Source organism: Mya arenaria, chromosome 6 (genome assembly GCF_026914265.1).
Source record: "Mya arenaria isolate MELC-2E11 chromosome 6, ASM2691426v1".
NCBI lineage: Eukaryota > Metazoa > Mollusca > Bivalvia > Myida > Myidae > Mya > Mya arenaria.
In genome coordinates this window covers 25,466,602-25,754,959 of record NC_069127.1, presented here as the reverse complement: position 1 = coordinate 25,754,959, position 288,358 = coordinate 25,466,602, and the positions used below count along the sequence as shown (strand labels likewise).

At 35.1% G+C, this 288,358-nt stretch overlaps 8 protein-coding genes and 4 long non-coding RNA genes across 35 annotated transcripts in view; 6 read left to right on the top strand and 6 right to left on the bottom strand.

Moving 5' to 3' along the window:
• Window positions 1-492, top strand: part of LOC128238376 (uncharacterized) — a 20,843-nt gene extending 20,351 nt beyond the window's left edge. For all 6 annotated transcript variants that reach the window (XM_052954234.1, XM_052954233.1, XM_052954239.1 and 3 more), the window contains exon 6: window positions 1-492. This exon is cut by the window's left edge and continues 1,636 nt beyond it. The gene's annotated coding sequence lies outside the window, so the exon portion shown is untranslated.
• Window positions 93-16,868, bottom strand: LOC128238377 (F-box only protein 3-like). The gene is made up of 12 exons (XM_052954240.1): window positions 16,795-16,868; window positions 15,678-15,783; window positions 15,308-15,397; window positions 14,537-14,688; window positions 12,451-12,571; window positions 11,412-11,472; window positions 10,443-10,620; window positions 9,345-9,429; window positions 8,493-8,615; window positions 7,945-8,060; window positions 6,851-6,964; window positions 93-5,567 (listed from the first exon to the last, which is right to left on the bottom strand). The coding sequence occupies exons 2-12, from the start codon at window positions 15,752-15,754 to the stop codon at window positions 5,059-5,061; spliced, it is 1,626 nt and encodes a 541-aa protein (XP_052810200.1). The 5' UTR covers window positions 15,755-15,783; window positions 16,795-16,868; the 3' UTR covers window positions 93-5,058.
• Window positions 16,869-18,337: 1,469 nt separating this feature from the next.
• On the bottom strand, window positions 18,338-39,683 carry LOC128237193 (mitogen-activated protein kinase kinase kinase 7-like). 2 transcript variants are annotated; one of them, XM_052952500.1, is made up of 19 exons: window positions 39,523-39,683; window positions 38,947-39,126; window positions 38,487-38,532; window positions 38,101-38,239; window positions 37,626-37,750; window positions 36,853-36,981; window positions 36,453-36,510; window positions 35,864-35,936; window positions 33,505-33,568; window positions 31,884-32,098; window positions 29,491-29,627; window positions 28,545-28,618; window positions 26,329-26,424; window positions 23,239-23,427; window positions 22,924-23,079; window positions 22,614-22,723; window positions 21,970-22,029; window positions 21,298-21,450; window positions 18,338-20,318 (listed from the first exon to the last, which is right to left on the bottom strand). In XM_052952500.1, exons 1-19 carry the CDS (start codon window positions 39,580-39,582, stop codon window positions 20,226-20,228), a joined length of 2,157 nt encoding a protein of 718 aa, XP_052808460.1. In that variant the 5' UTR covers window positions 39,583-39,683; the 3' UTR covers window positions 18,338-20,225. The 2 variants fall into 2 exon arrangements, with proteins under 2 accessions (XP_052808460.1, XP_052808461.1); XM_052952501.1 differs by lacking the exon at window positions 26,329-26,424.
• LOC128237194 (uncharacterized) lies at window positions 39,674-52,706 on the top strand. 3 transcript variants are annotated; one of them, XR_008261520.1, is made up of 12 exons: window positions 39,689-39,770; window positions 40,798-40,960; window positions 41,944-42,081; window positions 43,014-43,154; window positions 43,769-43,866; window positions 44,483-44,624; window positions 46,138-46,202; window positions 46,767-46,801; window positions 48,064-48,108; window positions 48,275-48,382; window positions 50,125-52,046; window positions 52,235-52,706. XR_008261520.1 is itself a non-coding variant. In XM_052952504.1 (11 exons), the coding sequence occupies exons 2-11, from the start codon at window positions 40,824-40,826 to the stop codon at window positions 50,728-50,730; spliced, it is 1,515 nt and encodes a 504-aa protein (XP_052808464.1). In that variant the 5' UTR covers window positions 39,674-39,735; window positions 40,798-40,823; the 3' UTR covers window positions 50,731-52,706. The 3 variants fall into 3 exon arrangements, 2 of the variants coding, with proteins under 2 accessions (XP_052808464.1, XP_052808463.1); XM_052952504.1 differs by having other exon boundaries at window positions 39,674-39,735; window positions 50,125-52,706; XM_052952503.1 differs by having other exon boundaries at window positions 50,125-52,706.
• Window positions 52,707-60,668: 7,962 nt separating this feature from the next.
• Window positions 60,669-197,389, top strand: LOC128238533 (CUGBP Elav-like family member 1-A). Of its 15 annotated transcripts, none has more exons than XM_052954547.1 (20): window positions 60,669-60,748; window positions 69,479-69,593; window positions 104,753-105,669; window positions 106,668-106,700; window positions 136,200-136,387; window positions 149,286-149,368; window positions 162,634-162,682; window positions 165,218-165,346; window positions 169,049-169,128; window positions 173,754-173,903; window positions 174,775-174,835; window positions 176,467-176,529; window positions 179,940-180,044; window positions 181,892-181,966; window positions 183,379-183,768; window positions 184,272-184,433; window positions 186,841-186,921; window positions 187,717-187,860; window positions 188,713-188,863; window positions 191,826-197,389. In XM_052954547.1, exons 3-19 carry the CDS (start codon window positions 105,644-105,646, stop codon window positions 188,838-188,840), a joined length of 1,947 nt encoding a protein of 648 aa, XP_052810507.1. In that variant the 5' UTR covers window positions 60,669-60,748; window positions 69,479-69,593; window positions 104,753-105,643; the 3' UTR covers window positions 188,841-188,863; window positions 191,826-197,389. The 15 variants fall into 15 exon arrangements, with proteins under 15 accessions (XP_052810507.1, XP_052810502.1, XP_052810503.1 ...); XM_052954542.1 differs by having other exon boundaries at window positions 186,841-186,963; XM_052954543.1 differs by having other exon boundaries at window positions 184,272-184,463.
• A 9,129-nt stretch (window positions 197,390-206,518) lies between these two features.
• On the bottom strand, window positions 206,519-216,437 carry LOC128236413 (uncharacterized). Its single transcript, XR_008261345.1, has 4 exons — window positions 216,144-216,437; window positions 210,062-210,168; window positions 208,669-208,745; window positions 206,519-208,208 (listed from the first exon to the last, which is right to left on the bottom strand). It is a non-coding gene; the product is annotated as an uncharacterized LOC128236413 (long non-coding RNA).
• A 19,809-nt stretch (window positions 216,438-236,246) lies between these two features.
• Window positions 236,247-241,312, bottom strand: LOC128238663 (uncharacterized). Of its 2 annotated transcripts, none has more exons than XM_052954795.1 (2): window positions 239,805-241,312; window positions 236,247-236,731 (listed from the first exon to the last, which is right to left on the bottom strand). In XM_052954795.1, the coding sequence occupies exons 1-2, from the start codon at window positions 240,930-240,932 to the stop codon at window positions 236,693-236,695; spliced, it is 1,167 nt and encodes a 388-aa protein (XP_052810755.1). In that variant the 5' UTR covers window positions 240,933-241,312; the 3' UTR covers window positions 236,247-236,692. The 2 variants fall into 2 exon arrangements, with proteins under 2 accessions (XP_052810755.1, XP_052810756.1); XM_052954796.1 differs by having other exon boundaries at window positions 240,024-241,312.
• Window positions 241,313-241,582: 270 nt separating this feature from the next.
• Window positions 241,583-244,759, top strand: LOC128237521 (baculoviral IAP repeat-containing protein 3-like). Its single transcript, XM_052953103.1, has 4 exons — window positions 241,583-242,341; window positions 242,484-242,825; window positions 243,152-243,364; window positions 243,841-244,759. Exons 1-4 carry the CDS (start codon window positions 241,609-241,611, stop codon window positions 244,035-244,037), a joined length of 1,485 nt encoding a protein of 494 aa, XP_052809063.1. The 5' UTR covers window positions 241,583-241,608; the 3' UTR covers window positions 244,038-244,759.
• Window positions 244,760-249,158: 4,399 nt separating this feature from the next.
• On the bottom strand, window positions 249,159-253,124 carry LOC128237520 (uncharacterized). Its single transcript, XR_008261626.1, has 4 exons — window positions 253,009-253,124; window positions 252,482-252,588; window positions 251,233-251,309; window positions 249,159-250,563 (listed from the first exon to the last, which is right to left on the bottom strand). It is a non-coding gene; the product is annotated as an uncharacterized LOC128237520 (long non-coding RNA).
• A 9,111-nt stretch (window positions 253,125-262,235) lies between these two features.
• Window positions 262,236-265,910, bottom strand: LOC128237519 (uncharacterized). Its single transcript, XR_008261625.1, has 3 exons — window positions 265,809-265,910; window positions 263,326-263,402; window positions 262,236-262,681 (listed from the first exon to the last, which is right to left on the bottom strand). It is a non-coding gene; the product is annotated as an uncharacterized LOC128237519 (long non-coding RNA).
• A 5,176-nt stretch (window positions 265,911-271,086) lies between these two features.
• LOC128237518 (uncharacterized) lies at window positions 271,087-274,657 on the top strand. The gene is made up of 3 exons (XR_008261624.1): window positions 271,087-271,280; window positions 273,098-273,300; window positions 274,465-274,657. It is a non-coding gene; the product is annotated as an uncharacterized LOC128237518 (long non-coding RNA).
• A 7,871-nt stretch (window positions 274,658-282,528) lies between these two features.
• LOC128237517 (baculoviral IAP repeat-containing protein 7-B-like) lies at window positions 282,529-285,673 on the top strand. Its single transcript, XM_052953101.1, has 4 exons — window positions 282,529-283,283; window positions 283,423-283,746; window positions 284,076-284,291; window positions 284,771-285,673. The coding sequence occupies exons 1-4, from the start codon at window positions 282,551-282,553 to the stop codon at window positions 284,965-284,967; spliced, it is 1,470 nt and encodes a 489-aa protein (XP_052809061.1). The 5' UTR covers window positions 282,529-282,550; the 3' UTR covers window positions 284,968-285,673.
• The last annotated feature ends 2,685 nt before the right edge of the window (window positions 285,674-288,358 follow it).

The window sequence follows — 288,358 nt, the reverse complement described above, 5'->3', positions numbered from 1 at the left end:
TATACTAGTATTCATTTATTTACAAACAAAGATAATGCTGTTTACCAAACATGGCTGACTTTGTTTTCCAATCTTGAAATAATACAGGAACATTTGGGAAAGTACAATTTATTAAAAAACTTTTATATATTTTCATTAACAACAATACAGTGACCATTCACCGGTAGTCAGGCAAAACTTAACATACATACGTTGTACATAGTACAGAAAATTATCAATGATGTTGGAAATTATTGAATGAGCCACGTCCAGCGAATTTGGTTCTTTTGGGCAAACTTTTAATTTCTGATAATTTAACCTAAAACCAAATAATAATACCAGATGAAACATTTAAGATATAAAAATTGGGTACTTTAATGCATTTTATTTATCATTTTTAGGAGTCAACTTAGTCGATTGGAGTATTGTGTTTTGATTCAATTAATGTTAACTTATTTATTGCAATTTCCTGACTTTTATCCTTAACTTCCTGGAGTGTGAAATTTCGATTTAGTAAGCAGAAGGATGACTTCTAAATAGCAAAGCAATTAACTTAAATAATGAAGATACTATATATTTATAAATGCATTTGCAGATGACAGTATTTTGACGTCACTAAAATGATCTATTTTTGACAGCTGCGGTTTATGTAATTTAGTGTTTGAAGTTATATTTTGTCTAGTTGTATTGAAGTGTATCGTGGTAAATCAGTAGTCAGGCATTTTTAATTAAAATCAGGTAGATCAGCTGGTTTGAACAGAAGTTCGGCCCGTAGACAAAACATAATTTTGAGCACCAAACCTTTCAGTGTTTGTTCATATGAGTATTATCAATTTAAAAAGGTTGCCCAGCACATGCTAGGTGTTACCATGTTTAAATTGGTAAATTCATATTAAAAAAAAAACACTGACCTTTACTTATCATGGCTGTCTCAAGGAATAACAGCCAGGTTTTTCAAACATATATGTATAAAAATCCTGCAACGTCCGTGCTTGAGAACGCTTGGGCTCATTTCATTTTGCAATTTACAAAACTTTTTAAAGAACAGAATTACAACTAAGAATTATACATGTATACCAAATGTGAAATCTAAAAAGATCCAAGTGTTTCCAATTATGATGTAACTTGGCCTTGTTGTTCATATTTCACAATTAACGAAAACAACATTTGTGATGTAGGTTCTCATTAAGAATGCTTATACACACATGCACTGTAAATAATCATTAATTCCTGATTTGGAGCTAATCTCTGAGACTATCTTGGAATGATAATATTATTTTGTGATATATGTATATAACTTGTAGTCCCACATCATGACCAAAGATTTTTACAATGTGTGTAAATCATGTGCCATTCTTATAACAATATGTTCGATATATATTTTCTGCAATATACAATGTGAATACTTGTATGCAAAAATAAACAATGTAAATGCATCCCTCTTGTTTGGTGTTTATATTTTGATTATTTTTTTCAAAACATCTATATTTTAATGCAACTAAAGTAGGATACATACAAAAACGAAAACAACATTCTTGTATTGAACAAAACAAAAATAATAACAAACAAAATGAAAGCATCAAAGCAGATACCAATGCTGGTCTGTTTTTTTTTTTTTAAATCAATCAAGAGACATAGTTGGGAATGTTCTATCATGGTTATACCTCAATTCTTTACCTAACTTTTGTAATGTCCTAATCCTAAATTTCATTACATGCTTTCCAGTGGTTTAAAGATATTGATCAGCAAAATAAAAAGGATATTTCACTGTTTGAAAAATGAAAATATCATTTTGATATTTTTTGAAAATTTAGCCTGTTTTGCTAACCAAATTATACATGCAAGCATGCACAGGACTGAGACAAAATATCAATTATGTCGGATCCAAAATGACAATGAGTGTGCGTACATTTATTTCATTATTTATATAATCAGTTAAATGTCTTTTAATACCACTTTTAGCAGGGGTGTGATTTGTCCGTTGATCTTATAGCCCCAGGGACCCCCCCCCCAAAAAAAGAGAAAAAGATTCTTCTTTTTTTTTCAGCTGATTTAAAAAGTTTCTAGAGAGCTTTTGGTTGTTAGAGTTGATATTCCAGTTTGCTTCAAATTTAAAGTCAGAAGAACCCTCAAAAGAGCTTCTAAAAAGCCAGTTTTTCTTCTACGGCAGTGTGCTTTTGATCCCAAAAGTGCCCCCGAGAACCCAATGGTTTCTGCTCTGAGTCGCCAGGTCAATCTCATCCCTGTTTAGGCATATATATTAAAATGAATTAAAAAAAATTTTGTTTTAGTTTAAAATCGTATATATTCCACCTTGAACTACCAAAAGGGAACATAACTTCGCCCCTCATAAAAAATCACTTTTGGTGCTCACTCGGAGTATTATATTGCGATCATACACTGAATCAAACAATAACCCTCTAAATCCATGTTTATAACTATGTAATATAGTTAATACTACGGTATACTTTGTATTGATTTTGGATTGCTTTACTATTGATACGTTTAATAAATATTGGTTAAACCAAAGGATATATTTCAAAAACTATTTTTGACACAGTTATGGAACTTGCCACACATGTGCATATTGCAATAAAGTAAATGAGATCAAAGGTCCATGCTAATACATGCATCTTTTACACTTTTCTAGTCGTGACTAACAAGTGTTTCCATGACAGCAACCATGATAACACCAAGGCTATGACAATGGCTTGACTTATTTTCCCTCAAAACAGTAAAAAAGAAGAACAATAGCAGACAAGCAAAAAAGGAGATTTGCCTCTGCCGGCAGTGCAATAAAAAATCAACAAGAAAAAATACAAAATATTTGTGGGGTCATGATTACCAACAGTTTCAAGTCTGAGTTCAGACTCAAGTGACAAAACTGCAAATCTTCACTTCCTTGAATTTTTCCCTCAAGTTGAGTTATGATGATGAAATTTGATGAATTTTATTACTATTTCAAATTGCTCAATTATTTACCTTTATTATCGTAAAACGAATGGAAAAAAGTTTTTGAATACAAAAGAAGTACTTTTCTGAGTCTAGACTTGAGACTGTAATCATAGCTCCTGGCCAAACTTCCTATCTGGCCTTAAAATTGGCAACAATTTTAAGCACGATTAAATCATTAACAATATATTAAAGCGGCAGAAACAAAAATAAACAAAAAATACATGTGAAACAATGGGGTTAAACATATTACATGTCACTTGTGCATTCATTTAACATTATTGGATCTTAAAGCAGGCAAGCAACACAGTGGGCATACTCTAAACAGTAAAGATGGTATGCCATACATGCCATATCCCCCGGCGGGGGGAAAAATCCCCCAGAATTTCTACCCATCCCCTGGTCCCCCGCCAGGGCAGGGGATCCATATCCCCTGGAATTAAAAAAAATAATAATCAAAACTTGCTTAAGGTTGACAGTGGAAAGCATCAATAATATTATGAGTCTGAAATTCCATGAAGGACCATGATGACTAAATCCAAAAATTATTGTAATTTGAATGTATTTCAGTATTTATTCTTATATTATGAATGCAGATATTGCGCAAATTTTCGTCGCGTAAAAATCCCCTGGTGTAATAGCAAAATCCCCTGGAATTCAGACCAAAATCCCCTGGGAAGCCTCTCAGAAATATGGCATGTATGGTATGCTCAAACTGATCATTAAAACATAGTCTTTTGTTCCTAGTTTGCTTATTAATATAACAGACTAACTCAAAAGTGGATGCTTTAGCAATACAATGTGCAATAATATGGTTATCTTAACCCTTTGCATGCTGGGTAAATTGTCGTCTGCTCAAAAATGTTGTCTGGTTTATTCTTAATTTCTTTCAATTTACGTAAAACTTTGGGGATATATTGACTGAGTGGCAAACAGCTTGGAACCTGACCAGGCGCCGAGTTACTCGGTGTCTGGTCTGGTTCCAAGCTGTTTGCAAAGCCTTTAAAATCGCCATCAGCAGCCTAAGGGTTAACGGTTGGAAATAAAGAATTGATATTGGCCTATACTCCTTTAGTGTTTTCAAGATACTGCCAACAAACATTTTGAGAAGCAAAAAAGCTTTTGATTCAATTCTAATGATTTTATATGAAACTAATTTTATTTAATGACCCTGACCTTGACCTTTGATGTACTAGTAATAACAAGATGATATAATCACCACCTCTCCTTTAAACTAGAGTATATTCAAGCTACAGCCAACAAAGACAATAATAAAAAGCAAACTTATTATACCTTATTTAGAATAAAAAATGTATGCATTGAATCAGTACTATGTGAAAAATAAATAATCAGTACTATGTGAAAAATAAATTTGAATTATTTTTTTTGGTAAAACAAAAACTCTTAATAATTTCATGAGAAATGTATTTTTATTTCAATACCATGGACCTAGACCTTTGGCCCATCAGTGATTATGATGTAATGATGTAATGACATGTTCCTAACTCCAGTAGTTGAGTCATTTTTTGATAATTATGGACAGGCTGAACATTAGTCACAATGGTAATACATCTCTTCCAATTGTTTTAATGAACTAATTTTAATTTAATGGCATACGCACTACATGACTATGTAAGATCGTAATAAAAAAGATACTGTTGCAGTGGTCAAAATTAACACAAGCCCACAAGCCCTGCACTGGTAAAATATCTTCTTGGCTTGCTCAAAATTCTGAATTTTATAAAGGAGGGCTGGTTTAAAATTTTATTGCCAAGCAATAATATAAGAATTCAGACTTTGTCATCCAAAAGTCTAATTCCGATGACTGCTGTTGTCCCCATTAACCATAAGCAGGATTAATCAGGATTGAGAGCTTTGAACTTATGACTATTGTAAAGATGTTTTTTTGCTTGGACATTTGCATTCAAAACATTGAAATGAATATAATACATTAGAAACAATTTCAAAAGAAGTCTAAGCCCCTTTACCTTGCTTTGGGCATGAAGCCTTCATACTCATACAGTCACTCGGGTAATTTTCAAAGTTGAACCCCTGAACAGTACAAGGTACTTTATTCCAATAATTTACAAAGCCATATTTGACAATCTTCAGTACCGGTACATGTATTTATTGTACATTTTCATCCCCCATGTCTTCAACTTCATCTTCTCCACCTATTTCTTCAGCACCACCTTCCACACTGTTATTTTCAGCATTTTCTACCTCATGGTTTCCATGAATGTTATCATTCTCACCCTCATTTTCATCTTCAACCTCCTCGTCTTCACCTTCCAATTCCTCATGGGGATCGACCAAATCTTCATATGGATCCCCCAAATCCTGATGCAGATCAACATAATGTGGATCCAAGAAAGCTTCCTGTGGATCCATAAAATCTAGTTCATCATCACTATCAAGTTCCTCAATTCCATAAAGTTCCTCCTGAGCTTCCATATAATCCTCCATATAATCCTCATCCTCGTTTTCCCCATCCGACTCATCATCTAAGTTATCCTCAAACACAATTCCGTCCGGCCAGAACTGCGCGTGGGGGTTGGGGGCGTACTTCAGTCGAATATCTTCTGATGGTAGAGCCCTCATGTGGTAACGTGGACACTCCACTCTCATCTCTGCACCTACAACATTCATGGTTATTATTGGCTTACAAATATCATATGACACATTTTAACGAAGTATTTGTTTACAATTTAGCACATCATCAACAACATCACAACATCAGTCACATCAAAGAGGTAATATAATGGTCATTTTACTGCAGTTATTTCTAACCTATTCCTGACAGTCTTATTCTGCAAAATTAATCTCAATGCCAATTAACTATATTAAAGTATCGGTTTGTTTTTAGGTAAGAGGCCTGTTTCTACAGTTCATTAAGAATGTACTGAAGTAATAACCAGTGTAGATTGTCTGATTTGCATGGTTAATTTTTTCATATTTTATCAATTTTGACCAATTTGGCAAAGCTTAAAGGGACTGTACACAAAATTGGCAACCAAAAAAAGTTTTTTCTGGAACGAATCTCAGGACAATTATTTGATAGAATGTGTTAAGCTTTGATATCATACTTGTACCAAAATGTAAAAAAAAAATTGTGTCGGAGACCGGGTTCGAACCTGTGTCGCCAAAATTGCAGCCCAGTGTTGTATCCACTGTACTACGAAGGCTCACTCCAAACGAGTGGTATATTTAAGCTATATACCTAACTTACTAATATCACGTGACAACATCGACTAGCCAATCACGCATAAGGAATGAATTCTACTAGGTAGACATACCCAGTAATCTTTTTTAATGGAAAAATACGAAATAACTGCTAAACTTAAATACATGTAAACTGTGGTACTTCAGTTAGTTAGTTTCAATGCATTGTACACATTAATACCAAGTTTAAGTCAGTTTTCAACAAATTTCTTTTTTTCTTGCAATTTGATCATCTGGTGCACAGTTGCTTTAAATATTGCAATGCCATTTCATTATTGACGTACATAAGAAAAAATTCACCATGATTTAAATTTGTGTCCAAAGTGATTCTTGTAAAATCTGGAATATTAAACAGTGCTCGGCCTTACAAGCAGGATTGGGCACCCCACTGCCTTTTTTTCTACACCTTGCTGTGCCCTTTGACAGTCAAATTTCAAAAATAAGTATAAAATTATTAGTGTAAAGATAACAGCTAAGGTCTTCATAACAGACTGTTTGTATTGAAATTAGTGACAACACATACTCAATAAGAACTGAACAGTGGCCCTTGCAAGTGCCCATTCAATGCACATCAAAAGTGCCCTTTCTGACCAAGCACCCTGCCCTTTTCAAATCCTGGCTAGAGCACTGAAAAACCATTGTGAATTTAAAACAATATACAGCATCCTACATAGTGTCCAGCATAATTAGTATGTACCTGTATGTAGGTTTGTAAACATGAAATATCCCTCCATTGAGCCTGTGTCCGTCTGGAATGTGGTACAGCTGATCCATGCAAACTTAGAGCCCGGCTTCATTACAGGGTTCTGGCCTGAAAGTAATACCATTGCACTGATAATGTAGAAAAGTGAACATGAAGTGTTCCGCCCTTGACACGGTGCCAGTCCCAAATGTTGTACAGCTTATTCACCAAACAAACCAGCTTCATCAAAAATGGCTGCAAAGTGGTTTAAATACAACACACAACACATGCAGAAGATGTCTGATGGATATACTTTTAAATGGCATTTTAACTGTGGTCTTACAGCATACTTACATCATAAACTTTCATGAGGACATTATTGAACTCCTCTGTAGTTCCCGTTGGGAAGGTAGATTCTAGCACACCGGATAGGCATTTCCGGTGAATTCAGCCGTGCTGGAAAACTCCATCTGGCATCCCCCCATGCCAGATGAGTCACGTGCTGTGACGTAATACTTTCATTTTCTTTTATTAAACACTAAATGTAACCATAGTTATGAGATTTCAATAGATGAGTTCGATTAATATTAACTTTACAAAAATATTCCTTAAAAACAAAACAAAATAACCCTTAAAAGACATGATATCGAAGGAACTTATTGACGTATGCGGTGAATACAAATTACTGCGCGTCATGACGTCAGTAAACATCATCGCACACGCTTTTTGGTGAAATGTACAAAAACGTGCTTTCTTATGTATTTTCTTCAAAAAAAATGTAATTAAAGGTATGCTAGAAAAAAAAAAATATTATGTGTGTCCGTTCCGGATAGAAAAATCCGACCCTCGGGCACGCTGTGTACCCTGTAACTCGGCAAGCCTCGTTACCTGGCAACGCAGGTGCCCTCGGGTCGGATTTTTTTTATCCGGAACGGGAACACATGACAGATATTATTATTCTTAGATTACTATAATAACAGTCTTTACAAAACAAATAATTACTGACGCATAGCAGATGCAGGGAGATCACAAGAGATGATATATTGATATATTTCTTAAGCTATCCATTATGTTTATTCAAAACGCAGTTCCACATGTTAACCTCTCACCAACAACTCCTTCCCCTGTGACCCGTTCCACCTTGCCGTTGCCATCGGTGACGGTCCAGTGTCGGGTTGTCAGTCTGCACGACTGGCTGTGAGGGGCCTCACTCGGCATCTCCATACTGCAAAAGGGGGTGAAGGTAATAGAGGACATAGTAGTAGTACACATAATAAACCGTCTACGCCAGATTTTACTAAATAAACTATATAATAAACTATACCATAATACAAAATGTTGCATGAATGCTTCATTTTTTATGCTCAGAAATGTTATCTAATAATAACCACTACAATAACAAACTGTTTCCAACATCTAAAATATTGCTTTAAACTTACTTACAAAAATACTGTTTTCTTCATTTTAAGCTTGTCTTAGTTTCTAAGAAAAAGAGTGTGCCGAAACTTTCATTCTACCTTGGCCATACCTCAAAAGCCATTAGATACAATGTTCACATGTGTAGCAAGGCCAATAACTCTATTCAAACTACCGTTAGCTAACCAGCCGACAAACATGTAATTAACAGACTTTATAAAACACTCCAGTAAGGTCTTACATGATCCTGTAGGCAAAGAAGTTGACGGGTGGGGCCGCCCTGGACATGGAGGGTACGTACATAGTGGTCGGCTTTACTGTGATGTGGTGACTTGTTGCTAAGCAGCTTGGCTCGTGGTAAAACCTGCAGTATAAATTCGGATATTCATCAAGTAGTTGACAAGAGGGGTTATAGAGGGGCTGCTCTGGACCTGAAGGGGACATAAATCATGGTCAGCTTAATGGTGGTGTAATAACTTGTTGCCAGACACCTGGGTTCGTGATAAAACCTGCAGCATACACAGGTTACAGCCCATTGCATCTTGAACCTTTTCCCCTCTTTTCTCAATCTATTTCTCTTTACTTACTGTTTACTGATACACCATAGCCATAATAGGCCAAAATGCAACCCAGGCCATAACAAATGCTGGAAATTTCACAAAAATCTGCCTGATCTTTAGTTCAGTTACAATAATAGCTTGTGTGACTTAGGGCATGCTCAGTATCAGAATGATTCTACATGGCAAGCATATTTCTTTATGTTTTTATAGCAGTCTAAAATCAGGAAAATATAAGACGATAAAAAATCACAGAACAAGAATTCTGCGAATCAGATGTTTCGCCTGTCAGCTGCCTCCATAATCTTTCTAGTTAAGGTCACAACAACCATGGCTTGTGACCCATTGTGCATATCAAGTTTGAAGACTTGACACCAAGTTATTCTGAAATAATTGATCAGAAACTGACAGAAAAAGATATTATAAGAAAGTGATCCCTATGTGTTTGCCATGCTTTTCAAGCAATATAAAAATATCTTCTTGTAATAGTGAAATAAATGGAAATGCTACACTAATACAAATACAAATGTTCTTACTTGAAAATGTGTTCCCTGTCCACAAAGAATTCCCCTCTGTCCAGCTTGTCTGCATAGTCACACAGCCACTCCTTGAAAGAATCTCCTGAAATTACACATAGGGGACTTACTTACTTACTTATGAAATAGTGGGGAAACTAGACGTAATAGTTACTGCACTCACAATCAGTTTCCAAACCAATGGGCATACGTCATGTTTAATTTAAATCACTTGTGTTGTCTGGTGTAGTAATTCTTTGGTACCATATTTTCAAGTTCACCATGCAATAAGTAGCATGCAAATATTGAAATATCGCAATTCATCCTAACACTACTTATTGCACAGAAGCTTGTTCTACTCAGGAGCTGGACAAAACATCCCATGGACAAAACATACCATGCCATTTTTGACAACCATTTGTTACCATTTTGATTTGAGAATTATTGCATTAATGAAAGCAAAGAAAACACTCTAAAATGTGTTACAGGAGTATTTTAGCGCACAACAAGAAAAACTAGAGTAAAAGGCAGTAACATGTACTAAAAGAAGGGGGTGCCAATTCTCATCTTTTTTTTTTTTTCAGCTAATCAAGGGGCACAAATATAATAATTTCATGAAAAAATACCATTTTCAATTGTTTCAAGGATATAGTCACAGGTTTTACGCGACAAAAATGACTCAGAAAAAAATGCTATTACAATGATTTTTTTTCTATAAACAGATATGGCAAATAGACACTTGCTGCATAGACATTAATGCTTTTCAAAAACACATGTTACGCTAAACAGAATACATGTACAACTTGGCTTACAAGAACAGGGACCATATTACAGAAGCATCTTAAGTTAAAATTGAATCTTTTCCTTAAATTCAACAAATACCTTACCGGTTTATTTCACTGGTAGAAATTGTTATGTTTAGTCACTCAGTGTATATTTTGCAATCAAAATTTGGAAACTTGAGTTTTTAAAAATGAAAACACGATATCAAAGAATATGTTTTTTAAGAAGTACATGTACAACAATTCCAAATTTACACTGTTAAAATCTGTAAAACAGCCCCAGATCATGGACAAATGAGATATTTAATGTATAAAATGTAGCTAAAGACAACACTACCTGACACAAGGCATTTTGCTGTCCGTGTGGTTAAGTCGTATGTGCCCTCAAATGCACGGTGGTAGATTCTGCCAATCTTGAAATTGTTGATATTTCGACAGCCAATCACCTGACCCCGCCCAGCTGTATTGTCCATGGTGAAACATAAGCTACCTTTGTTGTATACCCTCATGCCTTTCTGCAAGTAGAGATTAATAAGGATAAATGTTAAGGTTCATTTCTTCCTACAAGCCATTCAGAGACAATTATTTAGTGCACTGTTTTCTGTTTATTAGGCTATGTGGCCGAGTCTATTAATTTACTAGGTTTTGACATCACAGATAATGAGCTACTCACCTGAGTTTCAATGATAAACTATAAGCTGGTTATAGCCGATGTATAACAAATTGAAGAACTTATTCTGATGCTCCCTTGAATAAAATATATTTAATTTGTACAACAAATATATCAGAGGAGGAAATTATCAAAAGACTGCAACACTTTCCCTGGTAAAATGCCTTCTGGGCTTGCTTAAATTCTAGAGTTCATATAGCAGGGCTTGTTGAAAAATGATGCCAAGCCCTTATGTAAAAAATTGGGCTTGTTCATCCAAATGTCTAATTTTGATGAATGATACAAAAAACTTTACCCTATTCATAATTCTTGCAGTAATTGATTTGATTTCAATATATTTCACTAATATAATAAATTCCATAAACTGCCCAGTCTCCATTTTAGTCCCATGTTAATCCCAATTGAGAGTGGTCTAGTGGTAAAGTTGCCCCCAGTCACCAAAGAGGTTGTGGGATTTCGATCCCCACCAGGGGTACCTTTTCATGGCCTCTCAAATTGGACAGAGGTACTGGTTTCTACCCAATTTCAGACTTGAGAGTGATCCTTAAAGGCAATCAAGCTTAAAAAAATTAGTACAAACTAACTAGATCTAAATTTGAAAACACAACAAGCAGAAAGCCATCTAAGTTTTCAAACCTGAAAGGGTAGAAGACATTCTGTGCAGAGAAAACTGTGAACTGTACACGACCCCAGCACTCTGAAAGTTCATAAAATAGTATTGTTGCACATGCTGTATTGTTTTGCAAAATAGTATTGTTGCACAAGCTGTATTGTTTTGCAAAATAGTATTGTTGCACAAGCTGTATTGTTTTTTCAAAATAGTATTGTTGCACATGCTGTATTGTTTTGCAAAACAGTATTGTTGCACATGCTGTATTGTTTTTCAAAATAGTATTGCTGCACATGCTGTATTGTTTTGCAAAATAGTATTGCTGCACACGCTGTATTGTTTTGCAAAATAGTATTGTTGCACAAGCTGTATTGTTTTTTCATATAGTATTGTTGCACATGCTGTATTGTTTTGCAAAATAGTATTGTTGCACATGCTGTATTGTTTTGCAAAATAGTATTGTTGCACAAGCTGTATTGTTTTTTTCAAAATAGTATTGTTGCACATGCTGTATTGTTTTGCAAAATAGTATTGTTCACATGCTGTATTGTTTTGCAAAACAGTGTTGTTGCACATGCTGTATTGTTTTTCAAAATAGTATTGCTGCACACGCTGTATTGTTTTGCGAAATAGTATTGCTGCACACGCTGTATTGTTTTGCGAAATAGTATTGCTGCACACGCTGTACTGTTTTGCAAAATAGTATTGATGATAAGTGTATCTTTTATCATATTCTTTCACCACACATAGAACCCTTTCAAATGATACTAAAAGATTATTATGCCACCGGGTATCCAAATTAAATTAGGGCACCTGAAGAACTTAAAATTTGAGATATCAAGAAATGGCGTATGAATTGACCAGTCGCCAATTTTCAATCAAATCAGTTGACCAATTAAAGGATTATATTCAATTCATCAATATAAGCACATGGCTGCATTGCCCAATAGATTAACTGAAAAACCTTGCTAAATGATCTCCACAAGTTGCAGTAATTGCTATGGTGTCTGGACAATTAGCTGCCATAGTTGTAACAATCTATAATTGCTACGACGCTGGCCATACCCTCTTGTACTGAGACTCATCTCCTGGCCGTTGTGTATGCGGTAGGACAGTCTGAAGTCCAAGGGAAGTTTGAAAGGCAACGTCTGCTCTATACTGTCCAGCTCATCTTCAGATAGGCCGTCTGAAATGTATATTTCCATTAGGCCAGCTCATTTATTTTCCATTCTCTTCCATGCCCAGCTTGACTTAAATCACCTATCCTAATGTTTATTCGACATAAAAATCTCTGCTAGAGTAAAAAAATTATATAAGGAAACGTCACCAAATTTAAACTTACCACATGCTTTTTTATCATCAAATAGGGTACTAAAATCTACTCCATTTTTTTTCATAATCTGAATTAATATCACTAAAAATACATGAACATTGATTCTTTTACGTATTGTATATAAATGGTCACTATATAACATTTGAACATGAAGACAATAATGAGTACAAAAACTTATCCCTCAAGAATGAAATTTTGCATTCATACACTTCACTTGGAATTGTACATGTACATGTATACACAAAATATATTATACAACATGTCTTAGCTGCTTATGTTACAAAATGTTATAATTCAATTAAGTAATCCCATCATTTATCATTCATGCTAATAGCATGGGATTACTTGATTGAATTATAACGCACTCTGGGATTTTGGGTCCAAATGAGGTAACCTCGTTTTCAAAATTGACGTCACGCAATTAACTTTTTTTTTCCAATAAAAAATAATTTTAAAGCATTTTCTGTTTTTTGCTGAAGTGTCAGGTAAGATATGCATGATATTCTCATTTTTTTTTAATTAATTTGGGTTGGGAAAAGAATAAGCTTTGTGAATATGAAAATAACTCACTTTCGACTAGATACCTCATTTGGGCCCAAAATCTCATGTTGTGTCACCTATTATGATGTGTGTGTGGTCTATTTGTGATGTTTATATGTTTGTGTCTCTTGATCAGTGTCAATTTGGCTATTGCCTTGTGACTCTTGTTCAGTGTCAATTTGGCTATTGCCTTGTGTCTCTTGATCAGTGTCAATTTGGCTATTGCCTTGTGTCTCTTGTTCAGTGTCAATTTGGCTATTGCCTTGTGTCTCTTGATCAGTGTCAATTTGGCTATTGCCTTGTGTCTCTTGATCAGTGTCAATTTGGCTATTGCCTTGTGTCTCTTGATCAGTGTCAATTTGGCTATTGCCTTGTGTCTCTTGTTCAGTGTCAGTTGGGCTATTGCCTTGTGTCTCTTGTTCAGTGTCAATTTGGCTATTGCCTTGTGTCTCTTGATCAGTGTCAATTTGGCTATTGCCTTGTGTCTCTTGATCAGTGTCAATTTGGCTATTGCCTTGTGTCTCTTGATCAGTGTCAATTTGGCTATTGACTTGTGTCTCTTGATCAGTCAATTTGGCTATTGCCTTGTGTCTCTTGTTCAGTGTCAATTTGGCTATTGCCTTGTGTCTCTTGTTCAGTGTCAATTTGGCTATTGCCTTGTGTCTCTTGATCAGTGTCAATTTGGCTATTGCCTTGTGCCTCTTGATCAGTGTCAATTTGGCTATTGCCTTGTGTCTCTTGTTCAGTGTCAATTTGGCTATTGCCTTGTGTCTCTTGTTCAGTGTCAATTTGGCTATTGCCTTGGGTCTCTTGATCAGTGTCAATTTGGCTATTGCCTTGGGTCCCTTGTTCAGTGTCAATTTGGCTATTGCCTTGTGTCCCTTGATCAGTGTCAATTTGGCTATTGCCTTGTGTCTCTTGTTCAGTGTCAATTTGGCTATTGCCTTGTGTCTCTTGTTCAGTGTCAATTTGACTATTGCCTTGTGTCTCTTGATCAGTGTCAATTTGGCTATTGCCTTGTGTCTCTTGATCAGTGTCAATTTGGCTATTGCCTTGTTCCTCTTGTTCAGTGTCAATTTGGCTATTGCCTTGTGTCTCTTGATCAGTGTCAATTTGGCTATTGCCTTGTTCCTCTTGTTCAGTGTCAATTTGGCCATTGCCTTGTGTCTCTTAACAGGGTTAATATTTTATTTTTTGAAAACTGGGCTTGGCCCTGTTGTTTTCAAAGTTTTATTCATACTGAAACTCAAGTTCACAGCCATCTATAATATATTTTACCATTCAAATATTCATGTATGGAGGGACACCACTCCTTTGTAAATTTCTCAATCTTATTCCAGGCTGTTCGTATGGCAGCATAGTTCTTGTATTTTCCGTAGTCAAGATACCAATACATGAAGTGTTCGTACCATCCCATTCCTTCTGGGCACCTGGACAAATATAAAAATTAGTGTTAGTTCATCCATGATAAAAAAAAATCTAACAACAAAAGCTACATATTTAGTTTGAACTAATTATTTTTACGAGTTATTTCAACTTATATTAATCACTATGGTTGGCATGATTCGTGAGAGTGTGGACTTGTGTTGTTGGTGAAAACAGAGTACCCAAAGAAAACCCATTTGTCCAACTTGTTCACAAACCTAACAATGTGCCCAGGCCTGGAATCAAACCCTGGTCGCCTAGGTGAAAAGCGAGTGCACTTACCACTGCGTTAGCCTAACAACCAATACCACACAGATAAAGACAGCACTTTTTTTTACTAGATACTGAAAGCTGAAATCATACCTGCCTAAGACAATGGAGAGAGGATCAATATGGAAGGGAATAAGGCATTGTATTTTTCAGTTTACCTACATCTTAAATATTATTATTTTTTTTTTTTAATATTTTAAATAAATTAATGTTAATGTTCTTTTGACCACTCAAAAAGGACAACAGTATGGCTTGTTGCTACCCTTAACCCAGGAAACCAACTCATCAGTGATCCATATTGGTTATAGATATATTTTAAGCTAATTTCATCAAGGAAGCGCAAACAGATCATACTCATTATCAACAAAGTAGTGAAGGCACTGCCATTTCCACAACGAGTCATCTGGAACCAGTTGCCTCAGTCGCCTGCAAGTCTTTAACACCCTAAAACAAAACGCATACATGTGAATATTTAATATATTCCTCTTCCTGTATTAGTTAATACAATTTTGGTAAAGCACTTCAAAGTAAATAAGATTCTAGTAGAGAAATGAGTGTGATGGAAATATATATTTTTAAATATATTATTATCAAGCATTTAATTTCTATTGACCACATATTTTTAACTGTAGCATAAAGTGTTGTGTCCATTGAATAGATGTAAATTGCCTTTCTCTTAAACAAATCTTCAAATACATTTTTATAAATAAGTAAATATTACTACCGGACCAAATCCTTGTAATGCAAGCCTCGAAGAATCATGAGCAAGGACTCATCTGGCAGACTTAGAAGGCCTGCCATAGTTGAAATATCCTTGCTCTTCAAGTGTTCTGAAAGGTTGAAAATTCAAATAAAATAGGAGATGAGTCGCATGAAATGATACATTGCTTTACAGTGAAAAAGCTCATCATAATCGTGAAATTTCCCAACACAAGAAACATCTGAGTTTGTTACTAAATGGTAAGTCATATTTCTGATATCATGTAAATAATGGCAAACATGTTTATTTTTTTTTCTGACATCATGTATACAGTGTTCTCAATAATAACAGGCTAATGTCCAAAATGGATTATTTAAATGGCATTGGGCCGGTTCAAATCTGGAAAAAGTAAATGAAATTTATTTAGAATAAGTAGTAGCTGGTTGGTTACATTAATATTTGAGACCGTTCAACCAAAACATATTGAGAACCCTGTGTGTTAGTCATGCAGGCATACTCAAAATGCTGTATGCTAAAACCAGACTTCATCACCTAGCGCCACCAAATAATTTAGGTGTATGTTGGCATAACAGGACAAGGATGGAATCATTCCTACCTTGTCATTTGTAGCAGTGGTTGAAATTAACACAAGCCCGCAAGCACTGCACAGTAAAATGTCTTACAGCTTGCTCAAAATCTTAATTTTATATAGCAAGGCTTGTTAACAAATTTGGTGCCAAGCAATAGTATAAGAATTCCTGATGAAAATCGATGACAACCATTTAAAAAAAGACTGTTGGTATTGTGCATGTAACTCGCAACACATGCATAACACTGCTATAGTGAATGAAGTTCTAAAATAATAGAGTTACACGAGAATCTATGTATTTACTCAGTGAATGAAGTTCTAAAATAATAGAGTTACACGAGAATCTATGTATTTACCGAGAAGAAACTCTGTTATTGTTGAGTGCTCTTTTTTACATTTTGATAAAAAAATATATTTTTTTTACATTAAAATTTAAAGACATTTTTTTACGGAGCGTCAGTGGATGCATTTAAACTAGCAGATAAAGAGAAATCATATGTTTCTTTTTTAATGTCTAATCTATCATCTAATGTCAATTAATCTTCAACTTACTTGTGTTGATAGTTTACTCGAGTGGAAACTGTCAAAATCTGAAGAATACTTCCAAGCGTTTAAGCGACCCTGACTTTTTCTGTGGCAGCCAATACGTTTGAAGCTCATGGTCACCAAACTCATTACAGCGGTTACTTCCCTTTATTCACTGTATAATATCACTTATTTTTAGTTATGTTATGACTTTTATCTTCGTTGATCACATTCTTGTAATGAGCCTGAATCAGATGAAAAAAATATTTAATTTGAAAATGAAAACGTTATTCAGAATTGAAATTAAGTTTAAAAAATACAACACAATTGCAATTGTAATATATTTATCCATCCAGACCGACATTGCCTAGTCAGATGTAGATAAACATACACTTCATAATTATACAATAAGAATAAAAATGTGCTTAACATTTCAAATGTTTGTTTTGACTCCAAAATTTTCTGTTATTTCTGTACCAGTGTGTAAAGCTTTAGGACCAAACATCCATCAAAAAATGTCACAGGACTTTCTTAAACCATTAGTGCTGGGAAGCTTCTATTGCTAAGCTGAGTAAGTGGTTCTCTGTCTTTCAGAATTATTGCCTGTTTTAATATTTCATCACCATGGCTCCAGAGAGCATTTTTGTCATGAGTTCCTGGTTTTAGCAGGTATAGACAAGTGGTTAGCAAATCAGTCATGGGCGAGATTCCAATTTGCAGCTTCATCATTAATTACTACTGTTCATCATCAAGGAACAGTTCCGGTATATGGATCCTAATTCCATTACCAAAGCATATATAAAAACTGTTTCTTTATTATAAAAGCTCACCAGAGCTTATACATGATACTTGTCCATCATTGAGATGTTAAAATGTTCCAGAGGTCAAAGGTATTGGGTTAAAGTCCTTCTTCTTTTCTGGTATTTTCCTTATGGAACAAATTGCCATCTTGTATAGCACAGACTAAGAAATTACCTGTTTTTAAATTGCTAGTAAAGAATCTTTTTATAGATAATTTGGCATAATTAGTTATGCTATTAAAAGGCTTTTTTCATTTATTTATTCAAATATTTTCAGTAAAGGAACTATTTTAACTTAACCTCGCATTTTATAAGTACAACATACTGTCATATTCATACTATAATGTGATAGTTATATATAACATTTTCAACTTATTATGTAAAGTGACTGTGATACAACTACGGCAATATTTATTGTAATGCATGAAGACTAACTTTTGATATATTTGTGCAATTTTGATTACAGCCATATTATTCCTTAAATATGCAATGCCTCCCTATGCCATGCCACCAAAACAAAGGACCACAATGGAAATGAGAGTTTTCTCTTTTTTGTGTCATCCTTGATTAGGTGTGCCTGTCATGGCTACTGATAATAACATGTATGTATAATGTTATTTACTATACATGTTGTTTATTCTAAATGTCCATACATGTGTATTCCTTACTAAAATAAATCTATCTATCTAAAATAATAACACCATTTCCAATAGCATTTCATTTTACATATAAAAAGTGATTGAAATCGGTGGAAGAAAACCATACTGCTATACTTTCATTCATTTATTTATAACCTATACAAATATTGCAACTTTATTCTGTCCATGCTATATCTTTTACACTAAAATACCAAAACAGCAAAAATATATATACCCAGTAATATAGTTGCACACAAGAACCAAATTCAACTGTTTTCAGATATTTATATTAATATAATATTTCATCATTAATGTACATGTAGGTTGGCAATAGAAAAACATTCATTTGCCAAATATTTAATATTAAAATTCATGACTGGCATTATATAATATTTCATCATGTGTGTACATGTAGGTCATACAACAAAAACAATAATTTGCAAAATATTTAGTATCAAAATTCATGACTGGCAAAATATAATATTTCATCATGCATGTACTTGTAGGTCCACCAATCAAAGCAATCCTTGCCAAATATTTAGTATTAAAATTCATGACTGGCATTATCCAAGACAACAGTCATGTAAAATTCACTTCATGAGACTCAGATTCAACATAATCATGCATAACATAAAGAATACGCAACAATAAATCGTTTTCGGTTACCAAGTCCGCAACAAATTATTAATAGGTGTTTCAAATCTATATTTATAGAGTCCCTTTATAGGTCAATTGAATGGTCGAATGACAACCAGCACTGTGGTAATAGATATAACTGGGTTTTCCCATGCAGTTACAAATAAAAGGTGAATTTCGAGCAATGAAATTCATGTAAAAGACCAATGAATCTATTGTTTCAAAGTAACGTGTGTGTATTAAAATGATATAATTTTGTTTGTAACAGAGAAGTAGCTTTGGAAAACCAGAATATTTATAATTCAAGGCATAAACTATTGATATGATATAGGAGAATTATTATTGCTCAATGCTGTTGGAAAATTTCATAGTATTTAAATCTGCACTCTCACAGATTGAATGTTTTGACAACTTTTTTACTTTTTTTGTGTTGGAACGAGCCAATTTATGCGAAAATGCATGGAAACCAGTGATATGAGACCGCTGACAAAAAATCATATCGAAGATTTTTATGTTAAAGTTAAAAAATTTATGTTTTGTCCTTTTTCCTTAAACCGTTAGTAACAGTTTAAGCCATAAAACATTAATTTTTGAAAGGAAATATGAAAATCTGCGATCTGATATTTTTTCAGCAATCTTTTATCATTGGTTTACAGATATTTACGCAAAAATTTGCTCTTTCCAAGACAAAAAATTTAAAAAATGGCAAATCTGTGAGAGTGCAGCTTTAAGAATACACTGTAGAAGTCTTTTTCACAGAATCAGACAGACACAGTCACACAAAATAACTGCTTTTCTCTTATCCAAAATGTCATGACACAAAAAAATATCATTGGATTATTGGTTGGTGGATACCAAGCTGGATAAGCGTGTTTATTCTAGGAACTCCCTTCACCCCAAACAGCATAACACCACACACTTCCTTAACTTTGTGTTACAACAGTGATTAATATAATGTTAGGTTCACAACCATGGTAAAGATTAGACTATACTAATAAGATTAGACTAAACTAGCTGATCACTCCATCATCCCCTTAAACAATTCCTGTACAATACATGTGTTTTCGGCCCAACGAGAGAAGAATACTATATTTGCCAACAGTTGTTTTTTGAGCCTATCAAATTATAATCATTTCAAATTTGCCTTGACTGACACGCAGATGTTAATTATCCACAGACAATTATGGGTGTTGCACTGTCGCGTCAAGAAGTCATCAGTCAATCAGCTAATAAGCATCACAAATTTCTCTTCATTGACACACATATGTTAATTATCCTCTGTTAATTATGCGTGTCCTGACAAAAGTTGTTTCTTAAGCCATCACAAAATTCCCTTGATTGACATACAGTTGTTAAATATCAGTTCCTTATTATGTGTGTCATGTCAGCTGGCGCCGTATCGCTTTGTCTGCTGCTGTTTATTCCTGATCTGGTCAAGCTGCTTTGTCAGGTTGTGGTGGAACTTCCGCAAACTCTCCTGCAAGGGTAAAAACACATTCATTAAACTATGAAAACTACAGGGACAAGCCCAGTAGCCAAAATTTTAACCAAGATTTTGTTTAAAGCCACAAAGATTGAGGCCAAACAAGACATCAAACATTATACAACTATCAAAATAATGTCGATGGTATATGTAAAGGCTACCGCAAAGTCAGAGAATACTAAGTATGAACTCAGTGAGTGTTCAAACCGGTTTCTGAATGCTCAACCTCACATGCGCCCTAACATTTTTTCAACAGAGACTTACTCTAAGTGTCAAGATCATACCAGCACAAACCAAAACATAAGACATGTATTACTAGTAATTAAACATTTATTTACTGAAAATTGCTGTAGAATGAAGTCTGAAATGGAATACTATAACAGAGTGAAAGCCAAATGCTTGTCTGTTTTTGGTTTTCTTGGAAAAAAAAGAGGACAAAACTGGACAAATATAAAAGTCAGAGTTAAGGGCCTTGCTATGAGCATTATTTCACTGGTAACATGTGTACCAAGTTTCTTTGCATATCTTGGAACGTTTATAAAGTTATTATCAAAGGTTGTTTTTGTATTGTTTTGGTTGAAAATGGGGTCTAATGATAGATTATTTAAGTCAGAGTTATGGGTCTTTTCTACACATGTGTGTATTGTCACTGGCAACTTTTGTACTAAGTTTCATGTGAATATCTAGAATGGTAATTGAGTTACAGCCAAGATTTAAGTTTTGCACAAGGCCAATGACGAAAACACCGATGCTATCACACTAGCAATTATTTATTCTTTGAAAAAACAGGTGAACTAATAAGGAAGTATTTCAAAAAGATAAGATAAACAAATGATGAAAAATACTGAGAGCTCAGTCTAACAAAAAGTATCAAATAAAATCAGTTCACAGTTGAAAGTATACACTTCCTTTCGCAGTGATTTATGCAGTGCTATGTCATCATTACTGAAGCCTTTGTTCACCAAGGACTCACATTTTCAGTGGACAGTTTTATGTACTCCTCCGTTAGCTGTGCAGTACTCTGCTGGTCCTGTCCCTCATCCTGCTGAAGTTCTTGTCGCAGCTCATGACGCGTCTGTTCGAACATGGCAATCTCAGTCTGGTAACGCAGGTACTGCTGGGCCAGCTGTAAGATCATATGTCATGTGTTTGGTCAGTTAACATAAGTCACATGTTTAGTCAATTAGCAAGTCATTAGTTTATTTAGTCACATAAGTCACATGTTTAGTCAATTAACAAAATTTATGAGCATAGCCAGTTAACAAACTGTATCTGCTTAGCCAATTCACAAAATTTATGTGTTAAGCCAGTTATCAAAAGTCATGTGTTTAGCCAGTTTGCTCAAGGCATGTGTTTAGTCAGTTAGCAAAAGTAATGTGTTTAGCCAGTTTGCATAAGTAATGTGTTTGGTCTATTGGCGAAAGTAATGGTAAGTACAAAACTATGATTGAAAATCATTAAATTAGCTAAAACCACTCAAGCTAGATATTAATTGAGACTTGTACAAAGTAAGTGACAATCATGACACAGATTGTGAAAACCATGGAAGTCCTTTATTGACAAAGAATAAAACATTGAATGATATTCATGTACAATTTCAGTTGAAACCATGTTTATAATGAATTAAACTTTCTAGTTTTCATACCCTGCAGTGTTTCTGGAAGATATCCATGGATTCCCCGCTAGTCGGACACGGCGCTATAGGCTGAAAACAGGCAGTGGGATTACATTCCTTAAAATACATGATCCATGAATGGACTCTATGGCTATATATAACCAATCCAAACAATCATACAGACTTTATGGTAACTTTTAAGGGTAAAATGGAAGTTCAATTAAGTAACATAGCAAACTTTTAAAACACTTCATATTTGGGTAAAAATGAAGGATATTAATATGTAAGTGGTCATTCAATATAGTATTTATCAAATGAGTAATTAATAAAATTGAGCTAAAGCAAATTTTTATCAAATTTAGTAAGTAAGTTTAATAAATTTCGAAATGAATGACCATCATTCTATTTATATCATAAATACTAATGCATCAATTTCCAGCACTAAATGAGTAAAGAATCACTCTTTCTGAAAGCAATTAATTTATGACATTAAAAGTTATTACACAAGTAATATATAATAAATATTTAATGACATTATTCCATGATAGTATCATCATTAATGAAATAAGGCTAATTAATTTAAGACACAATTTAAATTAAGCACAAAGTAGATATAGCTCATAATATATCACCCAAACCTATCCATGGCTTACGTGCTAAAAAAATGAGTTTACCTGGTACTGGTGGTCAAGAGCCTGGTACACGAGGGACATGGCCTGGTTTGCCTGGTTGGACAGCGGATTTGATAGGATATGGGTCACTCCCGCACATGCATATGGCGCTCCTGGAAATAGGGAAATATATATTCTGGAAGGCATGGGAATGCATTCTTGAACCTTAAAGACTTTATGAATGTATCTCATTTGGTCTGGCTAGGTTATTTAGAAAAACAATAAGGAACCAACATATACAGCCTATCAAACATTTATTCAGATATTAAGACCATCATATATGATCATTTGTGCACGGTACCTGAAAACTTACTTGGGTCTGGTCCAAGGTTGACGTTGACACTTAGAGGGGGCATGACGGGACCTTCTGACGTCCAGGAGGCAGATCTGATGGCCGACTTATTTTGTTCTGCGCTCACTGGAGGGTTGTATGACACTGATCGATAGGGAGGTGTATTCTCCCGAGAACCTTGAATATTGAATATAAACATTAAATTCTGAAGAAAAAAATAAAATTAAATGTTTGGCTTTATATATCAAACGGTTCCTACTTACAAATGATTTCATTGACTGTATCATCAAAAGCGTAACTAAAACAAATGACCATTTCAAGACAAGATTATTGTACCAGCATGTGGTGTGGGGGTGGTCTCCCTTGACCCTCCTCCGCTGTTGAGGGACCCTGGGAAGGTGCTAACATGATGAATGGTTGCCGGGGGCGACGTCTGGATACTCATGCTAGTTGGGGGCTGGGCCATCGCCCCCGGGGTCACAATGTCGGAGTAGCCATCAGACCCTATTCTCCGGTGACCACGACCTGGGTAAGCAATGTATTTGATCCTTAGCCTTGATATTCTAACAAAAACAATATTTAAACAAAACTATTTAAAAGACGTTTAATTTTTCTTCTTGCAGCCTGCTAGCATTTGGATATAGTGTGCTCAAACAGGGATGGATTATTGATTATACATTGCCAAGATATGCATGTATAAAAGATACGGAATGTAAATGTTTTGTGCTATAATAATTCTCAACTGTGTTGCTACTGTTTGCAAATAAACTTAGTGATTCAAAATTTTTAAGCATTGAAGGACCATGGCTGTCATTCAGCTCAAACGAAACAAGGGAATGTTATTCATTCAGCCCCAACCAAACAAGGGAATGTCAATCATTTAGCCCAAACCAAACAAGGGAATGTCAATCATTCAGCCCAAACCGAACAAGGGAATGTCAATCATTCAGCCCCAACCGAACAAGGGAATGTCAATCATTCAGCCCCAACCGAACAAGGGAATGTCAATCATTCAGCCCCAACCGAACAAGGGAATGTCAATCATTCAGCCCCAACCGAACAAGGGAATGTCAATCATTCAGCCCCAACCGAACAAGGGAATGTCAATCATTCAGTCCCAACCGAACAAGGGAATGTCAATCATTCAGTCCCAACTGAACAAGGGAATGTCAATCATTCAGTCCCAACCGAACAAGGGAATGTCAATCATTCAGTCCCAACCGAACAAGGGAATGTCAATCATTCAGCCCCAACCGAACAAGGGAATGTCAATCATTCAGCCCCAACCAAACAAGGGAATGCCAATCATTTAGCCCCAACCAAACAAGGGAATGCCAATCATTCAGCCCCAACCAAACAAGGGAATGTCAAACATTTCAAGCCTTTCAATAGGCCACATACTAAACCCATCGTCTGTTTTACCATGAGCAGAATGGCGTATACCTTTGTACGTATAACATGTAACTGACTACTGAAGAGGTTGACACAAAGCATTAACATGTGTTGAGATTGCATTTGTGAAATTCAACCGTCCAATTAAAATTGTAGATTTTAAATTACATTCATTGCATTGAATGGGGAAAAAACTGTTCTTAGCAGCTGTTTAGGCAGTATAAACTTAACCACCTCATGGCATTGTGGCCCGGGCTTTGTGTCACTTATTGACAAGGATATTTGATTAAGTATATTTGCAAACAGTAATATCTTTATGTAAGCAGGAATACAGTAAGGTATATGATGTATAAAAACCTTGCCATTCCATTGAGCCATTGGTTATAATGTTAAATTTTAATACCTGGTGACCCCGTATCATTTTGGTATCATTTGAAAGAGTATTGCATATCTACTCATTGCATATAATGTGTAAAAAAATTGTCTGTGAAAACATTACTAATAGTTATTGCAATTAGAATTTTTGTTCTTTATTTCAACTAAAATTGGATTAAAAATGGCCTATACAGTCCAATAGTCCAACAGTCCTATACGTCAGCTCGAACTCTCAGAAACTGGCGAAATATACCTTGAGCCTCGGAAGATTAGAGACAAGCGGGTATGCTTACCTGGAGTGTAAAGAAATAGGTCTTTCATCCAGCATCCAGTTCGAGGGAAGAATTCTAGCCAAATGTGTTCAAGCCAATGGGCTTTGACTGTATTTCATTCTTCCAAGGTCAGAAATGCAGTTTCCAATATTTATTTCGGTATAATTTTTTACAAATAAATCCCTTTTAAATGATACCAAAATAATATGTGGTCACCAAGTATCCAAAATTCATATTATTATACATCAAATACCTAAAGATGTTACTGCGGTAAGTTAAATTGTTAATTTGCAAAATTTGTTAGAGAAAATTAGTAGCTCTATAACATGCATAAAATAATTAACGTTATGTTCTTACAAGTATCTTAAATAATAAAACTGCCTACATCCATGTATATTTTGTAAATAGCATTTTTCAAACATAATGATGTAACATTTTATATACACTTGATACGTCCCAGTATGGGTTATTGTTTATTTGGAGGTCTATACGAAATATTAGGCATCAAGCCTGGCACAGCCAGACAAACAAATAATTTTCATATAGACCTACACAAAAATTTTATCATTATATACGGTAATGGTTGAAATTATATGTATTTCTAACAAAGCACCGCCATGATGATTTCTAGTGGTTTTTATCTTTCGCGGATATCCATGAACAAATGTTTGAGTAAAAATGGGTGAATACAACGATGTACGTATTTGTACTTGAAGCTTTTTGTCATTTACTGGTTTTGTTTTATGATACTCATTAGTCATTAGTTAACTCACATAAAATAATTGAAACAACCTATAACATTACATTTATACGAGAAACCAATATGTTTGTGATTTAACCAATAAGTATGGCTAATTCAATGCCAACAAATATGAAAATTAAATGCCAAATATTCCAATCCCATCACTCCAAAAATAATATCAACCATTATATTAGTTCAAAACTGCTTTAAGGTAATCCATCCATCATTCATGCAAAAAATCGCTCCTGATAAAGTTTCATTTTAAAGTTACAGAATGTTAAGTTTGAATATTTATTAAGTTTTCACGAGATAATTTTTTGTAGACATTTCTATGTTATATGACGAAGAAATTAATAAAACTTGCTGTGTTTTCATAGTAAAATTCTGTTTTATAAACTCCCTTTAATATTTCATCTCAGAACAGTAGCCTCATTGTGGTTTTTTTTTTTCAAACATGGAAATAATGCAAAAAATAATATAATGGTTAATCAATATTGATTTAACATAGCAAAAATTTTGATGTAAAGGTCTCAAATGCAATGACACATCTTTGCATCCTTATGATGGATGAACTACCTTTAGTTAATTACACCAGTAAGGCATACAGTAGGTTAAGTCTTGTTAGTACCCAAATATGGTTCAAACCTTGGTGCGGCCGAACAGGGGAGTTTTGTACGAATCCCCCAGGCGGCATAATGAATATTGGTGTTCCATACGATCCCGACCGACGGTGACCTAGCACTGCACGCATACAAGGGACAAACACAAAGCTCTGTTAGTAGGTATACACACACATGCCTAAATACTGACATACACAAGTCAGTGTTTTTTCCCACCTTTTTGTGGGACCATGGCATATAGCATTGCAAAAAATTGCAAAAACATGCCTAAAAATAGTAAATTAGCCATAGCATATTTCAAACAAAGGAAGTCCCCTTTTAAAGGGACTAGACAGCAGATGATACAGTTGCAAAAATAGATAAAATTGCAAAAACTTACATAAAATTGATATCATTGTGTACAAGGCTTAAAATCTTACATACTGATGTATCACATGGCTTATGACAAATGCATCTTTCGCAGTTTTTGCTTAATTTTTCAATTCAAAATTTACTGGGTTTGTCTTTCATGTAAATCCAAGTTAATTTAAAAATAGCGACGGTATATGAATCTGTACTAATCACGTGACTTTCACATGCTAAGTTTACACACTATAAACTGGGAAACCATTTTGTGCTATTTTTAAACTGATGAACACAGCTCAGACAGGGACATAATATTATTTTAATCATGTAAAATGATGTATTTTCAACCTCATTCAAGCTTGTAATGACAATTCTAGGCTTGTTTTGTGGAAATAATGTATTTGCCGATTTTGGGACCATCATTCTGGTGTCTAGCCCCTTTAAGATCCCAGGTTTGAATATTTTTTTTAGAGAATAAGTCTGCATTAAAACATATATATACTTGTTATATGAGCAATTTAAAAAAAAAAATAGAATTGTAAAATTTTATATTAATTTCTATAAAAAAGTATGCTTATAGGACTGTTAATGGTGCCCCCATTTTGGCCTCTTTTTCAGTTGGAAAATAACACATTGCAAGTCTATGTTATAAGATATAATGACTAAATAGGTTCTAGCTAAGAACATTTTTATAATGTTCATTAAAGTGTTAGAAATTGTAAGTAAATATGTCTTGTAAATATTCAAAAGGCATTATTTTTTTTTTTAATGTTGTAAAATTACTAATCAACTAATAAATAGAAGCTACTAAAATTAGTATATAGCTTAATTATGAGATAACTGAATGGTGCACAAAATAAGTTGATGCAAAATAAAAAATTTACTTTTAATTTTTAATGCATTATCATTATTAACTCATTTGATTTTAAAAATAAAAAAATAAAAATTCATATGATTTAGGTACGGATAAAGAAATAGCAGCCTTTACAGATGAGATTTTTGAATAAATATCTACGAGGCCTCAATTTACTGTTATCAAAAAAGCCCCAAAATATTGTTAATATTTTTTATCTGTACATATGTTTTTTTGTTTTGATCACTAAAACTAAAGAGATAAACATGATAATGCATCAAAATTTAAAAAAAATCCATATTTTGAATCAACCTATATTGTGCGCCATTAAAGGGACAGACACACTCACAGGATTATTTTCAACCTAGTTGTAATTCAGTTTTTTTTCTTACAAATGTTTAAAAATTAACACCAAACATCAATTGGCAGACAAAATAATTTTTAATATAGTAAGATAAAAATGTTTTGGGAAAATAGAATACTTTCCGTCACATTTTTAAGAAATTATTAACAAGAGAGCTTGTATATGTAATAACATTATAAAACATGTGTGAGTCCCTTTAAAGGCTTTCTTGAATGTTGCTAGTTATAAATTATTTAAGTAATATTATCTTAATTGTTCTTCCATTCAACTCAATGGTGATAAAGAGTTTTATTTGGATCCAAAAATAAGATTCATCAGACTATCAGAGTTCTTGTATTAATAGCCTACCGGGACATATACAGGGATTGGAGTCAATGATGCACAACCATAAAATTGACTTCATAAAATACTTAAATTGAATGGGTCATTTTTGGTTGGTAAAATGCCATAAGCTTAAGGCAAATTCCTTTAGAGGAGGAAAACTATTTCTGAACAAAAATTACTCAAAAGCTTGAGGTTTAAAAATAACATGTAGCTAACTGAGTGATGGTATAAATAGCCTACGTATACATGGAATGAAGTCAATGATGCACGACCATAGGATTGACTTCATGTTGCATATTAAATACAACACCTGGACTGGTATCCACAAAGAAATGTATACACATGTAAGTCTAACCTTTAGGGTGGACTGCTGGTAAACCAGTCTGAGACATTTCATACTGTTGGAGGTTCGTCATATCAGCAGAATACCTGTAAATACCAAATAAATTACTTGAACCATTTAACATGAATTCATAAATACGAACAAGGCCTCTGTGAATGAGAGGTTCAAAGATGGCTCAAATATGACATGGGATCAAATAAGCAGGCCAATGATTATGATCGGTCCCAGGCAAAATTTACAATGAAAAATAAATAATTCAATATTGCATTCAATTCCCAAGTATGTGTGCATAATGTTGAAACATACTAGAGGTAATATACACAGCAATTACACTGTCAATGCTTTGACTCAAGGAAATTTACTATGAAATTAAAATGGTTAGTTTAGTGTCTTGGGCCTGTAAACATCACTCGGGCACAACATTGAGTTCACCTTGAAAAATTTGAGTATATATTTAACCTATCATAATCATGAAAACACTATATTCAAGTATTTTGGGTAAACATTCTTACACTCAACATAGACCAATTCTGTTTTGTATTATCCGTAAAATAATGTACTTAAAACAACATATTTGGTATACCTCTGATCTTAAAAAGAACGAGGTTCATGATTGGTCAAGTGACATTTTATCATGTTGAAATTGATGTGATGTCAATTAAACAAGTGGCAAATCATTGAAGAGCGGATTGTTTGAACATGATCAAAGTTTAATTGTCCAAGGGTGTGTTTTTTCAGTGTTGTAGTTAGATTATTGAAGTTAAAATTACTTAAAATAAGTGCAATATAAACATTGAATATTAAAAAAATACTGTTCATCTGTGTTTACATTTTATACTTTGATGAACCACAATACTAAACCAATAAATCCATAATCAGTTTAAACATTGTCAAAAGACAACAAGTGTAGTGTACTATTTTCACAAGTAATGACAAATCTCTGTACAAAACTGAAAACCTTTTCTGCAAGTCAAAATGTGCCCCTGGGCTATGTGTCCCGACCGGCGTGCCCGACCGAGGGCTGTGTGTCCCACTCAAGCTCTCGCGACTCGCAGCCAGGGAGGGCGGAGCACTCTTCTGTGCTAGGTTATCCTCCTGTGAACAATGTCGTTCTATATTACTTAACTTGATTTGGTCATAATCAGTTGGTGAAACGCCATAAGTTTAAGGCAAATTCCTTTAGAGGAAGAAAGCTAAAAGGAGGAAAACTAATTCTGAACAAAGATACTCAAAAACTTGAGGTTTAAAATTCATATCTACAAGCACTAGCTGATCTCTTATATTTTTATGAAAATTTCTGAAAACAAGAGCTGTCACAAAGACAGCGCGCTCGACTATTCCGCCGCATTTCAGTGTAAGGATTGAAAAGTTTTGGTGAAACATGCATGGATCACTGTTAGATTAGATTTCAATGCAATACATGATGTGCGGAGATATTAACATAAATGTGGTTACATGCAAAATTTTATCCAGAATTTTTAAGTGTAATAATAAAGGGCCATTATTTTAAAAACACAGTTATCTTACTTGATTATTCAATTAGGTTGGGTGGTTGAATACCATTGTATAAAGTCTCAATGCAATACATCAAGTAGTTGCTGAGATATTATCCTATGTGTGCTAACATGCAAGACCTTTACCAGAATTTCTAAGTAGCTTAATAAAGGGGCAAAAATTATATAAATTGAAAGATAGAGTTATCTTACTTGATTAAATAAGAAGGTAAAATGGTTGGGAGCCTGTGTGTAAAGTTTCAATGCAATACATGATGTATTTGCTGAAGCATTGACTTAAAAGTGGTTACATGCAAAACCTTAACCATAATTTCTATGTTGAATAAAAAAGGGGCCATTATTTGAATTTAATGCAAACTAGAGTTATCTTACTTGGTTATTTAAGTAGATTGGATGGTTGAGTACCATTTTATAAAGTCTCAATGCAATTCATCCAGTAGTTGCTGAGATATTAACCTATGTGTGCTTACATGCAAAACCTTAACCAGAATTTCTGAGTCAAATAATAAAGGGCCATTATTTGCATTAAATGAAAACTAGAGTTATCTAGCTTGGTAAATTAAGTAGGTTGGATGGTTGAGTACCATTGTATCAAGTCTCAATGCAATACCTCAAGCAGTTGCTGAGATATTAACCTGCAATACCTCAAGCAGTTGCTGAGATATTAACCTATGTGTGCTTGCATGCAAAACCTTAACCAGAATTTCTAAGTCAAATAATAAAGGCCTATTATTTGAATTAAATGCAAACTAGAGTTATCTAACTTGGTTAATTGAGTAGGTTGGATGGTTGAGTACCATTGTATCAAGTCCCAATGCAATACATCAAGTAGTTGCTGAGATATTAACCTATGTGTGCTTGCACGCAAAACCTTAACCAGAATTTCTAAGTCAAATAATAAAGGCCTATTATTTGAATTAAATGCAAACTAGAGTTATCTAACTTGGTTAATCAAGTAGGTTGGATGGTTGAGTACCATTGTATCAAGTCTCAATGCAATACCTCAAGTAGTTGCTGAGATATTAACCTATGTGTGCTTGCACGCAAAACCTTAACCAGAATTTTTAAGTCAAATAATAAAGGCCTATTATTTGCATTAAATGCAAACTAGAGTTATCTAACTTGGTTAATTGAGTAGGTTGGATGGTTGAGTACCATTGTATCAAGTCTCAATGCAATACCTCAAGTAGTTGCTGAGATATTAACCTATGTGTGCTTGCACGCAAAACCTTAACCAGAATTTTTAAGTCAAATAATAAAGGCCTATTATTTGCATTAAATGCAAACTAGAGTTATCTAACTTGGTTAATTGAGTAGGTTGGATGGTTGAGTACCATTGTATCAAGTCTCAATGCAATACCTCAAGTAGTTGCTGAGATATTTACCTATGTGTGCTTGCACGCAAAACCTTAACCAAAGGGTGACGCCGACGCTTGGGTGAGTAGTATAGCTCTCCTTATTCTTCGAATAGTCGAGCTAAAAACATGTAAGCCCTTATCTATCTACTTCATAGGAATTTTGAAAATCTATGTAAATGGTTTTATTAAGTTTTTTTACCATGGAGCTTACTGGTAGGTGATTTTCAATCACTGGCTTGACAGGATTTTTTTTGTTTTTCATTGTCAATTTTGGGTGTTATTCTACAGGTATCTATTTGTTTAAGTTGTTGTGTATCAAATTGTACTTTTATTATTATAACTATCAATTCATAAATTAATGATCTTATTTCGCCTATGAGGTAAGCAAAAATCAATAATTTCTGTAGCTTAATCCTTCTCAAGAAATAACAAGAGATCCAAAAACATAAAATGTATTATTTTCACTTAAAATTATTAACCTCAGGCACAGTTGTTGGAGCCTGTATTCTTTGAAGCATGTAGGGCGGCTGTTGGAGGGGTGGGTGGTGTACGTAGTCACCGCTGTGTCGCACCGTCTCACTGATGGTGCTGGTGCGAGACTCCGGGCCCGAAACCGCTGGCAGGTTGTTGGTGTTAATGGCACTCGAGGCATTTGTGGTGTACTGGGAACCAGTCAGCATGTGCGAACTGAAACCTGCAGGTTAAAAGGATGAAACATATAAGATAATTGACACTGCACAAACATCAAATTTTATATAACATTCAATTTTCTTGGAAGTAGTAAAATAGTTGATGCATTTTCATTTTTGTCAGAAGAGGCATCAGTCGACAAAATCTTGTGAGAGTTATGCCTCATGTTTTGTCATAGCAAACATAAGCAAAACGTGACATTTTTCTAGATTAAAATGGCCAATGTTACACCTTTGTATGCTGACCCCACAACACCACAGCAATGACATTACCTCTATTTTATTTCTTTAGAAAACAAATGTGCAAAAAATTAAATAGTTGTGCAATATCTTGGAAAAATAATATTTACACTCCTATGGCATTTTCTTAGATGAAAGCATATCCTTTAATTTGCCTTCATTTCCCGATGACCCAAACATCGTATCATAAAAAAGTTATCTTGATCATAAGTCGATGAATGTTACATGGCGGTAATATTTATGTGATGACAATGAAACAAATGGCAAATTACATACAATGTTCAATTTTGTTAGAAGCGTTATATTTTACCTGGCTGTAGCAGGATTATCCTGGAGAAAGTGTATAGAATGAGAGTGTATATTAACATTTAATATTTCAGAATTGCGATTCAGCTATGTATGACACATTTAGTCAGGGCATGGATAATTGCGAAGTTCTTCAGACATCACTTACCGTGCACTGATAAAACGTATTGAAACACAGACACACTGCAATACTAAACATTCAATCCTTAAATGAGCACCAGCAAAGAGCTTTTGAGTTTTCTGATAGTTCTTTCTAATAACTTACTGTAGTCCGGAGATTCGTCCAGTTCTTTCTAATCACTTACTGTAGTCCGGAGATTCGTCCAGTTCTTTCTAATCACTTACTGTAGTCCGGAGATTCGTCCAGTTCTTTCTAATCACTTACTGTAGTCCGGAGATTCGTCCAGTTTTTTCTAATCACTTACTGTAGTCCGGAGATTCGTCCAGTTCTTTCTAATCACTTACTGTAGTCCGGAGATTCGTCCAGTTCTTTCTAATCACTTACTGTAGTCCGGAGATTCGTCCAGTTCTTTCTAATCACTTACTGTAGTCCGGAGATTCGTCCAGTTCTTTCTAATCACTTACTGTAGTCCGGAGATTCGTCCAGTTCTTTCTAATCACTTACTGTAGTCCGGAGATTCGTCCAGTTCTTTCTAATCACTTACTGTAGTCCGGAGATTCGTCCAGTTCTTTCTAATCACTTACTGTAGTCCGGAGATTCGTCCAGTTCTTTCTAATCACTTACTGTAGTCCGGAGATTCGTCCAGTTCTTTCTAATCACTTACTGTAGTCCGGAGATTCGTCCAGTTCTTTCTAATCACTTACTGTAGTCCGGAGATTCGTCCAGTTCTTTCTAATCACTTACTGTAGTCCGGAGATTCGTCCTCATAGATGGGGTAAACCAGCGGCTCATCCGCCCCGGAGAAAAACTGCAATCAATGAGTATGATTATTGTTGTTCCGATGATCAATTATAATGAAAAAACAAATCAAAAATATTATCATCGCTGACCATTGATAGTAATTTTGTCATGATTGCTTATTGAAAAAAAATGTCCTTATACGTGCACAATAGGTTGATGCAAAAAATGTTAATTTTAATGCATAATCATGTTTAACTCATTTGACTTTAAAGCAACTGTGCACCAGAAGATCAATTTGCAAGAAAAAAAGAAAATTGTCGAAAACTGTCATAAACTTGGTATTAATGTGTACAATGCATTGAAACTTACTAACTGAAGTACCACATAGTTTACAATTTATTTAAGTTTAGCAGTTATTTCGTATTTTTCCATTAAAAAAGATTACTGGGTATATCTACCTAGTAGAATTCATTCCTTATGCATGATTGGCTAGTCTGTGTTATCGCATGATATTACCAACTTAGGTGTATAGCTTAATTATGTCACCCATATAGTGTAAGCTGTCGTAGCTCAGTGGATACGACGCTGTACTGCAATTTTGGCGACACGGGTTCGAACCCGGTCTCCAACACATATTTTTTTTTACATTTTGGTACTTTTTTTTACAATTATGATATCAAAGAGTTACACATTCTATTAAATAATTGTCCTGAGATTTGTTACAGAAAAAAGTACCAATCTGGTATACAGTCCCTTTAATGATCATAACAAAACAAAAAGCACATGATATGGGTAAAGATAAAAAAATATATAAGCCTTTATAAACATTATTTTAATTAATAGCTATGAGGCCACAAATTTCCCAGTTAAAAGAGAGCCAAAATATTGCTCATATTTTTTCACAACAGCCTTTATTTTGTGTCTTTAGGAATGGTTTTAGACAATTTTGGTATCCTTTTCTCTTCTATCAAAATTGATACACACTTTTAGACACCTTAATTTGAAATTAATGTTATTACATTTGAATGAAAATTTAACATAACTGAAAAGCCTGACATAAATGGATTATAAGAATGTATTTATAAAATAAGGCAGCCAAAATACAAATAGGATGAGTTCGTACATGAATGAAAATATGTGAATATCAATCGGTTTCAATCTCCAAAAGTGAATAGGAAAATTTGGTCTGATTCCCAACACTACATATTATCATACTAGGCATGCATGGGCAGATCTGGTTTTCGAAAGGAACCGAGCTCTGATGGATATCTAAATGCTGTACAAGTTTCATTGAGATACAATTAAAACTGAAGACTGTATCATGTTCACAAGCAATTGTTTACAGACGCACGGACGCACATACTACGTACACATTACCATCGCATAAGCTCGTCTTAGGCCAGTAGAGCTAAAAATGGTTTTGTTTGTAATTGCCATGTTTTACTCGGTTAATTCAACATTCCTTTAAAACTACAATGTAGTAAAGACATTTCCAGTACACACTTTGAAAAATAAATACATGTGGTTTTATAACAATTTGACATCATGTCAAAATTTATGCTACTCAAATGCTTTGAATCATGAGTATCATTGAAATTGAACTTGAAATTAACTTTAACAAGAATACCATGGAGCAAAGGCCAGAACCCATCAATACATGCCATATTTCAGGAGACCTCCCCAGGGGATTTTGTTCAGAAAAACCAAGAGATTTTGACAAGCCAATCTGATTTTTAACAAGTTAATAAAAAATGGGACAACATCTCATGCATGCCATATTTCTGGATAGCTTCCCTGGGGATTTTGCTCAGAAAAGCAGGGCATTATGATTGCCCTCAGCTAGGGAGATAAAATCATTAATCACTCCAACACAGGCAGTGTTTTTTTGCGTGTTCTACTTTTGAATGCATTTTAGTTTAATTAGCATTTCTTTTTATCTGAAATGCACTGTAGTGAGTAAATATGTTGTTAGAAATTGTATATGCTCAGGGTCTTCCCCAGATATTTTTCTTGATGCAACCAATGCTGGGGGATTGGTGTAGTCGAGTGTTAATTACGGCAACTGTTTTTTCTTCAGTCAAACAAGGAACACAACTTAATAATTATTAAAGACAGAGTTATGGGTCTTACTGAACATGTGTGTACTATCAATGGCAATAGCTGTACCAGGTTTCATTTTAATATCTTAAAAGTTTTCTTCAGTTATGACGAAGGTGAAAGTATTGGCAATACAAAGATTCCTACGCCAACAACACCACGGTTTTCACAATACCCAGACAGTCTTCCTCGAAAAACCCCCCAATAAGACATGAACTATCTACTGCACCAACAGGAAGAATGTTCAATGTATATGTATGTATACCTGGAACAAGTGTGACATGATTCTCGCCACATCGGCCATTGACGGTCTTTCCGGAGGATTGCCAGACCAACACCTGAAATTGGCAGACATACCTCTGTCTCTTCTTTACAACTTTTAAAGAATGATTCAACATCAAGCTTTAAATGTACAATATATCATTTTGATATAACTTATTTAATGATAGTCAGCCTAAATAATATACATTTTATGTAGATCGTAATTTAAGAGAGATTAAACAAAATTATCTGCATAAAAGATTTAAGAATATAATTTCATTTAACACATAGCAACGGAGCGAATAACAATGCTCGTCTCGTGCTTTTTCGTAAAACAAGGGGCATAATTCAACAATTATTCAAGCCAGAGATATTGAACAGCTTTATATGGGCACATTGTCTCTAACAACATGTGCACCAAGTTTCATTTGAATATCTTAGAAGGTTATTCAGTTCTGATAAAGGCAAAAGTTTTGCCCTACAACAACAATACTGACGCCATAAATGCCATGACAATACCTTGACTTATCATTTCAATAAAAACAGATGAGCAAAAATGACCAAGACTTGACTAACAATTTACCCCCACTGACCTGGTCATGAGCAGTTCCAGAGCTTTAGGCAAGTTTCTGATCAAAGGTGGACGAGTCCCTGAAATAGTTCATCATTATAACTATGACAACTCCTACAACTTAATAACATGTAATATTTCTATGCAATCTGACAATGCAAGTCAATAATGCTTATTCATTTATTTATTACTACTTTGCAAGTGCATCAATCTTAATTTGCTTCATTTCCATGTTACTCAATCTCTATGATATATTACAATAAACACCCCCCACCTCCTCTAACACATTAATTTTTTTTTAATACAGATCCTTCAACTTCAACTATCTATATACATTATACATAAAGCATATGGAATAAATATATTTTGTTATTTTGTCTTTTAAAAATCTAAATGCACAGATCCAAGAAAAATCAACGCACCATTGTGAACTGCCCACATGATCCTGAAGGCAGGTCCCCCGATCTCATCGAAGGGTTTTCTCCGTGTGAGCACTTCCCATAGGATGATTCCCCAGCTGAACACATCACACTTCTCGCTGTAGTTGCTACCTGTGAAAATATAAGAACAGCAGTGTAAACATTTGTGCAACCTGCAAAAATATGTCAACAGCAGTGTAAACAGTTGTGCTACCGGCGAAAATATGTCAACAGCCGTGTAAACAGTTGTGCTACCTGCGAAATATGTCAATAGCAGTGTAAACAGTTGTGCTACCTGTGAAATATGTCAATAGCAGTGTAAACAGTTGTGCTACCTGTGAAATATGTCAATAGCAGTGTAAACAGTTGTGCTACCTGTAAAATATGTCAATAGCAGTGTAAACAGTTGTGCTACCTGTGAAAATATGTCAACAGCAGTGTAAACAGTTGTGCTACGTGCGAAAATATGTCAACAGCAGTGTTAACAGTTGTGCTACCTGTGAAATATGTCAATAGCAGTGTAAACAGTTGTGCTACCTGTGAAATATGTCAATAGCAGTGTAAACAGTTGTGCTACCTGTGAAATATGTCAATAGCAGTGTAAACAGTTATGCTACCTGGCGTGAAGATCAAAATATGCGTAAAGCAGTGTAATCAGATATGCTACTTGCTAAAATAAGTGTAAAGTCATGTTAACAGTTATACTACCAGTGAAAATTTGTTAACAGTGGACACCCCAGCTAAAACTGTTATTTTGAACTCAACATGCAACATACCTTCAAACACTTCTGGAGCCATCCAGGCTGCACTTCCCTTGTTATTTGTCATGTGTGTCTGTATATCACACGCTGTACCAAAATCACAGATCTTCAACACCGTCCCTCCCATGATCAGCAACAGACTGAAGTACATTTTAGTTTACATCTCATACAAGTTCCAGGGTGCAAGATGGACTCCTATCTTTATATGAACTAACTACAGCCTTGCCCTGAGCTCTTGAATTGTTTCACTATATTTTTTTGTTCTTTTAGCATTAACCAACTCTATTAACTTTGAACATTTTAATATTAAAATGTAAGGGTAAAAAATAGCATTTAAGGTAGTGGAGATGACATTAATATCGATAACCATTCAACCAATTGAAAGAATGTATACCTGGACAACCAAAATTTAATGTAAGCAAATTCCGATTAGTAATGGTAAACTTAATATGATTTTAGAGCGAAGACTGTCAAAAGTTTGTCAGCTTACTTAGGAGGTTTGAGGTCCCTGTGTATTAGAGCCTTAGGCTTCATTGAGTGTAGATACTCGACCCCATTGGCACACTGGAGGGCCCAGCTCATAGCGTGGGCTGCTGTGTATGTCGGTTGGGGGCCCACACCATGCAGCACTGCGGATATAAAGGCGATGTGCGAGTGATATAAACAATGTACATTGCAAAAAATTGTTATAAACAGTAACGCATCTTCAACAATTTTTGTATATAAATAATAAATAAAATAAAAATGTCTAAAAAAACACAAACCCTAAAAATAAGTAAATAATTAAAGCTATCCATAAAAAAATAACAATCTACCGGGTAGATCTTAAATTTAGTTTTTAGCATTCAAGCTCTTGCTATCATTTTGAAATCCCACCATTGTACAATGATCCTCCCTCTGCATATTCCATAACCAAACATACCTGAAAAAAGGAGGAAAGATGTTTTTAACTATATTAACCTGTAAAGGTGACATCGATCAAAGCAGAAATTCCTTTTAATAAGAAATAATTTCAGAGAACATTCTGATCTACACTTGTTTCTTACAGGATTAAATTGTGAAGAAGACATGCAGTAGATAACTCTTGAGCCCATTCTCTCTACCATTTGACTTTGAGACTCAGACTCAGAAAGCAAACTTCTAATTTTGTGGTTAAAATGCTATTACAGGAGCAAAGATGGTAAAAAATGCTACAGTCAAGCACACATCTTTTGTCAAAATTAGTTATTTTATAGATATTTTGAAATACTTCAGATTCAAAAATCAGACTCAAGATGCAAGTAAATATGGACCTTGGTAAAGGAATGTTTCAGTAAGTGATGGAAATAAATCTAACCGGCGCTCGACTGCAAGCCCCATAAAGCTTCACAATATTTGGATGATTGACTCTTGACAGTTGCTTGAGCTCCGTAAGGAAAGCCTTCTTCTCACTCTCTGTCTCAATGATCTTTACGGCAACATCTTTACTTCGCCACTTTGCCCTGCTTACCACACCAAACGCACCTTTGCCAACAATCTATTCATGAATTCAAGAAAGTTACTTCAAAAAAGTATTATTATTATTAAGGATGGGAAAACATTGTGCATGATTATTTTCTAATGCTAAGACTAATACACTTCTTGAGTCAAGTCAAAAAGGGGTAAATATCAAATCATTTGGTATATCAAAATATTTTGGAAAATAAATCCTTGTATGATAAGCTCATCAGCAAATCTCTATACAAACTAGTATCAAAGTTATTAGAAACTATGTAAAATATCAGATATCAGTCATATCGGGAATTTTACAATGCTAAATACAACCCGTTGACAATTCTCATGAGTAAAGCTGACGCCTTGTTTGTCCGAAATGTAGTGAATCCGAAATTTATAAAACTACACAAAATATCAACATTTTATGACTAATTCTTGCCTCGTAGAAGCTGATTTCACTTGTTTCGATTTCCTCCACAAAGCCTTGCGAGGCATCCATGGCTTTGATCTTTGTTGAAACTACATTAAAGAAGAAAATGCCATCATAAATAGCTCTTTGTTGGAATTGGAAATTAATTGACAGTTAACTTCCGGTTTAAATTGGTCATTGAGCAGGCATGTTTATTAGCGTATTTTTTAGAGTTTTTGAAAGGTGATTGCTTGTTTGGTATTTTTTTCCTGTTGAAGGTATTTATTTTTTTATGTGTAACTTGTTTTTCATCGATGGTTTTGTCAGCTTATCAAATATTCGTTTTGGAACAGATCCAATTGTATGCAGTTATTCGGATACATTTTACAGGACTTTTTCGGATAAAATAATTTCGTAAATTTATTGCTTCGTTTGAGGAACAGTTGTACATAGCAGTTAAATTTGATGAATATTAATTTAATAATATGGAATATTTTATTAGTGTAGTTTTGTTCAAAGGGGAATTGTGCGTATTAAAGAAAACCTGGAAGGGAAAGTGTGCCCAGTGTGTGGCCCCTTATGCACCAATCAATTGTTACCACGCCCCCCCCCCCCCCCCCCGGTCCGTGGGTATACCGGAGATAGTGGGGGAAATGGGCCATGTTTTTACCTTGCAGTAAAGGGAGTGCGGTGGTTTTGTTTTCACGGGAGTGAAAATAGCGGGGTGTACCTACCACCTAAGATGTCCCTGGGGTGCGGGGGCATTTGGCAGGGATTTTTCCAGCAGTGTGTCCAAGCATGGAGGGAATTTACCAGGGATTGGCTGGACCAAAAGTCAAAGTCCTTGCTATTCCCTGGGGGGGGACTTGGTTACAATTGACTGGTGCATAACCCTAGATCACTGTAACATTAGCATGGTGCTTGACTATTTACTCTAAGATGCTGTCCAGGCTCTTTTTTAATGACGTTTCTTGACCTATTGAGCTAACTGGATGGCTGGTTCTTATTCACTCACACCGTTCATTCCTCCTGCATGCACCTTTGAGACTGATCCAGACACTCCTGGTTTTAACTCCTGAAACCAATAAATTTAACCTGAGCCAGGTGTGAGGCTCAAACACCTTACTGCCTGAACACTACTGACTGAGCTTATAAAACCAGGTTGTTGTCACCAACACCAAATCAGTATCTAGAAAAGTAGCTACAACTACTAGGATAGTACGTTTTATCAGGGTAAGAAATATATTTAGATGGTTGTAAACTTCTATTTGTTTACAGGGGTAATTTTATATTCATTTCCACCAGGTAAAAAAGTGGCTGTAGACCAAGTGATGGAAGAGTGGGGTGGGTCCAGTACCCCTCTTTGGGCGACAACCAATGTGACGATCGTCACTATCAACAGCACCCCGGCAACTGATGTCCTGGTTAGCGGATGCTTTACAAACTTCAACACTATAGCTTGTTTGAGGTATTGTCAGCTTTTAGAAATACTATCTAAAGACTATTAAAATTCTTTATTCACTTTTGCTAGGTACATGTACATGTTGCACTTCTAATAAAACAGCTTCTTATTGAGAGTTTTCAGATTTTGTAGTATTCTTCTGAAAATTGACCAGTCACCAGTTGCCATTCAAAAAAAGAGTTGACCCAAAACAGGATTGTATTTTATAATTCAATAAAAGCACATGGCTGATTGCCCAATGGATTACCACATAATAAAACCAATACAAATTATTGATCTTAGTTAGTCAATCAATCAAACACAAGAAAGATGTCTTAATCAAAATTTTAGTCTTATGATTTTTGTCAAACATTATGCCCTTGAGTGCCTCTTTGTTAGAAACATGTTGAAAAGTGTTATAAGAAGGAATTCATTGAGTATTTATGGTTGCACAAATTGTTTACAAAAGTGAAGGCAAACATTTCAAACTGTGAACTGCAGACAGAGTTTTCAGAAGACTGTTGTCTGTGACCTTGGACTTACTCACCTCAAGATTGACAGGGGTCATGTACTTGTCAAGGGATCCCTACCACTAAAGTTTTATGGTTCTACATGAAACTGTTCTGAAGTTAATGTGTAGACATTTTTTTTAAACTGGTGTCTGTAACCTAAATCTTTGACCTATGAACCATAAAACAATAGGGGTCATCTACTTTTCAAGGGCAACGTACCACTAGTTTCATGGTCTTAGATACAACCACGTAGCATTTATGACGCAATTTATCACGTGGTATACACACACTGGGCAAGGTACCACCGAAGTTTCTTAGTGCTTGTTCAAACCATTTTTGTGAAGATAAGACATGGTCTATTTACAGACCAACGTAGCAATATGCAGACCAATCAACCTTCATCGTACAAACATTTGCCAACCTAATATATTCCCCTTTTTATTGAAGGGGGCATTATAAGTATGTTATGAACAAATTAAATTAATTATTTTTCATCAGGGGTTCGCTGCTGTCATTCTTGGCGGTGCTGACAGGGGTGTTATGTGTCCTGAAGGTGATCAAACTTCACCGTGCCCAGCACCAGAACTGGCATCAGTACTTCATCTTTTACTGTGCCTCCCTCGAGTGCGCCATCGCGTAAGTTGAACATACCAAAATAATAAAATGTACAATGATGTAAAGTCATCTTCAGAGGCCGTGAATATGAAAAGTCTCACGTCTGACTCTGTTCAGACTTAAGTTGCAAAACTGCAAAGCTTCATTTATTCATGACAAAATTTGCTGAATTTTATTGCGATTTGAAATTGTACAGTTCGTTATATTAATTATTGTAAGACAAATGGAATAAAGTTGATTCTGCATGATTTAATAAAAGTGATTTTCTAAGTCTGAATCTGAGTATAGACTGGGATTTTAGACTGTTCGTCATGAACGTGGGCCCTTTTCATATGTTTTTCATAGCAAAAGTAAAGGTATTGTCATTGCCTTAATGTTGGCAGCGTAGCGAGAAACATTGCTTTGACTCTCCTTATGATTTGCCACACTTTGTTTCATCATTAAACAAGTGCATTTTACAAAATGTGAGTGTGTCTCTTTAAACATGTACTGTATATGTATACAGACTTTGCCCTTATAAGTGGTTGAAGCTGGTGCAGTTTCTCATTATAAGTTACTTACATAATTTTATATTTTCAGTTTGGTATATTTTACGTTGAACAGTAATGAACAGACTTTGCTAAAGGTAGTTAAAGGCAGAGCTATTTCTTATGATATATGCCTAAAAGATGCACTCTCAAAGATATACCATTTTTACAACTTTTTTATTTTTTGTCTTAGAAAGAGCAAATTTTTGCGTAAATATCATAATCTGCAATCCAATGATATATGATTGCTGACAAAAATCAGATTGTAGATTTTCATATTTTCATTGCGATCAAATTTTTTGTCAGCAGTCTTATATAAGTGGATGTTTTGCAAAAATTGGCTCGTTCCAAGACAAAAAATAGAAAAAAGTTGTTAAAACGTTCAATCTATGAGAGTGCAGCTTAATTTTTTTAACTATGTTTCAGGGCCGTGCACTTCACATTAAACATGTATGTACAGATGGACTTTGCACTGCAGTGGTTGAAGCTGGCCCAGTTCCTTGTTATGTGTCACTTTTACTGGGTGCTGGCCACCCGGGCTCTTCGCAGGGAAATGTGGTCAAAAAGGTTGTAGAACTCACGGGCCGGTTCAATTAATAATCTTAGGAGTGATTTCCAATCCTGGGGCTGTATTCAATTAACATATTAGATTGAACTTCAGATAAAAGTGAAATCTGGCTGTTTAGACTGGACTATAAGATAAATTGGCCAATGAAAACTCTTAGATTTTGCTCCTTTAGCTCAATCTAGGTTGTTTATTGAATACAGTGCCAGAAGAGACTTTCACCGGTGTAAAACTACAGCTGACCAATCACTCCTTAGTAGCGTTCTTGATGAAACGGTTCCCTGGTTATTTCTCATATTATCGTAGCTAAGGACAAATTAAAACAATTATACTCAAATTTAACAAGAATTTTTTTAGCTTTTTTTCAGCTCATATATTTTGAAGAAAAAAATTGTTTAGTTACTTCCCTTAGTCAATTTGGAAAAACAGATAGACCTTGGTGTTTTAACTTTATAACAGATAAAGATTTTTGCATGAAACTTGGTACATATGTTTACAACAATCTGAACAGATTTGAACTCTGAGTGTTGTAGACACCCTAGAACTTTCCAATAGTGAGTAACATATGATGTTATATATCTGCTAGTTTTGTGTTTATACATATTTCCCGTTGCAGGTTTTTAATCCCGTTCCTTGCAGTAGCTTGTTTATACTTTACCACTGTGGCAACACTCGGCATTGTGGAAATCACTAACACATTCTCTGAGTGCTTTCGTAAGTATTAGTCATTGTGTTCACTGAATTTTATAGAACTGAGGATTTGCTTTGTCAATGATATTGCTTCTTCATTTATTCTTTCCACAAAAAGGATGCAATATTTGATCAGACATGTGAACCTCTGGCAGTGCCGGAGAGGTAGAATTGTTTCTCCAGAGACTGAGAGGGGTAGATTTGGGTCAATGGAGGTAGATTTTGCAGAATTAAAACTGAGAAAATGTCTAGTCAACAATCCTTCCATATATACATCTGTTTTACCAGCGGTGGACGGGAAGATTTGGGTCGGCGTCCAATATGTTGGAATATGTAATATCTTGGATGAGTTTGATACCCAGATATATCACTAATTCAACTGAGAGTAATAGCCCTTTCATTATAGAAATAACCTCATATGGTCAGAATGTGTAATGGCAGAATTTCTCAGACAAGTTTGATAACCAGCCATATGGGTCTAGTTTCTCAAGAGTTATCACCCTTTAATTATAGAAATTATGTGAAAATGGGTCTTGTCCGATCAATGATTTAAAGTTAAAAAGAAAGAGTAAAATAAGACATTGTTGAGGAGATTTGAATTCTCCATCATTTAATAATCAAACGTTGTATCACATTACAGAGCCCTATTGGTTGATGATGTCATCAGCAGAGTTTCTGATAGTACAGCTGTTCTGCGTGGCGGGATTCTACATTACCCGACGTCTTAACGAGATTTCTACTCTTGACTCATTACGTAGAGCACAGAAACGGGACCTCTGGTGGTAGGCTATCATAGCATGTTTTTATAGAAAGCTACTAGTTTTGGCTCTTCCCTTTTTTTTTAAGAAAAATGTCTAGGTATCATCATAGTCTTTGCATTGTTGTTGGGCAAAAATTGATCCCTGAACTTTAACTATGCTGGGCAGAAGACTAGCAAATCCTAATATTAAGATTGACGAGTTATGCCCCTTGATCCAATATGAAAACAGAATGTAGGGTTTTAGCCAGGTTTTAAGAGGACAGAGTGCTACAGAAAGGGGACAGGGTGTTACAGAAAGGGGACAGGGTGCTACAGAAAGGGGACAGGGTGCTACAGAAAGGGGACAGGGTGTTACAGAAAGGGGACAGGGTGCTACAGAAAGGGGACAGGGTGCTACGGAAAGGGGACAGAGTGCTACAGAAAGGGGACAGGGTGCTACAGAAAGGGAACAGGGTGCTACAGAAAGGGGACAGAGTGCTACAGAAAGGGGACAGGGTGCTACAGAAAGGGGACAGAGTGCTACAGAAAGGGGACAGGGTGCTACAGAAAGGGGGCAGAGTGCTACAGAAAGGGGGCAGGGTGCTACAGAAAGGAGACAGGGTGCTACAGAAAGGGGACAGGGTGCTACAGAAAGGGGGCAGAGTGCTACAGAAAGGGGACATGGTGCTACAGAAAGGGGACATGGTGCTACAGAAAGTAGACAGGGTGCTACAGAAAGGGGGCAGAGTGCTACAGAAAGGGGACGGGGTGCTACAGAAAGGGGACATGGTGCTACAGAAAGGGGACGGGGTGCTACAGAAAGGGGACGGGGTGCTACAGAAAGGGGACAGGGTGCTACAGAAAGGGGACAGGGTGCTACAGAAAGGGGACAGAGTGCTACAGAAAGGGACAGAGTGCTACAGAAAGGGGACAGGGTGCTACTGAAAGGGGACAAGGTGCTACAGAAAGGGGACAGAGTGCTACAGAAAGGGGACAGGGTGCTAAGGGACAAAGGGCCACATTGTATCAGGCAGTGAATAATGAAAGCATTATGAAAAGCAATTTATTTCAGGTTTCACGATCAAATATGTAATGTTTGTTTGAATTTTTCGGTCGTCAAATTTCAAGTTTTAATCAAAACAAAACTAATATTTTATAATTTTAAGCATTTATTTCTTTGAAAGCATGAGGATGCTCATTCTGGTCGTCATGAAGGCAGAAGGGTGCTTTCAAAAAATGACAGGGTTCAGCACCCTCCCATAACCCTCTAGCTAAAACACTAAGAATGAGTCTTGGCCTTAGCTTCCGACGCTTTCTTTCTGGGGATTTTTGCACCTCTGACTCACTGGAGCAATTACTATGGAAAATGTATGGCTGTGTCAATGTTGCGCCTTGTATATCAAATATTAAATAAAGATCATTGTCCACTAATCAATAATTTCATTTCTTGACCGCTTTAAAGAAGGTGTATTCGGATAGGGTGTGAATTTTTTGTCCATGAATCACCAATATCACTTCCAACAAGTTTTAATATTTCTAACCTTCTTTTCTTTCAGTATTGTGATCGTGTTTGAGATATCCGCCCTCATAGGAATGCTGTATGATTTGGTGTTGAGAGTCAGTAAGTATTGCTTATATGCTTATTCACATCTGACAGACGCACACCTCTAGTACCAATAGTGCATACCATTTATAAACAAGCCCAGCTAAATAAATGCCAGAATTTAAGCAAACCCAGAAAGCATTTTTCCAGTGCAGATCTTCCGTGCTCATGTTAATTTCGACTTTCAATAACCGTATCAACTGACATTGTTTCCTATATGTACATATTTTTGCTATCTTTAGAGCTGTTTCAGCACTGTTTTTAATATATTAAAGGCAGGATGAATTGTCCATATTTATTTAAAACGTGAAATATCTGTGAAACATTTTACACAACTAAAAAACGAAAGAATAATTGTTAACTGATGTTAAGATGTAATAAAACTCCAAAGAAGGAAGATTGGCCAATAATAATGTAGTAAAATATGGGGCTGTTTCATTAATAACCCTTGGGAGCGATTTTATACTACTCTTGAAAAAAGACATGAAATTCCTCCTAGGAGTCTTAATGAAATGGCCTTGATCCTGGTGTATGTTTATGTAAGCAGATTGTTTACTTGACATTTGTTTCTGTGTTTTTCAGTACGGAACCAAGCTGAAGGCTGCAGCGCAATATTTGTACGTAAATAACGTAGGATAGTCTCATATAATGGTGTTTGTTTATCACACATAGCTTACAAACAATATAGGATGTTTGGTGTTTATTTCCCCCTTTGAAGGTATGATACGCAACATTTTCTGATAAAGCTGTGCCTGTTTTTCACACATGGTTGACGCACGATAGTGTTTGTTATGAGATTTCATAGTTTGCTCCCTTCATGTTTGTAAAAACAAGAAATCACATTGAACTTACTAATTTAAAAGACCCTCAGAAATGTCATGCTGTGAACGGACATGACTGTTGTTATTTTGTAATTTACTGGTATAATGTCTACTTATTTTGTAAATATTCATCCATATTCTATCCATGGCTTATGCCAATTTGCCTTAATAGACCAATAAACCAGCTTTGACAAGTTATACTCACTTTAAAATGTGTGTTAAGCTCATTTGACTTAATAGATTAAAAAAACATATTTTTTGTGTACAGATAAAAAATATTACCGTATGATACTGTTCATAGGACCCTAGCATAAATAGGACGCAGTCAAAAAATAAGTGAATAATCGGGTAAAAAATCTTTAAAACCATAGATAGGATGCGGTAAAAAAATGTAAAAATAAACAGACTCCATTTTTGTTTTAACGAAAGTTATTGAATCGTGAAGGTGGCAAGGGTTACTAAATAGAATTTAATTTAATTACAATTTTTTAGAATTTACAATAATCTGGGGTAAAAAAGTGCGTCCTATGCATAATATAATACGGTACAGCACATGAACATAAATATTAAAATAACAATAATAAAAATCAGGATTTAACTAAATCCATCAATTGATGTGAGTTATGTCTCTTTGATGTTAAAATGTAGGCAAACACATTTTTTCCAATTATTTCTCTATTAAAGCAAATTCGACCAGAAATAGGCTTTGGCAAAATAATGTCGGAAACCTTATTCTATAGATAGCACGCAAGCATTGTTTCCAGTGAAATCCGGGGCTAAAATGTGTGTCCTATGCACAGTATAATACAGTAGCCTTTGTAAATGGGGTTTTCAATTTATAGCTACATTGCAACAAATTCTCCATGTATGAAAAAATCCAATACTATTGCTAGTATTTTTATCTGAACACAAATCATATGCTTTGTTTTGTTTTCATCATTTAAGTGAAATGAGTTAAACATAATAATGCACTGAATTTAATAGGTTTCCTTTGTGCATCTGTCAAGACATTTTACCTGTAAGAGCAAGGAATGATTTCTGTTTAACTCTATTTTCAGAACCATGGCCAGACTTTGTTTACCATTATATTCTTCTTTTTCATGGTAAGATATTAAGTACATGTACATGTCATCACTTCTTACTTAAGAAATGACCTGAATCTAGGTGCACCTCTTTAAGCAAACATAGAGCGCTTTGTCAAAGTGCTCCTTACTCAGTCAATGACCTGGATCAAGGTGCGACTCTCAGCTCTTGGCTTTATCTCCGCAGGTAGCAAAGTTGCTGGCCCCTATCTGGGTGATGTTGTTGGTGTTCCAGCCGACACCACAGGTTATTGTGGAGAATGATGACCTTGTTCCTGCGCTCACAGATGATGGGGTAATAATAACACTGGGAATTATGATATAGTTATTTTAAACAGTGGTTATTTGTGATAATAGTAAATCAAACATAAGTATTGAATCAGATAAATAAGTAATAATTATTGTGAATTTAAATGGGCTAAACAGCAGTGTATAAGAATAATTTTACAGAATTGAGAAATAACCAAAATATGTCTTTTTCTGAGTCTCTCTATAATCAAGTCGTTGTTGCATAATGTTAAACATGTGGTTTGAAATTTTGCAACACTATGAAATTAAAGTGATGCTCGTATTTATAATCAATATAACAAACATCAATTTTGAGTGATAAATCTTTATTACTGTGAAATCATTTATATTCGTTGGCTTGAAATTTCGTGGTTTGCCGAAAAATTACAATTTGGTGGGTACTTGAATTCGTGGTTTTTCATTTTTGAACTGTGATCGTCCTAGATCGTCTGCGTTATCTCAACGTGCTGGCCCGTGATTTCCGTCTTCTACTTCACACGGTTTATGACACTGGCTATAGTGGTACGACATGCCAATTAGTGCATATACCCATGTCCATTATCGATTTAATTGGAAATTAAGGTCATATAAGAAGATGTACCCTGATCAAAAAATACAGATAGGCGAAGCCATTGAATGCCAATAAGGAATTTTGCAAACTGTGAAAACACCGAGAAGGTCCGTATATTTGAGAAAACAATCCCAAAAGATAACTGATGTTCAATATTTATTCACATGTTTTTGTTTAATTAGTGTATTGAATGCGTTGTTTTGTAGATTGTCACGTTGGGTGCTCAAAACCTTCAATATAATCGATTATTTGTTTCATTGAAGAAAAGAATCAAGAACGGACACTCATCACTTACACTTGTTAGCCTGGAGATTTTCATGAACAGCACACGTTTAGGCACGCGCTTCTGTCATTTGGTTCTTAAAACACATTAAAATGATTTGGTTTATTATTTTTTAAAGGCAGTTATAATATATTAACAAAATGATAATAAGATATACAGTGAGACGTATATTAACCTGTATACTGCGGCCTCAGTGTAATGAAAATCTAGAGTATGTACATAACGTGGCAATTGAAAAAGTGAATAATGGGTCTATATTTCGTGGGATCTTGAATTCATGGATCAACCAACCCACGAACACCACGAACATTAATGCCCCACGAACATTAATGATTTCACAGTAATTAGTAAATAATGCATTATTGAAAATTACTAAGAGTGTTACTGTGTAATAGCTGAAAACCCACAATATTAAAATAAATGACGGGTGGGTACTAAAAGAATTACTGAGATCAACGATGATCTCATAAGGTAGAAACACTGTGATTTCTGCACCTATCTGTCACATTAAACACAGTGTCCTTCATAACAAGTCTACTCCCATGAATAATTGAGAAAGACTAACATAGTTTGATTAGCATGTCTGGAGCTCTTTAAAAGTATATTTTCCAGCTCTTTAAGGAAAAGTACACTCCTCAAAATTGTGAATAATGATGGCATTTGCATCAATCTTGGAATTACCATTCAACATGAACATTCCACCATGTTTGTATTTTTTGTTCCTCTGTTATTGGGAAACCCTAGACTGCATTATGAATGGGTTTGATCTTTGGCCACTACAAAAGGGCCATAAAACCCCTTGAAATATAATTATATTGTTATGATTTTAAGAAGTATTAAAGCATGACCCCTTTACTTGCAATAGAATGGTAGATTCCAAATATCTTCCTTGCAGAACTCAGCGTTCAGTGGTTCTGACGAGCAGTATCGACAACTGTATCACCCGACGGAGAACTACCGTACGCTGACGTATGACACACCCACCTCTCGTTCTCCAGTATCCCATTACACTCCGGCCAGTCCTGTGGGCAGTGTCAACACTGTTGTGAATGGGACCCCGGGGACACAGTCCAGGCCTGGCGTCACTCATCTGACCTCTATACGTGAAGAGCTGCACTCCAAATCATCCAGCCCACATTCACAAGGAAGATCGGGAAAAAGTGTCGGCATTGTCAATCCAATGCTACATCAGTCACAGCCTAGGGAAAGTGTAGGTGGAGTGGTGAATAAAGGATTAATTGATGATGAAGGTTTTGTTAAAAACGGGTCAACTAGTAATGCTGTGGCTGGGAACCAGGCAAATCAATTAAACCAACCAATCAGGAATGGGGACAAGGCCCAGCCACTAATAGAAACTCAAGGGGGAGGGGCTATAGTTGAGGGAAATCCATCTAATGTTGCTATAGCATCTGAGAACAGAGGGGATGGTCCGAGATTTACAATAGAAAGTGCGGATGAAGATTCTGACTCCTCGCCTCCAAAGGCAAAGTTCCTTATTTGATATATCCAGTCATGGTCAATGACAGTTACATGGTCAAAGGCAATAAGAATTCATACTCTTGATTTGTTTTTTAATGGACAATGACATATAGATATAGTTCTTATAAATAATCAGTGCTCCAGCCAGGCTTTGAAAAGGGCACGGTGCTAGGTGAAAAGGGGTACTTTTGATGTACATTAAATGAGGCTTAACGGGGCACTTGCAAGAGTCAATTTTCAAGTCTTATTGTGTATGTGTTGTAACTACTATCAATACTAATAATTTGTTATGAGTACCTCAGCTGTTATCTTCTCTTTAATGTCAAAATTATGTATTTTTAAAATAATTTATTATTTATACTTATTTCTGAAAATTGACTCAAATGAAAGGGCACAGCAGGGTGTAGGAAAAGGCACTAGGGTGCTGGGCAGCAGGGTGACCCAACCTGCCATTCAGGCCTAGCTGGAGCACTTTTATAAAGAATATGACATAAGCAAAAACAATGATGTCATAGTTGTTACTAAAAATAGAACTGCATTTCCTATGGTGAAATGTGCAATTAAGGTCATGGGAACTTTAAAGATGCCGGTAATTAACATTTCTGTTTTCTTTAAAACATATTTGAAGTGATTATTCAAAAGGTTACTATGCCCAAGGTGTTCAGAACTTTGTTTAAGTTAATAATGTGATTAACAAAATCATTTTTTTTTTCAATATTGAAATATTTGATGATGTGTTAATGTATTTAAATAAAACTAGTACAGCTTAACCCTTTACTTCATAGATACGCAATTTTACTTATCTATCCATAGCTTCATAGATACGGATCTTAACGTTTTATCCATAGCTTCATAGATACGTAATCCTACGTATTCATAATGTAGGGGCATTTATTTTCATACCTGATGCTTGTTTATGCGCTATAAATTCATATTCATGAAGTATAAACATCGATAAATACAATGCACTAAAAAAAACACTATGTTACTATTTAAAGAATTTCGGAAAATCGCAAAATAAGGTCACTGGTATCAAAGATGCGTAAAACGTTGACTGCGCAGGTTTGTGGGCATTCCTGTCTCGTTTTCCTCGTGGAAATTTACACAATACTGCAAGTTATAATTAACTACCAATAATACAACTATATTTTATTGATCACGCGCCTGACGTCACAGGTCATGGTTCGAAAACGTGTCAAAATGTCGGCCATGTTGGATAAACAAAAAATCATCTGGCTTGTATAAACAAAGGCCATAAATCATTATATGGGACATATGTGTCACTTCTGTTTCGCTAATCCGGTCATAAAAATGCGCATCTGCTTCTACAAATTGAAAGTAAGTACAAATGTGTTATAAAATAATGACTATCCCTATTGTTAAACTTTGACATGACCCAATTTAACATCGATCAGCTGTTGAAACACGTGTTTTCGAATACACAAGAATGCAATGTAGAGCTAATTTCTGCCCTTGTTAACTTCAGTTTAAAACAACATTCCTGAATGATGTCATTTATATTTCAGTGTTTGTCTGACGAATCGGAACATTCTGGCTTCAATTAAAATGAGTTTGAGACATTGAGTACGACGTCGAGAATTCAGACCTCGGCGTCACGCACACAAGGATACGAGAAATGAGGATTTTTAAAATCAAACCCAAATGACAATACATGGACATGCAATAAACGATATAAATTTAGTAAACAATAACATGCAGGCCTCATTTAGTAGTTGAATAATAACTTTATTTGTTCATTGTAGTGTTAAATAACCGAAAGTTATACGTACTGTGACTGTTGATCAACTTTTTTTTTCTTTTGTATCATATATATAAATATACCGTGCTTCTTTGTTGTGAACTATTTTTTAATTCTGTCCATCTTTGTTTCAATTCAGGTTGCATTAAATGAATTATAAAAATATGTTGTTTATATAATATTTCGTGTTATGTTTGATAAATAAAAGTGTAATAAAAATTAATTTTCATCAAATTTGACATATTTTTCTGTTTGTTTATGAATATCATGCGGAAATAATTTAGATAACAAAATAAAATTTATATGACTGGATTGGAAATTTAATTCTCTATAAACTTTACATTGATGACTTATTGATTAAACCAAAAGAAATACTAAGAAAATAGGTTTGTAATACATTAGGGTTAAAATTCCAATAATATCAATAATCTCCTATGAAGTAGGGGTACTGATATGAACTGATAAGCCATGAACTGGCAGCCTGAAATGGCTTAGGTTTACATGAAGTAAAGGGTTAAACAGCTGTCTCAAATATGTTTAAGAACACTATATGTGCATTAGGAACTGTATACATTAATATTTCAGAGTAGAAAATATTTGAAAGTTAACAGCAATGTTGTTTAATAACAAAGTTCTGAAGAATTGGCCCTATAAGACTTTTAACTTGACGCGTTCAAATGTTGTTCATTATTCATTAGTACAACATATACTGCAGTCTCGTGTATCATTTCCTGCAGTCTGGTATATCATTTCCTGCAGTATGGTATAACATTTACTGCAGTCTGGTTTAACAATTACGGCAGTCTGGAATAACATTTACTGCAGTCTGGTTTAACAATTACTGCAGTCTGGTATAACATTTCCTGCAGTCTACTATAACATTTCCTGCAGTCTGCTATAACATTTCCTGCAGTCTGCTATAACAATTACTGCAGTCTACTATAACATTTCCTGCAGTCTGCTATAACATTTCCTGCAGTCTGCTATAACAATTACTGCAGTCTACTATAACATTTCCTGCAGTCTGCTATAACAATAACTGCAGTCTGCTATAACAATTACTGCAGTCTACTATAACATTTCCTGCAGTCTGCTATAACAATTACTGCAGTCTACTATAACATTTCCTGCAGTCTGCTATAACAATAACTGCAGTCTGCTATAACATTTACTGCAGTCTGGTATAGCAATCACTGCAGTCTGGTATAACAATAACTGCAGTCTGGTTATCACAGAGTCTAGTTCCTTTGAGACTTTATATACCCATGTGTTTGACTTGTTTATGAATGTTATTAGTGTTTTTAAAATCAAAAAAATGATATTTGATATTTGCATGTAAACTTTTTAAGTCACAATCATGCGGATTGTAATAATACAGAATGTGAACATTATGAATTATGTGTGTTATTGTTTTAAATCATTGTTATTTGTAATTTTCCTTAGGATCTGAATGATTGTTGTTGTTTTAAATATTGTTAAATGATTTTTTAATCTTGTTAAATGATGTTTATTGTTTGGTGAATCATTTATTTTACATACCAGTTATGTTGTTAAAAAACATGTTATTCTAAAGATGAATTGGTTAAAACTTATTTGTCTTGCAGTAATTGTGAAATAAGTTTTAACAATATTTTATATTTTCTCGTTGGCACGTTGTTACATGAGCGTGTGGTCCCGTGTTATGGGGGGAACCTAAAAACACGAGAGGAAACCCACTTGTCCGGCTTGCTGACCCCAAACCAAACTCAAGTTGTCTTAATAACTACAGTTTAAACTCGCTATGTTGAATTCTGTTATCTCAATATTCTCGATATGTAAAACTATTGTTGATCTTTTTAGGTTTAGTTATACACTTTTTGTATTTCGGTTATATCGAATGTTCATTATCTCGAAATATTTCCCAAGGTCCCAACAACTGACATATCAAGTTTTGACTGTATTCAGATAAATTTGAAAAATAAGGAGCCATTTGAGTAAAGAATATTGGTCATAACTTAATCCATAATCTTAAATCTGTAGAAACATCATAAATGTCAACAAGTTGATTTATTTTATGGAAATTAACATCATATAAATTTCATACACACAAATATGTAGCAAAAGAATGAAAATGAAATACAAAATGCATTTTAATTGAGGATCTTCATTTAGAAGGCCCCCAGGGTCTTCATAAATTACTTCATATTTTATCTATCTCATTTCTATAATGTATGCTTTTAAAATGAACTTAATTTAATAGTTTTATGTATTTTTGTTATTGTTTAAGTGTTCACTATATTAAAGCATGTGGTTTTATTTACTGATGTGTATTTTACCTAAAGTTTTACTGGCGAGAGTCCTAGAGACGGTTTCCTTAAAGAATGATGAACATTTGAGCATTTTTACTGCGTGTTCTTTTAAACGCTTGCATGAATATTAAGGTTTTAATGATTTCTTAATTAAAAGAATTTTTTTTCATGCAGTTATTTTATCTTATTCTCTGTGCAAATAGTAGTTTCTTAGCATTTTTAATTAAAAATATGAATGTTCACAATACATAAAACAAAATGAATTACCTATTATTGTTATTAAATTCTTTTTTAGTATTGTTGTGTCAAGTTTACATTCAGTGCAATACAGTTATCACAGTTTAGTTTCAAGCTATTTAACTTGATATTTTACAGGTTTTGTTACCCAGTAACATGATTAATATTTATTTCACAATCTATTTCAAATTTTAAATAAACTTTATGTAACATTAACTTTTACACAATGACTTTCTCTTGCTGAAAATAAAACTATAATTAATAAGTATAAAGGTTGTATTATGTAAAAAATGTATTTTATGTTTTAATATTTCCATGTATTGTATATTGTTGTTTGAAATTTAAAGAGTTATGCACTTGGCCGTCTGAAATATCAGACAAGCAATCATTGCCATTCACTCTGCACCACTTTTGTAAAACATTTACTTTACCTTGATTTTACGTAGTCATATTTTCAAACATATTTTCAGGGATTTTTTGTCATATATTGAATCTTGATATGTTGAGTTTAGTTATTAGAAAATAATGTTGTTGTATTTTTTTTTGCATTATTGTATCACTGGTTCATAAACATGTATCTTTTCATTAACAATCTTTCAGGCTTTACCTGTATCTATTTATATGGTTTGTGTCAATTATTGTTCATACAAAATTGAATATTATATTATAATGCATTGTCAGCAGCCATGGTACTTTCTTCTGTGGGACAATTGACTGCCAAAATCTCGTTTTAATGAATATGCATGAGGCAGGGGAGACAACTTTTTTTTCAATGAATTCGCATGTTACAATTAAATATTGTTCAATAATTTTACAATGTCAGTAGCCACCATGGCCGTGTGTTCTTGACTACTGACAAATATTATTGTACTGAGAAGGCAGACCAAGTTCAACTCTGGCATTCGCCAGAATATTTTTCAGTGGGAAAACATCTGGTACTTTGCGGAATCATTGAAACTGTCCCATTAGTTATTCATGATTACGAGATTTTCTTAGCCAAATCGCCTACACCTCGTACACAATGAAGCATAGTGTAGTGTGTATTGGGGGTGTCTGACGATGATTATACGTTGGACCTATAAATGGTTTATAGGTCCGTGATTATACACATACATAGTCATGCTAGAGCATTAGTTCTATTTTCTCAAATTCATGAAGTAAATTTTATATGGAAACTCACTTAACCGGACAAGGTCCGGACTTGGCAAAATTTCCGGTTTAGTGAGGATTCCGGTTTAGTGGGGATTTGATGTACGGGGTAAGTTTACTCAAAATATTAACCGAGTTAACCTTTAAAGTCTTTTGTCCTCTAGGGACAGTTCAATTCTCCAACGTTTAATCGGAGGTTGAGAGATGATTAAAGCACTTGCAAAAGTGATGAGCATAATTAAACATTTTTGCGTTTTTATAATCATCTTTTTTCCAAGTCTTGAAATAAAACAACTCGTGTAATTTAATGCTTGTTTAGTAAGTTTGTAATTTAATTAACGCACCGCTCTAATTTGATTCAATCATAGAAGTCTTTAAATAAAACAACCCTCCAAAATGATCACTAAATATCCGTTTCTAGTTCTTTATTTACTGCAACAAACAAATTAATGTTTCAATCAATTTTCTTTTCACAAGTTTGATTATCGTTTGATTATCCACAGCGCAATCATCATTATCTAGTTAACACAACATCACAGGTGTAATATTTAACGACGCACCGGCTGTCAAAACAAAGTGACAAAGTGACACGCGATTCGCGAATTACTAATACACAGAATTATTTTGACATGTTTGAACAAATAAACGTCGGGTTTTGTGAGGTAAAATTATGTTGACAACTAACAAATTTTCTCGATTTTTTGTCCGGTATCCGGAATTCCGGGGTTCCGGTTTTGTAGGGATTTTTTTACATTGAAAATAAAAGGGGAAAAACGGGACTCTGAAAAAAGTCCGGTATCCCAAGGATTCCGGTTTTGTGGAGATCCGGTTTAGTGAGTTTCCACTGTACATGGAAACAAAGGATATGCAGAAAATAGTAAAATACGTCAGAAAAAATGGGAAAAATATACAGTTGAAACCTGTTGTCTCGATATCGCTTGGCTCGTTTTCTCGTTGGCTCGAATTGGATGTAAAGGACTGATTTAATTTTACTCTTTGTAAGCATTTCCGCTAATCTTTATATTCACAATACTCAAATGATTTTGGCAGGTCCCTGGGATATTGGGCCAACGGGATTCGACTGTATAAGATATAAATTGAGTTACCATTTAAAACAAAGAATTATGAAAGACGTCGAGAAAATGTGATAATTGAGCCTTTGACTCTTTAATATTTTAAAGTTGTATTAAAGGCAATGATTGTAAGAATCTTTTTGTCAAGTGACACATTCAAAAAAGAGATTTTATTTATTCTTCAGTTAAATGTTTGACAATATAAAGTAGTAGGGTGAAATGATATGAATGTCACTTGTGAAATATTAGTGGGGTGTTTTGTTCCGGGAATTTGTTTTTCGACTTGAGTATTTTTTTTTTCATATTTGGATTTCATAAGGCGATAAACGGATCAAAAAGTGGTACTAGTAACTCTTTTATTATATACATTACTGGTTTACATCACTTGGAAGACATAATTTCATAATATATGTCATTTTAATGACATTTTTGTTTGTTTTATGCCATCATTTATCATTGGGCAATGATTCTTGTTATGACTTAAAGTGAGCAGAGTGGAATATGGCCATATAGTGCTTGAGTGATTAACAGACTATTATTTTGCTATATGTATTGCATGAGGGTTTATCATTGATATACAAAACAAAGAGAATAAGTAATGGGTTGTATTTCACACCATGTTTTGAAACAAGGAATGTTATGTGATAAAAGGAAATATTAAAGGTTATATTTTGTGATAATAGAAAATTTGAAAGGTCATATTTTGTGATTAAAGAAATTTACAAAAGATCATATCAGGGCTCTCACGTGGGGGCAACTTGGGCGAAGTGGTCGCCTTAAATTTCAAGACTTTGCCACTTTGTAACATTTAAGTGATGTTGACTTTACGGATTTTTTTTATCAATTGGAAATGTATCAATCAGGGCTACTGTTATATATGCACGCTTTGAAATGAAAATGTGTACAATAATAGTAATGTCAGTAGAAGTACAATGTTAGTTTTTACTATGGTGGCTGATGGCTGCCTGGAGTTTAGTCTTTTATTTTCAGAGCTGCCAGTTCTGATGAAGAAAACAAAACACCAAATTCCTTCTTTTACATTCTGGCACCTTCTACAGAAATGAAAAGATGAAACTGGCAGAAGTTAAGCTACCATAATTAAGTAGTTTTGTTACACAGGATGTTTTCAGTAGACTGTATAATTTTATTACATTCAAAGATGAACACTTGCAGTCAGTTTCTTCAAGGTCACAATGTCATAAAATATGCATTTGTTAACCCTTTGCATGCTGGGTAAATTGTCGTCTGCTCAAAAATGTCGTCTGGTTTCAGGTTTATTCTAAATTTCTTTTAATTTACTTAAAACTTTGGGGATATATTGACTGAGTGGCAAACAGCTTGGAACCTGACCAGGCCACGAGTTACTCGAGTTACTCGGTGTCTGGTCTGGTTCCAAGCTGTTTGCAAAGCCTTTAAAATCGCCATCAGCAGCCTAAGGGTTAATTGTTTTAAAGACAATATTCATGAAGAATGGTTGAGATACATTTTCTGTGATCAAAATTGCAGGATGCTTCATGAGGCCCTGATGGAATATATTTTTAGTTTAACTTTTATGAAAGGCTTTGGCAATATGAGCTGTGACAATTTATTAATAAAAAATAATTCTGGATAAATCATCTATGAGGGCCTCCAATATTTGAATTAGTGAGCTGTGACCATTGATTAATAAAAAATAATTCTGGATAAATCAACTACTAGTATGAGGGCCTTCCTTTGCTCAAATATTCAAATCAGTGATGCATGAAATACAGCTTGTGCAAGACACTGTCTTCACTACTTGCAACAGTTTTTGGAATTTCCCTTTTATTAAATTTACATTTTATATTTTATAAATCGTATATGTGTGATCTAACTAGCTATACTGTCTACGCTTTAAATTGAATGGAATCACCCTATTTCAATGATATTCAAATCCTCCTCATACTATATTAGGTTGTTTAGGTTTTTTTCAATTTCTTTTACTAATAGCTAGATTTAACAAGCTGATAGCTTATACAATCTCTCTCAACTCTGTTTCCTCGGTGAAACCAGTACTGGTGTCCATTTCAAAAGGCCATGAGAAAAAGCCCCTTGTGGTGATCGAACCTTCAACCTCTGTGGTGATAGGTGGACATGTATACCACTCAACAACTTTGCCGATTATGTTTGCTTTTACTTATCACTACATCAGTACAGGAAGCATGGTCCAATTTCAATGCCTATTTGTTATAAGTACATGTATGTTGTATATTTACACTGTATGTATTGCATTATGCAATAGCTACTGTTCATGAGAGGACAATGTTAATTTTAGTCTTACAGAAATTAACTGTTACTGTTTTGAAAATTGTTAATACCGCTATATTTGGTCTCATTTCTTGTTGTATTTTACAGAATACTGAATTTTATTGTATGAATATCATTTTATTTTATTTGGCAATTAATGTCTTTGTATTATGATATTACCGGTAAATCATGTATTTGTACATATTTTATGTGTAAGTTTTAGTTTTGCATTTATTGTCTATACCTTCAATTCACTTATATAGATAGTAGTATAAAATTTTATGTTATAACAGTAACTTGCATCGCTATGATATATTGCTGAAAATGGTTTTGTTGAAAATGAATAAATATTGCTTCTAAGAAAGATTTTCTTATTTATAATGCTATCAATATGAACTACTCAAAGTTGGCTTTAAGGATCACCTTATGCTTTTCTATTGACATGCCAGTGTTTTTCCCTGACTTTTTGTGAATGAGAGATAGGGACAAAATGCGTAAAATTGTGCATTTACAATAAAATATTTCAAACAAAGAAAGAAAGCATAGCCCTCTTTTAGGAGATGCAGGATTTTAATTTTGAGAGATTAAGACTGCATTTAAGCATAAATTTACTATTTGGAAAGATTAGAAAATTCTAAGTCTGTATTTAAAAAAAAAGAAGTTTTCTTATAGAGATTGTGAATGGGGCCTTATTTCGAAACACTGGGACTGAAACACTGCATTCCCTCATATAGGCCTAAGAGTTTTATGGTGATCAGACTTACTTGTCCATTCTTATTTCAGAATCACAAGATTAAAAAGAATCCTTCTGAAAATGTATATTTACCATGAAATATTGCCATAACTCAAGCTTATTTTTTTTAACTCAAATGTATATTTTAAAACCATGTGATATTTCTGTTACTCAAGTTTTACTAATGAATCTTCATTAAGGTTTATTGAATTAATGAATCTCAACTGACTGACTGACTGACTGATTGATTGATTGATTGCATGATTGATTGCATGACTGATTGAAAAATCAACGTACTGACTGATTATTTTATTTATTGCATGTATGAATGAATAACTGAATTGATAAATTGATAAAGACATTATTTGATCGACTAGTTTTAGATAAACTATCCTTTGCTATCGGGCCCACGTGCAGCTATCCCTTTCACTTTTGTTTACAATTTCGTGATGCATTGTGGGAGATAACGTCTTCGCCATTTTGTGTGTGTTTGTGCCGTCTTGTTCGTTTCACGTGTTTCTCTTGCTAAACTAAAGGTGAGGTTTTTCTTTTGACGTCAATATACGTGTTTTATTAAGTATTCAATATTGTCATTGCTCTTTGTTTTGCATTGCAGCACAAGACGAGAAAAATATTACTTTGACCGACTTTCATTTTCGATATCAAGGGAGACTACTCCAATGTTCCATTGCCAAAACATGCTTGAGGTTTATTTTAGTGAATTCATTATGAACTTCATTTATAACTTAAATCAGCTCTTACTGCAATCAAATTCTTGTTACTTGTGTTAAATAAAACTTAAATGTATATAACTTATCAATATATTGACATGACAAACCATAATTATTACCAAAATGTTAAGTCTCAAGTGAGAGATACTCAGTCTTGTCTCTTGATCAAGTTCATGTGGTGTTGATATGTTGATATATTTATGCAGTGCCATTGACATTGTTGTAAGCTGTCAATTATATTTGTGGCACACCCAAATGCTTTAAAGTTCAGTTTCAGTGCAGTCTGCCAGTTTAAATTTATCGAATTTGTTACATGAAACTTGACATCCATTATGGTGTTTTTTCATGTTCCCAAGATTATTTCGTTCAGACAACAATCATGGAGCTGGAGCAGAGTTAACATTGCCACAATTAGTGCATAAAAACCTCCCAATTGCTAATTCCATTTGCAAACATTAGGATGTAAACTGTGGAAAAGATTGTTCTGTCTCTCAGCCTGGTTTTCTCTACATTCAGTCGCATGGCAATACCAACATTGCTGCTTAAATGGTTAAAACCTGATGTTAGAAGCAGGGGTTTTAAAGACTATTGTACAGTTGTAAAGAGTTTGTTTAATCAGAAATGTGCATCACTAATAGTAGGAAGTACTTCGAAATAAATATAAATGGCTTAGGACACAATTTCAAAAGGTTTCTAACCCTCTTCACCCGGCTTGAATCCCTAAGCAGACACAAGTTTGACTACTTTTCGGGATTGACATTCTGAAGCTGATAGAAGCCATGGAGTTTGAACCATTTCAAAACATGTTAAGTTGAATACTTTTCTTTTGTTGGTAAAAGTTGGATAGATACAGATATAATTAGGTTTGGAAATATACCTGCATTTTAGTATTAGCAACAATATCAACAATTGTACTTTACTAAGATCATTGCTGAAATTGTTATATATTTCTTATATTTAACAGTGTTGACGAGCAATGTTATAAATGTACTACTTGTGAACATGATGTTCTGGACAAAAAGCTCCTCTAAGACTTGTTATAAAATGGTCTTGACTTTTACTCAGCTTCCATTTACATAGCCCAGGGAAAGCAGGAAATGCATATATCTGTAAATGTCAGGGCTTCAGATGTTGGAAGGCAACATTAACTGCTGACTAGAGGGGTAACATCATGTTCAATAAGTCTCAGCGTCTTTTCTCCAAAATGAACATGCACTTATATGTCTTTAGGAAGTTATGTTTTAGTTTGCTGACATTTTGCCGAGAGAAACTGATTATTCTGTGTCCTTCTTAAGGCGTACCTAAAAAAAAGTTGTTTTCTGTTCCTGACCTAACCTATAGTTTTCCACTGACCCTAATTTTTCATTGCTATCTGACAAAATTGACCATTATTTCATTTTGACTGATTTAATCCCCACCGGGGTACTAAATTCTCATAGTCAGATTCTTAAAATGGACGCCAGTACTCCAGTATCTACCCAGGAAACAGATTAAATTGTATTTCTTAAAGCTATCGTCATAATTGAGCTAAAAGAATTTAATATAATCTAAGGAATGCCAACACTGGTTTGTTTTTCTTAATTGATCAAGGGTCATTACTCAGAACATTGTAAGCATTCAAATTATTGGACATGCTTCTTATTATTTAAGCAATTATGAGTTTGATAAGATATTGACCAAGTTTCGTGTAAACTAGTAGGAAGTATAATGTGTGTTTATAATTGAATGAGTTATTGCCAACATTCAATCATCTGTTTTTAGGTTGTCAATGAAGACAACATCTTTGCAAGTACTTAAGAAAACCATGATAATTTCCTTTGAGAAACAAACAAGCAAGTTAATAACTGAAGCAGGTGGTGAGATGTTATATGTGTCCATTAATTACTAGCCTGCAAGCCCTGCACTGGTAAAATGCTTTTTCAGGCTTGCTCAAGTTCTGGATATTAAATTATGTATTGTTGACAATTTCTTATGCAGAGCACTAGTGCAAGAATTTGTTTTTGTTCATTCACAAGTTTAATTTTGGTGGCTTTTATAGGGTTTTAGCCAGGGTTTAAAAAGGATAAGAGTGCTACAGAAAGGAGACAGGGTGCTACAGAAAGGGGACAGGGTGCGACAGAAAGGGGACAGAGTGCTACAGAAAGGTGACAGGGTGCTAAGGGACAAAGGGCCACATTGTATAAGGCAGTGAATAATGAAAGCATTATCAATTTCACAGGAAATGTTAGAATTTGAAGTTATATTAGGTTTCAACAACCTAATAAGTAAAGTTTTTTTGAATCCATAATCATATCTAAGGTTTTAATCAAAACAAAGGAAATATTTTATTATCTTAACCATTTAATTTTTTGAAGGCAGGAGGTAGCACATTTTGGTCTCCATGAGGGCAGAAGGGTGCTTCCTAAAAGGACAGGGTACAGCCCCTCCCATTAACCCTAGAGCTAAAACCCTACTTATACAATTGCAAGCTCTTTTAGCAGACACTTGTTGTTGATGATGTCAGAATAGGAGACAAACGTGTGATCTTCCCGTTTATTTACAGGGAAATGCCCGTCGCTGCCATCTAGGCTGTACTGTTAAAAGATTACGCTTATTCAATATGATTCTCGATTAGGAAATATAGTTATCATTAAGGATTGGGACATGTCAGATTTCGTGGAGAGCTTCGCAGAGCTGTTGAGTGCTGTGCAAATTGTGGAAATCTCATTTCTAAAGACCTTCTTATCTCTCTCTGTATGGACAATTTAACTATTGATTACATGCCTCTTGTTGGAAATCTATTTGGAAACATGGATTGAGAATTATTGTATTGACTGGTCCCTCCTTAATGGTTTATTGGTGGAATATTTACAGCAGCAAGAGACAGGCAGAACCATGTTTAATTCACACTGTCTGCGGGACGAAACCGGAAGCAAACCAAATAAAAAACAACAAGACATTGTTTTTTTGTTATTTTTCAAGGTCGTAAAAATCACCTTTTTGCCATGTAACAGACAAGCAGCTTGCTGGGCTATTTTTGTGCATGCAGAGAGTCTTATTACCACATTTACTGAATTACTCAAATTGTAGACTGTTTCGTTTGTCAAAATAAAGCAGACTATTATTAGAACCAATTCGAAGTTATAGTTGCTACCTAGTATTAATGTGCGATATTATTAATAAGTTGATTTGATATATTGGTGTGATTGCTCAGAACTGTGTTTAATGCGATTCACAAACATTAACAAACAACGATGTTAACTTTTAAACATGAAATATCTGATGAGGTGCTCACATATTTAAATATAAACAAATGCAGCTGAAACATCTGACTCAAACCTTGATAACACGATCTTGACATGGAAGTTCATCAATGTTTTTAAAATGGGGAAACAAGATATCATTTTTCACTAGAATAATATAGTGTATGATAAATATATTTCATTAAATCATTTTTGATTGGTTAATGCAAACACAGGTAAGTTAATCACAGACAAATAATTGTCATTTCAATTAGTATCCATTGTTAAACATGAAAGATGATGGCTGGAGAATTCTTTGTCTTTATATTCAACCGATGTCTATCATGTAATAAATCGCTATGCCTGATGGAAATTTCATAATATTTATACACATAGCAAAAAGGATATACTGATATACAATATATATCAATGTATGTTTTACAAACGCAATGGAAATAATCACGATGTATAGCGTTACATATAACATTACATGATGGAAATATCACAATATACGTATCACAAACGTAAGGATATATCATGATATATCATCGCCATTCCTTTTTATCCAGCAATACCCATAACTCAAGTACCTTATAGTTAATAAATTTTAATCAATTATAAAATGAACATGTATCTGAACCAAAAATAAGGAACTCATTTTGATTATACTGTCTTTCGAATCGACATTGCTCCAAAGTCCAAAATGTGTCCATTTGGAATGATTTATTTGTGACCATTTATGATATTTCATCGTTTAAGGGTGAATTTAAGGAGTTCACCATTTTCACTCAGGCCCAAATGAAATGGGTGTTGTTATATTAAAAATCTATCGCAACTTCTACTTCTTTATTTGTTAACCGGAGCGTAAATTATTTAATAATAATAATTCATATAAGAAAAGGTCGTAAGTAAAAGAAGTGGGATTTTTATTGTCCTACATAGTATAAACATTGTAATTAATTCACAAAATTTGAATAAATTTGCTTCGGAAGAGCAGGAAATGACAATTTTAGCACAGCATTAGCTTTGTTAAGTGACTGCTGAAATGTTTAAGGTACATGTTTTAAAAATGACTTCAATTTTAATATTTTACTGTGAAGTTAAATACAAGAACTGAATTGCATTATGTTAAAATTGTTTAACCTGAAATATGAACTGTTTAAAAAACTTTTTCTAGAATATAACAGAAACTGTGTCCTGACTGGGTCGGCTTTTGTTGACGATACAGAAATTAAAATCAATCATCTTTAGTTATTCATTATTCAATTTCTTATTTATGAAGTTCTCACAAAAGATGTAAATGCATGAAAGTTAGACTGTTTTCTTTATACTTATAAATGAATATACTTTCGTGTTTCAAAGATTCTCCATGTTTTATTTTCATAAAACAGATTCACGTAATAGCAGAAGCAGTCAATTTTGGGGCAATTTTCTTCAATCATTTTACCAAATTTTTGTTGATTTGGAATCATCAACATCATGTTATGACTGTTATTTTGCTTGATATTGATCACACAATGCTGGTGTGTTATAACACATTTGGAAGAATTTTCCTTTAAGGATTATTAAGCCATGTAACTTCAACTGTGCTTTCAAAATGCATTTCACACACTGTCAGATCCCACTATGGCACATATCACTTTCATTTTGTTATTTATGTTTTTCGGTTTTGATTTGCTTCAAATGAAAGTATTTATTTAAGTGCCAAAGTTGGCTGGGAAAGTACTTAATGTAAGCCAATATTTGAATGCAATTAAACACTTAAAAATGTTTTGCAAGATTAATATTGTAGCGTCAATCTAAATACTACAGAACGCAATAACTACTTAAGTTTGACACAGAAGATAATAGGTTTTGGCAACTGTTAAGACTGTTTTGACTTCTTTCCTTACCTGATGTCAATATTTTCATACAAAACACAATAAGTAATCAGCTTTAAGGGCAAGGTCCATTAATTTTGATATATCATGGTCATAATCACAGTTTTCCGTTTGGGTAGGATCAACTTGACAATTAAGTCTTAAACTTTCTCTTTCATGCCATGTTTACATTGTTTAAACATTTATTTAGTTCGGTAGTTTGTCGGCATATTATGCTTGTTAAAGACGATTTAGCAAATATACCTTGATAGCCTTATGTTTCGATTTTCTCAATTTTCAAGTATTATCTTTTGAGGGTTATTCATTCATTTTTCAAAGCTCTTGCAGATAAACTACACCAGGGTCGGTATGCATAAAACATCTTAAGATGAACTCTTACTCCCAAATAAGATTTATCAGAATTGATACAATCGTTTTAATATACCAAAAAGGTTAAATTAATGTCGGAAACAATGGTTCTTATGAAGGATATCGAGTTTAATTTGAAAGAAAGGTGCAGAGAACCATCTTTTTACCTTATGAGAGGATGGTAGATCACAGTAAATCTTTAAGCACTCACCAATCATTTAATATTTTTGCGTTTTCAACTATTAAATACACGGTTACAATTTTGCTATCAGTAATTAATATTTTCCATAAATTAAAGTTAAGTATCTCACTGATCAAATGATATAATAACTAACTAAATATTATCTAATATACTTCATCTACATTGATTTTATTGTATATATATATATATATAGATGCTTTAAAAAATCGAACAACCTTCTACATTTCTTTTAATGTGACTATGAAAATGTTAAAATTGACTTAAGTTAAAAAATGATTAAAGCTGCACTCTCGCAGATATACCAATTTTACAACTTTTTTATTTTTTGTTTTGAAAAGAGCAAATTTTTGCGTAAATATCTGCAAACCAATGAAGATTGCTGACAAAAGGTCAGGTCGCAGATTTTCATATTTCCGTTTGAAAAATTAATGTTTTATGGCTTAAACCGTTACTAACGGTTTAAGAAAAATGCATTAAACATCAATTTTTGAACTTAAATATAAAAATCTGCTATCTAATTTTTTGTAACCAATCTTACATAACTGGCGGTCATGGATTTTCGCAAAAATCGGCTCAGTCCAAGACGAAATATAAAAAAAAGTTGTAAAAATGGTATATCTGTGAGAGTGCAGCTTTAAGATATTTTATGAATACTAGCCCAGGGCTTTTTCAGTGAACTTTGGATTTTATTTGGGATTTTTTTGCCTTATCCTAATGTGTAAATAATAATAAAAACAAAGCATATGATTTAGGATACAGATAAAACTAATATTAGCCTTTATAAATGGGTGTTTGAATTAATAGCTATGGCCACAAATTCCCCTGTTACATTATAGCGCCAATATATCAGTAATATTGTTTTTATCTGTACCTAAATCTTATATTTTTTGTTTTGTTTTGATCATTAAAGTCAGATGAATTAAACATGATAATGCATAAAAAATAAAAAAAAGTACTTTAGCTATCAACATAATTTTTATTATATTGTGCGCCTTTAAGCAGTGGCATCCGTTTGAGGTACTCAAGTCAGTTTTCTATGTTTAGCAATTTGAAAGGATTTCCCAGGAGATGTAGTTGCCCAGAAATGTGGATGTGGACTAAGATGCAGAAAAACTGAATATGACAAGTCAGTATTTTATTTCACATCATTCCTATATAATCAGCTTTAAAGGGCCTCGTTCACGTTCAAAATGGTCAGACATCAGTTGTTATAAAAGTCAATCTGTGAGAGTGCAGCTATAAAGGGCCTCATACTCATTTGAAATGGTCAGACATCAGAGCCTCGTACTCATTTGAAATGGTCAGACATTAGGGCCTCGTACTCATTTGAAATGGTCAGACATCAGGGCCTCGTACTCATTTGAAATGGTCAGACATTAGGGCCTCGTACTCATTTGAAATGGTCAGACATCAGTTTTTTTTTTGTTGTTTTCTTCATGTGAAATGTGATGAAAATGCTTCATTCAATGATGAAAAATAAAAGTTCAAAAAAGGGATCTATTGTTGATATTTATTTTAAAATTTGACAGAGGATGCTGTATTATGCCGAAATGTGTTAGTAATATAATTGTTTATTTATAAAATATGTTAGCTAACTCCATTTAAAATAATAAATAAATTATTGCCAACATAAAATCTGCGAAAGATTTAATGTTCTGTTACCATTAATGTTTTCTTCTTTCCTTGTTTAGATATACAGAAAATGTATTTCCTGTCGTTTTTCCAAAATAATTGGACTTCTGTAGGTACCAAGCACTTAAGAGACTGCATTTTATGGGTTGAAATGTTTTTTTACCTTTTAAAGCCATGGTCATTATCAAGATTGCGATTTCTGCTTTAATGCCGATTTTACATTTCTGGAAACAATTACAAGTACGGTCCATTATTTGCGTGTGCAGTGGAGTAAAAAGCAGGAAACAATCAATTTTACAGCACTCAGATCAGCTGAAAGCTTCAGCAACTGTTGTGTTATTTCACTTCTTTTTTTTAAACTGCAAACTAATTTAACAACATTTTGAAATTAAGTATGGCGTGTGGGAATTTGTTCAATTCATGGGAATATCTATGTCTAGAATTATTGTAGGATGTAATGGGTTGATAATGATTTAAATTTAGTTTATGTTCTTGATGTTAAAAGAAGGCACATTGCGGCTGTCAAAGTCCATTTAATCATAACACAAGCACCTGTAGGGGATGGAACTGTTGTTCTGTTGCTATGGTAACAGTATCTACAGAGTCACAGAGACATACTCATATATAGCAACTGTTGTTCTGTTGCTATGGTAACAGTGTCTACTGAGTCACAGAGACATGTTCATATATAGCAACTGTTGTTCTGTTGCTATGGTAACAGTGTCTACAGAGTCACAGAGACATGCTCATATATAGCAACTGTTGTTCTGTTGCTATGGTAACAGTATCTACAGAGTCACAGAGACATGCTCATATATAGCAACTGTTGTTCTGTTGCTATGGTAACAGTATCTACAGAGTCACAGAGTCATGGTAATTTCTAACAACTGAGTAACAGAGACATGTTCATTTCAAGTAACAGTTGTTCTATTGATATAATAACAATAACTATTGTATTTCTTTATTTCAGATCATACTAGACATCACAATAGCCTTGCAGCATTGACCAGACCATAATTTTGTATTTTTTGTAGACAAAGTAAATTACCAGACCCACTCAAAATTAACCACATTTGGCTAGTGGCGCATACGGAATTTTGTGAACTATGTTTTTCCTAAACCATGGTAGTGCGATCTATACCATGGTAGTACATCGAAGTCAGTAATTTTGTAGTTCAAGCATGATAGATCATTGCTATTTCTGTAAATTATATATCTTCATTCATAGTTGTTTTATATTTGTACCTTTCAGCGTGTACCTACCGTGTTGTGTTGTCCAATGCGTTCTTCCGAGAGCCAGTAACTTCAACTTTTACCTCAACTCACCTATCATCTCTGTCGCCATAGTCTCGTCTCTCTCTTATATAGTAAGTATCAGAGGTGGGTTAACTTTTTCCATGTTTATTTTAAGTTTGTCTTATGCGTTTTTGAAAAATGTCAAAAAATTGTTATACAGTCGAAATCCGTTGGTTCGATATCGCTTGGCTCGATTTCCTCATTGGCTTGAACTGGATGTAAAGGACCGATTTTGATTAACTCTTTGTAAGCATTACTGCTTGGCTCGATATTGTCGCGAAGCTCGAAGAATTTTGCCGGATCCCTTTGATATCAAGCCAACGGCTTTCGACTGTAATGGAATGACTATTTGAGGTAGCACAGTTGTTGTAGTTGTTGGTATCGCTCAAAAGCATTGATTTTTGCCATCAATTGAAGTATTTACTTCATTCACATGAAACTTGTGAAACAATACCTATATCATATGCATATACATGTGTAAGAAGTCCTGTCACTCTAGCTAGATTAGTTTTTGAGTTATTTCCCTTAGTTTACAAAGAAAAATCCCAGACCATCATAGATATCTTTATTGTGGTGTGCTTGCTAAATGGAGAACAAAATCTATCACAATTGATCGATAAATAATAAATGATAATCATAACTGATTCATAATGAAAACTGCTTTGAATTTGCATTTTATGCATGATAAACATTTTTTTTCAATTTCTACAGGTCTTGTTTTCTTTACGGACATTCCACTCAGTAATTTTGTTGAGCTTTGAATGCTCGCTTCTCTGAAGAACACTCATTATTTTAAGATAGGATTGTCAAAGGAAATATTTCAAGAAAATATGGGATGATTTCCAAGTCAGTAGCATGGAAGTTCATTTTTTCTGGAGGCCTTTAATCTGAGAGATTCAAATTTGTGCCAGTTTTTGGCAGAATTGGAATTGTTTGGGTCTTAATATTGGTTTACAGTCAAATTAGAATCAGATGTACTTAAGGACTATTGCCCATGAGAAGTATTCAGTGTTGCTTCAGGCTTTCTCCGTTTATTTTGTTTCCACTTATGCTTAAGGAAGTTGAAACAAAATTTAATGAGATGTATCTTCCCCATCTTTGTACTGTTAATGTAGAGCATTTTCAATCAATACTACATAGCAGGGTTTTTTGGGCTTCTTTTGGAAGAGGTCATGTACTCTTGTGATAGGGAAAACAATTCAGGAAAATACAGAAAATTTAAGGAGTTTAGGGGTGAGAGAGGTATATAAGTTTTATGCCGGTCGGGACGCGCTTAGTGCGGCTGTCGAGAGTATGTCAAAATAGGAGGTCGCGGGAGTTGTCGGGTCGCTGAGGAGATTGTTCCCGAAAATGGGAGCTTCACTGACTGAGCTGAATAATGAAGATGAAGTTTATTTGAAAATCAAGTCCTTTATGATTTTCAGGACACAGGCTTCATCTTAAATACTAAGTTTTTAACAATATGATACAGATCTCAGATTTGATAAGCATCATTAAATCATTAACTTGTCAGAACAAAAATTCTAAAATTGAAGCTGAGTATCCTGAGGGATTGTGCTACTGTTTTGAAGAAAAATATATGATAGGTTGACATCAATTAAGGTAATTAAAGGAAACCACTTAGCCTATGGTGGCCAAATTATTAAACTTAAAAACAAGTTAAGAATCTAAAAAGATATTTATCAACTGCCAAAAATATTATACAGGCTGCAGGCATTAATATGTTTACATGATTTATAGACATGCAAAGTTTAAAAAGGAGTTTTTAGTCATAATAGTTATTTTTAAACTATATCTAAATAAGTAATTCTGAGTTATTTAACAACATACACATATTATCCACATAAAAATAAATATTTGTAATTCCAATTATGATTTTTACATAAATTTATATTTAATTTATGTAGCAAAAATGTGGGGCATAATATTCCCCCCTACTACGGAGACTTTGGTCCCCAAAGTTTGAAAAGGGTTGAATATTTAGGTTATAATATTAAACATAAACATAGTAACACAAAAACAAATTGAATTACCTTAAACAAGTATGCAGTGACATATATGTAGAGAAACAAAATAATACAAAGTTATGTATATTTCGATGACTATGGCATGTTGTCTTTTTGGTATTATATCATGTCATGAAAATGTCCAACTTTCTTTTATATATTTGTTATTGGCATCATAAAAGATGAAGAAAACAGGGTATATTGTGGTGTGACCTCAACAATGAGGACATATTGAAGTCTGTATGTGATTTCTAAACACAGTTTTGAAATATGTTGGAATCTAAAATACCTATTAGTATATAATTACTGAAGTGAAGAAATAACAACAGCACAAGAAAAACAATAATGTCAACATGAGAACTGGTAAGATTCATACAACACCTGGTATCCCTGAAAGTTAGAAAGGGTTTGAAAACACCAGCAACGATTCTGAGAAAGAAGAGAGATTTAGAGCACTTATTTATTTCAACAAGCTTGTCAAAAGCACCTATATATAGCAATAGGTTTGTCAAATCAGAATCATTACTGAGTTAAGATAGAAAAAGATAAGACAGAAAAGTGGCCATAAAAAATAAAGGGGTACCTAGTCATTTGAAAACTTACAGAACATCACGGTATACTGAATTCTTAATGCACCATTGTTTTTCTTCTGAGCTTTCCATTCTTATGATACATTTGAAGAAATTCATGCTCGTACTTCATCTTCTCTTCAGCCCAATCAGTGCACCACACTTGCCAGTCTTCTGCCCTGTTCCTTGGGTTTCCAGAAAACTTTGGCAATGTGATTGCTCACATTTCGGTTTCCTCTTCCCTAATAACCTCAAAGACAAGAGTCTCTTCGACGGCCGAGTCACTAATATCACTTAGGTTAAGTGAATCCTCGTAGGCAGTTCCTGTCACAGCGTCTGGTGGCTGTTGCTCACTGACTGTACTGCGCAGGTAATACTGTCGATTTGCTGGCGTTGTCATTAATCGCCGGTTTCCCCACCAAATCTTTTATGCCGGTCGGGACGAGTGCGACTGTCGAGAGTTGTCAAAATAGGAGGTCGCGGGAGTTGTCGATTCGTTGAGGAGATTGCACCCGAACGGTCGCATAAAATAAGTATCCACCACTCAACCAAGATGTTGTGGGTTCAGACCCATTTCTCATTGCCTCTTAAAACAGACATCTGTACTGGTTTCTACCAAGGAAACAGATTTGAGCAGCAATTTATAAAAGCTGTCTGTTCTAGTCACAATCAAGCCAAAAGAAATTAGTATAAACTAAAATACATCAATAGCAATTGCAGTTTATACAAAATGGAATCATAAATTTCTAAAGCTTCATTTAATAGATTTTTTTTTATAAGTTGGGAAAAGTATAAAATTCTCTCTGGTTTTGGATATATCGCAGAAATAGTGGCTATAAAAGCAGTTGCAAAACACAAAACCCTGACTAATATATCTCTATTCAGAAATGATATTTGCAGTGTTCGACACTAACGGGGTCCCGGGATCCCGAGGACACCAATTTTTCAGGAGGGACACCTAAACTTCGAAGTGCGGTATTCCGTCGGAACACTTAAATTTCTGACCGATAAACGCTAAATATCAATAAATAAGTAGCATTTCATTAATTTATTACCTATATTCGGGTCCTCCTAAATTCCTTGACAGCGCATGACAAAATGATATTATATTATTATTATCGCACACACCAAAGCAAAAGTAAAGCTGACTTTTTTATTATAGTTACGTCATGAATCTATAAATAAACAGGTCATGTCACAGGGCGCATGCGGGTTAACGCTTCCGTTTTGTTGTTTACATTATTAACAAGGTCAGAGGTGACAGAGATTTATTATCGGCAAACTACTTATGTGGAATTTATGCGTATGTGTCAGAACCGCCCAAAAAAGATGCCAACACTGCTGACTTTGATGCCTTAATGATGCGACCTACGAGTAGTTACAGTAACATTTACGGCACAAAAGACCGACATCCTACATTCAGCATTCTTTGTTAATTGGCATTCAACTTATCAGTATTATTTGTTAATATTAAAGACATTTATTTAAATGCTTTGATCAAAACAGAATAGTAATAAAATTTGCAAAGTTTAATTAATTATCTAGAATCAATTTATAAAATTTTACGCCTTTTTGGCGCGAAAATTAACATACACAATTTTTGGTCGTCTGCTCTTCCAGTATGCATGACACCTGTTGGACAGTCTGATTGTTTTTTCAGCAGCTCTACTAAATATTGACTGGGACATTCTACCGCTTTTGAACCCAATCCACCGACTTAGAGCCCCAAATACACCACACTGCCATTGCCAGAGGTTCACATGTCTGACATTCAGTGCTACTAACTTGTCATTACATGCTGTTAAAAACATGTATAATAGGGTGTATACTTGAATTACAAATTGAAAAGTAAAAGACACTGTATGTTGAATTAAATATTAAAACAGGCTCAACAATGATAAAAAAATTAAAAAGTGGAAGGGACTCCTAATTTCAGGAAGGGACACCTGATTTCAAATGTTGGTGTCCCTTCGGGATCCCTTGGAAAAATGGTTAGTGTCGACCCCTGATATTTGTGTTTTACATGCAGTATATTTCATAATTATGAATGAGGAATCAAGGATCACATCACGAACAGCGTGAAGACATTTGATCGGATAGCATTCATGTTTTATGTACATGTTTCTGTCAACAATTTTAAGCTGTAACCTAGCCTATTTGTAGCATCTCCACAAGAATCTAGCCCTGGTGGGAGATCAGTCCAGATTATACCTACTTAGCCTTTGTCCTTCGCGCTGATCACACAGTGGTGTGCGTGTTGGTGACAATGTGGGCATAGTGTTAACCACATTGTTCGTCTAAATCTCTCACCACTGATCCCGGCAGGAATCTCAGGCTGTTTTGCAAAGCACAGGGTCATCGAAAAATTGTATGAAGTCTTTGAACAGTTTCTATTCATGTAGATAGATTGTTCACAATTTGCGAAAAACTGTTAGAAAACAAAATGAATATCAATGTTGCACAAGTTGTTGGTCTGCTTCTTGCTGTAATGCATCAAATCTTGTTTTTTTACAATTTGAACTTTTTAGACCCTTGAAAAGCTCTGGTATTTGATTGATTCTAATTTTTTTTGGTAATACAAACAATTTTAAAGCATATTGGTTTTTTCTGTGTGCTGATTTTCCCCAATAAGATACAGCTGATGTGTTGGCATGGTAACCATTTGTTACACTGACCACAGTGGGAGATTCATAATAAGTTATTTGGTAATAGCAGGTAATTTTGCAGCTTATTTGTGGGGATTTAAATAATGATATCAGTAACTGGGTTTGACACACAGAATTACCTGGGAATTGGCACAAATATTTGGAAAGCTAGTTGAAAGTGGAGTTTTTGCAGTTTAAAAGGAAGTAAGTAAATATTAATAGACAGTTTAATGCTTGCTATAAATTACCATGCCAATTTTTTTTGAAAAAAAGATTTTATTTTCCTAAATGTTTAAACAGATAGCATTGTCGGTGAAAATAATTCCTTCTTTCAAAGTTAATGATGATTAAAGATGAAGATTGTGTTTTACAAAATTTATTTCGATTTTCTCATGCAGAAGTACTTGAAAGTCATATATTTTTTTTCAGCGATATAAACTTCTGAAATTGAAATGAAGGCTCACAATACCATCCTTGTCTGTTCAAATTTTATAGTTACAAAGTAATGTAAACTTCCCAGGTTTAGTTCTTGCCTGGTAATGCTGATATGCGGTAGCTATGATTTTGATAAAATTAGTTTGTAAGCAGCCGTAAATTATCTAGTGCCATTGTTATAATGTAAATCTTTGACTGCTTAGTTCAGAAGTAATCTTTATGGAGGAAAAATTTGCCCTATCATATGAATACAGACAATTACAGTGTAAACATGGTCAATGATCAGTAACAAGGCCTTATCTTCACATTATATGCCCTATTTTGATAAAGTGCCGAAGTCTCCTTTAACCAGACTATCGAGCTTCTGTGTAACGATGATTGAACCCTGAATAAGGTAATGCGTTTTAATGTTATCTCAATCGTATGATGATTATTTGATCTTGTTAACGCTAGTACAGCATTGTCCTCGCACAATGCGGTGTCAAACTTGGTCTATCATCATCGATTGTGTGGTTATATATAAAATATTTGTGGATAAATAAGATGGCGATAAGAATTTATATATAAATTGTCATTATTACAAAGACAATGCCTATGGCATGACATTGTAACAAGTAATTTAAGCAATCTTAAGTAAAGAATTGATCTGTAACGTAAGCTTGGGAATGGTATTTCAGTATCAAATTATCTGCGAAAAATGCCAACTGTGAGTTTTAACACATCTTGTAGAGAAGAAATATTAGACGTCTTTATCTGTTATACAAATCTTTATTCCCATATTTGGCTGTTGAAATTAGTGGCAGACAAAGACAAACATTAATATAAATTAATGAATTGTGTTAACTTCCATTATATAAACCTAACACATCATGCAGATATAGCTTTATAAAGTCTTGACGTGTTAGATCTTTCTTTTCTTGCTTTATCGTTCGGTTGAAAACAGGGTCATTGAGTAAATTTAGCAGTTTTTCGGTCGTTGCAGGAAAAAGCATGTGTAAGCTTTATATAATTACTTGATGATAATTGAAAGCATGCTGGGTAATTATGAATTACGTAACTTCAATTAAAAATCATGAAGATGAACGAACTTGTTTTTGAAATATGATGCGGTAAAATGAGTGCAACTCTCATTTTTTTCATCTATAACACTTAAAGTAAGACACATACAGAAAAAAGCAAACTTCGGTAAAATGGATAGAAGAAGTTTAGGGTTAAAAGCGTCATTAGTTTCTATCGCCTTCTTATTTGATGCCACTTAAAAGCTTTTTCCTTTCAACTGTCAAAGTATGCTATGCTCTGGGAGATTTAGCAAAGAAATTACTTACAGAAATTCCCGTTTCTTTATGCATCGAAGGTGGCTGTATTGGTCCGAGATCATGCATTTGGTATTGGTTCGGGATGATGCATTTGGTATTGGTCTGAGATCATGCATTTGGTATTGGTTCGGGATGATGCATTTGGTATAATAAGGGATCATGCATTTGGTATGTTTAGAGATGATGCATTTGGTATTGGTTCGGGATCATGCATTTGGTACTGGTCCGGGATCATGCATTTGGTATTGGTCGGGGATCATGCATTTGGTATTGGTTCGGGATGATGCATTTGGTATTGGTCCGGGATGATGCATTTGGTACTGGTCCGGGATGATGCATTTGGTACTGGTCCGGGATCATGCATTTGGATCATGCATTTGGTACTGGTCCGGGATGATGCATTTGGTATTGGTCGGGGATAATGCATTTGGTACTGGTCCGGGATGATGCATGTCCGGGATGATGCATTTGGTACTGGTCCGGGATGATGCATTTGGTACTGGTCCGGGATGATGCATTTGGTACTGGTCCGGGATCATGCATTTGGTATTGGTCCGGGAACATGAAGTTGGTATTGGTCCGGGATCATGCATTTGGTACTGGTCCGGGATCATGCATTTGGTACTGGTCCGTGATCATGCATTTGGTACTGGTCCGGGATGATGCATTTGGTATTGGTCGGGGATAATGCATTTGGTACTGGTCCGGGATGATGCATGTCCGGGATGATGCATTTGGTACTGGTCCGGGATGATGCATTTGGTACTGGTCCGGGATGATGCATTTGGTACTGGTCCGGGATCATGCATTTGGTATTGGTCCGGGAACATGAAGTTGGTATTGGTCCGGGATCATGCATTTGGTATTGGTCCGGGATCATGCATTTGGTACTGGCTCTGGATCATGCATTTGGTACTGGTCCGGGATCATGCATTTGGTATTGGTCCGAGATCATGCATTGGGTACTGGTCCAGGATCATGCATTTGGTATGTTAAGGGATCATGCATTTGGTATGTTTAGGGATGATGCATTTGGTATTGGTCGTGGATCATGCATTTGGTATGTTAAGGAATCATGCATTTGGTACTGGTCCGGGATCATGCATTTGGTACTGGTCCGGGATGATGCATTTGGTATTGGTCTGGGATCATGCATTTGGTACTGGTCAGGGATCATGCATTTGGTATTGGTCCGGGAACATGAATTTGGTATTGGTCTGTGATCATGCATTTGGTATTGGTCCGAGATCATGCATTTGGTACTGGCTCGGGATCATGCATTTGGTACTGGTCCGAGATCATGCATTTGGTATTGGTCCGAGATCATGCATTTGGTACTGGTCCGGGTTCTTGCATTTGGTATGTTAAGGGATCATGCATTTGGTATGTTTAGGGATGATGCATTTGGTATTGGTCGTGGATCATGCATTTGCTATGTTAACCCTTTACTTCATAGATACGCAATTTTACTTATCTATCCATAGCTTCATAGATACGGATCTTAACGTTTTATCCATAGCTTCATAGATACGTAATCCTACGTATTCGTAATGTAGGGGCATTTATTTTCATACCTGATGCTTGTTTATGCGCTATAAATTCATATTCATGAAGTATAAACATCGATAAATACAATGCACTAAAAAAATCACTATGTTACTATTTAAAGAATTTCGGAAAATCGCGAAATAAGGTCACTGGTATCAAAGATGCGTAAAACGTTGACTGCGCAGGTTTGTGGGCATTTCTGTCTCGTTTTCCTCGTGGAAATTTACACAATACTGCAAGTTATAATTAACTACCAATAATACAACTATATTTTATTGATCACGCGCCTGACGTCACAGGTCATGGTTCGAAAACGTGTCAAAATGTCGGCCATGTTGGATAAACAAAAAATCATCTGGCTTGTATAAACAAAGGCCATAAATCATTATATGGGACATATGTGTCACTTCTGTTTCGCTAATCCGGTCATAAAAATGCGCATCTGCTTCTACAAATTGAAAGTAAGTACAAATGTGTAATAAAATAATGACTATCCCTATTGTTAAACTTTGACATGACCCAATTTAACATCGATCAGCTGTTGAAACACGTGTTTTCGAATACACAAGAATGCAATGTAGAGCTAATTTCTGCCCTTGTTAACTTCAGTTTAAAACAACATTCCTGAATAATGTCATTTATATTTCAGTGTTTGTCTGACGAATCGGAACATTCTGGCTTCAATTAAAATGAGTTTGAGACATTGAGTACGACGTCGAGAATTCAGACCTCGGCGTCACGCACACAAGGATACGAGAAATGAGGATTTTTAAAATCAAACCCAAATGACAATACCTGGACATGCAATAAACGATATAAATTTAGTAAACAATAACATGCAGGCCTCATTTAGTAGTTGAATAATAACTTTATTTGTTCATTGTAGTGTTAAATAACCGAAAGTTATACGTACTGTGACTGTTGATCAACTTTTTTTTTCTTCTGTATCATATATATAAATATACCGTGCTTCTTTGTTGTGAACTATTTTTTAATTCTGTCCATCTTTGTTTCAATTCAGGTTGCATTAAATGAATTATAAAAATATGTTGTTTATATAATATTTCGTGTTGTGTTTGATAAATAAAAGTGTAATAAAAATTAATTTTCATCAAATTTGACATATTTTTCTGTTTGTTTATGAATATCATGCGGAAATAATTTAGATAACAAAATAAAATTTATATGACTGGATTGGAAATTTAATTCTCTATAAACTTTACATTGATGACTTATTGATTAAACCAAAAGAAATACTAAGAAAATAGGTTTGTAATACATTAGGGTTAAAATTCCAATAATATCAATAATCTCCTATGAAGTAGGGGTACTGATATGAACTGATAAGCCATGAACTGGCAGCCTGAAATGGCTTAGGTTTACATGAAGTAAAGGGTTAAGGGATCATGCATTTGGTACTGGTCTGGGATGATGCATTTGGTACTGGTCCGGGATCATGCATTTGGTACTGGTCCAGGATCATGCATTTGGTACTGGTCCGGGATGATGCATTTGGTACTGATCCGGGATCATGCATTTGGTACTGGTCCAGGACCATGCATTTGGTGTTGGTCCGGGATCATGCATTTGGTATTGGTCCGGGATTGTGCATTTGGTATTGGTCCGGGATCCTGCATTTGGTATTGGTCCGGGATCGTGCATATGGTATTGGTCCGGGATCATGCATTTGGTATTGGTCCGGGATTGTGCATTTGGTATTGGTCCGGGATCATGCATTTGGTACTGGTCCAAGATCATGAAATTGGTCTTGTTTAGGGATCATGAATTTGGTATTATTCAATTATCATGCATTTGGTATTTGTTGGACATCATGAAAATTAATGAAGTTTTGCTTTTATATTTTTATTTACATAATATTTAATCATGGACATACTTTTATAATGACACTTGCTCGTCTTCCCTGACTGAAACTCTGATACATATGTTTGTATGATTATGTGTTCAAGTTCATTATCTCTTCACTTTCCCTTTATTATAAAATTGAAAGGTTTAATGGAATTCTTGGAATACAGAATAAATGATTTATTAGTGTCTTAAGGTTATTGTTTAATAAGGACTCAGCAACTGCATCAATTGCGACTAATTGGTCTTGCTTTGGATTGGAAGGTGCTGATTTCTTTACCTCTGGATGAGGGCTTTGTAACAGCTGTTCATTGAACAAGTAGTAACTACTCTATATACTTTCATTACCTTCTTCAAATTTTACATCTTCATTCAAAAGAGATTTGATGGGTGGCCTAAGGTGTGCTTAGGGCTTTTTTCAATCATAGCGTGGATCGCTGGGTTTATTTAAAGGCGCATTCAGTTATTGAATATAACCAGCTGAGGTGAATTTGTTTCTCCTAAAATGCCTTTTGATGAGAACTCCCATCAATTTTATGCTTTACATGCCTGATTTCAGGTGGATGCTCAATACAGCTTTGCAACAATACCGGCCTGGCTGTAAGGATAATGATTTAGATACCGGAATTTGTTCATTTCATTTCAATGCCCCTACTTAAAATGTTTTCTTTGATCACTGTATTAAATTATTTTAACATAACAATTAGAGTAATTTATTTAAGGACCTACTATATCTTACGGCTAACATAGCTCAGGTTTGTAGTAAGAAATGCGTTGAAAGTTGTAATGTTAGCCAGTTGAAATTTGAAATAGCTGAATGGTTACATAACATTATGTTGATAAGCCATATTGTAGAAAGAAGACATCAACTTTAGAGTCATGCACTTATTTGAAATTTTATGAACTTATTTTACCCCCAAATAGATATATCTAATAATGAAACAAAAATAATATTGAAGAGCTTTGTAGAAGTTGCGTTTGTCGTGTTACATCCAATCATGTCACTTCCCAAAAAATTGTGTCAAATATAGTTCCATAAGTATTGCATCTACACACCTAACAACTTTATACGTATGCTGGTTAGTATGGCCTGCTGTAGACCTTCTATTTCTGTCACTTTTCAATTGGGCTAACAAGAGTTATGGCCATTGACTTAGTGAAAATGGTCTGAAAAGCTTGTGCTGCATGGAGCTCCAAAAGTTTTGCATCTTCACTCATGAAATTTCATAGGAATGTTTGTCAGCAAGGAAATTTGTGCATGTGCAATATTTTTTAAGTTTCCTTTTTGTCTTACAAGAGTTATTTCTCTTGACGTCTGAAAAAATCTGGTTGCATGTTATTAAGCTTCAAAAGCTTTTCACCTACACACATAAAACTTCATAGGATTAAAAAGTGGCAAGCATTGGTTGTGCACCTGTTATTTCTATGACACTTTACTCTGTCTATTGAGAGTTATGGCCCTTGAATTTGTGAAAAATGTTTTGAAAACTTTAAAATATATCTTCAAAAAGTCAAATATAGCTCCAAAAATATTGCACCTACACTCATGAAACTTTATAGGAATAGTCGGCATAGGCTGTTTAACATTGCGGTGTGCGGGGGGGGGGGGGGTATTAATTCTGACTGTGATAGCTCTCATTTATTTTCTGAAATAAGCTCATGAAAGTAATAAATACAGACATAATTCAAGGCCACCGTTACAATTGATTACCAGGAAGAATAACCCAAGATGATGCATCACAGTATTGTATTACAAACAATAACAGCCATCCATAAATGAAGCAATCTGTATAAAGCTGCCATCTGCTGCCACACTTAGTCAACAAACTTCTAAAGAAACATTGTGTTTTAAGTCATTTCTTGAGGATCCAGGCATTTTACATAAAATATTGTTCTTTTACGCAGTAATTTTATATGGAGAATTGTCGTTTTACATGTTGTATTGTCGGTTTACATTGATATTATCACTGAATTATCTTGTCCCTGGCGATGGCCTGATCTCTGTGATTGATTTACTTGCCTGTAAATGGTGTCTTATTCTGTATGAACATGTTAAAACAAAGAAATGGGAAATGACAGATTAGGTATGTTAAATGTTAGGTCAGGTTGTCAGGAACCTACCATATTTGCATAACTATGCAGTAATGTTATTTGTCGGCAGATTTCTGCAGATTTAATAACTCCAGGGACCAAAAAAAAAATAAGTAAATAAATACAACTGATTAAATTAGTTCATGCTATTTTTTAAGCTTGACTGTGACGAAAGCTGACAGCTTATTGAATCACACTCAAGTCTGTTTCCTTGGTAGAAATGAGTACTGGTGTTCATTTTGGGAGGCTATGAGAAGGTACCTTTGGTGGGGATCCACAACCTCTTGAGTGAGAGCCGGACACCTTTACCACTAGACTACTTTCACCCCCTTAATCTAAGTTAACTGGTTGGTTTTGGCTGTTACTTTATATGTTGTATGTACTGATAAGAAGTCACACTATGCTTCAAGTCAGGAGAGACCTTAAAGGGGCTTCTTAAAAGCCAGGGGCAGTGATTACGAACAGTCTCAAGTCTGAGTTCAGACTCAAGACTCATTTTGGCAAAACTTCATATCATTTTCATTTTCCTTCTATTGGAGCATTGATGGTAAAATTTGCTGAAATAGATTAATATTTGAATGTTTTAAAAGTATTTATATTTTTTTTTTATAAAAGAATTGGAATAAGTATGAAATTTTGTTCCTTTATAAAAATGCTTTTCTGAGTCTAAGTCTAGACTTGGACTTGAGACTGTTTGTAATCATGGCCCCAGGTTTGCTTCTTTGGCTGGGTGCATTGCGGGCCAAAAGCGCCGCCAAAACCCTTCAGCTACCGGGTCAATTGCATCCTTGACGATTTTACTTCTTTCTGATGGGGCCAATATTTGAAATTGTGTGACTTTTCCCACCATTTTAAATTTTAAGGAATGCAGCTCTTTATTTTCAATATTTACGTTGTCAGATTCTTCCATAATATGTGCCGGCCTGCCTCTTGCCGGAGAGGTTACAGACTCAATCTGTCCAGGGCATGTTTTTTTACCTGCAATACTCTACTGGTTTCTACCAAAGAAATAAATTTTAATAATTCAAAATCACCCCATAGATTTCTTCACAATCGACTACTGACATCCTATACATTATGATGGGACAAACTGAATGTATGTTTGCTATTTGATTTGTAAAAGATTGTTGGAGTAAAGTACAAGACAAGTTTTGTCAAGTGTCCCGAAGATTTCCAGCAAAGGTATCGAATTTGTAGTAAAATAACATGTTACAATGTAATAAGTTGTCAGAAATCTTACTAAGAATGCATGTTACGATGACGTAAAAAGTTGTCAGATAGTGTGAATATTAATGTATTCCCTGTCAACCATTGTTAAATAGCTTCGTTGGCTCGGTGAACGAGCGCAGCGGGCTGCTCAATTTGATGAATGTCATCGAAAATAACATTTCAATTATTTATTATGGTTGATCAAATTCATCTTCACGTTGATTTAATGAATAATGGTTGTGGTTAACCATGTATTGCTTTTTTAGTGTATTATTGTAGAATATTGAGATAATAGAAAAAACGAAATGTACGTATAAGCTTTCAACCATAGCTAGCTTTTAATATATTTATGATCTTATGCATACATGAAATGTGGCAAATTAGGCTACAAAATTCATAATGAAAGTTTTTAAAAATGTAAACTTTCTGTCCAGCTGACAACAGATGGTTTAAGAGATGACAGTTTAATTGTGTTAAGACGGGATTTAAGCTGCTGAAATTTCATTATCTAATGTTTTATGCATAAATATTGTCGTTGGCTATGAAAAATGCCAGTTAAAAGTTCGAGAAGTTGAGCACGTTTAAATTAATGTATACAAGAGATAGTGAAGAATTTATGGCTGAATTATATCTAATAAAGAGCTATTGTGTGAGAGCCTGTCATAATCGTTTGTGAAACTGAAAAATCTACATGTTGTGATAGACTTAAACTGTCCGTACATCATTTAAATTTAAATTCCCTGCTGCTAGGAGATTCGCTACTGAAAGTAAAAGCTTTGGAGGTTAGTGTTAGACGAAGGATTATTTGTGTAAATAAACCGTGTGGTGGACATTATTTCATAAACGGTAGGTAAATATTGTCAAGGAAATACCACAAAATCGTGTGCATATTTTCGAGCCCGTCATAAATAACTGTAACTGATGCTTTTTAGATTCTGGTCTTGCTTCAGAAGACTTTTGATGCAGTATGTAATAATAATGTGGTTGTATATTGCCATTTTTATAAGACATGTAAAATGTAGCATAAAATGTAATGTGTCCATATTGCCTGATTCATAAATGACAAGTAAGATATTATTAGTCTGTATGGCCATTCATTCACAGTCTGTGAAATGTAGCATACAAATTAATATATGTTTGTATTGCCATTCATTTGTAAAATGTAGCATAAAATTTAATGTGTCCATATTGCCATTCATAAAATTTAATGTAGCTTAAAATTTAATATGTCCCTATTTCCATCCATATAGAACATGGAAAATGTAGCATAAAATGTAGTATAACATTTAATGTGTTCATATTGCCATTCATTAAATTTAATGTAGCATAAAATTCAATATGTCCCCATAATTCCATCCATATAGAACATGGAAAATGTAGCATAAAATGTAGTATAACATTTAATGTGTCTGTATTGCCATTTGTTCATTTTAACAGCGAAGGCCGGTTCAGCAGTGTTCATTGATTCATTTGTATATCTCTTGATCTTGTATATTTCTTCTGTTTGTGTGTTAGTTGTGAAAACATCCATAAAGACAATACTAATTCGTCAGCCTGCAAATGTCATTTAATCTATCATCAGAAAATTGGACCTGTTGGGGGAGCATTCTGTCAGGCAGGACGATGTTTGTTGGTGGTTCAGTTTGTGGTTAACACTTCTGTTTTCCATGAGATGTGGCCAAATTCCTCTTTGCCTGATCAGACGTTAAAATGTGGTTTATTCCACTACTGCCTTCAGATTGGACTGGAATTTATACAGATGGTCCATAGAATTTTTATTTTCTCTTTTTGTTCCTGAATGAAATCAGAGTTGGGGCAGCCTCATTAGAGTCAGTGTTCCTTGTTTATTGGTCTGTGAAGTCCAGTTGTACAGCAACTATATATATTTCCAGTTCTTCAATTTCCTTCAAATCTTGTTTCTCTTGAAAAAGTGCAAAATATATTCATCCCTTGATCATCGTAGGTCTTACAAATGAAGGTCTGACAACGTAAAATACCCAGTGTATATTGTACACCGGATTTGAGCTTCATAGGAAGTTTAACAGTGAATTAAAATGGTTTAAATGTTTATGGGGGTATGCAATTACTCGTAATTTGATCACCTATGCTTGCTGAAAGGTAACCTATTTCATTGTAAGGTTAAGTACTGTTTGAATGTTCATACACTAGCTTAGCCTCCATTTGAAAGTTAAATTTTGAAGTTTTTGTCATAATAACCACATGGCCATAATTTAAAAATGCTGTACCTAAATCATAATTATGATGGTGTAACATTATTGTTGCTCTTAGAAGAAGCCTGAATAAAGGTTTCAAGTCAAGCGTTATGAAATTTGCAAATAATTATCCCTCTGACAAAAGGTGAAGGGGATATAGAAATGGTAGGCATTTGTGCATGTGTGCGTCCAGACAGTCTGGAGGGTAACTTGAACATTCTTTGAGGTATTTCGAAAATTCTTTGAGGTATTTACTTCAAACCTCATATATGGATAGATTTCATTGAGGAGTGCAGTGTACAGAAACCATAGCTCTGGCTTCAGTATATTTTGAGTTATTGCACACTGTGTTTTTTTATATTCACTTTAGACTCTATCAGTATAGATAGATCTCATTGAGCAGAAGTTCAGAGTTCAGGAACCATAACTCTGACTGCAGTATTTTTTGAGTTATTGCCCTTTGTTTTTATGTTCTATATAGAGATCCAAGATATCATTGGGCATAATTGCAGTGCACAGGAAACATAACTCTGGCTGCAGTATTTTTTGCCCTTTGTTGTCGTAGGTGAAAATCGGCGGGGGATATTGCAGTCTGTGACTGCTGTTGTTGTATTTCACTGGTTCCTTGCACAAATCCGGGTAAGGCAAAACATTTTGTGCTGTGTTGTGGTGCCAATTAATTGGAAAAGGAGGTAGATGGTGTGTATATGTTCTGTTGTTTTTCCTTTTAAGAAGTTAATATGCGTACTTTTACTAAATCAGGAATGTAATTCCACATAGGACAGGCTATGTTTTGTGTTAATTGTGTAAGTCAATATATGATTCCCCTGCGTGTAGCAATGGACATGCTTGCTTTTCATGTTCTAGAAAAACACTGACTGCCAGCGCAAGACCTTTGCTTAAAGGTCACAATGTTGTTAAAGTCAGATAATTAATCAAACATTAAGCCTCTTCCAATCCCCTTAGATACATAGAGAATTCCATTGAAGGGACTAGACTACAAAAGATTTCTACTTATGGAGGACAAAAAACCTCGTTAAACTCTGCCATTGTTTAATAATGATTTTGGTTTTATCTTGACAAATAGTCAATATGTAATTTTTACTGCACCCACAATCTGAGTTCTTATACATGAGTGCTTCAGTAAGTGGTTAAAGTAACTGTTTTGTGCTATATTTTGTTAAGAACTACATTCAATAGCTTGTGTGCAGTAACTAGTTTGCATTAACTACACAGTGGTTAAAGCTCAGTAAAGCTCCAACAACTTGTTACCCATTATAGAGATGTCTCAGTTTTCATTCTGTATGCCCATTTTTGTCACAATTTCTGTTTTGTTTGGCCACTAAGTAGGCCGATGTGGGCCCCACAGGGATTGGTGACTGTGTATTCCTCAAATATTGGTGACTGTGTCTGTGTGTTATACTCATTTGGCAAATGTGGGCCCAAAGGGATTGGTGAATGTGTATGCCTGAAAAATTGGTGACTTTGTATGCCTGAAATATTGGTGACTGTGTCTGTGTGTTACTCATTGTCTGACCAATGTGGGCCCACAGGGATTGGTGACTGTGTATGCCTGAAATATTGGCGACTGGGTGTCTTTTTGTTACTCATTGTTTAGCCAATGTAGGCCCCACAGCGATTGATGTCTGTGTAGAATGCTGAAAACATTGGCCAGTGTGTCTGTGTGTAACTTATTGTTTGGCCAATGTAGGCCCCACAGGGATTGGTGACTGTGTATGCCTGAAATATTGGTGATTGGGTGTCTGTTTGTTACTCATTGTTTGGCCAATGTGGGCCCCACAGGGATTGGTGACTGTGTATAATGCTGAAAGCATTGGCCAGTGTGTCTGTGTGTAACTTATTGTTTGGCCAATGTGGGTCCCACAGGGATTGGTCACTGTGTATGCCCAAAACATTGGTCACTGTTTCTGTGTGTATCTTATTGTTTGGCCCATAGATGTACCAAGCGGATCAGTCACTGTGTTTGCCTGAAAGGTTGGTCTACGTCACCTTGGGTTTGCTTATATTCTCAAGACCATTGGATTCTTCATTGGATTGTATTGTTGCTGAAAGATATTCTCTCATTATGTCCACATTTGAAAAACAGAACAAGAAAGACATTTTATTTCCATTTCATCTTTCAATACGATTAGTGCCAATCATTTATGCATGGACATCCTTTTTATTTCTTTGTGTTTTATGGGTGTTGGTTGCATGTGAAAGAGACATTAACACATCCCCGACTACTGTTGATGGCTATTATGTTTATTGGACAAAGTTTCATTATGCTGTTATTTATGAGGACTTCAGAAATCGAAAATAGGTTGGGTTTCTGTTATTTCCATAAAAAAAGTGGTCAGTAGAGGCTACAATTGATCTGGCACTTAAATAGCTATAAAACAAAAGGTCCCAATCGGTGGAAATGTTTTTTTGAACAACGGTTTTTGTAATTAGCGTAATTACTTGAAAAATAAAACAGAACCAATACTTCTAGCATTGATGTTTAGTTTTGCGCCAGGTTTTGTTTATAATTAATTGAAGCATTCTCAAACGTGATTCCTTTGAAATTTCAAGATTATCACTTCAGAATACCATTGTTCCATTTTGATAGAAACATTAATTTAACTATTAAATAACTATTAATACATTTTGTTTGCTATTAAATGATAGCTACCTATTTTGCCTTTGAAGTTAATGTAAACCTTACTGAGCCTTGTAATAGTTATTACCTTTTGTTTAGATTTTAATGTTTATTTCCAAAAAAAATACCTTTAATTATTGAACTGATACAAATATACACAATAGTTGTGGTGTAATTTTAATACTTATTTTTAGATCATGCTATTAAGCTCAATATTTTAGTAAAGGTATAATTTGTTCGTATTTTTTTTAATTTTAAAACATTTAAAGGAAATTATTTTAAAGATATTAGTTAAACTTAGTATGATAAATGTTTTTTTTGTTTATGTAAAATTAAGAAGAAAGTATTTTTGTTAAGGCCTAAAAAAAAAAAATACATTTGGTTCGGGTTACCCGACCCTACCTACGGAATTTTTTTTTGGAGAAAATGGCCCCTGAACTTTATAATAAGTAATGTTAAAAAAAAACAAATCTTAAATATTGCCAATTCAATGAATTTGTTTGACTCTAAAACACTACTATGCTATACTTTGACATGGACATTTGGCTAGGATAAATCAATAATCAAAGAGGAGTTTCATTGGTTCCGCTAGTACCCAGATCCTTTCCCTGTAGAAAAATATTCTGGCTAAAGCCGGAATTAAATCAGGTCCGCCTTTTCAACACAATAATTTAGTATCGTAGTCAAAACCACTCAGCCATTGAGGCTACTGACACTCCAGGGTTATTGAAAAACATTGAACTGTAACATTCGAAATCATTGGAAGAAGAGTTGTCTCCCCTGTCACATGCAATTGTCCACTGTATATGAAGTATAATAGAAATTATAAGTACCAATGTTTTGTTTGCCAATGATGGAATGCCATAGGCTGATGTGCTCATTTCTTAGCTCAGAGTATTAGGAGCACCACGGCAATTTTCCTTTGAAACAACTTTGGATATAGATAAACAGTTCACAAGGCAGCAAGTAGATTGCGTAGTAATTCAATTACGGAATACACCTGATTCTGTGCTGTCTTCTTATTTCTCAGGCAAAATATCGCCTTTCTTACACTAAACCTCTAAGTGCAAACCCCAACTTGTAGGTGTGGCCTCCAATTTAATTTGACGAACTACTTTAACTAATTCACCGGCATACATCCATGGCTTGTGGTATGGGGTAGATGGCTTAGGTGTTTGGATTGAGGTCAGGCCTCTTGAATTGGTTTGAAAGTTGACAGATCATTAATGAAAGTTTGATAATCAAGTGCCAATCCAATGTAAAATAAGTAAATTGCCTGGCTCCCTGTGGATACATGATAAATAAATTGTAGAAGATCCAAAACTCGGGGAAGTTAATCTCCTCCTAATGATAAATCATTCTCTCATAAAAGTATGTGTTTTTCGGCAATTATGTGGATTTTCATGTTAGTTTCAATATCAAGTAAAGCAATGTAATGAACAGTGAAAATACATCTATTAAATCCTCCCAGGAGAATACTCTGACTGACTCTGACTGCTTAAAGCATGGAGAAACATTATGATGCTTATAATAGTTGAGATGTTTATGGTATTTGTTTAATTGGCAACACTTTCAACTACTGCTTCAGTGTTCTTCATATTTTGTCTTTTGGCAACAGTTTTGTGGTTTTATGCCAGATTTTAATTAAAGGATTTCAAGGTATAGGTTCTTTACATCCTTGTTATAATTTTTCTGTTCAATAGGCAAGTGTGATTTTCCTTATATTTTGACAAAGCATATGTTCAGTGTGTTATTTCATATGGTCGGTGTTTTGTTCAAATCTCACAACTGCTCGTTATATAGGGCCTATATATACACTATAGACACCAGATGACAGCGTGGAAGAAAAAAAGAAAATTGTCACAAACTTACATAAAATTGATATCTTTGCATTGTACAAAGCATTGAATCTTACTTACTGATGTATCGCACCACGCACTTACGACACAAGCATCTTTTGCAGTTTTTAGCGCATTTTTCCAATTTGCAGTTAAATACCAGGGTTGTCTACCACGTAAATACCAGTAAATTTAATAATAGCGTCGGTATATGTATCTGTATAATCCCGTGACTTTGACAAACTAAGTATGCACTGTATAAACTTGGAAACCATTATGCGCTTTTTTTAAATTAGTGAAAGCAGCTGAGACAGCGACAAAATATTCTTCTAGTTATGTAAAGTGACAATTATCGGCCTTATATTAGCTCATATCAACAATTCTTGGCTTCTTTTGAGAAAATACTGTCTTTGGGACAATCTGGTGTCTAGTTCCCTTTAGCATTTAATTAACATACTAAAGGCTAGTGTCCTTCTATATATATTCCTAAATTCACTGAACGTGATCCTAGCTGCAGCAGGGAGTATTTAAAGAGCTCTTGCAAAACGAATAGAAGACGTCAAGATCATTTTTAAACAACTTTCTTAGTCATCAGTGGAAGTCGATAGAAATGGATTGCATTAAATTTCACTGTCATCTAAATTAGTTTGAGTGGCATTAACTCTTTCTTAACTTGAAGTACATCTTTCTCTACAGGTCTGTGGAAAAAAGGACAAAAAAAACATGGTTAATCTAAGATTTTTCATCACCAATAGAGTTTGCCAAGAAAGCGACAGCTTTCTGTACCAGGAATATTAAAACTTCCCAGAGGAAACTGACAAAATGGAAAGCTTTAAAAAAAGCAGCCGTTACAAATGACAGTAAGAAGATTTTGACTGGTCCTGCTGGTTAAGTCACTTCCAAACACACCTGCCATCCCTTGATGGATAAACCAGTCAGCAGGAATCCGGAAAGTGGCTGACAGCTAAAATACCAAAGTAGAAAACCAAAGTAGAATACTAGAAGTTGCACTACAGATGCAAATTCAATCATCTCCATCTGCTTTGGACGTTATGGCCAGTCTTTTGAGAGGTGCCAGAAGCTCTTTACTTTAGCTCTTTAAGTCAACTGAGTATTTTAGGAAGGATTTGTTGTGTCCCCTGCTTTGCATGGAAAAGGCTAGGGATTACGTTAAACATTTAGCGGCGTAGGTGAATGCAGAGTCCCACTTTCTTGTATTTTCCCTTACATAAGTTAGGGTATCTCTTATTCAATCTTTACCAAACTTGATTTATTAAATAAATGTTTATAGGCATGATATTTATATGGAGTCAGTCAGCAGTCAGATGTGGAGTTTAATGGGCTTTGAATAATAAAATTAAACCACATTAACTTACTACGCTTTCTAACTTTTCTCTTCCGATTTTTTCAAAACTAGATAAGCATGTTTGATTATTGGTTTTCGGCAATATCACACTTTAGCTATGAAGTTATGGCCCTTCAATTGTCAAAAATTGATCCCCTTAACCAGAACTTGTCCACTCACTTACTTGAGCATTTCTGTGTCCAATCTTTGCCAAACTTGGTAACAATATTCGTAATAATTGATCATAATTAATTGTTCAGGGCTTGCATACTTAACTCCCCAGCTTTTTAGCAGTTTTGGTTTTTAAGATGAAAGGCAGCTTCAACCTTGTTAAAAGTTACGTGGCATTTGTAGGCCATAAAAACTGTGGAATTCAATTTTCAAAATTACTGAGCGTGTTTTATGCTTTCTCAGGTGTGCTTCCAGGGGTTTGGATATTATTACTTTGAACAACATCTTGCGGTGATAATGAATTCCATACATAATTTGAAAAAAATACGGAATTTCTGACTCAAGAATATCTTGGTAAAATAACGGACTTTCTTATCGTGTATCTTAATTATAAATTGCCGAGAAGGATATATCTAAACATTTCCAAACATTGTTAATTTTAATTTCTTCAGTGTATTTCACTGATTTTGTTATAAGCAGAAAGCAATTTTGAAGGGTAGCTAATATCTTTATGAAATATCTTTTTGATGTATGGTAGTAACTTAAAACTGTGGATTGAACTTTTATTGCAATATAATTGGAAGCAGATGTAAATTTAGGTTTAAGGAAAACTTGCTGTTACTTTTTTTGCTTCTAGGCTTATTTATTTTAGGCTGAAGCTCTTAACAGCTACATTTTTTTCTCAGAATTAGGAAAACAAACACCAACTGTATTTTTTTATGGAAGTATTTAATGAAAGCTATTAAGAAAACATTGCAACTCAGAGGTCTGCATATAATTCTTTTGACAATTAGTTTAATTTCAGCAAATCTATAATCTGGAGAAACAAAGGTATTGTGACAGCCTTGGTGATTTCATCTGTGTTGTTGCGCAAAACTTGGCCATAATTCAATAACGAAATGAAACTTGGTATATCTATTGCCAGAGACAATATTATAAGTTACGGGGTTATTGACTCAATATCATATGGGATATACGGGGGAGGAAACCGTATCAAATGGGAGCAAAGCTTCAATCCGAATATGGTTTCCAGCGCCCTGTTTATACCTTATCTGGTCACCCGTAACGTATATACCCGGTATATATATATATATATATATATCACGTTGACAACCTGATCACATGGATCAAGTCGCCAACAATATCTGGTATATGTTCCATTTATTCATCTGAATCAGAGAATAGACGCCTTTAAATTTTTGTTTGGTACAACATAAAGATTTAAGTGAGCCCATGTGGAATAATTTTTGGTGGCCGTGTAGCCAGTCCTGTCATCCATGTTGGAGGAGTGATATACACATACAGCAACACCCATAACTCTGTCTTTGATAATTGTTGAGTTATTCCCCCTGTTTGACTTGAAAAACCCAAAGAACTGGTTTCATTGCTCCATGCCGCTCTTGTTAATTAAACTGATGTGACAGTTATTAATTAGTTTTATTTTGTGTGTGTTATTTCATGCACACTGGCAAGTATTATATAAGACTGGTATTCTTGCTAACACTTATAAAGTTGATACTTATTCTTGCTGAAGTAAACTATACTTATAATCTCGGCAACCAGACTGTGTGTAGCTATTATGCTGGATTGATGGTTTAGCTTGGCAAGAATAAACAATAACTATTATGTAATGTTTTCGGTCATGTCTCCTGAAATGGGACTGCTGGACAGATGCCAGATTTATAGTTAAGTAAAAAAGTAAAACTAAAATAAATACACCGACTATTTGTGCTTTTCGGCTCAATTTTAGTTCGAACCTTTGGTTTTCGACCCTTGAAAAATGAGTTTCCCTAGAACATTTTGACTCATACAGGAGTTTTCTTGTTAGTTTCTTGGGATCAGACAATCTTTTATAAGGCCAACTGCATCAGGAAATAAGATATGATGAATAAATCTAAGGAGCCTGAAGTACAGTAATAGCTTCTTTTTTTGGCGCTCTGAAGTCTAACATGTCTCTTTCTCTGGTGAATTTAGAAAGAAACAATGTGAAAGATATCTGCTACCAATTTGGTCAATTTTATCGAAAATGTTTAAAAAAAGTCATAAAATAGAAATTGTTCAAAAAAATCCCTCCTGCAAATGTTTTAAACCAAATAAATAACGTTTCTGAGGGAGGGGTGCAATGCAAAAGATTACCGCCCTTAGTTACCTAGAACGTCAAATCTTGCATCCGCCCCTGGTTTTAATGAGTCAACTTGCCAATAACAACAGTGGGCTTTGTATCGAAACTGGCCAAAAGATAACCTTATAATAACTTATCCAGAATAAGATGTCCACAGGTTATTTTGGCTATCTAAATTATATGATCTGTAGTAGTCATTATTGGAAAAATATCGACCAATCAATGAACGCTTTGGATGACTTTGACCACACTAAAGATTTAACCAGTTTTTGAAAAATTGGCTCAAGTTCTGTTCTGTTATGTTTTCTGACTTAATAATTGTCTGCTGGAGTATTAGTACAAAAGAACATTCTGGTTTTTGTATAGAAACATTATAATTGTCATAGAATTTCACTGCAATGTTGTGTTTCAAGTTATATTTTTAAATTGATATTTTGTACAATTAATATCTCAAAACGTTGGTGGCCTACTTTCAGCTCTGAAAACTCCAATTTCCAACAATTGGATGTTGAAAGAAAATTACGCTTTCTTGTCTGCTTTCTAAGAGCAATATCTCATTATTTTAAACTTGAAGGATTTGAGGGAACTTAAAAAAATGTTTAGTTTCTCAGATCCCACTGCAATTGTTTTCTTATTTGTTCTCCTGTTTTTAGTCCAAAGTTTGATTATTTTTGGAGAAAATGTTTTCAACAGTTGCTTTTGTAAATCAATCACACAAATTGGTATTGAATTATGTACAAATTCTGTAATATATAATTTGGACCATGTGTGCAGTTTTAATAACAATTATCAATGTTGTCTTTTGATGACCTTGATTGTGACCTTTTGACCTACTTTCTTATTTTTGACCTAATTTTTGTTTGGTACAAAAACATGAGCGAGTCCCTTTCAAATATATGGTTCTCTTTGAATGTGTGCTGTAACTAGTATGTACATAATTTGGATATGAACTACTGCCATTGGCACATATTAAAATAGTTCATGCAAATTATCTGCTTACAAGATTTTCTGTCCTCAGATGTTGAATGTGCAATGTTGTCAGCTAACCCAAACACAAAATGTTCCAATTAAATTATATGTTTGTTGCCTTTAATTACCCATACATACTTGCTCTGGATTGAAGATGCTTACAAGAGCCATGCCAGTAGAGCGTAGGCCCTCATGGGCCTCTTGTTTTTTACTTCACTTTCTCCCCATTTTTAGCCCCACTTTTCACGAAAAATTACTGGTTATAGAATGGTGAAAACTGGGTAGGCGGGGCCATCAACCGTACATCTTATTGAAAAATCCTGGTTTAATGCAGCGTTCTGCATTGTCCCTTGTTATTAAGATGTGCTTGAGAAACTAAACATTTATTTTACATGGCCTAAAAGTTAGTGCAATGTTTTTCATCATTTTTTTAGTGTTTTATAAATCTCTGGAAACATACATTTATTATGGTTAAGCCCTATATGTTTTCTAAATTTTATCTGTGTGTAATTGTTGCATATAAGAAATATTGATATATATGCTTTTTTCTTGTGTTATTTTGCTGGAAATTTAGAAAAGCTATTAAGAAGTCGCAACAATGTGTGTGGGTTCAATTTGCTGTGATATGACTTATCTGGATGCCAACATTCTGTTATGAAAATTTCATATTTGTCTCTGATTTAAGTGCATTTAGGATAACAGATTGTTTTTTTGTAGTTATCCATAAATCTTCCTTGGCCATTTTTTAAAATCTGTTCCAGTAAGGCCACAATAAAAAATAATTTTGTTACCTGGTCAACATTGTGAGGCCAGATGGGTGTTGTTGTTTTTTACTTATTTCCACTTTATTCAGTATTTAGAAATGGAAAGTGGGCTAATTCTCTTTTGGATTAGGCCAAAAAAAATTGGTTTGGTTAGGGTTACATCCTTTCAAAAACAGGCAGGGTAGGTTGGTTTATTTATTTATTTATTTATTTATTTATTTATTTATTTATTTATTTATTTATTTATTTATTTATTTATTTATTATTTTTTTTATTATTCTTAAATGTAAGAACATTATTTTCATCATTCAGGAATGGTGTTGAAGTTATCTTCTGTTTAAATCATATGAAACACACTCTTAAAAACAGAATATAAAATGGTAGGTTCGGTGCCTATTCATAGGTTAGGTCGGTGTTTTTTTTAAACACAATAATGTAGCAGGTCTAATTATTAAGTTGGTTAAAAAAATATGTGGAGTTACCCCCCTTTGATTAGCAAAGGAAATAAATTCACATGCAAATAATGTTTCTCAATTGTTTTTTTATTTCTTATTTATATAAATTATACTACCGTATTCAGATATGTAACAAGGACCGTCACCCTGGATAATATTTAAATTTGAGTGTGAGTTATGCCCCTTTATCAACTCAGGAGTGTGCAGCTGCTTGATGGCTGATATAGCAAAATAAACTGACCAAATCTTTCTTGCTGTAAACATAATGATAGGGTATGCAGTCTACAATATAATTCCTATTGTGCAACTGCCAATTGCCATAGGAAAAATATAACAATTGTCGCTGGAAATAGCATAGAAGAGGGCGGATAAAAATGGAATTTTTCAAACGGCCAGACATGTGACAGATGGTCTCTGAAGGGTTGCTCATGTCTTATCCAAAGTTCTGTTTGCTTATTCCTGTGATCAATATGCAAGACAGTGTGCCCTACATAACAACCTTGTCTTTTAACATCAGCTGCCTCTCACTAAATGTCCTTCTGTGGACAATCCCCAGATCTTCCAAGACTAAGGCTTGCCTTAAGCCCGACTCTCGCTGTCACGATTTCAGTTCTAATTCCCCCTGACTCATCATAGAAGCGTTAATCATGATGAGAACATGACCCAAATTATTTTTTTTGTACAAATTCTGATGATTACTGTACGGTGGGAATTCAAATAACAGCGATTAATATCATCGTGTGTACGACTAAGTAAGATTCCTATCGATTGCTTAAATATCTGTCACATTATCCTACGTTGCGATTTTTTAAATCAAATTATATTGTTCAGAAGTTCTGTCCATTCGTACTGAATTGTCATAAAATTTAAAGTCGCTCTCGAGCACATTCACTAACAAAAACCCATGAATGGCCATGAATGCCTACGCGATGTGCGATTGAAGTACAACTGCACTAATATTGCGCAATGTTTTAAATAAAACCCAAGAAAATCCTAGGTTCCTAACAACACAATGACAGCTTTGACTTTGCTTCGAAGACTCTTTTAGATTAACACAGATGCAATGACAACTGTTACCATTATCTGTCAAGATTCACTAAGATTTTGAAAATCATGGTGTATTCTAGGAATTGCAATCATGACACTGAGAGCCTAACAATCTTCCAGCAGCAGTTATGATCAAGATCAGGATTAAGTATGAAAATCAGGATGAGAGCTTTCAATACCAGACTGTCGTATAATCTATTACAAAAAAAAATGCTGGACATATCTTATGCATTAGAAATATAAAGAAGTACAGAGGGAACCTGTTGGCTCGATAATTCCCAGGGGCCGGCCAAAATACTTCGAGCCTTACCAATATTGAGCCAAGCGGGAATACTTACATAGAGCATAAAAAATCGGTCCTTTATATGAAGTTTGAGCCAACAAGGAAATCGAGCCAAGCAATATCATGGTTTAGACTGTACCTTGAACTTGAAATAAATGGCTTTGGAAACAATTTCAATAGGTGTCAAGTTAAGCCCCTTAACCAAGCTTTTGGTTAGAATCTCTTATACTCAAACTGAAGTTCAAGATGGTGTCAGCCTCAATTTCAATACGTGTCAAGTTAAGCCCCTTAACCAAGCTTTTGGTTAGAATCTCTTATACTCAAACTGAAGTTCAAGATGGTGTCAGCCTCAATTTCAATACGTGTCAAGTTAAGCCCCTTAACCAGGCTTTTGGTCAGAATCTCTTATACTCAAACTGAAGTTCAAGATAGTGTCTGTCTCTCACACAAGAGGTTATGGGTACAATCCCCACCAGATGTTATTTTTCATGACCTCTCAAAATGGACACCACTGAATTGAAAGTGATTCTATACACTATCAGCTTCCGGCACAATCGTGCTTAAAGGTTAAATTATCCCACAGCATATGTCTCTGTGGGTGAGTGGATTTGTTGTCTGTTTTCTTTTTTTTATCTTGACTGTACCAGCGTAGGTTTGCTACACACAAAAACAAGTTTTTTTTATACTTTATTTGTATTTTTTTCTGAAATGTTGGTATCCAAGATTAAATATAATATGCATGTTTTCAGATGCATTAAAGTGAAAAAAATTGGTCCAAAAACACTTAAGAGTCCCTTTAATAACCCAGAAACTTTTCAGCAAATTAATCCACTAGGCTGTTACAAGCAAGTGTTGAGTTTTTATAGGACATCTGATGCTATTTTACTTCAGGTTTCCTAATGGCGTGACAATTAAATAAAACTCTTTAAACTCTTTGTTTAAACATCACTGTCGCAATTTCAGTCATACACAAAACTGTACAATGCAATAGAGAGTTACATTTTTGCTCTATTGTTTAAATGGATGTCGTGCTATTTCCACTAAGGCCTAAAAAAAAAATACATTTGGTTCGGATTACCCGACCCTACCTACGGAATAGGCGCTGACCCTTCCGTTTTTATAGTCAGTTTAAAAAAAAAAAAAAAAAAAAAATTTTCGTTTTTTTTTTAATTGCTTTTCAATATGTAGTTTAAACCTTAAATGCTTAAACAGAAGATAACTTTAACACTTTTCTCCAATGATGTCAATGATATTCTTATATAAAGCCTAATAAAAAAAAAAAAAATAATAATAAAAAAAAGCCTACCTATCCTACCTATTTTTGAAAAGGATGTAACCCTAACTAAACAATATTTTTTTTAGGCCTAATGAAGAACTTTAGCAACATTTTTTCAAGAAAGTAATTCAAATCTTGGCTATAAAGATTAATATACTGTCATGACATGGCTGCCTTTTAAAGGTTTAATAAAGTATCTTATGGTAAGGTTTTAATGCTTTTATACATTTTCAGTTAAATTTAACTTTTGAATAGACACTGAATATAAAAAGATACTTTTAAAGAAAAGTTAGGCCTAAAAAAACAACATTTGGTTCATGTTACCTGACCTTACCTACGAAAAAGGTGCCGACCCTGCCGTTTTTATACTCTTTTGTTAAAATGTTTTATAATAATAAAAGAATAATCATAGTAATAATTTAAGTTTGTGTTTAAATTTGAAGCTTAAAATCTTTTAAAGCCTTATGCAGAAGATAGCTTTCATGCCATTCCCCAATGATTACAATAATGTTATAACAAAAAGCCAAATAAAAAAGCCTACTTTGAAAAGGATGTAACCCTAAACCAAACCATTTATTTTTTAGGTCTGTTTTGTTAGAAATGATAATGTCATCCTCATATTATATCTTTGACCTTGGCCTTAACTCAAAAACTAAGCACAATTTTGTTAAGTCTATGACTTTAGTATAACAAGACCCATAATTCTGGCTTTAATAAATGTCAATTTATGTCCCTTGATTAACAGAGTTTAACAGGGGAGCAATTACATCCACTTTCAGTGCCCTTGTTGTTGTGATAAACTTCCTCCTGATTATATCTATAGACTAACTTGATTGCTCTCAAAGAGATAATTATTATTTATTATATGATTTCCGGTAGTTTATTGAGATTTATCAGAGTAATGAAATTTAACTTGATATTTCGCTGTTTTATTCTCATGAACATCAGTAGAGAATATTTCATTCATAGATGCATTCTGTGAAGTTTGTTCTCTTTGGTGCACACTTAGACTGTATAATATAAGGCCTAAAAATATATAGAAATGGGTCGGATTACCAAACTCTACCTACAAAATAGGCGTCGACCGTACCCTTTTATATCACATTTATATCACTGGTATCGCATCTTTTCAAGCTTTTTCATGTAGTAAGACTTAAAACATTTAGAAAGTCGAGTTAAGAGAGTTATTCATTATTCCATTATGTTCTAACTCAAAATCTCCCCGTCTCATAACTTCCAGACTGTTCTAAGTCTTAAATCGGCCAATGAAATCATGGTATTACCAACACAAGATTTATTTGTTCTACCAATGCAAAATGCTTCAAAGTAAGAACTGTCAGTTTAGAACACTTGAAAAACACAATTAATTATGAAAATGCATGTCCGATATCACGTACACAAACTGTTCTATCTCATAGAACTAAAGAGAAATCATTAATCTTAACAATAACGTATCATTTGTGGTTATTTTCGTTTTCATAAAAGTAAATATTGCACAAAATTGATGGTGTTTTCTTGGTTCTTGTTTACAAATAAACTCTCATATTGGAACCATATTAAGTGGAATGAGTGTAACTGTTCTATAGCTAACATGGGGACATTTGTTACAATGCTATTCTCATATACCGCATGCTATTTATTTATCATTGTCCTTGACAACTGATTGTACAAAACAGCTTTGTCACTTACAAGCCAGGCTCCAATTTCTCAGAAGTTTTTAATCAGAACAAATTTAATTACCATATTTATGAAGCTAAATATCTTATATAACCTTGGTTTTTCTAAATAAAAAATAGTTTATGGTGATTAACATAAAGATAATTTCTATTTAAAGTTCAAAATTTCTTCAGATTGTAATTATTACACAATTAAAGTATACCAAAACAAAAACAGTGAGTTTAATAGCTTAATCCTGTAAAAGGGGACTTAAGTAGTTTCAAGAAATTGGGACCTGGTGAACGAAATCTTTCTAAAGCAATGGTGTATGACCTCAATAACTCAGGGGTTGGGTTCTGTAAGTATTACTTATCCCAAATGTCAATGGCCAAATATCTTTATCTACAGAAACAACATGCTGGGTCACTTACAATACTTCAAACTGGGCTCTTTGCATAGCTAGCATACTCTTCCAATTATTAAGACTTTCTCTTCTGAAATAATTGTATGGCTTTCTCCCAGTCTCTCTGAGCCGTAGCTTGGTAGGATGCTGGCTTGGTGGATGTTTCAGAAATACCTGACTGACACAATACATCATCATTCTAACTACTTCTCATTCCACACTTTAGCAATGAGTTTTAAAACATTGGGGAATTTTGTTTGCCTATATAATAGTGTTGAGGGGGGTCTTTTGATAATTGTATTCCTGCACTTGAAGGGTTATGTTATGACTAGGTATGTCACTGCCTTCTGAAGTTCAGGGTTAATTCTGAAGTCAGGATTGAGAGCTGTCACTGCCTTCTAAAGTTCAGCGTTAATCCTGAAATCAGGATTCAGAGCTGTCACTGCCTTCTGAAGTTCAGGGTTAATTCTGAAGTCAGGATTGAGAGCTGTCACTGCCTTCTAAAGTTCAAGGTTAATCCTGAAATCAGGATTCAGAGCTGTTACTGCCTTCTGAAGTTCAGGGTTAATTCTGAAGTCAGGATTCAGAGCTGTTACTGCCTTCTAAAGTTCAGGGTTAATTCTGAAATCAGGACTCAGAGCTGTAACTGCCTTCTGAAGTTCAGGGTTAATTCTGAAGTCAGGATTGAGAGCTGTTACTGCCTTCTAAAGTTCAGGGTTAATCCTGAAATCAGGATTCAGAGCTGTCACTGCCTTCTAAAGTTCAGGATAAATTCTGAAATCAGGATTCAGAGCTGTCACTGCCTTCTAAAGTTCAGGGTTAATTCTGAAATCAGGATTCAGAGCTGTCACTGACTTCTAAAGTTCAGGGTTAATCCTGAAATCAGGATTCAGAGCTGTAACTGCCTTCTAAGGTTCAGGATAAATTCTGAAATCAGGATTCAGAACACAGTTGTACTGCCTTCTAAAGTTCAGGGTTTATCCTCAAATCAGGATTTAGAGCTGTCTGCAGCCTTCTAAAGTTCATGGTTAATCCTGAAATCAGGATGTTACTGCCTTCGAAAGTTCAGGATTAATTCTGAAATTAGGATTCGGAGTTGTTACTGCCTGCGGAGTTCAGGATTAATTCTGAAATCAGGATTTAGAGCTTTTAATTTACAACTATAGTACAGTTGTATAGATTGTGTTTTTTTTTCGAACATCAATTTTAATAAATAACAGTAGTGCATAGAATAGAATTGACTAAGGAAACAATTTTAAAAGGGGTTTGAGCCCCATTTCTCTGATTGGCCATGACTTGACCGCTGTTAGTGTACATTGTCATTTTAAAATTCTGGAACAATTTGCCAAAATGTCCTGGTAATGATTCCACTGAAGTATTATGGAGTAGTATCACATCTCCAACATAAATTATGCAACACCAATGGTCCAGGACTGGTCACGCGGTAACCCAATATTTTTCCATATTGGATTTCCTGCGCCCCATATAACCCATATCGGTTCACCCAAACATGCGGTTTCCTGTGCCCCATAATTTTTTATATCCCATTTTGGTCACCCAAATATGGTTTCCTGTGCCCTGTAGATTCCATATCGGGTCATCTACTAACCCCATTACTTATAATATCAGATATTGCAAGCCCTGTCGTATTTCCATCCAGCGAGACACGTCTGCTAGCTGATCTGAATTGTTTTCCCCTTTCAATATTCTCTAATTAAGAGCTGGTGTTTTATGGAGCAGAAATAAAACCTAGGAAGGAGGCTTTAATGCAGGACGGAACAATAAATGTAATATGTTACAATCCCATTGTGTACAGTAAACTTATATTGTCTGTGGCATCTTAACTGGAGACCTGATTAAGGCATCATCATCATGTTTTATATAAGACCGCCATGCTTTTATATAAATAAGAGAAGACAGAATCTGTTAGAACATATGGAAAATATCATTGATTAGGACAAAGGTTCAATATTTAGGATGAGGTTTCAGGGTGACCATCTTCCATCTGTCTGTCTCTTGTCCACAACTTCTTCCAAAGACTTTTTCCTCTAAACTACTTGACCAATTTAAACCAAACTTCTGAGAAATGTTCGATGTTTCAAAGATGACCACAATCTGTCTGTCTGTCTTTTGTCCACAATTTCTTCATCCACTTTCCCTCCTTAACTGCTTGACCAGTTTGAACCTATCTTCAGAGGAAATGCTCCATGCGTTTCATTCAGACATTTATCAAGGACAGCTTTTGATTGACCTGCTGGTCTGGTGTATCTGTTTGCAGCGACCAGCTTATCAATTTTGACCAAATCCATATGGCGCATTTGACCCATTGATAAGGTGTTTGTGTCTTGTAATTATAGTCTCTATTCAATAGTCTGGGAGTTATATTCTATATCCAAGTTCCTGGCTGTATAGAGCACTAAGTCTTGGAATACCTTGAATCTTGTGAGGTGCCGCAATTAATACTGTTTGGTTCAAGGTCTTGAAGTTGTAAAAGTCTCTGTAGAGTTCTTTGAGGAAGCAAAGACAGACATACTTATAGCCATCATGGGTGCTTTTATCGTTAATCATGATAGATTGTTGGCCTCCGTACACATAAGTAAAGTCATTAAGATTTCGCCTTTTAGTTGACTGTTGTTGGCAAAGATTAGGGGCACAAAAAGTGTCTGCATGGTTTATAGTGAGGATGAGATGAAAAAGTGTCCTGAAATTTATTATCGAAGCAATAAATTCAGTCAAGTCACAGTTACAAGGTATTCCTTCACTCAAGAAAAAAAATCCCGCTGTATTCTCATTGCCTTTGGCATATTGCGGCATACATGCCATATCCTCCGGCGGGGGGGAAAATCCCCCGGAATTTCGATTCATCCCCCGGTCTCCCGGCGGGAGATAAAAATCCCCCGGAATTTATTTATTTATTTATTTTTTTTTTTTATTTTTTTTTATTTTTTTTTAAATTTTTACATCAGGCAATAATGACAAAGTGAAACCACAGTATGTGAGTGAAACTCTCCAAAAGGAAACTTTTACAACAAGTGATCAATTAATTTGTAGTAATTATCAAAGGCAAAGAAATATTACTCTTTTGGAAGGAAGAAATTAATAATATTTATTCTATTCTCTTATTGTCTGAAAGTCATCAAAGCTGATAGAATTAAGCACAATTTTTTTAAAGACTTTGGAGGAAGGTAAATTTAATTTAATTGTCTCGAAAACATATTTTTCCAATGACATATTTTGTTCTGCAAGTGCATTACAGTATGACATGACAGTGTATCATAAAAATATGATAAATCATGACATAAAATAATTCTGTATAATGAAAAAGTTTAGAGGTTTTCAAAGCAAACTATATGTGAATACATTTTTTCATACTTGTGTCTAAAAATACTTTAAAATTTCGCCAACTTAGACCTGCTAAAAAAATCCTCCTGAATACAACCAAAATCCCCCTGAATTTTCAGCCTTTTGAACAAATCCCCCTGAATGGTCTCCAGAAAATATGGCATGTATGTTGCGGAATTATATATTTTACTAAGTTCTGCTTATTAATGAATCACACTTGAGTGAACTTCCTTGGTAAAAACTTAAGTACTCACAGATGTCCAATTTCAAAATAGATTTTAGAATCAGTGTTTGCATATACTTTTTTGCACGGTACCTTTTTCATTTGACTGACCATTTTGCCATTGCACTGAAAAAATAATCGCTGATATTGCAAAGTAAAAATTTGTTTAAGTATTACATTCCTTTGACGAAATATTAGATAGATAAAATTTGCGATTTAATGAGCAAAATAAAATTAGTCAAGCATGGATATCACTTAAAGTGTAATTCTGAATGCTTAAGATCATAGAAAGATACTATAAGTATTAATTTATATGATTCATTTTATTATATTATGATAGCATCAGTGCGATGGGGTGTTCATTATTATATGATTGTAGACTTGATCGATAGGGACAGCTTCTTATAAAGAATTAAATTGTTCACAAGATATCGCTATAGATTTTTGCCATAAAGCATTTAATAAGGATTGTAAAGTATAAATTTGATAAATGTAATTGGCAAGATGTGAATTAATGATTGTCAATTATTTATATTGCGTGAGGAACAAATTCTGTGGATCCTGATGGCCAGATAAGTCAGGTTATACGGAGATGAGAGAAGAAATATCTCTGGGTCTTGAACCACTGTTGGCAGCCAGACCGAAGGAGAGATCCTTAACTTGACTGTTGATCGAGTGATCGAACAAGCCAGTCTCAGCCAACAGTCGTTGTTCATTAATTAGTACGATTATTACTGGCTTGTGAACGTTGTTTCCGTACTTTGTTATTATAGTGTTATTTATTCCCTTGTATATTTCAGTCATAGTTCAAGGATCCGGAGATTGCATTGGTTGATAAATTCCGGGGTACGTTGGGGTAGCCAAAGATCAGTTATCTTGGAAGCGCTCACCAGATCGTGCGGTGTATCTAAGACTGTAGAGAGCTGCAATAAGCAAACATTGCTGCCAGTGAGGAAAATAGCCAATACGGATATCTTGTCAGCCTGCTCTCCCAGCGAGTGACAACAACGTCGCTTACTTCAAACAAAATCCTCCATTTGCCAGTGTTGCGTTAAGTCTGTCAAGTGTTAGGGTCTATTTTGTATAATTGTAAAGTGAACAGTGTTATTTTTTTTACTTTCTCTGTTTTGCGTTTCTCATTCTTTCTGCTGCTGTTGGCGTCCTGATGCTTTCATTGTGTCTACAGTAGAAATCTGTCAATTATTTGATCAGCATCGGTGAAATTCATGAAATTTATCCAAGGATACTGTAACTGAACCGTGTATGCTGTCAGTTTCTAGGAGGAATTATTTTGTATAGCTTTGAAGCCGTCTTGGATAATCATATTTTGTGACAGATAACTGGGAATTGGACATTTTCAGGAGAATCTCGTATAGAATAAAAGCTTAATTTCATGTGTCTTGTGATTGAGGAGTTTTATATAGAGCTCTAAAGGATACCAATAACTATCTGTTCGGAATTGATCTTCAGTGCTGGAAAATCCAGTGACTTCATATTGAAGTGAATGGTTTTGACAAACGCTGGGATATATTTGAAGCTAAAAGTGGGAATAAACAATTAACAGTGTTGCATTCACTAAACAGAAAGGAAGGAACCTGTGTGTACTTCTGATTGTGTGTGTTATATAGCTGCAAGGAAACTGTACTGATATTAAAGTGATTAACCGGTAAAAGACAATATTTACTCTACAGATGGATACTGACAGCCTTAATTCTAGGTAAATATGCCCCCATTTATTCTCAAGTGTGATTTATTTATATAGTAAACATGTAGTAACGATAATGCATTGATTAGTTTTTCCTTCAAGTATTTATACATATTACCAAGTGTATTGTCCGAAATAGAACCTGGGTTCGTTTTCACTAATGTCTTGAGGCTCAGTTATAGACTCTTGAAGCTTAGTTTTAGACTCTGAATAAAAAAAATAATGAACTCTTACATATGTAAGTGTTTCAAAATACCTTTACCTAAGTGTCATTTATTTTGACTAAAGATGTATGCCAGATTGTAGAGCAAATTATTTGTGACAGTCACAGCAATTTTTAGCATGGCTGCTTCTGTAGCTGCTACTAAACAACATGATTAAGAATTTGCTTTTCTGAGACCGAGTCTTAATGTTAGTGAAAATGAACGCATTAACTCCTCGCTCATAAAAGGGTCATATTGTTAATTACCGTTCTAACTAATAAGTATATTGTACAGCGGAAGCATATCCCTATTATTAGCACAAATAATTATCTATTGATTCTATTATATGGTTGCCGGAAAAGCTGAGATGATATTGATGTAAATATTACAGTTCTGATAAAACGCTTGGATCTTGTATCAAGTGGGTCCAATAACTATGGAACAAAGCGGAACTAACCTATGTTAATATTTCTAGCCTGATTCCTTCTTCATCTCTGAATTTTAATTGCTTAATCAATTTGTTCCGTTTCCAATCGCATGGTAAATTGTCATCACAAATAACCTTAATCAATGAAAATTCGTATATTTCTTCCATTATCTATTGATTTTATTGAAATTTTCTTTTGGAAACATACATGTGCTTGAAAGAGTGCTAATAAAATATGGATGAATTTTCAGGCCTCATATTCGCATTAATTACAGAGGCTTGCTTGAATTCAGCCCAATAAAGTTGACACATCCAGACATAAAATTGTCTCTAACAGGAATGTTGAGGAGCGAAAATTTAACATAACCTACCATTTTCAGAATGATGGATGACTCCGGCCAAGGAAATTTACAGTACGTAGCCATATATATCATTTATAGATGAATAATGTAGTCTCCTGATTTTACTCCTGCCCCGCTATTATTTGATGGCACTTACAAGCTCTATGATCAGTTAGTATGGCTTTATTTATCAGAAAATCTTGCTTCTGTTCATGGGAAATGACAGTGCCTTGGGAATAGATGGTCTGCCCTCTGAGTGAAGTTCTGTCAATATTGCAGTTGAATGATTTTGCCATTATTTGTTAATTATTTGTAAGGCAATTAACTGTTATTTATTTTTTATCACATTGAATTGTCTTGAAGCTATTTAGTGATTTATGATTTTAAATGATAACTGTTTATTAGATATTTACATCACTCATCCCCTATTGTCTTTTGCATAGAATTTTAAAAGTTCTGTATTTTATGTAAGTCTATAACTTTTATGTTTAAATTCACTATTTGAATTTCAAGCTTGCATCACTATTGAACTATTAACTCTTTCTTGTGGAATTCTCTTATATAAACTGAGTTCAGGGGGAATAACTCGTGTTGCTTATAAAAATATCAGTGGGTATAAGTAATATTGCTGATGTATAAATAAATTCAGGGTGTTGCTCATATTACTAATGAATAGATAATTTCAGGGGGCGTAACTCCTCTTGCTTATGACTAGATAGTTTAGGGGGTATAACTCATATTGCTCATAAATAAATAGTTTCAGGGGGAGTAACTCATATTTGCTAACAAATTTATTAATTTTTATTAATTTCAGGGGATGTAACTGATATTGCTTATGAATAAATAGTTTCAGGGGAAGTAATTCATAGTGCTTATGCATTTTTGAATTTCGTGGATCTTGCTTAAATTGCTAATGAATTATTAATTTCAAGGGGGGTGGGGGGACACATATTGCTAGTAAATGAATAAAATTTTGATGGGAGTAACTCATATTGCTAACAAATAAATGATTTCAGGGGAGTAACTCATATTGCTAACAAATAAGTGAATACAGGGGAGTAACTCATATTGCAATGAGATGAATTATATTTGGGGAAGTAACTCGATCATATTGCTACGTATGCCTGTATAATATAGAATCCAATACTATCACTTAGTCTATGTAGATGAAAATTCAACAAATCTTATCATAGAACAGTTCATTTATATTGAAGGATACATTTTTTGCTTTAAAGATAAATGGCCGACCAATTTTGCAGTTTTCTTCACTAATTTTTTTTAACTTGAGCCTATCAAAACCAGATCTCTTCAATATAAGCAGACTATTATAGATAATGGAAAGAAGGATCTGTCCAGATTATCATGCCTGGTTTCAAGTTGCTCGCCACTTATCTCAGTGTAGTTAAAAAACTTTAATCCGCTTCTGTTTGTTAGTAAACTTTCAGTATTTAGGTTTCTACTTCAAGTACCCGCTTTGAATGAAGTGGCAGGTACTTCAGGCTGGATATCCCAGCAGAAATATTTGCTTATTTATTGTATCTTTAGGATAATTTTGTATATAAATTATGCTGAACCCATGAAAAACTGTTAATAGTAGCAATGAAATAAATAACATAATACTTTATTTAATTGGTGAATATAAGAGGTTAATTGCATCATTTATGTCAAACAGTTGTTGGCAACAGTTTTTTTAATAGTGTCAAAACAGCAGGTATAGTTCAAACCAGGTTTTAAAAAGGACATGGGGCTACAAAGAAGGAATGGGTGCCTTAAAAGGGAGCAAAGGCCACATTATAGAACTTATTATCCGGGCTCCAAATTAATCTGTCAAACAGTGTCAAAACAATAGTTAAGGTTTAAGACAGGTTTGAAAAATGTTTTTAGATAGGTTTGTAAAAGGACATGGTGCTACAAAGAAGGAATGGGCTCCAAAGGAGAAAAGGGCGCCGCGCATTATTTCAGCTGTTAGGGACTTTTAACCTGGCTTAAAAAGCCTGGCCTTGATCATGAAATGGGGAACATACGAGTCCAAATAAACTGGAAATGGCTAATTTCATTGCTTATCTTGTGTTCTGTGTTTATCTTTTCAATTTGATAAATAATTTAATCCTATTTTTATCATCGTTTGCAAAATTTTGGCATATTTATGAAGCAATTTGGGAAAGTTTTGTCATTTGGGAAGCAGGCTCATTTGGCTCCTATTAATTATAACAGGTGAAAAAGTTCTGATGTGAGTTCGTACCTATGTTTGCAATAAGGGTTACAAATATTAGAAAAATGTAGGCAGGTCTTAGATAAACTCTGAAAAGAAAATTCGTGTGACATAATGTTTGGGCAACAATGAAATAATAGTTTGTTTTGCATTTCTGACCGATTCACAAAAATACCTAAAGGTGTGTAAGCCTTTCCGATGGTTATTTTTTTGTTTATCATTTTTCATTATGGAATGAAGGGGGTTCGGAAGTCAAACCTATCTCCCATATAATCCATACCTATTATGTGGCTAGGGAAACCGTCATACTGACTAAACTATTCAATGTGGCCATGTATAAGAATATTTAACTAATAAGTTGATTTGTTTAGCTAGGTTCAATGTCTTTCTCACTATAACTCCGAAAGTAAATTATTTATGATCTGTTTTACATGACTGTCAAGATTTATTTTCTGATTATTTTAACGAACAAAATATTATGGTCAAACAGTGATAAAACTAATGGCTAAAAAGCCCAGCAAGTTCGGTGTCACCAGACAGAAGTGTCAAATGAAAATATTTGGATAGCCATATTCTGTAGTTTTAACCCTTCGTTTTAGATGCTGGGTGAATTTCAATGGTTAAAAGCTATAAAATTTGTAAATGAATAAGATGTGACATGGCCATGGCTGTAAGATGTCATTTTAAAGCTGAGATAGGCATCTTTAAGGTATAAAAAGAGTAAATTATTGTAAATAGTTGGCCTCACTTGTGTATCGGGTGAAATTAGCATACAAGTATAAAACCTTGGGAGTACTTCTTTGGTAGCTTTCAGAGGGATGTTGGAAATGAAGATTGATGGCTTTTTAAAGTCATTTTCATCATCATGGTAAATGGTTTCGCAGATTTGCTGTATTGAAGTCAAGTAGCTGGTTGGGACCCCTTTTTTCCTGGGATATAGCGTTTTTTTCTTGAATATAACTGAAGAAGTACCGAATATTTTCAAACAAAATTTCACAGAGTAAAGGTGTAGGCCGGGGTCCCCATTTCAGTAAGATATATCTTCGTCGTAAACCCTAACACTGCTAAAGAGTACTCAGATTCAATCGTAAAGATTCGGGCAGAATCTATCCGATAAATGTCCTTACGATATTTTTATTGAAACGCAGCTTACACAAAAAACGGAATTAAGCCTAGAAATTTACGATTGTAAGTCATACAATCTTTGTTGAACGAGGCCCTGGTCTAAAAATCTAAAGTATGCTTATGTGAAGATCAAAATGATCACCTGCCAATGTTCAGTAAGACAGTGTACTGTTCCAGTAAATCACCAATTTATAAGCTTTCTAATTATTTTTAATAAAAAACCTTCAGAAAAAAATGAAAATATAACAAATTGATAACAAAATATTTAATTTATTTCTATTTTCTGATAAAATTATGATGCTCTGTTTAAACACGTATTTTGAGGTGAAATATTTTCCAGTTTGCTGAGTTGTAAAAAAATGATAATTCCCCACTGGAAGAAATATGGCATAACCTGGTGCAATTTCAATATTGCTGATAAATTGCTCGTTTCCAGAGAAAAATATTAGTTTTCTGATTTCAAAGCTTTATTTAAACACAAACTATCATTTGTTTGAACACCAATCATAATGGCATTGCTAAACAAGGCTTTTACAGAATGGGCGAATAATTGGTATGGGTGAAAAAATGGTTCAAGTAACCAGTATACTATTTTTTTTTGGCTTAATTTTGACAAAAGCTTATTAAATCACATTTGCTAAATATGCAACTTTTGTGTTGACTCTTTAAGAAGAAAATTAGGTCACTTAAAGTCAGAGTACTGGCCCCAGTTTCTCGAAACTTCTTAAGTCCCTTATAATAGGATTAAGCTAATCTCACTATTTTTCTTTGTCTTTAATTCGCTTAATATCAACTGCAAAACGATTTATTAGACTTTAAATAGGAATAACTGTTACAGTTATCACAATAAACCATATTTTATTTATCAAAATCACATTCATGTATGTGTCTTGTCTAATTGAAATAAGCTACTTAAGCCTATTAAGATTAAGAAGTTTCGAGAAATGGGGGCCTGGTGTCTATATTAAGAGTTTAAAGTAGGGTTTAAACCCCAGACCCCTTGGGTGGGAGGTGGACACCTACAGCGGATCTCAGTCCACCATAGCCCTGAAAGAGTTCAGTATCTGGCATGTCAGCTCATGCGCATTGTTCAAGTCTAAACCTTTCAAATATGTGTTCCTATAAAAACTGATGTAGTGCAGTTGTGAATTATTTGTTATATAACTCGTAGCGTTAAATAACGCTTTATGATGCGATAGCTTTACAATGTGATATCTTTATAATACAATGTCATGAATATAGCTGAAAGTAATTGTATGAAAATTATGAAAAGATATATTGTGTGCTGGGTATTAATAGCAGCTGAAATATAAAAGATGGTTTCATATTCTTGAATACAATATTATTGAATATGTCTTCCTTACTGTCAGTGTGGGATCCAGCCGAGGATTTAGAAATGTCATAAAATCTAGAATGTCGTATTGATGTAATCATATTTACTCTCCTATTAACCTTTTCAATTCCCTCCTGTTCTTGATTGATTCATAAATCTTAAACGCATTTAAACCAGTCTTTATTGTGACAACTTTCGCTAAATTTAAGCATTTACACTTCTATTACTGCCGCCGTGCTATTTATGTTGATAACGTTGTTGACTCAATAACTATTTAGGTAAATAAAATCAGAGACTATGTTAGAGTGAATTTTACTACTTTCCATACAGAAGTTTCAATGAAATTCTTGTTTAGTCAGATAATTGCCTATAATCGGCATTTGTAAGCCGATATGGTGTATTAAGTTGTAAACTTTCTGGTTCAATAGCAGTATTAAATCAGCGATTTAAAACGGGGTAATCTTTTGCTAATAGTGTAGCCTATTTGTGTGATATAAGTAATAGAAAGTATTTAATTTTTTTATATTTATAGTTTTTGAACTTGATTGAACTGGACATTGTTCTGTATACAAGTTTACGTTGACATTTACAAATGTGAACAACAGTAGTTGGGAATGTAAAAGGTGCATAACAGAATTGAGATGTTTGCATGTGACACAAAGGAATTTTTCAAATCTCCAGCATAGTGTACTATATATATTACAAGGTCAGTACGTTCAGTGTGGTGATTTTGGAATGAATTGACGGAATACCACCATCAGAAATTAGTCTTTTTTTGTACACGAGGACAGGCAAATTTGTTTTTTATTAAGGAGCTCGGTTTATATATTTGTTTATTGATTAATAATTACTTTCGAAGAACAATGAGACAGTTTTCAGGGATTAAACTGTCAGTATGCCAATGTGTGGATTCTTGTCAGAAGAAACTATGTTCATTTTTCTCCTAAGATACTTAGTATCATAGTATCTTAAACTAAGGACTAGAGTACTTAAACCAGTGGTAACAATAGCTGCTCAAAGGGGCTTGACAAAATCAAACAACTTTAGTATAACCTATGCACAATAATAAACAAGTAATAAGAATAGTATGATTTCAGTATTACATGTATTACAGCTAAGTAAAATGTAAGTATTAAGTGCTGTAACAGGTTACGTGTAGCCAAACTTAAGTGTATTTTTATCATATGTCTGCCATGAACCATTATGCTGACCATTGACCATTATGTCTGCCATGAACCATTATGCTGACCATTGACCATTATGCCTGCCATGAACCATTATGCTGACCATTAAGCCTCCATGAACCATTATGCTGGCCTTAAAACATTATGCTGGCCCTGAACGATTATGCTGACCATTGACCATTATATGCCTGCCATGAACCATTATGCTGGCCTTGAACCATAATGCTGGCCCTGAACCATTATGCTGACCATGGACCATTGACTGGCTCTAGACCATAATCCTGGCCATGGAGCATAATGCTGACACCATTGACCATTATGCTGGCTCTGGACCATTATGCTGACCATGGACCATTATGCTGATCATGAACCATTATCCAGCTCTGGACCATTATGCTATATATCCATGAACCATTATGCTGGCCTTGAACCTTTATGGTGACCATGGATCATTATCTGGCTCTGGACCATTATGCAGGCCATTGAACAATATGCTGGTCCTGAACAATTATGCTAGCCATGAACCATTATGCAGGCCATTGACCATTATGCTGGCCATGAACTAGTATGTCGGCCATGAACCATAATGCTTACCCTGGACCATTATGTAAGCCCTGAACCATTATCTTGGACATGAACAAGTATGCTTGCCCTAAACCATAATGCTGGCCCTGGACGTTCATGTAAGCTCTCGGACATTATGCTTTCTCCTGGTTAATTATACTTTCTGTGGACCATTATTCTGGCCCTGGACCATTATGTAGGCTCTCAAACATTATGCTGCCACAGTACAATTATGCTGGCTTTGGACCATTATGCACCAAATATGCAATGGATATAATTGTGCTAAAAACATGTTGAGAAATCATTGCATGATGTAAAAAATTATTGAGTTAAAGAGACCTACAAATGAAGTTTGCTAATAACTTGTTAGCATGCAAGAATACCATCTATGCAAGATTCTTTGACAAGTTTGGAAGAAATCAAGATGTTTTCCAGGAAAGGAGATATTGCCAGAAAGGTTTTTATCTCTAAAAACACACTTTCCCTTGCAATAATCAGAAACTCAAGACAAATTCTGACAAATTGTTGTGTTCTTAGAATAAGCATATATTTCTTATTAAATGATACAGCATTGCATTTCTAAAATAGACTGAAAAAAAAAAAAATGTTGAGATTAATTTGCATTTTTTTGGCATTTTCGTCAAGGGCTTTACATTATTTCGGCAAACTTATCGTAGGTAATGTCTTGTTTATCTGTTGCTTTTGAAGATTCCATCTAGTAAATATTAAACTACTTCAGTGGTTGTCAGAAATCCTGATGTTGTCATAGACTGAAAACACTGTTAAACTATATTCATGAAGTCATGTATTCTAATTGGATATTGTAAAATTATACATGCTAAACACACAGATAAGTGCCGAGTTCTGTAATTGAACTTACATATCAGATGTTATTCTTCTAACTCTTATAAAGTGTCATATATACTCTGAGCTGAGTGCAATTCTGTGAACTGTGTCCTACAAATTTTAGGGTTAAATATAAAAAGAATTGAGCAAATTACATGTCTTAAATTTTTCAATGGCAATTCACAGTCATACTTTCTAAAAGTCATTTATCTCCCGCCAATATATATCGGACACCCAATCAAAATTGTCCTTGCGATGTCTTGGCATAGACACTATGTCTCAGAATTCTCTGTCTTGGAAGTCTGTTACTGGTGTCCTTGTCTGGAATCGATGGCAAATTGCCCATAATTGGCGGCATGTCAGGTTATGGTCAGGATTTAGGCTTCGTTTACATGTCCACTTATTATCCCCGTCCAAACGTCTCAGTCCCGCCTATGTCATTTGTCCTGCTTTCCCAAGTCTTGCATTCAGTGGTGACTGTGACTGTTCTGCAGGGTTGCACCAATGACTTCATATGACATTGTTTTAGAGGTGGCAACCTTATAATGTAAAACCTTTGTCCCAAGAATTTCAACTTCATAAGAACAATCATCATGTTAATTTTTGTCTAACCTGCCCCATTTGGAGTATTTGGTTCTGGGTGTCGACTGAATCCTTAAGATAAGCTATAATGAGTTATTGCCCCTTTACTAAGCTAAACTGCTTAAAAAAACACTTATTATGAATGATTTCATCAAACTCCATCCCGACCACTTGTTAAATGAATTAATCAGACTCCATCCCGACCACATGTTAAATGAATTCATCAGACTCCATCCCGACCACATGTTAAATGAATTCATCAGACTCCATCCCGAACACTTGTTAAATGATTTCATCAGACTCCATCCCAAACATAATGTTGTTTTCAACAATGATAAATAAAGGAGCCATTTGAAAAGTCTGTTTCAAATAAATGAGCAATTCCAAGAGATCATCTTGCCTTTAAAAAAAAGTAAGGTTTGTTTAGGAATGAACAGGATGTGGGCTGTGACAGAAGTCACGCACCTTTTTACCTTTTAAGGAAAATCACTATTTTCAGGAAGCTTTCATTGATAAAGTTTATTGCATTTGACACCTTTCTCTTTTGTTATTGCGATTTCCTGCAGCACTTTATCCCGAGTAAATGCCATTTATCGATGCCGATGACACTGGTGACTGCTCCTGTCAGACGGGATTCAGATGTGGCTGCAGTCTGCAATTAGAATATTCAGCCATTAAATCAGAATGCAAACAATCGAGACTGAAACATCAATTTCTCATTACCAGGCTATTGGGATTAACATTGAGCATATTGACATTGTTTGTAGGACATACTCTGGGCTGCTTCTTCAGAGTGGGCAGTTTTCTAGGCGAGGCTGATGAGTTCTGCTCGGTTTTGCTTATAAAGGCGTTAATGATAATTAAAAAAAATGAACACCTCAGATTTCCTGAATCGCTGCATTAATTCGCTTTGAAAATGCATTCTGATGTGAATATAAGGCTTTTGTATGTTATATGGAACCTCGTGAGCTCTGCTGTTTGTTCAAAGAAAAAAGTCCTGGTATTTGTCGCATAGTCTTATTTTAAGCAGCGGACTGGCGTCATGATTGCGTGCATAAACTAATTTGGCCATAACTCAGAATTTGTTAAAGATATTTCCATGAAACTTAGTACACTCAGGTTACCCATGACAATATGTGTATGTGTGTAGATGTCCATTACTTTGGCTTTACTAATAGTTGAGTTATGCCCCTTTATAAACTGAAAAAACAACAACAGATGAGCATTCAGGCATACAGTTACAATATTCTTATCTAGTAGGATAAGTAAACCCTAAAATTAAAATACATTTGGTTCAGGTTACCAGACTCTACCTATGAAATAGGCATCGACCCTATTATTTTTATGGTCAGTTGGTAAAAAAATATATATTTATATATATATACATATTTGTTTGTAATATAAGACATATAAGTGTGGCTTTTAAAATGTGGTTTAAAACTTTAAAAGCTTTATAATGAAAACGAACGCAATTATCCAATGATGACAATAATGTTCTAACATAAAAACTAAAAAAACTAGCAAAAAGCAACAACAACAAACACACTTACCTACCCTACGTGTTTTGGGAAAGCATGTAACCCTTACCAAACCATTTATTTTTTGCCTAACCATGCAATCAACTATCCAATAAGAAATCCAATTTCAATGATTTACAAAAACTTACTCTAATAGGCTCTACATGGGGTTCTTTAGATTTGATAAGTCAGGGCAGTTATGGTAGTAATATTAATTTTTGTGAATTCTTTTCCCAGACAAATGTCTGAATTTAGGCTTATATAAATCATTAAATGGCATTGTTGTTTTTTCATCTTAAAATATTCGCCAGGAATGTTTGCTAGAAAACCATGCAAGTCCTATAATAGAGAAGTATTGTATTCCTATACATCATAATAGACAATCGTGCCACAATGGTATTATCCGACTCAATCAAATCTTGACAGAGCCGCTTTCTCTTGTAATTTTGTTATTGTATGTGTCCTGTATTATGCGGAGATGCACAATGTAAAAAAGGTCAAAGTAAGAGAATTCTAGAATTTCCGTAAATCAGATTATTCTCGTTACATACAATCATGCAGGGTGGGTGGGGCTTGGGCACAAGGGCCAGTTATGCCCTCTTTTTTGTGAAAGATTATGCTAGTATCCAAGGCTTTTTTCTGTCCATTTTGGGAAAAAAGACCCTAGACTATTTTGGAAATTATAATTGCGACATAAAATTTACAGGTTTGTGAAGAAATTCAAATTAAGGTCTTTTTGTAAATTTGGGATAAAGTACTTGTAAAAATTGAGGTTTTTCAACCGTGTAATAGTAACTGGCATTATTAGGAATAAAAACATCAACCAAGTTATCATTTTAGGCAACTTTGTGAAATTAGTGTAATATAACCTTGTCAACCAAAAGTGCTGATGAATGCATTTTTAATTGTGAATAACCAATTATTCTGAATGAAATGTTCCCATGCTAAAACCCCAACTATTTTTAGGGGCAAGATGTAAGTCGAGAAGCCTGGCTCTTTGTTACAGCAATTTCATCTCATTTGGATTTTTTTTCTGAAATAGTCATGTATACATATTTGGATTAGGAATGGGTCGGATTGTACAAGTGAGATGGGCAGAAAAAGACCTAGTATTTTTCAAATTGGGGAAAACGGCAATAGTTTTAAACCATTTTAGTTCAGAAGGTCACCCCTATGGATGGTCCCAGCCTTCTAAAGTATATAGACAAAAAAGGTGGTGACACGTTTCTGAAGCGGCCCAGACGAGATCAATAAACAATGACAATAATATAATTATTGTCCATTTTATAAAAAGTAGATGTGTCGCTTTACATTAAAGATGCTTTTTCGAGATGATCTTCATATGTTTTTCATAAATGAGTTCATAGAAAAGTATTTTACTAGGAGTGGAATTGATCAAATATGTTGATTTTCACAGTTATTTTGCCGATGGATATGTGGTACTGGGATAGCTTTTGCAAGATGTTCCTTTGCGTTTTTTTTTGTGTCATAAAATGAGGTCATAGAAAGGTATTTCGCACGGTGCGGAAGTGTTCACAAATGTTGATTTCCACAGTTATTTTGTCGTTGTTTTGTCGCGTACCTATATGTATGTTATATCCAACTAGTATGGATCGTTCCATCTCCTTCAATAACATTTTAAGGAACAGACCACGCGCTGTGAGATGTTTACCAAATTGCTTGGAAACTAGTATTGAACACCTCGCGCAGAGAGAGCTATTAATTTTCCTGTGAAAATGTAGCTTTTTAATTACTGTTATTACTTTAGACACCTAGAATGCTGTAACTATGTTTTCTATGGTTTCTTGTTTGGCATGTTTTCTTGATTTCAAATTTGACTATATCTTTACACGCAACATCTAAGAAATTAAAAAGAGCTTTTAGAATGAAAGTAATCATTATACTTTTATTACCATGATTTTTGCTCTTTATATAACCTGATATAGCTTGATTAAAATGATATGCTGTGTCAGTTTTGTAGGGAAATGTGATATTTTCTGCAGAATTTCTTAATTTTTCTTTGGCATTGCTTAGTGTTTTTTCTGATGATTTTCATGAATATTTTTTCTGTAGCAATTAAGTTAAATTTGTTGAGCTCAAAGGGGACTTGTTCGCGTTATATTAGAGCTGGGGACAAAAAATAATTTTGTCTGAAATGTGAACAAATGCTTGTTACAGGGATAATAAAGGATAAAAAAAATCAGGTCTTTTAATTGTTAAAAAATATTTAAAAATCGATGCGACAAAAAATGCTATGTCTTGCCAAAGAGAATAAAAAAAGTTGATCTGTGAGAGTGCAGCTTTAACTTGGCACAATATAGATAGTCGTGCCAAAATTTGTAATGGTATAATTTGCCTTTTATGATCAAAACAAAAAAATATGATTTGTGTACAGATGACAAAATTTTTTAGCCTTTATATGTAGCATCCTTCAATTAATAGCTAGTTGTTAACACAAATTCCACTTTTAAATAAAGCACCATAATATTGTTAATATTTTTTTATCTGTACACATATTGTGCTTTGTTAGTTTTGATCATTAAAGACAAATGCGTTAAAAACATAAATTATGCATTAAAAAAATAAAAATAAAAATTGGCATTATTATGCGCCTTTAATTTTTTGTTGGAAGACAACACATCTTTAAATGCAACCATATTGTTAAAGTGCATCGACAAGAAGAAAACTCCCTGCCATACAGTATCTTCCATTATAGTTCCCATGGTTTATGCCTTACCATATAAATTTTTTGGATTCAATTTATTATCAGAGAAATCTGGAAGAGCAGTGGTAGACACAGGTATTTTCTGTGGCTTCGTTGCCGGTACTTTATGTTGGTACTTTATGTTGAGAAAATCAGCAACATTTAGAAACATTATGTACTAGCAGGAGTCCTCTCTGGCATACAATCACTGTTGGCCAGATTACCCCACCGTGGATGTTTTCAAATATTTGTACTCTGGTGTACATGGCTCATTAAAGATTGCTGTGTGTTTTTTGTTAATTTCTGTAAACTCGCTGCCTTGGTGTTCAATTAGGAGTCGAATCACTGCTTTTTAAGACTCTCAAGAGGGATTAAATCTACGAAAATAACAGGCGGCTTAGAATTTATTATGTAATAGAAGTTTTAAGTATAGTCTTGTTTCAGTGTCTGTGATTTTCCATCGGAATTAATCCATACTGGTGTTTAAAGTTAGCGTTAGAATAAGCGGATTTAAAGGTAAGTCAAACTTTCGGTGCATTATCATACAAAAAGTAAATATTATGATTTTAAGTTGAAATATTTTTTAAATCCTTTATTTCTACTATTTACAATGAAAGAAGCAAATATTTCTGTGAAAAATTCATTTATCATTATTCATGGGTGGTTCTGAGATTACTTGGTTCTAATCTGATTTGGGATTAATTAAAATAATGGTTCTTGAACTCTTCTTTCATGATTCGATTCAGATAATTCTTACACTCATAAAAGCATCTCTTGTTTGAACAGACTAAAACCGAAAACAGCTCTGCAAATATTTTATCAATCAAATCCTCGGAATTCTTGGCTGAACCTTATGTTACAATCAAACCATAGATGAATATCTACAATGTCGGTACTGTCTCTCTTGGAATGCCTTCAGGGAATTCAGCAAAGTCTTCATAGAGGCCTTTTGTTTATCCACCTTGTCATCGCCACCTTGTTATCTGTCTTGTGTTGAACTAATAATTGCAGCGTGTATAGTATCAGTGGGGAAGCCTTAAGGTAATGCTCTTTTTCTGTTGAAAAAAAACGCTACTTACCCGTTTAATGTAAAAACCTGTCAGAGAATTGTTTATTGTCTTGCAATGAAAGAAAGAATTCCGCTTTGCCATTCCACTAATACAAGCAAATAATCACAAGTGGGAAGGCTATATTGCTAAGGATTGGGAAGAAACTTCCGTAGGAGCTTTTAAGCATGTAATTAAGACTAAGGAAATTTATGGATGTTTCCCCCTTACATTATTTTTATTAGGATACTGAATTGATATTTGTACTATCAGGTAAATTGTAGTTTTCCGGTTAAAATGTTTCTTCTAATTGTTATGTTTTCATGAAAGTGTTTTGGTGTCATTGACCTCTAGGTGATTGTGCAGTTTAAGTTTAAACAATGTACTGATTTCTTTTGTTATTGCATGGCTGGCTCCCAGTTCACCTTATTTATTATGATAGCTGATATTGCTGTTTGCAAACAAACTAATTAGCAAAGTTACTCATCAATAATCAGCTAATAAAAGCCAGGTTGTGATGCATTATTTGTAACAAATATACAGTCAATTTGTTCCACCCCAAAAGTGATTTTAACAGTAAGTTTCGGCACTTCAAAAAGCATAATTTTGGGGACTATAAATCAATTGCTAGATTTTCATTCCCGCCATATAAAATTGATTTGTCAATGATGTAAAACCCATGCAAACTGTACATGTATGGATCCTTAGCGGGATATGAGCCCATCCCTTATTAGTAAGTTCCAGGTTGATGGTAAAAGAATACACTCAATGGCTGACTCAGTGCTTGCTTTGATGTGAGCAGTCGATTGACAGGATGAAGATGTTGCACCTGATTAGAAACTCACTCGGTGTTTTGGGGGGAGCAAAAACCACAATCTTTCAATACATCAACAATTTGAAATGCTAAGGTCATTTTCGAACAGTAGCAGAACATATTTCACCCAATGGTATTGCAGCAAAAAAACAACAACACAACCAACATTTTAAGCCATTGAAATTGCAGGTAGGCAATCATTAAGTACTAGATTTTAAATAATCATTGAGAATTTCAACATTCGTGGTTGTTTAAAGGTCCGCCTACTCATTCGATACGCACTCCCTCTGTCAGATTTTGTGTTGTCAGTGTATCAGCCAACGAGGTTGTATTCTAAGTCAGTTAGATGACCTAAAGTAATTTCTTAATGATTAAGAAGGGTTCGTTTTCTATGCTCACTCTCCCCATTCTTATTCATTAAGTATTTACTTCATGTCATCTAACTATTACGTATAATTAAATTGACAACTCTCTATCCAAAAAGCAGGTAGGAAGAATATGATCTGGTCTGCTAGAGAACATTATTATTCAGTCTTGATTGGGAGTTTTTTTCTTTCATCAGTTTCTTTTGTAATACATCCAAAATTACCCAGTAATATGCCAATAAATATTGTATTCCTGAAGGAATTCAAGTTGATATCTGTATGCAAATGCCTCTTTGTTATTTATTTCTTGACAAAACTTTTTACCATTATCACTGTAAGAGAAATTATGCTCGTGATAATTGCTGGAACTCCAGAATTGGCCTTGAAAAAAAACCCTCATACGGCAGCATATAATGAAATAAAGAAATTCTTTTTTTATAAAATTCTGACCATTTTTTCAGTATAACTGTAAAACTTCATTAAGTTTGTGTAGAAGGAAGGATGTTTGTGCTCATTGAAGCACTTGATTCCAATTGGATAAAAGAGAAAATTTCCTATGAAATGTGCATTTACCTTTGTGGTGTTGCACCTGCTGTTGGTCTGTAATTTCATTTCCTTGTTTCAGTGCTAAGAGATCTCTGTCAAGTTACAGTATTCTAGTGCATGTTGGGATAGGTTCAGATATTCACAGTAGGCTTGTAGATATATCCATGGCCTCGCTTCAAAATGCAAAAGCTGCATTTTTTCTGTTTCGGAATTTTTACATCACTAAAATCATTATGGCAAACTGCATCTAGCTGCAAATTGCCGAGTAAATAGTCCAATGAGAAAATGGTGTTGTATCATGTGTTCAAAATGTCCAGTAATGAGTGGACATCTCACAGAGAAGTAAAAATGCAGAACCTTCAGAAATAGTAACGACAACAATTGTAAGACAACAATTGTAACTTCGGCATTTTGTAAAACCAATGTGTGATCAAATTACCAAGATTAAATACTTTAAGCATTGCTACTGAAAACATGGGATTTTTATAGCTTCGACATTAGGAAGTGAGGCCATCAATATTTTTTAAGGTTGAGAATTTTGATTCCAATAACAAAAAAACATATTATTTGAATTTGTTTTCTTTCACCTTTTTTACCTGTGCGACGAACGTTATAGAACAACTTCTGGAACTGTATTGCTGGCAATGTAACCGAGAATGCTTTATCGCTTGATACTTACCTCCAAGAGTACCCTTTTAAATTAAAATTTTACTGTCAAATTAGATTGGTTCTAAACCACAAGAGTACAGGTTTAAAATGCATATGTAAAGATCCTTGAAAACAGTGATTAGTTTCCCGCAGTTTCTCCTCAAAGAACTGTTGGATGTGATGTAAGAATATTCAAAACAACTCCAGTTTCTTCCAGGGCTGTAGCTTATAATGCCAATTGTAAGTGCCGGCCCGTCCTTGGACCTTTATTGCTCGTGTCCATTTGAATGCTGCCCCAGGATTATGTTTTCTTTAATTTTTAGATAATCATTTTCCTGCTTATATGTTTATAAGGCTAAAATAGAAAATTTGCTTGTGAAGACTCGGGTTCAAATACCTGTTTCTGCTTCTGTGAGCCAGTCTGCTTCTGTGAGCCATTTGGCTTTTGTGAGCCAGTCTGCTACTCTGAGCTACTCTGCTTCTGCGAGCCAGTCTGCTAAGCAAGCCAGTGTTGGCGTTTAAGAACCAGTCAGCTACTGCGAGACAGTGTCCTCTTCTAATAACCAGTCTGCTTCTGCGAGCCAGTCCACTACTGCAAGCCAGTGTCAGCTTCTAAGAACCAGTCTGCTACTGTGAGCCAGTGTCGGTTTCTAAGAACCAGTCTGCTACTGCGAGCCAGTGTCCACTTCTACTAACCAGTCTGCTTCTGCGAAACAGCCTGCACTGCAAACCAGTGTTGGCTTCTAAGAACCAGTCTGCTACTGCAAGCAAGTTTCTGCTTTAATGAATAAGTCTACAACTGCAAGCCAGTGTCTGCCTCTAAGAAACAGTCTGGTACTGCAAGTCAGTGTTTGCCTCTAAGAACCAGTCTGCTACCATGAGCTTCTGTCTGCCACTACTGGGTGTTTCACTGCAGTTTTATCATGATGTCGGGGGTCTGGTAAAGTCATCAGCAGCTTCCATGGTGTCATCTCCACTAGGTTTTATCATGATTACTGCACCCATGTGTCATGGTGGCACTGACCTCTGTTCCTGTTTCTTCACTAATTGCTTCGCCAGCCTTACCTGGTCTTTAATACTGCCGCTAACTCTGCATCTGGAATGTTGTGCGTCTCTTTGGTGTGAAAGGAATTTTATGAATGAAATAAATCTTCAGCAAGCGAGCTTTACTTTTATGATAACCTAAAAATTACTCTCAGAGATATGCTTTAGAAAAGGTACATAAAAGGTTTTAAAAAGGGCAAGATGCTGCAAAAAGAGGGACAGGGTGTTTTAGCATGAAAACGGCACATTGTATTGAACTATGGCTGTGAAGACCTTGAACTTGATGAATTTGACAGAGAATGGTTGGAATTGTGTTTAAATGAAGTTTTATTAGGGTGCCAACTGCAAAATACGTCAAGTTGAGATGTATATATGACCATGGTATAAGTTTTAATCAAAATAAAGAAATTCATTTTATTCTACGAAGGCAGGAAGCACACAATTGCTAGTTTCCATGAGGACAGAAGGGTGCTACAGGATGACAGGGCGCAGCACCCTTCTATAACTCTAGCTCTAACTAGCGAGAAGAAAATGACTGTATATAGGCAGATTACATTCCTGAATAAGTTCCAGGATAATAAAATTCAGGATTAATCATGAAATCAGGATTGGGAGCTAGAAATTTCAGACAATCAAAGTTTGTTAAGTTAAATACTTGCTAGAAATTTCTATTGAAAACAGTTTTAAGAAGGGTCTCAGTGAGCACCTAAACTCTGCTTTGGGCCTGAATTCATCATAACTTAAACTAACGTTATTTTGAGGATTGGGATTTTCAGTCAGTTTCTTGGCATAAACTGTGTTTCAATTATATATCATATGAACATTTATTGTATAGATCCAGCCCGTATCTTTATGGGCGTCCCAGCTAGAGCACTCTTAGTGGCCCAGAGAGCACTCTTAGGCAGCGTGAGATTTATGGCCCAGTTTCATGACAAGAAGAAGATGCTTATGCATTCCACACTATAAGACATTTGTTTTTTATGGAACATGCCCGCCGGGTGTTGATGTTGAAGCCGAAATTGTACAATTCCGAATCCAAAGTTGTAAGAAGCCCGTAAATTTCGCTATTTTCTCATGATATTTTTTATCATTCAGTATACCGGATTTCTTTCCTACCTGACATACCGATAATATGCAACATCAGTGTTATATTTATCGCCATATCAAAATGAAGAATTGCGCTGATCACGCCTTTTTTGATTGAAATGTAAGTCACAGAAATATCGATAACTTCTATTTTTAAAATAGAACTGCTAGTTTGCTTTACAAAATGTCAACAAGCATGTTGGGCGTGTTGAAGAAGAATTTCAATAAGCCAGATGGAATTATTACTAGTGTTTACCCTTTGGGCTAATGTGCCAATTCCCTACACGGATTCCATGTTAGTGAACATGGATTATACTTCTTGGGTAAACTTGAACAAGTGATGAAATGAAGGCTGTATTCAGTAAGCAACTAAGATTGAACTTTAGATAAGAAACTGAGTGTTTTAATTGGCCTGTATATTTAGCTGACCAATAGGCTGAATGGAATCACTGAAGCATGTCTTAAGATAAGGATAAGATCAATATTGAATTTTGTCTTAAGTTATGAACTATACAAAAGGCATTACTGATTGGAGGTACTGTGTTACATGTATATCCTTAGTTCCAGAGCTTGAATAAAAGAGAAGCAGCGTGTCACAAACAATTGTGTCCATTTTTCGCTCCCTAGGGAGACTGGACACCAGAATTAATCAGAAAGTGACCAGTGGTAATGGGGACATGCAATTTGATTGATGGGACATCGTGAGCTGAATTTATGGAGGTGATTGGATGCTGGCTTATATTACATGCGGGATGTATCAGGATGTACAGTGACATTACATTCCCCAGAATTCAGGATAGGCGGTGAAATTAGTTGCTTGGCCTGTCTTTCTGGACAAAAAGTTTTACAATTATAGTTAACTTATATATAACAATTATTAGAAGTTATGTAACAAATAAGCACACTTTTTGTCCATCAACAGTTGCAAAAAATGTCTTTTTCCTCCAATTTCAGTTGAAATATATAGCAAATATAGAAACTGTTATAACTGTATGTATTATGATGTTAACTTTCAGTCATTTATTTTACATATAAGTAAGCGAATACCTTCCATATGATACCAAAACTGCATCGGGTCAGGCATTATTATTTAACAGGAAGGTAATTGGAGCTATCCGAGAACAAGCTTATTTGTGGGTCAGATTCCATAAAGGTACTAGACACCACATGGTCCAGAATCGGCAAATACAGTATTTCTGCCTGTACTTGTTAATGCAAGCTCAAAGTATAAGGCTGATTACAAATCATTATACATGATTAAAAGAATAAACGCAACAATAATGTCGCTGTCAATATGTTGTACACGTTATCAATTTTATGTAAGTCTTGACAATTTTCTCTTTTTTTTTTGCAATTGTATCATCTGGTGTCTAGTCCCTTTAAACTCAATTTTGCAGACATGTATATAAGCAAATATGAATAATGCTCTTGTCTGTACTCAGATATCATTTTTTTGAGAGGCCAAGCGAATGTGTATCTGTTTGGGGCTCCAGGATGTGTTGGATGAGAGACATGTACATAATTGAATTGACATAACACGGATGGGAGCCCAATATAGCTTTGCCTGGGGTAGTATTCAATAAACAACTTAAGTTCTCATGGTCATACATCATTGACTTCATTCACATCATTGGTCAGTTATTTATAACAAGTGATCTGCTTAGCTACATCGTTCTTATATCAAATCTAAGGACCACTATTGAATACCAGCCCAGATCAAATGTGGGAGGTTCTTTGTGGGAGGTGGTCAAAGATTTTGAATGGATCATACACAGCCATGTTTATTATTTGTTGACAAAATCTAATCGCTTTATTTGTGTATTGAACTGTTGAAAAACAACCAGCAGCCTGCTTGGATAAGTTGTCAACAGGTTATCTTAGGGCTAAATTGCACATTTAAATTATTTGATTGTTTAAAGTGATACTTGTATTTGTAATCAATGTAACAAACATAAAGTGATAAACCTTTAACTTCTTACTAAATAATGCATTTTTGGGAAATATCCATTACTGATAACGAGATTTTAACCATGTATTTTATAGCTGAAAAGGCACAAATTTTTAAAGACTGGTGGTTCCCTAAAGTTTTACAGCAATCAATGATTCTCTCATAAGGTAGAAATACCGTGTTTTCTGGACCTTTCTAATAAATTAATTTCCGATAACCCTCATAAGAAACAATGTTTTCTTCGATATTTATTTATCCTTTTCGGTAAATGAAAACAACTGTATTAATTGTGGTACTGCTTATTTGGGAGTAAGAAGGTTGCAGTTGGGTGAATTATACCACTAGATCCCTTTTATTTTGGTAAGCAAACATCCTTATATTGTTATTATTATTATTCACCAGTCAATTGTAACCACGGCCCCCCAGGTCTGGGGGTATACTGGGAATAGCCGGGGAAATGGGCCGTGTTTTAACCTTCCCGGTGGCGGCATGCAGTGCCGGGTGAATGCGGTGGTATTGTCCTCGCGCCAAACATAGCAGGGAATGGGCCTTACCTAGGGTCCCTGGGGTGCAGGGTCATTTGGCGGGGATTTTACAAGCAGTTCGGCCCCGCAGGGCCGAAAGTTTACCCGGGTTTGACTGGACTGAAAGTCAAAGTCCCAGCTATTCCGCAGGCCTGGGGAGGTTTTACAATTGACTGGTGCATTATACAACATCACTTTATCTGTTATGCAAACTTCTTGAGGGTTCAGAAATCATTATTGAAATGTAATTCAGTAGAACATGCTCATCAATATTTTGGGACAATTATGATCAACAATCTAATATTAAATTAATAAAGCGTTTTCTCAAAAGATTGAATTTCCAGTTGAGTAATAATTCATAAATGCTCTTGGGTATGATTTGTTCCGAGATAGAATTTTGTCTATAGATAACTGCTTTTTTAATTAAGTTTTCCATCTATCAAGGCTGTTAAAATATTGTTCTAGGAAAATTAATATGATTGACTATATATGCCCATAGATTAAGTTCTGATTATAATTCAAATCATGACTTAGTACTAAAGTTAATGGCACCGAAGCTCATATAAAAAAATGCAAAAAATTAAACGATCTTTAGAATGGAAAAAGTATCACAAAAATCTGATTTGAAATAGGTTTTTTTCAATATCTGGTTATGGTAGTAATAATCTATTTTTAGATGTATTTGTTACTATTTGGTACTAATGCATGCAAATTGTGTTAGTTACTTCAATTCTAAAATTAGAACAGGGCTTTCTGTAAAAATAATTAATTAAAACATTTTTATTTTTTTTATTTTTTCATTTTATTTTTTTTCAAACTGACTATAAAAACGGTAGCGTCTGTGCGTATTCCATAGGTAAGGTAGATGTATTTTTGTTTTAGGCCTTGGCTGCCTTTAAGGTAGGATTGAAGAGCCATTAATTGTATGATATTTTCCATGTGTTTGTAAGAGTGATTTGTGTTTCAAACTTATCTGTTTGTGTAAAAAAATTCTTAAACCCTTGATAACCAAGGTAAATAATGCTTTTTGTGTTGCCTGAAAAGACGACATATAGGGGTTACTTTTGTCGGCGGCGGCGGCCGCGTCCCATTTTCGCTTGTCCGGGGTATATCTCCTAAACTATTAGTGGTATCATCTTGAAACTTCATATGTAGATAGATCTAATTGAGGGCAAGTGCAGTGCACAAGAGCTGTTACTCTTGCTTCCATATTTTTAGAGTTATTGCCCTTTGTTATTTTTCATGCTTAAAGTTTTGTCCGGGGCATATCTTGTAGAATATAAGAGTTATCAACTTGAAACTTCATATGTAGATAGATCTCATGGAGGGCAAGCGCAGTGCACAATAACAGTAACTCTTGCTTTCTTAGTTTTAAAATTATTGCCCTTTGATAATTTTCATGCTTAAAGTTTTGTCCGGGGCATATCTTGAAGAATATAAGAGGTATCAACTTGAAACTTCATAGCTAGATAGATCTCATTGAGGGCAAGTGCAGTGCACAATAACAGTAACTCTTGCTTTCTTAGTTTTAAAGTTATTGCCCTTTGTTTATTTTCATGCTTAAAGTTTTGTCCGGAGCATATCTTGAAGAATATAAGAGGTATCAACTTGAAACTTCATAGCTAGATATATCTCATTGAGGGCAAGTGCAGTGCACAATAACAGTAACTCTTGCTTTCTTAGTTTTAAAGTTATTGCCCTTTGTTAATTTTCATGCTTAAAGTTTTGTCCGAGGCATATCTTGAAGAATATAAGAGGTATCAACTTGAAACTTCATAGCTAGATAGATCTCATTGAGGGCAAGTGCAGTGCACAAGAACCGTTACTCTTTCTGCCATATTTTTAGAGTTATTGCCCTTTGTTAATTTTCTTGCTTAGATTTTGTCCGTGGCATATCTCGTAAACTATAGGAGGTTTCAACCTGAAACTTATTCCGTAGGTATATCTGATTGAGGGTTCAAATGCCACCTACACTTGAAGTTAAATGGCAACATCATTGTCTATAAATGAATAAAATGCCAATCTAACAGCTATAATGTCGACAGTAAATAATTCGTCAGGCGACACATCCGACTCGCGGAGTTCTAGTGTGGTCAATATGAACTGCATTTTTCACAGATAATAAGTACATAACTGTTTTTTTTACGTGATACTATATGATATATCATGACGTCATGGGATAAACTGTATCCGCTCTTTAAACAGATAAGTCAGTATGGCGTATTTGAAGTGTTTTTCCATCATTATTATGCATCATATGACAACGCTCTTCGTCCAATCATGGAAGGTTTATTTATAGATCATGTAATAATAGTATTTATGACAATGCAATTTTTAATATATAATGTATATTTTTGTATTAAAAAGCAGTGAAAAGAAATAAAAATGAAGACGCAATACAACTGCATGGTATCTTGAAATTTGGAAATTTGGCAAGAAACTGTTACATTTCCCCGTATTTTAAAAGAGATAATTAAATCAACATGATTGGTGGCTAGGTTTCTCAAAAGTTTATGAGAATTTTATGGGATTCTAATGACCTGCATTCCACAGTGTTTGAAGGCAGGTGCACCGCTTTGTTTTCTGTGATTAAATTAACCTGTAAAATTTCAGTGCCATTTCTGGGCTCCGCTTTGAAAACTTAAGTGGCTATTTTAAGGTATTTCATGTTAAACTTGTTCCATCTGCTTGCGTTAAAAAGGCGGACCAGCACACTTACAGGGTACTAAAATGATGCTCTCATAGAAAAGAAAATCTTTTGAATATCAGTAAAAATATTCTTTGTTGTTAAGAACAAAAAGACAAAAATATTTCCTGGAAGTTTTTTTTCTTACAGAACTAATTGATGGTAATTAAATCATTTATTGCTTGAAGTCGCATATAAGCACATCACTTTAAATATATGTGATTAACTCCCTTATCATCATAATGCTGACAAGTTCACGAGGGTTTTGTATTTTTATTTTTTTTCGCATATTGATTACGCACGTCACGCATTTCAGACCTAGTGAAATATAAATTTCCCCGTTGTATAAAATCAGTGTGTAAATAATGGTTTCAAGAATTTTTGACTATGTGAAGATCACCCACACCTAAAAAATGTGAAAAAGGAGCCACGAGAAATCAAATCAATCTTCAATCTATTTCCAAAATCGACTGATTTTGATTTCAGAACTCATTAAGTAGTTTGTTAAACTGTGAGAAAGTCAAGAAAGTAATTCTGTTTGTCTGCAACTCCCCAAGTCAATATATCAGCCTAGCAGACCCTTAACTGTTAAGCTAAGTTAAACTAATGCTCAGTACCTTATCCAAGACAGGCTCCTGCATCAATGGTTAAAGTTTCCCTGCCCCCAAAAGTGCAGATGTGTGATGGGGCAATTACAAGCTCAAAGCAGACAATCAGACTTGCAAATTAGGAGAAAAATGGGGTAATTTACCAGGAGAAAACAATGCTACTGATAGTTGACCAGGGGTTAAAGATTACGGCAATTCCTGTCAAGAAAAGTCCACATATTCATGTATTGCCATATTCTTTTTTGTCAGTCTCACTAAAAACCAAAAGTGTTCTGTCTACAGCAAATTTATTTTATGAAGGTATCAGCCAATGAAAATAAATATTATGTTGAGGTTACAAGAATGTTGAACTTGGCTGATTTTTGGTGAACTTGATTAATGATCTTGTTGAAACAAATATTAAATGCCTGTATATAATTTGCAACAGTTATGTATTGCTGTATGAATACAGCACATGATTTGATTTTTAGCTTTATTCTTACAGTTAACAATCATTTATTTAATGTATATTTTGATTCATGCTTTAAATGCTTGTGTTCTCTGTTGATGATGCTGTTGTTGTTGTTGTTGTTGCTGCAGCTGCTGATGTTGCTGCTAATACAACTGTTACTGCTGATGTTGCTGCTGCTGCTGCCCCTGCTGATGATGTGGATGATGATGATGAGGATGATGAGGATAAGGATGATGATGATGATGATGATGACACCACCACTGTTGTTTCTACTACACTCACTCTCATCCTTGATGTTGCTTTAAATGCCCGTGTTCATTGGTTCTGTCCTTGTTGCTACTGCTGCTGCTGCTGCTGATGATGATGACACCACCACTGTTGTTTTTACTACACTCACTCTCATCCATGATGGTGCTTTAAATGCCTGTGTTCTCTGTTACTGTCATTGTTGCTGCTGCTGCTGCGGATATGATGATGATGATGATGATGATGATGATGATGACGATAATGTCACCACTGTTGTTTTTACTACACTCACTCTCATCCTTGATAGTGCTTTAAATGCCTGTGTTCTTTGTTGCTGTCATTGTTGCTGATGCTGATGATGATGATGATGATGATGATGATGATGATGATGATGATGATGATGATCCACTGTTGTTTCTACTGCACTAACTCTCATCCTAGATGATGCTTGTTAAAATGAGCCATTATAAGTGTCTGCATCAATACCAGTGCATTTAGCACTTATATTTAAAGACTAGCTAGTCCATTATCTCCAGCGAGACAATTCACTTCCTTGTGCAGTTTAATCGATTACCATCTACCTGACTGCTTGTATATTTCCTCAGGAACAAGATAATTAATAAGGATGTGACATCAGATGAAATATTAAGATACGTTTTGTTTTTATTGTTGAACATTTAACATAGAAACATAACATCATCTTAGTGCAATAACTCAATAACTGCATTTAGAAATAGAAGCAGATATTGAGTTCTTGGGGTGATTTATTATTTAGCTCTAGAGGGATTTTACACAGACTATCTGACTTTCATGATGTGCCATATGGGTGCTTTGTTCCTTATGTTTACTGGAATCAGATAGTCTCAGCTGCTATCTGATGTAGAACATCAACTGTTTGATAACCATTTACCATTCACTCAACATTTCCCTAGTAACATGGAAAAGAAGGGGTCACAGCTACACTCCTTGTTTTGATCATTGATTAATTTACCTTTTTCTTTAAAGGTATGCCTTTTGACTTTGTTATAAAGCCTTAAAAAAACAAAAACATTTGGTTTGGGTTACCTGACTCTACCTAATAGGCGCCTATCCTACTTTTTTTATTCTCAGTTGTTAAAAAAACCTCTATACAGATGATTGTTTTTTCTGCAACTCTCCCATGATGACAATAACATTATAACATAAAGCCTACTAAAAAAAAAAAAAAATAAGAAGCCTACCTGCCCCCTACCTATTTTTGAAAAAAAAAATGTAACCTTAACCAAAGCATTTAAAAAAGTTTGGTCTAAGTTATAAAACTAGGGGATTACCTAGGTGTGGTTGATGTACATGGCTAGTTCTATATGAAGGAAATGGTATTATAGTATGTACCTATTACTCATGGAAGGCAGGCATTGAGTACGTAGAGACTTTGGATGGACCTGATAGCCATCTTAGATACTGGCTTCTACATTTCCTCAGGATATAGATATCCGGAGGGGGGCATATTGTCCAGGAGCGGATGTAGATGTTGAAAGATATAGTAGATATTAAAGGGGATTAGGGACTTACTGTTGCTGAGCTCTATTTGTCGGGAGTCTTGTTGCTCAATTGTGCACACTCCTGTAGGATATAATTTTAGTGCTTCAATGCTCAGGAACTGTTGCTGTGGTTAAAATCAGATGATTCAATATATTCGCATGTAGCATTACAGTAATTTAGATGATTCTACAATAAAGCATTAGGGGATTTATTTATTTCCAGGAACTTAGTTTTGCTGTTATTCACTGCTATTAGATGTGGTTTGGAAGTTCTTGATTCAAACAGGAATATCAAAGAGGAAAGATTTTCTTTTGGACTTTTGCAGGTGATTTCTAGCTACTTAGGTTAGTTTTGGCTTCATAAAATCCTTTTAAAGGAACTAGACACCATGATACAAATGCAAAAAAAAAAGAAAATTTTCAAAAACTTACATAATATTGATATGCTGTGTACAACACATTGAGTATCACATCGCTAACGACGCATGTATCTTTTTCATTTTTTTAATATTTTACCATTGCCAAATTTAGTTTGTCTACCTCGTAAATAACAGTAATTTGAAAATAGTGTCTAGACAGTTCTAAGTTTGTTTTGAGGAAATAAAATGGCTTATTTTGGGATAATGTGGTGTCTAGTTTCTTTAATTGTCAAAAATAATAATTTCTTTCATTTTGCAGTTTCGTTTTGTATGCAGTTCCGTTCTGTATGCAAAATATTATATTTCATCTGCGGTATTCATTCAAGAATCCACTTAGCATATGACGTATTGATTATGTTATAAGAGTAATTCAAATGAATATCATTTATCAGTATTTCAATATTAACATCAATTGATAGTAAAAAACATTAATCAGGATCCCATTTCATTTAGCTTATTCCACTTTTAACTTTCTGTGTTGATAAACATGATTTCATCTAGTACAGCTATAATATTTCCTCAAATATATTAAATTATCTGTAAGAAAAACAGCTGTTGACTGATTTATTCGTCAGAGAAATAAAAGATACAGAATCATGGCCTTCATTGCAACTGAGGAAATATCCTAAGGAAAAAAGTTCTAGCCAAAGTTGCTCATAAATTTATCTTATAAACACAAACATAGCTGGAATTAGTTAGGAAATAATTAAATCCGATTTCAGTCTCTTCAGAAATGCTTGGAGGCCAATATTAACTGATTCTTAATTGTGCATTTTCATGATTGATTCCAAAAGAAACCTGCCCTCTTAGAATTGATACATCAGGGATAGGGTGATTCAGCAGAATGTTATGACATATGTTTACTTAGCCTGCAATTCTTGTTTTCCTCTTCAGACCGATTTGCGTTTTGAGCAAATTGTTGTCAAAGAGACACTCATAAGTTTTGCCATTTCTTTGTGTAGATATTCAATAGTTCCTTCATTGTTTTGGAAATTAACCAACATTTTTTAGTATGATAAATAGCTGCTGTTGATCCCAACCCAATTTGTTGCTAGAAAAATAATGAAACTCATCTTCATAATCAGTTTTACAGAACTTGCATTTTTGGGTGTAAAACTCAAGTGCTGCTCTTCTATCTTCATTTGTTATGGAATAGAATTTTCTAGATGAATAATTATGTTTCTGAAGTTTTGAAGGATTCTATCAAGTTAGCTTGTGTTTTTCCTACTGATGTTGGATTATATTGTCAAGTATTTGCTAAGCTTTTGATGAAGGAATGCCTCAGACTGTGCAGTATTTAATTTTCCTTTCTAAACTTGTTAGTTTGTATGTTTATTCCTGCGTTTGAAAAAGTTTGTGTATTGTTATAGCACTTTGGGTAGCTGCCGTCCCTGTCAGTCATCCAAACGTTGTGATATTTAAAGGGACTAGACACCAGATGATTATTGCAAGGAAAAATAAAATTGTCAAAAACTTACATAAAATTGATTGTTGTACATCTTGGATGTATCACATCATTAACGACACATGTATCTTTTGCAGTTTTTGTGTATTTTTCCAATCGAAATTTACTGGGTTTGTCTACCATGTAAATAGCAGTCAATTTATAAATAACATCCATATATGTATCTGTACTTTTTTTAAATCATGTGACTTTCACATGCTAAATATACACACTATAAACTAGGAAACCATTTATGCGCTATTTTTAGACAGGTAAACTCAGCTGAGATGGCGACGAAATACTCTTTTACTCATGTATAGTGATGTATTGTTGGCCTTTAACTAGTTCGTATTGACAATTCAAGGGTTGCTTTGAGGAAATACTGTATTTGCTGATTTTGGAACCATCTGGTTACCAATGGCAATGAACATATCAATATTTTGAGTATAAAGGGCAATCACTCTTAAATAATTGTTTGGTTATTCCCCTTGGTGACCTGAGATGGCCTAATGGCTTTAAACTTTGCAACAATTTGTTAATTAGTTTCATGATGGTCTGTGATGAAGTAGGTCTTAGATATTTAAAATATTTGTTGAGATAGGAGATTGTTGTAGAATTATTTTAATCTGGTTTACAAAACTTGATCCTTTTTTTCCTACTTTTTGTCCCAAAAAAGAACTGCAGTGTAACTTTCTCCTATTATTTTGTCATAAAAGCTACTTAATCCTACACCGCTGGAGAGCCTGCTGTCTGTAAAACATTCAAAGTTTATTGGTTATGAATTAAATCATAATTTGCAGTGTACAAGGTCTCAGGTGAAGTCTATTTTCATAAAACCAGAGATGGGGGCTGTAGTTATAATTAATGGGCCAGATTTCTATTTTAGATGCTGCATCGCAAAATAACTAAAACATATTTCATCTGTGTCTGATTTCGTTACAGTACACACAGCAATAAACTGCAATATCATGTATAAAAGAACTACCATTTCCCCCCAATTACCTAAGTTATTGGATGAGAGTTCATGGAAGAACGGCACACTAGTCACTTTCAATAGATAGAAAGGAATAGAAATATATGAATGCGACTCAGGGTGCAATGGGATTATGGCATTTTGTTATGGTTGCTATATAATATATACTGTGTATCATGATTATGTACTGTTGGTTAAAGATGCACTCTTGAAACTTCAGGATAAATTATCACCTGATTGTTTTGAAGGGCATAATGCACCAGTCAATTGTAGCCACAGCCCCCCCCCCCCCACCCCAGGTCCGGGGGGTACCTAACCTAAGGTCCCTTGGTGCGGGGGCATTTGGTGGGGATTTTACCATCCATATTTTAGCCGGGGCCGGCTTGACAGAAAGTCAAAGTCCCCGCTATTCCCCAGACCTGGGTGTGGGGGGGGGGGGGGGGGGTTACAATTGACTTGTGTAACATAACAGATTTGTATTTGCTGACTTTCAATTTCCTGAGTAAAGTCTGAAAGCGGCATTATAATGTCTGTAAGTGGAACGAATTGTTTAGTAGGCTTTATTCTGTGCCTGTATAAAATATGTATTTATTCTTTTAAAATCATTGCCAACACCATTCAAGTTCAATTTGGGCGTATATCCACTACAGAATATACTGATAAGCCACTTCTGGGCTGGTATTCAATATTGGTCTTCATTGGATCTAAGAAGGCTGTAGCTTATCGGATCACTTGTTATTAATAACTGACCAATAGAATGAAAGAAGTTGATCATGTATGACCATAAGAATAACTTGAGTTGTATATTGAATACACCCCTGTAGTGCTTTGGAATTAATCAACAGAACAATATGCCGACTAAGATGTAGTGTGTATATGTTGTCACCTTGGAGACTTACAGTGCATCTGAATATTCATCTGATGCCCATAATAACTGAAATCTATTTGCATAACAATATAGGTGAAGAAATATATTCAGTTTGTCGTCTGCTGCATGATCACCCAGTGTATTTGGAAAAAGATATACCCTCGTTTTCCTCTGATTTAAAACATACTGTTAAATATGCATGCAAAAATTATTCTGTATGTAAATTTTGTGCACTCAAAATTTAACCTTTATTATTGTATATTTTCAGAAGCATGCATTCCCCAGTATCTAACATGGAAAATGGCCGACGCGAGCCCGATCCAGACGCTATAAAGATGTTTGTCGGCCAAGTCCCTCGATCCATGGACGAAAATGATCTCACAAAAATGTTTGAACAGTATGGCACTGTGTTCCAGTTAAATGTTCTACGTGATAAAGTTTCTGGTCAAAGCAAAGGTAAGTTGGAGTCCTTCTTTGATGTAAGCTCTTGTAAGTTGTTGTTATTTTTGTGTCATCTGCTAAGTATGGCTGACACATTGGGATTGCTTTGTCTGGCAACGTCTTCCACTTCAGTGTCACACTTTCCTTTTCCGATCAATTACTCTTGAACTATTTGGTGCAGTCATTTAACTTGGTACCAACACTGGTCACGGTCAGTATCTATAGGTGACTCCTATTGATTTTGAGCTCAAAGGTTATGGCAACTCTCGACAGGCCACATATCCGATTCACGGAATTCTAGTTCAGGAAAAAAACGTTGAGGCATTGTCCTAACTCTGGTGACCTCTCTGTCAGTGACAATGAAATCATACAAAAACATAAGCCTATGGCCATAATTAAGATCTTGTTGCAGTGATCTGCATGAAACTTATTCAGAAACATGTAACAATGACAAAGTGGGTATTTGTAGCCATGCAGGTCTTGCGAAGTGGTTGTTTGGTTATGCTCCTTGAGAACACCTACAGACTTTGGCATCTGCTCGGCCTTTGTTTATAATATCTCATTGTTTCATTAATTTTGGTGTAAATTGTCTCTAAATTCAACCACAAAAAAAATAAGGATCGTTATTTTGATATCATCAAATTATTGGCACAGCCGGTAACTTGTCATGTTTTGAATGCAGATCTATTCGTAATCTTCTAGTTTCTCTGTGGTGAGACCAGTGTTCCAAGAATACAATGATTTCTTGGCATGTGTAACATTCAGACCCATTACAGATCCATCAGCAGTCTGTCACATAACAAACACATTATCGCTTCCAATAATAATTACTGCAAAAGCAATTTTCAGTGGGGACATGTCATGTTACCATACACAGACTCAGACGTACTTAACACAATATTTGCACTCGTCTGAGTACAGATTGCTAACAGTGTAAGATTTTCTTTGCACGTTTGTCTGACAATCAAATTGACATTTCACAGTAGTTGGAATAACTTGGAATAATTCTGCTTAGAACTCTGGATCCTTTAAATCTCCCGTTAGCAATTTATGATCTCCTGTTTTATAATTTGCACCCTACCTTAGTTTTCTTTGGGTCTTAATGATCTCATTTATCCTGAATTGCACTCTTTGTGGCAAAATTTGTGAACATTGTTCAGCAGACTATGTAGCTGATGAAGTTCATTTTATAGATTTACAAGCTGAATTCGAAATCATCAGTTATCCGCCTTTGGTTTCATGCCCTCTTCTCAGCAAACACTGGATTCCAAGATCTGTTTTTAGGCTTTTATGTGGTATTAATTCTGCAATATTTTCTCAAAATGTTTTATGGGTTAGGTTTCAGAACACACTTGACTGTTTAATTGAGATTATACAACAGTTATTGAGGATTTTTTTGATGATTTAAGCCATAATATTGTTGAAATGATGGCACCATGTGGCTTGCAATTATTGACTTCTCTGGAGAAGTATCTCATATATTTAATGCATTTTGATAGAGATTGTAAAGTGTGGAAAACATATGAATGATTCCGATCAAGTATTCCATTAAAGTTAAATGGACTTATCTCTCACTTTTAAAGATTAAGATTTCTGTATATTTAGATTCCTGACTATTTAAGATTCTTGGCAAAAAGGTGCAATTTTTATGTATTGCTCCGAGATAATTGTTTTCATGTTCAGATTGCTTGTTTTATCACAGATGACTTTCATTAGAGTTTTGGGGAAAAAACAGATACCTTTTTATGTTATCTATGTACGTTTGCAGGTTGCACCACCTAAGAATGTTCAGAATGAGTCAGAGGATCAGAAACATAATGATAATATAAATGAAAAGTTACAAAGTGGTATCACAGATCTAAGGAATGATTCTTGCCTGTTTTTTGGGGAAGAGCATTATGTTAAATTCTTAGATTTATGTTTATAGGCAGCAGTCAGGTTGTTTTTTAGGTGTTATGGGAGAATTCGATGACTTATATCCCTGGTATTTTCGAAAGTTTTGCTGAAATTTTTCACCAAATTTGGAATCATTATTCCTTCATTATTTTTTTTAAATATACTCAATTACACTTTTTAACTATTTAATTGTGGCATTTTATAACTCCAAAACAGCAATAAAGTATAAATTTCCAAATGGGAATTTTATTCAAAGTTTGGGACCCCCACTGTAAGTGTATGAATAACCTTTATTGCTATACAATGTTCAGCTTCATTAAGAATCAATGCCTGCTTGGAATATCTACACTGGAATCTGTCTAAATAATTTCCACCACTCGATCTGTCTAGGATTGCATCGGGATTGTCCTCTATCATCCATACATTGTGATATCACCAAATTGGACCAAATTGGATTGTATTTGCGACTGCAGTTCTAAGAAGTCTCATTTCAATAATTTCGCTGCTTTACTTAATGAGGGGGGTAGTCTAAATTGTCTTTTGTATATATATATCCAAATTTCCTCTTGTTCGAAAGGTCTTGGATCAATACAGGTCCTGTTTCCACGCACTGTTTAGCATCTTTTTTCTTTTTTTTTGTTAACTTCTTGTAAACAAACTGTTGTCATTGTGTTTCTTGAGTTTTGGCCCTTCCTTCTTGTACACAGTCCAGCAAAGCTCGGGTAAAATTCCCGCCCTGTGGGGACGAACTGCTTGTAAAATCCATCAAATGCCCCGGGGGCCCCCGGGCCCCAGGGACCCTAGGTAAGGCCCATTCTCCACTATTTTTGCCGTAAGGACAAAACCACCTCATTCACCCCGTACTGCGGCACTGGAAGGTAAAAACACAGCCCATTTCCCCGGCTATCCCTGGTATACCCCCGGTCTTGGAGGGCCATCACTGGTTACAATTGACTGGTGCATTAGTAGCCTGTGCACATTGCAGCTGGTTGTATGATTTCGTGTGACCCATGATGTCTGAATGTGTATTTTGAATGTCAAAGGGGACACGAGAAATAAATGACTGCAATTCCCACCAATCACTTTGGGACTTCCCTAAGATAAATTCTAGTCCCATAGAGTTAATTCTACTCAAACTGTGTACCTATGAAATGCTTTAGCTACTGGGGTTGGCTCTAAAGTTTCCATTGTATGGTTGTATTCATTACTATCTCTGATTTCTAAAAGGTCTTCCTTGTATTAGTTATCTGCGCATCTCCAAATGAAGTGTGCCAATGGTGTGTATTCTGCTCACAGTTTCTGTTGCATCTCAGAAGAGAGGGCTCTCTATCAACCCTTGTTCCCTGTCAAGATCTGTATCAGGGTAATTGAACATGGCAGCCCGCAGCCTCCGAGATGCTGCATTTGTAACACTTTGTATCTCTTGTATCAAAGACAAGGGGTTTAGGATGAGTCCCTCGCATGCAAATCCACTATGAGTCTCTGGCAGGGATATGTTGTAGTGCTACTTTTGTTCTGTATGTTGTGTGCTTAGTGAATAGAATTATGTCTCTGATACATGTGGAAAATATTAAAGAGCTGTACAAAAAATTGTTTTTATGGGTATTTCTTTCTACCTGCTCCATTTGCTCTGCCACCTTTTATAACAGCTGTATGAAACAAGGCAACATGTTATAGATGAAGGGTGTAATGGAACAGTTTATTACTTGTTTGTTTCTCCTCTGATTTCTCTTTTATGATGTTTCCTCCAGCTTTGGCTACAAGGTGTCTATATGAGATGATACTCTATGGGCGGTTTGTTCAGAACTTTGTGAAAGTTTGCAACATCATTAACGTCAGTCATCGTTGATTAAACTTTCAAATCTTATCTGCTCTCGAAGTTTGACTGATACTCTTGTGACCTGCAGTACTTCTAACATGTTTTAAGACAACTGTGTATTTGTTTATATTTGAATATAGTAGCATGTCATCAGATTTCTCACGTTTAGAAGTTAACAACGATTGTGTTATCCACGTTGTTAAGTTTAACATATTTCTGACCAAACGACCCAATGTTTTTGTATTGAATTGTAATGAAGTCCCGGGTTTTTGTCTCTTTTAGTACTTGTGAGTGTTGTAGCAAAACAGTTAACTACAATGTGGGGAATCTTACACATTCTGCAGCATATGTATACATGTATGCCATCGTGGTCATGATTGTCACTTCCAAAAATCATCAGGAAGGCCTACCTATTGCAGGTGCTCCAGCCAGAATGCTTATCTGCCAAGCCAAATGGCTTATTAGTGGTATTACTGGCCATGAACCTGTGTTCCCGTTCAAATTATGTGGAGATTACCTGGTGATTGGTATGTGGTCTACTGATGGGTATCTTATGGTTGACATGGACAGGTGGGACAGGCGGAAATGGTTACCTGTACATTGGGATGACAGCTACAGGGAATGGGTCATGTTAGCTTGCCTCTACAATAGGGAAGATTGGTCTGTGGCATGCAGGTCATAGAGGTCAAGGCTAGGGTTGTGGGTTTATGTCTCTGATATGATGATTAAGATAAAGGGTGTGGAACATGGTAATGGTAGGGATTACAGAACTTGACATGGGCTTGGTTGCATGACATCATGTGTTTGGAGTCAGAATGTCCCAAACTATTTGGTATGACCTATTGAAGAATGGTATAACCTACTTGATTAATGATAAGTTATCCAAACAAAATAATTTATCAGATAAATGACCTGGATTGTTGACAAGCAATAGAACATGTTTGATAATCATTGGTGGAAATTGCTGTTGACATGTACAGCTCCATTTCATTTGATTCTCAATCATGATTATCTTCCTGGTATATTGAACAGATGCTTCTACATAGTTATATTGCCAGGATGATAGAGTTTGAGAAGTATGACCTTACTGCTTCACTGCTAAGGCTTTGCTGACATATGAAAATTAAAGCGGACACTGGCTGATAATATAATTATGAAAAATATAAATGGCGACTGATAATGTTTAGAAATTACTTGGAAATGCGCAGACTTATTTAGAACCTGTGTGGTCTTCTATAATGGTAAAATTACATCCCTATAAATGTATTTCTTGCAGATTATATTGGCATGGAAAATGGGAGAAATCCCAATGAAGATGTGTCCAGCTAATACAGCTTGATTTACGAGACTGGGCAGTTATTGCCTGTCTCTGCTTTCCAAGGCTTTCCTAGATGGTTGGTAGATGCCGTAATTGTCTGAAAGCAAATAATGTTAACTAGGGTTCTTCTCTTATTTATGACCATTTCCAGGGAATCAGTGAGCATAGATTGTGTCTCTCCTTTTTCCTCGGGGTAATTAGGTTATGTGGAGCAGTTAGCAGGAATAATCAGAAATGACAAATTAAGAGACACTGCCGATGGCCCTGCCAGGCTGACCACCCCATAAATCTTGTCCTTTCAGACTGACCACTCTATAATTATTTAACCCTGCCATTCTTTACTACTCCATAGTTCCTCTGCCCTGACAGGCTGACTACTACCTTATAGTTTGGAGGGCAAAAACAGTATTCTTCTGCCTGGCCAGGTTGACTTCACCATAAATCGTATGCCCTGCCAGGTTGACTTCACCATAATTCCTCTGCCCTGCCAGGCTGACCACTCCATAATTCCTCTACCCTGCCAGGGTGACCAATCCATAATACCTCTGCCTTGCCAGACTGACCACTCCATAAATTATCTGCCCTTCCAGGCTGACCACTCCATAATTCCTCTGCCCTGCCAGACTGACCACTCCATAATTTGTCTGCCCTGCCAGACTGACCATTCCATAATTCCTCTGCCCTGCCAGACTGACCACTCCATAATTCCTCTGCCCTTCAAGGCTGACCACTCCATAATTCCTCTGCCCTTCCAGGCTGACCACTCCATAATTCCTCTGCCCTTCAAGGCTGAACACTCCATAATTCCTCTGCCCTTCCAGGCTGACCACTCAATAATTCCTCTGCCCTTCTAGGCTGACCACTCCATAATTCCTCTGCCCTTCCAGGCTGACCACTCAATAATTCCTCTGCCCTTCTAGGCTGACCACTCCATAATTCCTCTGCCCTGCCTGGCCAGGTATGAGGGCTTTATTTAATTCTACGTCACACGGATTAAGTGTGCTTTGCACATGCCCCCATGGTTATTACAACGTTATACCCAGCACTCTCAGTTTGATTTGTCCACTTGCAAGGGAATGGCAGCAGGGCTCTTCGATAGAGGAAAATAACATCGGTTTGGTAAAATGGAGGAAAATACTGTAACAGGATTCATAAAATGTTCAAATTGTTTTCAAACCTTTTCTTCAACAAACCTATTGACATTATTATAGTTAATGAATAGCACTTCATGGCTACATTTGCTAAATGCTTAGAGGTCAATGCTCCTCTTACCAAAATAAAATAAAGATGATTTTTTTTTTTACCTGACCGGCTGAGTAGGGGGAAAATATATACTTTATCAAGAGGGGAAAGATGCGATAAAAACACTGACTCTCTTTAAGATGTCTGCCAATGGATTCCATACGACTACTGCATTAAAGTTAAACTATATTTTAAATTTGGAAAATTTCGATTTCATCTTAGAAATGCCAGACAAGATAGATTGCTTTGAAGTTATTGAATTCAATGCATCAATTTACTGACACTGTGTTTGTGATTTGCCTCAAATTGTTTGCTGTAAGTACGCTCTTGCGCATCCCATTGTAGACAAGTTTTATCCTCCTACATGTATAAGAAAATTGTTGATTTTTCTTCAGAATATTTTTTCTGAAATTTTGGAAACATCTTTTGAAGTAATTTGAGCTTTTCATCAATTTTTTTTTTTCCTGTTGTAAAAATGTAGAAATGTTGTAGAAAACTCCTTATAGCGGTTTTCCAATGGCTTGTGGGTCAGCTTAATTAGAATTCCAATAAGGTTTAAGATCACTCTTAGATAATATGTTGGGCACTTTTGGGATTATCAACAGTAATGCCATATTCCTGTATTGGGCATTCACAATACAATACAGTCAAAAAGGGCAGATTTGATGCCCATATATCAATATTTATAACAGTAACAGTTTAAGAGACTGTTTCCAGGAAGAACTTTCTATAGGAGACTGTTTCCAGGAAGAACTTTCTGTAAAAGACTGTTTCCAGGAAGAACATTTTGTGATGCTACTGCATTGACATTTTCGGATACCCCCAATACATAACTATGCTATGCTTCCTTGAGTACCGTGGGCGATTTCGCTGGGAAAATCTCGTCATCATGAATTATTAATGAGGCATTTTCATTGGTTCCGCAAGGTACCAAGATGCTTTCCCGTAGAAAAATATCCGAGCGCAAGCCAGGATTGAACCTGGTTTGCCAGTTAAGCACAATAAGTTTCATCATCAGTCAAGACCTCACAGCCAATTTTTTGGAGGCTTACTGAAAGAACTCCGTTATAGAATAATTTTTAATTGTAACATGTGAAATTATTGAAAGAGTTGTCTGTCCTGCCTCATGCATATTCATTAAAAGAGATCTTGTCAGTCAATTGTTTCACGGTATTTATGAAATATAACAGAATTAAGTACCGTGGTTGCCAAAGATGCTGCATTGATTATTAAAGAAACAATCAGTAATAATAGATGTCAGTTGCTGATCCCACTCCTGTTTGATTAAATATTCAGAAATAAAACTGCCAACATATTTGGTTTCTGTCTGTCTCTGGGACTATTCATTGTGTTTGCTTCACATGGAAGCACGATGTTGATGATCTGATGCCAGTGACCTTTATAGCTCATCTGTTTTTCAAAAAGGCATGGGGGGCATCAATGTGTTGTGCAAATTCTTGATCCATTGGTTATAACTCAAAATCTGTTCAAGATGTTCAAATGTTTCCAAAGACCATGTATAGCAAATCTCAAAGCTCTGACTGATCATTGTTGAATAATGTCCCTTCTTTGACTTTATCATTGTTGAAAAATGTCCTTTGTTTGACTATAATCTTTGTTGAGTTATGCCCCTTGTTTATCTTTAATCCTTGTTGAGTTATTCCCCTTGTTTAACTTTAATCATTGTTGAGTTATTCCCCTTGTTTGACTTAATCAATGTTGAGTTATGCCCCTTGTTTGTCCTTATCATTGTTGAGTTATTCCTCTTGTTTGTCTTTATCGTTGATGAGTTATTCCCCTTGTTTGATTTTAATCACTGTTAAGTTATGCTTCTCGTTTGACATAACTCATTGTATAGTTATTCCCCTTGTTTGTCTTTATCATTGTTATTTCCCTTGTTTGACTTTAATCATTGTTGAGTTATGCCCCTTGTTTGACTTTAATCAGTGTTGAGTTATGCACCTTGTTTGACTTTAATCATTGTGATGCCTCTGTTTGACTTTATTTAGTGTTGAGTTATGCCCCTTGTTTGACTTTAATTAGTGGTGAGTTATGCCCCTTGTTTGACTTTAATCAGTGTTGAGATATGCCCCTTGTTTGACTTAGTCAGTGTTGAGTTATGCCCCTTGTTTGACAAAAAAAACCTGTCCAGTTGAGCCTGTATGTATCTCAAAGACAAAATGTTGATGTATAGTTATATCCATGGTGTCATCTGTGAAGAGAGGGATTGTCATTGTTTTGTTGTTATAAAACTAGGAAACCATAAACAATAGTTCCATGATAACAACGGTGTTCCTGTTGTGAAATATATTGTCAGAACAACAAGTTATTATTTAAATTACTCTCCAGAATATTCAAGGGCTTTTACAGTGTCAATAGCTTGGATATTGAAATGGTTTACGGTTCTTGTCTACCACATGTAGCCATGGTGATTGTCTCTCCTCGAAATTGGGGAACCTGTTTCATGAATTCAAGTAGTGATCTTTGTACCAAGGACAGGTTTTCAACAGTAAGCCCCCACCCCCTCTCAAAAAAAGTTCTTTGTTTCCTGAGTAACATCTAAAAAAAAAATGGGCTAGGAAGAGATAAGGCATAACTTTATTTTTTATTTTTTTGAGTATTAGAATTCTGTACCAAACTGACTTTTATCAGTATAATTATATCACTAAGTAAAATGTTTTAATTATGAAATGGTCAAATTTCATAATGTCCACTTAAAAAATGCATATGTTACAAGAAAAATTCAGAAAAAAATCCATACTATGGCGAAAAATAGTGTAGGACCTTGAGGAAAAAATTGGGGGGGGGGGGGGGGGGGGGGGAATGAAAAATATGGTTAATACTGCACTGTTGAAATCCTCTTCAAGGTAGGAAGAGCTCCTAGGATTCCTAATGAAATTGCCCCCTGTTGCCTGACTTGTCTTTGTGTCTTTGTCTGTCTCTGTAGGATTGTCATCAAGCAATCCGTCAGAACGTGTCACCTTCAATCTGCGGATTCACTCAACGGCTGTAAAACCTAGTTTTTCCGCAGGCTTCATAGTTATCAACTACTTTGGGGATGAGTTTTATGGAGAAATTCTCTGTCCTGCTGATAATTGATAGTCAAGTTCTTTTCAGAATGTTATTGATGGTGAAAGAGGACAATTAGTTTCAGGAATTTCTCAGATTTGCATTTATATATGTGTGTTTTAATTTATCAATTTGGTCTTATTCACAGCTTGACTGAAATTGGGCTGAGGAGAAATGACCATTCTTTAAAGAATTCCTTGCTCTTATGGACTTACAGTAGTTGTACTATCAATTACTAAATGTGAAACATTTTGAATCGGTCCATGAGTATTTACAAAAGCTTTAAAACCAGTTTTCCCACACTTGAGAGAAAAAGGGCACACAAGTACAGCATATTGCATATGTTGCTGATTCTTGTTTGCCAAGTGATTGCAACCTATACCCAATCTTTGTGAGTGGATTACTGCGGATCTAATGGCTCAAGGGACCAAAAAACTTTATTTGTTGTTGGTATATTGAGACTCTAGTTTGCTTCAAATTTGAATTCAGGAGAGTCCTCAAATTTGAATTCAGGAGAGTCCTCAAATTTGAATTCAGGAGAGTCCTCAAATTTGAATTCAGGAGAGTCCTCAAATTTGAATTCAGGAGAGTCCTCAAATTTGAATTCAGGAGAGTCCTCAAATTTGAATTCAGGAGAGTCCTCAAATTTGAATTCAGGAGAGTCCTCAAATTTGAATTCAGGAGAGTCCTCAAATTTGAATTCAGGAGAGTCCTCAAATTTGAATTCAGGAGAGTCCTCAAATTTGAATTCAGGAGAGTTTTCAAATTTGAATTCAGGAGAGTCCTCAAATTTGAATTCAGGAGAGTCCTCAAATTTGAATTCAGGAGAGTCCTCAAATTTGAATTCAGGAGAGTCCTCAAATTTGAATTCAGGAGAGTTCTCAAATTTGAATTCAGGAGAGTTCTCAAATTTAAATTCAGGAGAGTCCTCTAATTTGAATTAAGGAGAGTCCTCAAACTTGAGTTCAGGAGAGTCCTCAAGCTTGAGTGCAGGAGAGTCCTCAAATTTGAATTCAGGAGAGTCCTCAAATTTAAGTTCAGGAGAGTCCTCAAATTTGAATTCAGGAGAGTCCTCAAATTTGAATTCAGGAGAGCCCTCAAATTAAATTCAGGAGAGCCCTCATACGGACCTCTAAAAGCCAGTTTTGCTTCTGACTGATAAGGTGATTCTCTCCCTTTGACTGCCATTGGGGGCCTAAAGATCCCCTCAGAACCCTTTGCCGGAAATGGTGTCAGCCCTTCAGTTGCCTCAGAGATCAATTTCATCCCTGAAAATGTGAAATTGCCTATCAGGAACAAAAGCATAATTATGTTGTTAAAAAAGAGTTCTGTTATATTTTGTTTTAGTTTAGTTTTTTAGAATATCCGAACTCGCTCTCACATGTTAGTTTTTCCTGAAGGGTTTATTGGAGGCTTTTAGTTTCATTTAAAGAGGCCGAGTTAAAATTTTCTTGAAAACTTAATTGTCTGTTAATATTGAACAGAAATTATGACATTTTCAAATGAGAAATTTAAGATCCAGAATGTTGTTTTGAAAATCCCAAATTGTCAGTAATTTTACAAGTGAATGCATTTAAGTTAAAAATCGATATTGCTAAGAGTCTCTTGTTGATTGTTAAGTTAATGGTGGAATGCTTAAGAAAAGACAGGAATGTAATTGTTGGGGAAAATTTCTAGAAAATAGTGAATGCTGGTGATGGAAAGTGTGGGCTAAATCAGCTCCCATGAAGAGAAATGTCTTGGTGTGAAGTGACTACTTAAAGCTGCACTCGCACAGATTGACAGTTTTGACTTTATTTTAGTTTTTGTCTTGGAGTCAGCTGGTTTTGGTATCAATGCCTTTAATTCAGTCATATAAGCTAGATGATTTATAATAGAACAGATCTCAATTGTTTGGAAGACTACTGAAAACTCATTTTTCTTAAAGGATTCTGTAACGCTTTTAGCCATAAATATCAATTTTCGAACATAAATATGAAAAACTGTGATCTGATTTTTTTGTCAGTAAGCCTTGTATCACTTGTTTTCAGACATTTACGTAAAATTTGCTCATTCCAAGACAACAAAAAAATAAAAAGAGTTGTCAAAATGGTCAATCTGTGAGAATGCAGCTTTAAGCTCCATGTTCTATTGGCATGGAAACCAACTGAAAATACCAAACTTTTGAAGTTCATTTTTTTGTCTCATTTATTTAATATTCTCCCAAATCAATACAAACTGGATGAAAAAATATCAAGTTATTTCCAACTTTTGTCCGAAATTGAATTTTATGCAACTTCAAGACTTTGAATCTAGCCGGTGTTGTCTGAAGTGTTATCATAAAATTTGAGTTTTTTCTGGTGTCGATTTCTTGGAAGTTTCTTTTAGGGTTTGTACATTTTTTGTTGGTGCCAAAGAAAACTGATAAAATCTGAAACTTACCTTTGATCAAAGATTCATTTAATTACGATCAAATAACTATCTAGTTAACTAAATCCTTTGACTTGCAAGTTTAATAAGCAATTTGTTTTAAATGAAATTTTGTCGGAAAGTTTCCAGACAGTTAGCTCAATTGTTTGAACATTGAGATGAAGTTGGGAAAACTTCAGTGGATCTAAATCAAATTTTGTCAGTCAATTATCCCATGGCACTAAAGAAAAAGATAAAAGTAACTGAGTGTTTTATTTTGCAATGATGTACGAGAAACATGAGGGTTGAAGTCTCAGCTTTTAAAACAACAGACACATTTCAAATATTAAAGCGGCTTAGAATTGTCTTTATGTGTGATATATATATATAAAAGTAATATACCATTTCTGGGTGATTCCCATGTTCTAATCATTGACTAAGCTTTAAACGGAGATCAAACCGGCATTCCATGGTGAAAAAGGTTCATGAAGTTCATGAATTATTCATGAAATAGTTCATGAACATTTTAATGAAAAGTTCATGAAGGAAAAACAGCCAATTTATTCATGAACTTCATGAACTAAAATTCATTCAACTATTTTTATAAAATACCCACTGAAACAGCATCTGGTGTGCTTATTCCCGCCCCATCATCACCTTATATTTATGGATTGAATGTTTTAATATTGCTGTATTTTAGTACATAAAAACATCTGATTAGGCAGTCAAACTTCTGCCTTGAGGATCATCGATATCCATGAATTGGCCAAATGTGTTCATACATCAATGAGCCTCAATTTAAAAAATTTAGATGTTAATATTCTCACTCATTATTTGCAAGAAAATTCTGCAATAGTCAAACTAAATTGCTGAAAATAACACTTCAATTACAATCGAATGTTGCATGATTTTTGCAGTTTGGACAGCGTTTACTTTGATTAAGTCACTAGTTTCACGATGCCACATATTTTTTTGATTAATGGTTTTTGTTATATCGGACGTATTCCAAATATGAAGCATTTGTCTGAAAAACTATGACATTGAAAAATATGTGTTCATCTCGGTAAACCAATGGGAGTGTAAATATACTTGTGTTGTTGACATGGTTACCATGGGTTACCTCTAATGAATGTTTGCTAGACACTGTTTGTGTGCTAACTGTTGTCATTGTCTGTTTTCAGGGTGCTGTTTTGTGACGTTTTACACAAGAAAAGCTGCATTAGATGCTCAGAATGCCTTGCATAATATCAAAACTATGCCCGGGGTATGTATCATTCCTGCTTTTTAGCTTGCATGCTGTTTTATTGAGATAATACGAAAGCTTTGGTTTCAATGTCCGCAGTGTCCAATTAGATTCATCAAAACTATTGTGATGCTACGAAGTATCCACTTGGAACTTGGTATACAGTCATGTAGCAAGACCCATAACTCTGGCTTATTGCCCTTTATTTACTTAAAACACAACTCAAACAAATGAGCTCTTTTGTTCTTGATCGACTTAGAAATACAACCAAAATAATCTGGTATGATGTTGTTCCATTGTAAATTGCTTTAATAATTAATATTTGGTAACTGTCTCCAGTCAGGTTTCATCTTGCACTGCTTTACATGGTCAATAAGTATTTGCAACATCATACACAGACATCGAAAAAGGATTTGTGGATGAACAAGCATTAATTATTACGTTACTATTTGGCTTTAAAGGGACTTGACACCCGATAATACAATTGCAAGAAAAAAAGTAAAAAAACTTACATAAAATTGAGATCGTTGTGTACAACGCATTGAATCTAACTTACTGTTGCATTACATCACTTATGACACATGCATCTTTCGCAGTTTTTATGCATTTTTCCAATTCGAACTAGGGTTGTCTACCCCATAGATAACTCTGTAATTTCCGCTTAAGGAAAACATTGAAGCCCTGCCAACCATATTAAGGCTTCTCAAATTCTGCCAGTCTCGGTATATTTATCTGTACTCATAAACAGATAGGATTTAAACTGGGAAACTATTCGGCGCTATTTTAAATAGGGAAACACATGAGACAGCAACATGATTGTTGAGTTCATTATTTAAACCATGTAAAGTGATGTATTATCGGCCTCCTACTAGCTTGCATTGACAATTCTAGACTTGTTTTGAGGGAATACGGTATTTGCCGATTTTTTAAATCATCTGGTGTCTAGCCCCTTTAATGCTTTTATTATTTGTGGTAATAGGTAAATGGCAGATGATTCCAAAGCCTTTCATATTTGAAATGTCAATGGTACCTAGTCTGGTATTTTTCCCATCAATTATTAACCCCACTTGATAAAATTCAAAACTTAAACAAACCCTATGTTCAGGCCTCGTGGGCTTGTGCTTAATTCAACCACCACACATTTTTTCCATGTAAATATACAGGATCATTTTTGAAAGCTTTGATGAAAGTCTTCCCACTGCAACTGCATAAAATTCAGATCCATTTTCTGCGAATCAATGTTTTGCATTGTAGACAATTTCTATTCCTGGCAGAGTTCTTTAGTTACCTTATAATGTTATTTCTGTTCCTCCAATTCCGAGTATAACGTCATTTCCAAAAAAATAGCAATTTTGCATGTTCTCTGACTGACGTTAAGCTAATTTCATTAATTGACCACACTAAAGATGCTTGCTTGTTTTGCAAATGAAGCTCGAAGCTCAGTAAATTGAGCATCTAATCGTAGATAATGTTAATTGTACATAGAAATGTCAAAATTCCAAGCAGATTCCTTTTCGAATTGCTGTTTGCTGTTTGCCTGTCTTTGAAGTGTTTCTTTCCGATTATCTCCCCAACCCCCTCTAATGTGTTTCGTGCTGGTTTTACATGACCTTATGCCCTAACGTTCACTGATTTACTTAGTGCTGAAAAGGAGGTTAGTCCTGATTATGTCATCAATCAAAAATTAGCAACAGCTTTTTGTGCCAAGAGCATTAGATTTTGGTAATTTATGTTAATTCCAGGGAAATTATATTCAATTGGGGTGCGAAATTGTCTGTTCATGAGCTAAAATGGAAATTTAACAAGGCTTGATTTCAGGTTGATTGATAAAAATTGCCTGTGTTTTGAAAACTAGGGACTTTGCGTTGTCTTAATAAAACTTTAAATTAGATTTGTACATGAACTTTTTGATATTCACATAAAAAAAACTCGGCAATGTCAATAAAAGTATGTGTGGCTTGAGTACCATTACTCTTACTGAAATATTTCTTGAGTAAGTGCCTCTTGATCAGCTTAGTAAATCAAGGACACACATTGGCATCGAGATATTCTTGCATAGTTCTTTTTCTCTAATTTGATTACACCCTGGTTGTACTGTATACTACTCTGCAACTGATGTGACAGTAATTGTAGCAGTCAGGGAAGAAATCCGTGAACTATGCCTGACATACCGGCATCTACCTTTCTGTGAGAAAAACTCTGGTATTGATGATGTAAAAAATATTAGACCCGTTGCGAATAGGAGGAAACACAAATTATTATGTAACATTTTTGGCTCTCTTTTTTTCGAGAGGAAAAAATGTAGGTATTGTCATAACCTTGGTATCTTCAAGGTGTTGCAATTATGGCGTGGTAAACAAACGTTAATGTTTGCCATTATATAAATTAGCAAATCATTTCACAAAGTATACATGAAACTTGGTACACACGTTCAGTTATATTAAACTTAAGGTACTTATAACACTTGGTACGCACATTTGTACGCTGATATGAAACTTACGTCACTTGGTATGCACATTTGTACGCTGATATGAAACTTATGACACTTAATATGCACGTTTGTATGCTGATATGAAACTTATGACACTTGGTACGCACATTTTTACGCTGATATGAAACTTATGACACTTTGTACGCACGTTTGTACGCTGATATGAAACTTATGACACTTGGTACGCACGTTTGTACGCTGATATGAAACTAACGTCACTTGGTACGCACGTTTGTACGCTGATATGAAACTTACGTCACTTGGTACGCACATTTGTACGCTGATATGAAACTTACGTCACTTGGGTCACTTGGTACGCACATTTGTACGCTGATATGAAACTTACGTCACTTGGTACGCACATTTGTACGCTGATATGAAACTTACGTCACTTGGTACGCACATTTGTACGCTGATATGAAACTTACGTCACTTGGTACGCACATTTGTACGCTGATATGAAACTTACGTCACTTGGTACGCTGATATGAAACTTATATCACTTGGTATCCACATTCAGTAATATTAAACTTATGACACTTGGTATGCATGTTCAGAACGTCAATATACTTCTGTGTAGCAAGTGAAATAATTCTGGCAAGAAAACTTTTGAGTTTTGTGCCCCTAAGATGGCTGTGACAAGCACCCGGTTACATAAGAAGAAATGCAGTCCCAAAATCCATGCAGTTTCCTATAATTAAACAATGTTAGATATTTCAAAAACACTCCAGAATGTAACATTATATTTTAAGAACATCGCAAAAGTCAAAGCTGGATTTCAACTTCTAAGAAGGCATCCAAAACATGAATTGTTAAGTCTTGACTGAAAATCATTGAGTGTAATGAGACTGGCAGAATTAAAGAAGCCTAAATATGGTTGGCAGGGCTTCAATGCTTTCCTTAAGCGGAAATTACATAGATATTCATGCGGAATTAGATTGCCACAGAACCTCATACTTTGGAGGAATAATGTTTAAGCCAGGGGGAGTGGTGTTTAACTGGTTCGATTTGATGTCTCATTGTCGTCATTCTTAGGAGATTTGTGTGCTTTTGTCTGCCAAAGTGCTTCTCTGTCCGGAAGTTTTCTTGGCAACTTTTGCTGGCCCTTTAAATCCTATGGTTTAGTTCAGAATGATAATTATAGCTTTATTTTTTGGCTTAGTCATACTTAATAATTGAGAATCGTCATTTATCCCAACAGTTGAGCGTTTTCTTGGCTTAGTCATATATAGAGGGTCATGATTTCTCCAAATTGTTGAAACTCCATAGAAAAGAATTTTGCTTATAGTCATCCTCAGAGACATCGTTGTTGTCATACAAAAACCGTCATGTCTTATGCCATTGCAAGAGAAAAACTGAAGAAAATTTAAACATGAAATTTGGAACACATCATCACCATGGTAATTATTGATATGTATATGACTTTTGGTGTAGTAAGGCCGGTAACTCTGGCATAAGTTTTGTTGTTGATTCATCTCCCTTGACAAACTGTGAAAAGATTTCCAATGTTGGCATCTTTATGGCCTAGAAACTGCAAAACTGCAGTGAAACAATTATTTTGTGTAACATAGAACTTAATACACTGGTACATTTTAACAAATGGGATTCTCTTTGAAAATTTGAAATTTCATGTCTGTTCAAGGGATGTTACATCTCTGACTAAAACCATATTCATTTACTGCTTCGAACAGCTGATTTAATTTTCCAATCAGTTACTGAGATGTTCTTAATTTCTCCTGTGGCACATGCAATATAGCGGCAAATTTGCTTTCTAGTCTTTCATTAAGCCAATTAGCTTGTTGAATTCTGGTGTCTTATTCTGAGATAACTTAGTATTCAAGGAAATTAGGGTTTAATGGTTTTGTTAGTGTATGACTTCAAATGTATTACACTGATGGTGTTTCAAGTGCAGATGCACTGTGAGATACTGTTATCATATCCTTGTTATTGCCAACATATTGCAGTCATAGCCTTGTAGGGGCTATCATATGGCAGTCATAGCTCTGGTGATGCCTTCATATGGTTGTCATAGCCTTTAGTAGTCACCATCAGATGGAAGTTGTAGTCTTGATGGGGCTATCAGATGGCAGTCATAGCCTTGTAGGAGCCATCAGATGGAAATTGTAGTCTTGATGGGGCTATCAGATGGCATTCATAGCCTTGTAGGAGCCATCAGATGAATGTTGTAGCCTTGTAGGGGCTATCAGATGAAAGTTGTAGCCTTGTAGGGGCCATCAGATGAAAGTTGTAGCCTTGTAGGGGCCATCAGATGAAAGTTGTAGCCATGTAGGGGCCATCAGATGAAAGTTGTAGCCTTATAGGGGCTATCAGACGGCATTCATAGCCTAGTAGGAGCCATCAGATGGCAGTCAGCCTTGCAGAGGCTATCAGATGGCAGTCATAATCTTCTAGAGGCTATCAGATGGCAGTCATAGCCTTGTAGAGGCTATCAGATGGCAGTCATGCATAGCCTTGTAGAGGCTATCAGATGGCAGTCATAGTATTGTAGAGGCTATCAGATGACAGTCATGCATAGCCTTGTAGGGGCAATCAGATGAAAGCTGAAGCCTTGTAGGGGCTATCAAATGGCAGTCATAGTCTTGTAGGGGCTATCAGATGGCACTCATATTCTTGTAGGGGCTATCAGATGGCAGTCATAGCCTTGTATGAGCCATCAGATGAATGTTGTAGCCTTGTAGGGGCTATCAGATGGTAGTCATAGCCTTGTAGGGGCTATCAGACGGCAGCCATAGTCTTGTAGGGGCTATCAGATGGCAGTCATAGTTTTATAGGGGCAATCATAGCCTTGTAGGGGCTATCAAACGGCTGTCATAGCCTTGTAGGGGCTATCAGACGGCAGTCATAGTCTTGTAGGGGCCATTAGACGGCATTCATAGATTTGTAGGGGCAATCAGATGGCAGTCATAGTCTTGTAGGGGCTATCGGATGGCATTCATAGACTTGTAGGGGCTATATGATGATTCCAGCTTACTGTGGCAATTACTAAAAAAAAAACTGTACAAGCTGTACAAGATGTACTCATGAAACTTGGTACAGATCTTTCTAGTGGCAATTGTAAAGCCCATTACTCTAGACATTTAAATTATGTTTGAGTTATGTCCCTTGGCCTACTGCAGACATTAACAGACAGGCATTGAATCACCTTGCAATGGTCTCCTTGGAACCTTAAGAGGGAATGGATTCCCACAAAGCAACTGACAATAATAACTACTTGGAGATTAGTGAAAATAATTAGAAAACGGAAGGAACACATCTGTCTGAATTACAAAATGATTCTGCTCCCTGTGCAAAAAGCGTTTTTTTCAGAGGATGGCACAAATTGATGTCTAGTAGTTTGTCTTAACTGCAAATATTTTGGATGAGCTTTGGTGAAGATTGATGCTTCTTTCAGCCTCATAGAATGCAGAATTTTTTACTTAACAAATATTGGGAGTTGCTTAAATTAAACACATCCAAATGACAAGAAATCTCAATGTCAGATAATTATCAGGGGTGTGTTATTTCCCAAGGAAGTGATATTTTAATTTAGAGATAATTCTTGGAAAAGAAATTTTCAATTTGGTTGAGAAATATAGTTCATCACTTGCAGTTTTAATGATTTGGTTTTAAGACATTCCGTTTTTCATAAAAAAGAAAAAGGTCTTGGGGTAGCCTTGGTATTGTTGTCGATGTCATTGCAAGAATCTTTATGTTGGCCATATCTCACAGTGTGTTCCAAGATATTCAAATGAAACTTGGCCAAAGCTCACAAACTGTTCAAGATTATAATTCAAATGAAACTTGGCCATAGCTCACAAACTGCTCAAGATATTCAAATGAAACTTGGCCATAGCTCACAAACTGCTCAAGATATTCAAATGAAACTTGGCCATAGCTCACACACTGCTCAAGATATTCAAATGAAACTTGGCCATAGCTCACAAACTGTTCAAGATATTCAAATGAAACTTGGCCATAGCTCACAAACTGCTCAAGATATTCAAATGAAACTTGGCCATAGCTCACAAACTGTTCAAGATATTCAAATGAAACTTGGCCATAGCTCACAAACTGCTCAAGATATTCAAATGAAACTTGGCCATAGCTCACAAACGTTCAAGATATTCAAATGAAACTTGGCCATAGCTCACAAACTGTTCAAGATATTCAAATGAAACTTGGCCATAGCTCACAAACTGCTCAAGATATTCAAATGAAACTTGGCCATAGCTCACAAACTGCTCAAGATATTCAAATGAAACTTGGCCATAGCTCACAAACTGCTCAAGATATTCAAATGAAACTTGGCCATAGCTCACAAACTGCTCAAGATATTCAAATGAAACTTGGCCATAGCGCACAAACTGCTCAAGATATTCAAATGAAACTTGGCCATAGCTCACAAACTGCTCAAGATATTCAAATGAAACTTGGCCATAGCTCACAAACTGCTCAAGATATTCAAATTGAACTTGGTCATAACTCACAAACTGTTCAAGATAGTCAAATGAAACTTGGCCTGATAGCTCACAAACTGTTCAAGATTTCAAATGAAACTTGGAACACATGTAAAATTGTTACCAGAGACAGTATGCACATGTATAGCACATAGCTTAAATAATCGTTGAGTAATATGCCACTTTGACTAAACAAAATCCCAAATTGATTTTTACTCCATGACTCTCTTGTGAATGATTTGGATTTTTCTGATTTAAATCAAGTTTTATGAACACTGGTAAAAATGTGATGGGTGTTATGTCATTGATTTCCTGTTCTAATCATTTGAAGTTGATCTTAATGACCACTCTTCTTAGGTTTCAAAATTTTGAAGTTTTAATTGATAAGACTCAGAGTTTCTGATAAAAATATTGATAATATTTGGGAGGAAGTTGGAAATTATGAAATGTTAACAACATTTTTCTTTATTTGGGTTCAGTGCTCTATTGATATACACATGGGAATCAAACGAATGTTTACTTTTAATGGGGACCGCCATGATTAATGAAGTTACCATGAAGAGGATACATCATTGTAAACATTTATTAGATATTGTGAAATAACTGGTACAAATCCCAAATGAATTGGTGTAAAATGTTTTAGTTCCATTAGCTGTGGAGGTGCCTTTGAATGGGATGAAAATTGTTCCATCACTTTGAAATGTCTTCCATAAATTGTCTCTTCAATTTTACTGTAATTCATGTAACACTTTTGATGCTTATAATTGCCAGACTGGTTCTGCCGTATTTCCTTGCAGGTACATGTTTTGGGGTCAAAATAAGATAAACTGTAACTATTTTCATTGTAAAGATTACTAATCTATCTCTTTGACTATCAGAAGAGTTCCTGATATTAGAGATAGCTCTTTACAAGTATTTTATTTTTGAACGTCTTGAGAACATTACAGCAAGATTAAGAGACAATAGACACTATCAACTTGTTTGTTATCTGCGAAATTTGATAAGTAATCACCCAAGTGTTCAAGTATGTTTGCAAAAGTTGGTGTAAAAGAGTTGACATCCTAATCACGAATAGGAGTCATTGATGGACTTCAAAGTTTGTTGGGCGCAAACAATAGCGCTTCTGTTACAGTTGTTCAAATACGTCCCGTGATAGCATCTCGTGTGCTGGACTGAGTTTTGCGGGATTTTCAATGTTTTTTGTGTAGTGGTTTTTGTTGAAAATTGAAAGACATCCCCGAAACCTAGTATCTTCCTCAATTGGTAATCATTGGTTCGCAACAAACCAAATAGGTGGATGGTAAAGTGAATTATGTCTTGGCTGACTTGAGACCAAGTTATCTGGCTCTAGTGTTTGATGGGAATAATTACTGACCATATTTGCTAAGCCTGTTAAGTTAACATTGCCCCGGTAATTTAAGATACAATTTTATTCCTAGTGCGAATAAGAGGCAAAGAACAAATTGTGGGATTTTCAAGTGTTGAATTTAAATAATTTGCTGGATTTTATCAATTGGAACAGTTACATCAAGGAACTTTTTTAAAAATGGAGCTGTATTTTCCGTATTCTGTGGTAAGTTCACAAAACCCTCTTAGTGTATCGGCTGTAATCTAGTCTTTCATTTCCTGTCAGCAGTCTCACATGTTCAGCTTAATATTCATGCAGCAGACCCTTGATGTATTGGAAATTTTCAGGCCCTTGATGTATTGGAAATTTTCAGGCCCTTGATGTATTGGAAATTTTCAGGCCCTTGATATATTGGACTCTGACCCTTGATATATTGAAAATTTTCAGGCCCTTGGTATATTGAAAATTTTCAGGCCCTTGGTATATTGGAAATTATCAGGCCCTTGATATATCAGAATCTTTCAGGCCCTTCATATATTGGAATTTTTCAGGCCCTTGATATATTGGAAAATTTCAAGCCCTTGATATATAGCAGAATTTTTCAGGCCCTTGTATATCAGAATTTTTCAGGCCCTTGATATATTGGAATTTTTCAGGCCCTTGATGTATTGGAAATTTTCAGGCCCTTGATATATTGAAAATTTTCAGGCCCTTGGTATATTGGAAATTATCAGGCCCTTGATATATCAGAATCTTTCAGGCCCTTCATATATTGGAATTTTTCAGGCCCTTGATATATTGGAAAATTTCAAGCCCTTGATATATAGCAGAATTTTTCAGGCCCTTGATATATCAGAATCTTTCAGGCCCTTCATATATTGGAATTTTTCAGGCCCTTGATATATTGGAAAATTTCAAGCCCTTGATATATAGCAGAATTTTTCAGGCCCTTGTATATCAGAATTTTTCAGGCCCTTGATATATTGGAATTTTTCAGGCCCTTGATATATTGGAAATTTTTCAGGTCCTTGTATATCAGAATTTTTCAGGCCCTTGATATATTGGAAATTTTTCAGGCCCTTGATATATTGGAAATTTTTCAGGCCCTTGATATATTGGAAATTTTTCTGGCCCTTGATATATCGGAAATTTTTCAGGCCCTTGATATATTGGAAATTTTTCAGACCCTTGTATATCAGAATTTTTCTGGCCCTTGATATAATGGAATTTTTGGGGTTATTATCATCATCATATGTTCTTTTTATATTATTATAGACAGGTCTGATATATCAGATTTAGTGAAAGAAAACCTAAAGCTTTGTTAAGAAATAGGCTCAAAATTGTGTAAAGGTCTGTCCTAAACCTTTGTGCCAATGCATGGAGACAGTTATATAACTTTCAAAACTCTTCAAAAAATGGTTGTCGTGAAAACAAATATTTCCAAAATCAATCAGGAATCAGTTTGTACTCAATGAAATACTTCCTCAGAAATTGCATGTGATGTGTTATGCCAGAAGCTGGTACAATTCCATCCAGTAGCTAATTGTGTGTGCGGTTGAGATGCCCAGTTCGGTATCCATCCAGTAGATATTCTGCAATGTTAGTTAGTATCGGCTCTGGTGAAAGTGGGTGTCTGGAACACCTGCTCCACCATTCGTATGTAATCTACACTTGCCGATAATTATTCCTTCAGGAATTGAGTAATGACTCATACACGATAATTGAACTGGTGTTTTCTGCCATTGCTCTATGGCAGGGTTTTTAAATATCTTTAAAAATATTATGTTACTATCGAATATTTATTATTTATTATTTTAATGAAAAATGAATTATCAGTATATTGGTGTTTGGCGCGAAATGTCTCTTTACTCAGCCAGAGCACATGACTTCAAACCACTGAACAACTCACCTAATTACACAAATAAATACAGTGAAAGCCCGTTGGCTAAATATCTCGTAGCTCGATTTTCTCTTTGGCTCAAACTGGATGTAATTAAAGGTCCGATTTTGTTTTACTCTTTGTATTAGCATTCTCGCTTCACTCAATATTTGCAAGGCCCGAACTATTTTGGCCGGTACCTGGGATATCGAGCCAATATTATTCAACTGTTACTTAATGGAACTTTAGTGGTCATTATCTTTGGAACAATGATAAAGGATTAAATCAGAATCTGTCAGGCAGTCCGATAGGGAGAGACATGAGTGCAAACACTGAGACAGTTTAAAAAACCCCAGCATAATTAATACATTCTTGTGGTTGGTATCTGTACTATAGTGTAATGGGTTAAAGTCTAGTGTGGTTTTAACATTTATTTGTGTGTCTTGTTCTCAATTTCATAGGAATGAAGTCATTTCTCAATGATTTACATTAGTTAGTGAGTATACATGTGGAGTTAAATAATAATCAAATAGATTAAGTTTCTTTTCACTTTTTAACTTCCGAGTGCTGACATTACAAAGTATGATGTATGTATTCGGTTACATAAAGAAATACATTATTGAAACACTAGCTGTCATCAAATCCACCATTTCTAGCTTGCTACAATAGCTAAATATCCATCCATTAAGACAACATTACCCCGTACTGTCCTCACCCTAAGTAGAATCGAACAGAAAAGTCATTTTTCTCCTAGCCTACATTGTACGCCCATATACTGACATCAATTTGCAAGTCCGGTCTCACAAATGTAAGTCTGTCACACAATATTTTGTTTTAATTACACACCGCATGTGATATTGTGCTCGGATAATGAGACCGAAGATTTCGAGTTAATAGAGACATCATGAAATTCCCAAGTGCGGCAGTAAACAAGTTCCCAGCATATGACTGGGCGTTTATATTGATACAGACATTGTGCTGTTTTGTAAGAAATATCTGAAAAGTATTTGAGAGAGACAGCTGTTCAAATTCTGGCGCATGACATTACAGACTTTACCAATTATAATTTAACAAATTTAGAAAAATAATGCCTTGAATTCATGAAATTATACAGTTCTTGACAGCCTTCAAATTCATGAAGTTATATATATCTTTACAGTCTACAAATTCAAGAAATTATGTATTTGTTTACAGTCTACGCATTTTTGAAATTACATATTTACAAAGACTGTCTGTTTTATCTTATGCAATCTTTCACTGTTTGTAGCAGATTTTCATTTAAATTTTCTCTTGTTTGAATGCACATATGTCATAGTACAGTGACTGCAGGATCCATCATTCTGCTCTGGCCACGTAATCCGTGTTTTTATCCTCAATTATGGCCTTGTCTGCATCTGCATGTACTCAAGTGATTTGTGTACTAAATGCCCGAGTTAAAAACTATTCTCTATTGTACTTTTCATGTAAGACAAACACTTTTTTTTTTCTTTTGTGGCATCCTAATAACATTTACACCTCAACTTCCATTTCTGAAATTAACAGCGAATATTTGCTGATAAACGAACATTTTCGGGTTATATGTTCAGATAGCGAATCATCGCTACTTATTGTTTATTGTGTCAGCCTCAAAGTTTTTTAAAAAACAAATTGAAAATTTTTAATTATTTATTTATGAAAGGTATTGTTTTCATAATTTAAGAATTTCAAATTTAAGTTAAAAAGTTTTTTTATTTTGGGACTTATATTTGTTGGAAACTATAAACTGGTCGGGTCGTTCTATTTACAGCCAGGGTGAGTGATAATTACTGTAAAGGTTTCCAGTATTTTATTCACAATTCTGAATATAAATTATGAACTCTACTTGTGTTCATACTCTGATAATGACATCATCATGCAATTATTCCTTAATTTGCCCCATTTCCTAAGCAATCAAGGCTTTTTTCCCCAAGCATCAGAAAAAATGTTGACTGGAAATCGAACAGTATCTTCACAAACTCCTCGTCTTTTTTTATATTTAAAGAAAATGTTCGCGTATATGAAAGTAACTTAGGATGGAAATGCCTAAATTTGCGCGAAATGTCGGAAGTTGTTTCAAAATTTGAGAAAGGTACTTACAAGAACAAACCTGGCGAAAGAACTAATTCTTTCAATATAACATTATTCTCTTAAGTTGTTCCATCTGCACAAGATGTTTCATTATTTACAAAAACAACAAAATTGCTGTAATAAATTGAATTATCTGTTCTGCGTCTCTCTGCTTAGAAAGTTACAATAATGGCGGTATGCCACGGGGGACTGCTGGTGTTTATTTCAATACTTCAAACAATGATGTTAAGTAGATAGATGTTTCCTTGACTTCATAGGTGTTCAATGGTGCCTGGACTTTGTCAGGTTGGAATGCTGTGTGTGGGACATGTTTTGCATCAAACGGTTGGTTTATGGTCATGATTTAGTGTTAATGCTGACAGTTGCCAATGGAATTGTCGGATGGATTCTGAATTAATAATTTACACTTCTAACGAAAACGAATGCCAAAGTTCCACTTTGTCAGAAATTGGTTTCAGTAAGTGAGTTACACCGTAGTTTGCGCATGCACACTGACAAGTTGACATTTGTAAAGGAGAAACGCTGGCGCAAACACTAAGAATGCTTTATTTTTTTTTGCTTTACAAAACAATCGGATTACTGCTGGGCTAAGCCCGCCTGTAATAAATGCCAATAGAATTATTTTGTAAAGCAAAATTAAGCTAAGCAATTATTCTTAAACTATGACTGCTGGTTCTTGAACAGTAAAAGACTTGGAATTTTGATTCAATAAAATTAACGTTAAAAGCAAACTCACATCAGTTTCTTCCAATTATTTTCTAAACAAGTCATGCATTTCATAGATGGTTAAACCATTCTTTGCAGAGTGAGGTTATCTAGGTGGTTTACCTATCACAGTTTAAGCCCGACCATGGGCTTTTGATCATGGACATCCGTATTGGACACCACTGGTTGCCACCAAAAAAAAAACAGACTCAAGTCTGAGTTGTTAACTTTTGTCACAATTAGCCTAAAAGATATTAGTATATGTTAACCTTCATGTTGTTGTTGTTGTTGTTGTTACAGATGCACCATCCTGTACAGATGAAACCCGCTGACAGTGAAAAACGAAATGGTGAGCTGTTATCTGGTAAATGTTTCTCACAATACTAACACCCTGGACCCTTTGTTTATTATTTTGTGCTTGTTCACTACTAATTCACTATTCTGTATTTATGTTGCTACTTCATGTTCTTTTTCTGTAAAATATTCTCTTGTAACCTTGCATGCATATTCCATCAATAGATCTGGTCTAGGTACATGTAGAAACCTGAGGTCCCAGAGGTGTTGGTCACTTTTGGAGGTCAGCCTACAATTCTGCATAAACATGCAATTACAAACAATGTTTTGGCTCAAATGTTGTTACTCCCCTTTGAAATGGTATGGCCCTAACATTAGTAGTAAATGCATTCAATTTTAGGTCAAGGATCTAGGTCACATTTTGAGGTCAAACAACATGCAGTTCTGCTAGGATGCACACATTGCATGTCCAGACAGTAGGCCAGATGTTAACCATATCCATGTGACAGGTAATGCACAAGACCAAGGTCATGGCTAAAAAGACAAGGTCATACTACCTCTCAAACTTCATGCAATATGGCATACAGGAATTTCCTAAGAAGAAATTGAAGGTCACATATCTGAATGCCTCTCTTGTAGAAGTACAACAACTCTTGCTTAAAGGTCAAGGTCACAGTTTGAGGTCAAATTTGTACAATTTTGCTTGGATGCACAAACTGTTTGTGCAGACAGTATCTCCTTTTGACTGTCCTACTTTTGAACATTTGAAAATGTTTACCACATCCAAATGACAAAAAAATGTGCACAATTCCAAAGATCTAGCTGAAAAGACAAGGTCTAACGGACTTCCTGTCAAACTTGATGCAATTTGGCATACAGGAATATGTTTTGTGTCTGGGCTCTTAAGTATTCCTGCTGAGATGAATGATCACATGTCTGAATGCTTGCTGGTCTTTATTAGAATAAGCTTCCATGCTTGAAGGTCACGGTCACACAGTAAAATGGCGAATATTCAAATCTGTTCAATTTAGGGATTGATATATTGGTTATTATGATTTTATAATTATTTATTTTTACTTGCTATTATTTTCAAATATTCTGTTTGTTAGAAAATGTTGTCTTTTATTTGTTACATTTCACTTTAGGGTCTTCCACAGTGCAAAAGTGGGTGGGGAAGGCAAAAAGTTTAAATGTTTCAAAAGTTCATGTTTTGGCCAACAACCTTTTTCAAGAGTGAAACAAACATCCTTTGCAACCTGTATTGATGTAAAAGAAGATGAACAAATGTTACAAAAACAGATTTTATTGCTGTTGGAGCCAAAATCTGATCAAATCTTCAATAATTGTGCTCAAATCTTTTTCACACCTACACATGTTGCATAGGATGTACACTTGCTGAAAATAATAGATCTCAAAAATAATTTCGAAATTGAATTTTTTGTAACATTTTATGTTCTGGTACTTCAGACCAACTGTTATTGCATGGTGGAAGGCCCTTAATAGCTAGAGGTGTTATGTCCTTGAATCTCTGCACTTCTGCAATAAAAGAGGATTGCATATTTGTTTGTATAACATCAACAGTTGCAGTGGCTTATCAGATTATTAAATGAAAACAATGTTTACCTGATTTTCTATGATAATCATCTAGATGGTGTATGGATTTGGATGAACAAATGTGTTTTCAATGAAGTCAAGTGATATCTGTGGTACACTTCAGAGCAACATCTCTATACCCACATGCATTGATTTATAGAGTAAAACAAAAACAACATCTATGTAGTTAACATACATAATTATATTGAGGTAATTGTTTCGAGCTTTGTAATAAAGTTAACAGCTTTGTTAAAGCTGCATTCTCACAGATTGACATTTTTTTTAGTTTCTTGTTTCGAAATCATCCCATTTTGACATCAATACCTTAAATTCATATAAGATAACTCACGAAATATTAGAACAGATCTCAATTTTTGAGAAGCCGTTGAAAATTTCAGTTTCCTTAAAGCGTTGAAGGAAAGAATCTAAGCCATAAAACATCAACTTAAGACCATAATAATGAGTAAAAGTGATCGAATCTTTAGTCAGCCTTATAATTATATCACTGGTTTCCAGACATTTTCACAAAAATTGCTCATTCCAAGACAAATCATAACAAAAGTTGGCAAAACAGTCAATCTGTGAGAGTGCACTTTTAACTATATCATTGTTACATTGATAGTGCAGTATTTTGAACATTAGATACTAGTGCAGTATTTTGAACATTAGATACGAGACAACAGTTACAGATGTATGGGCATATCAATAACTATTTCACGTTTAAAAGTTAACAACAATGTTGTTAAACACATTATTTACTTTATTAAGGTTAACCTTGCTTGTCCCACATTACATATTTTCAAAAAAAGAAAAGACTCGCTCAGCTATCTGCATGATTTAATGTTGTTTTAATGTATAAATATTAATTTATAAAATCAAATTACTAATACTGTTACACCTTTTTCGATATTAATTTAAAACAAGTAATTTAATATTGCAATTATATAAAAAATATTTATATTTATTCGATGTTAATTCAATTGTCTTGTTATTTCAGAGGAGCGGAAGTTGTTTATAGGAATGTTGTCAAAAAAGTATGGTGAGACCGAAGTCAAAATGATGTTCGCGCCGTTTGGAAACATAGAGGATTGCACAGTGTTACGAGACCAAAATGGCCAAAGTAGAGGTAAAATATCGTATTTCATCTTATAAATATTGGCTAAAATAACTTTTCATTTTATTTCATGTAAGATTATCCATCTTGCCAGCAATAGTGTTTTCCTGAAGGAGGCAAAATGGTTATTTTGGGTGTCCGTCTGACTGTAAGATTGAAGCCCCATCTCCAGTTAGTTTCGTAATCATATTTAGCTCCTCTGTTTTTTTCACCAAAATTGCCATAGTTATGGTGTAATTCACAGCGATGTCATAAAGAATATTATTCACACTGGCCATATCTTCAAATCCATTTTAGATATTCTTATGAAATTTGGTACACATGTTGCCCGCATTCTTGTTCACCAGAGTGATGATGCCATGCTTACCACCATTAGATTGATCATGGTCAAACCTCTAATGAATGGGAATGGATGCCACAGACAATCCCGAATGTTAAAGAAGGACAATAACTCAGTCTTTAATTATTGTTAGTTATGTTCCTTGTACCACTGACAAAAACAGTCGAGCCTTTATGTTCGCTCTACAGCACTCTTATTAATGAACTTGATGTCAGTCGTTACCGATTTTATGCCACAAGGTTAGTTCTTGAGTGAGACAGTGCAAATAATTCAATTTAGTTTCTAAAATTGAGCTAATGAATTTGAGACATTTATCTCTATAATCGGGATAAACGATATATACAAACATAATATTAGCTGGTATCTCCTTACTTATTTGAAGCTATTCTTGGAAGAAAAAGCAAGCACTGAAGTTGTCTGAGTAATGATAACCTATAAATTGGTTTCTAATTTAGTAGAAATTCTGCGAAATATTGCAGCCGAACATGACAACTGTCGGCCAAATGTTTTTTTCTAGACAAAGTATGTGGCAGTTAAAACAAGAAAAAACTGAAAATGAATTAGTTAACATGTTTCTGAGATTGCTTGTCGGTCTGGGGGAGAAAAAATTCTAGTTACTTGTGGAATTTCACATAAACTTGTCAATTAAAATTGAAAACTCTTAGAAACAATTGAATGTTGCACCTAGTGCTTGTTGCCCAAGTGTTGGTTACGCCGTAACATTGTCAGACTACTAATTTGCTTGACATTTAGACCACTGTAGAAAATTCTCATTTCCAGAGACTTAAATTGTATGGATGGATTTTCGATATTGGAAATAATATTAGTCTGAGCTGCATTGCAGATTGTGCACATTGGAAGGATGTGATTGGAATATATTGTCGCATTAACGTTGAGAATTGTCCAGAATGCAGGCTGCTCGACCTCATAAATCATATCAACAATGATCATAAAACGCAAATATGCAATTAGACACCTCGGCCATTTTTCTTTAAAACAAGGCTTAAAAAAATTCATTTGGTTCGCGCTACCCGACCCTACCTACGAAATAGGCACCGACTCGACTGGTTTTAGTCAGCTGGTAAAAAAATAAATGCTTACGTCAAATCCCAATCTCATCATGTTTTGCCACAGATAACAAAAGTATGATTCAAAATCTTGTATGTTTTTTACTCTTTTTAAAAACATGATTTTTCATAGAATGTCTTGTTAAAATGTTTTTGCCAATATTTCAAAGAAAACTAATTCCAGAACCAAAAAAGAGTAATCATGAGAAATTGTTTAAAGACAATGAGTTGATGAAATGTGTTGATAAAAAAAACACCTTTTGTCAATATTTCAAAGAAAACTAATTCTAGAGCAAAAAATGTACTTGTCAATGAGTAATTGTTTCAAGACAAAAAGTTGTTCCCAATTACATTTTTTGCCATACAATATTATTTTCTTTGGAATCTTGACCAAAGTTTTTATTAAGCATATTCTTTAAGAGAATACGGTTTTAAAGAAATAATTATACACAAGATTGAAGAACTTTTGATGTTTTGGTGGTAAAATGAGCTTAGATTCGACTTAAGTATTTTTGTTATATTTAAGCTGGGCCTCATATAGCTTTGTTATGTAAACAACATGTAAATGAAAGACATTAACAGGGTAGTTAAAGAATATTGATTAAAGCTGCACTCTCACTGATTGTCACTTTTGACACTGTTTTGACAAGTTGTCTCAGAATCGGCTGATTTGGGTATCTTTGCCTTTAATTCAGTCTAATAAGATAATTCACAATTGAACAAATTTTTGGTAATTCCACCATCTTTCTTTAAGCATTGGTAATGATTTTAGACATAAAACCACTTTTTTTAACTTTAATATGATAAATTGCTGTTAAATCTTTTGTCAGCAGTCTTATATCACTGGTTTCCAGACATATATGCAAACATTTGCTCATCGGAAGACAAAAATAAAAAAGAGTTGTCAAAATGATCAATTTGTGAAAGTGCAGCTTTAAGGCATTATCTCTTAAAAGTTTTCAAAAATACACCAATTTTTTGTTTTAAAAATGTGAGATATTGTTCAAACCTAGTTTTGGGCATTTAATTTATCTTCCTGCTCGGTGCATTTATCTTCCTCAGGGCTCAGGGCATTATGATCTATTCAGAAGAGGGAAGATATGGGTGAAATTATCTAATAAGCCATCACTTTAATGTTATTCAGGACTCTTTAACAGTTATTTAATACTTTCCTTCTGTGAAGGAAGAAATGTCTGCCGGATAAACAGAAGTCTTTCGGTTCTGTTGTGCATGAAATAAATCAGGTTTCGGCTAAAAATGATAAAAGCAAAATATAAGATGTTGTAAATATTTTCCTGTGGATATTTAAGGCCAGGTGTAGAGATTAGGGTGTCATATTGTCAGCGAGGGAGCATCAGTTGTAACGAGAATATTGTAGGATTCGGAGATTGTGATACTAAATTCATCCTAGGATTTGAAAGGTTAGAAAATTAGTTTATTAGAAAATATCTGTGATGGTAGCAGTTAAAAGAACATTAAATTGATTAAACTGATATCAGATATCTTAAAAAAATAGTTTTTAGGAAAGTTTTATTATATTATTTTGTGTGTTATTTTCTAGTAATTGCGTCTGAGAATGAGTATGAAAACATACGCTTGTCTGGCACTGGCTAATAGCAGTTCTGTAAAATTTGAGGTTCTATATTTGTGGCATAAATTGTCTATAAATTTTCATGCTATTGTTGAAAACAAAAAATATTGTTAGGAAATCGTCTTTCTTAATTATTTGTTTCAAAACCCAGACAATTCTATATGACTTATATGTGTAGAAAATCTCTTAGGGACATAATCATTATTTTGTATGATCATGTCTTAACAGTGGTTTTGTGAGTAATATCTTCTGCAATTGTAATGATAACATACTATCTTAAATCTGAGTACACACTCAGGACTTAATCTATGTTTAACGTTTCTTAAAAATCTCTCTAGCAGTGTATCTGTGGTGATAAACATTTAATTAATTACCTTTTGAAAGATTAACTATTATTTACACATATTAAGAACAAAAAAGAGTATTATAAATAATTTGTTGTCATCTACTAGATTTGCTTTTCTGAGTCTAAGACTGAATTCAGACATGAGACTGTTTATAATATACACATCGGCCCGGTATTCCTTTTCATACTAAGACCTACATTAAGTTTTCAAACAGGTGGACAGACAATTAACTAAGGGATTAGTTAATGCATAATGCAACCATGTGCTTTGCCCACATGTTAAAGCCATTAGGCTGAGCTCATCAGCAGCGGGCTAACAATGCTGTCAGAGAGAGTTAATGACGTGTGGAATGTTTGTCGTGTTTTTCAGGTTGTGCTTTCATCACGTTCTCAAGTCGACAATCAGCTCAAAACTGCATCAAGAATATGCACCACTCTCAGACTATGGAGGTAAGGATATTTTAATTAAAGCAAATTCTCAAAATTAAAATATCAGAATCATTGCAATATCTATCTATGGCATGGCCTTGTGGTCGAGGCATATCATCTTGCTTAGTCTCATTAAGTCATTCGACACTTCTATTCATAGTGAAGTGCAAGTTTTCATAGCCTTAACAAGAAAACTTTTTATCTAAAAAGATGAAATTGTTTATTGCATGCTGTAGATTGGCTTTAATAAGTGATCTTCTCTTTTGCCATTGTCTGCTTTTCTATGATAAATAGTAAAGGTGTTGTCATAGCCTTGTCGTTGGCATGCAGATCTTCGTATAAACTCAAAATTTGTTCAAGATATTTGAATGAAATTTGGTACACATGTTGCCATAGACAATTAACACATAATAGCAAGGTCTGTAACTCTTACTTCAATAATTGTTGAGTTATCCCCCTTGTTTATCAGAACGAACAACAACAGGTTAGCATAATGGGGTTTGCTTCTTAGTCCTCTTGTTGAGTTTTGGCTGTTTTCACGATGTTTCAGTTGACTGTCTCTATGATAATAAGAATAAATTCCCTGGAGCTATGTACTGTTACTAAGGTTTCTATGTGCTATTCAAGGAAGTTCTTTTTTTTAATTCATTATGCGGATTTGCAAATGTAAGGAAATGTAAAACAATCTCGAAACTTATGTGGCCTGCAGTATTCTTAGAAAGGAAGTTATTTTGCTTGTGGAAAATTAAACTCAACCTGTTTCGTTTGGTTTCTACAATACAACATGTGTCTGTGTTGTCATTCATTTTCTAAAACACTAGAACTTTGTGAGTATTGATTGCCCGCATGTTCTACCATGTACTTGAACAGAGTCTGATGATTTATGGCGATGATAGTCAGCTTTTTTTTTTACATGTCTTTGACAAATATTTCAAAATATAGCTGTGTGAAACCATCTAAAATAGGAACATGAAGTAGGTATAATGGGATGGATTCTTGATGTGAACACTTCCATTACCAGAAATGGATCAAACACTGAGAGGGTTAAAGGGACCCTCTCACAAGTTTCATGTTGGCGTCACAATTTTTTAAACTTTTTCAAATTCATTTATTTTAAAAGAACAAATGTAATTTGAATGAGCACCAAACAGCAACTGTATCATCAACACTCTTTGAAAATAGGTACTAAGTGACATTAGATGATACAATTGCAAAAATAAAGCAAACTGTCAAAAACTTACATAGAATTGATATCATTGTGTAAGACATATTGAATCTTACATACTGATGTATCACATCGCTTACGACACATGTATCATTCGCAGTTTTTATGTATTTTTCCAATTTGAATTTATCTTGGTCTTTCCACTAGGTATTAATCCAAGTGATTTTAAAAATAGCGTTATCTGTACTAATCATGTCACTTTCACGTGCCAAATATACATGTACTATACACTTGGAAACCCTTATCGGCTATTTTTAAATGAGTAAAATCAGCTAAGACAGTACCAAAATGTTTTTTTAATCATGTAAAATGATGTATTATCGGACTCATACTAGCTTATGTTGACAATTCACGGCTTGTTTTGAGCAAAGTAGGCATTTGTCTATTTTTGGACCATCTGGTGTCTAGCCCCTTTAAGACAATTCAATGACTCTATCATTGTTGTTCAAATATTTCTAAACAATAGATCTTTAAATGACTGATGAGGAATGACCAATGATATAAGTATTTCTCAGGTTGACATTATACAAAATACCGTGATATTGTGAAAATCAGACCCTATAGAGACGTAAGACGGCCCCTTTAATAGTATATCTGAGACAAGAAGCCATAAAATCCATTGAGAGTGTTTGCTTGATGAAAGCTTTTAATGTTTAGGAAAAATGAGTTCTTGGTACATTACTATAAATCAGTTGTTTGGTTAATTTAGGCTGGCAATTTTTTTTAGTGTCTAGTTTGGTGTGATAAATGAAGAAGCAGTTAAAATGTGGAGGCATATTCTATATCTGAGAGGTCCCAAGAGAAGATATTTCAGATGGTGGGTAGACACTGAACCTTTTTTTGGTTCTGCTGACTATCATACAAGTACTTGCTTCAGAACAAAGGTCTAAAATAATGACGGCTGTACCTGAGGGGATCAAATGCACTGTTCTAACTTCATAAATTCCGTAACTTTACCCTACTTCATGCGTTTGCACAGATATTCCATATTTTTCAAAGTCATTTGTCCTTAGGTCAGAAGAAAGGTTTCCATTTATAGATACGGCAAAAAGCAATTTCAAAGCTTTGTTTGTCTGACGCAAGCTCATTATTTCCCAGTTTTGGGTGATGTTTATTGGTCCTCTGTGTGGCGCAGGTTTTTTTAACGTACTTACAGCACCCGTGCACTCAATGGCCAGTCCCCCTTATTAGCGTCTGCAGTTTAACGCTGCAGTTTATCAATTATGCATATACAACTACGTTAACTACCATGTTCTGCCTTCACAGCTCCAGACAATCGGAAATTATCCAATTTTTCCAGATTTTATTTGAGGGCGTCTAGAAGAATCTTAAGCTTATGATCAGGGTCTTTCATAAAGTGCATGATTTACTACATTGTTTTTACAAAGAAAAAAATTGAGATATTGTCAACAGCAGTTAAAAAAACTTGGAAACCATTTTTTTTGTACACATGTTCACAGTAAGAATGCACCTACTTTTGAGTTAAAGGTGTGAAACTTGGTTTACATGTTCACAGTGAAAATGTACTAATGTAAAACTTGGTGCACACATTCACAGTGAAAATGCATCTAATGTGAGACTTGGTACACATGTTCACAGTGAGAATGCATCTAGTGTGAAACTTGGTTCACATGTTCACTGTGAGAATGTATCTAATGTGAGATTTGGTACACATGTTCACAGTGAGAATGCATCTAGTGTGAAACTTGGTACACATGTTCACAGTGAGAATGCATCCAGTGTGAAACTTGGTTCACATGTTCACAGTGAGAATGCACCAAGTCCCAGCACTCTGCCTTTTGACTTGCTGAATTGTGTAGTTAACTGAAAACACAGACAAGCATAGGCACCTGCTCTTGGTGCTCTTGTCATTAATATTTATGTGCACATAACAAACGCATATTAATATAACAGACTGAAATGTTAAGTACATTAGGAGTATGGGTCTTTGCTGGAACCTGTTCACACTTTTTTCATGGCCATATATAGGGATTTATCTTAAGTATCACAAGTAAGCCAGTGATAGCTCTGTGGTATAGGCAGGTGGTTCACATTTAAGCCTGTAAGACTGATTTACTCCACATAAATGTCACCCCTAGTTGCTTCTAGAGTCGTGAGTGAGCTTCTCAGGAAATTTCCAGACAAAATCCATCTCATTTCCAAGCATAGAGAGAAAGAAAAATTAAATGGAATAAAATTAATGCAAAATGTCAAACTTTTGGTCTCTAAAGATGCTGAAATTTTCTCTTAAATAAGTTTAGTTTCTACTGAACTTATTGTAGAAGATGGTTGTCTAGACCTTCAGACTCTTGCCGTCATTCAAAGGGTCTGGAATGAAAACTATTGAGACCAAATGAAAGAAATAGAAAATGAATAAATATTGAAATTGCAAGAAGTTTTTTCCTAACTTCTGCCCTTTTTTTGGTTAATACAAATCTCTTAAGCATGATTGTGATGAAAGCTGATTACTTATGGGATCTCTCTCGAGTCCATTTCCTTGGTGAAAACCAGGACTCGGGTGTCTGTTTTTTGAGAGGGTTAAACCCACAACCTCTTCATTGAAGGGGAACAGCTTAACCACTAGATCTGATCTTCACCCCTTTAGTCAACATTCAGGTGAAATTATAATACAGACCGAGTCTTCACTGCACGGTCCGTCTTGCTACCAAAGAGGTCCTGGGTTTGAGACTTACCCCTTTGCCGCCCAAGGCATCCTGGGTTTGAGACTTACGCTTTTGCCGCCCAAGGCATCCTGAGTTTGAGACTTACCCCTTTGCCGCCCAAGGCATCCTGGGTTTGAGACTTACCCCTTTGCCGCCCAAGGCATCCTGGGATTGAGACTTACCCCTTTGCCGCCCAAGGCATCCTGGGTTTGAGACTTACCCCTTTGCCGCCCAAGGCATCCTGGGTTTGAGACTTACCCCTTTGCCGCCCAAGGCATCCTGGGTTTGAGACTTACGCCTTTGCAGCCCAAGGCATCCTGGGTTTGAGACTTACGCCTTTGCAGCCCAAGGCATCCTGGGTTTGAGACTTACCCCTTTGCAGCCCAAGGCGTCCTGGGTTTGAGACTAACCTCTTGGCCTCTCAAGGGTACTAGTACTGGTTTCTCCTCACCAAATGGGATATCAGCCATTCTTCACAAATGAGCTTACATAAATTAAAAATGACTTAGCCTGTTGTTTCCACTGGCAGACACATGGCATGGATCATATTGCCTGGTGTTGTCAAATATGTCATATATCTTTACCAAACTTGGCAGCAATGCTCATTGGCATTGTGTCTTGACAAAGTTTGATCAACATTCAGATTGCCATTGTCAATCTAAAGTTCTGATTCGTTACCAAAATGCAGGATGCTCCCAACAGATGACAACTCCGATTCATGATATTCTTTTGTTATAAAAGTTTTAATATTTCTGCAGGGCTGCAGTTCACCGCTAGTGGTTAAATTCGCTGACACTCAGAAAGAGAAGGAGCAGAAAAAGGTACAACAGATGAACGCCAACCTCCTTGCCTCGTTATCCGGCGGCCAGGGAGGACAGAGTGTCAGCATAGGACCCCAGTATCTAGCTGTAAGTAGTACATGCAGGAAAAGTGTTAGAAATGAAGTTGGAATCAGGATAGCATATAAATTGTTGGGTATATGCCAGAAGGTATCAGACGACATGAAAATATGGAAGGTTTTAGGACTTCCTGTCATTAACCAACGAATATATTCATCCAGTAAATTCCAAAAAGGTCAAATCAGCATGTTGAAGGGTACTCTAATCCCTAAATGTCGAAAAAGGTTGGTCAAAGAACAGGTTGGAGGGGGGGGGGAAGGGTTGCAGGGATAAAATAAAATTGTGTTTAGATAAGCATTTCATTTTTGAAATAAATTATAAAAGTTTTATTTATATTTTACCATGTAATTGCAAAAATAATTAATATAAAATAAGCATTAAATCTACTAAAAACAGGTAATTTGTACATTTTAAAAATTGTGGAAAAACCATCCTAGTCGATGGGTGAAAGGCATTAAAACTTCTACCTGCTTTTCCAAATGCACTGTGAAACTTGTTGGTATCACTCCTGGATATGGAACAGTATCAATTTTGGCAACTAGTGAACATAGTATTCTTGTTAAAATGCAATGTTGTTACTCTACTGTATAAAGTTAGATCAACCTGTAAGTTATACATACAGGATGGGTGAATTAATAAATATGGGGAAAGCCTTGGTTGGTAATGATATGTTATTAGAGGTACAAGGGAACAAACTGTTCCATTAAGCTTCTTGGAAAACATTGGGTTTGAAAAAAGCTTTTGAAATTTGTGTGTTGTCATTTGTTATAAATATATTCAAATTTCAGAATTTAATAAGCATTTTATATTTCAACATCAATAAAAGAAATTTTTCTTTAAATAAAATGAAAAATAATTGCTATATGTGTATTTTCTTCAGCTTCTACAGCAGGCGATGGCAACCGGGAATATGGGTGTGTTTGCAAACATGAGTAACTTAGGTATGTACTGTTATAACATACCCCACCCTCTCTTATATGTAAATGTGCATATATATATATAAGCAACCTTTAAATCTATGTACTCCCAAAAAAGATCAAAATTTATTATGGAGAGGAATGTTTGTCCCTGTATCCATCCTATGTCAAAATGTCTTTATTTTGTGTAATGTTTAAGAATACTGTGACAAAATAGGTCATATATCCACAATATCTAATTTCAAGGTCATTTCAAGAGACTGCTGATTTTTTTCTTGGATATGAATTTGATTCTGTGACAAAATAGGTCATATATCCACAATATCTAATTTCAAGGTCATTTCAAGAGACTGCTGATTTTTTTCTTGGATATGAATTTGATTCTGTGACAAAATAGGTCATATATCCACAATATCTAATTTCAAGGTCATTTCAAGAGACTGCTGATTTTTTTGTGGATATGAATTTGATTCTGTGACAAAATAGGTCATATATCCACAATATCTATTCTTCAAGGTCATTTCAAGAGACTGCTGATTTTTTTCTTGGATATGAATTTGATTCTGTGACAAAATAGGTCATATATCCACAATATCTATTCTTCAAGGTCATTTCAAGAGACTGCTGATTTTTTTTTGTGGATATAAATAGCATTGTATATTAGCTTAGGCTATGTACAATTTTAAATTGGATATGTACATTTTCTTTATTATATATTCAATTGACTATTGGATATAAACAATTTTGTAGTCAAGCTATTGGATAACACATACATATATATTTTTTATAAGGTATATACAATACGAAAACACAAATATGACCTTGAATGTATTTCAACTCGGTAGAACGGGTCCTGTTTTTTTTGGGACCATCTATATTTGGAAGCAAAATAAAATTGGATTTGAAAATTGAATGAAGTATTCATTTGATAACTGAATGCTAGCATGAAGTCTGTGCACATGAATGTTCAAGTGAATCAAAATTAATTGCCCTTGTTTTTGCATGACGTCTACTAATTTCCCTTCAATTGACTCATTTATTTCTTCGGTTCAATCCCAGTAGAAACTTTTAGTATTATTTATTTACTGAATTATATTCGACCTATATATATTCTCCTTCGTCACTACGTTATACATTATTCGATTAAGTTTTCTTCTATGTTCTGTGTGTTCATGTTAACTAACGGAAATCTGTTGTAAGATGTGGTCTTTCTATCCTTTAATGGGCTGACTGTTCAGAACTTTTATTAAAGTTAACAATGTGATTAACAACATTGTTGTTAATTTAAAAACGTGAACTATTTTATGATGATTTCACATATTTGAATATCGTCAATTACAGGTGTAACAGTTGTCTCAAATCTTGTTAGAAAAAGAGCCAATCACAAGTGTATCCATTTAACTTCCAGAGGTGTAACGATTTTAAAGTTAACAACATTGTTAAATTTTACAAAGTTCTGAATAATTGGCCTATGGTCTTGTTAAAAATTCTGTTATTCTAACCTGAATGTTAATTGGTATGGATTCATACGCCAAACAAAATTGTGCGTTCCCTCGTATTTCTTTGTTCTCGCGTATTTCTTCAAAATAGTTTCCTTGTTTGTGTATTGACTGATATCTGTTACTATATGTCATGTGTTTTTGGTCACTTTACAGGGTTAAATGCTATGAACATTCAGCAAATATTGGCGATTCTTGCCGCAGCAAGCAATAACCCAGGTATAACGACACTCGTGTTATCACTGCATTGTGCACACATACTGCAAACAATGCGACTCCTCCCATAATGCATCTTTGACAGGGTTATTGTAAGACCAAATTTGATCTCATCATGTTGGTAGGGTCTGACAGGGCCATAATTTCTCAGAAAACAGAGATATTCCTATGCCCATAGAAGTGTTTTCTGGGAAATTATAGACTTAAAAAAAGCACACATTCTCAAATTTATGTGCAGGCCTGGTCATACAGTTCCTTATTGGGCAATGCCTCTGTTTGACCAGTGCCCTATACAGATCTTGCAGTTAGTAGCCTAGTTCTTATTTATAAAGGAAATGAAACACTGTTCTCGGCACTTTGTAGTGTTGTATGTGTGCACAAAGTTTCATCATTGTGATTGTATTATCAGTTTGTGAGGCATCAGAAATTCCTACCTCCCTGTGATTTGAAACAGAAACTTCCTTCTGTTGACTTTCTTTGGTTTTATGTGCATCAAGGCGTAGACATTTTAGTTTCTTGTCCCGAATAAGATTTTCAGCTTTTCAAGTGCTTTTTTCATTGTGTGCTGTGGCAGCATTGTTGTTGTCATTCAAAATGTAATCTTTTTAAAGTTATGCCCCTTGGTCGACTTACAATCATTATTCTGTAGTTCTCTGATTTCTTTTAGAAAGGAAATAGCTGGAAAAAGATTTCTTTAACATTTCTCTATAAAAATAGTCTAGGTATTATGACAGCCTTGGTGTCTTTGTTGTCATCGACGGCGTCATTACCATGGCCATACCTAAAGAATACTCCAAAGACATTCAAATCAAACTTGGTACCCATGTTGCTAGAGACAATGCACACATGTTTAGCAAGGTCCTTAACTCTTGCCTTAATGACTGTTGAGTAATTCCCCTTGTTTCATTGAAAAAAAAAAGACAAGCCACTGCTTTCGCTCCGCAGTGCCACAGACTCTTTTCCCTTTCACTTGTCCCTTGTGAATTGCAAATTGGTTGATATTTCATTAGTATTGTAATTTTTCTGTTTCTTTTCTGTATAATTGTCCTTCTTTTCAAGGATTTACATTAAGGGGAGATTGTTGGACTAGGATTTTTTCTAAGAATTTATCTTGGACGTAAGTTTGAGTATTCCTTAACCTGTGAGCCATGGCTGACTACAACAATAAGCATTTTATTCATCTCACGTAGGGTTTTGATGAAGTTCTTGCTTAATTAGGAATGTTTCCTGGAGGGAGAGCTCTCGGTACTAATTTAGTTCATTTCTCCAGATTACGTGTAATTTGTTTCTCCCGCTTTATGGACGGTAAACCCAGAAAAGCTGATCTGTCAATCTGCAGGGCTGTTAATGTTAAAATTGCATTGTCTTGAAACTATGGACTGTAAAATGTGGCTGACCATTGTTGACCATGGCTGCTTTACCATGTTTGTTTATGGTTGTTTAACCATGGTTGGAGATCATAGAGCCTCAGGTTTAATTATGGACATCCATGGTCGGCACTAACTTCTTGTCATTTCTCTAAGGGCACCTCTAACTACCTTTCTAAAGTACTTATTCGACAGATTCTGTGGTCATAGAATACCCTGTGGTTTGAATTATTTTTCTTCTTCTGAAAATTTCAATTTCTGGTTCAGATATTATAGAAAAATATGTCAGTTATGTTTAAACCATTGGAGATGATATGCACTTTGAAGGTTCCAGTTTAATTTAAAGGAGATTGTTTGTGTGTTAAGCACTGGATGAACAGTTCCTTAGCGATGGTCAATTTTCTCTTCAAACTTCTTGTCAATGCTAATGTTCAAATATAACCCCTTCCATGTGTTTTTAATGTCATTGACCTTAGAAGAGACATTCGAAAACAAGAAAATATCTCTATTTTCGTCGGTCTGTTCCCTAAAACATACATTTGTTTTCCTCTGTCTGTTCTTTTACTCATTTCAATGTTGTGGTCTGTGTTTTGTTGGAATTATTTTAGATCTTTTATTTTCTTTCATTATTATCCCCCCTGTTACTTGGTGTTGTCATATATTTAGCTCGTCTTTTGTTTATGAAGAATAAAGCTCAGTTACTGTCATAGCCTTGGCATGGTTGTCGTGAGCAAATGTAAAAGCTTTAGCCTTGACCATTACTCAAATCACATTCAAGATATTTAAATGAAACTTGGTACACATGTTGCAAGAGACAATTTTTACATGTACAGCAATGCACATAACTCTGGCTTTAATGATTCTCCAGTTATGCTCCTTTTCCAACTGAAAAAAGAGGAAAACATATGAGGGCTCAGACATTTGCTCCACAGCGCCCTTGGTTTTCTATTATAGGCCCTATCTCACTTGTTGTCATATCTTTTACACACAGAATGTAGAGGCCCATCCACCATCAATAAAATTAACAGTAATATTGACTCAGTAAAATTGACTATATTTTACTTGCCACCAAATTCACAATCATTTACTAAATATTTTGATTCCTTTGTTTTCAGACAGCCATTCTATAGTAGTAATATTTTAATAAGATAAACATGTTGTCAATAAATGTAAGCTCTCTCTCTGATTTCATCATTATAGTGATCAAGTCATTAATATTGCCTACTCAAGTATAAAATATTATTTTCAATTTTATTGATTGTGGATGGGCCTCTTCAGCATGACCTTGTGACCTCATTATTTACTGTATGGAATATTTTTTTGAGAAATAAGACAATTCTTTCTTTTACTATTATTTGTTTGTTGTGTTTTGTACCATGTTTCTATATTCTTATTCGTATATATTATGATATATCATTACCAAGAGCTTAGAGGATTCTTGCAGAATCTTTTTTACTTAATTGATAATGATCGAGAATGCTTAATTCTTGGTCATAATTATTTAGAATAAATTGGTGAAATTAATGTGGTACTTTTCAAAGCAAAACATAGATTATCCCTCAGTACAGTGATGTTTTTGGTTAATATATTTTGTAGTATTTAGCTTGTTTGTTTTTTAAAAACAAAAATTAGGGTATTGTCACTTAGCGTTGGTGTCGTTGTTTTTTTTCTAAATCTTGAGCCTCAACTGTCACTTAGAAATCATTCAAGATGTTCGTTAAACTTGGTACACATATGTGATAATATACACGTTTGTAGCAAGACTCGTAACTCTGTTGAGAATAAAAATGCCTTCATAGATGGAAAAATGTAGAAAATAATAGATGAGTGTTTGCATCTTCATAGGGTGCACTTGTTTAGTATTTGAAGAGATTTAAATTTACTTTGAGTAAAGAAGTAGAAAAAAAAATGATGTTTTAAAACCACTGAATATTTCTCATAATCATTTTTACCATGTCACGATTTTGTGAAACGTACCTGACAGCTGTAACATTTACGTGGTGAAAGCTCTAACGCAGCGATGCGGGTTTGTTTATTCTCTGATAGGCCTTCTGGCTGCACTCGCAGCTCTCGCTAGCGGCAACTCGTCCGGCGGCAATAATTCCCCAACCACGCCTACATCGACAAATTCATCGTCAAATAACGCGTCAGGTACACCCCGACATCTCACCGTTATATTTGCAGCCGCTATTGATATTGTCTGCTCTTACCTTTACGTATTTTTTTTGAGAGTTTTTTATGCTAGCTGTTTTTTTACTTGCATTTTCATATTATTTATATCTTTCATACTGCATGGAGTTATTGTTATAGCATCGTTCACAAGTTTTGACAAGCTTCTGCTTGAAAACAAGAAGTAAAACCATGCTCGTTCTGTTTTAAAGAGAGTGAAGGTTATTTTTTTGTTCAAAGAATATTAAACCAAAACTTTAGTAACATCACTAGAAAGTCAATGTTATTAAAACATATGTTAGAAATTGAGTTTATTTCTTGTTTTCATGAATGTTTCAACTGTTGAGTTTGTAACCGATTGTTAGAAATCTGCTGAACGTTCTTGTGAGAAGGAGAACTTTTTGTAGAAGATTAGACCTGTTTTGCATGGTGTAATATTGTACTTTTATTTGCAATCGTTTATATCCGCTGCTGTAGAAAACTAGTGGAGTATTACCTATTAGACAATGGGAAATCATAAGTATGCATGTCTACGCATTTTTATTAGAGCTGCAACGGGTTGGAACAGTTGAACAAGTCTATTAGTGGCAATAGACAGAAAAATGTAAATATTTCTATTCTTGAAAACACATTACTACATTTACAGGAAGTGGTATTCTTGATTTAAATTTAGGGCTTAATCGATTAAAAAGGCTACATTATACTAATAATTTTGGTTACCTGTTGTAGCTCTACATTTTACAGTCTTTGAGAAAGTAGCATGTGAGGTATAAACAGAAATCAAACAGTAAATATTGCTATGTCCCAAAAACCTTTCCATTTTAAAATGATTCCACTATGATTTTCCATTTTGGACATTGTCTTGTGACATGCTTTAGTTTTCATAGCATTTGCATGTTGGTTTGTTGAATGACGACGCATCCCGATTTTTAACACCACCAGTGTACCAAGCTTGAAATGTGTGCATTACCATACTAGCAAAAAAAAATCAATCCGTTCATCACTATTTTTGGGCTACTTGATTCTAAAAGCACCATTTTATTTTAATAATGCTCGTTACTGTTAAGTAATTCACGGTTATATATTTACACAGTTATATATTCACACATTCTTCAGTGTTGTTGCATGTGTTGTTGTGTTTTATATTTTGTCAATTTTCTTTTTCACGATTTGTGCTGTTGTTTTCGTGTACAAGTTTACTTTTAATATGTTTTTAATGTATTGTTCTAGATGTTGTCATGGTTACTGTGTTGAATATATTTATTGCCTAACTCATTAAGTACAATTTCGCCTCAAATAATGTCTTTCTGTTTTTAGATGCAATTATTCCTGTAATTAAAAAGAATGTAGTACATTTTCCTTCTGAGAAATTAAAGTCATCATCTGTTAAATAACCTTGACCTTGTATTCACATTGCCTGAATAACCTTGTCTGCAAGTTTGAAAGTTATAGCAACAGTATAAAAGCATAACTGAATCCATATAAATGTATAGACCTTGGCATTTGTGATAATTATGCAACATTACCACAGGTACTATTAAGCAATAAAGCATTATTACTTTGCTTGTTCAGTAATAAAATGGCATTATTTTGCAAAGTTTCATGTCATCAAAAGCAGTGTTTATTCTTGTGTTGTAAGTGATTAAGACCGAAGTAGTCCTTGACATTGCATGCATCTCGATGGTATATAAATTAGACTGTAAAACAGACAAGATTTGAAGGGCATGGGAGTACAAAATAGACTACAAAGTAGCTTCTTTTCAATGACATCCATATTGTGCTGCTGCTATTTCACTTGTGTATTTTACTGTCCTACTGTTCAATTGCAGGTGATGCAACAAGCGGAATGCACCTGCAGAACCTCCAGGGTCTGGCGGCCTTGGCCAACACTGCAACCAGTCCAGGTACGTCCCAACCAGGATAACAATCATGCTTCGTGTTTAACCTTAAACACTTACCACTTCCAGAAATATTAGTGTTCTGCAGCCTTTTGAAATCCGAAATGTTTTCGGTGCTTCTGTATGGAATGTACACTGCAGTGTACATGCTTTGTGTTTAACCTAACCTCTTTCAGCAATATTAGTGTTCTGTAGCCTTTTTTATTGGCAGTTCATATCAAGGGTTGAAAGCGAAAAGGTCCTAACTGCATCTTTATTTAATGTTACTTTAAACCTTTCTGCTTTCACTCATCAAGTTGTGTACCTTATGAAGCAGAATAGACATGAATCATTGAGACAAAGGTTTTGGGGTAAAAGCGAAAAAGTGCAAAGCAATATTTTGTTTGAAATTGTCTAGTGTGGACATGAAACTATCATAGCAAGACCAATATTGTGATGTTTCCATGGTAGATGTACTTTGAAATAAGGCAATTAATGTGTGTTAAAGTCTCACAATGAGGTTGAAAGCACATGATGCAGTTCACTGGCTTAAAGGTCAAGGTCACACTGAGGAGTTGCATGATTATGGCAGTATATAATTATTTCATGTCTAGAAAGTACTGCTAGGTTGCTTTGAGAGGGCACACATGAACCCACCTTTAATAGGTTCTTTGAAGCACAAACTAATAAGGAAATAGTAAAATTAGAGTGTCCTTTGCAAGAATCAGGTCACTGGTTCAAAGGTCAAGGTCACAGATAGAGTTCAGATCTCATGAAATTATGTTAACCACATTTCATATGGAAGCTTTAAGGTCAAGGTCACTCTTAAAAGGTCATCTCATTCCTTCATAGATTCAGTAAGATGCAGGAAAAGGAACAGTATGTTGTCTTAAAAAAACTGAAGTTCATTACCTTACTTTTTATGTTGGAGAATATTTTTGAAGGTGGTATGTGTTAAGTTATAGGGCTAGACAATGTTGCAGACAGTTTATGTTAATGTGTTATATGTGTACATGTGTATGTGTTTTATGTTTGTTTGTCAGTACATATATGTTGGTCTTATGTATGTGTTTGTCTATGTGTTTGTCTGTGTTATACTCATCTGTCTGTGTCTGCATATATGTGTATGTTAAGAGATCAAAATAAAATCATTTTGGATAATGGAAAATGTATACCAGATCACATTTAGTAATATTTGAAATACATTTCTTCATAAATGTTTATGTTCATTAAAATTAAACGTATTTGTGTGTATGTCAACTTCAACTATTAAATAAAGCAGATATTTGTTATAGCAATCATCATGTTAAGCACACGTACAATGTATTGCCATCCCTTTAATTAATGAAGCAAAGTAAGCATTATGTTAAAGTTGACATGCATTTTATTCTGTGTTTAAATGTTATATGTTAGCCCTCACTGTGTCTGTCTGTTTTTAGGCATCTTCTCTCAAAGGAATAATAACACCAACCGCAATATGGCCATGCCAAACATGGGTTCCAATAATGATAATATGGGAAATGGTGGGCCAAATATGGGAAATAATTCACCAGGAAATTTTGGCAATAACGGGCAACAAAACAGTGGTGGACTTGACTTGGCGTCTATTATGAAAAACATGGGTGATTTCAGTAAGGTGTTCGGAAATTTGACCAATTTGGCGGGAAATAGGGGGAATAATATGGGAATGGGCATGGGAAATAACATGAACATGGGAAATGGTATGAACGGGGCTGGTGGTATGAATAAAATGAATGGCAACGTGGCCATGGATGTTGATGGGCAGAATAGGATGACTGGCGGGGCTTCCAACCATCTCAACCAATCAGGTAGCTGATCTATCAGTCACATGATCAATTTTCTGTCTCCTCATTGGTTGATTTTTTTGTTCTCATTTTATTTCTTCCTTATAATTTTGTTGCAAATTTCTGTGTGTTGCTTGTTAAAAAAATAACTGTAAAATTGTTTATAATATGAATTATGTGTTTGATGGAATTGTTTTAATGTTGCAAAACTCCCTTCTTCATATGTTTTTACTGCATTTTTATGTACAATGTGTTATTGAAATATGTCTGTACAGTCTTGTCACTTTAACCCAAGCTTTGTGTCTGTTTATGTGGGTAGTACATGTATTCTTTGGATGACCAATATGAGTATTTCAATAATACACATTATATGTTATGAGTAATGATGTTTTTTTTCCACTAAATTTTGCTATAGTAATTTTATATTTCGTCCGTATGTTTACAATTGTGATTTGACCAATGAGAAACATAGAAGCTATTTATAGCTACCAGTCATTAACAAGGTGTATTCTGACTTTGTTTTTCAGTATCATTATCTGGGCCATTATCGTCCAACAATTCATTAAGCCTGGCCGGCCTACAAAGCCTCGGCAATAATAATTTGGCCGCCACATCCCCTGGCTTAACAAACGGAAACTCTGGTCTTGACGCTCTCAGTCAAGCGTATACCGGAATCCAACAATACGCAGGTTTGTCAGGCTTACTCAGCCCCGCGACAGGTAAATGGCTCATTTTTCTCTATCATCGTAAAACACGTTTGACATGTGGCGCCTTCACATGCACGTGATAACGACATGTGTCAGACTGTGTTCAAACACGTTTTGTGTTCCTCAGTATTTATATTCTTTGGATGTGAAACAGCTATGTAAAAAGAGTACTTGTGAAGTGAATAATTAATTATATTGGTGATGGGCAGTTTTTTCGTTTCAAAATTAATTAATTTCCTTCACTAGATTTGAGTGATCTTTTAACCTTGACTGCCCAGCTTCATGTGATTAAAACGTTGCTAGGAGCATATGCAAAATAGTATTCACTTTCATATTTATTTGGATCCAAATTTAGCATAGATGATAGATGACGGTGAATGTCATTGGTTAGCCTGTTTTGCTTGGATTTGATTGGTGACTTGAAGTTTGATTTGAAAAAATATTAACCAATGATTTGAGAGTAAATTATTAACTGCAGTGCTATGCTCTGTGCAATTTTGTTTTGCCTAAAGCCGTCCTCAAACTTTAACCTGATTGAATGTTAGTGTTTATATAATGGTCTTGTGTTTATGTGTTGACATCTTAACTGAATGAAATGCATGTATATAGTAAATGTGAGATATGGGTATGTCATATTAAATGCAATAATGTCATTCTAAACTGTTGTTTGAATGAATTGCGCATCAAATATTCATTACCAATATTAAGGTGATTTAAGAAATCTGTAAAAAAAAATTGAGATTTGATTATAGAAGTTTGTCACCATAGACACAAGATAATTATGCCAAGCATGCTGGTAAAATCACAAATCAATGTAATTTCAAGAGATAACAAAAAGTATGTATTTACGAAACAAATGAGCCATGGGCCTGTGTATGATATAGCTTTCTATAGATTACAATATATTCAAAGCATGACTACCCCCTGTGGGTGTTGTAATGGTGACTACCCCCTGTGGGTGTTGTTATGGTGACTACCCCCTGTGGGTGTTGTAATGGTGACAAGCCCATGTGGGTGGTGTAGCAGTCAGTACCCATTTGTGGGTGTTGTAGTGGTGGAGTCTTCCCCCATAATGAATAAACATCATACACACATATTAGTAGAATAATTTGAAGGCTAAGCGCAAGACAGACACAGCTCCATACAAAAATAGAAGCTGTTACGGCTGTATTACGCTGAGCACTCAAATTATTGTCATCCAACATCCTTACATATAGCATGCCTGTCATCCTGTGTTTGTTCTATGTTAATATCCTTGTTCTATGTTCACATACGTTAAATGCAAACTTGGGAGTATGACAAAAAATACAGGAAATTTTGGGGCGAATTTTGGGGCTTAAATATCTCATTTCTTCAAAGGTTCAAGGATCATACAGAGCCCTTATTCAATAACTTTTTCAGTCTGAATTTGAGACTCTGAGACCCGTAAATGTGATTTCTTAAATGTTACAAAAAATCTTAAATGTTAGTATTTTTAACAAAGGCTGTTCAAATTATTTCAAAACAAGTGAGGAAAACTCCATGTTTAAAGTGGCTTTATGCTTGCAGTTTGTATTGTCTGTCTCTTCATTGAGGAAGGCCTATGATCTTGCTTTTATTAGCTGATTGATGTTTATTTGCATTTGAAATGCTAAGTTTTGAGTTTTGAGTCTTAAACTGGACAAGGGTTCAATGAATACGGGCCCTTTTGTATTTTGGACTGCTTTTATAAATGAGTAAAATATTAAGATTTTATAAATCGCTTTTGTTTAGTATTTGACCAAATTCTTTCATCTTATTTTTCACTTTTGTTTTGCACTAGAACTAATTCAACATTCTGTGTCTGATTGTTGAAGTTTAGCTTTACATGTTACATGTATGTGTTTGTATTCTTAAGGGCGCACAATACGTTTTAATTTTAATGCATTATCATGTTTCACTCATTTGACTTAAATGATCAACAAAAAAGGACGTGATCATGGTGCAGATAAAAAGATATATGTGATATTTTGGCTTTCTTTTAATTGGGGAATTTGTGGCTTTTAAATTAAAAAAATAAAATTGTAAAGGTTGATATTTTTTATCAGCCCATCTTGTGTGCCTTTAAATAAAATACTCTTTGATTGAATCATTTATGTGTAGTGGTATTATGATACATTTTTAATAAAGGGATAGCATAATTAGAGAGATTATAGGTGAAAAAAAACCGTTAATGTTTGAATTAATGAAAGTAATCATTTTTGTGATAAATTGAATGTGGTTTTCGTGATTGAAAGTATATATGACCACACTTTGATGTGTAATATTCCAATAGTCTGTTTCATTACAATATCAAACATCAAAATGATTTAACTTTATCTAGCAGAAGCTGTCATCAATTTCCCTTACATGGTCCCAATCTCCGTTTCAGCATCATTCCCGAGCGCGTTCAGCTCCCAGGCCGCCCAGCAGCTACAGGCCGCAAACTCTGCCGCGGGGAAACAGACGGAAGGTACGACCTATGGTCCCCTTTTCTCACGCTACCAGTCTGAGGGTATGTCGAGTAGTGTATATGGAAGGGTTTATAGTAACGTACTTAGGAGAACATTTTGGTTTTTAATCCTCGAGGCGAGTCTTTTGGCGGCAGTTTGAGCAACTGACATGCAGGCAAGGTTTGAGCTCCGGAATGGCTGTGTACTTTTCTCAACCTCTGATCCTTTTGTGTAGTATGTTATCCTTGAATTTGTATGTTCCATGTTTAATACTGAATATAATGAAACAACAATAGAAGTTGTAAGGGGCTCTAAGAAGTCATACATTAAATTGGAGCCAGCAAGGCGACAATGCTGAAATAGTTTTTCTGTGTTTAAAATTATCACACTCCTGCTAGCCCTGCACTCCATTTTTAATGCTTTCTGGCTTGCTCATATTCTATATTTTATGTAGCGTCAGCTTGTTGAAAATGTTTTTATGCTAAGCACCTGGGAAAGAAATTGGACTTGTTCATCAAAAAGTCTTAACTGTGATGATAGTAAAGTGCATACAGTTATATGGCATAGTAATCATGTTGAACAGATATATATGGCATAGTAACCTAGCCGTACATATATAATTATGGCATAATATCTAAGTCATACGTTTACACGGCATAGTAACCCTGTCGTACAGATATATGGCAAAGTAACCCAGTCTTACAGATATAATTATGGCACAGATCTGACTTCTTAGTATAGCACTCTGTCCATTGAAAATAAAACCATGTTTCATTCTATTACACAGTGTATGAGCCATGTTGTTGTACATTCAGGTCCGGAGGGTGCTAACCTATTCATCTACCACCTCCCCCAGGAGTTCAGTGACCATGACCTTATGCAGACATTCATGCCCTTTGGAAATGTGATATCGGCCAAGGTCTTCATTGACAAACAAACAAACCTTAGTAAATGTTTTGGTACGTATAGTTAAGTTTTTTCTTCATAACTCAAAATAATTAATTTTGCCTCTTACACATTTTTTTTACCATGTGTATTCTATACTTCTGGAAAACAAGGGGACTTACCCCTCAATTAGATGGACTTTCATTGATTATTTATTGCTACAGTGCAGGCATTTTTTTGCATGTTCTTTTTTAAAAAGCATTTCATGTAAAGTATGTATTCTTAACTGAAAAGCGCTGTTATGAGTATATATTTTACAAATGTGCTGTAATAAGTATTTAAGGCATTTTTCACAATCAAACACAATTATTACACACACACAACAGAAACACAAAGTGATATGGCATTTATGGTTTATCGTGACTTTCATTGTTATGATGATTAAGCAGGTATTTTAAGACTGTTTTTGAGGAATATTTCTTAAGCATGTTTACTTTGAGATCTTTGTTTGATGTGACATTTAAATGTTGTTGTTTTATCTAAATGCACTAATTGTGGCACAAAAACTATTCTTAAGAAAGCAGTTTAATAATAGAGATATTGTTGCAAATGTTCAGACTGTTAACAAAGTTAACAATGTTGTTAACATCAATTTTGTTAACTTAAATTTCAAATCTTTAGAGCTCTGAAAGTTGAATGGAAACACTTGTGATCTGCTGTATTCCTAACAGGACTTGAGACAATAATTTCAGCTATTTTCGTTTTATTCAAATATATGAGCACTTCAATAAATTGTACTCTGTAAAAGCTAGACAAAGTCATTAATTATATTGTTAACTTTAACAGATTTCTGAACAAGGGACCCATTGTGTTAAATTTATATAAAACACTATGTTCTTAACAACAGTATCTGTTTTTCTCTCTAGGTTTTGTGAGTTATGATAACGCGGTGTCATCGCAAGCAGCGATACAGGCGATGAATGGATTTCAGATCGGAATGAAACGCTTAAAAGTGCAGCTCAAACGACCAAAAAATGACAGCAAGCCATACTAAAGGGACACATTTGTGAGAAATAGGTGCGTATAAAATGAAATGTGATGTTTTTGATAGTGTCGAGAAGAAAGCTTGAAAGGTAAGTCCTGCAGGTGAGTGAAATGATAATTGCCTGCAGGAAATGAGAAAAGGTGTTTTTGTAAATGAGAAAAAATTTCATACACAGCAGACATGCATTTCTTCCATTGCCCTCTGGTCGGAATTTCAGATCCAAACCAATAACATGTGATTGCTATTTTTACACGGTGAGGTGGTTTAAATTGGGTTGGTAAAATATACAGCATTATGCTCTGTAGAGCCTGATCAAAAAAAATTAATCTTCAAAATATTGAACCACATTCCTGCAGGCTTACACATTGTCTTGCAACATTGTTAATTATTTGGCACCCTGATAATTTACATGACGCCAACAAATGCAGTTGGGATTGGATTCAATATATTCTTTTGTTAAAAAGGTGGGTTATTATCAAAGGGGGTCTTAGTCTGATTAAGCATCATGTCAGTTGTAGTACGATGTAGTTTGGTATGCTTGTGTATACAGCGAGTTGGATCGTTCTGATGTCACCATGGTTTCCAGCACTGAAGATTGGAACCGAAGCATAAAATATCACCAAGAGAACCTTTTAAATGACTTGTTAGGAAATTTCATTTTCAAACTAACAGACTGAAGTTTGGCAAGAGCTTGATACGGATGTATTGCATAAAAAATCGCATCATAATCAAAGCACCATACACAACTAAAACTGGTAGCTAACAGCAAGATGTGTTAATATTGCTAGGCTTGTTTTGTAATGTGTAATACTGACCGTGTTGTGTCTGTCCAATATGTTGTGTGGCAAACTATAATGGCCTCTTCTTAACATACACTTTGAATACAACACAATTGCACACTCTTAGTAACCATCTCTTCTTCGTACGTGAGACTATTTTAACAAACTGTGAAGTAAACAATGGTATCTGGCAATATTATTAAAAAAGGATGTGAACGTCTGCTATGTTGAAAATGGTGCTGTTTGTTCATGGCGTTAGCATGAGTCAAATGGTTTGAATAACCATTGTTTTCGACCTAATTCATTGTAGCTATTTGTTGTCGGTCACGGGACTTGGTTTTTGGAAATGTTTTGCTTTACTCATAATGATAATAATTAATAAAAAAAAGTTTAATTATTTCAAATAATTCAAAAACTGTTTCAAATATCCACATGTTACCAGAGACATTCAATATGCACATATGTAGCAGGGCCAACATAACTCTGGTTTTAATTATTGACTTAAGTTATGCCCCTTTTCAAAATATACAATGGACAAGTGTTTGTTCTGCCCAGCTCTTTTTTTCTAAAGGTTTTTAGTTATCATAATTAAGAGAAAATAAAAACAATGTTTGAAAAATGCTGTCAGTAATGCTTACATAATTGCTAGCATGATTAATGAGTGATATGTCAAGCTATTCCAACTAGCTAACTGAGAAACACGGTTAAGTGTATGCATCTAATTTGTATGATAAGAATGATGCTCTTTTTGTGCAAATTTAAAACATCTGTGTAAGGTCTTTTTATGCATTTAAAATATCCTATACTGAAACATGACTGGATGTGGTGAATAAATAATTTGAGTGTGTTACTTTGTCAACATTAATCATTGTTTGTTTTTTCCTGAGAAAGGGCCGCCAATCCTGCCCAATGTTAATTTACTGTCTTAATTGTTCAATATTTTCAAGGTAACGGCTTCTTATTTAAAAAAAATAACAATGGATGTTGCATCTTGTATTTGCCTCAATGTGAACGGATATAACATACAGTTTAGAATAAGTTGCTGATGAGAGGTCAAACCATTTCAATGAAATTTGTACATAAACATTGAGTTATTGTAGACCATATCATGAAAATAGACCTGTCTTTTGATAACATTTATCAGTGGATAATTAATTGACTGTACCAAGTTTGATTTTCAGCACTTTAAACTCTACTAAGTTTGATTTTCAACTGTACCAAGTTTGATTTTCAGTACTTTCAACTGTACCAAGTTTGATTTTCTGAGTTCCTTGATGTTGATGGCTAGTTGTATTACTTTTAGTTAGCTAGAACCAATAGTGAAAGTGTAATACCATATTTGCACCAAAACTTAATTTAAATTTTACAGTTTGATGTAATTTTAAAATGTCAGTAACTTATTTAACGCTGCTGATGCCTGTTCTTCTAACAAAATTCAAAGTACACAAAAAGAAGTCCCATAATTAACAGGCATCATATAATATGTAGTGCCTGTCTTAAACTAGAGATTTATGTGATTTTCAGATTTTGTTGCTGGGGATATGGGAAATGTTTAATGTTCTGTAATAAAATGAAAGCTAGCACCCTTGTTTTGCCAGACAATATTGTAGAGCTTTGTATTTATGTTGTAGAATTTCTTGTGTCCACAAAACAATCAGAGTTGATAGGCTTGTTAGCAGCCATTTAATGGATTATTTGTAATGAAATATTAAATTCCCAACTGAATGCAAGAACTCATTTAATTCCTTTTATAAGCTTGTCTGTTTCTTATTAAAAAAAATCAAGGTATTGAATTAGCCTTTGTGTCAGCAGCTGCAGCGTTAAAGCGTAAAAACTTCAGCTTAGCTATAACTCGATAACCATTCAAGATATTTCAATGGAACTTGGTACACATGTTGTCGAAGAAATATTTTAACCAGGGCTTCAATAATTGTGGAGTTATGCCCCTTTTTGTCTGGAAAAAGTTGAGTGTTAGCATTCGCTCTGCAACAATCGGTATATTTTTATTATTTTTTCGCAAAGGTTTGGCATGCCATGTACAAATGCAAGACATCAGTGACATATTAAAATGACAGTCCATTGAACATAATAGAAATTTAAATAAAATCTTTAAATATGTTTGAACAAATATTTTCTAGAAATCATGAAATGATCGTTGATCACTTTGATTGTTTTGTTTTTCAACTCATAGATAACCTTGCTTTTCTATGTTCAGACGTTGAATTTCCCCCGCCGTGCTGTGGGCAGTGTGATTGTTTCATCGTTGCCGCCCATCCTCCATGTTTCCGTGCATACGTTCTACGTGTTGCCTAGCGATATCACCACGGTCACATGTGTCAGCTGAAACGCTTCTTTATACATGTTTTTTGTCTGCACAAGTACATTTAAACAGAAAAATCTTATGTAACATCTAACTGCGACACTGGGAAAATATTATGTCGTTGACATGTCATCATTTACGGACAAAGAAAATGAATATTTGTTTGTGAATGTATGGATTATTGATTAAATGGCAAAGCAGCTCATTTTATGGATGTGTAACTGTGTATTATGTGTTAACTTTGCTTTTTGGTTGACTAGTGTTGTGTTATTTCATTCTTTCATGTAAACTTTGTATTATTAAGGTGGAAGGTCGGACTCCTGGTATATGTTAGACTTTTATTCTAGAGTTTGGTTATGTTTTTTTTCTCTCCAAGTTTTCTTGTTTCAGTGTGTTAGTTTTAAGTATGTAGTTTTATGAAAATATGCTGCACAGTTTGTGTAAAGAAATGTGCTATTCGCATTGTTTTATTGTTTTGTTTTCTTAAATTTGAGTTACTTTTCCTATAGTTTAAAAGTGCATAAATATTGCCATGGCAACTATATATAAAGTATCATTTTTGTACAGATGTTGGAGATTTTATTACGGTGTAAATTCTATTGATGTTACAATTGCGTTTTAGTTTTTAATTATTTTAATGAAACCATTTTAAAATATACATGCACACACATGCAGTAGATATTCATGTTAAACTACCAAAATATCATTTTGTTCATAATTTTACACCCAGTACCTCAATCAAGCAACTCTACACAAATTCATTACCAAAGAATTTCCCACATACGTAAACTGCAATAATTTGTTGTTTCATATTATCCGAATAAATATATAAGTTGTCTGAATTCTGCAAAAGAATTAAGTGAGTTTTGTTCCTCATTTCTGGTTACAGCTGTTAATAAACAAAATGCAATATTTGAACATTCTTCTCATATCATAAGCTTTCATTGTCTAAATTATTTGGATCATTTCCAATAGTCTGTGGTTACAGTACCGTCTGTGGCAGCTTGAGGTTTCTGTACACTTTGTGGCAGTCTGTGGTTACAGTACACTCTGTGGCTGTTTGTGGTTACAGTACACTTTGTGGCAGTCTGTGGTTACAGTACAGTATGTGGTCACAGTGCACTCTGTGGCAGTCTGTGGTCACAGTACACTCTGTGGCAGTCTGTGGTTACATTACACTCTGTGGCAGTTTGTGGTTACAATACACTCTGTGGCAGTTAGTGGTCGCAGAACAGTGTGGGATTTGGGCCAACACTTTAACATCACTTATTTTCAGAGCAAAACCTTATTTGATAAAAAAAATCAAAACAGATTGACTCATGGCAAATAAAACTGATTTTTGTTCTGTTTTGTAAGGGGTTTTAAGTGGAGATTATAGACAATGTAATTTAGTTGAGGTGCATATAGTCATGTATTTTTATATTATTATATTATTGAAATGTGCACTGTACAATCATGATTATAATATTATCAAAATAACACCGGAATATTCTGGTGAAGGAATTGTCTGGTTTGAATGATATTTTTGACCGCCTGAGTGTCATGTATATACAAAACAAAATCAAAATTTGAGTTTACTTGTTTGCAAGCTAGGTTTTGTATCATTTTCTATGAAAATGGTATGACAAAATGTTTCTTGCAAAAGATGAATGTAATTGATTGTTGGACAGAATCAAAATACAGATGGTATTATATTGTTGAAATAGATTGTATCATGTCTTATTATGTACTAATGTAATGTAATATTATGTTTGGTGATTGTAATGTGTTGTTAAAGACATTAACTCCAAGAGAATGTTAGCTCTAGTTTGTGTTTAAAATTACATTGGTTAGCGTTTAAACATGTGTTTGGTAATTGTAAACGCAAGCTAAAGTGTTGTGTATCATTCCTGTATTGATTTTAAACAAAAGTGAAATATAACGATGGTGAAAGAATAAAACTGGGGTGAGTGCTTAGGCTGGTTGCTTTCGAGGGCTAAACATAAAACTTCTATGTAGCGACAAGTCAGCAGAGAGCAAAACCTTTTGTTAGTAAGCAGAGAGCACCAACTCTCACATAATGCTGACATTATACCCTCATATAGCGATATGCCTACGCAACTGACTCTGTTTCTTTTTTGGAGAATAAATCTTCTGTACAAATGCAGTACGTTCTTATGAAAACACGATTTAAATTTTTCTTAGTTTTGTAAATATAATCCTACAGGTTTGATATGTCACAAAGAAATACATGCTTTATGATAAAATTAACGTAATAATAGATACAAAGTTTGATCCACTGTTATTTCGGGTAACATTTCCTTTTTTGAACTTAATTTTTATACTTCATTAAAATCGAAAATCAAAATTTGTTTTCCGCATTTTGAGTTTAAGTTTTGGATCAAACTTCTACCATAATTGAAATTTAAAAATTTGATTGTGTTTATTGTTCTATAAATATACTTTTATCATAAGGCTGTATTTCTTTGTATGTCCTTTGTTTCAGAAAATTGTATTGTTTGTAAATATATTGTTTTATAAAGATATATAATTACAATTATATTAGAAAATATCTAAATAGGATTTATTAACTGAACTTAATATTTAAAAGGACATAAATGGTGATCATTTAAAAAAAATAACTTCAGAGATCTATTACATAGTTATTGCACATTACAAATAAATAAAATGAAAATGACATTGTCTACAAAAAAATGGGAATTTCATTTTCCTCTCCTAAAATTTTGAACTTTTAAAACTCAAAAGAATATTAACCAAGATTTGTATCACAGAAAGAAAAAAATCAGTACCCTATTAACACGTACGTTCATTTTCTACAGAAAGTAGTCTGAGATTTGCTAAAATATTAAGCAGAATCTGCAACATGACTGTATATTTGTATTTCATAAGTATGAAGTATTTATTATTATAAATATCGTCATAGTGACTGAAGTCTCAAGGTTGTGTTAGATTTGTAGGTGTATATAATCATATAAAGTAGAATATTACATACACTTAATATTCCTTACATCATAATTAACTAATGGAAACATCACTGTAGATATTTTAAGCATAATAAACACTAATCAGATTGGTGACATAGCTATAAGCTTTGTTCTATAAATCAGAAAAATATTTGTAATTTGCTAATGTAAGAAGTTATTAGACAGTGTATAAGGCCACTGATTTAATAGTTTTTTTGCGTCCTCCGCGGAACTAAAAAAACACTGTCAGCCTGAATATATTTTTAAGCTTCTTCAGCAGTGGTCCTAATTTTGTTTTCATTTTTATTACAGAACTTAAGGATAGTGAAGTAAAAAAACAAACATACCCACCCGCAACTAAAAATGTGGGTGGGGAAACACTAAAATATTATTTTTAGTTACTTTGGCCTAACTTAATTAATTAGTGTACTAGAAAAACACAAATAAATCCTAACTTTAATTAATATGGATCTGAGGTTTCCCATACGTTGCCATAAGTAATATCTTGCCTTAAGTGTTATTTGTTAGATTATGTATTTTTTTTTATTATGATGATGATGACCCCTATCACAATATTATGAAAATGAGCTTGTCCCTTATTCTTTATTTTATTATCAGATAATTCATTTAAAATTGCCATTTTTCATGCAAACTTTTTTCTATAAGTAACATGTGTTCAGAAAATATAATCACAGAGATTCATATAGACTTTTTACGCCACGTTATATGACCTAGAAATTTTAGGGTCATACTAGTATTTTATTTTAGGGTAATTTGTATCTAATGGTTAATATTATGTACATACTCAGTGTAATTATATATATTCTATGAAAGGGTTTAAAGGTTTTTTATTGACACACAAACTTATCACATTAGCTAAGCCATGACAGAAAATTGTGGGTAAAGTTTGTAATTACTTTAAATCACATTAATTGATGTGATGTTATCAAAGTTATTAGATAGGTATATGTAACATTTGTAATCTATTATGCTTGACAAGTATATTGTTTTTGAATAAATTTCATTTTAGCAATAAGCGATCTGAATAACGTACATATCATATTGACTTCTTGTTTGTAAACGATAAGTTGTTACCATGGTAACAGGGAAATCTGAACTCGTATTCAAGTCCTTACAATAAAAATGTTTTAATCTGCAATTGAAGACATGACAGTTCACAACCTGTTGCCATGGTAACTATTTTGTCTCCCCAATTGAAATACGCACTTTTTTTTGTCTCCTACACACTTATTCTCAGGAATTTTTGTCCTTTTTAATGTCACAATAAATTTCAAGTTTCAACGTTTTTTGGAAGTATGTGTAGAAACATGACTTATATTAAGACTGTTTTGTAATTTTGGTGTAAGTCTGATCTTGGATCTGTTAAAAGTACAATTGTAACCAGTAATTGTTTCAAAATGATTACATTGATCAGTGTTATTGCGGTGTGACTATTTATTTCAGTGTAAAACCACCAAGTAATTAATTGTCTCTGTATCTAGGTGTACAATATTTTGTAAAAATATTTATGGAATGTCATTCACTAGTAGTCTCAGTGTAAAACATTACGTTTAGTGTTCGTCAGTAAGTCTTAAGTGTCAATCAGATCTTTCGTTTTACTGTGATCAAAATATTGTTAAGTTAAAATGTTCCCACGCTGTTTGTACACATGTCGATCGAGATTTTGTTCTGTTCCCTACTCATTACAGATTTATTTTCCCCTTTATTTTAGGTTGATGTGATAAGTGTGTTATATCTGTTTGTTATTTTCTGAAGTTTAATAACATTGTTGTGAAATTAACCGGATGGTGTTTGGATCACGTTAAGTATTTTATTATGAAAATAAACACGGATAATGTGCCTCAGATGCAGTATTGTGATTATTCGTATCATGTGACTCTTGTTGTGTATCACGTGACAAAAGTTGTGTACCATGTGACAAAATTTGTGTATCACATGAAAAGATTTGTGTACCATGTGACCCTGGCCATTGAAATAATGTTTTTAAAGGAAATTGAGAGCCTTCAATAAAAGGTCTACATTTCAAAATAAACATCATCGTTTCCATTTAAGAAAAATGTATCAGAATGAAAAATAGATAACATTGTTACTCAGATTGGTCCATATCATAGTTTATATTCATCTATTAAACTGTTGAAAATAATATTAAAAAGAACGAGAACATTTAAATTGTGTTCTAGTCGAAGGCAATAGATTACATGTACAGAAATCAAAACCATTGACAACATTAGATTGCATTTGTTTGTTAAATATTCATTGTTTTAATACAACTCATACCTTAAGCAATATCAAAATACAATATAAGTGATTTCTTTGTTAGATGGAGTAAAAAACATGTGTTGGTTACTATTTTGCTGTTATGATAACCGAGACGATTTTGTTTGCCAGTATTTCGGTTGAGACAGTTTGTATTTTGTTACATGTCGTCGGTAAATATTGTACAGGTACATATGACAATAAAAAGCATTCAATCAATATAGTGTGTTCCTTTCTTTACTTAATGAAGCATTATTGCTCTATGCTCGCATGTCTTGTATTTGGAATTGTTTGTCTTGCAAGAAGGGACACTTGTGAATTTCAATAATACAAGAAATCTGATACAGGTTTCCCAGAATTATTGTGTAACAATTGAAAATTGTAATAATCCATTGGGTAACTGTTAGGTTGACTGTGAATATTCATGAATGCATAGTGGACAATGTGAACTATTTCCCGAATGAGATCAAGGTCATTGCAGTTAGGTACTCAATTTTATTGTTTGTTAAACTGCTAAAGATTATAAAAGCTACCTCTCAAACTTGGCAGGCAGGTTGGATAAACCATATTGATTTTGAGGTCAGTGGCTCAAGGATGTGGTAATCTCTAGCTGAGCTGAAAATCCGTTTCCGATCAATAACTAAAAACAATGGGACCCAGGACCTTAAATTTGGTATTAGCAGGTTGGTCATGACGAGTAGATGAGCTTCAGCAATTTTAAATAATTTGGTTTAATGTCAATGTTGTGATAACCTTGAACTGAAAATCCGTTTCTGTTCAAAGCTGGAGAAGCTGGGGCCCAGGGACCTCGTACTTTGTTGACAGGTTGCTCATGACAAGTACATGTAAATGAGCCTTTGCGATTTCAAGTCAGTTGGTCCAAAGTTGTGGTGATCTTGAGATGAAAATCCAAACAAAAACTGTAGAATCTCGGGCCAGGGACCTCAAACTTGGTAGGCAGGTTGCTCAAAACAAACATGTAAATGAGCCTACGTGTATGCGATTTAAAGTCAGTTGGTTCAAGGTCAAAGTTGTGATATTGAGCTAAAAAATCCGTTTTCGATCAAAAACTGGAGAAAGCTGGGGCCAATGGGACCTCAAACTACGACGATTGGTTAGGCATGACCAGTAGATGAACCCCTGTTGATGCTTGAGGTCAAAGGTCAAGGTCGTTGTGACCATGGGCTTAAGATCTGTTTCTGACCAATAAATGAAAAATGCTGGGGTCCAGGGACCTCAAACTTAGATTGCAGGTTGGTTATTTCCAGAAGATGAATTGAACGATTTGAAGACAGTAGGTCTTGGTGACCTTGAGCTGAAAATCTTTTTCCGATGAAAAACTGAAGAGCGCTGGGTTCCAGGGACCTCAAACTTAGATAGCAGGCTTGTCATGACCAGTAGATGTACTCTATTGTTTTTTAGGGCAGTGGGTCAAAGGCCAAGGTCGTGTTGACCCATAGCTAAATATCACTTTGCGATCTATAACTGAACCTGTGGCCAAGGGACCCCAAACTTGTAAAGGACTGTTTTGAACAATTCTGCAAAAATTGGCCTATTTAGTATTTCAAAGATGCATGTATTTCTATATCCGACAGTTTGAATCCAATGTCACATATATTTGAACTTGATATTTATCCAATAGTAAGTATTAACCAAGTAAATCCTTTTTTGTGTGTGTAAACTGGTCATCGTCCGGTAAAAATTCTGCTGTAACCATTTTTCAACTGGATATGACATTTACCTAGACTTTATTGAGACACTCAACATTTTAAACATTTTATGGAGATTGTCTAGATACGGTTTCCTTAGTTGTTTATAATGTTTGTTAAACATTTCACCAAAACAACTAGTATACATGTACTTCGTGACCAAACCTTCCCTCCATTTAAGGGCTGACGTAGTTTCTATGAAGGTGTAAATTTCTAAGTTTCATGACTCGGACTGGGTAAAATGTCTCCTGTACTGGAGTGTTAAAATGTTGTTTGTTCTTTTGATTTGACAATGTGACCTTATGACCTACTTTATTTTAGGGATAAAAGAATGATCAAGTATTGTTGAAATATGTAATTTACCATTGAGGTTGGTCATAAGCAATTGTACATTGATGGATTTAATTATCAATATGTCAACTACCATATTTGGCTGTATTTTCTTGAAATAGAAAAACATGTATACGTGTAAGAACTTGCTATACGGTATGTTTTATTATGTCGACACAAGCTCTAAGAAAATATTATTCTCAGTAATAGTTTTGTCACAGAGCTGATGACGTCGGCCATAGGTAGGAATTGAAAGCATTGATAATTTGCCCTTGGAAAACAGACTTTTATATACACCAAAACTACAGAAAGATATTGACCAATAGTGAACTGTACTTTTTTTCCAGTTACTGATGATGATACCTTCACGATAGTGAAGTCATATTTGGTTTGCAATTCTAACTAGCACCTCCTCGAGTTCATTCAGAGTCTTCTCCTGGTCCATATTGTCGGACAAGTGGGTTTCCTCCAGGTACTCCGGTAACCCAAAACACGAGACCACGCTTTCGCGAAACATCGTGCCTTATGTTTAAAGTTTAAAATTGACTGTAAAGCGTTGTTTTAATTGGAACCAAACAAACATTGATACATTAAGTACATGCAGTTGGTGGGATTGTTCAAAAGATTGAACAGTGCTCATAAACACATTTATACTTTTCCAAAGCTCCTGTCTGAGTTTCTGTATTTTATTGTGCTTCTCTTTCAGAAGATATATATCGGTCTGTCGCTTGATCTGTAATAATGTTGATACCTTAACTCATTATTAGTACAATTATTGAACAAATATTAGTGTAAGAACTTGCTACACAGTATATAGTATTGGAGTGATAGCTGTTGACACAGGTGCTATCAAAATAGTAACAGTATTGTCATAGAGTAAATTAATTTCATAGAGCTCGTGACGTCGACCGTGGATAGCAACTCTGTACCCCTTTATTACAACAAAGTTATTTTTTGATACAGACTAAATAGAACCAACCTCTTCTTTTAAGTTTCTTTTCAAGAACAGACATCCTATTTTTAGCAAAAAGTACTGTATCATTAGCAAAGTACCATTTTCAAATATTCATCTAAATCTAGACCACTGATATTCAAACTTTTATTTGTTATGGCTAAAAATGAAATATATACCATGGACGGGCCATTTTATTAGTTTAGACCAGAGACCATCCCTCCATTTTGAGTCAAAGACCTTTCCGAAATCAATAAATGCACAAAAAGGTTTTGGTTGTCTACAATGTTAACAATACTCTGACTATATATGTAAGGCAAACATATTATAGATGGTACCATTTCTATTTATAAACATGTTTCATCTCAGTTTTTTTTCTCTGTTTTATTTTTAAACCATTTACATATTTCCAGTCCTCATTGGGATATTTTTACGCGTATTAATGCGTTATACGCTTATGGTTAACAAATGCTTTACGTATTGTTTTCTTTTATAGTCCACTTGTATCTTACATTTGTATTTTGTATTTATTAGGTTTCGTGCATTTTGTATACGTTTCAAACAATGAAAAGTTTGTCGTTCGACTCGAACTATGGTTTCTGTATGTATTTTTCATATAATGTGTTGCCCATTAAAAAAGAGTTTCAGACGTTGATTTAGCTGAATCAGCCAGTTAGGATGCTTACAATTATTGTTAGAGCTTCACCAATGTTGTCCTTATCAAACATTAGCTCGTCATTGACTATGAAAATGTTCAAGTTTGAAACTATGTAAATTAGCAAAATGCTAGTTTAAAACGTGAACACATCTATTAACAGTGTTGTTTTGGGAATCTCTTTTTAATGGCAAGTGATTACATAGGAGAACATTGTTCATGTCATTTTCAAAAGTATCATTTGTATTGATATCAACTCGTTCGTACAATCAACCTCAGTTAGGTCAGTGAATTCACCGGTTAGTGTGCATACTCTGTAGTAAATTGTTCTAATTTTCCATAGACCAGTGCATACATTTCTCTTGAGAATTTATCTTTGTATTATCTGGCGCTTCGTATACAGAACCAAAATAAACGTCCTTCTCAGTATTTAATAACTGTTTAGACAGTTTAAAGTACATTCAATTTATAATTGTACCCATTAATACTGAGGAAATAAAATGCCTAAGTATTTTTGCTTTAAAAAGTCACCACTACGTCTGTTCTACAACAGAATGATTTCATTGTCCTGGTAAGAAGGCAGGCGTCACGGGGCCTGCGAATCCAGTTCTGGTCGGGTCAAGACTCCGAGCTTATTCTTAACCAGGACATCCCTTTTGTTGTCCAACTTCAGGTGACGCAGAACGGGGAAGATTTCACGGCGCTTTTCTTCTATTTCTTCGGGGGGATTGCTCATGTTTGCCGTGGTGTATGCCCATCAGTTTGTAACCGCATCGGCATACATACTCGCGAAAGTTATGAAGGAAAATTAGGCTACGGTGGAGCGCAGCCCGTTTATACGTTGTGCGCACCGGGATGTCCCTGACCGGGGAACCGTTCAAATTTAACACCATTTACTTGTAATTTGCATTTGAAGAAATTGAACAGTTCCGCCTCGGTATTTTCAATAGGACGGCCATTATTGATTTGTATTTCGTCAGCATTTTTTGGTGAATAGGAAATTATCCCGCAAACAAACTTAGGGCACTTCATAACGATAAGTTCATCTTTCAAGGAATTGTTCGTAGTAATCAGATCACGAAGAGATTGGCGAATGATATCATTGTTTATTTCACTTTCAGTTGTTTGCGTTCACATGATACAATTTTAGAAGAACCAGTGCCACTGTTGTTTGAGAGTTCGTTATATTTGTCATTAAGGAAGGACACACTGTCTTTTAGCATTCGGAACTCCTCGGCCATTTTTTTCAAAAACAACCTCGGATGTATGCCGGTACATCAGTTGAAGTAGTTCGTATTTTTTTTTAAAATTATATCGTTAATTAAATTTAGTGTTTGAGAGTTGTGTTAATTTATCTAAGTTTAAATTGATTACCAGTGAAGTGTATTATTGCAAACATGATTAAGATTTTCAAGAGTAAAGACATAAAGTTTAACTGTTAAATAAAATTACTACGCGATCTACTTGCAGCGGACTTAAACGTACCTCTTTTTGAGTATGTAAACCGTCCAAATACATCCGAGGTTGTTTTTGAAAAAAATGGCCGAGGCGCTCCGAATGTGTCTTTTAGCTCATCTGTAGATTTCTCAGAGGCGATAAGCTTGAACTTGCCGGAATTCAGCATACAAACATAAGTTTCAATGTCATCTAAATTGTCAGGTTGATCAGGTTAACCTAGGCCACAAACCAAAACAATCAATTTTGCCACCTGCGGGGAATATGTTGATGCTATTATTCGCCGTGGAAGCTAAAAGGACCCTTCCAGTTTCGAGGTCGAGGTTGAAAAGACTGACTGCTCCCGACAACAGTGACAATTTGAAACCATAACGAGTGAAGAAAATACAATGTAACGCTTGGGAACTAATACAGTGTTTATAAAGAAACTGAATAAACAAACTTTGTGTTATTGAACGTTTTTATCTAAAAGTACAGTGTGTTTGTTTTGGCTCTTTTAAAATGAGGTGAAACGCGGTTGATCAATTTTTCTGTCGAGCTCGCTTGCGGTGACCGGAACATACATGTCACATGTTAAGGTGGCGTGTCGTGCACAAGACCCAGGTACCTCAACGGTCAATGTCAAAGTTAAAGGTCAAAGGGTAAAATGATCCTTGTCCGGAATGTATCTTGACCATGCATTATAGGATTTTCAAAAACACTTGAAGGTTCACCATGATGAGGTGGCGAGTCGAGCACGCTACCTAGGTCTGTACATCAAAGGCAAAAAGCTAAAGGTCAAATGTTGAAATGAACCTTTTCCGGACGGTATCTTTACCATGCATTAAGGTATTTTCAAAAAACTCGCCATGTAGATTAACCATAATGAGGCGTCGTGTTAAGCACAAGCCCCAGGACTGTACCTCACATTTCACGGTCACACTTAAATGTCAACAGCCGGTACTGTTGATAGGAATGGTCTAGACTCACCCTTACAGGATTTGCCAAAATCTCTTGCATGGAGGTTCACCATGTTGAGGCGTCGGTGCACGTAATGTTCTACTCAATGTTATTCGGTGTTGCAATTGCAAAAGGCTCTTTCGACGGGCTCGACAGCATGTCGCCATTTGGCGTCCAGTTTGCGTAGGTCGTTCTTTAACAGTACAATATATGGGGAGTAAGCGAGTCGATTTGAACTCAAAAGGCCTGTAAGGATTATCTCTCTTTGAGCTACAAAATAATGAATAAGAGACCTCACGAAAATATCAAACCGAAAGTAAAAGTAAGATAAAACGCAAAATATTTGCAAATTGCTCTAGCGCGCCCATACTATCGATACTTTATTCCTTGTTCACAGTGGTAAATAAAAAAAGGTCGCTGAAGATAAACTGGCTGTGATAAAATATATACCACTTGTGGAATATAGATTACTGTTTAACAGTAAACTAAATGAACTGAATTTTTACTAAATTTTAAAACAAAAAAATGTCACAGTGCCCCAATAAAAGAAATACACAGAAAACTCTACAGCGACAAAAAAACGCGACTGATCGTAACAGCTTGGTTCCCCCACTCACTTTAGCAAACTGTTCATTTCTGAACGGCCCAAAGGACAATGAACTAGAATGGCTACAAAACCAGGGACGTATCCAGAAGTTGACGTTAGAGGGGGGCTAACTTGGGGGCGTAACCTATTGACTTCCGCCCCTACCTCACATTAAAAAAATGGTTTAAAGTGTTGGCAGGTTTTTTAAAAAGATTTTTCTAGTCCGATATCATGGGTGCATTTTGGGCGTATTTTACTTCTTTCTCCTGTATTGAATTAAAATCTTTTTAGGGAGTGGGGACGCCAGGGGCGACCCCACGGGTTCGCTAGTGCAAAAATATGATCAAAACATACACAACTAACACGAACACCACAAACAGACCGCACACTCATCAAAAATAGCTTTATTGGGTAAAATACGGGATTACAGCCTCGGAACGGTATATACGCAGCATTTCCAAGCAAAAATTTGCATCGAAACAGTGCTTTGACCACGCATATTAAGGAGAGCACTTGACAGAACACAGCAAAAGCAACACACTAATTACCAGGACAGCAAGATGATGAATTTGACTGTAATTGTGAATAAACACAATTTCGTGTTAATTCCGAAATTATTCATAAAATTGAATTTGAAGGGTCTTTATGTCTATATGTTGTTAATAAAATGGCTGAAATAGTAAATTTATTCCATATGTCAAACGTGTGAAATTCGAGTATTGTGGTAACTGTCTACACTAAAAATGCGGGTGTAAAAATGTACTTAAATGTCTGACAATGTTATAGAGATTATACATGGTATGGATATACCCCTTTTCTTGGAATCGAAACTGCTAAGGAGTGGGTGTATTTAGCAATAATTACATTCTGTCTTGATCTTTAAGTAAAGTCTTAGACGTGGCTTGGTCTATATCACGCCTTCAACATGAATGATTCAACGCCATTGACTTAGGGCTGGTCACACGGTGACTCATTTTTTCCATACTTGGTCACTAATCTTTACATGATACCAAAATAGCGTCTTTTTCGGATTCCGATGAATAAATGAAACATTTATGATTTAAAACAGGTTATCGACGTGGTATATACGTTATGTACAGAGTTAGTAGGCGACCCGGTATGGAATATATGGGCGCATGAAACCATATTCGGGTTCGTGCTTTTCTCTCATCCGATTTTTTTTTGTCCCGTATAACCTATAACAGGTCACTTTCTACCTTTAATATTTACCCGAGCTTTGCATTCTTGTTCGATTGGAACGATTCTGACCCAGTAGAAACGTATTCAATATATCTCATATCAGTACCCTTAGGCATGCGTCAGCAAGTTCGTCAGTCTATTCTGCAGCTATTTTTACAGTCCAATTAAAAACATCAAGATTCTACTATAAATCATAGATAAGTTGGATTTAAGTTGGTTATTTGAGGATGCCCTTGCACGCTGCAGTTACGTTGGACTACAACGGCGGTTAAATGCCCCTCTTATTAATATAGTGAAGTTATTTTCGATAAGCCATGTCTGGCGTTGTTATTTCTGTTTGTTCTAAATACAAGAATGTAGTTGATATAAAGCGCGTTCATAATTTTGGTAGTGTTTAAGTTACATTTAAGGTTATTCAGCAATTCATGTTTTATAGAATGTTAAGACAGTTACAGTACTATGAGATGCAGACATCATTCATTGTGTATGTTTTCTAATTAAAGTATCATTGTTGTAAATATTTTACTTTAAATTAGGTAAGGTTGAATTAATTGTATGAGTATGAAGAACTTGACAGCTTGCTTGGTAAAGACATGTTATTTTTCCAGTGCGAGAAGACACTACTAGCAATTGCATGGGCTGTTTGGACTCTCAGAGCATTACGTTCTGCGTAGAGAGAACACTGCAACGACATATCAGTGCTCATCAAGCGTCGATTTTCGTACAGCCGAAGCACAGATAGGTAGCGCACCCGACAGTCGCTGAGGCACGATCTACATGAAGCTGAGCTAAAGATGCTCCGATATGATCCAGGCATTGGTAGCAGCACAGAACGACCAGAGCTTGCTGCAGAGAAGAAGAGTTGGGACGCAAGCTGAGGACGGTACCTGTGACTTTAGCCCTGTCGGGGGCACAACAGAGAGCTACATTCAGCATACATTCGGGCTCGTGTTTATATAGCTGTAAATATTGATTCAACCATCAACCTCTTGTGTGTGTACAATAAGAGGTCATTACACCTTAAGGCCAAACTGTTCAACATCAGAATCATATTGCTATTGACATCTATGATCATCTATAGCTCCATGCATATTATAAACCAGTGAAAAGTAAAAACAAAACTACGAATACATCTAAAGAAATAGCTGTAATATGACTTCGAGACATACAATATAAATCGGGAGGTGCCATATATTAACTAAAACAATAACAAGGATTTCCTGAATCCATTTTTATTACTATTTTACATTCGCGTCAAATACAATATAGTGTACACATACAACATATATATGTTCATTTATGTTACAAATTGTATAATGCATGATTGAAAATTCATTCATTAACATTATTAGATCTTTGATGTTTTGATTTAAAAAATCAGCTATTCGTCAAGCCAGGTCCTACCACTGTCGGTTTTAAGACACCAGCCATCATACTTGCTGATATTTTTATAAGAAAAGATGTGGACTTATAACTGTGCAAGAAACGGAACCTTTCTGAAAGTGCATGTTGTTCACTCATATTATATATCATATCAAGACAACTGTGATGTAGAGGGGGTAACTCCCCTTAACAGGTGGCATTATTTAGAAATAAATTATTTATAAAGAGTTCTCATTAGAATCAGTATGTTCTTGAATGCGCAGTTACTTTTATCGTCAGAAGCGCACGACAGACCTCATGGACCCATACCGTTACACTTAATTTCACGTAAGGAGAGTAACGAAATGGGTCACACATGGGTATTTTACGAAAATATACTTTTACACCTATCAATGTTTTGTCACTCCTGGGGCGTGATATCAACCACGGGGTTTTCACAACCTGAAAATATGTTCTCTAGGAATCTATAGCAAATAAATGCTTTGAAATAAGTTGAACTGAATAGAGAGTTCGAATCATAGCTGATTGAAAGAGTATGAAATTGAATAGATTTATTGAAAAATATTTTTAAGGGTTAAATAAAATGTTTCATTTTTAATATGTCAAGTTGACCGATAGAGCTAAGAACATTTTTTATTTACTTTAATTAATTCTATTCTATAGTATACGCAATGCATAAACCTTTCGCGGCCATATAACTTACATAACAGGTCGCCCATGGACGTGTGAAAATATCAATTTATACTTAATATTTAATTTGAACAGTTTGCTAAAGGTTCATGCGTACTATTCCGCGAAGCTGTAAAATCTGGTGGCTTTGGAGTTAATTATCTTCGTCAGTGTACTTCATGAGTTCACGGTCAATTATCTTCGTCAGTGTACTTCATGAGTTCACGGTCAATTATCTTCGTCAGTGTACTTCATGAGTTCACGGTCAATTATCTTCGTCAGTGTACTTCATGAGTTCACGGTCAATTATCTTCGTCAGTGTACTTCATGAGTTCACGGTTTAGATACTGTTGCTTAAAGGTGCACATTGTAGGTTGATACTTTTTTTTAATTTTAATGCATATTCATGTTCAACTTATTTTATTATATGCTTTCCGGGTGGTTTAAAGAGATTTATCACTGAAATATTGATGTTTCACTGTGTCTAAAAGAACACCAACAGCGAATTATTTTTTTATATAAATATTGGTGCTCACTCGGTGAAATATATTACGATCTTACACTGAAACAAACAATTATCCTCTATGTTTTTAGTGATCAAAACTAAAAAGCACATGATTTATGTACAGAAAAAAATAGCGATATTTTGATAACTGTGGAATTTGTGACCACGTAGCTAAATTTAATATTTTCTAATAATGTGGCCTTGTGAAGTACACTGACACAGCTAATTAGCACCAACGCCGCCTGATTCTACAACATCGCTTTGGCATTGCTTACCCACCCATTGAGCAAAGAAATTTGTCAAAATCCCTGGGATTGGATTTGCTCCCAGTATCAAATACCCTTTAGGAAACAGACGGCCAAGACTATCTCCCGAGTGGCAGTTCAAGTCAACGGGTCTTAAAAAACATCCGTCGAGAATCACTCAATGTCTAAAGTATCCTATGTAAATGTGTCCCTACCCGTCCCAGTTAGGCCAAACATTGATAGGTGCATTTATCCTACATGTATATATTTGCATGCATGGATTCATTTAATAAAATGTGGAAACATGCCACTTCAAATAAACAGTTTTACAATAGTGTACAAAAGGAAGATGATCCGCGCGGCTTTTCGACTTGTCTCTTCTTGACTTTGTCGTGGATTCGTCTTAGCATCTGTAACAAAACACATTTATTCAACGAAACCTAGGAGAAAAATATGTTCTATTTTTAGCTCATCACAATATATGTCCATGAAGCAGGACATAATATATTTGCATTACAAATGCTTAAAATAGCATTCGAAAAATTGACAAGGTGTCTTTGGTAATCCTATACCGTATCGCTCAAAATGGTTTTTCGTAAATCTATATTTAACTTATGAGTCATTGTTATTTATCATTTTCCTGTTTGCATTCTCGTGTGCAATTTCTTTTTGATATTTTTTCAATGTTATAGAAATACACTTGTATCTTGATAAACGTTTTTAGAACACGTAATTATGCATTTTATAATGATGATAGCTGTTGAGAGTTTTACTTGCTTTGTTTTTCCTACATGCAATAATTTGGGCTTAATGAAATACAAGTTTAAAAGAATCACTAAAATAATCTATATGTAAGACCCGCAGTCATACCAGTGTTTCTTGGGGAAATTCTTTAGTCTCTAGTTTAGAATACAGAAGTTCGCCATTCACAAATATCTCGAACGAATCTGAAAAAAAGAACATGTGTTCTGCCTTATATATATATTTATTTCTTGTTACAGCTTGATAATTACTTAAAGTGATATCTTTCAATCAATATGTAGCTATTGCAGAACTTAAATTAAATCTTATTAACATCTAATATGGACATTGAAAAACATATACAATGCTTTAGCAAACGAGCACGAAGGAACACATCTCAACTTAGTTCTTACCCGGGACATCAACCATGGTCTTTGCAAATGTGATTTGTAAGTAGAATTGTAGAAAGTTATAACTTAATGGCATACATATTTACACAAAAACTCTACCAAGCAGGGGGGGGGGGGGTCTAAGACTCACAGACAACTTATTGAGCCAAAATAATTTCGTTTCAGAGTAGGAGGGTGTGCATGCACCATTAACCTTGACCCCAAGTCTGGTACCTCATCTGATTTCTCACAAAGATCCGGATAAATTAGCGAACCGCCATCATTCTAAGACACCAAGTTTGAGATCCATAAACCGACGCCCATGCTCCAGGTCACTCTTACCTTTAACCAAGAAGGATCTGGAGACATCGGCGGACGGCCATCTCTCTAGGGCACAAAACCTTCAACCTATACATCGACGCCCATGTTCCAGGTCACCCTTACTTTTAACCGAGAAGGATCTGGAGACATCGGCGGACGGCCATCTCTCTAGGGCACAAAACCTTCAACCCGTAAACCGACGCCCATGTTCCAGGTCACTCTTACCTTTAACGGAGAAGGATCTGGTGACACCGGCGAAAGGCCGTTTGAGATCCATAAACCGACAACCATGTTCCGATCACACTTACCTATTACGGAGAAGGATCACGGGATATTGACGGACGGCCATATCGCTTGTACACCCAGTACGTGAGCCGACAACTATGCTTAGGTTACCATTAACTTTGACAGAGAAAAATCCAGAGGCATCGGCGAACGGCAATACCTCTAGGACACCAAGTTTGTAATACGTGAACCGACAACTATGCTTAGGGTACCATTACCTTTGACAGAGAAGGATCCAGAGGCATCGGCGAACGGCCATATCTTTAGGACAACGCGTTTGTAATACGAGAACCGACAACTATGCTCAAGTTACCATTACCTTTGACGGAGAAGAGTCCGGAGACATCGGTTTACGGCAATTTCTGAAGGACACCAAGCTTGTAATACGTGAACTAACAAATATGTCCAGGTTACCTTTGCCTTGGACAGAGAAGGATCCGGAGTCGTCGGCGAACGCCAAATTGCCAACATCTGAAGGACATCAAGCTTGTAATACGTGAACTAACAAATAATTATGCACAGGTTACCTTTGCCTTGGACAGAAAAGGAACCGGAGACATCGGCGAACGGCCATCTCTCGAGCACACCCAGCTTGAGGTCCGTGAACCGACGACCATGCTCCGGTCATACGTATCTACAAAAGAAAAGAAATCTGGACGCACTTTTCAAAATTTAGATTTTATTCAGAGAAATAAGAAATGTAAACACCTCGCACAGAAAGGGTTGCATAGAAACAACCTGATCGTTCAGGGTATATCTTTCGGACAACTCCTGAATTCGTTTTAGTTTTGAAATATTAATTCAGAAATAGACGAATGTAATGAAAGAAAATAATCCCTTTACATTAACCCACAGTCATTGGTACTTCAAACTGAAATAGTGTTTTATATATAATTACAACGGAACCACAAACTGAAACTCTGTTGGGTGGCGTTGGATTCTCCTCGTGGCGGTTTGGTCCAGGCCATTTTTTTATTTCGAGAAATGTTATTATACACATGCTATTGACTATATTCCATTAAACGCTATTTCTTAAAATCATGTTCATGGCATTAACAAATGCCTTATTTTTATTCAATTCTTGTGTAACGTTTTCCCTTCATCCATGCGAGTTCGATCCGCCCTGTGACTTATTAACTTAACCCTGGACATTACATATACATGTTTGATCTTTTCTTGGCTTTCCTACTTCTGTCACCTTGTACTTTGGCACTCATTCCTCATGTCATACATAGATTAGCTGTAAACAAGTTTACACGCGTGTTCATGCATTTCCGAACGTAAAACAGAGAATCCCTGATAAACAAGGCACTTTAAAAGTGGGTTAACTTCACCAGTTTCCCATTCCAAATCAGAAAATGGTAATGCTAAGAGTCACATTTATTGTGTCATTTCCCCAACTATTACATGCTATTATGCAAGTTATGTCCTTGTATCGCTCATGTTCGTGAATTTATATTACTAGTAAGGTATTCATAAATGCGATATAAGGAGATTAAACGATCATCATCCTACTGCTTTAATGATAGCTATTGCAGTAGGATCATAGTTGTATTTTTTGCAATGCAGTATCACTGGTTTTTCAGGATAAAAATAAAATTAACCTTAAGTGTGGGGGATTCCGGCTTGGGATTAAGAGTACTAAGGGGCATGTTTAAACCTGGCCGTTCCTGGCCTGGCATGCTGTCTCAGCATTTTGTTTCGGGCCAGGCCAGGCTAGGCCTTATTTTATACATATAGAGAGTACAAGCTCTGAATATAATGGAACACAATGATATAGCTAATGAAACAAGAGAGACCCATATGAGGACATGTGTTCCATTGCACATAAATCTAACAATTTTGATCAATTCAGTACAAAAATACTACTGATATTTACAAAAGAATTGCGCAATCTTACTCAGTTTTCAGAAAGTATTCATGTGACCTAGTTAGCATTGCGTGGAGTATATATTGCGGCTGTGCAAATAATATGACCTACTTGTTGGTTTTAAAAATAAATATATGAATACAAAAACAAAGTAAAACAGTAATAAAACACTTATATCTGCTAGCGCTACTCGACATTAAAATTATAGCTGTGATGCATTTAGGGCGTCTACACTCTACACAGCTGGGATAAACTAACATTTATATCTGCATTAACTACAATGATACATGCATTTCTTTCTATAACAAATAATGGTTATTAAAGTAAATCTTCCATTTGTACTCATTAGTTCAAACGTCTATTTACATTATTTATGCATGAACGTCTCTTTTATCGTGTATTCAAGCTAGTCTATTGGTAGATAGATATTCAAACGCTAGTTTATTTGTTTTGCATCTTTTATCGTGTATTCAAGCTAGTCTATTGGTAGAAAGATATTCAAATGTTAGTTTATTTGTTTTGAATCTTTTATCGTGTATTCAAGCTAGTCTATTGGTAGACAGATATTCAAATTTTAGTTTATTTGTTTTGCATCTTTTATCGTGTATTCAAGCTAGTCTATTGGTAGAAAGATATTCAAATGCTAGTTTATTTGTTTTGCATCTTTTATCGTGTATTCAAGCTAGTCTATTGGTATATAGATATTCAAATGTTAGTTTATTTGTTTTGAATCTTTTATCATGTATTCAAGCTAGTCTATTGGTAGACAGATATTCAAATTTTAGTTTATTTGTTTTGCATCTTTTATCGTGTATTCAAGCTAGTCTATTGGTAGAAAGATATTCAAATGCTAGTTTATTTGTTTTGCATCTTTTATCGTGTATTCAAGCTAGTCTATTGGTAGATAGATATTCAAATGCTAGTTTATTTGTTTTGCATCTTTTATCGTGTATTCAAGCTAGTCTATTGGTATATAGATATTCAAATGTTAGTTTATTTGTTTTACATCTTTTTAAAATTATTTGTATTTTACTGGTGTTGACTGATTCAATCAAACAAAACTAAATCAACTGGCATTTCTTTTCTGATTATGAATAAAATATATTGCCTCGCCTGGTCTCGCTCGACACAAAATGCTGAGTACAGTTAACAAGCCTGGTTTTTGAACATGCCTAACATTCCTTTGTAATATCTTACATTTTGTATTATATACTCTCATGTCAAAGTTTACATGTATTTTATAAAAAAAATGTATAATGAATTAACAAGCTGTACATGCTTACATCAGATTAAACTGTATGTTATGTTACGTTACTTTTAAGGTGGGTAAAGTAGTTTACCAATTCGCGAATGAATGTGTCAACACAACATTAAGATAACAATAATTGTCATTTAAATTGAGAATGGATATGTTTAACCTTATGACGATAGAAAGGTTGCATTATGAAATGAGCTGCTACAACTAAACACCGATATCTTTATGTTTGAACATATTCGTTATACCAATCACACGTGATACACTTTTATATAGTTTTTATTTGATGTTCCGTGTATAGTACGTATGGAATCAAGAACATGCCTCCTTGCTGAAATACATGCAATAATTTCTCCTCGGTCAGTTTACTTTGAACTTCTAAATGTTACACCAAACAATGACATTGATAGTATATAAGCAATTACCTGTATGTGTGATTCATGTAAACAATTATATTTTTCACATCGTTCTTAATATATGGTAAACGTATGTAATTGTATATGAATGTCTCATAAATATGTATTTGATCAAGATGATTTAAATATGTATCTCAACTATTATTGTTTAAACAGTGTTTCTATTAGTTCAGGCTAGTTTGTAGTTAGTTTTAAAATTGATTCACATATTGGCCTTAACCTTGAAACTTATTGCATTTAAAGGTGAAATATACCAAACGTTTTGATAAAAGTATTACATGCATAGAATTTTAGATTGAAACTATTGATTTTATGGTATTTTAGTGCTTGCAAAAATATATTAAATTCCAATTTAATTTGTTGTCAGTTTAATCAATTTGTATTTGTGTGTGTGTTTTTTTTTCTTTCGGTACCATCTTCCTTATGCCATTTTTTGTGGAATTGAATCTTATGAATACCAAATGAACTATTAATAACAACGGTCTAAGAGGATTGGTCGATTTTTTTTAAATAGATAAGATAATAATTATTGCACTAGAAATGTGAACTTTGTTTGAGCATTATGGTTTTCAACTTTAGAATGAGATAAAATTAGTCTCAGACCACTGGGAAATCCCGATTTAAGCACTTAATGTACATTACTTAGAAACGCTTAAGTTTTTTTGCGTAAGTGCAGAACTAATAGTCAGCACCAGGACAACTCATCTTTACACAATTTATCACAAGCGGTATCAAGACCTTTAAACATCCACTTTATGAGTACCTCTTGCGTAATACTCAGCCTGTTCCCGTGGTAAAGGTCCCCTGAAACACTATCACGACAATATGTGTAATATTTACAATGCTCTTCAATTCCTAAGTAACGGACAGGTTAGATCATACTAACTTGGGAAAGGGCCGTAACTGATGTTGGAAAAACTCATGGCCCGATCCCTTTGCATGTCATATTTACATGAACTTAAGCTTTGTTACATTGCACTGTTTCTGTTTCTGTGTTGTTTCTTTATCATGTATTGTGTAAATGTATCATCATGCAATAAAATATTAGTAAATCAAATTATAATACCTACTGAACCCACATCCAGAATGAGTAAATACTGATACAAGGGCTTCAGAGAGAGGGTATTATTTTCAATCTCGTCGGTAGTGGTTGATGTAACTGTTTTGTTTTATTTGTCAAAGACAAAGTTATATAATTAGCGTGCGATATAAGTAAATAACATATCCGCACGCAACTATTTGAACGGCTTAACTCCTCTTACTAGTTCCGACATGACGAAAAATCAAAAACAACAAGGAAACTATTAGTTCTATTATGAACGTCATTTAGTTTAATCTATTTTACAGAGATTGTATAGAAGTTTACTTTAACTTATCGTTGGCACGGTGCTGCGTGTGAGTGCGGTTTTGTGTTGTGGGGAAAATCGGAGAACCTGGGAAAACCAACGTATCCGGCTTGGTGACCACCATCCAAACTGGCATATGCACGTACATGCCTATGTGTCAAAATGTCCCAGACTACCTTATCAACATTGTCTTGTGACTTCTTGATGATATCTTTTTAAATAAGAAAGATGCAATACATTTTAATTAGAAATCTGATAAAATCTTCCTTAGTAGTACTTGCTCAACTCCTAATTACAGCTACACATACTGCAACGGGTAAATGTTTTATGCTGGATATATTGAACCTTAAACTAAATCATGAAAAATGATTATTTTAAACATTTTGTTTTGGTCCTTCAATCGATTTTTGAATTATGGAAGGCCCTTAATAATAAAAGTTATTAATAAAAGCGGCGTAAGAGGATTGACTATCATTAACCGATATAAAATAAGGAAAATGACCTTAGAAATAAAAATTATGTTTTTATCTTGTACATTTTCTACTACAAAAAGTAAAATAACTTATTTCGAAAATAGAAAAACATAAAACTAGACTCCATATCCCTGGAAATCCCGATACTACGCATTAAGGTGAGATCCAGCAACATGAAGCAAAATCCCGTGACAACACATCACATAAATATAACCACATGTTCTCCATGAACAATCATCAATGCCACTCATGGTGACTCATTTTTGTTATTTTATGATGAGAAATTGTTCTTTTTATATATATTTTTTTTTTTTTCTTTTCTTTTTTTCAGGGGGGGGGGGTGCGAAATGCAATTAATGAAACATCTAAAACAATAAGTCGCGTGTATGCCATTTTGTTCCACCAGAGCGTCATTAATATTAGGTAACACATTTTCCTTCTTTCGACAATACTACGATGCATTCACTTCATGTCCCTTTGCATGTTATCGTGTTGTTTGGAATTTCTACTTTGGTGTACCGTGTTAGCGCTTTGTTTTTTGAGAAATTATTTCTTCAAGTTTGGAATCCCAATCTACTAGCACAGATGTATGAGCACTTATTTGGTTTTCCAAACTACTGTCAACCATAAGTCATACTGCTTAAACTAATGATACTTGAGGGACACACTAACACGTTATGGTCATTCGTCTAAAGCAAAAAAACAACAATATGAACAACTTAATCGACTAATTAAAAAAAAACACACTATAAAACCACACGAAATAAGATTCAAAATGAATATATCAGGCTATACATTATGTGAAAAGAAAATGAATAAAAATGATTTTGATATTCAATTAAATGGACAATGCAACAACATTCAGAACAAACGTTTTATAGTCACATGTACATCACAATGACACCGTTCGTACTAGACTCAATGACAATGGTAATACTCAAACAATTGTTGATGACTAGATTAACGCATTACATGTCATCATCATTTCGAATTTTGGACGAATGTTGGTTTTATGATATATAAAGTCCCTGTCCAAAAACGACCACAAAATTTGGAATTTAGCTTAAGCGCCAGTGATCCGTTCAAAATTAAGAAGGACAGTTTTATGGTTAAATCTAAATCTAAAAATTACCTCGCAGTCGGTATGCACTAGGATTTTGCTTAGTAAGGGAACGTAAACATAAACACTTATGTTTTATTTGGAAAAGATACGCTATACAGAAATACCAAAAACTATCCTAAACCATACCAATAGTCTACGTGGACCATGAAGATCCTCTTTGCACCGTCCGAGGCTGCGGTGGAGCCGTCCCGAGACTCTTCCATGCCACCAGCCGTCCGGACGGCCGACTGCCCTCAGCTCATGCAGTTCGCGACGTATAGAATCCGCGCCGGTAAACCCGCCTATTCTTTGCGCCTTGTGCAGTAAAATGAGTCTACTAAAATTAAATAAATTCTAATTTTGAACTTCACCACGATTTATTGCTGTATGTATGTCCGATCTGGTTTTATTTTTACAATATTCCTATGATAGATCTCCAGTTAGAACCAGTTATCTCAATAAACTTGCGAAACTACAGAATGTAATAATACGAGATTTGTTTAATATTGAAGTAATCTTATTCTCCACATGGATGTTTGTTGGAAGTTATTATTGCTGATTACTGTGGTGATCCTGCAGGCACGAATGTTAACGGCTTTCAGGAATCAAACCACCCTAATGTGTTTAATATGTCATCTGGTTCTATTGATCGACTTGGTTGTCAATATTACACCAATATTATATCCAACGGTATAATTTCATAGATTTGCCAGTGTTAGCCATTAACGCGGTAATTTTTATTATCCAGACTAAGTTTAGTTAATAATAATAAAATAAGTCAAAAAGATACAAGCATGAAAGTAGACCTTAGATTTTTGTGACAGTCAGTCATTTAACATAGAGCAGTTGATAGCAAAGTATAATACTGATAGATTTAAACTCATTACTGATTGGACAGATATAAACACTGCGGTTCGAAAACGGCGGATGATTTTTAACCGAATGTAAAAGTATTGAATTCTAATATGATTCCGTTTCACTTCTATGTTCAACTTGCAAGTACACGTCAACTACATAAGGTCGTACCACATTGATCGTATGCTAAGCGTCTTGCTCCACACTAAGACACGAAAGACCAAGCACAAGATCTAAATTTCGAAATTATAATTGTCCAAATGAAAGAGTTGATTTTTCAAATCTGCCGTATATTAATTTTATTAAGTCAGCAGCCAGCCCATTATCATTCATCAGGGGCAATGCAAAATCTAAATAGCATCATCACACTGGTGAACGAGAGTGCAGCCAGCAGTAATTGATTTCAAAATCAGGTAAACCTGTATTTAAACAGAGACTGGGTCAGTATAGAAAATATCATCTGGTAACAGGGTCATTGTAAGCAAGTAAGCATTGACTTGAAATGAGACACGTGACTACGGCACTTATGGCCCATTTACTTGGTTGATGCATACGTTTTACCTTTAATTATAACATACATTCAACAGAAACATAACGATAAATCTAACCAATTCCAGTTTTATGATTGATTCAATCTTGTTATTGCCTTTTAAACACTTGTAAGCCTTTGACTCACTTCATGTATTTTATCACAATTGTTATAATAAAAAACAGTCAAAGATATGTAAGAAAATATAAATTCATGTGTAAAATCAGGTTCTAGAATGTTGTTGACTTGCGCCAAGGGGATGAATTGTTCCCGATACATTTTCACCAATCTCGTACATCAGAGTGATGAAGCTATGCGTTAGATTTAGCATTGTCGAACCTCTGATGAATGAGAATGCCTTTTTTCTATTCGTAGAAAAAATCCTGACAGTGTGACAGGAAGCACATTGACAATGCTCTTTAACTCATCGATAGCGCCAGTACAATGAAGTAGTATTAAGCACGCCTATTCCTGTTGTTATGGTTATGGCTATGAATTATGTGATTTCATAATTTCGGAAAAGAAGTAGTAATTAATCTGTGGTTCACTGGGGAAACTCATAGTTTAGATAACATGAATTGCCATTAGGTGCGGTTGTATTATGTGCGGATTATGTGCAGGGCCATTACACCTGATTATTACTAAGGCTCCATTTGAACACGAATCAAGCTGGTATATCTTCAGACTAATGTAACGATACCTCATTTTGCGAGCTGCACTACCGCATAGCCTATGTTAAAGAGAGAAACGGGTAAACCTATAGTTAAAGAGCGACGAAGTTAAAGCTCCGCCTACAGAAACATGAGCTGAATGACGATTAAGTACTGGCCCATTAGCCGTTTAATTGGCTGAAAATGCAGGTTATATTATATAGGCATTTAAATACACTGCCTACAGTGAAGTTATATCTAAGCCATGTAGTAGTTATTTCCCTTTGTTTGTTATATCGGCATGAACGAATAAATATTGAACGGCTTTATTAGTTTAGCAGAATTTAAAGTTTTATTTAAGGTTATTACTGCATACTAACTACTGTATGCACTTAAGTTAACTGATTTAATTATGGATTGTTAGAAATATATTTTGTGCTATATAAGCTGTTAAAATGTTTTTCCCGATGACACAGTTCTTGAACTTGTGCCGGATTGTTATCAATACACACTTTTGATTAGTATTTTATTTCATTAATGCACGTACACATTTATAAACGCATTTTAATGATAACATATTTTATGCCAAAGACTTTGCGTTCTGTGTGGAGGGAACACCTAGCGGTGGTGTTGCAGTGCTACGAAGCATCGCATGCATCCGTCGCTGCCAACATTGACGGGAGGCATCATATCCTGCAAGCTGAGCCGAAGAGACTTCGATGCGCTCCGGGAATTAGTAGCTGTGTTACAACCAGGAGTTGTCTTCGGGTTGGAGCGCAAGCTCACAGCAGCTGTTTTCTGATACCTGACTCAATGAACCAGGAGTTGCTGGGATGAAACTACAGATAGTTCCAACCAATAGACTCTCGGATTTGTGTGTATACATGTTTAGCTGTAAAACGTGTTTCAACCTCTATGAATTGTGTGACATACTGAAATTCAGGTCACAAACACCTTAGTTCCAACCAATAGACTCTCGGAATTGTGTGTACACAGCTGTAAATATTGCTTCTACCTCTATAAATTCTATGACATACTGAAATTAAGGTCGCCCTATTTCTGAATCATGCCCCTGCCTGTGTCGACCCAATCGGAACACCTCGGACATTATACGACAAATGATACGGGTCTTAAAAATAGTCTATCATGGCGGCGTCCTTACTGAAAATTGTCCTCCGTCAAGGGACATTCGTATGTTAAAGGGAGGAGAAGAGGCATTTTACATGTCGTGAAAGGTCTTTTTATGCCAAAGCGTTATTTTGACACGAATCTAAATCATTTATTTCAGTACATTGCTTATGCTATAGAATAGGTCTACACAGCGTTATGATATTTCAGTTAATCGCCGAGGGGCGAATAACATTTTCGAATATCTGGAAACATTTTTCAATCTCGAAACTTGTCGGAAATGGTCGATTTGTTATTTGGTATCGACCATTTCCCGCATTGTTCGTTTAATACATACACTATATCAATAACAAATATTTCCTGGGTCAATTTTATTACAAGATGATAGCATACATAGTAATATACAAAAATACACGTTTACATAATTATTTGAACAAGCATGTACATAGTTGCTTCACATTTTCTAATGTATGATTGAGAATTAATTCATTAATTCATTATTATTATCTTATTTTTTAAATCAGCTTATCATCAAGCTAGGTCCTACCGCTGTCGGTTTTCAGACACCAGCTTTCATACTCGCTGATTTTTGAGAAGATAATAATAATAATAATTGTTCGCTCTTACTGTTTGTAACGTTCAATCATATTATGTCACGTGTCAACTCCGATATAAGGGGTCGCCGGCCTCACATTAATATGTGGCATTTGTTTCAGAATTTAAACAATCTCTATAAGTTAATTTTGGATTTATTTAAGAATATGTTTGCATAAAGGTACTTTCGTCGTCGGGCACCCACGACCCATTCCGTTGCACTCAATCCGATGAATCTAGAGAAATGTAATTGGTCTCATGTGGGTATCCGACGGTGCACTTATCCCAATGTTTTGATCCCCGATGGGTGATGATCACACCCAAGGAATTTAGACAAAATGCAAATTAAATTGTCTAAATCCCACCCAGGAGCAGCGAAATTTGTCAATGTCCAGAAGGTCGTAGATGCCACCTTCCCCCGTTGGGCCAAACATCGATTGGTGCATTTATTCCACAGGTATATAATTGCATGGATAAATTTGCTAAAGTGTGGCATAGAAATGAAGAGTTTTATAACAGTGTACAAAGAGTGGAAGATCCACGGCGCTGGTCGTCTGGTATTTTGTTTACTTTGTCGTAGATTCGCCCAAACATCTATAACGAAACATTTTGCCTTATTAAAAAGAACCCAAACATCTTGAACAAAACATTAGCCTTTTTAAAAAGAACCCATACACCTCTAGCAAAACATTTGCCATTTTAAAGAGAACCCAAACATCTAAAACAAGACATTTGCCATTTTAAAAAGAACCCAAACATCTATAGCAAAACATTTTGCTTTTTTAAAAAAAACCCAAACATCTATTACAAAACATTTGCCATTTTTAAAAAGAACCCAAACATCTAAAACAAAACATTTGCCATTTTCAAAAGAACCCAAACATCTATTACAAAACATTTTGCTTTTTTAAAAAGAACCCAAACATCTAAAACAAGACATTTGCCATTTTAAAAAGAACCCAAACATCTGTTACAAAACATTTGCCATTTTAAAAAGAATCCAAACATCTATAACAAAACATTTGCCATTTTTTAAAGAACCCAAACATCTATAACAAAACATTTGCCATTTTTTAAAGAACCCAAACATCTATAACAAGACATTTGCCATTTTAAAAAGAACCCAAACATCTATAACAAAACATTTACCATTTTAAAAAGAACCCAAACATCTATAACAAGACATTTGTCATTTCAAAAAGAACCCAAACATCTATAACAAGACATTTGCCATTTTAAAAAGAACCCAAACATCTGTTACAAAACATTTGCCATTTTAAAAAGAACCCACACATCTATAACAAGACATTTGCCATTTTAAAAAGAATCCAAACATCTGTTACAAAACATTTGCCATTTTAAAAAGAACCCAAACATCTATAACAAGACATTTGCCATTTAAAAAAGAACCCAAACATCTATAACAAGACATTTGCCATTTTAAAAAGAACCCAAACATCTATAACAAGACATTTGCCATTTTAAAAAGAACCCAAACATCTCTAACAAGACATTTGCCATTTTAAAAAGAACCCAAACATCTATAACAAGAAATTTGCCATTTTAAAAAGAACCCAACCATCTATAACAAAACATTTGCCATTTTAAAAAGAACCCAAACTTCTATAACAAAACTTTTTGCCTTTTTAAAATGAACCCACTCCTCAAAAAGTCATCAAATACGACATGTTTGCGTTTTACATTTCTTAACATTTTTTTCAAATTGACGGATTCTTTGATATTTCATACAACAATGTATTAGGTTCTAACAATGTGCCTTTAACGAGTTTAAAATACCGCATAACGCACTATTTGATTCGTCTTCTTAACGTTAATTCTTTCATGTAATAATTAGTATAAAACTGATTACTTATAGCCGTTATGGTGAATTCAATATAAAAACTACCAGCATCTTTATGTAGGATGCCGCAGTTATACCTGTGATTCCTGCGGAAATTCCTTAGTCTCTAGTTTAGAATACAGAAGTTCGCCATTCACAAATACCTCGAACGAATCTGAAAATAAATTGCTCTTCATTTTACACAATACTTTATTTATCTATCTATATTTCTCCAGAGCAAAAACAGTTTGACAAAAAAATCTAATATATACCTTCTGCAGAGAATTTTATCTATAAAGATAGATAAATTTACGAGAAGGAAACGCATCCATATTGAAAATGAAAATGAAACTGACGAATGCAACACTGTCAATGCGCTGCAGTTAAGTCAACAACATCGCTTTTTAGTATAACAAAATGGTATTATACACCAGTCAATTGTAACCACGCCCCCCCCCCCCCAAGATCCGGGGGTATACCGGGGATAGCCGGGGAAATGGGCCGTGTTCTTACCTTCCAGGTGGCCCCGCAGTGCCGGGTGAATGCGGTGGTTTTGTCTTCACGCCAAATATAGCAGGAAATCGGCCTTATCTATGGTCCCTTGGGTGCGGGGACATTTTGCGGCGGTTTTACCAGCAGATCGTCCCCGCAGGGCGGAGATTTTGCCCGGGCTTGGCTGGACCGAAAGTCAAAGTCCCCGCTATTCCCTGGACCTGGGGGGGGGCGTGGTTACAAATGACTGGTGCATTATATTACATTAAACAAACAACAAACAAAAACTCTATACAGGACCAGCAAAAAACCCCACTTAAATTCTAACCAACGACGAGTGTTAGAACAACATATAATGGGAATGCTCGGCGGTTGACGGATTACAAGCATGGTGTCTTACACAAAGTGCTGTTTGTCGACGTCTGAGAAACTTTTGTTGCGCTTCCAAGGAAGAGGATGTTCATTTAAAAAGACCCTTACGACTATTTCTTGATCCGTGGCTAACAAAAATAGCATACAGAAATGAGGTTATTTCTACTGTCGCTCTTGGCGAACGGCCATCTCTATAGAATGGCAAATTCAAATCAATTAACCGGCGATCATGCTCAAGCTATGTAAATACACGTTTAACTGAGGTTACGGAGACGTCAGCGACCGGCAATCTATCTGTAGCACACTTTATTGAATTTCCTTGATCTGACGACAATACTTCGGTCACTTCTACCTGTGGACGATAAGACTTCAGAGACGTTGAAAACCTCAATCTCTCTAGGACAACAAACTTGAAAATCGTTAAACAACGACCATGCTCCGAAGTCACGGCCCTTCGATCGAAAAGGACCCGCTGATTACACTTGATCTACGTGTAGGTCCAACCATGCTCCAACCACATATTATGACCTGAGAAGGATATCGGGATGTCGGCGAACGGCCATCGCCTTAGGACACAAAAACGAAATCCATGTCTCCGAAAACACCTTTGACCGAGCATTTCTGTAACACATCGAGCTTCAAGTCCTTGAAAAGGTTAACAATGTTCACCTCACATTTAGTTGCCCGAGACAGACCAGAACTTGTTGGCGAACGGCCATCTATGTAGGAGTTTGGTTTGTGGTCACCAAGCCGGACAAGTGGGTTTCCTCCGGGTTCTCCGGTTTCCCCCACAACACAAGACCACACTCTCGCGTAAAATCGTGCCAACGAGAGTGATTAATATAATGTTGTAATAACTTGTTTCACAATTGTTGTAAAATAAATATGTTTAAACTAAAATCTATGTAGGACACGTTTGCGATCTGTAAACGGACGACCATGACCCACTTACACTCCTTTTTGATAGAGAAGGACCCGGATATAGCACAGAAAGGCCACCTGTCTAGGACATCAAGCTTGTAATCAGTGAACCAAGGATCATGCTAGGTCACATTCACCGTTAACTTAGAAGGATCCCGAGAAGACGGTGAACAAGAACTTCGTGATTCGTGAAATGACTATGCTCTAAAAACTTTGTCCGAGCAGAAACCGGAGACATCGTTGAACAGCCATCTGTCTTTGACACCAAGCCTAAATTCTTATTAAGAGTCAAGCATGCTTCGCCAACACTTACTTATTGAAGACGAGTTGTCGGCGAAAGGCTATCGCTGTAGGACACTTAGCCTGGAATTTGTGGATCGACTACCATGCTCATGTTACCATTACATTAATTTTGAAAGAGAAGCATCCGGAGACATCGGCAATCGGCCATCTCTCGAGCGCACCAAGTTTAAGATATGTGAATAGGCGACCATGTTACGGCTACACTCACCTTTGATAGAGGGAGGATACGAGGATATCGGCAAAGGGCCATATCTTCAGGAAACCAAGCTAAGGGTATGTGAATCGACTACCATGCTCAGGGTACCATACCTTGGACAGAGAAGGATCCGGAGACATCGGCAAAAGGCCATATCTCCATTAAACCAATCTCTAAAGTTGTAGATCGCCTGCCATGCTCAGGGTACCATACCTTGGACAGAGAAGGATCAGGAGATATCGGCGAACGCCCAGATCTCCATGAAACAAATATCTAAAGTTGTAGATCGCCTGTCATGCTTAGGGTACCATACCTTGGACAGAGAATGATCCGGAGACATCGGCGAACGGCCATCTCTCGAGCACACCCAGCTTGAGGTCTGTGAACCGACGACCATGCTCCGGTCATACGTATCTACAAAAATGATTTAATATAGAACCCAATTTTCAAAATCTAGTTTTAATTTTAATATATAAGATGTACTGGCTGTGCATGATGGCGTATACATTGCTCCCCAAAATAACTCTCTCGCAACAACCTTGTTTTCCACGGTATCTCTTGCGGACAATTACCGAATTCATTTTATGTTTGGATTTCCATTCAGAAGTTGACATTGCCATGAAAGAAAATAATCCCTTTACATACAAACTAAAGCTATGTTACTTTAGAGAAATGTACAACAAACATGGGTTCTATCTCTTGGTTTTGTTTCATACTTTTGAACATTGGTACACATTTTCTTATTTTATGTATACACTCATTGTTACAAAACAAGTTTACAAGCGTGTTCATGCATTATAGAATGTAAAACTGAAACAAAAACACATGATTAACAAGGAATTTGAACAAAGAGTTAATTAAATCCGTTTTCCGTTTGAGATCTGAAACTAGTGTATTTTTAATAAGTCATATTTACTATGTTCTTCCCGACAATCTTGCATAAAGTCATGTAGGCTACTACATGTTTTTACATTGGTTTAAGTCGTCTAATTACATGACTAGTACGTTATCGATAAATGAAGACTACGGTGATTGGACAAAATAATTAGATAAAATAAAGTATAATGTGGTTGAAATTGTGATTTGTATCTCATAGCTGTTTCCAATATCATTGGTTTTCTTGATCGTGATTGCAAAAAGTAATTAACCTAAAGGCAATTAACGGATTCCGGCTTAAAAACTCACTGACAGACTAATTGCCTAATTAATGATCTTAAAAATATCAACGTGATTTGCAACTGGACGTGTCTACACATCATTAAGATAACAATTATTCTCATTAAAAGGCAGCCAAGAGTAATTAAATGCTTTTATGAATCTAATCAAATACAAATTAGAGATACACTTCTTGTAATTTACATTTTAGTACATAGATAGTGCTGGAGCTAAAAGAAAAATGCAAAATAAGCAAAATTCATTTATAATGGAAACACCACTCCCAAATATTACCAATATATCTAAAAATATATCATTTTTATCGTCGGAAAACCGTAGTTTATTTATTTACTTCCTTATTGCTTTAAAATGCCTTTCGTATGTGATTGCAGATTTGCGGATTCATGCATCATCTAAATGTGTTTCGTGTACAAGACACTGGATTGTTCCTAAATTGGCAAACAGTATTTCCTATAACAACGAATAGAATTTTCAAAAGGAACTAGTATGAGGCCGATAATATATTACTTTACATAATGAAAATAATAATTTTTTCCTGTCTCAGCTGAGTGGACTCTTTTTAAAACAGCGCATAATGATTTAGCAGGTGAGGCATGTGATTAGTACAGACACATATACCGACGTTATTAATAAATTTACTGGGATAAACGTGGTAGAGAGACCCATTGAATTTTCGAATTGGAAAAATATGCAAAAACTTTGAAATATACATATGTTGTAAGCGATGTGATACAGCAGTAAATAAGGTGCAATGCGTTGTACACAATGATATCAATTTTATGTTAGATTTATGATTGTTTTCTTTAATTTTTCTCGCAGTTGTATCATCTGGTGTCTATTCCCCTCCCAGTTTAATATAAAATGTATATGAAATATTATTGCCTAAACATTTATTTGTGATTATGCTAGTCTGCACATGTCTTTTGTTCTTGTTAAAACAGATGCTCGTATGGGCTTAGTCATTGAATACACTTTTGAAACCTGCCAGTAAAACTACTTTTATATAACTGTAGATTGTATAATTCATGTTAATAATTGTAATATATGCATCTACAACTACTCAGAATAACTAATACTTGCCGGGTAATCATTGGAGCCATAATATTTTGTTATGTGTTGAAAATGCTCCAACGCGTCTTCCGTTATAGTGCCAATGGGTGGAATAAGGATGTAAACAGTAAGTATGATTTCTTATTTTCATTCTTAGAGGTTTATACGAGTAAATTTAAAAAATTGGAGAATGTAGTTCCACATAGGAATGGCCATGAGTTGTTCTAAATGTAAAGGTTCTGAATAAAATTTAATATCTGATCGTCTAGAACTTGCATTACTTGATAGACGTTAGTTCCTTCATTAGAACCATTGTTTTCGACATTTATTCATCCTTTTTGGAATAATGATTCAATATAATTAATTGTGGTAAATCTTATGTGGGAGTAAGAGTGCATCTTTAAACGTTCTTAATGGCGCCGCACTGAAGTTGTAAGTGATTGAAATAATAGACACTTAGGAGGTATGTGGAATATAAGGTTGATATCAGGGTCGGTTATCATAAAACATCCAAAGTCAGTTCCTAACTTAAGACAAGTTTCTCATGTATCATATCATATCATCGCTTGAGTACTTTATTCTCATTCATTTTAATTAAAGTACATACTTTTATGTAAAAACCCCCACAGATTTATACGTTAGTTTTATGTTGGCTATGAACAATTTATGAAATTGACTCAAGTAAAGAAATAACTTAATGATTTATGAATATCGCCCCTGGTGCCTTCTTGCCTATTATCTGCCTGTCTCTAACTGAGCATTAGGCTAAGTGCTATATGTTTACCTGTCGCTCTTATCGTTTAAAGTTTGCGACAGGTATGCCCGATGATATATAGCGATTTTCAAACTCAGTGTTTTCCTTTGACAAAATCGTTCCCTTACAACATAGTTTAAGGAAAGTTGAAATAATTGTTCTATTGTATTCATTTTTCTTACAATCTAAAAACATATCCATATACACTTCTCCATCGGAAATTGTAATAATGCTTTACGTCTTATAAATATACTTGTCTTGATTCGAGTTTGTTTTTATAAAAGCAAGTTTCTCGAACAGTCTGGTTTAAAAAATGAGGCCAGCTGGGGCCGTATTCAATAAGCAATTTAGATTGAACTTAATAAAATTAAGAATTGTAACTAAGCGATTGATTGGCCTTTAGACTTAGCTGACCAATACGCTGAATGGAATCACTTAGGCATGTCTAAGGATAAGATCAATATTGAATACTGGCCCTGTAGGTGTGGTATTCCATTCAGTCGATTGGTCAATTATTTTTACAGTCCAAGCAATACACTCAGATTCTACTCTTTGAGATTGATCTAACTTGTTTTTTGAATACGGCCCCTGATATACAATGCTCTGCTATTCCTGAATAGGGAATAAGATAATATTATGCACACTTATTGATCATGATTGAATTACCGTAAATGATAGCTTTTATAAAAGCTGATTTCGTTGCACTATAAATGTGAAATTTGTTTGGGTATTATGTTTTTCAAAAGGTTTAAAAATGGGAAGTCATTAATTTCAGGCCACAGGGAAATACCGATTTAAGAACGTGCATTACATAGAAACGCCTGTTCACGTGAGAAAAATACTTAAATAAAGCATACAAGTTTTGCTACATGTTTCTAAGTACAAAGTTATTAACAGGTAGTCCACTGGGGAACCTCTCATTAAGATAACATGAGATGTCATTAACTACAGTTGCATTATGTGCGGCCATGTACCACCAGCGGCTCCAGGGCGGGAGGGGGGTGTGCATCCACCCCTTAAACTCGTCCAAGTTTACTTTTCTATTTCAATATAGGAGAAAAAAGTAATAAAACACGCTCAAAATGCACCATTTGGAGTAGAATATGTTAAAAAATTCGCACGGGAGTTACCCCCGAATTCCCCGCCAATATTTTCAACCAAAGAAATTTCCGTTCTGAGGAAAGGGCGCAAGTCAATTGGTTACGCCCCCTAAGAAACGCCCCCTCTTACGTGAAATTCTTGAACCGCCCCTGTGTTCAATGTCATTACAATTAATGGATTGCATTTTGCCACGTAGCAAGCTGGTAAACCTTGATTTTGTTTAGAATCACGACAACAAAACATAATGAAATACGAGAAAACAGGTAAATATATTGTGACGATGATACATTTCACTGTATTTTTGCATGACCACAATTTTGTGTTGATATAAATAAATGTATCGCTCATATTATCTTATGCCAATCCTAAATCATCTCACCTCGTCCCTCCAAAATGACAACTTTTATTCTTGAAGTGTCTGTTTCTTGGAAAATAAAGTAACTTTAAAGTAGTCAATGTGTTCCATCCTCCCATCTTAAATGTTGTTGTACCGGTCGATTGTAAATATATACCCAGATGTTCGTTTAAGTGATCATGTTTCTTTGTGTCCATAACACTTTGTACATTGTTGAAAGTGGGTTTAGTGTTCTAATAAAACTTAATGATACTGTTCTTGTCGCTATTGTATTATTATTTAAACATTTAAATACAACTTATTTTAATGCTGCACTCTCACAGATTGACCGTTTTGACTTTTTTGTTAGAATAAACCAAATTTTGCGTAAATGTCTGGTATCCATTGATATAAGAATAGTAACTATTGAATATATAATACATGCAGATACAAGTGTAATGTAATTATGCTACTTTAATCCTTTAAAGGTATTGATATAATCCTTTTTAAAGGTATTGCTTTTCATGCACATTATTACATTAATATATACTTATGTTGTCAATCTGTATCATTTTTTGTTCCGTTAACCCGTTATTGATATTTTTTTTCAATTCTGAATACCATTTTCTCTGCCATATACACAGAGAGCATATTTTCAAAACCATTTCACCCATTTATGAATTCCAACCGTAATCCTGAAAGGATCGTGACTAGAAACATTGTTTCAACCATTATTTTATTTCTTGTAAAATTCGCATTCCCTTCTTTTCTTTAATAATGCATCCATAACCCGAGTAAATAACAACGCTATTCATTTATTTCACGCCTCCAACATAAATGACGCAATGTCACTGGTCCAGGACCGGTCACGTGGTGACTCCATATTTTTCCATATTGGGTCGACAAATTTACACCGTACCAAAATGGCGTCTATTTTCCGATTATGAATATTCCGATGATTAAATGAAACATTTTAACAGGTTGTTGACGTGATATATATGTTACGTTCGTAGGTGATCCGATATGGGGTCAGTACGGGGCGCAGAAAACCATATTCGGTGCGCAGGAATCCATATTCGGGTTCGAGCTTCGCTCTTACCCGATATGGTTTTCTTTGCCCCGTATATTCGGGCCACCTAGAACACACGCTAGAACGTTGTCATTGACATAATACAAAACGATGACGTCACCCTTTACCCACCACCCTCGATAAGGACATTATACACTCGCGCGAAAGCCCTCGAGTTTAGTTTCAGTAACTCTGGCCGAATCTACAGTAACTATTATATTTCCTGGAAGTTATATAAGGATAGAGGAGCATTGTACATATTACACAAATGTGATAACGTAAAAGGGGCACTTAACAACGGAAATTTATACTGAATACAATGCAATAATTACTTATGAAGTGGATTATTAAAGTTATTAATATCACATTAAGATGAGTTGTCTTGATGCTTAATATTCGAACTGCAACTACGAAGAAACTTAAGTGTTTCTTAGTAATGTACTTCAGTAAGTGCTTCAAGTGGGATTTTCATGGGGGCCTGTGACGAAGTATTTCTCATTCATAAGTTGCGAGTCATAATGCTTAAATAACGTTCACATTTGTAAATCATCAATCAATCCTCTTATATCGCTTTTATCAATATTTCATCATTATCTATCGGTCATCCAACATTCGCACAATGTTGTCCTCTCTCCTAAGCCTCGATAACAAATTAAGTCATATTAAGTCATATTGACCTTAAAACTGCTTGCCTAATAAAATAATTGTGAAATAAGTGCATGTGATAGTTATTGTTTTTGATTAATATGATGTTTCTAACTTTATTTCAATGTTTGATAATTGACGCATTTAAACAATTACTTCTTTAAAATGTCTGTCCATAATGAAACTAATATTTATACAGGTGTAAATTTATCATTACCAAAACTCTGATGAATGAGAATGTCATTTTGGGGGTATTTCAGTTTTGATAAGCGTGTATAATCGATAATAAGAATGTAAACAAAACATAAGTTACCAAACATATCATGCAATATTAAAACATTATCGGTGATGAAATCTCAAATTGTGACTAAGGCGTATCTATGTCCCCCGGGAAGCGTACGTCGGCGTGGAATCATTTTAGGAAATCGGACTGTTCTATACAGATCTTTAGCGTTAACAGTCCAATAACTATTTCACATAGGGCATTTTAGCGAGATCGTGCCGCCTCAAATACATAAAAAAATCGTTTTAGTTGACTCTAACAAAAAACAATATAATTCCGTCCGCAGAGAGCCCGATCTAGAAAAATACTCATCCCATTTTCAGGCTTATACGAAGAGTTAATTCCAGAAATGAACCATCACCCTGCATACAATGAAGATAGAGTTATTCGTTGCGCAATTGCTTTTCATGGAACTTTGTCGGAAATGGTGTAAAAAATGAAGAATACGTGATTTGTTTACGTTTTCGTAAACCGCATGGAATCACTTCAGCAAGTGCGCGTGACGTATGTTCCTACCATTGTATAAGATATGGCCAGTATTGCTTTATTACCCGGGTGTTATTCAGTGTGTGTATACCACGTGGTAAATTACATCATATATGCTATGTCGGAAGGTAACATTTTGCTTAAAATGAAGACTTAATTAAATCAAACATAACTTTTCTTTTACTACACCCTTTTAAATGAAACAAAAGGTAATCTATGCCGCTTAAAGAGCCACACCGTCGGCTTTGTTTTATAACTGGAGTTTGATTGGGTGATTAGGTTCATCAACCACTTAGACAAACTTCCTTAACAATGTCTTGTTAGTGCTCCGTCAGACGGCCGTATCAAACTCTGGTAAAAGAAAGGCGGGGCTCCGTAAACGGTGTGGACCGCGCTATGTTTCATTTCAAATGGTAAAGAAATAGGAAAGTTATCTTTTGTCAAAGTCTTCAATGGAAGCAAAATATTGCCTTCCGACGTAGTATTTATGACGCAATTTATCACGTTGTATACACACACTGTATAAGATATGGCCAGTATTGCTTTATTACCCGGGCGTTATTCAAGAATAGGAGAGCTTTGTAAATATGACTATTGACATCAATCCATTACTTTTTAACCTCATTTTCTCGCCGTGTTAGCGCTCATTTGGAACGCCTCTGCCATTTCCCATCGAAAACAACCTCGGATGTATTTACAATGTCAGAAATATTTATACTGTATCTAACTACGCTGTAAAAAGATCGCGAAGTAACGTCAATCCAGCAGTTAATCTTATAAATGACATTTAACTTAATACACCAAATATGCAATCAGTTTAAATTAAGTAATACAAAAAACAAGTTAAAACACTACAGTTGATTAATACCATTATTTAAAATTTGACGAACTACTTCTACTGATGTACCGGCATACATCCAGGTTGTTTTCGATGAAAAAATGGCCGAGATGGTCCGAATGGTTACCGCTTTGTCGTGTTAACACTTACATTTTGATTGGCCGTCGTATTCAGCGCAAAATCTTGACACGTTGGTTTCATGCATACAGTGTGTGATGTTTGAATATTGGCACCTGTTTGAAAAGGTTGCATTGAAGAAATGCAGTAAACCGTTTCATATTCAAATAAACGTAATTATTGAAACGGACACCTAAAGTCACGTTAAATTAAACTAGTTTAGCAAAAGTTTCGACATTTTATCACTGTTATTTTACTGTCCTTTCATAGAATATTTAAGATATACAGTGATTTTGAATTAAAATAAATGTCTTCTCTGCAAAATACGAAACGCTAGACTATGGCTTTTTTCGAATTGAAATATTTGGCAATCCATTATAATGTGTTTGAAATTAGAAATACAAAGGGTTGTTGATATTTCTCCAGTTGGTTGTAACACTGTCAATTCATCTTAATGAAATTTAAAACTTTCAAGAACTACCACGAAAATCATTCGCGCATGTATATCACGCAACCTTTATTTCCTTGATTTAAAGTGATTCACATAAAACTTTCTGAAAGATGAAATTAATAGAATGTACAATACGATTGATAAGTCAACGAGATTTAAAAGGGCAAACTATACCGAACAGGAAAAGTATATTTCCAAGTATGATAAGGCTTATACAGATTCTGAGAAGACGGAAATTAAAAAGCGCGCTGAACACTTTATATTCATAAGGATTTTGGGTAGTAATTCCTACAGGCAGTTTAGCTATTCCATTGTATTTCTTAAGATTTTAAAGGAGGGGGAGGGGGTGGGGTAGTTACACCTCCGCGATATGACATGGCAGAAATCAGCTTGATATATTAAGGTTGAATTAGATCACATAATGAGCTGGTTCATTATAAAACTTAGCCCTTCATGTTTAGAATTCCTCTCTAATAGCTCATGTATTAATCTATTTGAGCGAAAATGGATTTCTATTCTTATATATGACACGAAGAACTTAAAAACAGTGACAGCGACTTTCAAATAATTGCTAGGTTTTCATCCCCGCACGCCCCCTCTTTTTTAAGTACAGGAACATGAACATAAGCACTAACGCATTAACTTGGTAAACAATGTACAGAGAGACATAAATTTCCCATAGCCATACCAGTAGTCTACGTGGACCTTGAAGAGCCTTTGGGTACCGTCCGACGGGGCGATGGAGCCGTCCCGAGACTCCTCCATCCCACCAGCCGCCCGGGCGGCCGACTGCCCTCAGCTCATTCAGTTCGCGCCCTCAACAATCCGCGCCGATAAACTTGCTTATACACAGCGTCTAATGCCTTGATATGATTATAGTTCTTCGTACTCCAAAATTGAATTCAAATTAATAACTTCACCACAAATAATTGCATTTAGGTCCAATCGGATTTTGATTTTTATAAAGTCCTCTCCGCTTGGAACCAGTAATCGTGATATTCCGTTTCTCTCAATAGCCTTGCGGAACTACAGACACGCAGATGAAACATGTACGCATACGACAGTCGTTTCTTAGTGACACATTCCCCATATGAGGTGTTCGTTGGAAGTTACATTTGCTAATTGCTGTGGTGATACTAATGGCACTAATGGTAACGGCTTTCAGAAACGGAACCGCGCTAATGTATTGAGTATGTCATCTCGGTCAAACAGATCAACCAAGGTGTAATCAATATAACCTCTTGTATGTCAGGTTTTTAAACAACAGTGAAATTGATGATAGCAATATTGATGGCTACCAAATGGGGATGCTTAATAGTGTTGCACACAATCGTCACAAATTGAGAGCAATATTTGATAAACAAATAAAAGATCTCATTTTCGGACTAGGGCACTTGTTCCAAAGTTCGTAGTGATGCACACGATATCTGCAACTTTGAACCGCATTTGGGGTATTTACTGACGTAATGTACCCATACGCTGTATTTTGATTGGATGTCCGTGAGCGAATTTGAATGATCAAAGTAGTACCAGGACTGCTAACAATGTACAAGAACGTGAGAAATAGTTCTCCATACCAGGCATTATGAAACTGACATACAAATGCCAACAAGCCTAGCAAAATGCATGGCATATTCAAGTTTTATCTATAATAATATAATATATAAACTAATCGATTCAACGATATATCTATCTTCTGTACCATGTGCGAATGGCCAATCATGATCTTTTCTGTTTTTGCGTCGACTTTTCAGTTATATCCGAAGATAACTTCCATGCTCAGTATTTTTTTGCTAATCTTGAAAATGACTTATGATGTAATATGAATACAGGCCCAGTGATCTAGCGTAGAAACCATTTATATTCACACGCATTTAGTTCGTATGAGCATGTTTATTTACCAACGGTCAAAGTCAGTTTAACAGCGTAATTAACACCGCGCAACCCTCCTCAAATCGTCCAAGTTTATTTTTTATTCCGATAAAGGAGAAAAAGTAATAAAATACGGCCAAAATGCACCATTCCGGACTAAAAATTGATATTTTTTGTTGGATGAGTAAATCCCCATCCCCCTGCCAAAACTTTAAGCCAAACCAAAAGCTTATGCACCTAAGTGATGCCCCCGCCCTTTAACGTCTAAGCCTGGTTCCACCTTGCTAATACATTTTAGTTATAAGCTATGTCGTTTTACCTTTATTGCCCAGTATATACATGTATGTAGTTTTTTCTTTCAAAATATGTAACTTTTATTTATATTTCGAACGTCTTAATTATGCCTTAAATCAGCCTATCATGGACTTAAGCCGAATATGTCAGAAAACTAGTGATTATAACGATTTACAGCAATGACAATATTTGTAGATACTTTTACTTCTGATAAATGGTGAAAAACGTCGCCGGTATCCCTGTTAAAGAAAGACTTGAAAAACATTTTCTGAAAATAAAACGTAAAAGGTGCGAACATTACTTTTTACAAAACCAAAAACAGCTTTCGTTTTGAGCTTAGAATGATTTGCTCGATTGGATTGATTAATACATACCTCAAAGTCACAGTGATATTTATGATAGTTACTGCACGATATATATCTACGGTAAGCTGAGTGTGGTAGTATTGTCTGCCTCTCACCTAAGGGGTTGCGGATTTGCTCCCCACGAGGGACACCTTTTCATGGTCTCTCCAAATGAACTGTTTTCTTCTTCGGAGATAAAGTCAAGCGTGTTACTCTAATCTGGCAGCTTTTGTCACAATCGACTACAGTATTAATACAAGAGTGCGTAGAACGAAATGTATAAATTCAACACGAGGGTTGTGTAACTGTTTTGTATGACGTTGTCAAGGACAACGTTCAATAACTAGCATTCATATAATGCGTATATTTGAAAGTTTTACACCATATTGAGACAAAAAAAGCCCGGAAACTGATTTGACCCCATCCCCTTCCCTACAATACAACAAATTTGTGTGGAAATAGTTAATCCTAAGTAACGATAACATATTTTCATGAAAAGCCGAATTTTAACGTTGTCAGCATTATGCTCAAGCAAGTTATGTGATTTCTTGTCGATCAGGTAGTTTTCGGTGGTATACACGGGATATCCGGGAAAGTATGCTTTTACCTTCCAGGTGGCCCCGCAGTGCCGGTTGAATGCGGTGGGTTTTGTCTTCGTGCCAAATATAAAGGTGAATGGGCCTTACCTAGGTGTCATGGGGTTCGGGTGTATTTGGGAGGGGATTTTACCATCAGTTCGTCCCCGCAGGGGATGGTACCCGGGCTTTGCTGGTGGGGGGGACGTGGTTACAATTGACTAGTGCGTTATCCTCCCCACTTAAAATCTGCTGTTTAGGTTTGTCTTTGGTTATGTTTGGATATCGCAGGACGTCGCGGATATAAATATGTTTCTTCATACTTTCAAGCAGCGTTTAAACGATTGCAGGTCACAAACTTGACACAATAATGTTACAACTTCATCGCGATGCGACACTTATTAGTGTTTTAAATTAGCCTAGTGTAAGGAATGTTTGGCATGACACTCCCCTGCTGTGCATCTCTTGCTTATTGCACTGATGTCACAGCAGGGGCCAATTTCCTGTCGTTTATTGGCTCAGGGCCATTTAGGGTCCGTTTCTTTAATAAAACCTTCAAAACTGCACAGGTAAGAGGGCACAAGGCAATTAGATTATTATCAATACACAAAGGTTGTGTTTTATACACTGATTGGGGGGAGGGGAAGGGGGTCGCTTTTAGAAGGCTAAATACCTTAGAATATCTAGCAATGGACATACGTTTTAAAAATCAGACGAGCACTCGCGTGCTTTAGATGCTCAAGCCACAAGTTAAGCATTGAAATAGGTGGACACAATACTGTTCAACGTGTAAGTCGAATTTGTTTACACTGTTTCAGGTATTTGAACATCCACGTAATAAACAATGAATTCTATAATTAAGTGAAAATCTACAGAAACAAGCTCAGTAGTCAAAAGTTTAATGACACATGGTAAACGCAAAAGACTTATAACACAAAAACGAAAACATATAAACAAGAAACATGGAAGAACAGCACAAAACTCCACAGACAACACAGTGCATAATTATATACTACATACAAAACTAGGTATGTTTATAAAGGATTGTTAGGTACCGCCTTCGAACGGTCAGTAAAATTTGAATGCATTGCCTTTTTCAGCGAGTGCCAACAATGTGAGGAAATATGAAAAAAAACTTAGAATATCTAGCAATGGACATACGTTTTAAAAATCAGGCGAGCACTCGCGTGCTTTAGATGCTTAAGCCACAAGTTAAACATTGAAATAGGTGCACACAATGTTTTATATTTGTAGTAGTGCTAATGTAAAGTCAACACAAGGGTGAAGGCAAGTACAAAAGGCTATGTCTATTTAACAGTTTAATACACAATCTACAGTTGCATGTTATCCTATCGAGCTATAGTTAATGACTGACGCTGGAGCGTGCCGGGCTCCGCGGGCTCTGGCCAATCACGTGGTCAGTCTATCTATAGTCCGTTCCATAGATATAGAACATCTTCCTCGTTCTGGAATAAAATAAGTTATTGCATTACAAAATGAGATGCTTATACCAATGTGGATTAGTTGTATACATTACATGTAAAAACAATAAATCGTGCTAGTTAACCACTGCTCCTACATTGTTCAAAGCACAGGTAAAGGAAAATGTGCTTATCAGCATTTGATCGCTGATTAGTGGTTAACCCAGTTCTGATCATAGTTGCGCACATTCCTTCTCACAAATCTGCCAGACCGTGTTACATAAGGGGAGCCTGATTCACTGTTTGAATTGCTTGAAGTCGGAATTTGACCTGAGCTGACCGACTGGGGCGCATCTGGGGAAATCGGAGAGCTAGCCGAAATGTTGTAATCTAAAGGCAGGATGTCTGACACAATTTCATTTGTTTTATGTAGAACTTTGCGATTTCGGCGGTAAATTTTTCCATCTCGTGTTTGTACAGTGAATGACCTCGGTCCATTTTGTTGCGCGACTTTTGCAGGAACCCAAATTTTTCCTGTTTGAACTCTAACAGAGTCATTAATGGATATGGGCTTTAATTGCCTTGATGATGAATCGTGATGCTGCTTTTGCTTCGATTTTGTATGAATAGCCGTCTGTTTCACCTTGCTAGCATTCACTATTTGGGGCAATATAGCTTTGTTTGTGATTGGCAAAACTGATTTGGTTCTGCGACTACAAAGTAGTTGAACAGGGGTGTATCCACAATCTAGTGGCGTATTTCTATATTCTAATAAAGCAAGGTATACATTTTGACCACTATCTCTTGCTTTTTTCATAATTTTCTTCGCAATACCTACTCCGCGTTCAGCCAAGCAGTTACCCTGGGGATGAAGAGGTGAAGACGTTTGATGTTTGAAATTCCATGATTTTGCAAAATCAGCGAATTCTGAGCTCGAAAATTGAGGCCCATTATCACTATGTAAAACATCGCAAATTCCATTGCGAGCAAAATGTGCCTGCAGTTTGTGAACAATCGTACTAGATCGTGTATTTGTCAAATGGTCAACTTCAAAAAATCTTGAATAATGATCAATCGTAAGTAGATAGTCTCTGCCGTCCAAATGAAACAAGTCTGTTGACAAAACTTGGTACGGTCTGTCTGGGAATTCTAGAGAGATCATGGGTTCTTTCGTATTTGAATCTCTGTGAGTCAAACATATAGGGCATTGCAACACGTGTTCTGTGATCTGCCTTTGCATGCCAGGCCAAAACAAACAGTCTTTGGCGCGCTGTAAAGTCTTGGTTACACCTAGGTGACCTGTGTGAACCTGTTTAACCATTTCTACTTGCAGGGATTTTGGAATGAGGAGTGTTTGACCTCTGAAAAATAGTTCATCTTCGAATGACAATTCGTCCCGGTGATTCCAGAAATCGGTTACCGCGGACTCGCAGTCTGACCGCGATTCCGGCCAACCTTGTAGTATAGTCCGTTTCAATACTTTCATGTCATGATCGTCTCTAATAGCCTGTCTTATTTTTTCAAGTCGTGAGTCGGTTACAAGAAGCTGTCTTTTAACCGAATGGACGTGTGTGTCCAAACCTTCAATCAGTGTCGGGTAAGTTTCATTTACTGAGTGCCTTGACAAGTAATCAGAAACGGGAATGTCCTTTCCGCGTACGTGTTCTACTGTTACGTCATACTTTTGCAGAGATAGCAGCAATCTCTGAAGCCTGGGAGGGGCTGCCGACAGGGTTTTTTTCATTATTGCAGAAATCGGTCGGTGGTCACTGTGAACTATTACGTGTCTACCATACGTAAACTGATGGAATCGCTTACAACCAAACACGATTGCAAGGAGTTCGCGTTCAATGTTTGCGTACATTTTCTCAGTATTAGTTAAGCTTTTTGAAGCGTATGCTATGGGCCTACCGTCCTGCCATAAGGAGCATCCGAGCCCGTTTTGTGATGCGTCACATTCTAAGACTAAGGGCTTCTTTGGGTCAAAGTAACCTAGAACGGGTGAGCTTGTTATCGTCTCCTTGACCTTTTCGAACGCGCGTGTCTGCGGCTCATCCCAAAAGAACTCGATATCTTTCTGCAAGAGGCTCCGGAGAGGGGATGTGGTTTCGGCGAGTTTTGGCGCGAATTTGGCCAAGTAATTGACCATGCCGAGGAATGTTTCTAACTCTGCGCGGGAGTCCGGCGTTTTGAGTTTCACAATGGCGTCTATTTTGGCATTGTCGGGTTTGAGGCCATGACTAGAAATGACGTGACCAAAGAAAGGGACTTCTGTCGCTCCGATAACGCATTTGTCGGGATTAAATTTAATGCCTATTTCGTGTGCTCTATTGAGCGCTTTTCGCAAATTTTCGTCGTGTTCTGACCGTGAGCGACCATGTATCAAAATGTCGTCTACTATGGCATGAATTCCGGGCAAGTTTTCAAAGATTTCATTGCATTTCTGCTGAAATATGTCGCCTGAAGATGTGATGCCAAATGGGAGCCTTAGGTATCTATATCTGCCGAAAGGCGTACTGAACGTTGTAAGTAGGGAAGACTCGTGATCTAGTTTGACACTCCAATACGCATGCGTAATATCTAGAATACTGAAATGTGTAGCCCCACATAGCTCTGACGTCACGTCGTCTAAAGTCGGCATTGGGTAATGCGGTCTACGGATTGAGTCATTTAGAGCCTTTGGGTCAATGCAAACCCTAAGTTTACCTGTCTTTGGCTTTTCTACCAAAACTATCGAATTTACCCAGTCAGTGGGTTCGGTGACCTTAGTGACAATTCCGTCTTTGACCATGCGGTCGAGTTCGTCCTTAAGTCGTGGTTTAAGAGCTTCGGGCACTTTTCGCGGGGGGTTCACAACGGGGACTGCATTTTCCTTAAGGTGTAATTTCGCAAACCCTGGAATTTCCCCAACTCCATGGAAAAGCTCTTTGTATTTGGACATTACAGAATCCCTAGTCAGTACTTGGGGCTCTTTGGGGGAGTTTTCTACAGAGTAGGTCAGCTTGATCAAATTCAACTCTAGTGATGATCTGAGTCCTAACAATGGAGGGGCACGATTCTCAACAACATAGATTGTAGCCATGATTGTATCAGATTTGTGGCAGCAGGGAAGACTCACTTTTCCAAGAACCTTGAGAAGGTCGCCTGAGTAAGAGGTCAGTTTGCTGTCGGGGGGCTCGAGAGGGTCACTTAATTTTAGGCGTTTGAACGTTTCATGTGAAACTATGTTGCATTCACTGCCTGTATCAATTTTGAAATGTATTGGTACTTTGCTAGGACCAAGAGTGATGGGAACGAAGGCACGGTCTGGCGATTGTGATAAAGAACGTGTGCTTACCATGTCGATGTAGTATTCCGGTGTGTCACATGAATATCCACATGCACCGTCTACAGCACTAGCGTCAATGTCATGTACAGATTTGTGGTAATTCTGGTTACTTCTGCACATATGTCTAAAATGATTTTGTTTTTGGCACTTGTTACACAATTTGCCAAATGCTGGGCACTGAGTTTTGGTAGGTCCGTGCACTCGTCCGCAATTGTCACATGATTTCTCATATCGTTGGTATGAACGTTGTTGTTGGCGCTGCTGTGGTGGTTGGCGCTGCTGTTGGTGGTTGTCTGGCGGTGGCTTACGTCCGTTACGTCTGTGTATGGCGTCCACGGGTGTTGGGGTGACTGGCGGTGTGTCCGTTTGCGTTGACGTCAAATTCATGGTTGCCATTTGAGTCTGGCAGTACTCAAAGCTTTGAGCTATCTGGAGTGCTTTGTCAAGCGTTAGCTTCTCTCCTTCATTGATGAGTTTTTCCCTTATTCTTGAATTGTTCGTGCCGAAAACGATCCTGTCTCTGATCATTTCGTCTTCGTTTGCGTTGAACTTACAGTCACGTGAGCGTAGTCGTAGTCGAGTGACAAATTTGTCGATAGTGTCAGCTCCTTGAACTTCGTTGTAGAATCTGAAGCGCGCGAAAATTGGGTTGAGTTTTGGCTGGACGTGAGCTTGAAATTTCTTGTAAATGGATTTCAGGCTCTTTTTCTCGGCTTCAGTCAGAGTCCACGCTTGATGAACGTCGCGGCCTTTGTCGCCTATCCACAAGAGAAGATATGACACTTTCTCTATCTCTGATTTGGAGCTCAAAGGTCCAGTGAAGATGAGTTCCACGTGTCGCTTGAACCTTTCCCACGCCTCCGGGAGGTTTGTACTGTCCCAATCCATGCACGGAGGTGTAATTCCTGACATATCCATATTTCGCTGTTATGAATTAAGTCCAAATAATGTCAAGATCACTGTCACAGGACTACGTAATTCGTCTATTTTCTGACACCATGTTTTATATTTGTAGTAGTGCTAATGTAAAGTCAACACAAGGGTGAAGGCAAGTACAAAAGGCTATGTCTATTTAACAGTTTAATACACAATCTACAGTTGCATGTTATCCTATCGAGCTATAGTTAATGACTGACGCTGGAGCGTGCCGGGCTCCGCGGGCTCTGGCCAATCACGTGGTCAGTCTATCTATAGTCCGTTCCATAGATATAGAACACACAATACTGTTCAACGTGTAAGTCGAATTTGTTTACACTGTTATTTGTTGTTTACAGGTATTTGAACATCCACGTAATTAACAATGAATTCCATAATTAAGTGAAAAGTTACAGAAACAAGCTCAGTAGTCAAAAGTTTAATTAAGGATTAAAATTCGACATGTTGCATTTTATTGGGGTATGGTATGCAATGGGGATGTTCAAAATGGGTGGAGTCAATGCATTGTCTGTAAGTGCGTTACTCATGACCGATTACGAAATTTCTGGTATATTCTGGTACATTCAAGCTGGAATTTCCATTTTCTATTTATATAGTTGGGTTAAATATATAATGGGTTGATGGATAAAGAGCTGCACATTAGTAAATATCAAGCAACATGGAAGGTATACGCGAAAATCAGTTTGACTCTCACGGTGCAAATGGAAATTTAAAGAGCAAGGCGTTGTCGTATCAGGGGAAGCATATTGCACGCGATACAGTTGTCGATCAAATGAAAAATGAATGGGCACGGTTTGGATCCTTTTACAAGCTGCAAGAGAAGATGGATGCAAGTTTCGTTAGGTTGGCACAAAGTGGATTTTTCTACAACGGGGAAAAGGATTTCATGCAATGTTTCAGTTGTGGAGTTAAAAATAATGAGTGGCCGATGGAACTGACTGTCGATGAAATACATAAACAGTTGCAGCCAAAGTGTCCGTTTATGAATAAATTAGACAAGTCTAACATTCCTATTCATCATAGAGACTGTGATTCTGAAACGGAAACCCAGAAAATTCCAGAAGAATCAGCTAGTGGTGGACCTGACGATTTAGTCACCGGGCCGGATAAACACGGGATTCCCGTTAAAGATTTTGAATCTATAAATATCAAACAAAGTTACGATGCTATAAATATCGCGCAAGCTGGATTTCCAAATACAAGCGAATTGGAGCGTGGAGCAGTCGATTCAATATATTGCGAGAGACGGGAGACAACTCTTATACCCCAAAGTTGTGCGAAATACCCTGACTACGACTCAAAGACTGCTAGATTGGCCACCTTTATAAGTTGGGCGTTCTCCCATATCATTACTTCAAATCTGTTGGCGGATGCTGGTCTGTTCTACACAGGTTAGATGCAACAAAATATAATTGTGCTCAATGCGAAAAAAAACAAAGATATAATGCAATTCTCTATGTGTTTATATTATCAAAATCGTTATATTAACAGCAACGATATCGCGACTTAAATACAATTTATTTTACATTTCAGGGGTTGCCGATTGTGTCCGCTGTTTCTCTTGCGGTGGAGGCATGCGCAATTGGGAGGCTGGTGACGATCCTTGGATTGAGCATGCGCGCTGGTTCCCGAACTGCGAGTTCGTGCAGCAAAAGAAGGGGCAGAGTTTCATCGATTCATGTCGACTTGTTGGAGCATTCGGGGGCTCAGATGAACAAGAATACGTCGTCTACTCTAATTCTCAAGACTTCCCCCAAACGCAAACGCAATCAAATACTGACTGTGATGAAGATCTACTCAAAGAACTTCAAGATATGGGTTTTCCAAGAAGTTCCATTGACAATGCCTTAAATAATTTACGCAGAATAAATTCCGGTAAATATCATAATTATTTAAAGCTTAGTAATAATTATAATTCTCCATAAAACAAGAAATAAAGGGATTCTCAACGAGTTTTATTCGTAATGCCTTATATAATTTATTCAGAATAAATACATGTTAATATCATAAACAAAGCTATAAAAATAATAATTCTTATCATAGGAAGGGTTAAGGTAGGGCAGGTCCAACATATCAAAGCCGTTAATCTCCTGAATCTTACATGTCAAGCTAGTATTTATAAATATTACAATGCAAGCAAGTCCTATTAAGCAATGATTTAACTCTTCGATAAAAAACAACAACTATCTTCTAAATTTCAGGACCAGTTCAGCCCGATGAGGCTGTCGAGTACTTGATTTCCTCTGCTGAAATCTGCTCACATCAACCTCTTTCGGAGTATCACTCGCAGAAGTCCTTAACACCACCCCCTGAGGACGAAGATCACGATGAGCACGAACACTCTACTAAATATAAGACAGAGGTTCTCAAGAGTGAAGTTCTTCTCAAGGAAAGCGAAGTTAACCCGAATGAAGGTAGCTATAAAACCATGGGTTTAAATCTGCTCTAGCTAATGCTAATTTTAATCACTGCTTTATGGCAGAGCTTATTGAAATTACAATAAAAACACATCGTTTACGATTAAATTTAAGATAAAAACACACAATGTTATCTGAATGCACCAGGCACGAATTTCTCGAAACTTATTCCCTATAACAGGATCAAGCTACGCTCACACTTTCTTTTCTATTATTGAGTTATATTTCCTTCTTCTACTTTAATGCTTAAATTAGGAATTAACTTGATGATACTCATTCATAAACAAATTAATGTTTATCCATCAAAATCAAATTTGATTATGTTTTAAGCTAATTGAAATAATTTACTAAAGTGTAATTTTCGAGATATCGGTCCTGGTGTCGTAAAATACTGTATACTCTGCTCATTGTAAAGTGTCTTGCGGACATGGTTATGTTTTAGCACATTAAACATGTTTGTCATTTTCTTACAGTTGCCAAAAAGCTGAAGTATGAAAACGAGCAATTGAAGCAGCAAATGATGTGCAAAGTATGCATGGACAAAGACGCCTGCGTCGTGTTTTTGCCATGTGGCCACTTGGTGGCTTGTGTAGAATGCGCAAGTGTGCTGCGAAAGTGTGCCATATGTCGCAAAGTCATAAAAGGGACGGTTCGAGCTTACATGTCGTAGAAATTTAGATCTTGAAAGGTGGTGCGTCGCCAATATAAAGGTTGTTTGAAATGATGTGCAACAAGAAAGTTATCGAACTAGTCACGAAAACAATGTATATTTATTTATCTATTTTTGGTGTTACTACCGGAAGTATTGGACATATTTACAAGTGGTTACATTTTACATAGTATATACCATATCGACGAAACACTCATACATTAGGGTCACTTGGAATGTTTTTATTTATTTATTATTCATAGTTTTACACATTTAGACATCAGCATCACTTACAGCATTTATTTATTTATTTTGAATATTTTATTTGTGATTTCGATTTTTAAAAAAAATGTATGAATGTTTGTAGTTGTTGACATTTTTGTACAATATTTTGCTTTATATGCATGCGACCATTTTATTAATGCATGTTCTGTTCTGAAAGGTGCCATAACCATATCATTTGTCTTATTTTTATTTACATATTAATATCAGCATTATTTTGATGTGCCGTTTTTATACAAACTATGTTCACGCTTTTCTTTTATCGTTTAGCATATTTTACTTTGTTATTAAACCCATCTACATGCTACCTCGCACTGCTTAGGGTAGCTTTGCTTCTCATGTTCATATAATTTATCAGGAAATATTGCTCAAAACATGTTTTTAATACGTAATTATTGAACGCATTTAATTGTTAATGTTTAATATTTTACCCAGCAATGATTAAATATGAAAGAAAGTGATTTTGTTGTTTTGTTTGTTTAAATGTTGTCTTTTAATGATAGCTTGATGCTTTTAGCTGAATAACAAATCATCATCATATTACGGCTGAGACCAAGTCTATATGACCATTCGTCAAAGTTGAAGTCAGTTATTTCAGTAATTCTTGTTCGTCATCACTCATTATTAAGATAAATAAAAATACTGTACATTAAATAATAATATACGTTAAAGAGAAGCGTCCAGCTATTGCGAGAAACGAGGGTGCACTGCTGCTAACACCTGGAAGACCGGAGCCAAATCTCCGAGAATCCCCTAGGACCAAGTCATGTGACCCTGATATTGAGGTGCGCTGCTTGAGTGGCTGTCTAAACGAAATTAAGAAACTTAATTGCATTATTATTAATAACAAGATTATATATATATACTGAAACCTGGGTAGAATGAGTATCTTTCTGATTAAAGTGACACTCTCTTTCAAAATCAATACATACACATGTATAACAAACATCATTTTTGAGAGATAAACCTTTAAAGGCCTAGTTTAAGCCTTCTATAAGTGACCCCCCCCCCGGACCCTAAATAGCCCTGAGCAAATAAACGAATACACAGGAAATTGGCCCCTACTGTGACAGCAATGCAATTAGCAAGATATGCAGGCCTCATTTTCTCGAAACATCTTAAGCTTAACAGGCTTAAGTAGATTACTTCACTTAGCCAAAATACATACTTAAATTTGATTTCGATGAATGGAAAATTGTTTGTTGTGACTATCATCAACATAATTCTTATTTAAAGTCTAAAATCTCTAAAAAAATATACAACAGAATTGATAGGGAAACAAATATAGTATAATATATAAATTGTTTGAAAAGATGCTTCTTTCAAGGTTAAATACAAACATCAATGTGCATAGTCAAAAATTTCCATCAGTTCAGCAGCAAGGTTTCCAAAAAAGATCTCAGTTGCATAACTACATCGTTTAACCTTCAAGAGACGATCTACCATCAAATTGAAAGTGGAAGCAATGCTTACTGCTGGTTTACGTTTGGCATATGGGACTCTTTTTCAAGATAGGCAAATTGGCATACACTGGGAAATTTCTGAGACCCTTAATAAGCTCGTACAAGGACCTGAAATTTGTGTTAAGAGTGCAAGGACTTAAATCAGAGCCGTTTGACGTTCTGCGTTCTGTTAGACAAGGAGGGGTCCTGTCAACAGTTTTGTATTTGGTTTACGTCGACCAACTTCTCGTTGACCTTGAACGAAGCAATTATGGAAGTATGATTATGTCAGTCAAGGGAGGTAATCCATCGTTTGCGGATGATATCTTACTAGTATCAGTCACTCCCCTTAATCTACAACGCCTAGTATATATTGTCTATACATATTGCCAGAGTTGGAAAATTGAACTTAATGTCAAGAAATCAAACACTGTTGTCTTTACAAAACGACGAACTGCACCACCAATAGGAATACTTTATGGAAACATGTACATTGAACAATCAAGCTACGTAATCCATCTTGGTATAAGGCAGGACTATATTAATATATTACTCGCATTGAAGAAAGATTACAGAAGGCGAAAAACGCATTTTATTCCATGGCTGCGCAGAGAGTTAGTCCCCATGGAATCAACCCACTGATCTCTATAGATCTATATAAGAAAATTGTCAAACCAATAGCATTATATGGTTGTGAGCTTTGGTGTAACATGTCTACGACAAATGCTAACTTAGTCAATAGGTTTCAACACTTTATTGTAAAAAAGATACTGGGGTTAACGAAACTGACTAGATCTGATATGTGTGAAGCGATAGTTGGCTTGCATAAACTTAGTTGAGACATTGAACTTAGAAAGCTTCGGTTTTTGTACAAACTCATAAGCTTAAATGTCCACTGCATTAGCAGGAATCTGTTTATTCGTAGGTATCTTTTATATTTATCACAAGTTGGAACTCCCATGTATGGTTTTGTATCTTATATATGACTTACAGACAACTGTTAACGATGTGATTGTTAATCCATCAAACCTTCCATCCAAATCAAATTGGAAGAGCCACGTTTAGACCTTAGTTGACCAGTTTTAAGACAGCGAGTGGAACTCGCGTGTGCTTTGTGATGACAGTTTTCAATATTTTAGGGTTTTTCACCCAAACGTCCGTCCATGTATAGTACACAAAGTGTGTTTTCACAGCGGATACAGATATATGATGGACACTATTGCAAGACATTGGTGCCGCAGTGTCAAACTCCAGCATAATATTTGCGATCAATATGTTCTTTTCCAATGACAGATGTGCTAGCTAGTACATAGTGTAAATGAATGCGTTGCGACATCGACATTACGCACGTCATTTATAAGTGGCATTCATGTTTTTGGGACGCAATTCCTTGCAGACTTATTGCATCTAGATGGAACTTTCTTTTTACTAAGACTCCTCGGTGCTCCTATCTTACCACTGTTAAATGAAGAGGAAAACCTTGTTTTCCTCAAACGATCATTGAAGTTCATTTACGACTGTGTTCAAGTTTCCCTTTAGGGAAGGTAATGCGTAGGGTACGCAGGACATGTTGCTGACGTTTATAGAAATATATATACATATGTAAATGCATGTACCTGACCGACACGCAAATTCTGTACACATATTGTGTTAACTACATGTATGCTGCATTGTGCATTACCATGTTGACTTATTTAAACATTATGTAACCCTTCCATTTAGAATATGTTTATTGTAATAATTTGTACATAACTTGTATATCAGTAATGGAGGAAATAAAGATAGATAGATAGATAGATAGATAGCTTAATCGTGTTATAAGTGACTTAAGAACTTTCGAGAAATTGGGGCAAGGGGATTATCATGTCAATTATTCCTTAAACTGGGGCTTTAAGTACTTACTTAATAATGCATTTATGGAAAATATAGTATCTTTCTGATTAATTGAATGAAGTGTTTTACAGGAAAAAAACAACACAACTGTAAGTTTATTAAAACAAACCTTAACTGCAATGACATCACTTACTTAAAACAGAGAGGATGATTGTTTGTTTCAGTGTAAGATCGTTATATATTTCACCCAGTGAGCTTTAAATATATATAGTTAACGAGTGGCATAGTCAAATATTCACTTTTAGTGTTCACGAGGTGAAATTTATTGCTATCTTACACTGAAATAATTTTTTTTCGGTTTATTATATGCCTTAAATTGGAATTAAATATCGTTAAATTACGATTTTTTAGAAAAGAAGGCGCCAATATGTATGCGCACAAAACGTCATTTCGGAAATGACGTCTTTGAAATTTAGTCCAAGCCCTGTGTACATTGACGTTTGATATGGAACCAAGAGTGGGCTTAAATTTCAAAACAGTGAAAAATATCAAAGTGATATTTTCACTGTTTGAAATAGTGAAATATCAATTTTATTACACTTATAATTCTCTATAATTCACAAGACAGCATACAATTAAAACATTTATTGCACTACCATGACTTAATTAAAACAAACATTTCATACAGTACCATAAATTTTCATAAGAACCCTCAAATCAAATTTTGAACAAAAGCACCATAAGCGTATGTCCTCGCTCGTCCGTATTTTTATTGATGATCAAAGGACATTTTTATGAGTGCCAGTTTTGGCGCACCCGAACTACACCTTGCAACAATATGCTCATCAAGCGTCGCTTTCCGTACAGCCGAAGCACAGGTAGATAGCGCACCCGTCAGTCGCTGAGGCGTTATCTACATGAAGCTGAGCTATAGATGCTCCGATACGCTACAGGCATTGGTAGCAGCAAAGAAGAAGAGCTGGGACGCAAGATGAGGACGGTACCTGTGACTTGAGCCCTGTCGGGGGCACAACAGAGAGCTATATTAAGCATATGTTCAGGTTCGTGTTTTTATAGCTGTAAATATTGCTTTAACCTCAATGAATTGTGTGAACAATAAAAAGTCATAACACCTTAAGGCCAAACTGTTAAATACCAGAAGCATTATGCACTTGATATCTATCATCGGATCATTTTTAGCTCCATGCATATTATAAACCAGCGAAAAGTAAAACAAAACTACCAATACATCTAAAGAAATAGTTGTAATATGACTTCGAGACATACAATCGGGAGGTGCCATATAATAACTAAAACAATAACAAGGATTTCCTGAATCCATTTTTATTACTATTTCGCTTCACTTACAAAAAATTGTACACCTACAACAAATATATGTACATTTGTGTTACAAATGGTATAATGCAATATTGAAAATTCATTCATTAGCATTATTATATCTTTTTTTTTTTTAATTCAGCTATTCATCAAGCTAGGCCCTACCACTGTCGGTTTTATGACACCAGCTATCATACTTGCTGATTTTTTTTATTAGAAAACATGTGGAATTAAAACTGTGCAAGAAACGGAGCCTTTCTGAAAAAGACCATTGGAAGCTCGGTTATTTCATGTTATTCACCCGTATTATATAACATATCAACACAAATGTGATGAAGAGTGGGTAGGGGGCCAATTTCTGGTCTTCCGGATGCGATCTATTACCCCAGGGATAAAGACGGACTTAAAAATGTCATCAAGGAATCTATAGCAAATAAATGTATTGAATTGAGTTGGATAGAATAGAGTTTGAAACCTAACTGCTTGAAAAAGTATGAAAGTGAATAAATTATTGAAAAATATTTAGGTTAGGGTTAAATAATTTGTAATTTTCATTTAAGTCATAAAGATGTATATAAACATTAATTATTTGGTATTATTAATTATATTTCAGATATAACTATGCAATGCAACAACCTTTCGCAGCTATATGACATTTGCACTCTAGCTGGGAGACGCCTAGCATAACAGGCCGCCCATGGACGTGAGAAAATATTAATTTATACTCATTTTGTTTGATAATGGTTCATGCGTACAATATCGCGAAGCTGTACAATCGGGTGGCATTGGAGTTATCTTTGTCAGTGTACTTCATAAGTTCACGGTTAAGATGCTGTTGCTTAAAGCTGCATACTGTAGGTTGATACTTTTTCATATTTAATGCATAATCATGTTTAATTTATTTCTATTATATGCTTTCCGGTGGTTTAAAGAGATGTATCACTGAAATATTGATGTTTCACTGTTTCTATTAAAGAGAACACCAACAGCGAAATACTTTTTATATGAATATTGATGCTCACTCGGTGAAATATATTACGATCTTACACTGAAACAAACATTTATCCACTATGTTTTTAATGATCAAAACTAAAAAGCACATGGTTTCTGTACAGAAAAAATAGCGATATTTTGATAACTGTGTAATTTGTGACCACGTAGCTAAATTTAATATTTTCTAATAATGTGACCTTGTGAAGTACACTGACACAGCTAATTAGCACCAATGCCGCCTGATTCTTCAACATCGCGTTGGCATTGCTAACCCAACCATTGAGCAAGGAAATTTGTCAAAATCCCTGGGATTACATTTGATCCCGGTATCAAATACCCTTTGGGAAACAGACGGGCAAGACTATCTACCAAGTGGCAGTTCAAGTCGACGGGTCTTAGATAAACCCCATCCGTCGAGAATAACTCAATGTCTAAAGTCCCCTATGTATATGTGTCCCTACGCCTCCCCGTTAGGCCAAACATTGATAGGTGCACTTATTCTACATGTATACATTAATTTTGCATGCATGGACTAATTTAATAAAATGTGGGAAAATTTCATTTCAAATAACGTTTTATAATAGTGTGCAAAAGGAAGATGATCCACGCGGCTTTTCGACTTGTCTTCCCTTGACTTTGTCATGGATTCGTCCTAACATCTGTAAAAAAATACACATTCATTAAACAAAAGAAACCACATGACAAAATATGTTCTATATTTAGCTTATCAAAATATGATTGTGTTCATCAAGCAGAACGAACGTCTTCAATATCATTCAAATATTGATACTGTGCATTTGGTATTCCAACGCCAGAAATACCGCATCGCTAAATAAAGGTTTTTCTGTAAATCTATTTTTAACGGTTGACTCATTGTCTACTGGCATTATTGTGTGTAATTTATTTTAGTTTTTTTTAACACTATAAAAATCCTAAAAACGCTCTTGTATCTTAATGAACGAATATTAAATGAAGTTCATTGTCCAAACTTTTTAAGGAGAATGTAGAATAATAACGTTAACAATAAAACGTACAAATGCTTTTTAAAATGATGATAGCTGTTGTGATTATACTCGCAGGATGCAAGAATTTGGGCTTATAAAAAAGAAAAAGAAAAATGATCTTAATGGAACACAAGTTTAAAAGTTTGTAGTAATGTACTTCCATGCAGAAGTTGTTTCACAGAACGAACAGCAAACTATTCGAATCCTTCACTTTTTCAAAATTAATTCTTACTATTTTTGTATCCCTTTGATTATATATTACTTGTAAACATTGGTTCAATATAATCACTAAAAGAATCCATATGAAGGATGCCGCAGTTATACCTGTTTTTCTTGGGGAAATTCTTTAGTCTCTAGTTTAGAATACAGAAGTTCGCCATTCACAAATATCTCGAACGAATCTGCAACAAAAGATCGTGTTCATGCATTTTATTAAATCTTGTTTACTATCTTTTGCGCGCATGGTTTTCAAATGAAACTATAACAGGCAAACTTAGACATATTTCCAGTTATAGCTTTGAAGCTATTGCAAATCTAAATTAAAAACATAATATAAACATCTAATATGGACAATGCAAAACATATACAATGTTTTAAACAATGTTTTTAAAAACAAGCACGAAGGAACAAATCTCGATTCAGTTTTTACCTGACATCAGCCATGGTCTTTTAAATGTGATTTGTAACTAGAACTGCAGAAATATATATCTTGATGTTATACATATTTACCAAAAAAATCTACCAAGGTGGAGGTCTCAAACTCGTATACCGATTATTGAGCCAGCTTTTGGGGCTCACTCGGTGAGCCAAAATAATTTCGGTTCCGAGTAGGAGTGTGCATGTACCATGATCCTTACCCTCAAAGTCTTGGCCTGCATTTGACAATCATCCACCGATGATCTACTTCCTCAGCTCAAATATCCGGAGAAATCAGCGAACGGCCATCATTCTAGGGCACCAATTAAGTGAGATCCATATACCAATGGCCATGCTCCGGCCACACTTATATTTGACTGAGAAGTCCAGAGACACCGGCATAAGGCCATCTTTCGAGGACATAGAGCCTGCAATCCGTAAACCGACGCCCGTGCTAGGGTCACTCTTATCTCTAACTGAGAATGATCTGGAGACATCGGTGAACTACCATTTGAGGTCCATAAACGACAACTATGCTTTTTAAACGGAGAAGGATCCGGGGATATCGGCGGACGGCCATATCTCTTGTACATCCAATACGTGAGCCGACAACTATGCCCAGGTTACCATTACCTTTGACAGAGATGAACCCAGTGGTATCGGCAAACGGTCAAATCTCTAGGACACCAAGTTTGTAATACAAGAACCGACAGCCTTAGTCAGGTTACCATTACCTTTGACAAAGAAGGACCGGAGACGTCGGCGAACGGCCATTTCTCTAGGACACCAAGTTTGTTATACGAGAACTGACAAATATGTCCAGGTTACCTTTGCCTTGGACAGAGAAGGATCCGGAGTCGTCGGCGAACGACAAATTGCCAATATCTGAAGGACATCAAGCTTGTAATACGTGAACTAACAAATATGCACAGGTTACCTTTGCCTTGGACAGAGAAGGAACCGGAGACATCGGCGAACGGCCATCTCTCGAGCACACCCAGCTTGAGGTCCGTGAACCGACGACCATGCTCCGGTCATACGTATCTACAAAAGAAAAGAAATCTGGACGCACTTTTCAAAATTTAGATTTTATTCAGAGAAATAAGAAATGCAAACACCTCGCACCGAAAGGGTTGCATAGAAACAACCTGATCGTTCAGGGTATATCTTTCGGACAACTCCTGAATTCGTTTTAGTTTTGAAATATCAATTCAGAAATAGACGAATGTAATGAAAGAAAATAATCCCTTTACATAAACCCACATTGGGACTACAAACTGAAATAGTGTTTAATATATAATTACAACGGAACCACAAACTGAAACTGTTTGGTGGCGTTGGATTCTCCCCGTTGGGGTTTGGTCCAGCCCATTTTTGTTTTCGAGAAATGTTATTATACACATGCTATTGACTATAGTCCATTTAACGATTTTTCTTAAAATCATGTTCATGGCAATATTATACCTCACATAATTGTATCCCATCTTTGTATATATAAACTCGATCCGGCCGTACATCACTGTATTTTGATGAAAATCCAGTTTAATGACGTCAGCGGTCCATAAGTGCGGCTTGTTATTTCCACTACGGCGAAAACTTGTCGCAAGTAAACATTATTAGCTTTCTTCAATAAAACACATTTAAATCGCTTTAAAATATTGAATGTAATGAAAAATGTTCGGTATAATATAAGAAATATAACACACCAATTCGGGCCATATGGCATTATCAGGACCGGTCAGTCAGCCCCCGAAGGTGAATGGACCTCGGCTAACGCCTCGGTCCATATGCACTTTCGGTGGCTGACTGGCCGGTCCTTATAATGTCAAATAACCCTAAGTGGTGTGTTATATTTCTTAATTAACAAATGCCTTATTTTTATTCAAAGCTTTTGTAACGTTTTCCCTTATCCGTACGAGTTCGATTCGGCCTTTGACTTATTAACTTAACCTTGGACAATACATAAAGATATTAATAAATGTGCAAACAAAACTGAGTATGATCATTTCTTGGCTTTCCTACTTCTGTCTTCTTGTACTTTGGTACACATTTTCTCATGTCATACATATATGAGCTGTAAACAAGTTTACAATCGCGTTCATGCATTTCAGAACGTAAAACAGATACTCCCTGCTGAACAAGGAACGTTTATAGTGGGTTACCTTCATCAGTTTTCCATTTCAAAAAATGATAAGAGTCATATATTCTGTGTCATTTCCCCCAACTGTTACGTGTTATTATGCAAGTTATGTCTTTATATCGCCCATGTTCGTGAATTTATATTACTAGTACGTTATTTATAAATGCGATAAAAGGAGATAAAACGATCATCAACCTTCTGATGTAATAGACAAAATAGTAGGTATTGCAGTAGGATCTTAATCGTATTTTTTGCAATGCAGTATCGGTTTTTCAGGATTAAGATAAAATTAACCTGAAGTCTGAGGGATTCCGGCTTGGGATTAAGAGTATTAAGCGGCATGATTTAATACTGGCCTGGCCTGCTGTCTCAGCATTTTGCTTCGGGCTAGACCATGCTAGGCCATATTTTATACATATTGAGAGTATAAGCTTTGATATACTGTAACACAATGATATACCTTTTTTATAAGTTAAGCTGTCTGTTTATTATGTTTAATAAAACAAGAGAGACCCATATGAGGAAATGTATTCCATTGCACATAAATCTGTCATTATGGATCAAATCAGTACAAAAATACTGCTAATATTTACAAAAGTATTGCGCAATGATCTCACTCAGTTTTCAGAAAGTATAAATATGGCCTAGTTATCATTGCGTGGAGTATGTATTGCGGTTGGGATATTATGACCTACTTGTTGGTTCTAATAATATATATGAAAAACAAAGCAAAACACTAATAAAACATTTCTATCTGCTAGCGCTACACGACATTATAGCTGTGGTGCATATACACAGTTGGGATAAACTAACATTTATATCTGCATTAACTCGTGACAATTATTGGTACATGCTTTTCTATTTTACCAATTATAAGTTATTAAATTCCATTTGCACTAATTAGTTCAAACGCCTGTTTACATTATGTATGCACGAACTTCTCTTTTATCATGTATTCAAGTCAGTCTATTGGTAGATAGATATTCAATTGCTAGTTTATTTGTTTTGCATCTTTTTAAAATTATTTGTATTTTACTGGTGTTGACTGATTCAATCAAACTAAGCTAAATCAATTGACATTTCTTTTCTGATTATGAATAAAATATTGCCTCGCCTGGTCTCGCCTGACACAAGATGCTGAGTCCAGTTAACAAGCCAGGTTTATGAACATGCCTATCATCCCTGTGTAATATCTTACATTTTGTATTATATACTCTCATGTCAAAATGTATGTATGTTATAAACAAGTGTGTATTTAATAATAAGCTGTACATGCTTACATCAGAATGAACAGTATGTTATGTTATGTTACATATTACGGTGGGTCCAGTAGTTCACCAATTCTGGAATGAATGTGCCAACACATCATTAAGATAACAATAATTAAATTGTCATTTAAATTGTGAATTGATATGTTTAACCTTACGACGATAGATAGGTTGCATTATGAAACGTGCTGATACATCTTAGCACCGATGTCTTCATGTTTGACCATGTTCGTCACACCAATCACACGTGATACACTCTTATATATTTATTATTTGATATTTCGTGTATAGTACATATGGAATCAAGAACATGCCGCCTTGCTGAAATACATGCAACCCATGATTTCTCCTCCGTCAGTATACTTTTAACTTCCAAAAGTTACTCCAAACATTGACATTGATATGTATAGGGTAGATCACGAGTATAATTCCATATCAAACGGCTACTCGTGATCTATCCGACTTAGACAACAGAAAGTGTATTGCTTGTTTCTCAGTCCGATACCATACATTTGTATGAGAAAAATGTCAGGAAGGCACAGGAAACAAACATTTCTGTAGTATTAAGAACGTCCTTGTAACATAAGTAGGTGCACGATTTGCACGAGATTTACCATTTGAAATATCCGACAGAAAAACAGTTGTGTGTGAGATTTATCAAACACATGCATGCCTATGATTGGCCGGCTGGAGGTAGCTGTTGTCTAATATAAGGAACTATCTGTATTAGTGATTCATGTAAACAGTTATATTTTTTCACATCGTTTTTACTATATTTGGTTAACGTATGTAATTGTATATGAATTTCTCATAAATATGTATTTGATCAAGATGACGTTAATATCTATCGCAACTATTATTTTTCAAACTGTGTTTCTTTTCTGTTAAAGCCAGTGTGTACTTATATAGTTTTAAAACTGATTTTCATATTGGCCTTGTCCTTAAATAAAACTTGAAATTTAAAAAAAGAAAGAATTTATTGCATGATTATGTAAAGTATACTTTATAAACCTATACCATGCATCTACAGCGTTTCAGAGTGAAACTATTGATTTCATGGTATTTCATTGGATGCAAATCAATATTGAATTAGAATTATATTGTTTAGTCAGTTCAATTAATTTGTATTTGTATGTGATTTTTGAACTTTCGGTACCATCGTCCTTATGTCATTATTTTGTGGAATTAAATCTTATGGATACTAAATGAAATATTAATAAAAGCGGTATAAGAGGATTGATCGATTATTTTTAAAAGATAAGATAATAATTATTGCACTAGAAATGTGAACATTGTTTGAGCATTATGGTTTTCAACTTGCGAATGAGATAAAATTAGTCTCAGATCACTGGAAAATCCCGATTTAAGCACTTAATGTACATTACTTAGAAACGCTTAAGTTTTTTTGCGTAAGTGCAGAACTAATAGTCAGCACCAGGACAACTCATCTTTACACAATTTATCACAAGCGGTATCAAGACCTTTAAACATCCACTTTATGAGTACTTCTTGCGTAATACTCAGCCTGTTCCCGTGGTAAAGGTCCCCTGAAACACTATCACGACAATATGTGTAATATTTACAATGCTCTTCAATTCCTAAGTAACGGACAGGTTAGATCATACTAACTTAGAAAAGGGCCGTAACTGATGTTGGAAAAACTCATGGCCCGATCCCTTTGCATGTCATTTTTACATGAACTTAAGCTTTGTTACATTGCACTGTTTCTGTTTCTGTGTTGTTTCTTCATCATGTATTTTGTAAATGTATCATCATGCAATAAAATATTAGTAAATCAAATTATAATACCTACGGAACCCACATCCAGAATGAGTAAATACTGATACGAGGGCTACAGAGAGAGGGTATTATTTTCAATATCGTCGGTAGTGGTTGATGTAACTGTTTTGTTTTATTTGTCAAAGACAAATTTATATAATTAGCGTGCGGTATAAGTAAATAACATATTCGCACGCAAGTATTTGAACGGCTTAACTCCTCTTACTAGTTAACTTATCGTTGGCACGGTGCTGCGTGTGAGTGCGGTTTTGTGTTGTGGGGAAAATCGGAGAACCTGGGAAAACCAACGTATCCGGCTTGGTGACCACCATCCAAACTGGCATATGCACGTACATGCCTATGTGTCAAAATGTCCCAGACTACCTTATCAACATTGTCTTGTGACTTCTTGATGATATCTTTTTAAAAGATGCAATACATTTTAATTAGAAATCTGATAAAATCTTTCTTAGTAGTACTTGCTCAACTCCTAATTACAGCTACACATACTGCAACGGGTAAATGTTTTATGCTGGATATATTGAACCTTAAACAAATTCATGAAAAATGATTATTTCAAAGATTTTGTTTTGGTCCTTCAAACGAGTTTTTGAATTATGGAAGGCCCTTAATGCTAAAAGTTATTAATAAAAGCGGCGTAAGAGAATTGACTATCATTAACCGAGATAAAATTATGCAAAATGCCTTTGAAATATGAATATTATGTTTTGTCTTGTACATTTTCTACTACAAAAAGTAAAATAACTTATTTCGAAAATAGAAAAACATAAAACTAGAATCCACATCCCTGGAAATCCCGATACTACGCATTAAGGTGAGATCCAGCAACATGAAGCAAAATCCCGTGACAACACATCACATAAACATAACATGTTCTCCATGAACAATCATCAATGCCACTCATGGTGACTCATTTTTGTTATTTTATGATGAGAAATTGTTCTTTTTATATTTCATTTATTTTTCTATTTCTTTTCTTTTTTTCAGGGGTGGGGGGGGGTGGGGGGGTAGGGGTGCGAAATGCAATTAATGAAACATCTAAAACAATTAGTCGCGTGACTACGCCATTTTGTTCCACCAGAGCGTCATTAATATTAGGTAACACGTTTCCCTTCTTTCGAAAACATAACGACAAATCTAACCAATTCCAGTTTTATGATTGATTTAATCTTGTTATTGCCTTTTAAACACTTGTAAGCCTTTGACTCACTTCATGTATTTTATAATAAAAACAGTCAAAGATATGTAAGAAAATATAAATTCATGTGTAAAATCAGGTTCTAGAATGCTGCGCCAAGGGGATGAAATGTCACCGACACCTTTTCCCCAATCTCGTACACCAGAGTAATGACGCTATGCGTTAGATTTAGCATTGCCGAACCTCTGATGAATGAGAATGCCTTTTTCTATATTCGTAGACAAAAACCTGACAGTGTGACAGGAATCATATTTACAGTGCTCTTCAACTCATTGATAGCGCCAGTGCAATGAAGTAGCATCAATCACGCTAATTCCTGGTTTTATGGTATGTTTCATACATGTATTAAGAGTTATTGATAAATACGGGATAAGGTTGACCAAGAATTATCATAGAAAAAAATATTACACTAGAAATATGAAATAAATTAGGGCATTTGTAGTGTGTTTTTTATTTTCAATTTGTGCGTTGATGCATAAAGTGGTTTCATAATTTCGGAAAAGAAGAAGTAATTAACCTGTGGTTCACTCAGAGCCCTGGAGCCTTAGTAATAATCAGGTGTAATGACCCTGTACATATCCGCACATACTATAACAGCACCTAATGGCAATTCATTCAGTGAATCATTGTGGAAACATGAATTGCCATTAGGTGCAGTTATATTATGTGCGGATGTGTACAGGGTCATTACACCTGATTATTACTAAGGCTCCATTTGAACATGATTTTCAACCTGATATATCTTAAGACTAATGTAACGATACCTCATTTGGCGAGCTGCACTACCGCATAGCCTATGTTAAAAAGAGAAACGGGTTAACCTATAGATAAAGAGCGAGGAAGTTAAAGCTCCGCCTACAGAAACCCGAGCTGAATGACGATTAAGTACTGGCCCATGAGCCGTTTAATCGGTTAAAAATCTAGGTTTAATATATTATATTGGCATTTAAATACACTGCCTACAGTGGAGTTATATCTAAGCCATGTAGTAATTATTTCCCTTTGTTTATTATATCGGCATGAACGAATAAATATTGAACGGCTTTAATAGTTTAGCAGAGTTTCAAGTTTAATTTAAGGTTATAACTGCATACTAACTACTGTATACGCTTAAGTGAACTGATTTAATTATCAGGCATACATGTGATAACGTCCCGGACGTCCGGGATTGTCCCGGAAATCGTATCTCTGTCACGGAGTCACGGAGGGTGCATGTTTGTCCCGGAAAGTCATAAAAAAAAAGAAAAAAAAATAATCTCGGAATCGGAATCGATTATCTTAATTTTACCAATGTAAGTCAGCTATTTTGCCTGTCCGGGACACTGGTCGTAAAACACAGGACATGTTGACACTAATCCGTTAATTGGTACGCGTGTCGTCGAGGTCATCGTCAATCACCCGATAATTGATCTATCGGCCTATTGTTGTGCTTAACGAGTGGGGGAGGGTTCTTGTATACAAATTCATTGTTTTCATATGGATTTGTTTGGTCTTATGAATGATAGCTTTTAATTGATGAATTGATATTTTTCACACATTTTACCAACAAACGAGCATGAAGGTAAGTTCAAAGAAAGTGACAAAATTAGTAAAAAAAAAACAAAATTAAAACACGGAAAACATCCCATATTCCTTTCAAATTTCAAAGTCGATACGTCGTTATACTTTAAACAACTTATGCGTCCATAAGGAATTTTAGTGTTTTGACCTTTTTTCCGAACTATCGTGTGTATTTTTACGCCGAAATAAAACTGACGATATGGGGTTTACAGGTGGTTATATAGAGTGCTTTAATCACGTGACCATGGTAAGTCACGTGATCGCTTTATACAGCCGATTGTTGACACGTCTCTATCAAAATTATATGCATCTCCAAACGGAAAAAAGCTCATCGACTGGAAAATCTTCTTTATCGTCTGAAAAATATTGTGTGTCATAAATTGCAAACGTTTTAAATGTGATGAAAAAATAAATATTTTGTAACGCATGTTCTCAAAAGCGCGGGAAAACAGGTGCCCGTATAGTTGTTAATTTCCTGTTTTGATGAAACCGAAAGTAGACTGCATATCCTCCTGGTTAGCACTTCATTTAAAGCCTGGGAAAATATCTGGTGGTTTTATTTTTTCAAGAAAATGCAGAAAAAAAACAACCATGTCAAGTAAAAAATACGTCTTGGCAGTCAAAATAGGTACATTTTCCCGACGTTAAAAACGACTAAAATAGCCCCAGATATGCTATAGAATGCACCACAGACGTTCCCCATTTAAAAAAATTTCAGGGGGGGGCATGCCCCCGGACCCCCCTAGTGTGCGTTGACATTACGATGGGTGTCCAGGAATCGACCCAAGAAATTATCACATGTATGTATAATCAGGATTGTTAGAAATATATTTTGTGCCTCCCTGTTCTTCGTCCTGCTTTTCCTTTGTGAAGGTCACTCGTGTCTACGTCATTTAAATTTTAAATCGCATAGTACACAGCGAGATCACATCATGGTTAGTATACAGTGTTGTTCATCATGGTGTCTGTTGTGAGAAAGCATCCTGGTTTTTTAGCCACTGGTTTATATAGGAGTTTAAGTATTAATTATGCAATTACCTAGTATAAGTATTTTATTAGCTGTTAAAATGTTTTTTCCAGATGACACAGTTTTCGAACTTGTGGATTGTTATCAAAACACACTTTTGATTATTATTTTATTTCATTAATACACGTACACATTTATAAACGCATTTTAATGATAACATATTTTATTACAAAGACTTTGCGTTCTGTGTGGAGCGAAAACCTAGCGATGGTGTTGCAGTGCTACGAATTATCGCATGCATCCGTCGCTCCCAACATTGACGGGAGGCATCATATCCTGCAAGCTGAGCCGAAGAGACTTCGATACGCTCCGGGAATTGGTAGCTGTGGAACAACCAGAGGTTGTCTTCGGGTTGGAGCCCAAGCTAACAGTAGCTGTGGTCTGAGACCTGATTCAATGGACTAGGAGTTGCTGGGATGAAACTACAGACAGTTCCAACCAATACACTCTCTGAATTGTGTGTAAACATGTTTAGCTGTAAAAAGTGTTTCAACCTCTATGGATTATGTGACATAGTGACATTAAGGGCACAAACACCTTTAGTGTCGCCTAGTTGAACAACAAGAGCATATGATCTGACAGTTTCACGGCATATGTACAGTTACACAATGTTGAAATATATGATCAGCTTTAGTTTCATGCATAATATAATTACAAACATAAAATCAAAAATAACAAACATAAAATAATATGTTAAATATTATAAAAGTGACATAAAATGTCACTCTGGAGTTACATATTAATACCCGGTGTCAGTTTTAAGGGCTACATTACTATTTTTCAGTTACACTGAACATACCACTACCTCATCACAATGGTTATTCTTATTCGACTTAAAATATATCATGGTGAAGTTCAACAAATTGCTCGCTCTATTTCTGAATCATGCCCCTGCCTGTGTCGACCCAATCGGAACACCTCGGACATTATACGACAAATGATACGGGTCTTAAAAATAGTCTATCATGGCGGCGTCCTTATTGAAAACTTGTCCTCCGTCAAGGGACGTATGTTAAAGGGAGGAATGGTGGCATTTTACATGTCGTGAAAGTTCTTTTATGCCAAAGTGTTATTTGGACACGAATCTAAATCATTTATTTTAGTACATTGTTTATGCTATATAATGGGTCTACACAGCGTTATGATATTTCAGTTAATCGCCGGCGGCCGAATAAAATTTTCGAATATCTGGAAGCCTATTTCAATCTCGAAAATTGTCGGAGATGGTCGATTTGTTATTTGGTGTCGACCATTTCCCGCATTGTTCGTTCAATACATACACTATATCAATAACAATAATTTCCTGAGTCAATTTTATTACGAGTTTATAGCATACATAGTAATATACAAAATCAAAAATACAGGTTTACATATTTGAACAAGCATGTACATAGTTGCTTTACATTTTTAAGGTACGATAGAGAATCATTCATTATTATTATCTTATTATTAAAAATCAGCTAATCATCAAGCTAGGTCCTACCAGTGTCGGTTTTCAGACACCAGCTTTCATACTTGCTGATTTTTGAGAAGATAATTATAATAATAATTGTTCGCTCTTACTATTTGTAACGTTCAATCATATTATGTCACGTATCAACTCCGATATTAGGGGGTCGCCGGCCTTACATTAATATGTGGCATGTGTTTCAGAATTTAAACAAGTTTTATTTTGGATTTATTTAAAATGTGTTTGCATAAAGGTACTTTCGTCGTCGGGCACCCACGACCGACCAATTCCGTTGCACTCAATTCGATGAATCTAGAGAAATTAAACTGGTCTCATGTTGGTATCCGACGATGAGTTACCTTTTGCACTTATCCCAATATTTTGATACCCCGATGGGTGATGATCACACCCAAGGAATTTAGACAAAATTCAAAATGAATCGTCTTAATCCCACCCCGGGAGCAGGGAAATTTGTCATTGTCCAGAAGGTCGTAGATGCCCCCTTTCACCCGTTGGCCAAACATTGATTGGTGCATTAATGCCACAAGTATATATTTCCATTAATAAATTAACTAAAGTGTGGCATAGATGACACTTAAAATGAAGAGTTTTATAATAATGTACAAAGAGTGGAAGATCCACGGCGCTGGTCGTCTGGTATTTTGTTGACTTTGTCGTAGATTCGCCCAAACATCTATACCAAAACATTTTGCCTTATTAAATAGAACCCAAACATCTATAACAAAACATTTGTCTTTTTAAAAAGAACCCAAACACCTAAAGCAATACATTTGCCATTTTAAAAAGAACGCAAACATCTATAACAAAACATTTGCCTTTTTAAAAAGAACCCAAACATCTATAACAAAACATTTGCCTTTTTAAAAAGAACCCAAACATCTATAACAAAACATTTGGCATTTTAAAAAGAACCCAAACATCTATTACAAAACATTTGCCTTTTTAAAAAGAACCCAAACATCTTTAACAAAACATTTGCCATTTTAAAAAGAACCCAAACATCTATAACAAAACATTTTGCCTTTTTAAAAAGAACCCACTCCTCAAAATGTCATCAAATACGACATGTTTGCGTTCTACATTTCTTAATATTTTTTTCAAATTGACGGATTCTTTGATATTTCATGCAACAATGCATGAGGTTCTAACAATGTACGTTCAACGAGTTTAAAAGACCGAACAACGCACTATTTGATTCGTCTTCTTAACGTTAATTCTTTCCTGTAATAATTAGTATAAAACTGATTATTAATAGCCGCTAAGGTGAATTCAATATAAAAATTACCAGCATCTTTATGTAGGATGCCGCAGTAATACCTGTGTTTCCTGTGGAAATTCCTTAGTCTCTAGTTTAGAAAACAGAAGTTCGCCATTCACAAAAACCTCGAACGAATCTGAAAAAAATGCTCTTCATTTTACACAATACTTTATTTATCTATCTATATTTCTCCAGAGCAAAAACAGTTTGACAAAAAAATCTAATATATACCTTCTGCAGAGAATTTCATCTATAAAGATAGATAAATTTACGAGAAGGAAACGCATCCATATTGAAAATGAAAATGAAACTGACGGATGCAACACTGTCAATGCCCTGCAGTTTAGTCACCAACATCGCTTCTTAGTATCACGAAATGGTATTATATTACATTTAATAAAACAACAAACAAAAACACTATACAGGACCAGCAAAAAACACTTAAATTCCAACCAACGACGAGTGAAAGAACAATATATACCGTGCTTAACATTACGTTTAGAAACAAGCTTGGGTGAACAGAACAGCGCATGTTTCAACCATGGACTTGAAAGCAGAACTAAGTGTGGCCAGGGAATGCTCGGCGGCGGACGGATTACAAGCTTGGTGTCCTACACAATGTGCTGTTTGTCGACGTCTGAAAAACTTTTACTGCGGTTCCTAGGAAGAGGATGTTCATTAACCAAGACCCTTAGGACTAATTTTGGATCCGTGGCTGACAAAAATAGCATACGGTAAAAAGGTTATTTACACTGTCGCTGTTGGCGAACGGCCATCTCTATAGAATGGCAAATTCAAATCGATTCACCGGCGATCATGCTCAAGTTATGTACGATTAATTGAGAGGGTTACGGAGACGTCAGCGACCGGCAATCTATCTGTAGCACACTTTTTTGAATTTCCGTGATCCGACGACAATACTTCGGTCACGCTTACCTGTGGATGAGAAGACCCCAGCGACGTTGAAATCACCAATCTCTCTAGAACGCAAAACTTGAAAATCGTTAAACAAAGACCATGCTCCAAAGTCATTGCCCTTAGATCGGAAAGGACCCGGTGACACTTGATCTACGTGTAGGTCCAACCACACATTATGACCTGAGAAGGATATTGGATATCGGCGAACGGCCATGCCTTAGGACACCAAACATGAGATCCACGTTTCCGAAAACACTTACCTTTGACCGAACGTTTCGCTAACACACCGAGCTTCAGGTTCTTGAAAAAGTTAACAATGTTCTTGTCACATTTAGTTGTCTGAGAAAGACATAGAGATGTCGGCGAACTGCCATCTCTGTATGACACCACGTTTGCGATCTGTGAACGAAAGGCCGAGGTGCAGTTACAATCACCTTTGATAGAGAAGGCCCCGGAGATATCAGGGAAAGGCCATCTGTCAAGCATACTAAGCAAGTTATCCGGGAACCATTGATCATGCTCGGTCACATTTACATTTTACTGAGAAGGATCCAGAGACGACGGTGAACAAAAACTTGAGATTCGTGAAACGATTACTGTGACGAAAACTTTGACCGAAAAGAACCCGGAGACGTAGCTTAACAGTCATGTGTCTTGGACACCAAGCTTGAGGTCTGTAAAATGGTCAAACACTAATTTACTTGAGTCGTTGGCGAAAGGCAATCGCTCTAGGATACTTAACTTGGAATTTGTGAACTTTTGAATTTGTGAACCGATTACCATGCGCATGTTACCATTATATTTGGCAGAGAAGGACATCGGCGAACAGCCATCTCTCGAACACATCATCCTCAGGTTTGCGAACAGACGACCATGCTCATGTTTATTCGTCTTTGATAGATAATGATATATTGCTGAACGGCCATCTCTCTAAGACATCAAACTGGGATTTTCAGCACCGACGACCATGCTTATGTTTATTCGTCTTTGATAGATAATGATATATTGCTGAACGGTCATCTCTCGAAGACATCAAACTGGGATTTTCTGCACCGACGACCATGCTCCGGTAGTTCTTACCTGTGGCGTAGAAGGATCTGGAAGCGTCGACAAACACCCATCTGTTGAGGATACCAAGCTAGAAATCGCATTCCCCGGCCGCACTTAGTTGCCTGAGGCCAAGCTTAAATTGTCGGCGAACGGCCATCGTTTGATGTCTGTGAACCAGGGACTATGCCATAGCTTTGATAGAAGGATACGGAGGTTTCGGCGAACGGCAATATCTCCAAGACACCAAGTTAACGAGTTTATACCATGCTAAGGTTACCATACCTTGAACCTTGAGAAGGATCCGGAGACATCGGCAAACGGCCATCTCTCGAGCGCACGAAATTTTAGATTACCATGCTCCAGTTCCACTCACCTTTGATAGGGAAGGTCCCAGGGGATATCGGCGAACGGAAATATATCCAGGAAACAAAGCTTGAAGTTTGTGATTCGACTACCATACTCAGGTTACCATACCTTGGACAGAGAAGGATCCGGAGACATCGGCAAAGGGCCATATCTCTATAAAACCAATCTCTAAAGTTGTTGATCGCCTGCCATGCTCAGGGTGCCATACCTTGGACAGAGAATGATCCGGAGACATCGGCGAACGGCCATTTCTCGAGCACACCCAGCTTGAGGTCTGTGAACCGACGACCATGCTCCGGTCATACGTATCTACAAAAATGATTTAATATAGAACCCAGTTTTCAAAATCTAGTTTTAATTTTAATATATAAGATGTACTGGCTGTGCATGATGGTGTATACATTGCTCCCCAAAATAACTCTCTCGCAACAACCTTGTATTCCACGCTCTTGCGGACAATTACCGAATTCATTTTGAGATTGGATTTTCCATTCAGAAGTTGACATTACCATGAAAGAAAATAATCCCTTTACATACAAACTAAAGCTATGTTACTTTAGAGAAATGTACAGAAAAACATTGGGTCTATCTCTTGGTTTTGTTTCATACTTTTGAACATTGGTACACATTTTCTTATTTTATGTATACACTCATTGTTACAAAACAAGTTTACAAGCGTGTTCATGCATTATAGAATGTAAAACTGAAACAAAAACACATGATTAACAAGGAATTTGAACAAAGAGTTAACTAAATCCGTTTTCCGTTTGAGATCTGAAACTAGTGTATTTTTAATAAGTCATATTTACTATGTTCTTCCCGACAATCTTGCATAAAGTCCTGTAGGCTACTACATGTTTTTACATTGGTTTAAGTCGTCTAATTACATGACTAGTACGTTATCGATAAATGAAGACTACGGTGATTGGACGATCATCAACTAGATAAAATAAAGTATAATGCGGTTGAAATTGTGATTTGTATCTCATAGCTGTTTCCAATATCATTGGTTTTCTTGATCGTGATTGCAAAAAGTAATTAACCTAAAGGCAATTAACGGATTCCGGCTTAAAAACTCACTGACAGACTAATTGCCTAATTAATGATCTTAAAAATATCAATGTGTAAACAAATCTTTAAGATAACAATTATTCTCATTAAAAGGCAGCCAAGAGTATTCAAATGCTTTTATGAATCTAATCAAATACAAATTAGAGATACACTTCTTGCGATTTACATTTTAGTACATAAATAGTGCTGGAACTAAAAGAAAAATGCAAAATAAGCAAAATTCATTTATAATGAAAACACCACTCCCAAATATTACCAATATATATGAAAATAGATCATTTTTATCGTCGGAAAACAGTAGTTTATTTATTTACTTCCTTATTGTTATAAAATGCCTTTCGTATGTGATTGCAGATTTGCAGATTCATGCATCATCTAAATGTGTTTCGTGTACAAGACACTGGATTGTTCCTAAATTGGCAAACAGTATTTCCTATAACAACGAATAGAATTGTAAAAAGGAACTAGTATGAGGCCGATAATATATTACTTTACATAATGAAAATAATATTTTTTTCCTGTCTCAGCTGCGTTGACTTTTTTTAAAACAGCGCATAATGGTTTCCCAGTTTATAGTGTGTATATTTAGCAGGTGAGGCATGTGATAAGTACAGATACATATACCGACGTTATTAATAAATTTACTGGGATAAACGTGGTAGAGAGACCTATTAAATTTTCGAATTAGAAAAATATGCAAAAACTGAAATAAACATATGTTGTAAGCGATGTGATACAGCAGTAATTAAGGTGCAATGCGTTGTACACAATGATATCAATTTTATGTTAGAATTATGATCGTTTTCTTTAATTTTTCTTGCAATTGTATCATCTGGTGTCTATTCCCCTCCCAGTTTAATGTTAAATGTATCTGAAATATTATCGCCTGAACATTTATTTGTGATTATGCTAGTCTGCACATGTCTTTTGTTGTTGTTAAAACAGATGCCCGTATGGGCCTAGTCATTGAATACACTTTTGAAACATGCCAGTAAAACTACTTTTATGTAACTGTAGATTGTATAATTCATGTTAATAATTATAATATATGCATCTACAACTATTCAGAATAACTGATAATAATAATTAATTGGCAATATTTTGTTGTATGCAAATGATTACTAGTATTACATTAATATCGAATGGTCGGTGCCATCTTCCGTATGCCAAAGACGCGAGCGACACTCTTATTAAATATCAATGCATACAAATGTATAACAAACATATATTTCTGACTGATAAACCTTTAACTACTCACTTAATAATGCATTTATGGAAAATATTAATTACTGATAACACTACTGCAACCTTGTATCTAATAGCTGAAATGCTACAAGATTTACCGTGATCTACTAGTCTCATAAGGTAGAAATATTGTGTTTTATGCACATTTCTTTCAAATCAAAATAGGTATCCTTCATTAGAACCATTGTTTTCGACATTTATTCATCCTTTTTGGAATAATGGCGCCGCACTGAAGTTGTAAGTGATTGAAATAAGAGACACTTAAAAGATATGTGGAATATAAGGTTGATATCAGGCTCGGTTATTATAAAACATCCAAAGTCAGTTACTATAAACTTAAGACATTTTTTTAAAGTTAAGTTTCTAACGTATCATATCATATCATCGCTTCAGTACTTTATTCTCATTGATTTTAATTAAAGTACATACTTTTATGTTAGAAACCCACACACTTATACGTGAGTTTTATGTTGGCTATGAACAATTTATGAAATTGTCTCAAGTAAAGAAATAACTTAATGATTTATGAATATCGCCCCTGGTGCCTTCTTGCCTATTATCTGCCTGTTTCTAACTGAGCATTAGGCTAAGTGCTATATGTTTACCTGTCGCCCTTATCGTTTAAAGTTTGCGACAGGTATGCCCGATGATATATAGCGATTTTCAAACTCAGTGTTTTCCTTTGACAAAATCTTTCCCTTACAACATAGTTTAAGGAAAGTTGAAATAATTGTTCGATTGTATTCATTTTTCTTACAATCTAAAAACATATCCATATACACTTCTCCATTGGAAATTGTAATAATGCTTTACGCCTTATAACTACTTGTCTTGATTCGAGTTTGTTTTTATAAAAGCCAAGTTTCTCGAACATTCTTGTTAAAAATGAGGCCAGCTGTAGCCGTATTCAATAAGCAATTTAGATTGAACTTAATACAATTAAGTTTTGTAACTAAGCGATTGATTGGCCTTTAGACTTAGCTGACCAATACGCTGAATGGAATCACTAAGGCATGTTTAAGGATAAGGATAAGATCAATATTGAATACTGGCCCTGAAGGTGTGGTATTCCATTCAGTCGATTGGTCAATTATTTTTACAGTCCAAGCAATACACTCAGATTCTACTCTTTGAGATTGATCTAACTTGTTTTTTTGAATACGGCCCTGATATACAATGCTCTGCTACTCCTGAATAGGGAATAAGATAATATTATGCGCACTTATTGATCATGATTGAAATACCGTAAATGATAGTTTTTATAAAAGCTGATTTCGTTGCACTAGAAATGTGAAATTTGTTTGGGTATTATGTTTTTCTAAAGGTTTTAAAATGGGAAGTCATTAGTTTCAGGCCACAGGGAAATACCGATTTAAGAACCTGCATTACATCAAAACGCCTGTTCACGTGAGAAAAGTACTTTAATAAAGCATACAAGTTTTGCTTCATGTTTCTAAGTACAAAGTTATTAACAGGTAGTCCACTGGGGAACCTCTCATTAATATAACATGAGATGTCATTAACTACAGTTGCAGCATGTCCGGTCATGTACCACTAGCGGCTCCATGGCGGGGGGGGGGTGCATCCGCCCCTTAAACTCGTCCAAGTTTACTTTTCTATTTCAATATAGGAGAAAAAAGTAATAAAACACGCTAAAAATGCACCATTTGGACTAGAACATGCTAAAATATTCGTGCGGGAGTTACCCCCGAATTCCCCGCCAATACTTGCAACCAAAGAAATTTCCGTTCTGAGGGAAGGGCGGAAGTCAATTGGTTACGCCCCCTAAGAAACGCCCCTTTCTAACGTGAAATACTTGATCCGCCCCTGTGTACAATGTCATTACAATTGATGGATTGCATTTTGCCACGTAGCAAGCTGGTAAACCTTGATTTTGTTTAGAATCACGACAACAAAACATAATGAAATACGAGAAAACAGGTAAATATATTGTGACAATGATACATACCCAGATGTTCGTTTAAGTGATCATGTTTCTTTGTGTCCATAAGACTTTGTACATTGTTGAAAGTGGGTTTAGTGTTCTAATAAAACTTAATGATACTGTTCTTGTCGCTATTGTATTATTATCTAAACATTTAAATACAACTTATTTTAATGCTGCACTCTCACAGATTGACCGTTTTGACTTTTTTGTTAGAATAAACCAAATTTTGCGTAAATGTCTGGTATCCATTGATATAAGAATAGTAACTATTGAATACATCATACATGCGGATACAAGTGTTATGTGGTAATTATGCTGCTTTAATCCTTTTTAAAGGAATTGATATAATCCTTTTTAAAAATATTGCATTTCGTGCACATTATTACATTAATATATACTTATGTTGTCAATCTATATCATTTTTTGTTTCGTTAACCCGTTATTGATATTTTTTTTTCAATTTTGAATACCATTTTCTCTGCCATATACACAGAGCATATTTTCAAAACCATTTCACCCATTTATGAATTCCAACGTAATCCTGAAAGGATCGTGACTAGAAACATTGTTTCAACCATTTTTTAGACTGTCGGCTGCAAGCCGACAGTCTTTAGAGAGCGGTATTTCGGAAACGCGACTAGTCGCCTGACACGACATATTGAACATGAATATATTAATACACACCACCTGCGTAGCAACAGAACTACTTACGTGAATGTGGGGCGTCAAGTACCTGCTTATGTGTATTTAACGCGTTATTGCCTTTTTTATGACAAATATTGCGTGTTACTCTTAGTATAGTTGTACCGTTACAATTTGTTGAGTTTTATTGAACAATATAATGAAAAATAATGAAAGTATAGCATTTACATACGAAGTCATTTTACCCTACATCCAATAGTAAGCTACACCACATGTTTGCACCCCGTGTGACGTCACACATATCCCAGCATTCAAGACTGACCCGGCAAACCCCGGCAAAGAACTTATTTTATGAATGAAAGCTATTAAGAAATAAATCATACGCGGTTAAAGAGTTCATGTCATGTAATATTTTGTGAAATAGCTTTTATGTTTCAAATGATTTTTTTCAGCAGCAATCGAACTATTGTGTTTGTTTGAGTAAATTATTTGGATTATACCTATCACAGTGTGTCAACGTTATGTCTATTGTTATTTTGGACTATAGGGTGTAGTTTTTAAGTCATACACAATATGGCGGCGATTATGCGGAAATGAAATTGAATGTTACTTCGAACACGTTCTTCTACAAAATAACCCACCTGTATTTAGTGCTATTGCTTTAACATCAATCGAAGCAAAAATGGCATCAATGTATGCGTCTAAAAATGTTAAATTTAGATGGAGACAATCCAGAAATGAGCTCCAAGGAAGTGATCGATTTCGGACACGAAGGTACAGTACATGTACATTAGTCTGAAATAATAGACGTGTTATACGGGATTCTTCCAATCCCTACAGTCTAAACGGTTTTGTGCAAAAAGTGGGGGTGTTTGAAAAATATTGGAATTGTATTAAGTGAAGTATTTTATGGTTAAAATGGATAATAAAGTAAAGATTTATATTCATATTTTACCATGGAAGTGCAAAGCTATTTTGCTAAAAAAAAACAAGCATTTAATGCATTAAAACACATTATTTACCTTTTCATTAAAAGGAAAGTTGACTGACACAGACAACAATTATGCCAAGTGGAACAACTTGACCCAATCGTAATAATTTGGCCACCTCCGACAAGCTTCGAGATAATACATTGTAACAACTCGGCCTTGGCCGAACAATCTGAACACCTCAGCCAGTATCCAACAGGGATTGACTATCTCGAAGCTTACCGAAGATGGCGAGTTGTTACAATTGATGGCCGAAATGTTCCGATTGTTGTAAAATTGTGAACTGCAGCCTTGCAGGTGCCCTTCATGTATATATTGTTATGTTTTGACAGAATGAAATGAAGAAAAAACCATCAAACTCATAATTATTTGCTTGATATTACTTTTTGGTTACGGAATTTTTATAAAATAACATTATCTGGTAATATTTCTTGTTTTTATGATATGTTATAGATGCAATATGCCTTAACCCGGAATCCCGATCGGAATAACTACCCACTTTTCGTACAAAACAATTTGTACGTGAAGGATTTGCTGTATCAAAAATCGTAAAAAAATCTGTCAACGTACAATTTTTTGGACAAGAAGGTACATCTAGCTGATCTACATCTCTTAGTCTAAATATTTGTACGTTGACGGACTCTTTTTACGATTAAAAAAAATGTATATATATATATATATATGGCAAATCCTTCACTACAACATCTTCATGTTACTTTTAATTCAGAGTTGATTATTTACTAAAATTATTTCGCATTTTTAATTGTTGTTTAACCTGAAACGTCTCAACCATCAAAAAAGAACATATATGCTTCAATAGTCTAAAAAAATAGACGTGTTATATGGGATTCTTCCAATCCCTTACGTCTAATCGGGTTGGTGCAAAACAGGGTGGGGGTTGAAAGATATTGAAATCGTAGTTAGATAAGTATTATATGTTTGAAATAGATATTAAAGGTTTATTTTCGTATTTTACTTATTACCATGTAAGTGCAAAGATTTTTTTTCACAAAACAAGCATTTAATGCATTTAAACACAACCATTTTACATCTATGTAAATCTATGCACCGCAGCCTTGCAGGTGATCTTCATGTATAACAGTTTATATCATTATGTTTTGACAGTATGAAATGAAGAAAAACACTCATCAAACTCATAATAATTCGTCAGCTTTTATTTTTTGTGTACATAACTCATATATTAGATATATTTAATTATCTGACCCGGAATCCCAATCGGAATAGCTACCCACTTTTGGTACAAAAAAATTGTATGTGAAGGATATGCCATTTCAAAATTTGTAAAAAGATCAGTTAAGTTACTATTATTTGGACTAGTGCTTCAAGTGTTTGATTTATTGTCTCTATAATGTATAATGCACCTGTCAATTGTAGAGCCAAGCTGGGAGCTGCCTAAAAATCAGTTACCCAGTTAGCTCAGTTTGACAGATCTCCATGCAAGTGTTCACATGGTCGTGGGTTCAAGCACCATACCAGTAGCATCTTTTCTCAAAGGTTTACTTTAGAACCCATCATCCATGAGTAAACAATTATGATTTTTTTATTAAATATTACAGGCCATGTTCTTTTGTAAACTTTCAGATTGAGAAGTGCCTGGATACAAGGCTAGTATTGTTAACATCATCTGATACAATCAACTGGAACAAAGCTGAAATGGCTGCCTGACCTGACTTAAAAATTGGATGGCAGTACATCAGACTAGAAGATTACAAGTATTGAGGTGGACAAAATGAAACCTGAGCCTACAAAAGCTGACAGATTGCACAAGAAACACATAAATGCAGGTATTTACTGAGATATTGTAATTATTTTTTGAAACTTCTCTTCATTTAGGAAGTTCAGTTGAAACAGAGTTGGCAAATAAAATGAACAAAGGTATATACATTTTGAATTCTAATTCAAATGAGAACTTTACTGGCCAGCACAGAATGGTAAAATGCTAGTCTACCAATATAAATGTGCCTGGTTCGAATCGGTAAAGCTGATGAATGTACTGGTTGTGTAGCCAGGATGTGAGTAGGTCTGCACTTGGCTGATAATGCATATCATATGTTTAAGCTGCACTCTCACAGATTGTCTGTTTTACCAACTCTTTTTTTTATTTCTTGGTCTTGTAATGAATTATTTTATGCGAATTTCTGAACACTGGACATAACAGACAACTGGAAAAAGGGGATCGCTGCTTTCTTATATTAATTCAGTCAAAAAAGACAACTGAAAATATTGGAACGCTGTTTTCTTATTTTAATAAGGTCAAAAGATGATGTTCTGTGCCAAAAATCTCATTTTTAGTAAAGCGTTAACTTTTAACCATAAAACCAATAGTTCCAAATGTAAATATAAAAAACATGATCTTATCTTTTGTCAGCAGTCTTATTTCATCAGTTTTCATACTGCTTTTCATTAGCTTATTCCAAGCCAAAAAGTAAACGAAGTTGTCAAAACCTTCAATCTGTGACTGAGAGTGTAGCACTCTTACAGATTGAACGTTTTGACTACTTTATTTATTTTTTGTCTTGGAACGGGCCAATTTATGTGATAATGCATGTTAACCATTCATATTAGATTGCTGACAATAAATTTGTCAGAAAATGTTTATATTTAAGTTCAAAATGTTTTATGCATTTTTCTTAAACCGTTAGTAACGCTTTAAGCCATAAAACCTTTGTTTTCGACCTGAAATATGGAAGTCTGCAATCTAATATTTTGTCAGTAGTCTTATATCACTGGTTTGCAGATATTTTAGCAAAAAAATAGGTCATTCCAAGACAAAAATACAAAAGTTGTAAAAACAGTAAATCTGTGAGAGTGCAGCTTTAAATGACTAAATGTTTTTATTTGGCTTAATTTTCACCTAAAATCTTACAGTTTTGTGGCATCTAAATGGTTTGTTTTTAACAACATTACATGTGCATATGTATATATTTGTTCTGAAATTTGTAATTTAGATTGGAAGATTCATTCTCTGGAAAGTAGAAAAGGGCATGTTATTACATACTGTTATCACTGCCATGACAGAAACCATATTGAGGAGCTGGTCCACCTGTAGGAAGAATTGCACTATTGGTTGGAGCAGCACTATTACCCAGCCATACACCAGCACTTAGTTTGTCATAGGGAGCATTTCTGAGCAGTTATGGAGACCACTAACTATGCAGGTATGTCATAATCAAAATCTTGGTTTATATATTTTTTTTTATAATTTAGCATCTGTTGAGAAGAAATTTATTTCTAGATTGAAGGCACACACTATAATTTGATGCCAAAAAATATATTTCTTATTTTAATGCATTATCATGTCTAACTCATTTGACTTAAATGATCAAAGCAAAAGAAATGCAAATAATTAATCTGCAGATATACAAATGTAAGCTTTTTTAACTGGGGAAATTGTTGCCACTTGTCTATTAATTAAAGAACACATTAATAATTAATAATGTTTAATCTGTACACAAATCATATGCCTTCTTTGTTTAAACCATCAATGTCAGAGTCCAGCATGATAATGCATTAAATTGAAAAAAATGCATTAATTTATATGAACCCTTTAAAACAAAGACATTTCCTAAATCCAATAAAAAATAATTGAATATTGATGCAGAGTTCAGTTAGAATATAACTTTTTTTGCACCAGTGTGTTTTCTGTAGAGATAAAGAGATAGTGTCCAGCAATGAAGACCCAACTCAAGATCTGACCTTGTAAGGCCAATATGAAATAACTGTGTGGGAAAATGGGCAAAACCTGCAGTCAGGAATGCACGGAAATCATCAAAAGAACAGTGTTAAATTAATCTTTAATAACTTGACATTTATTTTGTTTGACATATTTATTCATGGTGCAGTGAAAACATTCTTTTTTTCTCATGGTTATTTAAATTTAGAATTGATAGGAGGGAACATCACTATGTAGTTTCATGTTCATAGTCAGATCAAAACCCATGTACATGCCCAAATGAGCATTCGAAAATATCAAAATGGTACTTGTTGTATGTAATGTAAGTTAATTAACATAATAAACAAAAATATTTAATCAATTTCAATTTATTATGCCCCTTTCAAAGAAGAGGAGTATATTGCTTTGGACATGTTGGCCGCTACGTCCGTCTGTCTGACAGTAGACCAAAGCTTTTCCGGGTGATAACTCTACAATTCCTAGACCTATTGTCAAACTTGACATGAAAGTTTGGTTTAACCAGTAAATTACCCCTTTTGATTTTAGGGGTAATATGGTCAAAGGTCACAGTGACCTTGAACAGGAAGGTGTCAAACCATACTTCTGACTGATAAGTTGACAATGCCTGCACCTATGGCCCTCAAACTCAACATGGAGGCTAAGTCTGACTATTAGAAGATCCTATTGATTTAAGGGGTCATTGGGTCAAATGTCAAGATCACAGTGACCTTGAATGCTAAAAGGTTGTACTAATAATGACTGGACAAAGCCTGCACCCATGGCCCTTGAACAACTTGACTTTGGGGTTGGGCCTGACCAGTAGGTGAGCCCTATTGATTTGTCACAGACCATTGAATGCAAAAAGCTTGCCTGTGTGACAACTCGACAAAGTCTGCACCCATGGCCTTCAAACTTGAAATTTATGTTTGGGGTGACCAGCAGATGACCCCTTTGGATTTGGAGGTCAAGGTCACATCTCCAATATTGGTCATTAAAACTATGTCATTTACTTATTCCCTGCTGCTAAGAGGATACATGTTTATCAACAATTATCAGCCATCATCTGAATATGAATGAAAACTGTACCAATTACCCTCATACTTTGAATAGCATAATCTTAAAACTGCCTCAAAGGCATCTTTTGTCAATGAAAAACCAGCTGTCACTTCGGTCCATGCATATTTCATTCAATTGTCCAGATATTCTTGACAACATGGCGCTAATTAATGCTGCAGGTTTGAAATTTAATATATTAGTTTTTTTTCTTCAGCACCATGCAGATTTATTAACACTTTTATAATAAAAAAAACTAGAAAACAAATTTTAAAGATATTAGTTTTTTTCATGGTATGATGCCACAGCACCATGCAGATTTGTTTTCACTTTTATATCAAAGAAAGTAACTCGAGCACAAATTTTGTAGATATGTGGACTCTGTTGATAGAAGTTCTGGGAGGCATTTTTAGGCTTGAAAGAGCATCATTTTAAAGTTATATTTTTATTATGTCCCTTGAATCTTGGGTATAGCTTGTATTGTATTTGCATTTTAAAGACATTGGCTTCTACAGACCCTAATGAAATGAAGGAATGTAATTGCTTACTGAAACTGTTATAAGCGACATCATAAATTGAAGCAATTTTAACATAATGAATATGCATTTAACTTATTTAAAGCGGTTCAAAATTAGGAAATTTGAATTAAGAATCTGGTAGGTAATTGGATACATGATTAAGTAGGGCCAATATATTTGTGCTTATTATAATCACATTTATCCTTCTTCATCTACCTTAAAGGGTGTTCATCAGTTGTATGAAATCATTTGATCACATTTCATTTGAAAGAACTTTGGGGTAGTGTTTGCCTTCTTCAGTTACGTAACCGACAGTCTTGCAGCGCTTTCAGCGCTTTGATTTTATTTCTTGTAAAATTGGCATTCCCTTCTTTTCTTTAATAATGCATCCATAACCCGAGTAAATAACAACGCTATTGATTTATTTCACGCCTCCAACATGAATGACGCAATGTCACTGGTCCAGGACCGGTAACGTGGTGACTCCATATTTTTCAATATTGGGTCACCAAATTTACATCGTACCAAAATGGCGTCTATTTTACGATTTCGATGAATATTCCGATGATTAAATGAAACATATTAACAGGTTGTTGACGTGATATATATGTTACGTTCGTAACAGGTGATCCGATATGGGATCAGTACGGGGCGCAGAAAAAAATATTCGGTTCGCAGGAATCCATATTCGGGTTCGAGCTTCGCTCTTACCCGATATGGTTTTCTTTGCCCCGTATACTCCATATCGGGCCACCTAGAACACACGCTAGAACGTTGTCATTGACATAATACAAAACGATGACGTCACCCTTTACCCACCACCCTCGATAAGGACATTATACACTCGCGCGAAAGCCCTCGAGTTTAGTTTCAGTAACTCTGGCCGAATCTACAGTAACTATTATATTTCCTGGAAGTTATATAAGGAAAGAGGAGCATTGTCCATATTACACAAATGTGATAACGTAAAAGGGGCACTTAACAACGGAAATTTATACTGAATACAATGCAATAATTACTTATGAAGTGGATGATTAAAGTTATTAATATCACATTAAGATGAGTTGTCTTGATGCTTAATATTCGAACTGCAACTACGAAGAAACTTAAGTGTTTCTTAGTAATGTACTTCAGTAAGTGCTTCAAGTGGGATTTTCATGGGGGCCTGTGACTAAGTATTTCTCATTCATAAGTTGCGAGTCATAATGCTTAAATAACGTTCACATTTGTAAATCATCAATCAATCCTCTTATATCGCTTTTATCAATATTTCATCATTATCTATCGGTCATCCAACATTCGCACAATGTTGTCCTCTCTCCTAAGCCTCGATAACAAATTAAGTCATATTGACCTTAAAACTGCTTGCCTTATAAAATAATTGTGAAATAAGTGCATGTGATAGTTATTGTTTTTGATTAATATGATGTTTCTAACTTTATTTCAATGTTTGATAATTGACGCATTTAAACTATTACTTCTTTAAAATGTCTGTCCATAATGAAACTAATATTTATACAGGTGTAAATTTATCATTACCAAAACTCTGATGAATGAGAATGTCATTTTGGGGGTATTTCAGTTTTGATAAGCGTGTATAATCGATAATAAGAATGTAAACAAAACATAAGTTACCAAACATATCATGCAATATTAAAACATTATCGGTGATGAAATCTCAAATTGTGACTAAGGCGTATCTATGTCCCCCGGGAAGCGTACGTCGGCGTGGAATCATTTTAGGAAATCGGACTGTTCTATACAGATCTTTAGCGTTAACAGTCCAATAACTATTCTACATAGGGCATTTTAGCGAGATCGTGCCGCCTCAAATACATAAAAAAATCGTTTTAGTTGACTCTAACAAAAAACAATATAATTCCGTCCGCAGAGAGCCCGATCTAGAAAAATACTCATCCCATTTTCAGGCTTATACGAAGAGTTAATTCCAGAAATGAACCATCACCGTGCATACAATGAAGATAGAGTTATTCGTTGCGTAATTGCTATTCATGGAACTTTGTCGAAAATGGTGTGAAAAATGAAGAATATTTGATTTGTTTACGTTTTCGTAAACCGCATGGAATCACTTCAGCTAGTGCGCGTGACGTATGTTTCTACCATTGTATAAGATATGGCCAGTATTGCTTTATTACCCGGGTGTTATTCAGTGTGTGTATACCACGTGGTAAATTACATCATATATGCTATGTCAGAAGGTAACATTTTGTTTAAAATGAAGACTTAAATCAAAGATAACTTTTCTTTTACTACACCCTTTTAAATGAAACAAAGGGTAGTCTATACCGCTGAAAGAGCCACACCGTCGGCTTTGTTTTATAACCGGAGTTTGATTGGGTGATTAGGTTCATCAAACACTTAGACAAACTTCCAAAACAATGTCTTGGCAGTGCTCCGTCAGACGGCCGTATCAAACTCTGGTAAAAGAAAGGCGGGGCTCCGTAAACGGTGTGGACTGCGCTTTGTTTCATTTCAAATGGTAAAGAAATAGGAAAGTTATCTTTTGTCAAAGTCTTCAATCGAACCAAATATTGCCTTCCGACGTAGTATTTATGACGCAATTTATCACGTTGTATACACACACTGTATAAGATATGGCCAGTATTGCTTTATTACCCGGGCGTTATTCAAGAATAGGAGAGCTTTGTAAATATGACTATTGACATCAATCCATTACTTTCTGACCTCATTTTCTCGCCGTGTTAGCGGTCATTTGGAACGGCGCTGCCATTTATCATCGAAAACAGACTCGGATGTATTTACAATGTCAGAAATATTTATACTGTATCTAACTACGCTGTAAAAAGATCGCGAAGTAACGTCAATCCAGCAGTTAATCTTATAAATGACATATAACATAATACACCTAATATGCAATCAGTTTAAATTTAGTAATACAAAAAACAAGTTAAAACACTACAGTTGATTAATACCATTATGTAAAATTTGACTACTTCTACTGATGTACCGGCATACATCCAGGTTGTTTTCGATGATAAAATGGCCGAGATGGTCCGAATGGTTACCGCTTTTTCGTGTTAACGCTTACATTTTGATTGGCCGTCGTATTCAGCGCAAAATCTTGACAAGTTGGTTTCATGCATACAGTGCTTGATGTTTGAATATTGGCACCTGTTTGAAAAGGTTGCATTGCAGATATGCAGTAAACCGTTTCATATTCAAATAAAAGTAATTATTGAAACGGACACCCAAAGTCACGTTAAATTAAACTATTTTAGCAAAAGTTTCGACATTTTAACATTGTTATTTTACTGTCGTTTCATAGAATAATTAAGATATACAGTGATTTTAAATTAAAATAAATGTCTTCTCTGCAAAATACGAAACGTTAGACTATGGCTTTTTTCGAATTGAAATATTTGGCAATCCATTATAATGTGTTTGAAATTACAAATACAAAGGGTTGTTGATATTTCTCCAGTTGGTTGTTACACTGTCAATTCATTTTAATGAAATTTAAAACTTTCAAGAACTACCACTAAAATCATTCGCGCATGTATATCACGCAACTTTTATTTCCTTGATTTAAAGTGATTCACATAAAACTTTCTGAAAGATGAAATTAAAACAATGTACAATACGATTGATAAGTCAAAATGATTTAAAAGCGCAAACTATACCGAACAGGAAAAGTATATTTCCAAGTATGGTAAGGCTTATACAGATTCTGAGAAGACGGAAATTAAAAAGCGCGCTGAACACTTTATATTCATAAGGATTTGGGTAGTAATTCCTACACTCAGGCTACAGGCAGTTTAGCTATTCCATTGTATTTCTTAAGATTTTAAAGGAGGGGGAGGGGGTGGGGTAGTTACACCTCCGCGATATGACATGGCAGAAATCAGCTTGATATATTAAGGTTGAATTAGATCACAGAATGAGGTGGTTTATTATAAAACTTAGCCCTTCATGTTTAGAATTCCTCTCTAATAGCTCATGTATTAATCTTTTTGAGCGAAAATGGATTTCTATTCTTATGCATGACACGAAGAACGTAAAAACAGTGACGGCGACTTTAAAATAATTGCTAGGTTTTCATCCCCGCACGCCCCCTCTTTTTAAGTACAGGAACATGAACATAAGCACTAACGCATTAACTTGGTAAACAATGTACAGAGAGACATAAATTTCCCATAGCCATACCAGTAGTCTACGTGGACCTTGAAGAGCCTTTGGGTACCGTCCGACGGGGCGATGGGGCCGTCCCGAGACTCTTCCATCCCACCAGCCGCCCGGGCGGCCGACTGCCCTCAGCTCATTCAGATTGCGCCCTCAACAATCCGCGCCGATAAACCTGCTTATACACAGCGTCTAATGTCTTGATATGATTATAGTTCTACGAACTCCAAAATCGAATTCAAATTAATAACTTCACCACAAATACTTGCATTCATTGTTTTTGATTTTTTACAAAGTCCTCTCCGCTTGGAACCAGTAATCGTGATATTCCGTTTCTCTCAATAGCCTTGCGGAACTACAGACACGCAGATGAAACATGTACGCATACGACAGTCGTTACTTAGTGACACATTCCCCATATGAGGTGTTCGTTGGAAGTTACATTTGCTAATTGCTGTGGTGATACTAATGGCACTAATGGTAACGGCTTTCAGAAACGGCCGGAACCGCGCTAATGTGTTTCGTATGTCATCTCGGTCAGACAGATCAACCAATGTGTAATCAATATAACCCCTTGTATGTTAGGTTTGTAAACAACAGTTAAATTTATGATAGCAATATTGATGGCTACCAAATGGGGATGCTTAGTAGTGTTGCACACAATCGTCACAAATTGAGAGCAATATTAATACAATTTTGATAAACACATAAAAGGTCTGATTTTTTGGACTAGGGCACTTGTGCCATAGTTCGTAGTGATGCTCACGATACCTGCAACTTCGAGCTGCATCTGGGGATTCACTGACGTAATGTTTCCCTACGCGGTATTATGATTGGATGTCCGTTAGCGAATTTGAAAAATCAAAGTAGTACCAGGACTGCTAACAATGTACAAGAACGGTGAGAAATAGTAACATAGTGTTTACACAGTTCAGACTCAAGATTCAAAATTATAAATCTTATTTCAAGTTACTGTACCTTTCCTTCTAGTAAAACAGTGACGGTGAACTCTGCTGAATAATAATACTTTTTGAATGTTTTAGTGCCATTTGCTAATATGTTTGTAAAATGAATGAAAAAAAGGTTATATTTTTTATTTTTCATCAAAATACATTTCTGAGTCTGGGTAAATGACGCTTAAAGAGCCTGCTACCCCGTTCATATAATTTGTTCAACAATCAACCATGAGTTAGACAGGACACAGACGCATGCATTCAGGAGTCAGATGATTGACTAAACTGCCACGGCCGGTATTCATAAAACATCTTGAGTAATTTCCTAACCTAAGTCAATTTCTTAAAATTTTCATAGTCAAATGAAAAGAAATGTATAATTAAGTGTATACAACATTAATTTTTGTGTTTATTTTTTAATAAGGACAATAGAAATAATGTATTTTGGAAATACTTTATTTTTTATTTCATATGACAAAAGAGATAATAAAATTATGAAAGTGACTTATGTTAGGACTTCATGAATAACACCCCTAGGCCAGTACTAATAAAACATCTTGAGTTATTTTATAATAGGTGGAATCCCACGGGTTTTACGTATTTTCTATTTATACAGTTTAATTGTATATAATAGGACGATAAATGAAGAGTTGCACAGCAGTAAATATTAAGCAACATGGAAGGTATACGCGAAAATCAGTTTGACTCTCACGGTGCGAATGGAAATTTAAAGAGCAATGTGTTGTTATATCAGGGGAATGAAACTAGACACGAGACGTTTGACGATCAAATGAAAAATGAATGGGCACGGTTTCAATCCTTTAACAAATTTCAAGGGGAAATGGATGCAAGTTTCGTTAGGTTGGCACAAAGTGGATTTTTCTACAACGGGGAAAAGGATTTGATGCAATGTTTTAGTTGTGGAGTTAAAAATAATGAATGGCCGATGGAATTGCCTGTCGATGAAATACATAAACAGTTGCAGCCAAATTGTCCGTTTATGAATAAATTAGACAAGTCCAATATTCCTATTCATCCTGGAGACTGTGATTCTGAAACGGAAACCCAGAAAGTTCCAGAAGAATCAGCTAGTGGTGGACCTGACGATTTAGTTACCGGGCCAGAAAAACACGGGATTCCCGTTAAAGATTTTGAATCTATAAATAACAAACAAAGTTACGATGCTTTAAATAACGCCCAAACTGGATTTCCAAATACAAGCGAAATGGAGCGTGAAACAGTCGATTCTATATATTGCGAGAGACGGGAGACAACTCCTATACCTCAAAGTTGCGCGAAATACCCTGACTACGTCTCAAACACTGATAGAATGGCCACCTTTATAAGTTGGGCGTTCTCCCATATCATTACTTCAAATCTGTTGGCGGATGCTGGCTTGTTTTACACAGGTGAGTTGCAACAAAATATAATTGAGCTAGAAGCGAACAAACAAATATATAATGCGTTTCTTTTTGTATTTAATTTCATCAAAAACGTTATATAAACAGCAACATGTCGAAGATTAAATACAAATTATTTATATTTCAGGGGTTGCCGATTGTGTCCGCTGTTTCTCCTGCGGTGGAGGCATGCGCAACTGGGAGGCTGGTGACGATCCTTGGATTGAGCATGCGCGTTGGTTCCCGAACTGCGAGTACGTGCAGCAAAAGAAGGGGCAGAGTTTCATCGATTCATGTCGACTTGTTGGAGCATTCGGGGGCTCAGATGACGTCTACTCTAATTTACAAGACTTCTTCCAAACGCAATCAAATACTGACTGTGATGAAGATTTACTCAAAGAACTTCAAGATATGGGGTTTTCAAGAAGTTCCATTGACAATGCCTTATATAATTTACGCAGAATAAATTCCGGTAAATATCTTCATTATACAAAGCTTAGTAAAAGTAATAATTATTCACAAGACAACAAATAAGGGAATTTTCAACAAGTTTTATTCATAATGCCATATACTATTTATTCAGAATAAATACATGTAAATATCATAAACAAAGCTATAAAAATCATTTCTCTTATCATAGGCAGGGTAAGGGTAAGGCAAGTCTCCCTTAGCAAAGGCGGTTAATCTCCTGAATATTACATGTCAAGCTAGTATGTATAAATATTATAATGCAAGCAGTTCCAATTAAGTAATAATTTAACTGTTCGAGCATGAAATTGAAAAAAAACTTCTAAATTTCAGGACCAGTTCAGCCCGATGAGGCTCTCGAATACCTGCTTTCCTCTGCTCAAAGTCCTCTATCACAGCAACCACTTCCGGAGTATCACTCGCAGAAGTCCTTAACACCACCTTCTGAGGACGATGATCACGACGAGCACGGACACTCTTGTAAATATAAGACAGAGGTTCTCAAGAGTGAAGTTCTTCTCGAGGAAAGCGAAATTAACCCGAATGAAGGTAATTATTAAACCAAGGGTTTAAATCTGCTCTTGCTAATGCTAATTTTAATCACTGCTTTATGGTAGAGCTTATTGAAATTACAATAAAAACACATCCTTTTACGATTAAATTTAAGATAAAAACACACACTGTTATCTGAATGCACCAGGCACGAATTTCTCGAAACTTATTCCCTATAACAGGATCAAGCTACGCTCACACTTTCTTTTCTATTATCCAGTTATATTTTTCGTTCTTCTACTTTAATACTTAAATAAGGAATTAACTTGATGATACTCATTCATAAACAAATTAATGTTTATCCATCAAAATCAAATTTGATTATGTTTTAAGCTAATTGAAATAATTTACTAAAGTGTAATTTTCGAGATATCGGTCCTGGTGTCGTAAAATACTGTATACTCTGCTCATTGTAAAGTGTCTTGCGGACATGGTTATGTTTTAGCACATTAAACATGTTTGTCATTTTCTTACAGTTGCCAAAAGGCTGAAGTATGAAAACGAGCAGTTGAAGCAGCAAATGATGTGCAAAGTATGCATGGACAAAGACGCCTGTGTCGTGTTTTTACCATGTGGCCACTTGGTAGCTTGTGTAGAATGCGCAAGTGTGCTGCGAAAGTGTGCCATATGTCGCAAAGTCATAAAAGGGACGGTTCGAGCTTACATGTCGTAGAAATTTAGATCTTGAAAGGCGGTGCGTCGCCAATATAAAGGTTGTTTGAAAGGATGTGCAACAAGAAAGTTATCGAACTAGTCACGAAAACAATGTATATTTATTTATCTATTTTTGGTGTTACTACCGGAAGTATTGGACATATTTACAAGTGGTTACATTTTACATAGTATATACCATATCGACGAAACACTTATACATTAGGGTCACTTGGAATGTTTTTATTTATTTATTATTCATAGTTTTACACATTTTATTTATTTTGAATGTTTTATTTGTGATTTCGCTTTTTTTAAAAAATGTATGAATGTTTGTAGTTGTTGACATTTTTGTACAATATTTTGCTTTATATGCATGCGGCCATTTTGTTAATGCATGTTCTGTTCTGAAAAGTGCCATAACCATATCATTTGTCTTATTTTTATTTACTTATTAATATCAGTATTACTTTTGATGTGCCGTTTTTATACGCACTATGTTCACGCTTTTCTTTTATCATTTAGCATATACCCATCTACCTCGGACTGCTTAGGGTAGCTTTGCTCCCTAGGTTCATGTTATTCATAAGAATTTTTTGCTCAAATCTTTACGATCAATTTTAGATTATGAATTCCAACGAAATGCCTATAAAAACGTTGTTTATGAGTAATTATTGAAAGCATTGAATTTGTTGATGTTTACCATTTTACATAAATATGAAAAAAAGTGATTTTGTGGTTTTGTTTGTTTAAATGTTATATTTTAATGATAGCTTGATGCTGCTTGAGTGGCTGTCTAAACGAAATTAATAAACTTTATTCTTATATTAATAATATAAGGATTTTTATATACAATGTATTTATAAAAACCGCGGTAGAATAACTGTCTACCTGATTGAAGTGGCATTCTTATTCAAAATCAATACATACACATGTATAACAAACATCAATTTTGACTGATAAACCTTTAACTAAATAATGCATTTATAGAAAATATTAATTACTGATAACAAGATTGTAACCGTGTATTTAAAAGCAGAAAGCGCAAACATATTAAATGATTGGTGAATGCTAAAAGATTTACTGTGGTCAACTTTAGTCTCACGGTAAGGTCAAAATACTGAAATAACGTGTTTTATGCTCATTCCTTAAAAAATTAAACTCGGTATCCTTCATAAGAACCATTGTTTTCGACATTTATTCATTCTTTTTGGAATATTAAAACAATATTATTAATTGTGGTAAATCTTATTTGGGACTTATAGTGCATCTTTAAACTTCCATAACCAGATGGCCTAGTTATGGACTGTAAGACGTATCGGGTCGATTACAAATGCAACAAAAATGCATTATCGCTTTATAGAGACGCATATGACAGAAGAAAAATAAATCAGTGTTGAATAGAGAAGTTTTGGTTGCGAATATGTTCTTTGAATGTGATCAACGATTCATCTCACTTGAGGCGTTAAGTTAAAGCGACTATAAACGCTATAAAGTGTGTTTGTTACGTGAAGAGAAAACATGGACAAATTAGTTCCCTCAAGGACAATAGGATGAAGGATGTTTAGATCTTACCAGTTTAAAAGTAGGGGCTTTTGTTCGTAAGCCAAACTTAAAAAACAACAACAGCAAATTACGAGAGACCTTTATGTGAATTACTGTGAACCTGCTGCTCTCTCTCTCTCTCTCTCTCTCTCTCTCTCTCTCTCTCTCTATATATATATATATATATATATATATATATATATATAAGCTATTCGTTACCACAGAGATATTATTCACATTGAACAAGCATGGAACAAGAATGGAACAGATTCGCATTGTTTAAAATGTTCCCAAAATATCCTGAGTATGCAAACACAAGTAGAAGACAGGACACATTTAACACATGGACGTTTTCGCATAATGTTCCATCAAAATACCTCGTCGAGAGCGGTCTTTTTCATACAGGTAATAAAACTCTTTTTTATATTTAACTAATCGAATTACTATATACAATGTAATTGCTTTGTGTTATATTAAGACAGCATTTGTGGGTATTCTTCTACTAGCCCAGTCCAAATCGAATTGAAGCTTTATTTGTATTGCACATTTAAAGCTGGACTCTCACAGATATACAATTTTTACAACTTTTTTTGTCTTGGAAAGAGCAATTTATTTGCATAAATTTCTGCAAACCAATGATTTAAGATTGCTGACAAAAAATCAGATCGTAGATATTCATATTTCCTTCCGGTAATTAATGTTTTATGGGTTAAACCGTTACTAACGGTTAAAGAAAAATGCATAAAACATCATTTTTTTAACTTAAATACAAAAGTCTGCGATCTTATTGTTTGTCAGCAGTCTTATGTAACTGGTTTTCATGGGTTTTCGCAAAAAATGGCTCGTTCCAAGACAAAAAAAGTAAAAAAAGTTGTCAAAACGTTCAATCTGTTTAACTAGTACAGCTCAAAAATTTAAATCCCCTGTAAGTAGTTTAGTGGAAAACTACAAGTAATAAAAACAACGTTACTAGCTTTTTTATATTTTATATTTTTCAATATTTGTATGACATAAATGTTACATTCAAATGTAGATTTTGTTGACAACATGTTTTTTGTTGCTTTCAATTGTTTATTCAACTGGTCCCTCGTTTACAAAACCACTTTGTTCTTTATATAAGACCAACTGTTAATTTAGCAGGTACACTGAGTGCCAAAAACTTCCGCACACGTTAAAAATTCAAATGGAAAGATGTACATAATTATAGAAATTTTTCGCGTCATTCGTATATTCGTGACTAAGTGCAGTTTTACTCCCATACAAGTTGTAAATGAAATTCATATGAATATTATAAATGCAGGTGTAAATTATAGTACAGTACTTAATGTCGGGAAGCCGAGTACGTTCGTCATTACGATTGAGTGTATTGAGATACAATTGGAATCTAGTGGTAGGACAGTTCTGTAGTGCTGGAGACAAACGGGTCGAGGTTTCTGTGTTTTTCCCCAAAGAAGGTTTTTGTCTTAGTTTTGCCACGGCGATTCGAACATTTCCATAAGCTCATTGTTGTGTTTTTTTTTTTATCTAGCCTGACTTTCCCAATGTTGCACGTTCATGCTGATTTTTACATATTTTTCACCTGCTTCATGTCGTCACATTATAAGCGTAATTCGCAAATAGCAACAGTGTATGTTGTTTGCTATAGTTTAAGAAAGATATTTAGGACAATACTTTATTGCGATTCTTCTGCGCAGATGCGTGTAAATCACCTCAATACGTTAAATAGTATCAAACTTATATACAAGTATCTCTACAAAGACATTATAATACTACTTGTTATAAATTGAGCACTTGTACCAGCATGCCAAAAGCGATAAGTTTAAGTCTTAAATGATTTTGGAAATTGCTGAAAACTTGATGATATAAAA

Excerpts from the sequence above, each read along its gene's own strand:
- LOC128238377 (XM_052954240.1), bottom strand. The coding sequence starts at position 15,754 with ATGGCAGGCCTTCTAAGTCTGCCAGATGAGTCCTTGCTCATGATTCTT. Across the intron at positions 8,616-9,344 it reads GACAGGGAACACATTTTCAA|GTTTTACCACGAGCCAAGCT; the intron begins GTAAGAACATTT and ends TTTATACTGCAG. Across the intron at positions 8,061-8,492 it reads TTCTTTGCCTACAGGATCAT|TATGGAGATGCCGAGTGAGG; the intron begins GTAAGACCTTAC and ends CCCCTTTTGCAG.
- LOC128237193 (XM_052952500.1), bottom strand. The coding sequence starts at position 39,582 with ATGGATGCCTCGCAAGGCTTTGTGGAGGAAATCGAAACAAGTGAAATC. Across the intron at positions 38,533-38,946 it reads GGGCTTGCAGTCGAGCGCCG|GTATGTTTGGTTATGGAATA; the intron begins GTTAGATTTATT and ends TCCTTTTTTCAG. Across the intron at positions 37,751-38,100 it reads AGGGACCTCAAACCTCCTAA|TCTGTTGCTGATCATGGGAG; the intron begins GTAAGCTGACAA and ends AATGTACTTCAG.
- LOC128237194 (XM_052952504.1), top strand. The coding sequence starts at position 40,824 with ATGGAAGAGTGGGGTGGGTCCAGTACCCCTCTTTGGGCGACAACCAAT. Across the intron at positions 40,961-41,943 it reads AACACTATAGCTTGTTTGAG|GGGTTCGCTGCTGTCATTCT; the intron begins GTATTGTCAGCT and ends ATTTTTCATCAG. Across the intron at positions 46,802-48,063 it reads AAGGCTGCAGCGCAATATTT|AACCATGGCCAGACTTTGTT; the intron begins GTACGTAAATAA and ends CTCTATTTTCAG.
- LOC128238533 (XM_052954538.1), top strand. The coding sequence starts at position 105,644 with ATGGATACTGACAGCCTTAATTCTAG. Across the intron at positions 106,701-136,199 it reads TCCGGCCAAGGAAATTTACA|AAGCATGCATTCCCCAGTAT; the intron begins GTACGTAGCCAT and ends GTATATTTTCAG. Across the intron at positions 176,530-179,939 it reads CGCAGCAAGCAATAACCCAG|GCCTTCTGGCTGCACTCGCA; the intron begins GTATAACGACAC and ends ATTCTCTGATAG.
- LOC128238663 (XM_052954795.1), bottom strand. The coding sequence starts at position 240,932 with ATGGATATGTCAGGAATTACACCTCCGTGCATGGATTGGGACAGTACA. Across the intron at positions 236,732-239,804 it reads TTCTCAAGGTTCTTGGAAAA|AACGAGGAAGATGTTCTATA; the intron begins GTGAGTCTTCCC and ends ATTTTATTCCAG.
- LOC128237521 (XM_052953103.1), top strand. The coding sequence starts at position 241,609 with ATGGAAGGTATACGCGAAAATCAGTTTGACTCTCACGGTGCAAATGGA. Across the intron at positions 242,342-242,483 it reads TGCTGGTCTGTTCTACACAG|GGGTTGCCGATTGTGTCCGC; the intron begins GTTAGATGCAAC and ends TTTACATTTCAG. Across the intron at positions 243,365-243,840 it reads CGAAGTTAACCCGAATGAAG|TTGCCAAAAAGCTGAAGTAT; the intron begins GTAGCTATAAAA and ends ATTTTCTTACAG.
- LOC128237517 (XM_052953101.1), top strand. The coding sequence starts at position 282,551 with ATGGAAGGTATACGCGAAAATCAGTTTGACTCTCACGGTGCGAATGGA. Across the intron at positions 283,284-283,422 it reads TGCTGGCTTGTTTTACACAG|GGGTTGCCGATTGTGTCCGC; the intron begins GTGAGTTGCAAC and ends TTTATATTTCAG. Across the intron at positions 283,747-284,075 it reads TTTACGCAGAATAAATTCCG|GACCAGTTCAGCCCGATGAG; the intron begins GTAAATATCTTC and ends TCTAAATTTCAG.